The 266,481-nt window shown below is 40.6% G+C and overlaps 6 protein-coding genes across 9 annotated transcripts; 2 read left to right on the top strand and 4 right to left on the bottom strand.

Moving 5' to 3' along the window:
* Nucleotides 1-1,056: 1,056 nt before the first annotated feature.
* piwil1 (piwi-like RNA-mediated gene silencing 1) lies at nt 1,057-11,784 on the bottom strand. Its single transcript, XM_028414016.1, has 21 exons — nt 11,733-11,784; nt 11,227-11,325; nt 9,724-9,826; nt 9,466-9,594; nt 9,148-9,362; nt 8,914-9,035; nt 8,051-8,131; nt 7,365-7,562; nt 7,065-7,173; nt 6,811-6,937; nt 6,554-6,671; nt 6,195-6,309; nt 5,929-6,116; nt 4,914-4,986; nt 4,330-4,530; nt 3,547-3,650; nt 3,407-3,477; nt 3,167-3,320; nt 2,834-2,959; nt 2,604-2,751; nt 1,057-1,282 (listed from the first exon to the last, which is right to left on the bottom strand). Exons 2-21 carry the CDS (start codon nt 11,293-11,295, stop codon nt 1,166-1,168), a joined length of 2,568 nt encoding a protein of 855 aa, XP_028269817.1. The 5' UTR covers nt 11,296-11,325; nt 11,733-11,784; the 3' UTR covers nt 1,057-1,165.
* A 20,016-nt stretch (nt 11,785-31,800) lies between these two features.
* Nucleotides 31,801-35,013, bottom strand: fzd10 (frizzled class receptor 10). The gene has a single exon (XM_028414993.1). It carries the CDS (start codon nt 34,260-34,262, stop codon nt 32,517-32,519), a length of 1,746 nt encoding a protein of 581 aa, XP_028270794.1. The 5' UTR covers nt 34,263-35,013; the 3' UTR covers nt 31,801-32,516.
* Nucleotides 35,014-71,410: 36,397 nt separating this feature from the next.
* LOC114441079 (transmembrane protein 132D) lies at nt 71,411-102,054 on the top strand. Its single transcript, XM_028413847.1, has 10 exons — nt 71,411-71,461; nt 77,500-77,635; nt 82,451-83,327; nt 88,766-88,903; nt 95,108-95,300; nt 97,117-97,260; nt 99,642-99,847; nt 100,090-100,354; nt 100,448-100,639; nt 100,729-102,054. Exons 1-10 carry the CDS (start codon nt 71,411-71,413, stop codon nt 102,052-102,054), a joined length of 3,528 nt encoding a protein of 1,175 aa, XP_028269648.1.
* An 806-nt stretch (nt 102,055-102,860) lies between these two features.
* glt1d1 (glycosyltransferase 1 domain containing 1) lies at nt 102,861-116,762 on the bottom strand. Of its 4 annotated transcripts, none has more exons than XM_028414797.1 (13): nt 116,335-116,762; nt 115,918-116,069; nt 115,718-115,823; nt 114,260-114,311; nt 113,345-113,381; nt 112,880-112,936; nt 108,319-108,417; nt 107,786-107,835; nt 107,123-107,161; nt 105,877-105,920; nt 105,307-105,427; nt 104,725-104,823; nt 102,861-103,263 (listed from the first exon to the last, which is right to left on the bottom strand). In XM_028414797.1, exons 1-13 carry the CDS (start codon nt 116,400-116,402, stop codon nt 103,117-103,119), a joined length of 1,071 nt encoding a protein of 356 aa, XP_028270598.1. In that variant the 5' UTR covers nt 116,403-116,762; the 3' UTR covers nt 102,861-103,116. The 4 variants fall into 4 exon arrangements, with proteins under 4 accessions (XP_028270598.1, XP_028270599.1, XP_028270600.1 ...); XM_028414799.1 differs by having other exon boundaries at nt 103,130-103,263; nt 105,307-105,422; nt 116,335-116,761; XM_028414798.1 differs by lacking the exon at nt 107,123-107,161 and having other exon boundaries at nt 116,335-116,761.
* Nucleotides 116,763-116,856: 94 nt separating this feature from the next.
* slc15a4 (solute carrier family 15 member 4) lies at nt 116,857-140,345 on the top strand. Its single transcript, XM_028414796.1, has 9 exons — nt 116,857-117,059; nt 117,268-117,895; nt 119,703-119,995; nt 120,600-120,741; nt 120,985-121,065; nt 123,029-123,209; nt 126,255-126,413; nt 130,658-130,816; nt 138,739-140,345. Exons 2-9 carry the CDS (start codon nt 117,317-117,319, stop codon nt 138,888-138,890), a joined length of 1,746 nt encoding a protein of 581 aa, XP_028270597.1. The 5' UTR covers nt 116,857-117,059; nt 117,268-117,316; the 3' UTR covers nt 138,891-140,345.
* Nucleotides 140,346-146,523: 6,178 nt separating this feature from the next.
* On the bottom strand, nt 146,524-262,460 carry si:dkeyp-14d3.1 (transmembrane protein 132C). The gene is made up of 9 exons (XM_028414212.1): nt 262,415-262,460; nt 241,530-242,418; nt 204,730-204,876; nt 178,414-178,600; nt 161,906-162,049; nt 156,396-156,604; nt 151,101-151,374; nt 149,116-149,307; nt 146,524-147,805 (listed from the first exon to the last, which is right to left on the bottom strand). Exons 1-9 carry the CDS (start codon nt 262,458-262,460, stop codon nt 146,642-146,644), a joined length of 3,252 nt encoding a protein of 1,083 aa, XP_028270013.1. The 3' UTR covers nt 146,524-146,641.
* Nucleotides 262,461-266,481: the final 4,021 nt, after the last annotated feature.

Raw genomic sequence — 266,481 nt, 5'->3', positions numbered from 1 at the left:
ATATTTGAGTTCACTGACACACATCTGATTTGAATCTACTCTACAATATAAACGCTTCAGTGGTACAAATAGTTACCGTGTGATTATAGCATCAGCAAACAAAGTCCTGTTATTGTACATGCAACACTCTGAGCTTCATTACAGAATACATTTTAGGATTTCACAGTAGTAAACAGTGAGACACAAGGCTACCTCTATGCTGCCCCTTAACCCCAAATCTACTAGATCTGAAATATGTTTATTCAAGCCAATCTGTCGCTGATGCCTGTTCAGTGTCCCACGTCAATGTTGGTGCAGGATACAAGTACTGTATATCTATCTATATAAATATCTACACCTTAATGTAGAGTAGTGAATGTACAATGAATTGAAAGCCAATGTATTTTCAAAGCTGCCCAAAAGGATTGTGCAGATGTCCGTCTTTGTGCGTGAAATGAAACAGTCCACCTCCTATGTTCCAACTGTTCTGTTTTTCCATTTCATCCTTCCATATATATTTCAAAATCTATTTTTTCTACACACTATAAAGTTTTAACTGAAACTGCCAAAAAAGAATGTATGCAAAACATTCTATGACACTTCCTGTACAATTCTCGGCCAAACAGCCATGTTAACCTACAGTAAACTGGTGAACATCTTTTCCTACATGTGTGGACCACGTCCTCAGACATTGCTTCTATTCATTTTGAGTGACTGTTGCTCTTTTTGTACTTTGTCCATTTGTAAAATTGTTTTTAAATGTTTATACTTGATTTTCAAACTGCCTTTTTTGTACATTTAACTTTATAATCAAACAGTGCAAGCTTTCCCCATGGTGTCTTGAAGACCACATTGTTTAAAAGTCTGCAATTGTGTGCTAGCTTTATAAGAATTATCTGCCTATATTGATGGTTACAAATTATTGTGTGGGTGTGCATGTGCAATCTTTTCTAAAAAAAAAATCTAAATAAATTTGATATTTTGTAACATTTGTATCTTGAAATGACAACACATGGAAAGGTTTAATAGAACCACCTTAAATACAAAACAACATGTTTTTCTTTGGCTGTCCTCATCTACAAACCACTGGTAGGGGCTCAGCTATACAAAAACTGAACATTTCCAACGATAAAAAAAGATCTAACTAAAACAATGAACACACTTAACATACTGCATCAAAGAATCCTTAAAGGTAGAACAGCAAGTCATCCAGTTCCACGCTGGGCTCTCTGTGGATGCTCTGACCCACGAGGAAAGCCAGCTTGTGGGCATACTGGCATGGAGCAGGCACTTGGATGATCCCCTTAAGCACAAATAACAAGACAATGAAGCACACCTACGAATTACAAAACATCTTTGACCTTTACATACTTCATGGGGGAAATTGATTTCCCATATCATGTGGATATTTTAGTTCAACTGAACCCATCAAGTTTTAAAGTGTAATCTTAAAACCTCTTCAGACCAGTCAGCCAAGAAAATTCGCAAACCTTGCAGTAATCACTCTCAATTTCCAAATGTTGTATTTCAAAATACATGGCTCAAAGTAGGGCTGAACGATTTTAAGAATAAATTGAATTGCGATTTTTTCTGGCAAATATTGCGATTTCGATTTCATCCACGATTTTTTTCAAATCATGTCAAACATGTTTCTGTGTAAATGACTTCAGGTAGCTACTCTGTCACTTCTCAAAAACTATCAGTAGATCTAAAAGTAAACTCTGATAACGTGCACTCAGTATTAGTTTTAATAAACATGAAAATTTAAATACAGAACAAAATAAGGTTTTATTTCAAATAGGTTAAAAGAAGACTAATGTAGTTCTGTAAAGTATTATTCAACAGTCATTTAAACAGACTGAAGTGTGCCTCCTAAGGTTAAACAATAAATACAGCATTGAGACTTAAGTAACTCTTAAAGTTCAATGTGATTTAGAACAAATTATCAAACTTTCATGGGAATCATATCTAAGGACAAACGGAGCTGCTGCTGTCACCTCTGTCCACCGTTTAGTCCTCATATTCATTCATCAAATGCCTGCGTTATTGTTTGGTGACGTCATTAGCTGTTGCCTCTGTCTGCATCTGATGTACACACACACACGCGACAGACACACACACACACACGACACACGCGACACACACACACGCGACACACACACACAGGTGTAGAAGAGCTGCTGACGGCACAACAGCAGCGAACCTGAATATAAGGAGCTGGTAATGTTCAGAGAGGTGGGCGCGTACGTGCTCGTAGCATTTACACGCGGCCCTTCCACTGCGACTCACGTCGCGCGCGCACACAGACACAGGCTTAGAAGACACGCTGCTGCTGCCGGCAGAAACAGCACCGAACATAAAGGTGGAGTACGTTTTAGGGACCAGTTCCTCCGTTTTCTTTTCGTTTCCAGCCGTAGCATTTGACAAAACAAAACCTGATTCAGTTAGGAGCAGTGCAAAAAATCGCGGCTTTGACGATCTCAAAATCGCGTCATCTGAGATCGCGATTTTCGGTCTAAAACGATAGATCGTTCAGCCCTAGCTCAAAGCAGTTTGAATAAATTGCAATTATAATAAACACTCATCATTTTTTTAAACTCATACAAACTGATCTCTGAGCCTACCTGCCAGTTGTAGTACATGTGGCACAGCTTGTAAGTGAGCCGCTGCATGTGGTCAGGTTTTAGCCCACTGGTGTCATACACAACATTGTAGTGGGTTGGCGAGACGCTTCCACAGCGAACAGCTTGGCTCACAATGTAGAAATCATACCTAGCAAACGTCAACAGCCGCAACAATTCACTACCGATAATTCACCAAGACTACTCCAACAAAATAAATATTAAGAACGTACCACTCTGGACGGGTGACATCTGTGTCAACAACGGTCCCAGGAGGAGGGTTGGTGGCCTTGCCATTGATGTAGGTAAAAAACCTGCTGCTTATGCGCTTCTTCACCACTACCACACTCAGCTTGGGCCTACAACAAGCATGGAGAAACTAAAGTCAGCACGCAAGAACCAGAAGAATAAAACAAAAACGAACAAAATTAAAACCACAGAAAAATCTTATTAGTCTTCCTGCTGAATACAGGTCATTGTATATTGTCAGCACTTCCATGCCTGAAATCAAACATTGTTTCTTGGTTCAGATCCACTTCACAGTTTAACTTTAGACTTAAACTCACATGTAGTCCTGGCCCATTGACTTGATGGCTTCCATGATCTGTGAAATCTCATAGCCGACCACGCTGTGCAGCTGGCCATCTCCCACTCCGTCTCGGTACACAACAATACGTGAAGGCAGCACCTTGTTGAACTTGACGTAGTCTTTTAATGCAGCTGGAAAACAATGTTTCAAAGTAAGAGCAGGTGTCTTAGGGAGCATATTAGAAGCAAATATTGTTAAACTAAAGAAAGCAACTTGCCAGTTAAGGCCATCTTCAGCCCGTCCATGAGTTCCTGACCTTTGTGCTGCAGCACACACTTGGAGAACCACCTTGAAAAAAGGTTATATATGCCATGAAACCACACCAACACTCAGCCCAGTCACGGGTATGGTTCTAACCTGGTCATGTTCTGGTTGAGGCTGGCCACAAGAGCTCCAATGGACCTTTTCCCAGCAGCAGTGTCGTGGTAGCAGTCGATGCCCACAATCATCAGCTGTTTGAGCTGCATGAACAGGTATGACAATTAGAGCTGTCCCCCAAGCCTGAGAAGTGCATTTTCATTGACAGACTTTAAGAAGCCTAAACCCGTTTACAGCCCACTGTTCAAACGTGCGCACGCACAAAGCTCTTTTGTCAAGAATGACAAAACAATTTATTCATGACTAATGTAGGAAGCTAGGAAAAAAAGTAAGAAAACATTTCGATTCACAAGTTAAAATACATGGTATAAATTATCATCCATTTCCCAGCCTCTCTGTTGACTTGGTGCCCAGTCTGCCCTATGACACACAGTTATCAAAATGACTAGTTCCCCTAACTGGTTGTGTGGACACATTACAACCTTTTATGTTGCTTACTGAAATCACTGTTATTGCTAACAAAGAATTAGATTATCTATTTCTTTTGTTTTTCTGTTATCCATAACAAGTGCCAGTAATTAGTGATACCTCAGTGGGGGGGAAATATGTTGCTTAATTGTTTGAAGATGCATTGACTCAAGTTGCTTTATAACACATCAGTAATCGAATCGTTGGCCCCTGAATTGTGAGGTACCTGAAGATTTACACCCCTAGAATAGTCCCACTTTACCTGAGCTGGGATAAATTAACCACCCGAACCACCTGCAAGCCCAGCAGACACTTCAGCTCTATTCATAGTGAATGTGAAGTGAGATGACTTACCGGGATTTCAACGCTCCAGAGCTCTCCTCCCATCTTGCAGGCCATCTGCAGTGCAATCTTGGTGGCCACTGTCATGAGTGCCTGAGGTCTGCTCAGAGTACGGGCCACTACACACTGGCTGGGAGTAGGGCAGTCCACACACAGGTATTTCTTAACACTGTCGTACTTGTCCTTCCTGCTGCTGGGGAGGACCACCACAACCTAATCAACAAAAAACATTTGTCAACACATCACTGTTCCTTACGACTCACGTCATCCAGGTCCATTCCTGATGTCCAACATACTTAACTGTAAGTGAGCTCAAATTGTCAATAGTGTGAACATAGTCATAATGTCCTCTCAAGTCCTCTCTTTTCACAAGGTTTAACTTTCAAATTGCAGTCTTGAACTCATATTTCTATTTTCTGTAAACAATGTCTATGCTCTTTATTTTACTCAACACATACCTCAGAGGCATGCGATTAGTGTGACGGATGTCTGTATATTGCTGCTGCAATAGCTATATTTCCCGGCTGGGGATGAATAACGTACTTCTATTGAATTCTATTCTAATCTATTTTATTCTGAATGATTCCCTCACTGACCATCTGTGTTTGGGGTCCAACGTTGTGCTGCAGGGCTCTGAGCAGAGCCTCCTGATGATCTTCATATTCAATCCTAAACAGAAGAGCACAGACAGGATGACAAAATTACATTAACCAGACTGGCATCACCAAACGAGTAGAAACAAAGTCTGGAACTTGTCCGTTCATTTTTATTTCCAAAGAACCATTGTCAACATTTGAATATACATCAATGCATTATGAATCCCCAAATACTACAGACCCTCAGCTTGTTATTAATTCCCAGAAACAATTACAAAATGAAACATTTGATATAAAATGGCATCTTACTCAAATGCAGTTTATTTCAAAATAAATCATGTAAATTTAGAACGTTTTGATGAGCGACAGCGTCAGTTACACATCAGTTTACAACACCACAGTGCTGCCCACTTTCCAGCTTTCATGCTGAATCTAAAGCGAATTTACAACTGTCCTGCTGACTTTTGTCAAAAAAGAATAAGACAAATCTAGTGACTGAAGCAAACACATGTGATGGACATTTGGTTCTATGTATTTTGGTGAAAGTTTCTGATTTACATAAAGAATAAATACAGATCGTGAGGATCATCTCTAAGTGACCGTCTCCCATGTGGACCTGCTTTGCTCCATGCACAGTTCCCATCCATCACATTAGTTGAGCTGTTTTGCGCACAATAGTACAGCAGTCAGCAGCGCATTACGCACACACAGGTGCAGATTTATGCTGCAGTAACTTCAGGAGAAGTTACCTTGATGTTAACTGGGCTGTTTTCATGTGTCTTGTTTTGGTATGTTTGCTCATTATTGGGTTAACTTGTTATTCGTTTGTAGCAAATGGCACAATGCCCTGATTACTGGGTATGATTCTGCACGTGAACCCTTATTAAAAATGACTCATTTTATGTTGTTACCAATTAAAAAGTTGACAATAGAATACAAAGTTTATATTAATGTCATCTCCTGATTAGCGCGATAAATACAGCAAACAACAGCACCTGATGTGCCATGAACTCACATGACAGCTCTCTGTATGCGGACACCCAGTGGACCTGAGACTTTGCCGAGGGTCTCCAGGAGAGACTGAGCTTCTTTGCTGTTACGCCGAGTGTAACAAAGGAGCCAGTTATTCAGTGGAGGAGCATTGATCAGAGAAATCCCACGCATCTCTCTGGACCAATCAGCTGCCATGGGGTTGTATTCATACTAGGTGACAATCACAATTAAGTTTACATAAATAAGTGCATTTAATTAAAAATGACTGTAATTACAAGCAGGCCATACTGATCTGGGTCCTTGGAAAATCCTTTCCCCTGGGAGAACCCTGCCAGTTAGACTCAGAAGTTGCTTATCAAAGCTGAGTCCCCACTTATCCAACTCTTCCTGTGCCTCAGGAGTCCTAAAAATTCAAGATTAAAAAAAAAACACAAATGTTGTAGCTTGCAAATGCTTTTGTGGATGTTAAAGGTAGGGTAGGAGGTTTCATTCTGATGCACTCTTTGTTAAATTATTAATTTTGTGGCATTTGACAAACTGCATTTGTCATACAACTGATTTCTCCACAGTCCACTGAATGTAGCCGGTAAGGTCTGATTTACCTGGTCACTGTCTATCTGTTCAAAAACCAGACAAACGTCACTCACATCTGTATATTGTTGACGAATCTGGTGAGACGCCCCTCCCTCTGATCTGGGGTCAGTCTAGTGTGGGAGTGCAAGTCCTTCATGATGGTAAAGTCAGATCGCATCTTATCAGTCAAGCCTGTCAGTCACAATGAATTCAACTGTTAATTCAAGAGTTTTGAGTGGATTACCAAGGAGTAACATTCAAACAGATAAAAGATATTTACCCAAGCTGAATGTCAATATTAAGTATGTTTAAGACGTAAAACACTGCAAACCTGTCAGGTAGCACAGCTCTGGGATGAGCAAGGCTGGGCCAGAAAGGGGGCGTCCACTAGGACCCAGCTTCTTCACATTGCTGATCAGCAGTACCTGGTTTTTATCAGTAATTTCCAGGCCATATTGCTATGACCAAAAAAAAGTATATATCTCAGTGCATCAATTAAGCACCTTGAGACAATTCAGATCATAAAAATTGACTTGACTGCATTTTTTCAACATTTAAACCCTCTTGCACTTGCATGACGCTTACAGACTTGTAGTAGTCTGTGAACAAAATGTCTGCATCTCCTCTCTTGAATGTGTTGGTGGGATTGTGATCCCAGGCAATGTCGTCAATCCTGTAGGTCTTGTTGTTGTACCTTTAAAAAAAAGAAAAAAAAAATACATAAGTGTAGAATCCAACAGTCAAGAGTCAAGTAAGCTTGTGCTGAGGTACTTTGACACCGATGAGAAAACTTTGTTTCTGTGTCAAAAAACTTCAGATAAATGCAGAGCTTAAATATGAATAGAACATAGAATTAACTGCATGAGCCATGAAGAAGGAGCTTACTTGGTGAGGACAATGAGACCAACAAGCTCCTTAGCACAGATGTCAGGGAAGCGTTGATCTCCGAACTGTTGCCTCAGGTTGATCATGAGGTCAAGGACAGTATCACTTCTCAGCACTTTGTGGCTAACATCAGTGCACATCATGATGGATGACTCATACTTCAAGATGGTGCTGGCATAGCCTGGCCAGATGGTTAGCCTTAAATTAAAAAAATAGATTTACTCATTTACACTCCATCACCACTACCACCATAACTTTAATGACTCTCTTTATCTGTCAACATGCTATTAGTTACTTCACAGGTAAAAAAAATATATAAATATTTTAGTTTAAAACACTTTTAAAATGTAAAAAATGTTAATTAGCCTGGCCATAAAGTTACTTTTTTGTCTATTCATAAGAAAAGCTCAGTCATCAAAGTAGGAAGAAATATTTGACATCGTTTCCCCTTTCCTTCCTTGGAAAGCGCAAAACAGACTTAAGTCAATTAGATACATACAATTGTTAAAGTCACTTTGTCTGAACATTTAACATCTAAATGTAAGGCCAATCAACATATATCAAGTCATACCACTGTAAATACACACCCCCCGCAAAAAAGCTTTTAGACATGAAGAGAACTGCATTTTAAAGGTAAAACTTCAAAACACTTTTTAAAACAATACAGACAAGAAGAGCTCACATACTTGTGCTGCGGGATATTGAGAGGATCGTTGGGGCTGTAATAGTTGCGTCCAATCTGCTGCATGTTGAGAATTCTCAAGATTCTGTGAAAAATACACCACCACAAATGAGACATTTGTGAGTTTACTATCAAAAATGCTGAAGTGATGCTAGAAACTACTCCAAGTTTCATTCATTACATATAATCATTTGCATCCATTTCAACATTCACAACAGTTACCATCATATGAAATCAATGGATTAGTAGTTTGGTTCATTACTGTGCAATAATTGATGTAGAAGAAAGCCGGACAAAACAAAAACCACTGACAGTAAAAACTATGGACAGAGCTTCCGTGACGTCACCCGTTTGTTTCTGAAGAGCCGTTTTGAGTCTCAGTGGGAGGTTCCGGGACGTGATGACCGCCGCCATGTTGGCAGCGTCATGTCAACTAAAACTCCGAATATGGACAAAGAGGGGGAGCTCGAGCGGGGTTTAGGGGGGCGGGCGATCGTGGAAGCAGGAAACTCACGCTGTGATACGTCAACTGTCTGTCACTCAAGCGGCAACGCCCATAATTAGGCGTAATTTTAAGTCCGAATACTATTGAAACGAGTGAGTTGAAAAAAAATTCACCCCCCGTACAATTGACACTAGAAGAGAACCTATCATCTGAAACCACAGCGATTTTTTTGTACCAGGCTGTAAACATGTTAATTTCTGCTGTGAAGTCGGCCATTTTAACATGGGAGTCTATGGGAAATTACTCGCTTTTGGAGCCAACCCCCAGCTGTTGCAGCGTGAATTACAAGTTTTGACACTTCCGCATGGGCTTCCACTTTGAGCCCCGAAGGTTGCCGCTTGACAAAAACATGGAGCACTTACCTTCTGAATATAATATTGTAAAACTGAAGGCAGACTGGTGATGTGGGTGGCAGTTCATTTGTCAAGGTGACAGTTATCTGAACCTTCTCGCCGTTCCTGGTCTCACTGTACAACTTTGTCTCCTGAACACAAGATGTAACATTTTTCCATTACAATAAGGAGAACCCAGATTGCTCCCCTCCTTAGAAGTAAGCATAAAGCCTTGATTGTTGTCTGTATGAACAGTCAGAGTACCTTGTTGTGCAATCTGTTTGGCAGAAAAAGCAGTGCTCCATCAAAGCTCCGCACTGATCCAAGTGCTTCCTCATGCTGAAAGAGGAGGGCAGATCTCAGGCGCCGAGACTCCATTGGTGGATTGAAGTCCACATGGTATTGATACAGAACCCACTGGGGGCGAGACAGGATGCGAAAGAAGTTTGCTGTCAATGGAATGGCAGAACCAGTTGTTCCTGTCGAAGCACAGACAAACAAGGAGGGAAATGATAATGCTGTTCCCTGACTAATGTGAACATTTATTTACCGTTAGTTTAAGTTCATTTCAGTTTGACAAACCAGACTTTGACTCCTTCACATGTTCCATTGCTTGTCTGGTGTAAATCCCAGAATCATGAAAATCCCCCCGACGTCCACCTCTCTCTCCCAACTTCACCTGCTGAAATCCAGCTGAAATCTGCAGAATGCCTAATATAAAAGAAGAATGTTTGGACAATAGGTGACTAAATATTCACTACCTTTACCTCTCTGTGACTTGAATGCTCTGTTCACTGCATCACTGCATCACTACAGCACTATTCTGAAAAGTTATTGTACCTTCTGCAGCATATGGTCCTGGCGCACCTTTCTGCCTGCCTCTACCAACCCGCTCCCCCTCAGCAGAAGGGTCAGCTGCTGGTGCAGGCTCTCGAGCTTGGCTCTTCAGCAGTGAAAGGAAATCAGAATCAGAATTATTTATTTATCCCCGAGGGGAAATTCTTGAAATAATAATAATAAAAATAAGTTAGAGTTGCTGATGTAGTTCTGTCCTTTAAATCAATGCTTACAAAATTATTTTGATGGCAAATTAACTTATAACAAGTAACTCTGTGTTTTTGGGTATGAAGACACAGGAAAACTACGCACATTACGCCAGTGCTTTCCTCACTTCACTGGCTACTGGTGAAGAAATGAGTTTAAGATTATTTTATTTGTTTTTAAGTGCTTGCATTAGCTGGCCCCGGATTATTTATCAGACCTCTTGGTATTGCATCGGCCCTCCAGTGCTCTTAGGTCGGCTAACCAAATGACAAAAACTAGAGGTGACCGGGCCTTCTCAGTCGTGGCTCCCACTCTGTGGAACCCTCTGCCTCTAGCTGTGCGGTCGGCAAATGGCCTCCACAATATCTCTACTCAAGGCACAGTTGTTCACCTTGGCCTTTGCCTGAGTATTGGCAGCTCTTTGGGGTTTTATGTTTTATGACTGTACCTTTGTTTTACTGCATTTTATTCTATGTATTTTAATGTTAAGCACTTTGGTGGGCGATGCCCTTATAAATGTGCTATTTAAATAAGATTGACATTGACCTGCTTTATGGCATATGTCAAGCATACAATACTACAGCCAATTAAAGTCAGCAGCTAACTATAGAGTCGTGTTTGTTATTTCCTGAGAAGATATTATGGCAGGACTGGCTAATGCTCACACGAGAGCTGTAAACCAGAGACATGCTGGCAATGTGGCCTTGTTGCTGTTGGATTAATAACAAATTGTCTGCTTAGCTTCTATGTTGTATGCTTTAAAATGTTTTGTTTAGCACCGGATTATTGGCTACTGAGCCTGGGAGCAAACACCACACAAGTAAACGCAGGTAACTGCAGCTGGACTGCAGCTGGACTGCATGTAATAATGTGTGTAGTTTATATGAGGACATTGTTTTTAAGTGCGCCGATTCATTTACTGTGTCTTACTGTGTGTAAATACATAAACATTTTTAATGGCATTCACGAGGAGGCTTCCACAGCACAGTGTACCTAGTACAGAGAGATAGTGAAGGATGGGCATTTTTTTGTTAGATTCAATTGTGGCAATTTCCTTCAAGGAGGAAAACCGTTTAGATTTTGCCCACTATGTGAGAAATACCATCAAAATCACTACACACATTTACTTCAACATAACACAAATTTACTTTTTAACATAATGTTAACTGGCAGTCCCAAGATGTTGACTATCTGACAACAGTTTGCAAACGTGGCTTCACCTTTTGTACTAAGTAAACTCTTGATATAAAAATGGCGACCTTACATATGACATCTACTTAAAATGGAGACCACACTTACAGCTCCAGGTGCCACGGTCTCTTGGCCGCGTGCTCTGCCGCGGGATCTTGCTCGCGCTCTTCCAGACATTTGCAGTTCGTCTCAAACTTGATGAAAACTCTAAAATTAAGGAAAGAAGAGCTGTTAGCGCTCAACGTGTCCGCTTCAAGTGTCCCTGCTGCTCGAACAACGGCTTACTGCTAGAGTTCGAGGCCCACATCCGGGGCCTAGCTTAAACGTTAACTAGCTAACCACTGCCAGCTAACAGCGATCAATGAAAACTAAATAATTACAGAATATGAACAGTTTTGTTGGCATAACAAAATTAATTAGCCTCTGATGCTTACTATAAGTTACAGGAGCGTTTGTTAGCAACTCTGTTAACTTATTAACATGAATATTATATATGTTAGCCATGACCTTGCTGCCAGGAGAACACAACTAGACAAAACCCGAAACTTATATATAATAACATTTCATTAACTTGCAACGTTTAACGCTGGATAAGTTTCAAAGGAAACACTTACTCTGAAGACCTTCCCTGAAGCTCCGGACTCCACAAGATGGTTTACTCACAGGTGCACAAGTGCAGCAATTTTGTTCCGCTTCACTGAGGAAATTAATACGCCTATACATTCGTGTCGCTCTTCTTCAAACGCTGTTTGGATTCAAATGGTGCATCACTATCTAAAATTTATTATTTATTTTATTTTTTCTATATTAATCGCATGGAGAATAAAAAGAAAGATCTCTAACATATAAGAACTATATTTTTAGGCGCAGCGATCCGTTTCAGCTGGGGCTGTTCTGACTACAACTTGCTTTGAAGCTGCGGTCTTAATTGTGGCCACTAGATGGCAGCAGAGTGGTAGATTAAAAGTGCAGGTTTCTCACCACAGATCAGTGAGGAGTCGTTTTCCATCATTTTCCTGTCACAGCTGTCAAATAAAACACATATTCCCTGATAAATTATCTTTTCACAATGGTATTTTTTATTGTTTTCTTTGGTGAATGGTAACTTAAATGGTGCCAAATTATTGGGAAATTAATGAAAACAAGAGTTTTATTATTATTATTATTATTAAGGATTCATGAAAATGAAGTGTCAGGAATGCTTCACAAATGAAATTTGGCAGATCTTATGCCTTTCTTTTAAGAACGAGCTGTTACTTCTTTCCAAACTTCCTTTTTCTTCACATGCTACCATTAAAACAGAACTTAGCACCTCACAGAGCTTTTTAGGAAGTTGTCTTTCATGTCTGAGATCCAAGAGTGATTACATATTCAGTCCTGAGGGACCAGTCTGCAACGACCTGCTTTAGTCACTGTTTACCTGCTGGAAGAAAACTGCAGGGAGTTGAAACTAAAGGCAGGAACATAAATGTCAATCAATTAAATATTCTAATTAATATAAAAAAGATACTCAATTCGCAAACTTTTGTTATGGATTCTATTAATTGTTGGATAGTTGCGGAGTCAATATTAGACACACATGTTGAATAATATACAACTTCCATAAATGTCCAGTGCTGTAAAAGCATTGATAAAAAGAAGAAAGTTTTCTTCAATAGTCAAGCTATCTCTTAAAAAACAACAAAAGGCAATGGACAAAATAACAGAGTAAAAAATGAAAGAGAACGAAAAAACGAGGCCAGAGAGAGGACTGCAAGCTGAGTGCTGTGAGGCTGAGTAAGGTGCACCCTGCCAGGGACGTTGATGAATGCGCTTCAGGCTTCAAGCTCGCCCTGCAGCCCCCAGTGGTGTGGATTCCACGCTTACGCTAATCATGCTCTGTGAGATACTACGGCCCAAAGCTGATGAAAGGAAACATGGAACTGAGTTAGTATATCAAACATGGCTGCAATTTTTATCCTTGCATTCTAATCAACACAACCAAGGATATCATCACTAAAACTAAACCAGTTTCTATATCACACTGTTTGTATCATAGTCATAGTTTCAATCCTTTTTCTGTTTTAGGCATTTAAAACAAAACACAACCAAAGCAGTTGTTCTCTATTGAGCTTGAACCACTGATTTTAAAACCAAAACATGGGAGGATTCTGAGTAAAAGGGATCTATCCTGCCACCACATCAGTAAGCAGGTTCGTAGATTCAGATCGTTTTCCCTTCCATGGAGCCTAATCTGCTCTGCATCAGCTGTGTTGCCCCTTGAAACACACAGCCACCACACAAATATAACACAAACCATGAGTTGAGTTTCTAAAGCTCATGCAGAATGAGCAAGCAGACAGTATGTCAAACTGAATGCAAACTGCAGGTCTATTTGTAACCAAGAGAGAAACGCTCTTCGGCTTTGACCTACGTCAGAAGGCGGAGATCATTCCTGAGAAAATACTTGAAGAAATAATATATATTTCCATGTAATATTTGAGCTTCTGCTTCATGATGTATTAGCAACAGAAGCATGATGCCAGCATCTGGATGTAAATCAGTAACTAAATATTTGTGTTGTACAATATCTTTGCAGCAACCAAATACATTAGTAAGTACATGACTTTTTATTACTGTATGCACCTCCAAAGTAATACTCACACCAACCACCAAAAACACTTGCAAAACTTTGTTAAAATGAACATTTCCAAGCTAAAGGAACCATTAATGAGGATTACTGTATTACTCTAAGAGTTATCTTCACTTTACAAAGCTCTGGTAGCCTCCACGATAATGTGTAGCACTCACTCTGTGTTTATGTTTAGAGGTGGATACTGAATGAGCCAAGGAGTGCTGGCAGGTGTCTGTGTGTTCAATTGAACCTAAACAGTGAGTGGATTGTGTGCTGTGGCTCACATGGATTTACATCTGACTCATGAACCTTGTCTCTTTTCATCCTTGCTTTGATTTTTTTTCAAAAAAAACTTGTATAAACTGTATAAACAATCATTTGCAAATGTTTCTGAAACAGTGTTCACAGAAATCCTGCTTTGAAAACCTCTGTTTTGTTAATGATTTAACCCCTTATCCGCACTTCCTGCATGTACCAAGGACAGGACTATTCAAGCTCCATTTTGTTCTTGGCAAATATACAGTTTCCTGTTCATTTGATAACAAAACCGTCTGGCTGGCAGCCTTGACTTGTGTAAGCAGACAGATTGTATGATTGAATGGCTGTGGATTTGTCTACTATGGAGGTGAAAAGTGAATATTGTCAATCATCAGTTTGCTGAAAGGAAATAGAAAGAATTAAGATCCTTTTCAAATGTGTTTGTGAATGTGTTTCAAACATTTTCTAGCTTAACCCTTTTTTTATTATTTTGGGAGAGGCAGGGGGTGAAGTCAGGGGAAGGAGGCCCGTGCTGACCATAGCAGAGACCTGCAGAGGCAGATCGCCCTTGGAGCCGGCCTCAGTGAGGATGCCATGTGATCTCTGAAAAGTCAACAAGGGTTGGTCCACAGCTGGGCCGCAGGAGAACAGAGAGCAGACACGTAGCAACACCCTCCTGCTGTGAGCAGCCGAGGAGACGGAGGACTCACGACCTGCATGGGAATCTACTGTATTTCTCCTCCTGTGAAATGTGAGCGGACAGCAGGGAGGCATCTTTTCACCATCACAGAATCAACTCCTGTTTTTTAACATGCATTTAACTTTACATACATGTTTGGATTCACAATACATATCACACCATCTCTTTCAAGTGTGCTGTGTAAGCTGCTGCACCATGGGAGCGCTGCAGATTTAATTTCCAGAAAAGATTAAGTTGCCTTCTGCATCACTGAAACTTTGTGAAGTTAAAATCTCAGCGGTTATTCTTCTCTTTGTCCAACGCGTAGGTTTGAACAAAGGTGCAGTGAAGCATCAGCAGCAAAGAATCTAATAAGCACAATGTGGGAATAAAGCAGAGGGGAGTGAGCATCAAAGGCAGCCAGGCACAGCATGACTGGCATCCGTCTGAACTCCCAACCTAGGACACTCAGCATGCTCTTCAGCAATCACCCCCTTTAGACCAGTCCTGGGCAGTAATTAAAACCATCATTCCCACTGCCTCAGTATCTCATTAGCCACAGGACCCTGGGCTTTCATCCCTACTTGTCCAAAAATATCACAACTCCACACACGGCAAAGATGAGTCCTACAAACCAAAACACACATCTTAGCTGAACAGAGAATTATCTGACTATCATCCAACTCCAAAGGAACTGTGGGAGATCACACAAGCCTCTCTATTCATGTCCACTGTAATTATTATTGTGCCTATCAGAGATAATTTGGCGGGAAACTGTCACCCTGCTGTCGGTTGATTAAATATACCTGCGTGACAAACAAAAGAATAAACACATATGAAAGAGTGTCACCATGACACATTTTGCTCTGCAGGGAAAATCCCCCCCCTTTTTTTTGCTTTTGTGTGATTTTGTTTTCAGCTGCAAACATCAAGCAGAGTTTACAAATGAAACGTTAAAAAATGAGGACAAACTGATACATTTGAAGCTCCTACGCTTTCACAATCAAAGGGAGGATTTGAAGTGGGTGAGTATCCGTTGCAGTGGTCAGATTTAGCACTTTGGCTGTAGATAAAAAGAAACTCTTCTTCGCATGTTTAATTCAGTATGAGCCATGACTAACTCATGTAATATACTGGGCTTCTGAAGCCAGTCGAAGGCTTTGTGTACTAGACAGAAACGAATGTGTCACTGCATTCTGACAGCGATGTACCTCAGCACAGGCAGGAAAATGTCTTGCAGTTTATTTTATTCCCTGGTAAATCGTACAGCAGCATTGCAGATGATCAACCTTAATCCACAGCATGTTATTAACCTACTTGGCATCGCTGCCAAGGAAAAGAAATGAAACAACAGGATGGAACACTGTGGTTCCTTCAGGTAAACACAGTTTAATGGTAAACATACGTTGTGACCTAAACAAACTAACACTGCACATGAATTCCTAAATGTTTCTCTGATCCTCCATTGAGTTGCAAAATAGTTGCATGATGCCCCACCCAAACACATAAAACAGGATCAGTGTGTTCCTAAAGAGTGCTGTTAAATACTGCTCACAGACATGCCAACCACTCCTCCTCCTCCTGCTGCTGCACAACTGTGTGTATATATGTGTTTGAAATGGAGCCTTCCCGTTCTTTGGCCATGAGAAGCCTCTGATCTTTCAGTGACACAAAGACTTGTGCATGACGAGGATGTGCACGCCACCTTTGTCAACATCCAGCCTGAATCCGCTGCTCTTTTAATAACAGCAAGGCTTTGTTTACGTAAGTGTTTGCACAAAAAAGGCCTTGATGCCACCAAAAAAAAAGAAAATCATTACAGACCGGGTCCCCATTTCCTCTTCAGTGCCATTATGAGTCAGGCGAAATTAAAAAAAAAAAAAAAAAAAACCCAACCAAAAGCTGGTTCTCAGCCAAATTCAGCTAACTGACTCTGTGCCGCTGTGTTTCTTTGAGAAGCCTTTGATGTTAGCAGGGGGTTTCTGCTCTCGCAGTGATGGTAACGAATGATACTTTAAGCGATTCTTTTTTATCCGGCAAGCTTAATGAAAGATTAATGGGTTTGATATTTTCCCTTGTTTATATTTTATTTAAAAAGTAAGCCGTGGTCTTTGGAACCTGTTAAAGGCATCGTGGTAATGATTTTATGGATCAGTGGAAATCATATCACAATTTTTGGCTCTTAACACAATGAGAAGTGTTGATTGTCTTCTTACTAACAATATCTTAACATGAAAGGCACTGACCCTGAGAGCTGTGCTTACATCTCGGTCTGATATAGATGGAGCATCATTTCCATATGTCCTCATTCAGCTGGCTGCAGACTCTTTTTGTAGAGACAGTCTATAGATTTTCACACATAACACATGGCTGGTTGAATAGTGGGATAAATGCAGGACCGCCCTGAAATATGCTTTATCTCTAGGGAGCTATCCTTTTAATAAATGTCATAAATACCAATGATTGATGATTTGATTATATAGACAAACATATCCGGCTTCTTAGTGTTGATATATTAAGGAGCTGTATTGTTTATTCTGTACAACAAACATTGAGGAAGATCTTCAGTTTCAGCTCCAAGTCTGATCAATGGCTCCTTTATGATCTATGACATAAATATCTTTATCTTTTTTTGTGTTTATAAAATGTAAAGAGATAAAGATGATGATGTTTTTTTTTTGTGTGGTAAAAAAAAAAACATTATGTTAATGTTTTTCATTTGACAATATAGTTTACTTATGTTAACAGTCCGACATAAATACCAAAAATGAACTCATGGTTAGATTAGATAGATTGAGCTGCAGAGCAATCATAAATATTATCTCCATTCCCACCAGGAAAATGACAGTAATAATATTTATACAGTCATGGTATGGAGAAAAAAAAACCCTGACTGAATTCTACTGTTTTACAAATCAGGACTTAATTAAAAACAAAAAACATCTGCAGGTTTAAAATGAGGCAAATACCTCCTCAGTCTGTCTGTTATTTGGAAATGTCTAATGCAATGTACAATATTTCTCTTTGGTACATTACTAAATGATCAAACCTAATGGCACAGCTGAGCTTGTCGATCTGTGTTCTCAGATTTTATGTAACTAGATTTCATGGAGACACCCTCTGTAAAGCCAATAGAAATGTAATATTTAATTCGAGTGACCATACTATTTAAACTCACCTAAAATTGATTTGCAAGTTCAACCAACTACATGAAGGGGTTAACTCAATAAACAAATTCATATTGATCAAAATAAAAGTAAAGGTTTGCACAACTGACAATTTAATTAAGTTGAAATAGATTTGCAAGTTTAAATAACTACTTTTAGGAGTTATATCAACAAACAATTCCAGATCAAACAAACACAGAAGTGTTCTTATAGGATATCAACACCACATAAACTGATGTTAGAACATTTTGTGGTTTTTGTACCTAACCTAAAATTTTAAGGCAGCCCTTTCACTCATTTTTGTAAAGTTGAAATGTTCAAATATATGGACAGAAATAATAACTGCAGTTCAGTCTGTTAAAACTAAAGATGGCTGTCATGTCACAGATGAAGCTCCATTTTCACCTATTACCATCACTTTGGTACTAATACATACACACAATAAACACCATGAGCTAGATGATTGTTAAATAGGATATAGTGTAGTTGTCGGTTTTAGTGCAGTATGTGACTATAAATTCATGCAAACACTGATCAAAGATCTCACCCTCTTGCCACATGTTTCCTGCCTTAAGTGTTTTTTCAAAGAACTTTCAGTACAGAAGTCTACATGTGACGTGTGGCTCAAGACACATGATGTCACACACACACACGTATGCACACACATGGACACATACACACGTGTACAAACACATGCACACACACTTAAAACAGCCTACTGAACACAATCCAAAACACATCCACAAAACACAAGGATTTTATGCATAGGAATATAATGGGTTAATGGCTGATTTTAGTGGTGAACAGTAGAAAATGTCAAATTTAACTATTTTTTTCAAAAATGAAACCCTTACATCAAGAAATGCATGGTTATATGTTGTTATAGTTATGATATTAAAAAATGTAGTATTATAATAGGAGATAATGGGCCCTAAGTGGAAAATACCATTTTAAACTGCTGCTACACAAAAACTAATAATGCATCAAACTCAATATTTTGGCTAATCTTTGACCTATCCATGACAGATATAAAAATAATGCCTCAGCCACCTAACTTTTGTTTTGTGGAAAATAACTCATTTTTTGTGTTTTCTTCATAAAAAAATTACTGTGACATCAAGTAATCAAACTGGCATTTAAAGGGTTAAATTCCTCAAAATGATTTAATGTTTGGTAGTTTTGAGCAGGGCTGAAGTTGTTTAACATATTTATGCAGAAAAAAGTAAGAAAAAATATTAATCTGTTAATTTTTTATAGCAGTTTTTTGGAAGTGGACTTTTTTGTCCCCTAATGACACAAAAGGGTAGTAAATTTGGAATTCTAAAATGTGTCTAGAGAGTCTTTGTTACAAAAAATTGTGCCATATGCACCAACACAGATAAAATGGTGGCCAGGTAAAGAGGCAAAAATTACCCAAATGGACAAAAAAGTCCCCAATGACGCACTAGGGTTAAAAAAAAAAAAGTATACATGCATGGGAGAGAAGTCTATTGTTCTTGTACGACATGCCGGAGCATGTGACATGGCTCCATCTGTAGATGAAATATAAAAACAGATTTATGTTATCTGAACAGGCGAGTATGGAAGACTGGTTCGCCTATGACGGGTAGAATCGCTCCCTGACCACTGGGACGACCTAAGGCCACAGCCACAATTACTCACCCAGTAGTTTCCACTGTTTCACTGGTGGCATCAGGAACAGTTTGCAAGTGTGTGCAGTTGTTGTGTTTTTGTACGACATGCAGGAACATGTGACACAGCTTAGTGTGTAAATTATAATACGGATTTTATTATAGTTAGCAGGAACAGCGATGATGTGATTTTAAACTGACGCCATGCATCAGCAGATTCACCAGAGAGGCATGGAGGCCTCAAAAGGCAGCAGCTCCTTCAAAACCTAAACCCAGTCCATCCTGTAGAAGTGTCCAGTAGTAGTCACAAAAACAAGGTTAGTTCTGGACGCCGCCACTCAACTGGAGCGTTTCGCCTTGTTTCGTGTCAACAGACTGGCTCTGTGCTAGGTTGGGCCGTCAGTGGCAGAGACTCTCCTGTGTCTCATTGGGGACACAGAAAGTCATTTCTGCTGTCAGAGGACACAGCCATGTGGCTGTGAGTCTGACGGCGTGAGACCAGGTCTGGTCTGAATCGACCCGAGACAAGGCACACCTCTCTGGCTGAATAGCAACATCCAGAACTGACCTGAAAAAGATGCAGCAGTCTCCAAACTTCCTCCAAACAGGATGGACTGGAGGGCAGGAGGAGCTGTAAGACAACACGCCCGGCCATCAGCAGGAGGCCCCCCACATCAGCCTGGTCCTGTTCAAGGTTTCTTTTTGTTGAAAAGGAGTTTTTTCTTGCCACTGTCACCTAAGTGCTTGCTTCGGGTCAGTCATAAAAGGGTTTCACAATACAAACCAAATGAAATAGAACTGAAAATAAACATCACAAACTGTAGACTTTATTGTTTCACTGCTGCTTTCTTCTTCATGGATTGTAGAAATAATTAGGTGACATGCAGAAACAATGTATCATGGAATGTTGAAATAAAATGATTCACACTCTCACTGTATGAGATGATTTTTCGAATGTAAAACTCCAACCATGATGGTGGAGGAGTTAAACATCAAATGTAGTAGTAGTAGTATACTCTCCAGAGAGAGTTTATTGTCACATGTGATACCAGCATGGCACAGCCATGCAAGGCGCTGCCACACACTCTCCTGAAAGAAAGTATGTGCACATTGTTGTTGTTCAATGAGTGCCTGGTCCTTCAGATGTAGGTGGACACTTTGTCCATCAACTTTTCATATCACTGAAGTAAACACAGTCAGAGGAAAACAGTGATCACTAACAGCAGCAGAGTGTTTGTATTTAAAGTGACTTTAGCAGAGTTAGCTCATCATCTTTGAAACAGTCTAAATGTCAGAGGCTGAATTGATTGAAAAGATCCCTGTTCTGATGAAACCTTAAACGGTTCCACACTTTGCACATCATGTTAAGACTGGACCCAAACAATGACCCACAATTAATAAAAAAACAGAATCGGAGGAATAATCCAATAAGACAAGGTCAAAGCAAAGTACAAGAAGTAACCAAGAACAAATGAAAGCTGCTGCAATGTGAGAAAAGACAGAGAGGTTATGTTGTGCACTCATGAAGGAATAATGATTTTAAAGTGATTTAACTTTATCAGTTATACATGTTCTCTGTGTGAGTAAATGGACTGTTATCACTGCAACATGCTGTCTTGTATGCAGAAAGTCAGAGGGTAGATGTAGGAAGAAGGAAACACAGAAAAGACAATTCAATTCAATTCAATTCAATTCAATTCAATTCAATTCAACCCGACTCATAAGGAGAAGCTTCCTGCTGACAGTCGGCCGGGTAGAGGAGGAGAAGAAGAGGGAGACAGGACAGAGAGGATGCAGGAGAGAGAGAGAGAGAGAGAGAGAGAGAGGAACAAACATGCAGCAAACATGATACATTACAGAGAACAAACATGACAGGTTGATGAAGTTGACAGGCACACTATTGTGTTTATATTATAGTGGATGAATATATCAGACAGTTAAATGTGTTCAATGAACTTTTTACTACAATAATGTTGCTGTTGTTAACAAATACATGTGATGAAGGTGGGAGGGAGACATACAGAAGAAAGGCTTTACTATGAAGTTTGGATACTGTAAGTTTAACGGAACTTTGGGAATCTTAACTCCTAATGAAAGTACAGGTAATGAGAAAAAATAGCAGGTGAAATTATATTAGTTGTTAAGTTTGAGTTCAGGAAGGAAGGACCCAAAATCAGAATAAGACTAAAACAAATGAAAGGACCAAAGACAGATCGACACTTACAAAGTATTAAACAAAAGGTCAAAGGAACAAAACCTGGACAAACTGCATGCTGAAGACACTGGAGACGCAGGAAACAACAGGAGACAACAGGAGACAACAAGTACAAACTGACAAAGACAAAGGGGAGCAATAGACTCAAATACACATGGGTTAACACCCAGGTGAAAACAATCCGGGCAAAATTTAAAGGAAAACAAAGTTAGCAACACTGGGATCATGACATAGGTAATAGTTAAAATGCAATAAATATGCTGCAAAAATGTTTTAATAGATTAAAGGTAGGGTAGGAGGTTTCATTCTGATGCACTTTTTGTTAAATTAGTGTAACTTCTCTTTACAATCCGATAGCAACCGATTAGTTCGGCAGTTTCTCATTAAAACGAAGAATATGAATCATCTGTGGAAGCTATAAAACACTAAAAACTTCAGCCAATCCTACGAGTATTGGCTGGTTGTCACTCTCTTCCTGCTCTGCGCACCAGAGAGGTACGTGCATGATGGCCGAACTCACAGACCACAGCTCGTCATCAGGTAATGCATGTGATTGGGAGGCGCGGCTTCGCAGTGAGCTCCGAGAGAAAGGGGTGTGTGTTTACTTTCGAAATCTGGCTGACTCTCACTGAGTTTTCAAAATCTCCTAACCTACCTTTAAATAAAAAATAAAAATAATTAATCTAAATGATAAACAGGATTTCATGCAACTCCTTAAACATTACAGTAACTTTTTCTATTTTTGAAAGAACAGTTAATGTACACCTTACAGGACAAGGATTAGTCAAACCACTGTAGCTTAGCCACAAGTGCATTACTGGCATGGTAACATCTCCAGAGATCTGTAATCTCAAGAGAACCACTATTTGAGCATTAGCTGCTTTGTTGTTTCACAAAACATACCAAAACAACTGGAACAACTCTCATGGGAAAGTGTGATGTCAGTTTCTCATTACATGACAGTCAACAGAGTGTTTTAATCCATATACTTCAATACAATGGAAGACTAGTTGCATAACCAGAACCACTCAGCTTATAAAAATAGTATATGTAGCATATGTCTTGGTTCAGGCTGGAAAAACTGAACTAACCCAGTGATGTGAGGGTCTTATAAATAATCCAATCAAGAGACGGATGGTTGGTTTAAAGGAACAATGATTAAAATATTTGCTTCTACAACTTGATAAGTGCCCCAAACTTAAAGAAGTGTACCCATGTATCCTGGTGACATCTTGTATCGTAATTACACAGAAAAAAAATATCTAAAAATAATTGATTATATTCTGCAAACTAAATGTGGATATTGATCTTGGTCTATGCTGATGTGTGTGTCGATACACACCCTTAGTTAAAACGAGAAAAGGGACACAGGGAGTTGTAACTGTTTTTGCTTTAGTGTACACACAGAACCAGTAGAGCACCCAGTATAGTCCAGCTGCAGCAACCACAGGGTGGAGGTGACTGCAACAGTGCGTTTGTGTTTGAGTGTTTAGAAAGGAACAGTATGTTTCTGAGCATCAGGCCCTGGCCCTGAGGCTAGCAGTCTCTCTCTCTCTCTTTACCCCCACTACACACACACACACACCCTCTCGCTCCCACCTTTCCTCTGTGATTTATGCCTAACCTCTGTAATTACAGTGCCAACCACAGCAGCCGTCAGGTTCAGATGGGGTGAGGCACAGACATGCCCCATCACCTGTAGGGCAGCAACTCGCCAGCTCTGCCGCTAAATGCAGCTGCAATTTTCCCTTCAGCCTAATCTCCTTGACATTGGCTCTAGGAACATATTTGTGTGACAACAAGACAGTACAAAGGCTTCTTGCCAAACATTAAGTCTATTGTTTTCTATTAGATGACATAGCAAGGTTACATTTATCAAGCAAGATTAACTTCTGGTGATTGAAATTCTTCTTATCAGATTGTTACTATTAAACAAGCAGTAAGTATAAGGATACAACAGTAGCTCATAGTTGTAATGCATGACACCAGCTCACTTGTCACAAGGAGTCACAGTCCTTCACTCCAGCAGTGGGATGAAATGTGACTGGCAGTTATTTGGACCTCCAGCGTGGCTTCACCACCTGCCCTGACACATCCTTGGATATAAAACTCTCACTCAGATCCCACAACAGACAGGGGGGATGTATCTGTTGCCATGCATTTGGGGAAAAGAAGCCCTTGGATTCTCAGTGGCTGTTCCTCTTTGCACTGTGTATGTATGTGGATGTCCATGACACACCAGGCATAGTTGGTATACAGAAAGCTCTCTGGCAGCTCCATCGGTGAAACAGCATGATAGAAAGTCAAAGAAAGAAAAGAAAGAGAGAATGTGCCAACATGATTGTGCCATAGTGCTGCTGGACTGATTTGCTCACCATGACAACCATGCAGAGGGAGGGGGAGGCCGAGGGCTGCAGGACCCCTTGGCTTTTCGGCCGGGTACAATGCGGAGAGGCATGGCTGTCTTAACCTCATTGACATCCCTGTTGTCTGCAGGTCAAATGTTTGAATATCAATGAACTGACTCAGTGCCCCTTGTAGTGGTCCTCAAAACTGTCCAGCTCACATAAGAAGCTCTCGCTGTCCTCTCTGACCTCTGCTGACCTGCTTCCAACCTCCTGCTGCATTCAGACCAGAAAGACTGATTCCTGAGGGTTAAACGAAGCTAGAACAGTACACATTCCTGCTTCCAGTCCACTCACTTTGTCTGTTAGTCAGTGCAAGGCTGTGATCTCTACTTTACAGTGAGGTACCACTGCAGCTGCTGCACTCATATTAAAAAAAAAACAGAGATGAACACATTTTAAAATTAATTGATTTCACAGTTTAATCAAAATGCATGCAATGACTTATCATTTAATTAGTGTGATGGTAACATTTGTTTACTGTCATAATAAAAGTAAATTACACCAGGTTGTCCAACCAGATGACTTGAGACATTTGAATGCATTAAAGCCATATGAGAGTACATGAAGAGATCATACAAATGATCAGCAAAAAAGGTATAATTTTATTCATACAAAAAACAAAACACATATTTCTCAAGCTTATGCTCAAGCTGGCATCCATCATTGCCAGCAGTGCAGCAGCATTCCTACATAAGCCCCACCCATCATCACAATCCCAATCAGCAAGTCATGTGTTTCCTGCTTAATCGAACATTTTGTTATCTGCTTCACTGGCCCTTTTCTCTCCAGCTTTGAAGAACAGAAGCTGTTCCTCATGTTCTTTAGTGAATCTGGCATGTCAGTTCAAAGTGGCGTCTGTGACCCGAGGCCATGCTCAAACAGAGAGCTACGGAGCTACTTTTTCATTTCCATGTCAGGCATTACGATGCACAGTGATGTGCATAAAGGTGTTGTGCGCAGTAAACACACATAGTTTGCATGCTTTTGTGGAAGCTGCTTTAACCACAACGTGTGAAGGCTTTGTCTTGGGCCTGTCTTGTGACAGCTGTGGTATGGACTACAATCCTTTTTTTAAATTATTATTATTTGGCCATGTAAATCCTTGTCTTTTATCTGTTCTGAAAAACAGAAATCATTTTGGAAACTCACCCATCATATCTAAAAATATAGCTGCATTTTATTTTTAAGTACTGACAAGCTTATGAATATAAACAAAAACTGAGCAGCCTCAATTTCGAAGCTCAGAAAATACATTTTGGGGTAAAAAAAAACTGTCACTGTGTAAACAAAGGCAGCAGCAGGGCAGCGATGTTTTAACTGAGTTGTCATACTGCAGCACACAGACTGGGCCTTTAAGTGGGCTGTTATTTTCCACTCATGCCAGATAAGTGGGTCCTGACCCCTTTGCTGTAGATTAGCTGCTGCTGCCATCACTCCAATTACTATTATCAGGACCAGACAATCTGGCCCGCCACCAGTGTCCAGGAAACCAAGATTCCTTTGCCATGCTATAGCTTGATTACTCAAAGGAACACATGTACTGGCATCAGATACAGCCACAAAGCCCAACAATAAAGTCATTTATCATCTTCTCAACTGTTCTTCAGTACTTAGCCCAAATTGCTTCCAGTCCTGACACTGCATAAAGCAAGCTGCAAGCAAAAATGGCACATTGCGTTGGACTGCTGCAGACCTACAGATGTTATGTGTTGTTCTTGCCCCTTCAGATTACCGTAACTTGATGCCTCAGGAAGAGGAGCAAAGAAAATGTGTTCAAAACCTGAAGAGAAAAAAACAACAGTCAAACTAAGAAACAGCAGAGTTACAGTGTCTTTTATACTATTCAAAATTTTTTTTAAAAAAGTGGCAAATACTCCATGCAGGTGCTTAACACCACATCTGACAACTATGTGTGTTGCTTCTTCCTGCTGTCATCAAGTGTTCGTAGATCTATTTTACAGCTGATTTTATGTACATGGCTCCAGCTTTTTGCTGTACTGACTCAACAGAGGTATCATATTCTCTCTAGCTTGAATAATCATAATCAGCCAGTAATTCTAATCTATTTTCAATGCAAATACCAAACATCTTTTTTTCAGAAACACATTGTGGTCAGTTTTGTATATTTTTATACTTAATTGCAGAGAAGATCAGGTCTCTTCAATAGTTAAAACAAACATACAGTACAGCCTTCATTGTGAGGGTTCACTGGTGGATGCCAAACTTTCAAAAAACAATGCTTTTTCTAAATAGGCACAATAAGAAAACATCTATAGAGCTGCACAGATGGATGTGTGCCCACATTTATGCAAGGGACAGAGTGACTAATTACAGTCTTTTGCAGACACAGCCTTAAAGACACAGACAGCTGTGGACATCTGGATTTTCATACATGCACACTGACATTCAATTGTAATTCAGTTTTAGTTGTATGTATCTTGTACAATAAAAATTGTCTCTTTGTGCTTTACAGAAAACTGGATCCCTAAATGAGGAAGCAGTAAATGCAACTGTGGCAAACTCCAGTTTAACGTGATGAAATCGTATGTAGGAAGCAGCTCATAACGATGGCCAAAAGGTAACGGTGGAGAAGCAGAGGTAGATAGGACAGAGAGGATAAAAGACCCAGAGAGAGAAGAACAAACATGCAGCAGACATCATGTATACAGAGGACAAAAACCATAGCATGTTACAGATTAATGTTGTTATTGGGCAAGCTGAACAACTAGGTGCTGGACTTATTAAAATTGTTACATTGTTGGATAGGTGTAGCAGTATTCTAATGATAAATATGTTAGACAGTAAACACTAGGCAGAGACCGGCAGAAAAACACAGAGAGAGAGGAAGAGCACAAAACGAGCAGGCAGAGAGGACACACAGTCAAAGTTAAAGACGTATAATACTGGATTCTAAAGACAAGAGACGGCCTGAGGAGAGGAAAGGAAAGGGAAAAGGATGAGGGGTATTACTTAGCTAGATTACACAGATGCAACTTGGAACAGGCGACATAAGGATACACATTAAGAAAAAATTCAAAACAATTAAGAAACCTTTATTAGTCCCACAATGGGGAAATTGCTTAAGGCAGCCCAGCAAAGAGCACCATACACCAGTGAGTACACCGGAGGCTGTGGGTAAACTACCACCAAGCCACTGCTGCCCAAAATTTCTGATACTCCTCAAGCTCCGACCATCATTGTCTGATCAGCACCTGAGCCAAGAGCTCCTTGTTATTCCAACTATGGGCAAGGAAGTAAAGTGCAAAAGAAACAAAAAAACAAGATGCTCAAGGGCTTATAGGACATCCATGTGCTACTGAAAGCCACAATGCTCTGAAATAGTTAAAACACAGATTGGATTTATGATATTGTGGGGTATTTATAGTAGCTATTAGTTATGTCAGTATTTTTTGCACTTTATCTTGCATTGTCACTGCCCAGTGAATGGAGTTAATGTAAAAATATATCTGCATACAGTACATTCTGCCAGCAGGGCCGGGATATTTTCTCCCAGTTTATGTGACAGTTGATTGTGTAGTTTCCTTTCATGTTCTCCCCCTCTGTGCCATCTTTCTTTGTTAAGTTTGCCGAGAGTGTCTTTGAACCACAGGCATTTTCTCCCAGCGGTGTTCATGAGCCCTGCCAGAGCCATCATCATCCCTCTGCCTGTGTCTATCTCTCTATACTGAAACGCACACACACACACAAACATAAACACATGTCGACAGTCTCTTGTTGTGCCTGCTCTCTCCACTCCTCCATCAAACCTGTCGCTGTCTTCACAACATCTGTGAAAAACATTGCTTACATGTGACAAACACAAGCATTATATAAACACACCGCACACACTCAAACAAGTATGAGAGTGTCCTCAAACAAAGAGACGCCGTGCCCACTCCTGATGTTTTGCTGTGTTTTAAAATCATTGGAGCTCTTAGCAGTTTGGATTAGGAAGGTGGCAGATTAGAGTCTGCTGCTAAGTCACCATGGCGAAAACCTTGCTTCCAGCTGACATCAGAGTCTTCACATCCCACTAAGCACACAATTTCTTGCCTTCGCAGTCACGTTGCAGCCCATGGGTACCACAACAACTCACAACTGCACCCTTACATCTGACAGTTTTGTGTTGAATCCTGCATATCAGTCGTTGTGATGGAAGACGTGGATTACATGCCAAGTTAGATAGATATGACCGGACAGATTGATAAGACTAAAATAAATGCACCTGTTATTCTATTTCCATGTTTCCCAGTGTGTGCTTCTCTCACTCCAGTTTTAGATTTCCCAGCTTTCTTTGATGAATAGCTGCAAGTTATTGGATTTCTCTTCCATTATATGTCAGCTATCAGTGTGCGTGCTTTTACATGCAACAAGCAAACAAACTAAATCTGTTTTTAAAAAAAGAGGGCCTGAAGGGAGGTGGCTGGCATACAAAGAAGCATGCTGAAAACAAGCAGGAGTTACCATAGTGTCGGCCCTCAGAGGAAGTGCTCTGCTGCCCTGCCTGTATTCAGGGGGAGTGTCTGTTTGCACAGGTCTCTGTCAGTTAACACTAATCTGCCTGATCTCCACCTCAAAGTCACTCACTTCTCCACATGCAAATAAACATATTCAGACCTCTTTTAAACCAAAGGCACTATCAAACACTTGTTTGATCAGCAGAGGGTCTGTGAGGAAGAGCCTTATGCATTTGAAAAGAAAAAAAAACACTGAAAAACCCCGCCCCCCCACTTGCAACGAGAAAGCTCATTGTTGTCAGGTTTTTATGCAATTACTGTCACCTTCACTGGTGGCTGGAAACAACTGAGGTGTGTGACCTATTAGTGCTGCCTGTTACCTCAGATTGGGCATACCTTACTCTTCTATTGCCCAAGATTCTTTATGCTGTACAGATAAACCCAACACATAAGGCCCACCCACACTTCCTTAACCCTAATCCTCAGAACTCTGGATTTATGTACCAGAAGAACTTGAAGGATTGAGAGTGCTTTCATTGCATTCTATGATAAGGCTTGGTGTGTGAAACCTGCAGCTCTCTCTGTAAGGTTTTTTTTCTCCTTCAATAACTGTCTGAGAAGTTACTTCTTCAAGGAGCTGCTTCCTTTATTGTGAACTACTTTTTATTCTGTAGTACAGCTAAATGAGTCTCCACACAGCAACAGATTTACATTTGGAGCAGCTGTTGTCTAAAAAGAAAAACTAGTGCCAAGAATCGGTGTGGGTCTTGCACATTAGGAGCATACATGTTGGATGGACCCCACCCACCCCTGACTACTAGCCAAATTCCTTTGTGTGTATGTTGTGTGTGTGTCATGTATGACATTGAGAGGCTAAGCACTGCTTTCCAACCAGACAGGCCTGAACTAGTAAACAGGTGCTGCAGCAGCAGCTGAGGATGAGGACATGGGGCGTCTCCACGAAGCCTGATCAAAGAGAAGCTGTCTGAGCCGCCAGTCATCCCAGCAACTTGATTTATGCCACTGTGTCAGAGAACTTTATGACTGCTTGCAAAAAGCAGCAGACAAAGGTACACAAGTTCCTCCAAGGCCTGGCATGCAAAACAACACAGAAGGTGCAGCCATCCATTGACACAAAAGCGCAGGTGATGATGTCTTCCTTTTTTTTCAGAATCTGAATCTGCCTTTGACATACAGGAGAAGCTTTAATTGTTCTGTCATTTCAACTTCATGCTTGTAAAACTGCTCTGTTCCGCATAGACACTTAACATCAGCTCGATTACAGAGTGTGAAAAGCTGAAAATCCTGGCTTGCTGGCATACCAGTCAGATTACATTAAGTCAAGCAATTATCAAAAGGTTTGATGTCATTTCAACAACACATCATAAGGAAATGCCGACTGATATCTTCTGCGTGGCACTACAGAGAGAAGGAGAACCAGGAAGTGGATGTGGGTGACGGCATTCTTCCTGGTGGAATTTTCAAGACATGTGGGTCATCGGGCTTACTCACATGGCTGTGGTGGGATTCCCCCGTCTGGTCACATAGACTGTCTTCACTAGCAACAACAACAGGAATGGTTTGATAACCTTTGATCTATACCTTTAAGGCCTAAATAGAGTGTGAATAAAAGAAGAAACAAACTTGCCAGAAATACTTTGCCCTTGCTCTGAGCAGGATTTTCCTCTTTGAAGAGAGAAGTGAAGCCTGCTTGGCTGAAGAAGCCCTGCGGTGGGGTGGGGGGGCCGGGGTTGGTGCTAACTGTCATTTATATTTACAGCCTTCCTAGACACCTCGGGGGCTGTTATCCAGGTGGCCTCTGTTGAAGCTCTCAGAAGCACTCACACACCTTTTTCGCAACTCAGAGTATCAATAGACACTGGCTGACTTTGATTCAGCCACATAGAGGTTGTGAGTCATGTGCTTTTGACTGTTAAAACGGGTTAGGTTGAGGCTGGAACTTGAATGCCCTCCAGGATAAAGCATTACTACACTTCTAAAGACTTTATTAGACCAGAGAGTGCTCTCTTCTATAGGCTTTAAACACTATATTTTGTTCTTTGCTGGTACCGTTGCAGGAGTAAAGAAATTTCATATCTCAAAACAAAAGATTAGAAAGTAAGGCAGAAAAACGTGTCATAATCCAAAACCTCATCCTTTTTTTTTGGGGGAGTTTAACTTTGGACAATTTGTCAAAAATCCTTCTATGTGTGACAAAGACTTAAGCATTCATAATTTCCCTTTGCTCTGACAGAAATATCAAGACAAAAAAGTCATTTTTTGTTACTTGGATTCAAGACAAGACTTGTGGTTCTTTGAGCGCGCACCTTAACATGCTGACAGTGCAAGGATCATTTAACACCAACCATCGCATGATACCAAACAATGTATTCAGTTTGCTCATGCTTTTTAAAAAAAAACAAAAAAAAAAACGTACTTCAGTCAATATGTAACTACTTCAAATCCGGGCCAGATGTGTCTTTAGAAATGTCACTATACCCTGCTGATAAGAAGAGCTGAGATGACAGATATTCTGTATTTTGGTCTGCAGCGATTCTCTTTTCAAAGTCAAACCCTTCAAACAGGCTAATCCTGTCCTGAATGAGAGCTGGATTATTGTATACCCCCCAACACACACACACACACACACATTTCATTGATACGCACTGACACATACAGCACAGTGAGAGGCAGAAAGAGAGAGCAAGAGGGTAGGGGACTAAAATAAAGTTGTACATAATTACTGCAGCTGAAATAATCAACTACGCAAAAGCTTATATAAGCACCCAAGACAAAGGCATTAAGGAGTATACTATAAAAATCATTAGCAAGTTGTCAAAAGGGCTAAACTCTCCTGTTGACACTTTACTGAAATATTCTCTATTAATATCAGTGCAAACACCACTACACAGCACCTGAGAATAAAACATAGATGATCAAATGGAAGGCCATGTTATTCCTCTTTATGAAAGAAAAAATGACTGACTTAAACATCACTTGTGTGTCTTTTCTACAAAGCACACTAATATATTCAGCGTGTATGAATGCATTTTCTTCTATTTGGAGTGCATGTGCCGCATTTATGAGCTGAAAATGTGTCTCTTGTTGCCTTTGTCAATTATTCCTGGGTGCTAACAATAGTGCTGACATGCTTGTTAAAGGTTTACATTTTTAGATGCATTAACTGCGGCATATTAGAAAGGTTGGCAGGACAGTAATAAAGAGTTGCAAAGACACAATGCTGGCTTTGTCAAACATTTAAAACTAGAACGTTTTTATTAAGTTTTCTATAAAAAAATCTCAACTTTTTTTAGAAATATATACATTCCCTTGTGCTATAAAACAGCAAAGCAAAAAAAAAAAACTGGGAAAATGTGTGTACAAATAACTTTTCAGTATCGAGTGCTTGATTAATTTATGGCATGGATTTGCCTCACAATGGGCAGTTCATAAGGTCTCCAGCGTCATTCAACAGCTGCTCTCAGTCCAGTTCAAACATATATGACACTGTTTAAAATTTCCATTAAAAAGCCTCCCACAACAAGCATCTCTCTGACCATTTGCTTCCATTGTGTATGGGCTCCTTTCATTGTCTGTAATCCGTCACTAACAGTACAAGTGTCTTTTTGCCATAAGGAAAACATCTATTGCACATTATTCAAGTAACCCCATGGCACATCCAAATGGTTTATTCCACTGTTTTTGTCTTGGGAACAATAAGAATTTTTTTTCCTCTACCAAGATTCTCAATAGGATAAGTGAATCCAGGAGTAGCAGATTTTTGTTCCTCAAACAAAGGCAGCTCTTGTTGCATGACAAGATTTAGGATACAAAAAAAACAACTTGTATAATCTACAATGCATTTGGGATAAATAAAATCTTTCAATGGCACTCTTATCACTCTTAAGTGTTGTTTAGGGCCTTAAAAGTATTTTTTTCAGGGGGAGGGGGGGTCATTGTACAAAGAGCTCATACACATGTTGGCGGAGGCCGTGTAGGTTCATATTTAGTATTATGCCCTTTGAGAGATGGGTGAGGTTTGATGTAAGGCCTGCTGCTGGTGAAGACGCTCGCAGCCTTCCTCCTTGTCCTCTTCTTCAGATTCCTGCTGAACACATTCTGCCACGACTGCAGTGTCTTTGAGGTCCAGATCCACATACCACTGGTGATGCCCACCACAAGCAGCATGAAGATCTTCACCATGAAGATCTCAACAGCAGGGATGGAAGTCTTAATGACACACTCGTCTGACTCTGGTCCACTGTTGTCCACACATTTTTGCTTGTCTGCCAGGACACGCCAGTAGTCCATGTTAAGCCTCTCGTAGAAATAGCAGGCAATGACACAAGTGGCTGGGACGGTGTAGAGGACAGAGAAGACCCCGATGCGGACCATCAGTTTCTCAAGCTTGTCCGTGTTCTCGCCCTCTGTTTTCATAATCTTGCGGATGTGGAAGAGGGCCACGAAGCCAGACAGCAGGAAAGAAGTGCCAATGATGAGATAGCAGGAGAGAGGAATGAGCACAAAGCCGGTAAGAGCTTTAACATCCATGCTTCCAACATAGCAGATGCCTGTCAGCTCATCTCCGGCCACCTTCCTCATCACCAGGATCATAATAGTCTTGACAGCCGGGATGGCCCATGCAGCCAGGTGGAAGTAGCTGCTGTTGGCCTCGATGGCTTCATGACCCCACTTCTTCCCTGCAGCGAGGAACCATGTTAGGGTCAGGATAACCCACCAGAGGGAGCTGGCCATACCAAAATAATACAGGATGAGGAACACAATAGTGCAGCCAGTGCTCTCCAGACCCTCCTGAATAATATACTGGACCCCATTGTCTCTGTCACAGGCTATCCTGTCAGCTCCCACAAAAAGTCTTATGAGGTAACCCACAGAGTAAACACAGTAGGACATGGAGAGGAAGATGATCGGCCTCTCGGGGTATTTGAATCGCTGTGGGTCAATGAGAAAAGTGAGGACAGTGAAGGCACTGGAGACAAAGCACAGGATGGACCAGATGGCCATCCACACCAGAGAGAACTGCTTATCTCCCTGGCTCCAGTATACATCTACTTTTGGGTAACATTTTGGGGCACAGGACTCACTTTTCTCCACAAAGTGGAACTTGCCCGGGTTGCTGCACATCTGCTTGCTGCCGCTGTCTTTAAGGTGCAGGTCCTGCCCACTCAGAGGCCGCTGTGGCCTGAAGTCTGGAGGCTGAGTGTGGGAGACTTTGGGGGGCTCATCTGAGCCATTGTTGGGCGCCTCCATGCAGAGGTTGTTGGGGTCGTTTTTGGTCGGCAGACGGGAGCAGTCCAGAGATTCAGGCCAGGGGAAGTTAAACTGTTCCAAGATTGGTGAGCATTTAAGCTTGACCTGCTCACACATCACTCTGCATGCTGGGATTGGGTTTGACACCTGCTCTGTGCACATGGGAGCATACAGGGAACACAGAAAGAACTTCAGGTGACTGTGGCATCCAAACTGAATGAGCGTGGCAAACTCCTGCAGCTTGATCGCTGCCTCTTTTTGGTCATCGTGGCCCATGAGATTTGGCATGCGAGTCATGTTGTAGCCAATGTCTTTACACTGGGAGATGGTGATGTGTTGACATCTCCCCTCTCCTGACCAGTCAGGGTCAATTGAGCTTATGGCTAAACCCCTGCTGCTGCACAGCACCAGCAGCACAGAGATAAAACTCACTGCTGACCACATTCTCTCCTGTTCAATTTAAAAAAAAAATCTTCACCACAACACACAGGTTTCCGTTTGCTATGAAAACAAGTTGTGGTGTTGGGTAGAGGGTCAATAAGGAAAAACGTACTCTCAAGAGTGGCAAGATCACCACACTCCTAGAAATGGAAATATTAATATTAATTTAATACAAGTCCTGCGATGGTCCGAAAATGTAGTATACCGTCAGGTCCATGCTGTGCGCGCTCAGTTTGTAGCGGAGGTGCTGGAGCTACTTGTTCAGTCTACTGTGAGTAAAAAGAGAATAACCATGTGTTCCGACTTGTTTCCTTCTTTCTTCCAAAAGATTCGCCGCTCCGTCTGCACGTTTCATGACACTTTTCGGGACTGTGCAGCAGTGCGCTCTCACTCTGTCCGCGACAACTTGGAAAAACAATAAAATTCCATTTCCTCCAGCTTTTTTAGCGACGAGGATGGCTCCAGAAACAGCCGGTCCACACGGCGAGCCAAATAAATATCATCCGTGATATAAACAATGTGTTCCAGTAGTGCAGGAATATGCTCCTCCCGCAGGCAGTTGATGCGTTTGGTGGCAATGCACGTCTGAGCTGGTCGGAGCCTCCGTCCCGGTCTAACCTGCCAAAAGATCCGCCTTCAAAGACAGCTACTTTGCATAAGAAAGATGACACTGACACGCGGATTATTTCCAAATCGTGCGGAACAGCTCGTTCATTAAAGCAGTTTCAAAGGCTCACAGCAAACTTCCCTCTTTCTGTTTGTTTGTCCTCAGAAACAAACTTCACTTACAGCAGGACACACTCATTTTCTGAGAATCCAAAATGTTGCGCAATGTGGCACACAGGGCAACAAAGGCAGTTACTTTCTCCCTCTTTTGTTTCTGTGTAAGCTCTAAGCATTTTTCTTTTCATTTATAGAACCATAATACTTAATATAATTTTTTTTTTGCTTTTCTCAGATTAAGGGGTCATAGCACATACAGCAAGAGTTCCCGTTGTAATTATAATAGAGGACATTACTATGTAGAGGCATGACTGAACATGCATGTCATATTCATCAGATACAGAATACATCATAAACCACTGGAGGAAGAGGGAATCACATCTGTGCATGCACTTAGATTACATTACAAAGGAGTTTTAATACATTTTCAAATCTTTATAAACATAAGCAGCAAATTGGATTTTGCAGTTGAATAAACAGAGTACAGCCTACATAAACTTTTTCTAGTATTTCAAAAGTAGGCTACAGTATTTGTATAGTTTGTTACTATCCATTTGGAGTATAGAACATGTAAATATTTATGATCATGGATCTAGTACTAGAATGAATGAATGAATGAATACAACTGTGAGTGCCCTTTTGTCGCTTTATGCAACACAAGTGTAAAGAGGACATCCACACCTTGTATTTGTTTTTGAAAAAAAGCTTGTTTATTATCTCATAATTGTGGATGTCCTTCACTAAAACTCCAGGCAAGTGTGTAAACCAACCACAGGGAGACATTTAAATACAGTTCACTGGTGTGTTCTATTGCACAAATTTAACAACACCTTGCAGTCATTTCCTGTCTTTTTTAAATGAAGGAAGTAATCCTGCAAACAAATGAGAAGGTTAAATTCCTTTTGAAAATGTCAGCCTAAAGTGTTGACATTGTTCTATTGTGAATCCCAGAGGAGTAAGCTGGTATTAATAATTCTGCTGAGCCCTGAGCTGCACATGTTTCATTTTCCTTCTTGGTTTTGTTTAGTTTGTGTTGCAGTGAATGCCTCATGTGACTGACTGGGCTATTATTGAAAAAATAATTAATATATCTTATAATATTTACTGTGTCCTATTCAGTTGCCAACAAGTGCCCACTGCTAGTGGACTCCCTGCAGTTTCCTCAGAAGAAAGCTTTCCCAAAAATCTGCACATTCAATCAGGGTTGTTTGATTACTTCTGTGTACTTGTGTGTTACTTCCTCTGCCTGTGTTGGCTTCCTGCAGGTGCTCTGGTTTCCTCTCACTTTAGTAACATATAGTATACAGACCACTTATGTTTGTGGTAAAGTGTCTGCTGTGTATCTGGCTCTGGGGATATGCCCATGAGTGAGCAGGATGAGCGGTGTAGAAGATGAATGGATCAGCTTTTATTAGCCTAGGCTACATATAATAAACAGACAAAATGTAAGGCATTATACAATAAATAAGGATGTGTCTACTGCAATGAGGGGCACAGGAGAAACCTGATACTGCATTTCTATGGAACTCCATGAACTCCATCTTGGTTTGTTCATGTTAGAGCATGGTGGCACAGAGACAGTTTTATATGTGTTTGTGTGTGAGAGAGATCCTCCAGACCTCTATCATGTTACCTTGTAAAAAGTTTGTAGTCTGTGGACCTGGCTGTGGTTCTTAACAATGCTGATCACAAGTAAACAGGAGTGCTTTTAGTTTTTTACAAGAGTCACTAAAGTGCCTTTAGAAGTATTTCAGAAATGTGTCCAGGCAAGATGAGAAACCTGGCACCCAGCATGCCTAAATGGTTTAAGCATAGCATATCTTACTAGTGGCACTTCAGCTGTTAACGCTCAGGAACATAAATATAGGGTATGAATACACTTACAAACACAATACCCTCCTCCTATGCAGCAGATGTGCTCCTCAGATATCCAGCTGTTAAGAAGTCCTTGTCTGACAAAACATACTTCATCATTTTATTTGATAATATTTATAAAAACGTCTCCCAAAAACATTATGGTAGGAAATGTTTAATAACATGCAAACTACCGGTATATGCCTTTTGCAGATGCAGTAGGAGCAAGCATTTTACATATTCTGACCCCTCACAATGATAAGGACAACAGACATGCCTGCTCCATCCCTCCTCCTCCTCCTCCTCCATTAGACTTTTATTACATGGCTGATGTGTGGAAGTAGAACAAAAAGAGATGACAGCTTTAATGTGAAGGAGAAGAATGTAATATCATAGCGTTCTCAAGGCTGGGGCCAGTACATTGCCTGATTGTGTGGCTTTCAGGAAACCTCGTCTGGCATATTTTAAAGCAAAGATCTGCCCTTATTATCCGTGCCTTTGGTGTAATGAAGCTGACAAGATAAAATTGTCACACAGTCTAATAAGAAGACAGTCTGCTGGCTTCTTGTAATTCATGGCCTTTGTTCTGTTCTGGTTTCCTGTCTTTCCTTCTGCCTCCCTCTCTTTCATGATTGTTTTGCTGGTCATGATGATATCTCTTTGAAAATGAGAAGAAAAAAGGGGGGGAATCAGGCCTGTTCACTCTTTAGCATCTGTAGCCTCGGCAGCTACCACTGTCTCTTTTAAGATTTTTTTTTTCTAGCATGCTCTTTTTCATATACCCTCCCTCCCTGCCCCCTCTCTCCTATAGCTATTCACACATGTGCAAAGCGCGCACACTCACACACACACATGCAGCAACTTTATCTCATCTTTGCAACCACAACAGCGCGACGAAGAAAAGCCGCACTGCTCCATCTCTGAGAAATCAGCAACTGTGAGATAATTCTGTAACTAATAAAGTGAAAGGGAGGGCCCTTTGATGGCTGAAGCTGAAAAGATATTTTATTTTTTTTGTGTGTGTGGGATTTGAGATGTGTGATTCTATGGAGTGAGCTGGATCCCCTGCTGATAGGCTCTGGCTGGAAGCTGGCCCCCCTCTGGCTAATGTTATGGAGAATCGGAGGAATTTTATGGCTGTCTTTTCCCTCAACCCCCTTTTTTTCTTTTGTTCCCCTTTGAAGAATGACTTTAGACATTTTATTTACATATTTAACCATGGATGAAAGAAATGAGCGGTGAGGAAGCAAAGCTCATTGTGTTCCTAGGGGAATTTTGATCAGTAAAAATTGAGTTGAAGCTAATACACCTTTGTGTGTACAGCCTAAAATTACATCAAACACAATGCGATGGTGACATTTCTGAAATTGACAGCATCATATCTTTGATAGGAAAAACCTGATCTGCCTGCACCAAATGAGTATCGCCAAGAGTAATCATAGTGTTTCGGTTAATTGCTGCACTCTGCTGTTCCAACATGTGAGGTATGCTATGGGAGAGATGGGGGACGTTTTAGACATGTTTGGCATTGTTGTCGGCATTGAAAGGGCATGTTGATTAAACGTACGGGTGGGGTAGGCCTATAATCTTCTTAACCAAGGCCCTCCTCTACTCTTTCAGAGGGCACAATGAGAAGAAACAACACACTCAGTTGGAGGTGAGACTATTTGTCCACATGCCCTGTGCATTGTCCGAGGATCCTGTTCTCCCTCCTGATCGCACGCATTCAGCGTTTAGCTCAGGATGATCCTATTTATCAACATAATCTGTTATTTTCTCTCTTATTGCCACTCAACAATGTGTGAAGAGGTTGGTGCCAAAAAAAACAAAACAAAACAAAAAACAAAAATTGATGGGAAAAGCTAAAGCCCATGATCCTAATGAGAAGGGAGGGTTCATGTATTTTAAAGTCAAACGTGGTCCAATCTTAGCTGCAGTGGCAAAGATAATTCAGTTCAATGGTTTGAAATGCTGGAACTTTATTTGGAGGGGGTCAGATGTTTTGAGGAAATGCATATGAATCAAAGCATTAATTATTGAATAGCCCTGTCAACATCAAAGGCGGCGGTATTCTTTGCTCATATTGCTTAAATAGTTCAATAAAATAACTTATTAATGAGGACTAATTTGTTTCGCTTCTCTCTTCACTTTGCTCCATTAAAATCTGCTTTGTTTCACTGCTGTTATTATGAGCAGAGTCCCATCAGCTGAAGGTTAACCCTCTGACCTCATTTATTGTGCCTTCTAGTTGATAAGAGAGCATTATGGCGACCTTTCAAGTGTGTATGGATTTGATTAGTATAATCACATAGATGGAGGATCTTTATTTGACTGTAGAAAGCTGTCAGCCGATCTGCAATAAACAGTGCAGTAATGAATTTTGTTTGTTATGAAGCTCAATAACATCTGTGTTGAGGCTGCTTTGAAACAGCAATATTAGTTAGGGGGTGTTCTTACATCATGCTCTTTTATGTGGCGGTCGTTAACAGCTAATAGCAGAGGAAGGATGAGGAATAAGATGAGGAGGAGGAGGAGGATGGGAGTGGGTGGGGTTGTTCAGCAGCTTGAGACGAAGCAATGAACCAAAACTGCTTCAGTCAACCACTTAGCAAAAAACAGTTTTCTGTAAGAAAGTCACTTCATGAGACATTTGGTTGACTTTTTTGTGAAGTTCTCAGCGACATGAGAGCGATTAACAGATGTTAAGGAGGAAAAAAAGTCAAAATGGGGGTAAACATTTTATTGCCTGCACTGGTGAAGGACACTGATGGCAATATTATTACCCGAGGTCCTTGTGGGGGCACTTGAGTGTGAATTGCTAATCAGGAAGGCCTTCTCTGGTCTAATCCCTCTTTGAGTGGCCGGCCTGGAATCAACGCGTCTGGGGAGACTCCCCACTGCTTCTGGCTCTGGAGGTTCCATTCAATAGCACAGCCCTCCTGTCCCATTCCCACAGTCCCCTCACACTGTGCAGCGCAGCCATGCATGTGCACGCACGCACATGTGCACGCACCCACACAACACACACATCCTCCTCTAACCAAATTAGATTAGACCCTTCCCTTTCTCCCCAGCAAGGCGCTGGTCTTTTCTCTGCCTGGTCATTTATCCTACCCCTTTGTCTCTGCTTTATAAAAGAGAAACAAATTCCCAAACAACTCGTCTCCTAAGAATGCACTGGTTTGGAAAAGGATGAGGAAAGGGCAGACATCTTTAGCAGACCTTAGGTGATGCTATAATATCACCGTCCCTTTGCTGTGTCAGCTCTAATGATGTGTGTGGGGGGAGAGAAAAGCGGTGTAGTCGGCAGAGCAGTAAGAACAACGCCAGCTGTGCATCATGTCAACCTGTTACCCCACAACAACACAGAGCCCTTTCTGACAGCAACACTCTTTACTGCAGTCCGTCGCTAACGTCCAACAATTGCTCTGCTCAGCCTTAAATCCTCCCTGACAAGAATAGATAAAATTCAGTCAGCGAACTGTCGGCATGAGAAGTGCACCAGTGTGTCCGAGTCCTCTAGTATTAGTTGTTTTGATTCCTTGTATCTTTATTCCTTGTAAACCAGTAATGGACACTGACGCATATAGGCAAAATAAAGGCCTCAGTTGAAAGGGTCTTTTGTAAGAAAGCCCTGGTGGAAGCTTATTCCTCCTGGTTCAATGTGTAGCCAAGCTATCCCAAAAGCAGCAAATTGAGATCAAAGCAAAATTAAAGCTGACTCGTTCAAAGCAAGATAAAAATGTGTGAGCCTGCAGCGATATTTTCTCTATTGATTTCCTCCTTTGCTTGCACTCTGTGGGACTGTGCTGGCTGTGTTGTGCTCAGTGCCAGCATCGGAGACTCTAAGGCTGCTGCAGGGAGGAAGGAAATGACTATCGATACAGACAGAAAAAATACTGTCATAATGATCAGGGATAAATGGATTTCACCGAGCGGTTGAGATCTGGTGAGATTTGGTAACTTCCATTGCTGTCCAAATCTGTTTTCACTTTGTATTAAGACACAGGAAAGAATAATGAGAATGGCATGAAAAGCGAGCATTGTGTTGTGTGCATTATTAGTGATTTTCTGGCTAGAAGAAGGCATATGGGACGAGGGTTTGTCGCTGTCTTCTAGGTCCATAATTAGGTGCTTTTATGTTCAGGGCTACAACAAAAAAGGATAAACTGCAACAGCTTTAATTAAACAGAGCTAGCTTGAATGCAATGTTCCAACAATAACAAAATATCTTCGCTCTGTTGAGTTCAGATCAAAGCAATTATGGGTAATTTACCATCTCTCTACTTGCACTGCAGGTTGTCGGCAAGGTGTGAAGGGATGAGTGAAGGTGCAGGTGAAAGATTCAGAGCTGCGTTTGAAGTCCTGGGAGGGATTGACAAGCCTTGCAGTGAAACCTGAACAGGTATGAAGACAAGCTGGAACAATCAGTGTCTGCAGACACCACAAGACCAACTGTGTTTATCTTTTTCTGATGTAATTCTACTCATGTAGGAACTGTGAACAGTCATGCGCCTCGGAACAACACAGCAAAAAAAAAAGTCATACCCATCTTCCAAAAACATGTAAGAGTGTATTTGTTGCTTTCTTCACCTTTCTGTTTAGATGTGTAACACCTGGGCAAGCTGAAAGAAACATGAATCAAGCTGAGGAAAATGTCTTTTAATCTGTTTCAGATTCTGTTTCATAGCTGTAAGCAGTCTTACCTCATCTATGAAGCTTCCTTCTCATACAGAGGGATCACTGTATCTGTAGGCATTCCTCAGGCTCAAATATCAAAACAGCACTAAATAACCTGTCATTCTTCTTTCCCAGAACATAGATGTTGCTGCATGATCAAGCTTGTGGTCCATTTTTTTCTTTTTTTTTTCTCCCAACCTGGAAATAAACAAAAAAAATATATGCGAAGTTTGGAATGATTTACAAATAATGTAAAATAAACAAACAAGGCTTCACTGTTTTCAGTTGTCAAACTGTTGGTAACCCAGTGTGCCCCCCCCCCCCAAAAAATAAAATAAAATAAAACATAAAATCAAGTGAATTCCATTTCATGTCACTGTCTCAGTGCCTCCTGAGTGATGAGATGTGGAACCTGTGACATTTCCAACACTGTCACAAGCAGAATCTGCTGCGGAGCTGTTTGAGCTGTTTCACACATCCTTTTTGATACACTTTAGTTTTATCTCCAAAGTATGCTAGATGGTATCTTTGGGGAATGGTTGTTTTCCAGATGATTAAACAACTCATGAAACAATATACCTTCTTTTCTATCTATCACAGACACTCCTCTCTCCTGCAGACAAAACCATCGTTGCTTCTTGTCATGGGAAAGGATGTTGACATCCAGGCTTTAGAAGAGGGTTTGAAAGGCCTTTTTACTGGTGGTGGTGGTTCCAAAAAAGAAGTCAGTGAATTAAATAGAGAAAAGACATTGTTGTGATGATGTACAATAACTTGTGATTTTGGTAACACACACAGGTCAGGTATATGAGATAATGCAATTGAAGCTTTTAACTTGTTAACTTGTGTGTTAACTGTAATTATGTCTATATGTAGCTCTCAGCGTAAGTTCAGTCATGAAGACTCTATTTCACATCATCCACCTCTTATCTCTATCCGCTTCCCTCTTCACCATCCTCGCACTCTCTTTCACTGCACTGCACTCCGTCTAGTGACCTCCCACATAGTCAGGTGTTTAATAGATGGCACCTCCCTCACCAATCAGCTGTCAATCCGTCCCTCTCCTGCCCAATCATAGCGTAGCAAGAAATTTAAAAGCCTCTGTCTCTTCTCCAGCCGTCTCCTGATCGAATCCGGCAACCCTCCTCCACCCCAAGCACCTCCCGATCCATGCAGTTCAAGGTCTCCCCTCTCCTGCTCTCCTGCTTCTACACCACCATCAGGTCTAGACCTGGGGGTCTTCTGATCAGCGGCCTCTCCGCTCGAGCTTTCCCCCCTTTCGGACGTGGTCCTGCACATTTACAATATTATAAATAAATTCTGTCTCATTCAGTTCGCTGAGTCTCTCATGATTGAAATAATGTTGGTATAGACATATTAACTGCATGTAGACTTGGAAACTGCAGTGTAACAATTCAGACAACCATGGTTTCAATGTCACTCCTGATTTGTCACTTTATAATTCATGCAGGGTAGTTTAAGGCCAGAATCCCACCGGCTGTGCCATGTTTTTGTTCCACTCATCTCAGACATCAGGTCCAACTGGGAGTATTGAGATATATATGGAACATATGTGGGAGTATATAGAGGCAGAGCTCTTCCAAGTGCTGCCTCTCCAGACCATCGACTTCATGTAAAAATATTTCCTATACAGTGTGTGTGCTGGACTCCTAGACACATAAGTCTGAAATATGCTCCCAGAAACCCAGAGGATTGCTGTGCCACCTTTTTACATCACTTTCCCTTTCTTTCACTCTCTTTGTACACATATCCCCAATGAAACTTTTGTCATTTATATATCATTCTGTTTCTGTTGCTACAAAGCAAGCTAATATTTATTACATGATTTATGTTAAATAGTTTCCAATACCTTCCTGCACTTGAACATGTTTTTTGAAAACTCTGTCTGACAACAACCACTACAAGACAGTGAATTTGGCTGGTTTTGTGATGATGAGCCGACGTCCGATCGTGGTATTTTATTTTGAAAATTGACTTGCTTCTCTCTGCGGTTCTGGTGCCTATCTTTTTGCCAGCTTGATCTGGTTGGTGAATATTGGAGCAGCTTGGCCGCAACAGAATTAGGTCTTATCTTTTGCAGAGGGTCGCTTCTGGGATGCTTAAAAAAAAGTGTCGTGTCGCAACACCTAAGACAGGAATTGACTGGAGTGGCAACAATCAACAGTGAGCATCACAAACGTGTCCAGTGTGACTCGGGGTAACAGAATGTCATGGGGCAGTAAACAAAATGTGTTGGTCCCGCTAATGGCACTGCTTTTAGCAGAAATCATGCTTCTGATGGGGTTAGACGAATTACAGCAAACAGGACCTAATCCCTGATCTTTTCACAAACCTAACCAAATACTATTGTCCTGAAATCCTGGGTAATGCAGAAAAGCTTGCAAGATTTAAAAGTAGCATCTTCTCAGGGATCCGTCTGAAGCCACCCTCTCCTCTCAGGGGAACTTGGCACTTGGCAACACTGACGTGCATGAGCACTACCACATCAACCCAGTAAATTCCTTGTGTATGGGGTTCATAGTTGGTCAATAAGGCTAATTCTGATTCTGGATATTACAAATGTTTAAATGTGGCTACAATACTCACAGCTCGTGAGCATTGTGCATGTAACAGATATCTATGGGCAGGTTTCTAAGTATCGTTATTTGGCCAGGCTGGCGCTCGACAATCATACAGTATGTGCAGGTAAAGGGGGAGATCATTGAATCTGGACCAATCAATGCTGAATGGTTTGCACAGGATTAGAGCAGCTGCAGAAAACAGATTTTTTTGTCCTTTTCCAACCCTCAGATGTGATCTGTTGCCATGAGGGTGTAAAGACCATATCAAGGAATGTAACAGTTGGGTAAAATTACCAACACTGGACAAAAGTGAAAAAATAAAGTAAAGAACAAATAAAGAGAACATTGCAATTTTACGTAGCAAACAAAGACGTTTTTTGACCAATTCCCAACGAGCTTTAGTGCAGCTATTGATAACACATCAGAAAACACAGTGTACATAAAAGCACAACATATCATGATGAAAGTGGCTTCAGTATCTTGGGGCTATTAAACAGCTTTTTTTTACACATTTTATTCAAATGAATTCTTTAAAGTTTCTGATGCCTAACAACCAGGATCGTTTGCTCAAACACTGTTCCTCCTAACACCTGCTGAAAGTTAAATATAACTTGTCAAACCTATGTTTTCAATGGACAATATTTAATAACTGTTAGCTTTGTCTTCACTGCAGATGTTAAGTGCAGGCTGTACCCTCCCTGACTTTAGAGGGGGACCAAAAGGAAGGTAAACAAAAGTTTCGTTCTTCAAGTCGTGTCTGAAGTGTCAAGTGCTGTTGACAGTGTCCTAGAGTAAGCAGACTGTTAGATGTCTAAACAGGTTGTCAGCGGATGGCTCACTGGAGTCTAAATAGGTCACACAGTATGAAAGACAACACCAGGACCTGTGTCCCCCCCGATCCAGCCATCATAACCCTTGTGACGCACCAACTTCTCTCTCTCACTCTTGTCCCCTGTCTTCTTGAAATCACTGCAAAGAATAGAAAACACTGTCAGCACTGTGACCCTCTCAGTCTGGATAAACATCCCCCCCCTTCCCCTCCGTCTGCAGTTTTGACAGACAGGCCAGGGTTTCAGGTTCAGGACATTTCCATTAGCACCTTTTGGTGAAGCCCTTCATCCAGCCATCACAGCCTTTGTGATCCAACCATGGCCAGGTTGTTAACCTGCTGCATAAAGGCAGACAAACCCAACAACACAAGGAGGAAGTTTCAGTTCAGCAAAGACTGACTGTAATGGTTGTTTGCGCTGCTGTCTGGAGGTGTTAGTTTACGTCTGTTGACACTGGGCTCACAGTGTTGATGTCTGATATGTGTTAACGATATCTGCCTTGTACAAATATCACTCTTAGTCTGTTGTGAGAGCTAATCTTTTGATAGTATATATAAATAGGATGAGAACATGTCTTGTTGGCATCCTTACATTGTTATTGTATCATTTGGTTTTGCAAACATGTTCACACAGAGACCTGATATCTCATTCTGTATTTCATTGTAATTTCTAATTTAACATTTCTTTTGATTTTCAAAAGAAAAGAAACTTATATTGTTAACTTCTGTTTTTAAAAAATAGCTCTAGATCACATTTCTACATTGTTTTCTATCTCTTCTTTATCCCTATAGTGTTCATGGTAAATGAACAAATTTGGTATTCATTCAGACAAAAGCATGAACTGATGAGATTATGGTGTCACTGTGACCTCATGGATATTCCTGTAATGCAAAGAGGGCACGGTACAATACAGTCTCTCTTGGGTCAGACCCTGTTTACCCTTTGTCCAACTGCAGTAGGGTAGGATGTGGCATCATAGAACTGAAAGATATTTTTGATTCTTACATTGACATCTCTGCATGATCCAGAAACACTGGCGTCTTCTCTGGGTTAGTGATGTGTTGCTCGCGAACGATTCATTGAATATGAATGAATCTTTTACATGACTCGGGAGTAATGAGTCACCTAAGTGAGCGTTTCGTTCTCTCGCCACATGGCAGGCTCAGTTGGCTGGACAGGAAACAGAAATGACTCGTCCACAAGTTGTTCGCCCCCGGGTCTTCGTTCTTTTGTCATGTGACAGCCAGGCCAATCAGGCTGGTGTGGCGACTGGCGAGCAGCAAACACTACAGTTCGCTCACAGATCGTTCACGGATCATTCATACGGATCGTTTATGGATAGATTAATAAAGTAAATCCTCATCTTAACATAAAGTCACGTTTTAGACATGATAAATGCATCATGTAAACATTTTTTAGAACTTTTTAATGGTTACTTGTTGTTTTAATTGTCTCACTAATTGTCAAAATGAGTTTTGCTTTTACCTTTCCTCTACCAGTCACATGAGCTGCTCAGGCTGCATAGATTTGTTCCTGTTTCTCGTTCATCGTTCATTTGTCACATGACAGGCTGCACAGATTCGTTCATCGTTCTTGTTCACAGTTCAGGCCGTGTGGCGAGCAGTACACTCTCTTGTTCATTTGTCATTTGATGTGTGTGTATTTGCTCTCCTGGGTTTTCACATGCTTTGAATTGCTTGTGGTAGTTGTGTATTGTACTTTGTCAGCTGAAGCAAACCATGTTGTCTTCATGTTGATGAAGATTCTCAGTCATCCAGGTCATCATACGTAGAGAAGATTGAAGCAAGGCGTCTGGACTTGTAGAGTTTTCTAGAAGACGTTTCGCTGCTCATCCAAGCAGCTTCATCAGTTCTAACTGTTTGGTGGGGAAACATGGTTTATATGTGGTTACAGACCTACAGTATGTGGGTGGGTCTGGGTAAAACTTAAAAAGTTAGAACTGATGAAGCTGCTTGGATGAGCAGCGAAACATCTTCTAGAAAACTCTACAAGTCCAGACGCCTTGCTTCAATCTTCTCTACGTATGATGACCTGGATGACTGAGAATCTTCATCAACATGTTGCCAATCACTTTGGGAAGGACACCCTACGATTGGTGAGGGAACATGAAAAGACCTCTAGGAAACTGGCAGACTACAGGAACCACCTACGCTTCAGCCTGAGATGCAGACAGGAAAAGTTAACCCCGAACAGCCTACGTCTCGGATCCACTGTCAAGGGCCACAGAGCAGACACCATCCTGCAGAAAGCCCAGAACCAACTCCTCAACGAAAGGATCCGACAGATCAACTTCACCATAGACACTCTCATGGTCACCACGGAGCAGACAAGATCACAGCTTGCCACCCTCCTACCCAGCGAAGTCATGGATGAAGTCATCAAACTGACTGAAAAAGTCCAGACGGCACAGCACACCAGGGGTAAGGAACGACAATAACGCAAATTCCATAAATTGAAAACTGTTTTCTCTGTTAAAAATGCAGCTAACCTTCACACATGGAGGAGGGAAGACCACTCACTGCCACAGCAGGACACCCAGGACAAATGGGTGAAGAACCTTTCAGACAGACAACTGAGCCAGCCGGAAAAAGACGTGTTGGCCAAAGGACTCAACTTTGCCATCTCGCCAGAGCAGATTCCAGTGGTGGACCTCATCACAGCCACAGAGTCAGCCATCAAGAACAACAACCTGACAGACACAGAAGCTGAGCAACTCCGCTTGAAGGTCACAGCCACACTCTCCACTGCTAAAGCACCGCCATCCAACCTCTCCAGTGATGAAAGGAAGGCCCTGATTGCACTACAAAAGGACCAGGACATCACCATCTTATCAGCAGACAAAGGAAGATGCACAGTGGTGCTCAATACACAGGACTACCACGCCAAAGTGACAGAACTCCTCAGTGACACAGCCACATATGAGACACTGAAGAGGGACCCCACCGGAAACTACAAGAAGAAACTAGTCAGCTACCTACAAAAACTGGAGAAGGACCAAATCATCAACCGCAAGCTCTACTTTCGACTGTATCCTGGGGAAGCCACTCCACGCCTGTATGGACTCCCCAAGATACACAAGGAAGGAGTCCCCCTCAGACCCATCGTCAGCAGCACAAACTCAGTCACATACAACGTGGCTAAGCACTTGGCTGAACTCCTGACACCACTGGTAGGTGACACACCACATCACATTCACAACTCGCAGGACTTTGTGAACAAGGTGGAGAAGATCCAAATGGACCCAGATGACACCATGGTCTCATTTGATGTCACCTCCTTGTTCACCTGCATCCCTACATCAGAAGCCACAGAGATGGTAAGGACTTGCCTCACACAAGACAGCACACTTAAGGAGAGAACCAACCTAACGCCAGACCACATCTGTGACCTGCTGGACCTCTGCCTGACCACCACTTATTTCCAGTACAATGGGAACTTTTACAGACAGAAGCACGGCTGTGCGATGGGATCACCTGTGTCTCCTATTGTGGCCAACCTCTACATGGAAGAAGTGGAGAGAAGAGCCCTGAGTTCCTATCCTGGAACCACCCCCACCCACTGGTTTAGATATGTGGATGACACCTGGGTCAAAATCAAGACCAACGAAGTGGAACGGTTCACAGAACACATCAACGCAGTGGATAACAACATCAAGTTCACTCGCGAGGACACCAAGGACAACAATCTGGCCTTCTTGGACTGCACAGTACATATTGAGGAGGACAGGAGCCTCAATGTGGAAGTGTACAGGAAACCCACACACACGGACCAGTACCTGTTGTTTGATTCACACCACCCACTGGAACACAAACTGGGAGTCATCAGGACCCTGCAGCACAGAGCACAAACTGTACCCACCAGCTCAGAGGGGAAGAAGAAGGAGCAACGCCACATCAGGAAGGCCCTGCAAACATGTGGCTACCCGAAGTGGGCACTCATCAAAGCCACAAAAACAAGACCCCCCAACAACAAGAAGGACAACACCAGGCGGAGAAAGAACATCTCCATTCCATATGTGTCAGGAGTATCAGAGAAACTCCGCAGGATCTTCAACAACCATGACATCCCGGTCCATTTCAAACCTATGACAACACTGAGACAGAGACTGGTTCACCCGAAGGATAAGATTCCCAGGGAGAAACACAGCAATGTGATATATGCAGTCCAGTGCAGTGAGGAATGCTCTGATCTGTACATTGGAGAAACTAAACAACCACTCCACAGAAGAATGGCTCAGCACAGGAGAGCCACCTCCTCAGGACAAGACTCAGCTGTTCACCTCCACCTCAAAGACAAAGGACACTCCTTTGAGGACAACAACGTTCACATTTTAGACAGGGAGGAAAGGTGGTATGAAAGAGGAGTCAAGGAAGCATCTATGTTAAGCTGGAAAAACCTTCCCTTAACAGAGGTGGTGGCCTCAGACATCATCTTTCTACCACATACAATGCAGTGATTCCATCCATTCCCAGGAAGTTTGCACATACTCACAGTAAGAACAAAGGGCTGTCAACCAGTCCCCCTCCGGCAGTTTCATAGTCGTTAGCCAGTCGTTAGACACACCTGGCCCAGTCAGCCAGAACATCACAGGTAAGTATGGAAACATTTAGTGCTATTGTTTGTAAGTTTTTTAAGTTTTACCCAGACCCACCCACATAGGTCTGTAACCACATATAAACCATGTTTCCCACCAAACAGTTAGAACTGATGAAGCTGCTTGGATGAGCAGCGAAACGTCTTCTAGAAAACTCTACAAGTCCAGACGCCTTGCTTCAATCTTCTCTACGCATGTTGTCTTCAGTATTTAGTGTTTGAGAACCGCGGCCACGGCTTCTTCAATTCTTTTTTTCCAGTCACCATAGCAACACACAACGCTCAACGCTTCACACCTAATGCATGTCGCCACTTGACCTATATCAATGCGCGGCACTATACTACAGAGGGACACATAAAAATGAACAAAATGAACTAAATGACTCACAAAAAGATTTGTTCAACTTAGGGTTCGAGAGTAACTGAACTGAGTCCAACTTACCAACACTACTCTGGGTCAAAGCTCTAAAATGGTCTGAGAAACGATGGAAAGCTGTCACAGAACAGCTGTGTCAAACTTTGAAATTCTTTTTGGAAACCATGGACACTGTGTGGACTACAGAGGAAAAGGACCATCCAGCTTGTTATCAGCGGGCTACAGGTCAAGCAACTGACACATCTGGAAAGGCACCATCAATACTGTGCATAGTGGTTTTAGAGCAACATCTGCTCCTATCCAGACAATTTCCCTTTCAGGGAAGGTCTTGCACATTTTAGCAGGACAATGCTAAACCACATACTGCATCCATCACATCAGCATGGCTTTACAGGATCAAAATCCAGGTGCTAAACAGCAGAATGAATTCTGGAGTGTATAGAAATCATACAGTGACAGTTACACAAGAGCCTCCCCTTAGACTGTCCATATATATGGCAGAGCTACAATATATATGGACACATGAACAATAGTTCTCTGCAGAGTAATGGACTTCAACCAGTGATTTGTTGCTTGCCAGACAATTCATCTGTACTCACTGGCATCCAATAAGTCAGACCATTAAAATGATTAATCAAATTCTCGTAGAATACCAAGGGACACACTTCAATTGATGGGGCAAACAATTAATGGCGTCCAGTTCATTTGAAGTGATTACACTGGGTTTGTTCCCATCTGCCTCGTGGGAGGAAGTGGCGTCCCTGGTGCAGATGCTGTTTGTCAGAAGTCAGAATGGTAGAGCAGCGAGCCAGCATGCAACAGAGGAGATTCAAGCAAACTGAAATAGAACAATAGCTTTTCCAAGCCTGTATCCTATTTCATAGGGAACAATGTTTAGTTTGTGGCACTTTTCCATACACATGAAAGACAGGCCATGCCTCTATGGCTGCAGACTGTACACATTTTTGTGATATTTTGGTTTCATTTTCTTTGAAGTGTGTGAGGGGAAAGACAAACCTCTGCAGAGCATCAAATGCTTCACTCATTTTAAAGGATGTGTGATGCGGATATGATCATTTCGTTACAGACTGCGTTTTAGTGGGTACATACATTATGATTAGCTGTTGCATCTCAGGCCTCTATAAAGGCAACATTTGCACAGTAAATGATCCTTATCCAGCTTCTTATGTTACAAGTTTAACTCAGGACTCACTAAAGGTCCACTGCTATAGGAGTCTGATGCTGCTTCTCAAGGTAAAACTGTGGTTTTATTATTATCCAATGGCATGGTTGTTTGTTGTCATTGCACTATTGTTTTCACTGTCACTTGTTTTGATCTTGCTTTATGGCCCCAGATGTTGGCAGAGGGGTGCAATCCCACACAAAAGACAGTTGCCGTGCTGCTAAAACAACAAACACACACTTCCTCATGAAACAGCAAGCAGCCATGCACTTGTACTGCTGACCATGTTTTACTGACATATCTTTTGGGCTACAAGTTAAGTATTACAGATGACCTTATTTTTAACTTTCTTTTGTAGGGACTGCACTTGAATGCTTTGAAATCGTTACCCATTTCCTCTTCCTAGGTGACTCCCACCTCCACTTCTTTGGTTGCTGTCCAATCAGGGTGAGGAGGCCAGCCTCTTTTTCTTACTTCTGTAAAGGTTAGGAGATATGAATGAATCACTTCTGTGTGTGCCCAGGGAAGAGGCGGCACAAAAGCATAGCTTCTTACCACCAATCAGTAGTGATAAAAAAAAAAAAAGAGGAGAGAGAGAGACAGCCAGAGGCGGCAAGGGGAGTAGAGCTCCTCTGTAATTACAACATGGTCTTAAAAAGCAAATACCAAGCCCTAGCAACCTCAGCCGGGAGACAGAGAAAAAAAGAGGGGGATGGGGTAGGGAAGAGGAGGGCTGGAAAAAAAAAGTAGGCAAGGGGAGTTAAGAAACGCCACAGAAAGCGACCCTGCAATGACCTCGGCTCTCCAACAATCGTCCCCTGCCAGCTGGAGCCAGGGTTAGGGGCGAGAGCGAGGGGCCGGGCAGGATCCCCTCCGATTTATGACTGACTATAAGGCCCCTAAAAGAAACCCAATCACCCAGGATTCCTGCGCAGCATGACTCTGGCTGGAAAGAATAGATAGCCCAGGAGAGTGTGGGACGGCGGCAGAGCCAATGGCTAATACACAGACACTGACACAGAGGGCCACTTCACCAAGGGGAGGGCCAGTGGGCACTGGCTCTATTATCTGCAGCTCTCCGCATTGAGCATGATATCATTACACTGCATCGACACTAACCTCAGCTGTGTTTAGCCAATGCCCAAACTCATCCTTCTGAACTCTCTTTGTCCGACATATTTCGCAACCTGGATTTACATGCACCCAACTAATTGCTCTATCTGTCTAATTAGCAGAAATTTAATGGTTATTAAATTTCAACCTGCTATCAATGTAGAGTGGGAAAGAGAGGCAGGCTGAGAGTAGGGCATGAAAAGAAAGGGAGAAGGCAGCTGTCTTTTAAAGCGGGGTAAGCCGCGCTTGGAGCTACCCCGCTGATCCATTAGCATATCTGAATGATCCTGTTCCTGCACAGCCACCACCACGCTGCAAGGTGGCACATCTGAAGAACGCGCCCTTTGAATACGCTTGCAAGCTGGGGAAACTCTTATTTTTCAACCCGTTTGAAAACCCGGAGACAACTTGATGTTTGAGAAGCCGACAAAAATAAAAAGAAAAGGGAAGAAAAAAAAGTTTCAGATTTTGAGGAGGACAGAGTTTTTACAAGCTTTTTGAAGCTTGATACTTAATAATTCACTTGATGCTACAAGCAGCAGTAAGGCAGTATGGAAACACAGTCATGCATGACAACAGTTTTCATTGCCTATACCTTGTCAAAAGAAAGTGTGTCACAACCCCTGGTTCAGGAAGCAGAAATGTGGCGTTTTGTTGAGAGGCTGTGCTTCAGGGATCCTCAAAAGCAAACCAAAGTTTGAATGAAATTTCATTAAGTGAAAAAATGTACCAAAAACTCCATTATCTCCACTATTCCCTGTGAACAACTAAAGGCACATTTAAAAGGGCATGACCCACCTGCCCACACATATACACTAAGTAAATTATTATTAACAAAACAGCTAAACAGCTGAACTGGAAAATTCCTCACAATGACACTCCCATCACTGTTTACTGCATACATACATGTTAAATGTAAATGTTTGAATGTATAACATATCAGTAAGTTCTCCCCCTGATCTTATTTGGTAAATGTGAGCTATTTTTTTCGTTTTTTTCTTTTCTTTTTTTTTCTTTTTTTGATCAGCCTTGAAGTTGGTCTCCCCTCGGCCACAAAGCGGGTTTCTATTGACTGGTTCCAGGGAGTGTATTGATGGTTCCATAATTTGGGCACAGGAACACAAAAAGGCTGACCCCCGCTGGGCTCAGCACGACAGCCCAGTCAGCAGGGAGGCTTGCATTTATTAGCCTGGGAGAGGAGCTCCTGCAGAATTAAAGCACATTCACCCACCCATTGATCTCTGTCATGAAAACAATACTTGCCTCCCTCTCTGGCAGCGAGCTAGGCACTGCGCGCTCTGAGGTAATTCGGCAGCCATAGAAAACAGGATGGCTCACACCCTTGGGCTCCAAGTAAACTATCTGAAAAGTGAAAAGAATCCGTTAAAAAAAACAAAAACGAAAAAACAAACAGATTATCAATCTACCTGTCCGATTATATATTATGAAGGAAGAATGGTGGCTGCAGTGGGAATGCAGATGTTGTGTGTGTGTTCCTCCGGCAAATGGAAACCAGTCTTTGTGTTTTTGGCTGTGTTTTGACATGTTGAATGCTACTTTATGTGCCTGTGGAGGATTCAGGGCCTACCTTTACTCCATTTTTTAGGGCCCGAGCACGGAACGGTGCGAGAGTCCTATTGAAACCCTAGGGATTATTATTCCCTGCCCCCCTAAGATCGCATTCATTCGCCCGAAAAATTTTGAAATTTGCTGACTTTTGAAACGCACATGGAAAAATGGCTCTATAGCGCCTGCTAATGCGTAGCCCTTCTGCCCAGTTTGACACAGGATTGAAAAGAGGCACGCATATGTATCACCTCCAGACGCACAACAACCCCAACAGGAAGTCCGCTATTTTGACTTTTACAGGCATTTTTGGCGATTTGTGGCGCTGCTACAAAACTTTTCATGCCTCGCATATTTCATCCAATCCAGCTGAAATTTACTGTGTCCACTCAGGACACCATAGGGAATAGACGCATTCCAAAACTCTTACAAAAGTCCTACGGTGTGGCCGGGGCGTGGCCTCAAATTTTGGCGATTTCAAAGGAAACAGAAAGTCGCTATAACATCTGTGTTTACGGTCCGATCTGTACCAAATGTAATATGTATGATCAGGGTTTGACCCTAAACACAAAATATTCAGGCTTTGACAGAGCGCCACCTACTGGCTACACAAAATGTTGTGTTTTCATAGGTTTTTCTGCCTGCCCCCTGGCCTGTTTTGAGTAGGATCATGAAAACTGGATGCACAAAATTTGTTTGGACCCCCCCCCCCCCCCCTTCCAAACCCAACAGGAAGTCCGCCATTTTTAATTATTTGGTCATTTTCGGCAATTTGTGACCCTCCTACAAAACTTTTCATGCCTCGCATACTTAATCAAATTGAGCTGAAATTCACTGTGTCCACTCAGGACACCATAGGGAATAGACGCATTTCAAAAGTCTTTCATAAGTGTTACGGTGTGGCCGGGGGTGTGGCCTCAAAGTTGACCATTCGCCATTACCAGGGGTCGGCAGCCTGCGGCTCTGGAGCCGCATGATGCTCTTTCATCCCTCTGTTGTGGCTCCCAGGCAGTGAGCTCATTTTTGGAAAAAAATAATAATAATGTGAATAAATATATAAAATTATGGAAATTATTATAATGGTATATAATTATAATATTATAATGAAATAATGGCCGTTTAATTTAAATGTATTTTATTTTATTCATTTAGTTTTTTCATAATTTTCGTAATAATAGTTGGAGATTGAGATGCTCTTGTGATATCAAAATAAAACTTTTAATATTTTGTCAAAATATGAGTCACGGTCGCGTCCTGTACCTGTGACACCGGACAAACTTGTGTTTGACGGCCTACATGGAATACATTCCTGACACTTAGGCTATATGAACATGGAAAAGTAGCCTATGCATTTGGAGTCCTGTCGATCTTTGGATCCTCATACTTGTGCGAGCTGGTGTTCTCCATCATGTACTACATTAAAAGTAAACATCGCTCGAGCCTCACAGATGAGAGCTCAATCCTTCGTGAAAATCAAAGTGACATCTTACAGCCCTGAAATGGATACGTTCAAAAGCAGAAATCACATTAACCAGGCGAAAGAAATAATTAAACAAGCTGTTATTGTGAAAATACATATTTTTATATCAGACCCTGAACTACGTGTTTCATAATTCAGGTTGACTACTGTAGCCTATGGCATGGAGGAAATGAATGACGGCACACTGAAATCAAAATAACATATAAACTGGCATTTTCTGTTCAGGTAAATATTATCTATATCTATCTATATTAGGCCTATATATAGATTAATATTACCTTCAATTTAGTGGTCAAATAGGTGTAGATTAGTAGTTAGGGGTTTGTGGCTCAGAGTGTGCTGTATTCAGTGGAAAACTGGCCCAAATGGCTCTTTTAATTCTTTGAATGTTGCCGACCCCTGGACTAGACAGAGGATCCCGCTCTATTTTCTACAGTACCACCAACACACTTCATGCAGTGTGGACAAAATCTTACAGTACTGCTATGGACCCGAGTCTGAACAGATATATATGCTAATAGGATAATACGGTCATAGCGCCACCTACTGGTAGCAGGAAATTTCTCTTGTAAACATGTGTTTGCTGAGAGGAAAGGAGAGCATTGGAGACAAGAGGAGAGGAGACCACGATGGTCCTGCAGATCACAAGGTGTGTGAGGGCAGGACCAATGCTGCTTGCAGCTTTAATTTATTGTTGTTGTCAGTAGATTGGAGCATGCAGGCCTCTTGCAGCTTACTGAACTCACCCTTTACTTTTTGGCTCTGGGTGTTGTGGTCATGTGAGAGGTGCAGTGTATAGTTGCTGTCTCTCTATGGGATCTTATCTGGGCAGTGCGTTCCAACACTCTGAGTGCACCATCGCCATCTTAAGTTCTACTAATCCACTGATAATGGCCTTCATCACATCCAAAAATACCAGAGAGTCAGTCACAAGACAGGAGCCTCCCACTATCTCCTATCTGATAAGGTGCACATGTGCATGAAATGTAGACCTGAAACAGTTTTACAGTTCACTGGTGCTCCCTCCTTAAAAAAAACTCAACACTTTTGTCTTTGGACCTTCTTTTGGACACACATGAAACAATCTGGAGGAAGTTCCAGCTAGGAGAGCCATACCAAAAGTGTTCCCCTCTCCCTTTGTGTTATTTGTATATGTGTGTGTATACACAGCCCTGACCGTTGACCTAAGAAACTTCCAGGGCTTTGATGTTGCCCTTAGCAGCTAGTGTCCAAGGGGAGGGAGGCTGTCTCAACTGTCCGGTCAACTCCTCACACACACAGGCCGCAGTGTCAACACATGACACAAGAAGACAGAGAATGTCACACTTCACACATAGTTGAAAGGAGTGGTGCGTCTCATTATGGCACCTAGAGTTGCTTTTGTCAGCTGGGGTTTGATGTGTGAATGGGAAAAGGCTCAGGGAGACGCCATGGCCTGGTATGGGGCCTGCTGCTGTCACGTTTGAAGTCACTGTCGGGACAAGGTCTTTCATATTTACAGAAAAGAGGAAAACTCAAGGGATAGCTGTGATTGGCAAACTGTTTTGTTAGCGCAATAAATCGTTTGAGCTAATCACCATTTGCACCCGCCCCGTTCATCAACCCTCTTGCAGCCCCAGGAGTTTTAAAAACATTGCTTTGCAGGCACTTTTTTTGGCTCCTCAAACATGAAACTTCCTTTAATCTATTCTTACTCAAAAACCCATTCAAACATCTTACATAAATTATGCTGTTAGCATTAGAATCAAAGGCGAGCGCCATCTCTCCTCATGCTGTCAGTGAACTTTTTGATGGACAGATACAGTCAGGCTTGCTTTATGAGTAGCATATGTATTGTAATTCTAAAAGCGACTTTGAAACTCGACCACATCCCTCAGCTACAGTGAGAACGAGCTCCTAAACCACCATCGCTGTTTCCCCTCATTCATTTCATGTCAGAGTGATTTTATGTATCCAACTAATGCACAATGCCTTTACAACACTGTGGAATATGAGGCCTCCATTCTTTGCTGCATTCTCGTCTACATTATTTATACCACAATTATCCCAGGTAGTTCTATAATATACATGATATAGTTTATAGGCTAAAACACTAAGTTAATATGGTCTCCCATTTTTTCATATATTATTAATTATAGTATAGTTTGGTGAAAAATATTATCAAAACCGTTTTTATACAATATGAAGCTAAGTGTCGAGCCATTAACCATTGTATACACAGACACACACACAAACACACGCCACAAGCTAGAAGCTCTGGTCCCAGACAGGATGATCTGGCTCATTAATTTTTTTTCTGGCTTACCAGCTTTTGCTATGCAGAGGCTGGAATGGTACAAAACCTCCTGTTTTTTGGCTGCAGGTGTTACACAGGCCTGAATCATGGACATTTTCTTAGAAAAAAAAATCCACTGATTTGTCTTTCAGCTCTCCGTTTGATAAATTTGGTGTAACTTGAGTCACACTTCCTCAGTTTTGCTGCAGGCAGGTGCTGTAGACTAAAGAAGCCATTAGCACTGGCACTTGGTTTATAGAGGACTGAAATATCCTCCTGACTCTATATATTTAATTACATGGTTAAATCATTTCCTCAGTGCACCACTAGAGGGAGCCTGAACCTTGGATCTGCTCATCTAGCAGATCATCAAGATTTGTGTCCACATAAACATCTAGTGCTATGTCCTTGTTAAACGTGCATTAGAATATCCTTATTGGCTGCAACTTTAACTAAGTGCTATTACATAAGAGTATAAACCATGGCTGGCTTTTCACTGTTTTTTTTTCTATTTTTGCCAAGTCTGTGAAAATTCTATTTACATTTCGAATGTTCTAAATAATAACAAAAAACACATACTACATACATACAAGAGCAAAGGATTATTTATAATTTTACTAGAATTATCTGCAAGCTTTCTTGCTTTCTTTCTTTCTTTCTTTTGCAAGATTTCTTGTCTTCACCTTTCCATAGAAAGTTATGGGCAAAGCTACTAAATTACTAAACTGTCTTCAGGCTGTGATTGGGCCTTCTCCTTAAACACAACAAGGTTATTTTGAAGAAATCTCAAACACTTCCTGTTAGGCATATATTACTGACTCAATAATCACACCATGAAACAGGTACTGTCACTCCAAATGACATTATGGCATTATATTGCACTTTTTTCATAGTCCAGGTTAGTCTGAAATCTGGGTATATTGTCTGACAGGAAGAGCATCCTCATACAACTTTAAATATGTCTTGTACCTCAGATAAATAGTTTGATCCTATGTTCTTGCTGTGAAGATTTAGTAGCTTGATCTTGACGCAAACCACCACAGAAAGTCATAGTCCGGGCCTCTCTTTGTGTATACACAAGGCTTCTTTCATAAACAAAGGTGAGAGAAAGAGGGAAGAGAACACATCTGAGTTTGTGTGTATGTGGGAGGTGGGGGAGGTAGCAAAATAGACTCTGTTCTTATCTTTGTTGCAAATAGTGTGGAAAGGGAAAGTCATGAAGCACACAAAAGGGAGAAAGGAGAGTGGAAACAAACCCAGGTACAAGATAATGACAAGGTCAAGTGTGCATTCAATGGCTCAGTTCAGTCAGAAAGAGATAAGGCCCAACCTGCTGACAAGGTGTGTGCAGCAGAGGGGAATGGGAGGTCAGGTAAAGCTCTGGGGAAAGTTGCCCACATCCACATATGCACAGTGTCCAACTCCATTTACACAGCTTTCTGTGGGAACATCAGCTCTCCACTACCACCTGCTGGATAAATGAACACACAGACAAAAAAAGATCATACCTATGAGTAATTATAGGTACATGACAATATTTATAAATGCCATAGAATTGTTTTATGCTTCATTGCTTTGTATATAGCTGTGCAATTACAGCATTTTAGGAAGCTTTCAAAACTAACCAACCAAAAACAATGCTGCCTTCAAATGCACACGGCAATGCATTTATCAAGTATTTCCTGGAGCACCTCCAACAATAACCAACAGTTTGACTGGAAAAATTCTGGTCTGGTTTTGATCTTAACGTTTCTTCTCTTTCTGAGCAGCACATCACTGACTGAGCGAAATTTATAAAGGCACAGAGCTCCCCGTCTTACATCGGCCATGACATTAAGTATGATTTCAAACGACAACAAATAAAGTGTGAACAGGCTACAGGCTTGTAACTTACTTTCACAGAGCATAAAGGATGGGATTAGTTGAAGGCTATCTCTGATGTGTCACTCATCTCCAGGAGAGAGGAGAAAGAGAACATGAGATAAAACGTCTTTTGGTGAACCAGCAAAGCTAGTGAGGAGAAAGAGAGATGGAAAGATATGCTTCAATAGATATCTGATACAACTGATCCCAATACTGACCCTAATCCTGATCTGGAATTCTGATCTAATGCCTGGATAAAGGATAAAAAGCCTATGGGGGGTTCACACAAAAAAGAAAGGCATTGGACTGATACTCAGAGGTGGGCTGGGTCTGTGGGACATCAGGCAGCACTTTGACCACTCTGAGCCTTGAAGTTGTGAGGGGCAGAGGGTCTGTTAAGTCTCATCCAAGCTCAGGGCGTACACTGAGAGAAGGCACCTGGAGAGCAGGATTGAAGTGAACTACAGGGAGCAGGCTGGCTACGCTGTCGTGACTGATAAAGGAGCAAGTCAGCCGAGCTTTGCTCTCCTCAATTTGGCTGCTTTGAGACTATGAAACAGTCTCAAGGAGGCAGAGGAGTAATTTTGTTTTATTTATATCACACAATAAAACATTTTATAAAACATTTTTCTCCTTTTGGCTTTAGTTTTACTAAATAAATAATGAAACCATGAAAAAAGTCATATGTTTTTTTTTTTGGTCTGGGGTTGTATTTGCCTAAAACTAGGACCACAAGTAACAAATGATTAATATTTACACAAAAAGCATAAAATTAAAAAAGGGGAACTAACCTTTGAACATGACTGTAAATATTGAAAATATATAAATTTGTTTATTTATTTATTAATTCCATTACTGAGAATCCATAATCATTCAGCTGCAGGAAAAAAAGTGTTTTATTCAGGAGCTGGAACCCATGGTATCACTGATAATGTCACAGAAGGCATGCAGTCTAGTAACCAGTGGTTTCAGCCAACAAGCCACCAACAACCAAGCAACAACCAACAAGTATTATGATTAAACAGTTAGACAATGTATAAAAGTGGTTAAAAAAATGCTTGAAGCAAGTTGACATGACATAGAAATTGTTCCCTCTAGGAAATATCATTCAGAAGCACAGCATAAACTTTCATTGTTATGCTGATGATACCCATGCTTATCCATGAAGCCTGAAGAAAAGGAGCCTAGGTCAGACTACAGGCATGTTTAAAGGACATAAAGGACTGGATGACCTCCAATGTTTTATTATTAAACTCGGACAAGACTGAGGTCATTGTTTTTGGACCTAAACATCTCAGAACTAGTTTATCAGATAATACTTTCTCTCTGGATGGAATTACTCTGGCCTCCAGTACGACTGTGAGGAACCTTGGCGTTATCTTTGACCAAGACATGTCGTTTGTCTCTCATATTAATCAGGTCTCTAACACCGCCTTTTTTCACCTGCGTAGTATTGCTAAGATCAGGAGCATCCTCTCTCAGAGTGATGCTGAAAAGCTCATCCATGCTATTGTCACTTCAAGACTGGACTACTGCAACTCTTTATTGTCAGGATGTCCACATTACTCCATCAACAGTCTGCAGCTGATCCAGAACGCAGCGGCTAGAGTTCTGACAGGAAGCAGCCAAAGGGATCATATCTCTCCTGTCCTAGCGTCTCTTCACTGGCTCCCAGTGGACTCAAGAATACACTTCAAGATCCTTCTTCTAACCTACAAGGCTCTTCATGGACTTGCTCCGTTGTATCTGCAGGACCTGATTGTACCATATGTTCCTAATAGAACACTCAGATCTCAGAGTGCAGGTTTACTTGTAGGATTCATAAAAGTAGAATGGGAGGACAAGCCTTTAGCTATCAGGCACCGCTACTATGGAACCAGTTACCAAGCTGGGTCCGAGAGGCAGACACCACCTCCACCTTTAAGACTAGACTTAAAACTTTTCTGTTTGATAAAGCATATAGTTAGCCTTAGACATAGTGTGTAGAGCTGATAGGTATAGATACAGGCACATGTTGACATGGCCTCAGCCACAGGTAGCACAGGTATCATAGGGCTGATAAATTAATAATAATTTTTAGCATAGCTATGCTGCTATAGGCCTACGCTGTCGAGGGGCACAAAAAAGGGGAGTTCTTCTTGCCACTGTTGCTCTTAAGGGGGTTCAGGCTCTGGGTCTCTGTGAAGCTCTTTGAGACAATTCTGATTGTAAAATGCTCTATTTAAACACATTTGAATTGAATTGAACTGAATTTATAATATTTTGCTATATGCAATGACTTTATTATATAAATAGTTGGAATTGTGTAATTGTTGGAAATGTTGAGCTGCATTCTCATGTAGTACAAATTCAGTCAAAAAATGCATGACTACTTTAAATTAAAGTAAGTTCATAAATACCATATAATTAAATAAACTCCATATCCTTCTTTTAGCTAATGATGCCATCTAGTGGTGACACCAATATTTACATAGTTTTTGCTGGCACTTGGAATTGGTTTTGTCCTTTGAAAATACTACAAAATGTCCAAATTAACAAAGTACAACAGTGCCAAAACAAATCACACAACAGCTTGCTTCCAGGAGGAGGCAGTCTTATGTCAGAGATGGGAGGGACTCACACAAAACACACAAAATCCTTGCCAGAGTGTTTGCTCTGTGTACGTAGGATTAATCGGCCATAGCAGGGGCCCTGATGGAGGGGGAGCCGAGCGTAGAGAACATGGCTGGCCCACTCTCTATCAATCACACAAGTCTTCTTCTACCCAAACCAAATTGACCTGCCGATGCACTGGCCACGTCCAAGCTCCTTGTGGAAATAAATCACACAGAATCAGAGGTAGGTACCTGTCAGCTCCACTGAATGCACCATCCCTCCCTGCACTCTCCCTGAATGGAAAGATGTGTCTGTCTGTATGGCTCGATGCCTCAGAGTGAGCGGCTGACTGAGCTGCACATGCAGACAATTATGGAGAAAGCTTGTTTTTTATGTATGATGGCTCTTAGCTGAGTCAGTTTATCATATTTACTTTGATGCAGATGTGTCTAATACTGTGGGATGGACATAGACTCAATCACAGCTCTATATTGTAGAACAGAAGAGGTTGAGGGGGAAAGGGAAGTTTATGATCAAACTGTAACCTTTCCTTGAGAATAAATGTTTGGGCATTTGTCATGTTGTCGATATGTCCTTGCATCAGTGCCGACAAGACAAATTCAATGAACACTCAATGAACTTGATGAAGACAGTGAGTTGTTGACTTATTTTAATTAGAAATACGACCATGCACCCGATGGTGTTACAAGACATCCCTCATCCTTCAGCTGTCCCTGGTTGTAAGGTGTGTTCCAGTGGTCCTTAGCTCCAGGAAGCTTCACAACATGAGCAATGGTGGAAGGGGGGATAATGTGAGGAGGGTTGGCTCTAAATCTCAGTTTTGCTCATCTTCTCTCATCCTCCGGTTCACCTACGTGGCTGTGTGACAGTTGACAGAGTGTGGTCCGGACTGCATCTCTGTTCCTGGTGCTCTGCTCCCGGAGTGATAAGTGGCTCTGTCCTGGTGTGGCTCGTCCTGCTGCATACACAGTCAATCACAGGGAGAACTACAGTACAGCAGCAGCTTGTGGAGGACAGCAGTGCAGTAACAAAAGTCGAGGTGACATCTGTATCTCCTCAAGTGACAAAAGAAATGATTACTACAGGTCCAATAAAGGACTACTTTAGGTTTTGGTGACATTGAAAAATGTAGGTTATATTTTAAGACAAAGCCTTCAGCTAATGGTGATTCCTATTACTGTACAGTCTCCTGCTGTTGTTTAAAGAGAATAAAGTCTGTGTTGATTGAAATTTACTGCTCTAGTTTGGTATTAGGTTGTGAGTTTTTCTCCACCTCTCAGTAAATAATGCCACTGCTCTCAACCAGTGTAATCCTCTGTAAAACCACAAATATCTAGTTACACAGTGAAATTTAGAGGTGCCTATGCTAACCTATTGCTAACAATACAAAGTCAGCTGGTTCCCTAATTTCCAATGTTTATGCTAAGCTAAGCTATGCTAAGCTAACTTATTGTGGTCACATTGCAAGTGTATTATAGGCCTATGGTGACAGCAAAAAAGGGAGACAAACACACATACACTGTTAGAGTGAAGTTACATTTGTAACACTGCCAAGACAACCACTTTGATTCCTTGTGGGATTGCCCTTACACACATTCCTTCACTGTAAGCCTGTGCTGAGGTACAATCTCCACTAACACACACACAAACACACAGAAAAAAACACGCACACGCTTCACAGGAGATAAATAGAAAGAAAATGAATGCAGTCCAGAAATGAATTGGTTTTACATCCCACTGCAAGCTGGACAGGTAGTGAGGTGCAGCACTGAAGCACTAGATGGCAGCACAACTGTACAGCAGCATTTCTCTCTGATTGGCTATTTAGTCCTTCATACATTTCACCTAATCATTTGTACGACATAACATGGTTACATACAATGTCATATGTGCTCATTTGCCTGCTGTTAAAGTGGCATGCTGCTTGCCCTTAAACTCCTCATGTGCATACACCATCATCCTTACTAAGAAAAAAAAATCTAATAACATGGCTGACTAACTGCTCAGCCTGCATGTCATGCTGTTGTGAGCTTGCATGAAAAGAAATATACATAAATTAAAGTTGAGCTCTGACATCCACTCATTGGCCTTTTCCTAAACCACCCTCTGGTGATGAGAAAAGTTATCTGACTTTTTGGAGGAGAATATTCCTACTAATCCTCTGGACCTGATCACAGTTTGCCAGGTAATTCCTAGAACTTGGCACTCTCAGTGCCAGTGAAAGAAAATTGGGCTTAAGATGTGTAGCCCCTCTGGTGTCTCAGAGTGTCTTTAAGAATGCTGAAGGGGAAGACTTGGAAGTGTGATGTTTACAGTCTGAACTACTTATTGATTTGAGGCTGCAGGTTCTGTTAGTGTGAATGAATGAAATCTAAATATTTCCAGTACCAAATCAAGTTGTAGTGATAGTGATACTTAAGGAATTTGGCTGTCTATGTTGTAGTTGTGAATGCATCACATGGTGTTGATGTAAACATACTTTTCCAGCTCTTGAGATTTCTGGCCGTCATGATTCATTCCACCTGACTGTGTTCCCCAGAGCGTGAGGGAGAAGCTTATCATCTGTCTCCTCTTTTTATGCCCTGTAGCAGGCAGTCTTCACTGATGTAGCCATCACTGACATACTTTAATTACTCTACAGGAAACATACAGCAGAAGCGGCAAGCGCGTATCTAATCATCATATTAAAAAAAGGAGTTTCAGGTGTGATATGAATGTAACTTTTTCACCACAGTATTTTCAGGATAAGGTAATCCAACTGCAACCTTAAAATGTGCTGTAAGCTGAGATAACCTATCCAATATCAGCAACTAATGAGGCAGAAAGAGGAGCTGGAGCAGACAGACGCTATCATTTCAGCTCCATACGTTTTCATGTGCAAGATAAGCTTTGTCAGAGGTCAGATACTGTGTGATAGTTTGACCAATTTCCAACACTATTTCTGGCATCGGCTGTCGATTGGATGGCAGTTTGGATTGCCAGCCGTGGTGAATGAGCAGCTGCAGTGCTTTTACCTCACAGGGGAAATCTGTTTGGGCTGCCTGGAGTTGAACTGCTGAGCACTTTTACTCCTGGTGAGAAGATTGCTCTCATGTTTTATTGAACGTTGCCCCCGGCGCCTCTCATCCTTGACAATCTGATTCTACCAAGGTCCACCTTATGACCTTAATGTTAGACCAATGGGGTGTTGCAATTCACTCATGCTGACCCCTCCATCAACCTCATCAGCCTCATAGGTCCTTTGGGTAACATTTATGGGCCACTCTCAAACTGGATTAATATCTCCCCTGCCTGCCTGCATTGTATTTAACTGTCCTTGCACTTAAACAACCTGCCATCTTTGCCCTTTAGATCACTTGTCCGATTACAGACAAGACTAGACATCACTTTATCATCTATTTTTGGTTCAATTTCACTGCTAGGTGCACGGCCAACAACCTGCTCATACTGAGTATGTACATGTACTTTTGGCAAACATTAAATTTGGGTCAAGGCCCCTCAGCTTGCCAGAAAAGAAAATAAGAGTCTGTCTAGTCTCCTTGTCTGACCTCTAGAGCTGTCACCCAAAATGTATTGCAGTGGAGATTTAATCCACTACAACTGTCATGGAGCCAGTGATGCTGTCATAAAAAACAAACTCAGTCCTCTATTATCCATTTTACCACTTAACCTCTACACAATTTTCTGCAACGCATGGAAGGGAGGAAGTAATAATCCCCAGTAGGAAACTTCCTTTCTGGTATTTCTGTATAGTAAAAGAGTCCTGTATGTTCTATGCACTTTGGGCATTCCAAGGATATAAAGCTGATGTGGTCACAGATCGACCTACAAACCAATTTATACTGATGAAAGCAAGTACAAATCCATGTTACATTGGATAACCGACAGCAATCTTGGTTTTCTTTAGGCAAGTTGTACCAACAATTACTATGGATGGTATTCAATTCAATTCAATTCAATTCAATTCTTTATTTAATTTACTTAATTTTAGTCACAATTGTCTCGAGGTGCTTCACAGAGACCCAGACCCTGAACCCCCTTAAGAGCAACAGTGTCAGGAAAAACTCCCTTTAACAGGAAGAAACCTTGATCAGGACCCGACTCATAAGGAGAACCTTCCTGCTGACAGTCAGCCGGGTAGAGGAGGAGAAGAAGAGGGAGACAGGACAGAGAGGATGAAGGAGAGAGAGAGAGGAACAAACATGCACAAACATCATACATTACAGAGAACAAACATGACAGGTTGTTGGTGTTGTTGAGCAAGATGAAAGTATAGTATATATATATATATATATATATCCACTATAATATAAACACAACTGTATATCCTATATACAGTTGACATGACTCCATCTGTCTGATAGTGGTAGTGATAAGTGTAAATTGGGTCATACAACAGAACAATGATCCAAAGCACAGCAGCTAATCTACATCAGAATGACTGAACAATAAAAGAATCAAAGTTTTGGAATGGACTAAAGTCCAGACCTTGAACTGAAGTGCTGTGGTGGAACATGAAGTGGAATGTACAAGCTATTGAATCCTTGGGGTGCTTAGTATTTTCCACATGTTCTTTTCTTTCTGGCCTCATCTGAGGTTGCAATTGTTCCACTATACAAACAGATGATTTTTTTACTTTGTTATACTGAAGAAGCCGAACATTTCTGCCAGGCTTTATTTTTTTATTGTAAGCTTTTTATTATTATTTTATTATGTACAGACATTTTTGTTTCTTTTTTCAGAGAAGCGCCTTCACACCATGTGACGACAGATAGTGATACATGAATGAACCAGATGAGGGGGTCTAAGAATTAGTGTGGACTGAATACTGCATCACTACTTTTATTTTATTTATTTTTTAAATCCCCTCAAGGTAACTAAACTGAAAATTAATTTCTAAGATTATTAAAACATGAGGATTTTGTTTGTAACAATTTATCTTTGCAGGAGGCGAACTATAACTGTCTGGTAATTGCTTAGAATGTATTCATCTTTTGCCTTTAAAAGGATGCAAATCTTTAGATGATGAGATCTTATTATTGTTTTATGTCATTATTGTATGGCCCCTGGTAAGATTTTTTTTGTCTCTCAGACACATCAAAGTTTCCTCATTATAAGAAACGTTTGCATCATGGAGAAGTGACTTTTACAGAAGAACCAAACATGTGGCTCTCACCCAGTCAAACTCCATCTGGTTTCTGCTTTTCCACACAGCTGTGACATTAGAATATTTTTGCCTCGGTTGATTCTCTGTTTTCACGTACATGGTGGAAAACAAGATGGAAACCAATAAAGAAAGCTTGATGGATATCTCTGAGCAGGTTCAGTGGTTCGGAGTAGCTGAACAAATCATTTCTCCTGTTGGATAGCTTATAGAGGTCAGGAAACAATATGGCTGCAGGGAAAGATGCTGCAGGGAAAGATTGGATGTGTGAGCCTTTTTTCTACTTCAGAGTTTTCACTCAAGCTGCAAACAGTCCTTCTGTTGCTTCACATGTTTTTTATCGTTTGTTGACACATGCAAACATCAATTCGATCGTCAATCAAGCACGAGAGCCAATTTTCATGTAAAGTGGCTGTTGTCACTGTATTCACATTTTGTGCATGTGTGTGTGTGTCTGCACACCACAGTATGTGCAGAGCCCTGTCCTGCCTGCCTTGGTGTGTCTGTGTTCTCTGTTGTGGTGGTGGGATTACTCTGGGGGATTAGCAGGATACTGGCAGCACCCATCGATGGGACAGAGATGACAGTTCCCATCATGCAGTCTCCCGCTTCAACCCTTCACTACTGCCCGGACTTAACGTAGCACAAACAGCAGATTACATGAGTACGACAGCAGGGGAAGAAGTCCCACATCACACAGTGGAGATTAGGCTGAACGAACTTGTCTTCGGCTGCCTCAGGGTATTCAACCCAAACATGGAGAGCTGTCTCTCATGGCCCGGTTTGGGCTAGATTAAAAAGCCTTTCTCTGTGCAAGGGTTTGAGGGGAAAAAACAACTATACTACTGGTGTGAAATTTTAATAATTATGAGCTAGTGTTATAACATTAGAGATGTACGCATCACACTCTACTCATTCTACTCATGAGCAGTGGCAGGACAATATCTTTGTGAAAACATCTCAGCACACACTTTTTATTATACAGTTTATAGTTTAGACTGTTTAATCCCAGCTGTTGCCGGTCATTTGTTTCAACTTCTGGAAGCTCTAAAAATATTGTTTTGACTTTGGGCCGCTAATGCAAACTTTAAAATAAAAGAAAAGTCTGTCATGTAACTAGCCTTAATGGTCACATGACCAAGCCTCTTGGTTTCCTGCCTGCACCTCTCGAAGGAGATGTCTGTCTCAAACTTGTAGAAGAGGAAGTAATTAAAATACCTTATTTAACAGATAGAAGTGACATATTTGCTACATATATTTTGTAAAGGGTCTACTACTGATCCATACACACACATGCATGTTCTAAGTTCAAACACTCTCTACTACAGTTATTTAACTGTTTTAGGAAATTATGAACTACAGTAATTGCCTTGTTGTCATTGTTAGTTTTATTCAGTAATGCAATACCATGGTATGGTTATATAATTAATAAAGTTCTGAACACACTTGAAACTATACCTAGTTAAATACACTGAAACTAAACTATGACCACTAAATCTCAATGAATGAAATATTCCAGTAGAAAATCTAATCTCATTACATAGTGGAATACACTGAGGACAAAATAACATAAAATGATCAATGTAAATCAAAATTATTAACCCATGGAGGTCTGGATTTGGAACCATACTCAAAATAAAAGTAGAAAATCTCATTACAGGCTGATCCAACTTGAGTGGAAGTTCCTCGAGAAAAGTCAAAATGAGGCTCAGTAGTGTGTGTGGCCTCCACGTGCCTGTATGAGCTCCCTACAATGCCTGGGCATGCTCCTAATGAGGCGGTGGATGTTGTCCTGAGGGAGCTCCTCCTAGACCTGGATTAAAGCATCAGTTCACTCCTGGACAGTCTGTGGTGCAACGTGGTGTTGGTGGATGGAACAAGACATGATGTCCCAGATGTGCTGGATTGGATTCAGGTCTGGGGAACGGGCAGGCCAGTCCATAGCTTCAGTGCCTTCATCATGAAGGAACTGCTGACACACTTCAGCCTCATGAGGCCCAGCATTGTCATCATCAGAAGGAACCCAGGGCCCACTGCACCAGCATATGGTCTCACAGTGGGTCTGAGGATCTCATCCTGGTACCTAATGGCAGTCAGGGTACCTCTGGCTACCACATGGAGGGCTGTGCGGCCCTCCAAAGGAATGCCTCCCCACAACATTACTGACCCACCACCACACCGGCCATGCTGGAGGATGTTGCAGGCAGCAGAACGTTCTATTATTATTCTACATCATACTATTATTGTTTTATTGCTTTATGCTATTACCCTGGATTTATCTTATGGGCCTATTTTTATTTTATTTTATTCTTTTAAAAATTTTAAATTGTTTTTATGTTTTATTGACTTACCTTGTGCAATTCCTGTTTTATTTTATGAAATTCACTGGATGGTATTTTAACCACTCACTGTTGTTCCTGTTTTGATTTTATTGTACAGCACTTTGAAACTGTGTATTTAAAAAAGTGCTATATAAATAAAGTTAATATTATTATGTTCCCTCCTATGGCCCCCTCAACGTCTCCTGGTGTACTGGCCTGTCTCCTGGTATCTCCTCCATGCTCTGGACACTGTGCTGACAGACACAGCAAACCTTCTTTCCACAGCTCTCATTGATGTTCCATCCTGGATGAGCTGCACTACCTGAGCAACCTCTGTGGGTTGTAAACAACACCTCATGCTACTTCTAGGGGTGAGAGCACTGACAAAGCACTGTTTGATGGCTCCTGGGTACAGTCAAGGTAGGAGACTGGAGACCCGGGACATGATGGAGCAATTATATCTCACAGTATGAGGGGTCAGGCATTTTTTTAACCCTCATGCACTGTTCGGGACATTTTTGTCCTTTGAGAGAAATTTTTCTGTTTATTTTGGCCATAACTTTGTCAATATGTGAACAATTTTTTGCTCAACAAGCCTAATTTTACATACATTTTGTTAATAGGATTTTAAAATTTTTCATAGGTCAACAGTACACTGTGGGCAAATTTTACCCCCTTATGTGTTGTTCGGGACAAAAACGTCCCCTAGATTTAACGATTTTAAAAATATATCAGATAAATATTTTTTTGAAATTTTTTTGCATAGACCTTTTAATTAACTTCAGTTCTAATCAACAGTGGTGAAAATTTTTTTTTTTTTTTTCCCCCAGGATTTTAACCCTTTAATCACCACTTTTATAAGGGGTGGTGCTGAAAATTGGAAAAAAACACACAAAATGGCTCATTTTTAATAGAAAAGGTGAATGTGGACTGGATTTTTTTAACCTTTATTACAGTATTGGTCATGTCAAACATCAGTAAAGAAATTGACTTTATTGCATTATTAGTTTTTGGACAGCACTGGATTTTCATTTTTTTCTCCCTTGTGTGTTGTTCAGGACAAAAACGTCCCCTAACTTTAACGGTTTTAAAAATATAACAGATAAATATTTTTTGAATTGTTTTTTGCATATACATTTTAATTAACTTCAGTTCTAATCAACAGTAGTGAAAAAATCATTTTTCCCCAGGATTTTAACCCTTTAATCACCAATTTTATAAGGGGTGGTGCTGAAAATTGGAAAAAAACACACAAAATGGCTCATTTTTCATAGAAAAGGTGAATGTGGACTGGAATTTTTTAAACCTTTATTACAGTCTTGGTCATGTCAAACATCAGTAAAAAAATTGACTTTATTGCATTATTAGTTTTTGCACAGCACTGGATTTTCATTTTTTCTCCCATTTTGTCCCATAGACTTCCATTATAACCACACTTTTGATTTGACTGCACAGCCATGGCACTACATAATCATGCATTCTTGATTGTTGGTGGTTTACCCTGTTGGTAGGAGGTAAAATTTGTGATTTTTAATGACCATATTAATTAAAATCTTGGGGGAAAATGATTTTTTCACCACTGTTGATTAGAACTGAAGTTAATTAAAAGGTCTATGCAAAAAAAATTTTCAAAAAAATATTTATCTGATATATTTTTAAAACCGTTAAAGTTAGGGGACGTTTTTGTCCCCGAACAACACATAAGGGTAGTGTTTGCGAACAGTCCATGAGGGTTAATCTCTCTCTCTCTCTCTAAATACATATATATATATATATATATATATATATATATATATATATATATATATATATATATATATATATATTCTCTTTCACACATACATATAGAAGAATATATGTGAGATAGTCAGAATGAATTGTTTTGTACGGCCCCTCACAGCTAGCCTCATAATGCCACCTCATCCCCTGCATGAGCTGGAGGAGGTGGCCAGACAGATGGAGGTCTGGTTTTACCTGCTTAGTCCCTGTGACCATCCAGGAAAATGGATGGATGAAGAATATTTTTTGATTTAACCAATTTTATTTATTATTATCTCTCGGATAATGAACCAGTATGAAGCCTTGTAAATGTAATTATTCTGCTCTTGCTGAGAACAAACTAATGTTAGATGGCTTTAATGATTTCAGAATCCAATAATAATTTTCAGTCTGCTGTGATGAAATTCAGGATTCCATGAGCACTCCTGAGATGTCCATGAGTGACTGCTGGTGACGCTGGAACAAAGCTAACCTGTACACTCTAGGCCCCTGGGGAATGCAGCCAGATCAGGCTCCGAGCTATCTGAGGCTGTGTTTGCTCAGGTCTCAGCTTTGTACCCTTACATTTACAGACTAACTATTAATATTTGGAGAGCAGCAGCTTTGTGTGGGAGTACTGTAGAAGCTGTGTAGACATGTCATATGAAAAATGAGACTGTCTCTGTTTTATCCGATACAGACCATAATGTTATGTTACATACATACATACAATGTATTATAATCTACACTATTTAAAGGTGTGTTGGATAATATAGTGTAGACTGAAGCCATCCTGCGTAGGAGTACCCCTATCTGTAATTGCATATATTGACTGAAAGAGTTTTAAGAGGACTGTTTGATCTAAAGTGTCAGTGGGTGTAGTTTGACTTGTCAGACGTTATTCTTGTTCCTACTGGCATTAGACTTTTTCATTTTGGAGTTCAGTTTGTTCCAGTGTTCTAGGCATCACCACTACCTGCTAAAAAAGGACTCCACTAAATTATTCTGGCTCTTCTCTGCACAATAGATCTAAAGTCCCTTATCTGCATCACCAAAAAAAATAGCTTTCAAACTCAAGACGATGCCACTTTTCATATGTGTTAATTAAACACCTGAGCAGATTTGAGTTTGAAGCTAAGGTGTTGATTCATTTGGTGAAAAATGTGAGAAATGTCAACACTTGTTATCAACACTCAAAATAACTGTCAATTAGTCAAAATGTACTTGTCAACTTTTAGGCCAGTTATGGCTGAGAAAACATGTTGATTAACGTTTGGGAAACAACCCACTCCACACCAGTCAGTAAAACACTGGCAGTGATGACATTTGATGCTCGGAGACCTGACTTACTTTGAAGAGTGAGATTTCTGTTTGTAGCTCAAAGTCTCTGAAATTCAGACAAGTGTAACAGCAACTTTCTGTTTTAATACAGTGTTTATCATTTCTTGATGTCTTTCTCTCCTTCTTTTTAGTTACATATAAATGTAACTTTGGGTTGCCATGGTATTGAAGGGAATATCAGCCTTTTTGAACCAAACCTTTCCTATGTGAGACTGTACCTCCTGCAGCAATGCTGCTCAGCTGCTTTAACACAATCTTAATGTTTAAAATGTAAATATGTGTTTTCCCATGGTTGATGCCACTATCATGTGTGTACAGTAATAATAGGAAAAGGCAAAAACCAAGGAGGGACTGTCAACCTTGCTTTTTCTACAAACAAGCCTGATCAGGTCTGGGTTTACTTAAGTGGGCAACACTTGGAAAAGTATCAGTGAAGACTATAGCAGGTTCCCACTCCTGCCAAAAAACTGTTTTCACCCCAGCATAGACAAGGAAGTGGTGCCAATATGAACTCTTTGACACATCATTATAAAAAATGTCACATTTGGTCAATAACTCTATCTGCCAGATATGTTGCACATGCTAACCAAACATATTGTCCGACATACAACATGTTATGTTGATCATGGAAACAATAGAGCTGCAAAAGTCGGCTTGGGGGACATGCACTTTCACTCAGCAGTCCAAAGTCCAAATTCAATTCAATTCAATTCAGTTCATTTCAGTTAAATGTTATTTCACCTTTTACAAATAAAAATTGTCTCAAAGCACTTCACAGAGATCCAGAGCCTGAACCCCCTTAAGAGCAACAGTGGCAAGAAAAACTCCAGTTAACAGGAAGAAACCTTGATCAGGACCCGGCTTATAAGGAGAAGCTTCCTGCTGACAGTCAGCCTGGTAAAGGAGAAGAAGAGGTAGACAGGACAGACAGGATGAAGGAGAGAGAGAGAGAAAGGAACAAACATGCAATAAACAGCATGCATTACATGCCCCGACACCACAAACTTTTTTGTTTTCACACAACACTAAGTTCAGTTGTTACTTGTGGTTAGGTCTAGTTTTTAATTATGGATTTTGGCATTAATTTACTGCTGGTTTGTCAGGTTTAAGTGGAGGAGAGAACACAAGTGCAGACAGAAAGGTAATAGTCACAGTCCAATGTTGGTTGGTCGCAACCAGACAGTCCAACAAGACTAAGGTGCGAACAGGCTAAACCAAGGACAAGATCAAAAAAGAAAAGAAAAAATAGGCTGGGTTCAAAAACAAGACTGCAAACAACTCAAACACGACTGAAACTCTAAGAAACACGAGTGACACACAAGGTAATGAACAAGTCGATCTGGCACAAACAAAGGGACTAGATCTAAAGAGACAAGGGTGAAAAGACACAGGTGAACATGGTCAGGGCGGGGCAGTGTAGTGGGGAAAATCACTTTGAAGAATGGTATAGAGACAAGTGTTAGGTGAAAAGAATACAGTCAGAATGAGTGTGGGTCTGTGCATCATTCAGAGTCAGTAGAAAACAAAGGTGTTGGCTATGTGGGAGGTGACTGCAGTGCAGGCAAATGGAGGACAAGCTTTGAGGTGATTACTGTGCATGCGTGTAAAGGGGATTGAACTTAGCCAAAAGTTATCATGTCAGCCTGACCTTCAAGTGAACCTACTGACGGCATCTAGAAGGAAGGAGGAGGGGCTGCTCTGTGGTGGCAGGGCCGCAAACAGGTGGGCCCTGGTAAGAAAAGGGGGGGGGCTGCCCAGCTGTAGCAATGCTATATACCCCTAGACACTGGGTAAAAGGGTGAAAAAGTGCAGCATAAGGGAAAACAATCTAGTAGGCAGAAGAACCAAGGTCAAGTACAAAGGGGCCTACATTTTATCCCGACAGCAGGCAATCACAAGCAAAACACACTACTACAGACAGCCAGAAACACGGGACAACACGGGGACAATCTAAAATACACCATGAAAAAAACACCAAAAAACACCAAAATAACCAAACAACACAGGATTAAATCAAAGACACAACACAGGAACATGACATGATTAAGGTTAGGCATTTTAAACAGGATTAAGGTGCTTGGTAAAGATTATCTTAAAACACATTTAAACACATTTTAAAAGGAAAACCTTTGTGTGTGGCCGTCCCTGCCCTTCACAGAGATGAAGCTGGAGAAATATGCACACCTGTTTTCAAGGACTGAAACGTCGATGTGATGTTACATTTTTCCTGGAGAGGGAGGGGCTGAACTTCTTAGCATGAAGACAAATAAGTGTACACAACCAGTATTGTATTTTTTGTTGACTACATAATTCTTTATGTGCCACTTCATAGTTTGGAAGTATTCAATATTAATCTACAATGTTGAAAAAAAATGGAATCATAGTGTATATCTCATAATGCCGAATAATACCTTCCATAATAGAAGCATGACTGTGTTAGAACACACTTTCCAATAGAATCAATGAGAAGCCTGCATGCACAAGTCTATGACTCTTCAACCTTCAGTTGTCACATCATTATTGTAAAGATATGTAAATTTTAGTGCACTCTTTCTGTGTTTGCAGTGAAAATGAGGATGGAAACATTAGAGCATTGCATCTGACTAAGTGCACCTCAGCAGATGCTACCTCTATCTGTCAAACAGAAGGATGATGTACATTGAAAACACATTCCCTTCCTCGTGGCACTCTCATCTATCACCAGTTTATGGCCACTCTCCCCACTCTCGCACATTTCTGCCACGACATCCATCTATGTCAGCGTACTAACGTGCACATCCGGAGGTCTGTGTTGTTTCTCTGTCCTTTAAGTGTTCATAACATATTCTTGACACGTGTCACCATATGTTTTTGCATCTGAATGGATGCATCCGAAGAAGATCGCAAAATTCACACACAGCTTTGTCACGTCATGTCAAATCATGGGTCAGTGTGTGACATGTAATTGTCACTCTCAAGTTCAGGCATAGCAGGGTGAAGTTACAGCTACGTTGGCCTGATGAAATATCTGTATATTTATATATGACAAACATTCTACAGTCCACCATTTGTGAATCTGACTCTAAATGCATCAGTAAGGGTGCTGTTGGTTCTCTCAGACTTTCTTTACACTGTAGTGTGGATGCTGTTCCCTAGTGTGTGAGGAGCAGGTAAATAGGAAAGGATCTAAATTATTCTACGGCAGCACTACAGCATGCTGGAGCCACCCCAACACAGAGATGCTGCTGCTGCTGCTGCTCGTGCTTATCACTGTGCTGCAGTGCTAGGGAGGAGCACAAACATGCTCGCAGCAGTAGCTTGTGGCAACTTCCTCCTGTCTCCAGAAACTGTGAGCTTTGGTCACACACTCTGTGTGTTGATATGTTAGTTAATCCTCTTTATAAGCAATAAAGCCCCATTACACGTACCATGAGCTATAACTACAAGAATCCCCACAAGTAACTTTTGTCAGCTTGTGTTTTAAATTATACAGCTAATTATTAATATTCATGTTTTCTTTCTGAGAGATGGTGGAAAACCTTCTCTGTGCTTTTTGTGTTAACATCACTTACACATGAATGCATATGCTGTGTGTGAATTTTGCATGAATTTAAATTCTACTCTTCAACTTATCAGGTCCTCTGTTAACAAAATGAGCAAAAAATAAGTGGAAAACCTTATAATTTCTGATGCAACTGGGCTGCAAGCAATATTCTATCACTCACCTTTGCTTTACTGACATAGAAACTCCTCTTTACCATCAGAGGGCACTAAAACCCATCTGATGCTCACAAACGGTCCCTGACCACAGGGATGTAAACATCATCCCAGTCAAAATTGCTTTGTCTTTTAAAGATAATTTAAAATATGTTTTGTTTACATTTAAAGAAAAAATAGAAATGACAAAAATACATCAATATGTAAACTTTCTACCCAAAAACAAATCACAAATACATATTTATTGTTTGTGTGTATGTGTGTATCTTTAGCCTATTTATGTACATTTTTGAGTAATGAATCCAGTGTGGTGCAATCACATCTCAATTTGCCAACTGTGATTTTTAACTGCACTAATTCAGCCAAGGTCTGAAAAGGACACAGTATCTTGAAATTTTTCGTAGAAAATCAGTCATTTAATCAGTCATAATTTTTACTGATGAACAATCAACGTTGCCCAATGTTAATAAAGATGTGACAGAACATGAATTGGAACGTCTTGGAGGATTACAGTCTACAGCTTTCTACAGGGAAAGCCAAAGTTACTTGTTCATAAGCTTTAAGTGCGCTGTGTGGTCTGGAAATGACAAGAGAGCAATCTTTCCTTTAAACAAAGATAACTGACTTTGTGTTCCTCTGTATGTTGACTGTAGGTCAACAGTCAACGAAGCAGATTAAGTGATTAAAATTAGTTGACATTAAATATGTCACCTTTGATAATTTCTTCTGACATTCAAACACAACGCAGGGTTAATCCTACCAGCTGCGTAATGGAGCGGATGAACAGTGACAGATGATGAGTTTAGTGCCCCGAGGATTGCGCACAAGACAGTCAGTGATCTGGTAACAGCCGTTTAACACAGAGTCCCAGCCGCGGCGACAATCTGGAAGAGGCTCAATGTGAACGAATTTTTTAAGGATAATTCGCCAGGAGAGGCAATAGTGATCCGAACAGAACCTTCTCTGTCACTCAGTTTCAGCTAAAGATTCATTCATTTTTCTGACTGGACCGGAAAGTCCCCGGACGACGTGTCCAGGATCGTTACGCACGAACTTTTACGCACTGCTCTGGACTTGCCGGTGAACACATCTCGATGCGCAGTACACGTTACACGCAAGACGGACTACACTGCTACAGGTGTAAAATGTTAAGTGAACGAAGTGCAGGAATGGATGAAGCCATGCGCTGTATACTCGGCTGAAAGAAAACCAAAACCACACGGACACTGGGAAGTTGCCTGGAACAGCGAGCCGCGCCGGGTGCCAAAATGAGCCTTCACTGGCAGAACTGGAGGCTCTTACAGATAATCTTTGCAACAATTACTGCAGTTCTCGCACAAGGTAAGTGACCCGGGAGTAATTTCTTGTATGTTATGATGTTTTTCAATCTAAAATACCCAGGAGGAATGAGGCGCTGCAAGACCAGCGTGTGTCAAAGTGCAATGGATTAACCTGAAGCCTCTTAGGGCTGTGTGCAGCCCCCGTGTACGCTGTATTTAATAATAACAGCTGAAAACAAACGACCCATTAGGCTGAACTCACGCTGTGCACGTTACTGGTGGTAGGTGGGCCTTCTCATAGGGACACACCAGTACTAAATCCATCCATAAAAATCTAAATAATAATAATAAATGCCCTTATTTGAGCGCCAAATTTACATCTTACTCCACGGTGACACAGAGTTCCACCCTAACATGAGCATGTGTGTCTTACTTGCAGCAAAGGGGTGTCACAGCAGTGAAGAGGATATTAAACATTTAGGATGAAATCAGTGAGGAGTAAAAGGACTTGATGGGTTTACATTACAGCTGGAGCCATGCCTTAATGCTCAGCACTTCCACCCATCTCCACACATAGAAAACAAACAAAAAGAAAGAAAGAAAGAAAGAAGACAATCTAAACTTTATAATGAAAAAGAAGAAAGAACACATCAAGAAGGCATTTACTGTAAAGCCTATAACTGCCTCTTTAAATGGCTATTTCTAGGGAATACAGGCTGGCTGATTTGTGGAGATAAAAAGATGACAAAAATTGAGAAATTGTGATAAAACAGATTTTAAAAGCAGCTTTAACAGTCTCATTGGACATAGCAATCCCTACCAATCACCGCAAAAGCTTTAAGCCTCTCTCTCTCTCTCTCTCGCTCTCTCTCTCTCTCTCTCTCTCTCTCTCTCTCTCTCGCTCTCTCTCTCCTCTTCCCTTACCCCCTCTTTATCCTTATCTTAAGCACCCTGTTGTCAGGGCTTCTGAGAATGGCATGGTATTTGATCATCATCTAGTATGTTTGTGCATTATAAAGCTTGTAAGCTGAGATGTACAGTAATACTGGGAAGACTATTTGACTAAGCCATGATATTTGACTGATAAGACGTGTTGCAGTCTAACTTCTTTTAGGGAATCTACACTGACCACACAGGCCTGCTTTACAGCTCATCATTCAAGATGGTTTATGGAGTTACACATTACACAAGCAGCACTTTTAAACCATATATTTAATCATATTTGGGTATGTTTAATGTTTAGTCACAGCCCTAGAGAAAGAATAGATGTAAGGAAACTGATTAATGTGGATTTACATTTCATTAGAACTTCAATACTTCATTTAGACATGTGTACTTGTAGAGATAAATGCCTTACAGAACTTTTAGCTTCATTTTAATGTGTGATTTAATAATCAATCACATTTCTGAAAGGTGTTTTAGTACTAATGTGTGCAGTGAAACCTGTCATATGCTAATGAGAACATAATCCTGCGCTGGAAAGGTCAGCTGGTCATCAGTCTAACATTAGATCAGGAAAATCTGCACAATCAGTCTTATTCGCATCTGCCAGTACTCTTATTTTGAAATGTATGCATAATCGAGATTTAAATTATAGGTCACACATTTGACCAAGAACATTTAACAGTAGCATACATGGGAAATTTTCCATCCCTCAATTACAAATTCCAACGCAGACACCATTGTCTCCTTTGATGCTGTTGGGAATCGACTCACTTCTGCAAGCTGTTTAGCACATATGGTAAAAGTCATTAGTGCACATTAGAATTCACAACAGTTGCTCAGGCTTTGTGCATTTTAATAGAAAATGCAATGATTGATTACATTTGATGAATTAATGCTAAAAGAGGAGCAGTTAACTGGCATGTCAGTGAAAAGGCAACAATACAGGCAGATGACGCAAACTGCAGGGCAACAAGCTACCTATTTAATACAGGACAAGCTTTTTCATTTTAATTGGTGATGAATGTTATTTTGGAATGCAGCATGCCCAGAAACAAATACATTTTGTAGCCACTTACACACTAGAGCAAATCTTAAAGTATTAGGTATCATCTGACATTGGTGTAATGCAAAAAGCTTTTATTGCTCCGGGTGGCTGGTTTAAGAATAAAAGAAAAAAAACATTGTACACAAAAGGTCTATTTCAAACAGAATATCCATTTTGGAAAGAAAATCCCCAGCAAAGCTTCAAACTGTGTGTCTGAAAGCAACTGTTTTCATACAGTGAAGGAGAAGGATTTGATTAACACCAAAATGCAGCACAGACAGAGGCTTCACAAGACACCTAACCTACATACTGTAGAAGAAAAAAAATGGTGCAAGGATCTGAACTTGCTCTGACTGCAGGAAGACTTCGTGGAGAAGTGGATTTTAGAGCTGGTTGGAGCATCTGCATGGCAACACTGATTCTTTCTGACTCAGCCAAGGAAGGAAGAGACTCAGGGTGTTCGAATTGAGTGATTTGAGAGGCTGGAACAGCTGGTGCAGGGGATTTGCTCTCATGTTTATCAGTTAAGGGCAGGACTCTCATCATCATAGAAGTTTTGCTTACACTGGGTGCTAGTTAAATATCTAGAATATTGGCACAGAAGAAAGGTTTACCACTTAGCCTGCTATAAACAAGCACAAATTGTGTTATGTGTGCTCCATTTAAACAATCTCCTTTGGGTTTTACAAAGTGAAAAGCATGTGAAATAACAAGAGGGACGACGATGACCCATCAAACACCCATAAAGGGATGAGCTTGCATGTGAAGTACTTTGTCGCTACAGTGTCCATGCAGCCTCCCTCCTGGAGACAGTGAGCCAGTTTATATTCACTCCAACCGGAGCTGCTGCCAGCTCTGGTATTAAACAGCACATCTGTCACTGTGGCCACTGTTAGCTAAGCCAGGACAGCCCATATCCTGGCTTCAGTCTCTACAGTGTGTCGCCCACTCAGCGAGTATGACTGACATTCTCTTTTGAGTGTGGAAAAGAAAAAAAAAAAGATGCCGTTGTCTTCCTGTGAGGGCATCTGGGCTGACATGACTGTGACATGTACAGTAGTCATTGCCGTGCGAACTGTCAGACCATCTTGACAGGCTCTTTTCTGGGGTGGATGAGTGACGATGAAAAGCAGACCATGATAGACAGACTCATCAAATGTCAGCAGCCACAAGGGATGTGATTCTGACACAGGGAAGCTTCAAACTTTCCTTGCTGGGTAAATAACAATTAATCAGTCAGTGACAGACAACAGCCTGTGGCAACTTGTGTCACACAACTTTATATTATCTCTATTCAAAGACATTGTGAGTTTTGGCACCCTGGTGGGATTTTAGGTTTGATTTGCTGCTAAAGCTGTTTTTCACTGTGCTTAGTCCAGCATTATCCATTTCTGTTATAATCTCCAGAGTAAACATCCATGTATTCTGTCCTTAATTCACCAAGTAGGGCAATTAGCCACCAGATAAACAGCACACACTCAGGTCAGCCGCTATAATCTTTATAAGTCTATCAAAATGGATTTTTAACAAGGACATGTACTGGCCGGGTGACCACTGATTCTGCTCATATCTATCTAGGCTCAACACACAGATGAGAGCATATTTAGTTTATTTTTTACATACTGATACAAAACATTCATTCTATGCAGTTGTGATCAGTTTTTAACAGCCAGCCTGTAATCCTTGTAATTGTTGTACAAGTCTCTGACACAAAAAAAAATAAAATCACACACACATAATCTACCACTAAACTATTTTTGTCAATATTGTCATCAAAATCTACCTTTAAAAAAAAAAAAAATCTTATTGATGCTGCTGTATTTATTTATTTATTTTTCATGGACTATCTGCAAGCTGACAATCTGAAAAGCCATTTTAATCTCAGTTTCTGATAGCTGATTTTAACCTTGTACCAGATGTGCAGATTCCAACTTTTCTCCCCGTATAGGGAAAGCAGATCATCCATCAGAGGTGAAAGTAGGGCAGCTAAATGGGAGATGGAAACATTACTGTAATAGAAGACAAATGTATACATTATATGTTCTATATCTTATATACAATAAAAAGTATATTATTTTTGGGGGGACATAATTAGTGCTCAAAATATTATTTATTGTGCAATGCACAATGCAACAGTTACAACAGTTGCAGTTGCAAACGGGGGGCCTATAGGTCAAGGGTGGTTAGGGGAACCATTATGCAAGAAAATGTTATGGTGCTCTCTATAAATGAGCTGTAAAATGTTGTCAGGATGGCTTTGCTGAGTTTGAATAAGTTTAGCTTCCTTGATACATATCGTCGTTGTTCCATTTTACCATATACCTTAAATGTTTTGTTCAGATGTCATGACACAATCCAGTTTTTGAAGACTGACTGCAATTACAAGAGCAACTGGGTTGCAAGTTAGGCATACTAGTCCATTGTCACATGGTTTTAATGTTGTCAACAGTCATCTTTTTCAAAGCAGAAAAGCTTAAAAAATCACTAGTGGTAATGTAATAGAACATACCTGAAAAACCCATTAACTATGGGACAAGGTTGTGTTAACCTCCTGGATATCTTTAACATAACCAGTGTTAGGTTGCTGATCCATGCAAACTGAACTCTGAAGCTTCTCTGGTTGCAATTTACATTATTTTACCTATATAGTCTGTTACAGGAATTGAAAGGTTAAGCTCAGATGCCTATGGTATAATCCTTTAATGCCCACTCAGATGATCACTTGGCCTTGGCTGACTTTTATGCTACAATTTTAGCTGCTATGACTCTGTTGGTATATTTAAGTATAATTTTCAATATAGAGTAGATTTAGCCTAAGTTTAGTTTTGCTTCTGTTTTGCTCAAAAACAGACATGTATATGTATATATTCTCTTTTTACCTTACAGATTTGAGCAGTAAAGAGCTGACTGACAGTAAGAGCCCGGTGCCTTTTCCTGTCTACTTACCGGTCAGCTATGAGGTGCGAGATGCTGATTACCTCTTTCTAAAGGAGGCTGGGCAGGACTTCATGAGGAACTCCAGCATGCAGAGCCACACGCAGCCCTTTGTTATTTTAAGAGCCACCCGCCAGCCAGCTGTCAACGCCAGCTATGGGACGATGTCCACAGAGAAGCTTGTGCCTCGAGATCTGGTCCAGTCAGTGCAGCTCTTTAATGCCCCAGAGGTTTTTACCTTTAACTGGAAAATCCAGGCCTTTGTGCTTACACCTCGGGTTTTCTCCTCCAAGCCCAAAGTGCGGGTGCTCTTCTATGTTGCAGGGAGGGACTGGAGCAGGGGGGAAGGAACTGTGGATGAGCTACCATGTGTGACAGTATACGCTTTCTGGCAAACCCAGGAGGTGAGGGGTTCCTGCTCAATAGGAGGTGAGAGAGGGACCTGCATGGCTGAGCTGGTTCCTCCGCCTGGCTGGTTTGCTCCAGGGTCAGAGGGCACCAGCAGGGAGAGGCAGGATCCATCTGCTGGGAACCCTGTGGAATTGTACTACCAAGCTCAACCAAAAGTCAATGGGAAGTGTGATTCTGCAGATGGAAATCGTTGGGGTGGTTCGCAGCAGCAGGCTGACTATGTTCCTGTCACCCCCATGCAGAGGATTGGCAGTGTGCGTCTTCTGCAGGTGCCTAAAGGAATGGCAACGCTTTCTCGGCTCAAACTTGGGAGTGCAATTGTTATACGGACATCCTCCAAGCCTCTGAAGAAGACTGACATCGCCACCTTCTATATACTGATGGCCAGCTCTGCTCAGCTGACTAACTTCACTCTCAGGTAAAAATGATTCCATTGGAGTGTTTATAGTAAATGGTCAGTAAGAGGTCCAAAATGCAGAATTGGTCACAGTATTAGTCAACTTCTTGCACAAATCCTTTGCCATCATGAATAAAGGAATATTAGAGGAAATGAGATTTAGCATGGATTATGGCGTTTCTCTGAAAATATCGTGATGGTTAACTGTCTTTCTGGGAAATGAGGGTAGATTATTTGAATGAGCACAGCCTGATAGGGCTGTTTCAAGAGTGGCAGTCATCAAGGTTGACATGGATCACATAAAATCACGTGTAGCTCGTGACTCATGGTTTCTCCACTTTAAAGGGTATGCTGTGTTATGCCAGTGCACTGCTATTGAATGTATAAATATCATAGGGATTATTGAAATAGTTCAATTTAGTCAAAGGCTCATTTTGCTTTGCAGAATGTTCCTTTTGACTGAAGATTGGATTTGTATTTGTAGTAACATCTCAAAGAAATAACTGTTCCTCAGGAGGTTTCTGTGACATCCATTAAAATGAAAGCTAATTTCATACAGATATTGTTAAAATTGTTTTATTATTTGCTAAGAATCCACCAGAAGAAAAGTACAAAAGAAGGAAAAAACAAAGTCTGTTCTCACGGCTTTAGGGCGTCAGTTTGTTCAGGTGAAATGATGCAATGTGGGAGATTGGCACCTCAAAACTGGATTTAAATTAAATGCCTCCAACTTTCTCTCTCTTCTATTTCATTGATGGCTTTCGTGGTCATCTCCAGCCTTTTGTTATCATCACCCAGACAGAGATCAAACAGAATCACACAGCGGTGAAGCTGGATTTGTTGAGGTTAGCTGTCAGAGCAGACAAGCACAGATTTACACTAACCTGATTAGAGACTGATTTTTGATTATTATTCAAGGCACTATCTTCTTTACTCTAAGCCGGTGAATAATGGCCTGTCAGGACGCATGACATACTTTTTCCTTACAAGAATCAGTTTGGTTTGTTTGAGCATGTCATAAATCTGTCTTTCATGTGTTATTTGATGTAATAAATGAATGTGTTAATACATATATTGGGCTGTGCAGCAAAGGTGAATAAGAAAATGCAAAGTGCGTTGCCTAAAGGAGTTACCTGTCTTTCTAGATTAAAGAAGAAACAGTGCAATACACAATCAATACTTCCTGAAAAATAAATACTTACTGCTGCCTTGATTCGCCTCATATATGCTTCAGTGGAAGTGCAGGTGAGGAGACAGTCATGGATTATTAATTCTCTTTTTCAGTTCAATGCAGGAAAAAGGTAAACATCGGCCGAGTGGACAGCTGTGTGTAGATGCCCTTTATCTCAGATACTTTTCTGGTACAGCAAAGCAAAACAAAGAAGCTGTCTAAAAACACATTTATGTTATTTAAATTAATTAGCAGGTTTCTGCCAAAAAGCCAAAAAAAGAGGAATTCAGATTTTTCATCATCTTCATCCTGTTGCTTTTAATTATTGCTGCTTTAAATCATTCATGAACACAAACTAAAAGCAGCAGAATGGCGCCTCACTTCTTTACTTTCATTTCACCTCCTTCTTAGTACATCATGTAAAGCTAATACACTCGCAGATCCTTTAAGTTACCCACAGTAACCCCCCCATCCTCCCCCAGCTAATCAGCACATTAACAAGCACTGTGCATCCAGTCCTCAACAGCTGTCTGTGCACTTTATCACTGTCTGAATGTCCCATTAGGCTTTGCTTAATACTCTCTCATCAGCATGATAAACCTGTTATTGATGTCTATAGCCAGAGACAGGGGACGTACAAATTTGAGGTCGATTGAGAAAAAAGACAAGCCGCACCTGTCCACTGTGGTGAAATGAACCTGTCATTCTCAGCCAGGCTTTGATAAAGGTCATAGATAATGCATTGTACCGCTGTCATCACACTCGCACAGGAAGGGCAATTAGATTATCCCCTTACTCAGGGAGTTGAGTGAAGTATGAGCTTACACTTCTCTTTTCTGTTTAGCTATTAAAAGTCAGTGATGAGCTGCAGTAAGTGTGTCTTGTTCTTATTTAAAGTTAAGGTTGTGGCAGTAAATTAACATTGAGCTTGTGTATCTACAGGACACTGTGTCAGTGTGCTTTTCAACTAGAGAGACTAATCATTCATCTGTGTGACAAATAGGCCTTTTACATCCATTTTTAGTGCCGTGGTGCCTGCCATCTGGCAGGAGCGTTGGCATGATCCTTTCCCCAACTCCCTAAACTGCTCCATAAGTACGATAAGCACGTTGCCGATGGCTGGCCATCAGACTGGCTAAACGGTGGACATTTGCCTGCATAATTAACGATTGCATCTGTTTCCGATTGCACTGGGGTTCACTGGTGGTACTGTGTGCTTGCTGTGATGTGTTCACAAAACCAAGGAGGGGAACACAAATTATATCAGGGAGGTAATTACAAACCCTATGGAGCATCTTGATAGCAGCTTTGGTGATGGAATGCATCTGGGCCATGCTGTCTTGCTCACACCTAGCCACCAAGGAAACACTCTATCTTCTATCTTCTTTGATCAAACTCTGTTCTTGTGTTTTGTGTACACTTTCATTGTTTTACTTTCTTTGTTGGCTACCGGGATTAGTCAAAGTTTAAAGAGGGCTGCAGCCCACAAATAAACAAAGGAAGGGGACTAGCTAAGAGGCCATTAAGGTCTGATTTGAGTGTATTTGACATATTTATCTACTAGTTCCCTTGCATGGTTTTACATGCATGCATGTGAGTGAATGAAGAGTCTGTAAAAGGTGAAACAACAGTGCCACTCATGTCGTGCCTGGTCAGAAGTGAGATGGATGGCAGGTGCAGCACCTGAGAGCTGCTTTCCTCACACACTGTCAGCTTCGGTCTCCACAGCCATCCATCTTCTCTGCCCTGGTGCCTCCCCCCTGCCCACTGCCTCCTCAGGGCTCGCTAACTAAAGCTATGGACTCTGGTTCCTGCTCCCAACCACTCAGAAGAAAAACGCCTCTTCTAGTCGCAGGGGATTTTTTTTTTTACTCAAGGGAAACTGAGTGAGACAGAAAAAAGGGGGCTTTAGATAAGTCTTCTTGTTACTGTCACTTTTTATTAGTTAAACCCTGCTCCAGTCAGCTCAATACACAGAGGTGTTTCATCACAGTAGGGCATGTTATTCAGAAGCCATTACTAGATTAACAATCCTCGTTAGTTTTCTCATTAATACATCGAACCGCCTTGCTTACCTCATCGATTATGGTGGATTAACGTTTTTCTCTGTATACATTAAAACACACTGCACGTATAATTCCACAGGTCTTGGGCTTTTTGAGGATTGAGGACATTTTTTTTATATCAGTAAAAGGATAGTTGTTACAATGGCTAACAACTTTGCCAAGTATTATTTTGAAATTTTAAGCTTCCAGGATGGTTCTCTGTAGCAACCTGCCGGGCATGTCAGGTTAGTTAGGACAAAATAAAAACCAAACACATCCCATTGACCTGTGTGTAAGCTTTGCCTTGGATGCTGTATGAGTAGCAAAGCAAGTTATGGGGCATGAACTCCCCTTAAGCTTAAGCCTTATAACCTTTATTGTGTCATATAATGCACATAAAAAGCTAAAATGTTGCATTGTATGACAAATATGCTTGAGATTGTGCTTTCTATAGACACAACACCCCAGATATCTCAATGATATTTGATGCATTGTCATTTTTGCACTTTGTGTGTGAAGTTCATCACAAACACATGCTGAACAGTACCTGTGAATTCAGTATTGATTTGCAAAGTGGTTGTAGTGGCAGAAATAATTAACATGTGCAGTGTATTGGCAATAGTGTAGGTAACAGTTTACAGTCACCTTCCTTCTTGTTACCACGCCACAGTCCTAATCAGAAATCTGCAGCCCCTTACATCAAACCCTCATGTATTTCCAGTTTGCTCATTTAGACCAGAGTGTTTTCCTTCTCTGTTGTTGGCTCTGCTCTCTTTTGGGAACCCAGACTGACTGATAACAATGAACTGGCTACACCATTCTGTTTTCTGCTGTCATTCACTATAATGCACTGAGAAGCTAGTTTCAAGCTGTGACATGTTAGGTCACTATTTAGTTTAAAATAATAAAATGTCATTGCTTTTGAGCTATAAAATTGTGGCATGGCTATGGATGATTTCTCCTTGTAGCCCTCTGTGTTGTGGGTGAACCTGTATTAATCAGATAAATCAGCTTCTGCTGGAATGGAAAAGATTTTCCACAGGGTCATGATGGCACAAGATGAAACCCATTAATGAAAAAGACACTGTTCACCACTTTTTAATTGTAACCTTCAACCTGTGAGCTTTTTGTCTGTTTGAACCTTTAGCAGTGCCATAAATGGCACATGATGAGTAAAAAACAAACAACAAAAAAACAAAACAAGAAAGGGAACCTTTCTACCCTGCACTTTTGCTGCTAATACAGCAAATGATATACTCATTTGGTCATTAATAAATCCGTCAGACGCGGCACATGGTTAAGTGTATACTAACTGAACATGTGACCGACACAGACCCAAAAGTTCGGCAGATTTTTACTCAGGAGTCCAGGGTTTGAGTACCCCTGACACTGCAAGTGGTTTTGTATTTAATCGTGGTTTGATATGGGATGAAAAATAAAAAATAATAAAAACAAAATACTGGTTTAGGTAAGGATTAAAAGCAGGGTAAGGGGCTAGGTAGAGATGATCTTAAAATACACATATTATGTTTTTCTTTTAAGTATGGGCTGTCTAAGAATGTGCTAATAAAAAATCACAGCCACTTGAGACCTGCTTCACAGGTTACATGTTGCATGTACAGATGCTGTCACAACCAAAACACTCAGACAGACACACACATGTGCCAGATGCGCACACCATTATGTCAATATACCAATTAGGAGATCAAATAAAAGAAGACAATGCATGCTTATGTTTGATGTTGCTGAGTAGGGAGCAGTGTCTTTTTCCTGCTTTCAGAAGTTGGAATCCAAAGTGCTCAGATTGCTGTTGCTTCTATCATAGATAACACCTCCTCAGAGACTCATAATATGCTCAAGTCTTGTGTTTATCTCAAAGATACAGAGATAAACAACAACTTACACAAGGATGTTTTGAAAAATGTGCTGGTGCTGTGTTTTCAGAGAGTCAATGAAATGAATAGTTGTTGCACTTGGATTTCCTTCTGTAGTTCACAATATTTATAGAGGAATATCTGATTAACATTTGACCTACTGCAAGCTGCTTGCATGGACTGCCTACTGGGAAAGACTGTTTGAGCTGCACATCATTTACAAGACATCCAATAATTCATTAGTACATTTGAAATCATGGGGGATGATTCTTTGCAAGTGGTTAAGGTGGTTAACTGTGCACATTGAATTGATTTGGTTTATTCATATTTACCACATTACATGACCTTTTCCTGTCTGACTTTTCACAGAGCAACGGTGAAGAAAGGTGTGACCTTTCGAACAGCGACACCAAGTAACTCTTTACTGTGGGACATCACTCTGGATATGGGCGCAGATGGAGCCATCGCTGTGATTTGTCAGAGGAAGGCACCTATACCTGGGAAAAGGTGAGTCTGTTCTTTGACATTATTCTATATGTTGGTGGAGGTTAGTTTTTTTGTGGCTGGAAAATCTGTCAGTGCATTTTCACACTAGCAAAGGTGAAAAGGGAGGCTTTAAATAATACTGCCATGGTTGCCAGGGTCTCTGGCTGTTATAAGTGTCACTGTTGTCCTTAGTTTGTCTCTGCACCTGAGGACCAAAAGACAAACTGTCTGTGGTTTGTAGGTCTGACACTAGCGTTCTGCATACTGCGTGTCCTCTGTGCACAGGTTGCCGGTGCTCCTGTTAAGATGTTGTAAACAGGTTTTTCCCTTTATTGCCCACTTCTACTTTGTGCTTTAATCATTTCTAAAGATTTGCCTGTGCATGCCCTTGCCTTCCTAGCAATGCAATAAAACATATACGGTATTTCAGCTACAACTTAAAAGCTATGAAACCAACAGAACACCAGTGATCTGTAGGCCCGTCTGATCAAACTCTTTTGACTTCTAAGATGTAGCTTTCCTTTCTTCATAATCATATTAAACGGGGCTACAACCTTTCCCAGGCAACCAGCCTATCTTAGTTGTCCTTTCAAGTTCAGTTGGGTGCAGCTTTATTTCATTGAACTGAGTTAAGTCCTATAAGCGTGGGCCAATGCCTCCTGAGATTACAAGACACCTGTTTCAGAAAGGACGGAGACAACAAAGGGTACAAAGTTCTTTCTAGTCTTTTCTGTCTTGCAAGATTACTTCTTACCTTCCTGTCACAGCAACAGGATTAAACTTGTGGAGTTAAATGTCAATTACAAACTAAAGTGATTTTTCAGCGTCGGGCTGTTTAACAGAACTGAAAAACATAAAATAAGCACAACACACTTTGGCTGCAGTATGCTGCCATCTGTGTGGGGCAGTACTTGGTGAAATGGTACTCTAAGCTGGCTTACAATAAGTGCAGGGTGAATGTCCGGAGTTGGTTTAATGCCACCTGGGCTCAGTGATGGAATGACCATGCTGTTTTGGGATTCATGGCAATTCACCAATTCTCTTGTTTAAGTGTGAAGAAAAAGGGCAGTTGATGATTCTTGTTGTCTTGAATGTCTACGTATTTACATTTAAATAAATGCTTAGGAATTTGAGACATTTGGGCTCAGAAATGAAGCCTGTGTGTAAATTGCAATTCACCCTGCAGCCTCTATAGGTTCTGTCACCAAAAGTGAGTCAGTCCACACAGACCTACCTGTTAAATTCTCAGCAGAAATACACATATTTACAGCCTGGTACAACAAACTATTTTGGTCTGAAGAACACAGGGCGCCAATGGTGAATCTGCAATCTTGGTGTTCTCTGGCAAATGGCAATCGCCCTGCATGGTGTTGTGCTATAAGAACAAACCCCGCTTGTGGATGTTGGGCCCTCATACCACCCTCATGGAGTCTGTTTCTGACAGTGTGAGCAGAAACATGCATTAGTGGCCTGCTGCAGGTCATGTTGCAGGGCTCTGGCAGTGCTCCTCCTGTTCCTCCTTGCACAAAGGAGGAGGTAGTGGTCCTGCTGCTGGGGTGTTCCTCTTCTACGGCCCCCTCCACTGGCCTGTCTCCTGGTATCTCCTCCATGCTCTGGACACTGTGCTGACAGACACAGCAAACCTTCTTGCCACAGCTCTCATTGATGTGCCATCCTGGATGAGCTGCACTACCTGAGCAGCTTGTGTGGTTGTAGACACCACCTCATGCTACCTCTAGGGGTGAGAGCACTGACAAAATGCAAAAGTGATCAAACATCAGGCAGAAAGGATGAGAGCAGAGAACTGGTCTGTGGTCAGCACCTGCAGAACCTCTCCTTTATAGGGCTGTCTTGATAACTGCCTCTCATTTCCACCTGTTGTCTGTTCCATTTGCACAACAGCAGCTGAAACTGATTCACAATCAGTGTTGATCCTAACTGGACAGGCTGATTTCAAGTGTGACTGACTTGGAGTGACATTGTGTTCTTTAAGTGTTCCCTTTATTTTTTGAGCAGTGTATTATGCATTATTTCAATTTATATATGTGTAAATTGGTCAAATACTATCATTTGTGTAAGTTTAGACTATGCAGTTTCCAACCGGCAACAATTTTTGCCAAGTATAAAACCTCAATTTTCACCAACATAACCAACATGAAATTAACAAATATGTACATATTATGTGTTAGGAAGGTCTAAGCAATGAGATTCATGCAGTTATTTTGCATGGAAGAAATTGGTGTTAAATGGGTTAATAAGTTCCCCCCTGGGACAACGGGAACCCACGTTGTAATTTGGCATAATTATAGGTGACAGGTGCCAACTCATAGTGCTAGTTTCTTGCTTCTGCAACTGCCACCCACTAAACTCCACTAGTATTCTACCTGTTTGCCTGTGTTTGGAGTTTAGGTGGGCTGTGATGCTGCCAACATGGTGACAGTCCGAGCCTCTCACAGGGACTCAAAAGCTGCAGGGGATGCCATGGACATGCCATCTATAGGTTTATATAGTCTATGTTTGAAGTCCAGCAATTAACAAGGAAATTACACTAGCACAATTATAAGATATCTAATTATAATAATTAATAATTAATTATTATTGTTCTCACTGACCATCTGACAGTCTTGCATCCAACAGAAGATTTTTATTCACACTGCTGTGCTCCTTAATTTAAAACCCAAAAACAAAACCATTGAGATTTAATTCAAACAGTAAGATTATTTCTGCCTCTGGAGAGTGGCTCCAAAACTAAAGCTAAAACTAAAGCTCTAATCTGTGCGTGAATGGTTGGCAGAGTTGGAAAAGAGAAAGTGTATGATGCCAAACTCTACAGGATATAAAAACAAACAAAAGACAAGCATTGGTTATTTAACTTTATTTAAAAAAACAAAAAGGTTTTCTTGTTTAACACTGACTGCATACAACATTAAACAGCTGCAGAGATCTGCATTGGCGGTATGGGTTTGACCTCATTAAGTTGTTTCCTCCATTTGCCATGCATTATGACATTGTTTATTACATCTTCTTTAAGGGTTAGCATATTTTTTCACTCTGTCATTTTGGTTAATCCTCTCTAAAATGTCATGAAACTCGCAGAACCCCCCACAGAGAGTGTCTGCTGTCACTACCGTAGGGATTGCTCTGATTTTCTGCCTTCCTGGCTTTAGTGCAGCACTGAAAGTATTTGCTCTATCTGTACATTAAAGCTTGTTTTATCCTCTGTCAACCACAGCTCCATTTGGATCTTAATAATAAAGCACAGCTATAGTCACGGACAGACAGCTGGCCGTAAACAAGTTGCTGGGTATTATCCAATCTCTGCAAGCTTCATAAGACTGACAGGGGGTGTAAATAGCACAACAACATCCCTTATCTTATTGGTATCTGTGTTAATGCAGACTTAAGGGGATATAGGCATGTAAATGGGACTCAAGCATATCTTGTTTTGATTCTTGACCAGAATGCAATTGTTTTTTATATATTGAGCTCAGGTCACGGAGCAATATGCTAAAATTATTAAATGACTCCAAAAATCCATCTTGCCTTTAATATAGAGCTCTAAGTCAGTGATAGTGACGACCTCTCTATGCCTTGTTGTCGAGTTAATGGAGGATTAACAAAATATGATTTGCAGTTTTGTTGTTGCTTTAGTGCGGCTGGTATGCAGCTTTGTAGAGGTCATATTCATGCAGTATATAGAACTGCCTAACTCTGACACAGATTTATAACACGCACACACAGATGCAGCCAGTCTGATAATGTCCATGTGGTTACGTGCATGCTTATTGTGTTTTTTTGTCCAACAATTTATCTTTTCTGTAGTTTAATACAGTGCCAAGAAATAAAACCCAGGATTCGAAGTCGGGCCATGAGAAAAAAATGAATCCATGGTCAGGACACTCTGTTCTAGCCAGCATTACTGAGAGGCCATTATAAGTTACAAAGGCTTATATACTTTGTTATGTATGCAGGAGGCCGCTGTCCTGAGAACACCTTTTATTCTACTCACATTTTAAACTAGCTACTTCAGAGAAAAGCCAGGAAACACAAATCCTGCTCTGTTCTTTTTCAGTTTGTTTGAGAAAATGCCTAGAGATGTGAAGCCCTCCCCAAAACTACAAAAAGAGACAGACTGTCTCTTGTCACAACTGCTACAGTCACATCCCACTTCTAAAATAATCTACATTGTGTCCATGGGCAAAATTCATAACATGTCACGTTGAATACAAGTTGGATGTTTCCAAAAAGTCCAGTCTCAATTTAACTACTTTATATGTTTTTCAATTTCATAAATAGCATGACATATATCTATGGTGATTTTGGCCTTTGTAGTATTTAGTATATTTTTGTTGATGTATATTTAAGGTGTTACCAGTCATTTTACTACTACTTTGGACGGAAAGAAAAAAAAAACTGATGGAAGTATCAACCTCACGGGTAACGTGAGGTTGATACTTCCTTGAAAAGGGAACATGTATCCATATTTCTTTGGTCACATGTGTTGATGGCAGCCAAAAACAGTGACTTGCAAGCTTGGTTTCTATGTAAAACATTCTAATGTTATTAAGTTGTTTGTTTTAAGATGATTTGACAAAATCAAAAAACAACAGCTTGCAAGGTCAGGGCTACTCGAACCCCAGACTCCTGAATAATGCCTGCATGTTGCATGGACCTCTACCGTTTCCAAACTGCATTCTAACATTATTGTGGCTGAATTGGTCCCATTAATGACAGCGAGCAATACAATTATGTTCAATTGGCATAAATATAACCATGTGTTCAATTCAACTCAGTTTTATTTGTTTAGCATCTTTTGCACTCAAAATTGTCTCTAGGCACTTTACAGACATTCAGAGCCTGACCCCTGAGCAAGCACTTAAAAGCAGACAGTGGCAATGAAAAACTCCCCCTTTAACATGAAGAGTGGAAGACCCTTGAGCAGGACCTGGAGGGATCCCTAAGAGGGGAACCATCCTGCGGGTAGCCAGCCGGGTCGAGCAGGAGACGAAGTAGATAGGACAGATGAAAGAGAGAGAGAGAGAGAGAGAGAGAGAGAGAGAGGAACAAACATGCAGCAAACACCAAACATTACCAAGAGCAAACATGACAGGCTGTTGTAATGCTGAACTATGTATTGTATTTACTTGTATTTAAGCTGATATGTTGTTCAAATTAACTATGCAAGCACTACAGATGAACAACATAGGCAGGTGTTGACAGTAGATACTGGGTTAATCAGAGGGCTGTGTCATGTAGTTTTGGAGGAAGAAAGACCTGCAGACATATACAGAGTGAGAGAGAGAAACCCCAATCTATGAGAAAACCAGGACAGAGTTAATGACATAAATGCTGGATCATGAATATGGGTCGGCCTGATGAGAGGAGAAGAGATTTGTATCTCCAAGATGTATTATCAACCAATTGTAATTTTTTTTGTGAGTACATGTTGGTAACCAAATGTATTTAAGAAATGAAATAAAAAACACATTCTTAACATTGGCACATTAAAAACTGTGCAGCTGCTGACAGCATGATCACTGGACAGATTGGACCTGATGCAGCAGCTAAATAATAAGCCATTACTAGCCATTTTAGTTCAGCACAGATTTTTTCCTCTTGACCCACTTTTGAACACAACAAGTGGATGGAAACAACTGTCCTGTATGTAGCTATGCTTAGTTTGTTGTTTTTCTAAGCCTTTTCAAGTAGTTTTGATGCCTAAACTAGATCAAGTAGTGACACAAATAAAACTAAAATAAAGCAGTATCAAAGCACACAATAGACTTTATATTATCCACCCAAATCATTATGCATGCTGACCTTAATGGTCTTCAGCAAATTAAATGACTCTTGGTCTCCTGTAACCACAATGTTAGATTGACTTGAGAGCACTAAGGCACAGCAGGTGCTGCTGGAAAAACACTGTATCTTAGATACACCTACCTCCTCAGTATGAGGGAGGAGAACTGAAGCGATCATATTAAATATCAGTGGCTGTGATGGAATAATTAATCTTTCTGCTGATAATGGGCATAGGAAGTGTTTTTTGTTCCTAGCAGTTGAAAAAATGTTGCTCCTTGCAACAAATGATATATTTATTTTTAATTTGTCTGTCTCAATGTTCTCAATGTTTATGCATTTTGTTGCACTACAGTTGTGGGTGGGTTTGTTTTGTATGTTGTGCATGCATTGTGTTTGTAACCCAGCTCTTTGGTTTCCATCCAGGCTTGAAAGCAGCCTGCTGGAGGTACTTCAGATGGATTTTGAGGTTGAGGAGCTGAGCAGTCCTCTTGACAGTCAGGTGATCATATGGAAGCTGGAGCTGCCGTCCGCATCCAAAAATGTAGCCAAGAGCGAGGGAGCCATGAGGATCTATACCACTCAGAGAGACTTTGTCGGCCTGGCTCCACTTGTAATAGTAAGTTTCGCTGACAGCTTTCAAGTCACACCTAATCATTATAAAACACACACATACACACACATCTATGTTACTGAGAGCAATAATGCCACTTGGACTGCATCCTTTGAGCATTGGTGCATGAAAATATCATAAAATGCACTTTGCTCCGATCCATTCCTGTCTGGTTTGCATACACAGAAGACTGGATATGCTTGGGATTGTTTAGCAAATGGGTTCTATTTTGAGCAGAGTGTGACCTTATGTTGTTGACTGTCAGCTATAGCTGATGTCTCTCTTTCTGTGTTGTTCTGCTCTGTTCTGGCGTGCAATATGTGGTCAGCCTCCCCCCGAACAGATGCTTCATGTGCTGCTATTTTGGTGCCACAGGCCTCAGCTACCTCTATAATTAATCCATGATATAATCTCCATGAATGTAGAACATTACAGCACTCTGAGTTACAATAGTGAATGTGAATTAATTGTGAGCTGGGTCACTGACCTCTTACTGTAACATTGTTTGTAGGGACTGATAAAATGAGTCATTTATACAGGTACACTTAATGATCGGTTTACTTTAATCATACTTTCAGAGGTTTAACAGGTAAATTGACATTTCACAGTCTATCTGCTGCATTTTATCATGACGATGCTGCAGAGCTTGGAATTATGAGGATATACCATGGTATCCTGATTTGTGAATTTGACATGGTTCATCTCTCTTGTGGATTAGAAGCTGACCTCAGGACGAGGGCCAAACATGAGGAGATTTGATGGTTCGCTCAAGGGGACATTAGCGCTGACTGATCACTCTGGAGCCTTGCTCCGTGAACTTCTATATAAAACTAAAAGTCTTACTGAGACAACCTTCAGATCAGTGTTTAGCTGTACAAAAAAAGGGTTTAGTTACTTCAGCTTCATTTACAGCGGTTTTACAGTCGAGGGACACATATCCATCTGTTTCATTTTTATGCTCTGAGTGGCCAAGTGTCTCTTTAAATTTGATTTAACTGCTCACTCACAGCTCGACCGGGCTGCGCCACACTGCTCTCATACTAATTTGCACATATGATATTACATTATTTCAACTTCATTTAAAACAGTGTGTTTTTTAAAGAGTAAAAAGCACATCCATCTGCTTCACTTGCATGCTTCAATGATCCAAGCGTGCATGCAGATGCATGTCTGCACAAACACAGAGCAAGAGAGGCAAAGAGATACCCACTGTGACTACTGCTAATCCTTATCACTTTCATTTAACAAATCACCCTGACCGTTTATGTAATGCTAAATGGCCTGTGTTCATATTGGAATTTTACCATAAGCATTTTGTAGCTTGTCTCTCATTCACCTAAACGCATGCTTATCAAAACCACCTATCAGATGACATACTGGCCAAATCACTATTGGACAACTGCCTGCTCAACCTGCCTCAGGTTCTCTATTTAATAATATAATGAGCATTATAGAAAGGGCTGTGCCGTATGTTTGTAGGGATTATTTTAAGTCCACGTCTTTAGTTATTTGACCATGTTTGAACTGATACAGCACCCCTCTAGGGAACATGGCAGTGCAGAGAAATCCACGATTAGCCTTCTTAACTCTGCACCCTGACTTCCCAAAGGCAGGGAAAGGGCCTTCTTACCTCATCAGGATTGTTGAGTCACTTCATCACGCACATGTACTTTCATCTCCTTTACTCGCATCACATGTCACTAAAAAAATCCTCAGCTGTCTGGCAGATATAGCACAAAATAAAATACTATTTAATCATTGTATGCAAATTGTTATTCTTCTTGTTAAGACTGTGGCGAATTTTCTGTCACTCTCTTTGCAGGACACGGAGATCCTGAACACAGCTGTGCTGACTGGAAAGAAGGTGGTGATGCCTGTGAGAATCATAGCTGTGGAAGAAGATGGAGCAGTCACTGATGTGTCTGACTACACAGACTGTAGCTCCACTGATGAAGATGTTCTCAAGGTGGAATGTCCTTTTTTCTTTTTCCTAATTTCTTCCACATGTACAAAGATCCTGCTGATGCAGGTTTTATGTCATGTATTTTTTAAAACCTTTGTTTACATTTGCTGTGGCAGTATTTGGCATAAATCCCTAGTAATAAATGTGGCTTGTTTGTATCTACTGCCTGTTCTGAACCTGAAGGGCAGAGGACAGTTTTTAGTGGTTGTTAAAAAATACTCCACAAAAACAAAGTTAGTTTCACGTGCTATTGGAAGGACAGCTGCAGACAAATAAGTTGAACCAAAGTGACCTCTGCTCTCTGTCTCTTTTCCACATGGTAAAACAAACTATTAGTGGGACTCTGACAACATCGCCCATCAATCTCTCCGACACCAAACAGCTACTATGCTGAATTGCTCACCACGAATGACCTCACCGTGTACCACTGTGCTCCCATCCTGTGACTTGTCCCTTTTATGCCGTGAACCTGAGAACGGCCGACTGCCAAAAGCCGGCTTTGTTTACTGATGAAATTGAAAGTCAGGCCCCTGGACCTTGAGGTCAAAGGCTCCGAATATTTTTACTCAAGGATAAACAAAGCAGACTCCAGTCTTTTTGATGTTGCTACATTTGGAGATATATAATATCATGATATAGGATATTGTGCATTAAACATGCCTGTATTAAGCACAGATGTGTGCCAGTTATAAGAAAAGCAGGATTATGTGAGGATGTCAAGAGGGTGCATGTGCACTAAATCTTTCTTTACAGCCGTTATGTAGCCATCTTTGCTGTTGTTCTGAGCTTTCTGTTTCTCAGTGTATTTGCTGACCAGATAGCAGATAGTCTAACAGCTTAAATGAGATATCTTTTCTCTTTTGGTAGTGCCTGAAGAGTATCAGATCTGCTAGTGATAGATGGGGATGGATTTATCTGAAATGGACAGCTCACGTGACAAAACAAAAGCCAAAGAAAGTTCAATCTGCCATGGTTATTAAATGTGCATGACCTATTGAACAGATGTTGATCAATGGTGTGATAAGGAAGTAATTTGCACTAATCCTGAATACAATAACCTAAATTATGCATCTGCAATAGATAAAGTCATTCTTCTTATTCAAATTGTTTTACTTGTCTGGACAAACAGCTGTCTGTGATGCGTGCACTTCAGCACTTTTAATTTCTGCCTGCCTTTAATACTGTACCCAGTGATGAAAGTCAAATCCCATTTTAAATAAATATCTTTTTTGGCACTAAAACACACTGAGGGATATTCTTGAGATACAGAATGAGATTGTGGCTGGGATGAGTGGGCGGATGGCACATTAACACGGCATTGCATTTTGACTGATACTGCAGAATACTATTTGAACATGGCTCATGCTAAGTTCAGTGCAGCTCTTAGAAGGGACGTCTCTTAAAAAAAAGAAGAAATGAACTGGCTTAAATCACGGATGACTGGTTGAGTGCCTCCACGCTGAATTAAAACAAGAGAGCTGGAGAAAAAAACTTGAAATAAATCAGCCTTTGTCTATTGTTCCATGCTTGCATTAGACATTTTCTGTATTCCAGGGCCATATTTTTGAAATCTGCTTTTCAGATATAAAATCAAGCGTAGAGAAGGAGTAACTGCATCTTAGTTAGAAGCAGGAATGACAAACAGTGAAGTGGTCATTTTTAAACTTAATCTCTGGTCAAGGGTGCAGGACGACTGACACAATGATGACACAAGCTTTCTCTCAAAAACACACTGTGCCAGTAACAGTACATCTCCTCAGTGTTCATGCAAATAAAAGCAGGAATCTATTTCATATTTGTTTTCCTCCTGAGGCTATCTGTCGAAATCACTGTTTTCCCTCCACCTCCCCGTGCTGCGATACCAACTAGTGACTGAATTTCAATGCTGTGTTAATTATCCTATTTGTTTAAAGCAGCTGAGAGGCTAAGGTGAAAACAACCGCCTGACACATAAAAAAGGTCTATGAGATCTTTGAGCAGCAGTCTAAACTTGCAGAGGTCACCTTTGAAATGATGCTGTAATGAATACACTTGGCTGTGAAGGACTGATGTTCAGCTCTGCACTGCTGCGATATTTGGATTAACATAAAATTGCAATGCAGCCTCTTCCTAACGCTTCGGACCGATGATCATCGCAGTAGTTTATTGCAGCCAGCTGACATTACTGTAGTAACACATGCAGTGCAAAACTGCTGCAAGGCCATTTGTTGTTGTAAGTATGGCTATTTGTTAGAACGATGACTTTCATGAGAATTATGTTTTGTCATTGAATAGATGACTAACATCTCCTTCATTTACAACAATTTTATTCTGACTTTGATGTAGATTATTTACACAAGTGTAATTACACAAACTCTAAGATAATTATTCTTTTTTTCGTACAGGTGTCAGACAGGTGTGACTATGTTTTTGTAAACGGCAAAGAGACTAAGGGCAAAGTGAAGATGGTGGTAAACTTCACCTACAGCTACCTGAGCGCTCAGCTGGAACTTAACGTGTGGATGCCCAGACTCCCTCTGCAGATTGAGGTGTCAGACACAGAGCTAAGCCAGATTAAAAGCTGGAGGGTCCCCATACTAACCTCAAAAAGGTGAGAACCATAACATTCAAATTTCCTGTTGTTTGTGATTTTCTGCATCCTTTAGTCTGCACAAATCCAAATCATATCTCTCTAAGGATTTAGAGGTTTGATTCCATTACATAATGTACTGCAATATCTCAACATGATCCAATCAAGCAAAGAGACAGGGTTGAGTGATTGGAGTACAGCAGGTGAAAGTATTTACCGTGTGACAGGTGTGACCTGCATGTGTGTGTGTGTGTTTTTTCCAGACCAGGCTGGAACAGTGAAGAGGATGACAGGAAGGGGAAGGGCTGCATGCTGCAGTCCCAGCACGCCCTTGTTCGGGTGCTTACTAATTTCATGGCAGAACAGGCAGACCCTCGGGATCCTCAGACCTATTTCCTGGGCTCTGACTGGCAGGTGGATGTTACAAGGTTGGTTCGTTACTTCATGAAGGTAGAGGACCCTCGAGTGGCAAGGCTACAGGGGGGAAGGGTTTTGTCAGGGCGAGACCTTGGGACCACTACCATCCAGGTAATAAAACTGAAACACCTTTGTTTGTTTCGAATGGGGCAGTTTCTGTCTTTGACAGCCTGTTAATGTCTTTCACCTGATGTTCCATAACAGGTGTTTTCTCCATTATCTGATGCAATCTTGGGTAAAACAACCATTAAAGTCATGGATGACAAAGTCACCATCACAGAGTTGGGGGTTCAGCTGGTTACAGGCCTCTCTGTGACATTACAGCTAAGCCCAGCAAGTAACAGGGCCATCTTGGCAACCACAACCACACAAGAGCTTCTTCAGACTCCCAAACAGGTAACATTCTTTATTGTTTTTTTTTTCAATATCTCTTAAGACAGATTTTACATTTAATGTGCAATTTCTGTCATTTTTTGTTCCTGTAGGAAGCTTTGGTCAGTGCTTGGGTACAGTTCAGTGATGGTAATCAGACACCTCTGGACATTTATGATCCAGCCTACTACCGTGTGACAGTGACATCTCTAGATCAAGGGGTGGTGTCAGTGCAAGGCACACCTCCTGTTGTGGTGGCAGAGGGAGAGGGTGAAGGAGTCCTGGTCAGAGTAGAGATGTCCATCTGTGAGGCTTGCCAGAAGTCTAAACGCAAAAGCACTGTGGCTGTGGGTAACGGCAGCCTTAAGGTCAAGTTTCAGGTTAACACTCGACGGCCAGATGTCAACACCAGCAGATTCGATGGTAGCACTGTTGGTAACAAGGACAATGGCAGTGACTACGGGAACGATGGGGAGGAAGTAGACAGTGAGAGGAAGCAAAGGACGTCTCAAGATTCCACAACACGCACCTCAAACTCAGACAGGGAGGAGAGCGCCATGCAGAAGATCACAACAACTATCAAATCTACAGAAAGAACCTTTATTACCAGCGGCACCCTGGGAGGAGTAGGTAAGACCAGCAATTCAGGTAACACTGGAAGTCCTACCAGTGTGGTGAATGTCAGCTTGATGGGTAGCCCCAGTGATAACAGCAAAGGATACAGCTCAGACAATATGATAGTGGAGGATATGAGCAGTGTAAGCTTTACTAGCACTGTGAAAGCTCCTGGGAATCTGGTAAACTATAACAACTTCCCTACCAAAGTGGAGATACCAGGACAGGAGACACCAGAGGTAGAAGTTGGTGGAGAAGAATTGTTGGCCAACAGGCCCCTCACAGACTTGGAGATTGGTATGTATGCCCTGTTGGGCGTCTTTTGCCTGGCTATTCTGGTGTTCCTGGTAAACTGCATCTCATATGTTGTTAGATTCAGGCACAAGAAGCCCCCCTCTCATAACCAGGAGACCACAGGGCACAGGCATGACTGGGTTTGGCTTGGCACAGATGCTGAGCTGGTGATGAGTGTGCCTGGCAGCCCGGTCCAGCAAGACACCCAGACTACAACCACTGTGATAGACATTGGGCCTGATAAGACGGCCTCTTTGTCCAGGAGGCCCAGTTGCCTAGCCTCTGTTACAGACTCTCCCATTAGCTGCGTAGGCTCCCTCAGGAGTAAACCTATGCACACAGAATCCGTCCACTCGCCCACCAGCAAGAGAAAGAGAGTCCAGTTTACCACCTTCTCCACACTGGAGCGCCAGCATTCACCACATCTCCCACCCAGGGAGAATGGCCAAGGCATCCATTGGGTTGGGAAGGAGGACAGCTGTGGTGAGGAACCTCAAGTGCCGATCACAGAGCCTGGGGACCAGTTATAATACGGAACCTGATCAGACCTCACATGTACAATAGATGTGGCTTTGATCACCTCAATGCCTTTGTCAACTCAAACAGCTGTCAAGAGTGTATGATTTTGGAATTGCCCCCTCTGCATTTCATTACCCTTCAAGGCCTTTCACGTGTACATGTACTGTAAATTATTATTAATACTTAAAGCGTGGATGTGTGTTTGAGGTGGCTGACCAGATAGACTCTTATTTACATCATATTTAAGGAGCCACCAAAAGTTGATGCTGCATGTGGTTATCTACTAATTTTTGCACTCACATGCTGGTATAGAACAAAAGAAACAGTGAAAAGGATACTGATTTACAGATTATGATACAGAATTCAGTCTAAGAAACATAGATTTCACCAGAAATGTGGCTTTGATTAAAAAAAATAAAAACAAGCAACTGTTGTTTTCTATAATGCAATATATTATCATTTTCATGTTTCCATTAAAATTAAATGTTCTTGATTTTGCTTTTAACCTGATTTATATGATCACTGCATGGTCACTGGGAAAAGGGCAGTTGCCAGGCAGTTATATCTATAGTTTTATATATTTTATATATATTTTTCTATTCAGGCCATGCTCCAGTGCATTGCCAAAAGTCAGCTTTTTTGAAAGCACCTTCTGTGCTTCTCTGCCTCTTGAATAAATGTAGTGTTTGTGGTTGCACTTCATAAAAATGATATGCATACAGACTGTAATATATTTCAAAATAGGTCTGAACTTTGTTTTGTCTGTCAACACAATAATCTGATGATATCCCAGGTTAAGACCACAGACCAGTCAAGCTCAGCCCAAGCTGTTGTCTTTTATTAAGTAGAAATAGAGAAAAAGAGAGAACAACATTTTCTACTTCAAGTCTTTGGTTTCAAGTGCTCACCAGCAAAGTTAACAATTCAGCAGTGCAGATAAACTGAACAGTTTTGTGCAAATAATGTAATAATTATATAATATAATTATAATTATACCTATGCAAGGCTACTGCCCTGTTCTCTGCTTCTGAAATTCCTGAGAAAGCTTCCCAAGTAGTGCTGCGACCTCAGTCTCAGCGCAGTGTTTCCACCAGCTGCTGGTAGGTTTCTCTCTCCTGTTTTAGGCTGTGGTGCTTTTCCACGTAGAGTTTTCCATTCCTCACCACTCTCTCTCTTAGCCCGTGATCTGACAGCAGCCTCTGAGATTGATGCACAAATTCCTGGCAAAGATAAAGTCAAAATGAGTCTCATTTACAGCCAAATGCCACTTAAAGCTTGCCAGTGAAGATGCCTGGAGATATGTTTTTAAAGCATAAAAGATAATCCAAGGCAGAAGAACAGATAGAAGCCTGTGCACCGGCTATTAAATACTTCAAAAGTATCTGTACATTGCCAAAGGAAGTAGGTATTTGTGGCTCCTGATCTAAATATGGACGTCCAAACGACTATTTTCACTCTGTCCTAAAGCTGCCACGTCTCATTTGCTTATGAAGAAAAGGGAGAACAAAACATCTGTTACAGTTAAACAATGTTGCCCAACCAAAAAGCCAAAAAGAAGATTCATTAAAAAGGAGCAGTGGTGATGAGCATACACTGAGATGGGGTACATCTCAACACAGACTCTTAGTTGCTCATCTGCGAACCCAGCAGGCTAAAAGATGCCTCCAACAAAATGAAGTGAAATTGCCTTGAAGTCTTCCTGCCATCCAACATTACTGCTACAGAAAGCCAATGGCACACAAAGTTTAGCCACTGCCAGTCAGCAGGCCACTTCATTTTACATCATTTCAAGTGATGTGATTATGTCTGGAGAGGCTCTTCTGTATGGCCATATGAGTGCTATAAATCCTTAGCAACAGGATTAAAGCTCAACTTATGAGCAGAGTGCTTATAATCACTTCACTCTTACAGCAAATTATAGAGCCAGACAGGAAAGGCCAATTTTTTTCTCTTTAAAGTTTACGAGTGCTTATGTGTGTATTTTGACACATTTCTTCAAACTTTATGCAATTTCACAGAAATGAGTAGAAACACTGTCAATCAAGCATAAAAGGGGATATTCAAGCATGCTAAAATATGCCTTGAGGTGTAAGACATGGGCAGCATCCATGCACAGTGTCAGCTCTGGCCAAGTTTGTAGTTTATCCAGTTCAAGTTGTTCCAACCATCTGTGTGAGCTTCCTACTAGCAGCCCAGATAGAACACGTGCAGAGAGAGACTTATCTCTGCCGTTTCAACAACATCACGCTACAGCATGGTGTCTTAGCGCAGCCTGCTTAAGCCCTCTGTCAACTCTGGCCTTATGTTAGTCTCCCTTTGCATCGAACCTCATTAAACATCAGATGGAATAGTTCTCATGGGGCTTTCTAGCCTCCTGCTCTTTGTTGCATCACTACAGTCAGGGTTATGGTGATATCTATGCATCACAGGGAGCAATTAATGTGATAAAAGGAAGTGTCTATTGCTACATTTCACCCTTGTAGATTGTAGAATAAAATGTACAAGTTGTGAAAAACACAGGATTCCAAAGCAATGTCTAGAGTCAATGTGAAGGTGAGAGGAATACCTACAATTTATGCACTGTGCAGTCCGCAACCACAGTCAGTGTGTTCATGGACTACATGGACTACAGAGCTTAACAGAGCTTAGTGCATGTGGTGACCTAGTCTGTCACATTGTACCTGGGGAGAAGAGTACAGCAGGCCAGTGACCTCATGCTGCACCACTGCTGCATTTCCTGGAATGTCCCTGGCCAGCACCGGTACCCCGAGATCCAGAGCCTGTTGAAGCAGAGGGCTTTAAACACACAGAGCAAACTTTCCTGCTCACTCTGTCAATATTAAAGCACCTAGGTACTGCCTGGCTATTCTGTTCTTCAGTGCAGTTGACTACAGAATTAACAATGTGTATCAGCTAATACCTTTAGCAGGTTGTTGAATGAAACATGCTACCATACTAATAAGACTTTAGGCCTACTGTGGATTGTCTTAATTGACTGTGTTAAAAACAGATTAAGTGGATTTAGAGGTTTTGCTCACTCAGGAAAGGAAAGATTGGAAGCAAGCAATGAAAATCAGTAATTGTCCCTGAAGTGGTCAGATATATGAATGCCTGCAAAATATTCACATTACTTGAGTTGCTCTAAAAATGCTTTGGATGACAAATACTCCCTTATAAATCACATCCCTATTACCAAACTGTTCCTTTCACTGAAGTCTGGACCAGCTGTTGTCCAATTACCCATAACCCCCTAAGATGTTTACCTCCAAGATGGCCGCTGACATGCCCTCCGAGACGGAGCTGTTGACCACGGCGAAGCACCTTTTCATGGCAGCGTGCAGCTCCTGTTGGCTCCTCTCCTGGGCCAAAAAGACCCCTGCTGTTCTGCAGAAGCAGTGGCAAAGCTGAGTTCTGCATGACTCAGGGCTCACAGAGGCGTGAATGATGCTGAACAGCAGTGACAAGCTCAGGGTAGGAAACACGGCTGCACTGTGTGTGACATGCATGGAGCGTCCAGGTAAAGTCTTAACCAAAGAGGGCAGTTCCCTGCCACCAAGATGTAGTGAAGGCCCTTGGCAAAAAACTGAAGGATGAGTTTAGACTAGAGAGTGGGAGGACACATAAAAAGGGTCTTGGCACTCTCCTCGGATCTGCATTCTGTTCACATAATGTTTGAGACAAATACTATATAAGCCATATTTGCTTAAAAGAATTTGTGTTCCACTTGTTTTGAAGCAGGTTCCAAAACAGAGTATGGGAATTAGCCTATCTGGTCCGAAGAGTTATTTTATGAGATGTGAGACTGATTACAGGAAACAAAACAGAAGGCTTACCTTTTGACTACAGCTTCCACTTCAGCAGTAAGCACAGGATCGATCTGGGGGAAAAAAGAAAGACAAAAATCAAGAATGAGACAAGTTAAAGCCCTTTTCTTACTAATAAAGCTTTCATCAAGGATGGCAGCAATGACTTAATCAGAAGGATAAAATAAACAATGACACAATTAATAATTTCTATCATGAGAAAATCATCCACTGAAAATCCTGTATTTTCAGAGATTGGGGTCAGGATAGGGTGGCTGGCCAATCTGATTAATTGCAATGTGGGATTTGCGTGCATTAGCCTGCCAAGAGAAAAGTCAAAGCATAGCAATTTGGGTCAAAGATGCTACAAAGCAAGCTGCTACTTTTGTGTATTTCATTTCACAGCCTGTGAAAGGTCTACACTGAATGTCAGTTAAAGAAGATGTGCATTAAATTCTGAAATCATAGAATAGTTTTGTATCCTGTTATAATCTGGGATTTGGCAAAACTCTGTAATAGCAGCAGGGGGGAGTTCACGATAAAGGATAAACTGACAAACAAAATAATTTAAGCACACACATGGTGCACTGACTGTCCATACGTGACCAGAGGGGAAGCACAAGCACTATGTATGTCAATGTTATTGTTTGTTCAGTGTTTTTTTGATTGTACAAAGCACGCTAACTTCTCAAGAAAAAATGCAATATTTTTAGAAAAGTCACTGGATCTTTATAATTTAATACTAACATGGAACATTGTGATGCTAGAAAAAGCCCAGTTATGGAGGAGTAAAATGTGTCATCACTGACGAACTGACCTGGATTTTCCTCTTAATGACAGATGCTGTGCAGCCAGAGCCCTTATTACTTGAATGAAGTAGCTGGGGACTTATAGTATGTCATAATAATCTGAGCAATGCATGTGTCATTCTACCTCCTCATTGTATATATATATATATATATATCTTACCTCTATCTATTTCATACGGCTCAGTCTTAAAATATTGCTATCCTATAATTAATAGAGGGGGGAGTCTGGCAGTCACACAAACACATGTTTAATATTACAATAACACTATCTTTTCTTTTCTTAGACGGACATACTTCCACAGTGATTCAGGGGGTGTCGAGATGAATCACACGTCTCTGATTCCACTCAACCATTTTATCTAACAACAGCAAAGCATAGCGGAGCAAGAAGCGACAGTGAGACAGTGTGTAAGCCCTTGGCCATGTCTAATTGAGTTGTTTTTGAGCAAAACTAAAGCAGAACGTACCTTTTGCCTGACATCACTGTTTGAAAGAAAGAACAGTCGCTAAAGAAGTGTACATTGATGTCGTATCAAAGCAAGTCAGGGGGATGAAAAGATGAAGACAAGCATACAAGAGAAATCAATGAGTGAGAGATTGGAAATAAAATGAAGAAAAGGATGTAAGTACAGAGCACCAAGGCTGCTGTTGTTGGCTGAACATGGCTTATCTGTAAGACTGAGAGACAGAAATGTATTTATAGTAAATGTTTAACATCTCACTGAGGATTTGATTTATGAATCTCATAAAAGATGTCAAGCTTTGACAGTTCAACTGCTTATTTCATTACTTGATATGAAGCCACACACACATCCACAGGGCAGAAGTGTGACTGTAATTTGTAGAAGCACATGTCCAAACATACAGTATATTCCTGATTATGTGTATCAAAATGATGCCAATGAGGACCACCACCACTGCTGCTACTGACCCTTGCAGACATTTCCTTCCACGCTGCCTGTTAATTCCAGCTAAACAGCTAAAGCTTGTATCTCTGCTCCATCCAATTAGAGGCTGCCTGAATTCCTAGGTGAGTTTTCAAGGTAATTTCAACAATACAGCAGGCCTGTGGCACATGGCAGGTATTGTACAAAAAGGACAGACTTTGTGTATAATGACTGTGTACTTACTTTTGGCCCAATAATGACCAACACATTCAGCAAATTCTCACAATGCCACCCTGAAAGAAACGAAATAAACAAAGAAAACAGGCAAAGCCTTAATAGTTTTGGCATCATGTTTGTTTTAGTGAGCCACAGTCTTTCCTTTTTCAGCAGATGGGTAATAAAGTGCATCCCCACTTCTAGCTCATCTAAACATTTACATACAATTTGACGCCCTCTAGTGCTGTCTCATTACCATTAACTGTGTGCAATGAAATTCTCATAAAATACAAGCTGATGAAAACAAGTCACTTGAGGTAATCAGTAGCAATTATCATAGAAGAAAATCACCATAAAAAAGAATGCTACAAAGGTGAGGCTCAAAAAGACGAGCTGTCTGACTCTACATACACTTACAGGAACATCATTCCTAGTTGATGCTGTTGTTACCACAGGCAGGTTTATTTGACATTTAGGGCAAAAAAGGGTCCTTTCCTTGTGGATCATTTGTTACTAGTGCATGTATAAGGTGCAGTATATTCAGATATTTTATAGTATACCTGAAAACACCTCCACCAAATATAGGGGATCCTTGACTCTTCTGAGGCCACAGACCAATAGGAAGACATGTAGCTCATCCACATTCTCACAGATTACACCTGGAGAGAAGCCAGACACACAGAAAGACAGTGTCACAATATCAAAACACTGCATAATGAACATCCCAAGTACATCAGCACATAATGAAAGCAATACATCACCCAAGGTCATGAAGAAAATAAGACAGCAGTGACTAATGTGCTTGCACAATTCTCTGATCAGCAGGGAAATAGTCTGCTGAAAACACTAGAAGGTTGCAGCCTAATCAGTGTGTAATGCAGCATCATAACTACAGAGCCAGCGTGTTTGGCTGTCACTTTGCTCACTGAACACCCCCTGAAAAACACAAAAAACAGCTAACCCAAACACTGTGCTAAAAAAATCAAAGGTTTTAAGAGGCTGGCTTTAATTGAATAGTACTGCTTTGGAATCGGCTCTTTACCCAGATTATCCAACTATGAACTTCAATCCAGAGATTAGTCAGAAACTGGAAAACATACAAATGTGCTGTATTCCAACAACTACTGTACTACACATGACCCTGCAAAGGCAATGGATAAAAGTCCTGACCCTAATGACACGTGAAGGCAACACACACCACAGCTTCTCAGTCTCAGATGTTTGACACACCAAACAATTGGTGTTTAAGTGTGTTTTATATGATGATTAAAAAAGGACATGTATTAATATAGGACATATATAAATCCATTAATTTACTGCTGCCTTTTTCTTACAAAGATTGACTCAAAATGGCAATGGCCAATGAACCAAGATGACTAGCATGTACCACGCATGCATACAAAAGCATTGTTAGGACATCTTATGAAACACATTATTGATAAAGCACAAAAATAAATGTGCAAAAATGTGTAGACACAAATGTCATTATGGCTCTAGAAGAACAACAACAATATAATAACTGATAAATGGGATCAAGAGGAAACCTCCTGTAGGGTTAGGTCTGGTGGCCATTAGCATAGAATAGTCATGTGACTATTCCAGTGTCAGAAAATCACATTTTAATCCATAACTATCTAAAAGGAAAAATCAGAAATGCTGAGCTAGCTGTACTTGAAATAGTTAACAAATTGTGGACTATAAAAATGTACTTTGTCAGTGTCAAAGAAAATGGGATACAAATCATTTCAGAAAATAATACCACAGACAGACAGCAGCACGTGCTTCGAGCACAGTGACAGTCGAGTGAAATCCCCTGCTGCCAGATAAGTCCAGATCAGAAGGCAGAAGCAGCTCTTTTAATGCTATTAAAGAGCATCTTAAAATGACAGCATGGAGTCTGGGCACTGACCCCGATTCTAAGAGCTGATCTGTCAAAAAGCTCTTACGTCTGTGGGATGTATCGAAGTTCCTTCATTGATTTGCAATATGAGGACGCATAACAGCTTAGAGTTAGACAAACATGCCACTACGTCAAACAAGGTGCAGGAAATAATGTAGGGCTATAGCTAGAATCACACTAGAGCACAGGCCTGTCGAAAGTTAGAATTGAAACAAACAAACAAAAAACCCAAATGTAGATAAGACACATTTTCTCATTCTTTTAGGAAGACAAGCAATTTGTTCTGTTGTACCAGCAGCAATGTTTCTTCTCTCTCTCTTTGTATTTCTGTGAGTTCTTTACAAAAAACTTTTTTTTCCCAGTTTCGTTTGATTTCAAATAGGCATTGTGAACAAACTCCTGGTGCTTAATCACTGTGATGTGTGTATGCATGGATGTGGGAGCACACATCTATCTGGAAAACGTCTGTTAATCTGTTGAGTGCTCAGGGTGACACAGAGAACAGAGTCTGCAGGGAGAACACAAAACAATGACAATGCTGTCTAAAAAAGAACCACATTAACACAGCTATGCAGGTGAGACACACTAGGAGGATTAGCAACGTGTCTCAGTCTCAGAGAGGCGTGATAGTCAGTAGCTGAACTGTTGAATAGCATATGTAATGCTAGCATTTAGGTCATATATAAGCTGCATTTTTGTTAGTTAATATGACTGCATTATGCTTATTGCATACTGCATGCGCTTCGGTAACGCAGAGGTTCTGACTGTAACTGTGCTTCTATTTGAAACAGTAGACAACAAGCTGGACAAACATGTATAACAACATTTGTATCGAATTGTACACACTTCATTGATGACCACTCATTTGGCTCAGTTCTCGACAGAGTATTATTATTTGGGCTGGGTATTTAAAATGTATTCTAAAGCTCCACACAATATATTTTGTTACATGAAAATAGTCTGTATTGAAAGCACTACTCTCTCTCTACTCAAAGCACCTGACAATACCTCACATTCAGCCTTTCACGCTATGGTTAGATGTCTTGAGAACACATCAGCCACCACCTGAGCCAAAGCAGTGTCAGTGATCACTCAGTATTGAAGCAGCAATGCATGAGGACATTAAGAAGCCTGACCCTATGCTCTAACACCGTTTCCACATCAAGTTCCTTCTCTAGATTGTAACAGGCATTGCACTGTTAACCTCTGCTTCTCCTTTGACTTTTAATTACATAGACTTCACTGAAAGCTTCCTGCATAATATGTCTTCAATAATCATGCTGTTCCTTGTGGACCTGTTAACCGTCAAGGTAACAGCAAACTCCCTGTTTCTCTCTCCATCATCCTTTAGTGGTATCACTGCTCACTCCATACTGCCACGTTTATCCTCTTAACCCTACCTCATGTAGCACACAGCAAGGGCAGAAAAACAACATAAACAGACACAGAGTGGCTTTCTTTCATGGACTGACAGCTTCGGAATTCAGTGCAGAAGTATGTGCTTTTAACACAGAGAGACATACAGTATCACCATGTGTTTTCAGTCAGTTAGGGGGGATTGCTTTGGGTCTTTTATGTTCACAAAGAGAAGTGCTTTTTCATTGTGTCCCTGCAGTACAGGGCCAGAACGACTTACATTTATCCCCAAAGCTACCCTATACAGAGTATACTTCGCAATTTAGTAATGATTAATTTATGTCACACCAGATGGAGGGATGAAAAAGTAAATCAATATGCAGCAAGATCTGGGAGGGGAGAATGCTCACAAGGGAGAGTGCCCCCTGCTGTGCTGGGAGTGTGTGTGAAGACAAAGGGAGGATGAGAGCTGACACCAGAGAAAACAGGTTGCTGAAGGAGTTGGTTCTGCCAGACTGCAATGTTGTGTTTGAGAGCAAAGTTGTTGAAATGGATTATTAAAGGTGACAAAGCAGGTCATAAATGCTCTACAGGGGGATTACTCTTTTAGATAATAGAAAGCTGCATATTTCTAACAATTGAGTGCTGTTTTATTACGCTTTCTGACTTGGGGTCTTTATGACAAACCCATGTAAACATCCTCACTGATGAGGAATGCATCTGTTGTACATCCACAATAAATAACACTGACAAATTACCACCATCAGCTGGCACATATGCAGAAACTGTAACAATGGTTACAGCTCTAAAAAAACAACTGGGAATCTATTTACAGTGTTTTCGTCTCATCTGAGTAAACGTACAATAATGCGACTCCTGTTTGGAGTATAACCAATGGAGAAGACTGTGGAAAATTAGTATTACTTACACTGGTTGTGAAACATGGTGATAAATGGCTCTGGGCTTGAGAGCTATAAATCAACTGTCCCTCCCAGTACTCAGTGATGCTCTCTTTGAGCATTAATGTACCTGGGATAGACATCATATTGCAATGTCCAATTTAAAATCCGGGCTGTTTGTGGAAACAATGCTCAGAGTAACCGTGCATATTTGACCTTGCTATTCAAGAGGAGTTGGAAAGTTAGAAGAGTGAAAAGACTGGTGAAGGAATTCCATTACAGAACCTGGTTTCTAGAATTACTACTACTTATTATTATTATATTATTACTATTATTACTACTACTTTAGCAGAGCACAGAGCAAAATTATGCTCCTATAGTGGTACTTTTCAGGCAGGGAGTATATCAATGTATATGTAAAAGTGCTCCCATTGCTGGCTCCATTGCACAATACAATTGGTGACTAATAATGGAGGAAAGGATGTAGAGGGTAGAGGCTGAAAATCTATACCATGCTGCTAGTTACAAAATGTGGCACAATTGTATATGTTTAAAACAACATCACTGAACCACTTCTATAAGGGAGTTACATTGAACTGCAGTTTCTGTCAGGCACCTGTCCCAGGAAGATTTGTGTGTATGTGCACGCAATTATTTCTGCTGTATTTTGAAGAACATGAGACTAGGGTCACATTTACCACACCAATGACAAGTTGTTGTCAATAAGTGCAAAATATCAAGCTAGGAAGGAAAGCAATAATAAACCCCATGCTGTATAAAATACAGCATTTTACTATTTAGTCCTGCTAGTAAAGGGATAATACAAATAAATATATTTTTGTGGAACTGTCAGATCTTCTTTTTGAAATATTTTCTACTGACAACTAAATTTTATGTATTAATAAGTTTCAATATAACGTAGTTTATTTATAGTGTATATGCTGACCTGGAAAGCACTAACAGTACCTGAATTTCTCAAGAATTCAGCCCAGCAGAACTTCTCCACTGCCTCGGTTTGGATACCTATAATAATAAACAGACACATAAAACAGTGCTATTTATAAAGATTATACTCAACAAAAGAGCCAACAAACAGTTTTCAATGTAAACAAAAATACTTTAAGTATTATTATGATTAACCAGTGACAAGCCTGCAAAATAAGCTTTTTTTCTAGGGTGGAGTGACCCAGAGGATTTTGTCTAATCTATGAGGGACATTTGCCAAACAAGGCCACTGGTAGGAAAGAACACGGAAGAGTGATTTGGGATGTCCTACATGGCATAGTGGCCAATGGCAAGAGCAAATACAACTCTAGCACTGCAGACAGTATGATAAAGGGAAGAAAATGTCAAAGCTGATTAATGTAACACTTCCACGGTGACTGAGGAACGCAGAGAAACAGGCAGCGATGCACACCCTGCAGAGCTTACCTTGGGGTTGGATATAGATTTTACTGGTCTGGGACACCTTTTCAGGGGAAAAAAATAAAAAAAAAGAAATAAAAATGTGTGGTTAAAACAAGTGCACATGCACATCAGTGTTTAAAGTCAATTGGTAAACATGGGAAGTGTTTGTTTATACAAATTACATTTGATTATTACTGACCATGCACCCCTTATTTATGCCATTTATACCAGACAATAGAAACAACCATTTAAAAAGCTCTTTGTGTGCTAAACATATCTAGACAAAATATAAACTTTAAAAAGAGTCAGGAAAGCTAAGATAATGGGGTGCTACAAAATAAATCAGAGGGTATTGGAAAAAAAATGACTGGATGTTATCACACTAGATCCATCCCCCATGTGTGTTTTTCTGTCACAATAAAAAAGCATGGCAATGCCTCTCAGTGCCTGTCCTGCCTGCCTGCTGTCAGCACTAAATGGCAGAGATAAAGCATGCCACTTTCCTCAATCTGCAGCCCACGGCGAGAATCTAATCTGAAAATAAAACACTGCAATACTGTTTTAATGGCAGACTGTTATGGGACCGGGCAGGATATTGTGTTTGTATTGTAAAAGGCCTGCTGTTGATAATGTCACTTTCCTCCTGTCTGTTGATGCGCCTTTTGTTTTTTATTTGATCTTTTTTTACAGCTGCACTGGGAAAAGAATAGCTAAAATATCTTTATGACAGTCTAATTGGTAAGTTTATAATGGTGGTTATATTTATACTGATGAACCAGTAATTAACACATACAGACTTAGATATATATCTATTTCACCTACATCTCCAAACCAACCCTCTCTTTGTTGTCATTATTATTTCATCATTACTTATCTTAAAATGTAAGAATGATACAGTATGATCCCTAGCAGCCAGAATATCAAAACACATAATCATACCAAAAATATCTCTGCCTCTTCTTTCAGTTTCTCAGTAAAAGCAACAGCAAATCTAGATGGAAAAAAACACACTTCATTACCACTTGTTGAAGCCATTTTAGGCTAGAATTTTTAACCTTTTACAAATAATGACAACTTTGACAACAATAATGGAAAAAAGATTGATACTAAGAATAAATAAGAAAAGTCTTAAGACTGAGGCTGAGTACATGAGAGCCAGGAATACATGCGAGCAGGCTTGAAGGCAAATTATTTCAGGATGAATACACCAAGACTACAATAAGGAAGAAAGGGGAGAATATGGAGCAGAAAACAGTGGGGAGATATTAATTTGCATGCATGTGTGCGTACATTTTTAAATGGGCCAACAGGCTCTAGGTGGTGACTGAATTTTATGATCAAGGTTTGTGTGAGAAGGCATGAACAGCAGGGGGTGTGTGGATTGAGATGTTTGAAGTCACGAGAGCTGGATTGCCCCAGTTCTCCCAGAAGGCAATTATCCCCTTAGATTTACTAGATGAATGCCATACCATCTATTTGCTTCATAATGAAGACAGAGACACTGGGGACGGATGTCAGGGCACGGGACAAGATATTGATAAGCCTTTGCTGTAGGGGAGGAGAGAACACACAAGCTGCTCTGCTGGGGTTATACTCCAGTGTAAATTCTCATTCTTTCATGATAAGAACTCCAGGCAACACAAGATGCTGTACTGATTCAGACACTTTTTTTCACCCACTGATAACTGATCTACTCAAACTTTTTGCAACAATTCTGAGGGAGAAATACACTTGCCTTAATAATAGAGGCTGGCTTGACTGAACATTTATAGAGTCGGTGGTCAAACTTACAACTCACACTTCAGGATTGCAACATGTGCATAAAACCTCTCTATAAGGAAGTGAACAGTAGAAACAGTCACATAACGTGTTACTATAGTGTGTTGACTGATGTATTAATATGGCTGCTCCAAAATGTATCTCCTCCTGACAGAGCATAATTGTTGCAACTTTCTTGTGGCAGACATGTTTCAGACATGTTGCTTTGTCATAGCAAAGCAAGCTAATGCTAATAATCTCTTCATTCCATTAAAATGTCACATGTTAGAATGAGTGAATGAGCATGAACACTAACTGGGACCCTAACTGGTTGCTCCTAAATGGAACACATCCTTAATTATTGTCATGAGGTGGGCCTGTGTATCTTTTCCTACATTGAAATGCTGTAAAAGCAGTGTATGTCAAAATCATTTGGTATATCTAATTAACAGATTCCAAATACATTTCACTTAGCAAATGTGGCACTTTATTTATTTTATTTTAAGTGTTGTGAGAAGAAGTGTACAGTCTGTGAAATGTGTTTAATGGAGGCGTAAAATTCAGGCACACATTTAGGCCTGTTGAAACTTCAGTTTCTTTTCTTTTTTAAATGTAGTAGTCAGTTTGTAGTAACATCACCTGGCTTTCAGTAGCACCTGCTCCATAACCACACGCTTCTGCTCAACTTTCACATCTTCATTTATGTCTGTTCCGCCAAAGACAACGCCATAGGGTATTTGGATGTCTGTGAAGAACAGAAAAAACAAGCTGTAACCTACAACAGCAAATCTACCATTCAGCCGATAAACATGAACAGACCATGTAACAGCAGACATTACCCAAGAGAAGTCTGCCTGCTCTGAACAGGTGAATAGCCAAGGCTCCTTCAAATGAAGAATTCTGAGACACTAGATTTGCCACATCAGCAGATGAGTGAAATTCCCCTGCATCTCTGAGCTCACATGTGTGTCCTGCTGATTCAATGTGGGACCTACATTGAAACATATTTGAATGGGGGTTGGTGACAGGAAGACGATGTGGTTATGTTAAGTTAGTGGTTAATCGTGTTAGGTGAGGTAGGCAGTTGTTCTATTACAGCTGCTTTATTACACAGTAAGACAGACAGTTTCTCAAGCACTTTATTTATATATGACCCGGGTTTAGAGCTAACCTCACTCACATTACCTAATGCAGTCTCACAGCCTAATAAATATCTAAGTCGCTACATGAAGCCAGCGACACTCGATACGATTTACCTTATTCTCTCAGCTGTTGTATGGTTTCCAGTTTTGGGGTTGAGAGCGGCAAGAAATAGTAATTTCATATCTCCAGTAAAGGCTACTTTAAATTTCAACGCCTATCACATTTCCTGAAGTCATAGCCTCTAGTTTACACGTAGAGTAACACCAACAGCAAGAAGCGATACGGAGAGCTCTTCCTGGTAGCGCACCACGCTTGAAATGTTTACTAGTCCGTCCAATATTATGCTCCGCCTGGAAACAAACATCATTTAGCGGTCCTGTCTTACTGTCTTCAGCGCTTTTGATTGGAAACCTATTTTTATATTGAAGCCGAAAAACACCAACAGCACAATACGATATGCTGATAACGTTGGAATAGTTTCAGGATCAGCAGTAGGACAAAAAACTCGCCAACCCGCATTACCACTTCCTTCACCAATGGAACATAGTGTGCGGAAACAGAACAGATCTCTATATTGTGTGGATAGACTACGACGAGCTGTTTACATACGACGCGTCGGCTCTACGTCATTTGTAGATCGTCTCCGGAACGACGCAAGCGTGACGGGTTTACACTGAGCCGTGTGTCACGCGATAGTACTGTGACACTGTTTTTGTTGACTTCCAGTTCTCGTTTGATAAAGTGTTGAACAAACACACGACAAACTCAACAATTGAGCGGTTGCCATAGGTTAATGGAGATAACTCATGACCACTGGGACGTGCTTCCATAATTTAAGGTAATGTAAAACCAAACTCGTAGCAAGCTGTCGTTATGCTAAAGCTAGCGTGAGTGTGTACTGAGCTGAGTGCTTGTGTTGCATATGGTTTAGAAATAAAGGCTGTTACTTGGACAACCCAGATGTTGTGAACTGTGGCGCAGCTATGACTTTTCTCTGTGTAAACTAGCGACAACGCTTGTAACACGTATCAATAATTTATCTACAGGTTCTAATCCTAAACAGGAAGAAACCTCACCCCTTGAAGTTGGTTGAGAATGGCTAATAACAGGGATGCCAATGAGAGCACCCCTCTTCTGGACTCAGGCTCTGGGAGCAGACCTTCACCACCATCAGTCTTCCAGGGAAGGAGACTGGCGTGTGCAGCCATCCTACTGGCTGAATCATTAGAAAGAATTGCCTTCTACGGCATCACATCTAACCTGGTTCTATTTCTCAATGGCAGTCCTTTTTATTGGGAGGGCACTCAAGCAAGTCAGGCACCTCTGATGTTTATGGGAGTTACTTACCTGATTTCACCATTTGGAGGCTGGCTGGCGGACGCATACCTAGGAAAATTCTGGACCATTGCTTCAAGTTTGATCCTGTATTTTATTGGCATGCTATTTTTCCCATTCATTTCAAATGATGACACCAGGGTACATCTATGTGGAGAAGAGATGGCATTTCCTGTGCAACCTGTTGAGTGTCTGAGCACAAACAGTACCCCACCAAAAAATGTAACTTGCCCCGTTCGCGCAGCATATTGCGGCCCAGTAATCTACAGTGGACTTTTTTTAATTGCGTTAGGTGTGGGTACAGTGAAGTCCAACATCACTCCATTTGGGGCAGATCAGGTATGGTATAGCATATTTCCTTCATATTTGAAAGTCTGTTTAAAAAGGTGAGGACATAGAGTTGATGTTGTATTGAAGATCCATGACTTGAAAGATATGTCTTCAGGCACAGGCCCGTGGAAAATTGGGTATGCAGTGAGACCTCACAGAGGTCAAACATGTGATTGGATTTCTGTTAAACCATGACATTTCACTGAGACACACGAGATCTTGATTGTAACAGTCATCTATAAGTATTTTATTCCAAAACAGAAATTTTGGATTAGATTCAGACACAGCAAACGTGACAGACACTAAGGAACAACACTTTTATTTTTAACAAAATGTGTGTTTTAACAAGAAGTGAAACACATCTGTCAGATTGACCAGCTACGAGAAATTTACAGGAAATGTTATCAATGCAGTCATTGTTTCTCAAAATAATCTCACCACAAGTGGATAAAACCTTTCAAAGGAGACTTGTGAGTGAATGTGATTAACACTTGAATCCACTATATGCTTGTTACAGAAGTTTTATATTTTCTTTTAATGCTGCTTTTTATCATATTTAAATATACAGCAAGCAGTAGAGCAAAGCAAGAGAAAAATAGCGATATGTAAAACATCAGCTAAGATATTTCTAGTGTTCTAGATCTGAATATGGATTGAAACTGAGTTTACTCCTACATGTGACCTGATTCCAGTCTAAGACATAATGATGGTACCCTCCTGCTGTGTAGAAAATGCCATCGTGATTGTTGTGAATTTGCAACTTCACATCATAAGCATAAAGTTAGTGGGGGCATACACTGTAGCAGGATACCATGGAAACTGTGTGTACAGCCTGGACTAGATAGATCTCAAAGTAGGGACAGGACACTACAGCAGAATTTGAAAGGAAGGGAAATATTACAGCTGTACTATGGCCTATTTGTTTCACTTTATGTGTCAGGCTGTGAGCAGGGTAAGATACAGATCATATTCTGTTCAATCAAAGGTCAACACTAAAACAGGATTTCACTTTTATTCTAGCATAACTAAAAGCTGGAGGCAGTAAAACCTCTTACCCAACTGATCTTGTCTCAAACTAAACGTAATAGCAGCCAAAGCAAATGCTCAGTCGGTAACATGGCAATATAATGTTTAATTTTGTAAGTACCACTACAAAACCGCAGTGCAAAGAGGAATCCCAGAACAATTTACACCGTGTGTCATGGTATTATCTTCTCAGCAGTTATTTGTTGCTGCACCAGTGCATATTTTGTGCGCCTATGTAAAAGACATGTCTTCTTAATCTTGCTTTGATAAAATCTTTGCCTCCATAAGGACAACGTCCTGTAGGATTAAGCAGTGTCATAATGAGAACATTATTTGTCTGTATAGATGCTTAACAGAATTGATTTTAATTTTGCAGATATATAGTTATATAGATATAGTTTAGCTATATTGCAGGTTATCATTGCAGATTCTGCTGAAAGGCAACATGATTTAAGGTCAGGCATGGGATTGTTACTATACCTAAGACTCACTCACTCTGTAGTATTTGAGTCAAATGCAATTGCACAGTCATTCCCTGCAGTTTCAGCTTGTGATCATTGTTCCTCTTTGTCTGTGTCAATGTTCCATTATGTGCTTTTGGTTTTCAGGCTGTAACACATTTTGTGGTTTTGCTGACCGTTGCATCCACCGCTTAAATGTGATGTTTTTGTGTTTCTAGAATCGCCGACATGATTAGTGTTACGTCTCATTTATTTAACGACATTTTGCTTGTACTTTTCATGACAGCAACTGCACGTGTGACTGTCATCCTGTACTGTGTCTGCTACAGGTTAAAGACAGAGGTCCAGAAGCCACCCGCAGATTCTTCAATTGGTTCTACTGGTGCATTAACCTTGGAGCCATCCTGTCTCTGGGAGGTGTGGCCTACATCCAGCAAAACTTCAGCTTTGAGCTCGGCTACATAATTCCCTCTGTGTGCCTTGGAGTGTCCTTTCTGGTCTTTCTCTTGGGACGCACTGTTTTCATCACCAAGCCTGCTGATGGCAGCGCCTTTACAGATATGTTCAAGATCCTGGCTTTTGCGTGCTGTTCACAGAAAACAAAAGAGCCAAACCTGCTCCGGTGAGAATGGCATATCACTTATATGTGTGTTAAAAAAAAAAAAAAAAAAAGGTTATACAAACCTAGAGGAAACAAAAGTTGTAAAAAAAAAAGAAAAAAAATAACCTTCTGACTGGCAAACAGAGCACTCACTTTAACTGTAATCATGTAAAGCATTCATCAGTCTCAAAGAAAAACCTTTAGCAGTATAGGGACTGATCCTGCAGAATAACACAGCTAGGTGTTGTTGATAGACCTTTATCTTAAAGCTGTCTTTGATCCCCCTGTATAGGTATATATATTTTTCCACTGGTTCGTGCATCCATCTTCATTCCCTGTGGTAAAAAGTTATTCTGAAGTGCTGATACTTGACTTTGAACGAAAGTAGCACAATCGGCTCAAAACTTGACATTGAATATTTTAAGTTGGACAATCCCGCAGCCTTTCAAGAATTCCTTATTAAGACATTTTCTCTAGAGATGGGGATTATAGGCTTTAGAATAAAGTTTCTCTCCTATCTCTAGAAGTGTTGTTATTTCAGGGTAAGATGTTCACAAAAATCATTTTATGTTATTAATCACACTGTAGTTCTAAGATTTTTTTTCTTGTTTTTGCTCTTATGAAGCAACAAACCAACATTACTAGACAACGCCAAAGTGACTTACGGAGGAAAATTTCCAGAAGAAAAAGTAGAGGAAGTGAAATCACTGGTGAAAATCCTTCCAGTTTTCTTTGCACTTATTCCTTACTGGACTGTGTACTTTCAGGTAAGATCAACCCATGTTAAGAGAACTGAATTCAAGGGACATGTTTTACAAGAGGAAAAATATGAAGTCAATAAATATACATACACCAGTTTGGTAATTAGTAGACACACACTTGTGTTAAAGTAGAGAAGAGTATTTTTTGCCTCAACTTTAGTGAAGAATTGTTTTGCACCAGACACCCTGGTGATCACAAAGAGGAGAATGACTTCATGCTGATTCTTTAATCTCCTTATTATGTTGCAGATGCAGACAACATACATCCTGCAGAGCCTCCATCTGAGGATTCCTGATATACCCTCAAACAGCAAAGCTGACTCCCATCAGGTAAACTAAATTGAACACACTCGGTATGAGTACCTGTTTATGCCTTATTATAAAAAGCTTCAGTGTGATCGGGCGTTGTAACTACTATTGAATTACAGTGAATTAGACATACCACTATGGAGTTCTAACCAGCTCCCTCACAAGCACTTTTAAACTAGATTTTTCACTGCTAAAACTAAAGGAGTCAGTAGGTCACTGAAACACAATGGTAGGCAACAGCTGGAAGCTGCAGCAAAGGCTGGTAATGCCTTAGAGATTAAGTCAGAACTTCACAGACTAATACCTCACAGATTAGCAACCTTGCTGTGATTGTATCTCTGTCTCTCCACAGCAGCGCCTCCACCTGCCCCTGTCTGAGTGTTGCTGCTGTTTGTTTCTGACTGACACATTGTATGTTGAGTTCTGGAGAGTTTTGATGACTGATGATCATTTAGCAACAGCAATTGAATAGACTAGATGGATGCATTATGTGTACTATAATATGCCTACTCTTACACGTTTACAGGCATTAGAGGTGGTAGCGAAGTGTACAGATTTGAAGGAAATGTGAAGTGAAACACTTGTATACCTGTATACCACACAGTGTAACATGTTGTTCCATAACTGACATATTTATATTCATATTTCACAATAATAAGCACTAGCAATTGTGATGCTGTGAAAATATGTGGCATTAGTATATCTTTATTTTTTATCTATTTTTTTAGGAGCTGTATTGACAGTTTATTTCTTTTAGACTTTTATCTTCCATCAAAAACGGAACTAAGCCCTTTCTGCTACCAGCCACAACACTTCTCAACATCAAAAGAGAAGTGAGATTAGATGCCTCTGCGATTTGCTCTCATCTGACACATTTCAATGACTAACCTGAAGAGGTACCACCCCTTCAAACAAACTGAACCCATAGTAAAACAGTTACTGTAATTATGAGGCCAAAGGTTGTGTTTCAAATTCTTAAAATCATCAACAATAACATTATTAATAACATATCTGTAAATGCTCTAATTCATCCAGGTCATAGTCATTTCCACGAGTTTAAATCGAGGCAACTGGAAAAAAAGCAATCCTTGGGTCCAGTTGCCTCGATTATTAATAATAACAATAATACAAAACTGCTGCACCGTATACTGTATATACTATTCCTGCACATATGCAGTTCAGTTTTAGTTAACAGAGGTGGGCCTGCTGGGACCTCTGTCATCAGTGCCAGGCTTTCCTCGGCAAATAAGACGTCTCATTTTGAACTTCCTCTCATTTTGAATATGATAATGCACAAACAGCCGACAAAAACACTCTCTAAGGAGCTGTGTATAGATTGCCAGCAGTTTCTCCTAGAAATGGAAATTCAATTTTAGAATAAATGATGCTATCAGAAGTGTTAAACCAGAGACGCATCAGGAGCTCAGATGGCACTTTGGAATTTGAATTGCAAAAAACAGCTCCAGCAGTTTGCACTGTTCTATTGCTCACTCAGTGGGCTATTGCCTAAACTTGTAGATACTTTGTGTGCTTTCAATTGATTTTCCATCTGATTGATATGTCATCCAGTCAGTTCACACAGTGTGATAATTCCTAGATTTAGATTTGAGCCCAAAATATTCTTTTCAAGGAACAGTTTGTTTCATATGTCCATTATATAGATAATAACAATGAAAATTTGATATCAATACTACTGCTTCTGCTACTATGTATTACCTACTACTGTTTATTCACCAACAATAAACTTATTGTGTGCTCTCCTTACAGGGAATTGAATTGAATTATTTGCCACTGCATTGTATTTGATTTTGACCACCTGGGGGTGCCAAAGCAGTATCAAGACTGTGCACAACACATGCACTTTTATGTGAACACAAACATTTGGTGAACTGTGTTGGAATGCACTGACATCCTCTGTAGTGTTCATGCTTTGGTACTTTTGCACATTTTTGTCTCATCTCTCTCTTCTCCTTGGATCCCCTAGATGACATTCCGCTTCCCAGCTGCCTGGCTTACCATGTTTGACGCAGTGCTCATCCTTATGCTGATTCCTCTTAAAGACAAAGTGGTGGACCCCATCCTGAAACGTCGTGGCCTTCTGCCCTCCTCCCTGAAGAGGATTGCGGTGGGAATGTTCTTTGTAATGTGTTCAGCTGTGGCAGCAGGTGAGTGCACTAGCAGATACTTTCCCGCTGTGCTGGCTTTTAAGTAGGCCAGACAAATCCTAAGATGACAATATAGTTAGCTCTTATTGTTGGCAATGGATAACTCAGGTGTAGTTCCACATCTGTGTCTCTTGTTAATTTTAATTAACCTGTCCTATTAGAAACACAGTTTCTGAGGAGTTTTAAAACACAACACTAATACATTAGGGTGCAAGGAATATTGTTTCTGAGGCAAAATTGATCTACTTCAGTTGATTTCTTTTTTATTGTTATTTCTTTTCAGCAGGCTGCTTTTTGTGGGACTGAGCAGATGGTCTGTTACAGGCATATTATCTGTCCCTGAATAGAAACATTACAATCCACCTGGCAAAGCCAGCAAAGCCTTGGGTTTGACCTTTTTTACTCTCATTCTGTACATCACAGGGACAGCTGTTGCATCCAACTTTCTGCTCCTGTGTGACTGCAGCCGCATGCAGCAGTGCTCCTCAGTCTTATTCACTCCCAGTCTGCTGATTATTTTAGAAATAAAGTCTCAGTGCAGCAGCACAAAATCTTGGTGCTGCTGCACTGATACATTCCAGCTAAAATGTTTTGTGAGACACACAAGCCTAGAGACGGGAAGAAAGCAAATCAGTAACTCTCTAGAGAATCAATGTGCATTATTTTTTCCACAACCACTGTTTTCACTCCCTTTGCAGGTGCACAATCCTCCACATACAATATGGACACTGTTGTGACCTTTGGATGTTGACTAGTGTGCTTTTGCCAATTCACTACATGCACTTACTGGTAATCAAATTTGACAGCAGGTGTGATTTTTCAAATGAACTGTTAGAAACAAACACACCATCAGTAATTTAAAGTACAGGTTCACATCACTTTAACAGCAGATTGAAAGGTTCCAACAAATGTTTCCATAATCCATAACATAAAAAGCAGTTTTCTATATGTATGCAGCAGTCCTGTGCAGTGAGTGCACTTCACCACAGTGGTATTAGTGTCCACCAGGTGCCATTGATTTGCTTCATATCAAGTATGATGCACATCAGATTTTACTGGTAATTCTGAAAATCCTCAACAGTTTGATTGAGCAAATGGTGCATCTCATTTGTAGCCTGAAGGTATGCTCTGCAAATTTAAGGAAATGGTATACTATGTGTGTGATGCTGGAACACACCTTGTGCCTGACATTCTTCTGGATGTGGTGAAGAAGAGGTGACAAAGTTTGTTGAGGAACAGTCTTCGTATATTTTAGTCTGAAAATTATTAAAGCTTGACTTAGCCTATCAAAAGCAGCATTTTCAGTCAGTGCAGTAAACGGTCTATTGACAAAAACTAATGTGTCTACTTTTCAGTTAAAGGAATATTTTCATTTCAGAGGACATGAGCTTTCCTACAAGGTGCTTTAACATTTTCATCTGAATGTTCAAAGGCCATTCAAGTATTTACTTTTCCATTTGGCTTCTTGAAAGAAAGTGCAATGCTTGCATTTGAATTCAGGCAAAATAAATTCAGAATATTGCAGAAAGCAATTTTGAGTTCCGGGAGTGGAGAGAAAGGGTTTACCCTGATGCAGTGGTTCGGGCATTGGTCACAGATCAGTAGGTGAATACACAACTAGTGTGCAACACACTTGTGACCTGGATTTTTATTACAGATCAGGTGACTGAAAATGCTTTGTAAATCGAGTTCTTGATGTACATTACAGTTTTATTGTAGCATATCTTCTGTTTATTTGAATAGGTGCTCATACAAAAATCATTTGAATCTGTGTGTCATTTATCCCTTGCTTCATATTCATTCAGTTGCACACCCCTGTGTGCTGCCCTAGAATAATATTACATTTTTACCCACATCCTCTGTTGGATTTATGTGTGTCCTCAGTGCTTATCTGCATCTGTCCACTAGCTAAATTATGTTGTTTAGAGACTGACAGATGGATAGCTGTGAATGTCCAAGTGTTGGGTCTTTTGTCCAGAGAATAGCCAGAATCGCCAGTTGAACACATCACATTGTCAGCCTGCCACTCTGTGTCCATAACAGCAGCCACACCGCTGCTGCTCAGCATTAGAATCACTTTCATCACCTTGTGCACGAAATGTGCAGGGCTTTGTCGTGATCAGTGCAGCAATATTTCACAGGGTTTCATCGTAGATACTGATACAGCCAGGAAACAACCGGACCTCCCATGTGCTGCAAAGGAATGGTTGAAGACATGCTGCCTAGCAGGCAGTGAACTGTTTCTGATCATTTGTGTACAACACTCCCAGACTTCAGGCTCACATAGTTATGAGGAACTGTCCTGACATTGGTTTGAAAGCAGTGTTTAGCCTGTTTTCTGATAAGTTTTTGTGCTAATCATGTTTGTTTAAAGCTCAATAGCTGTTAGGTGTCCAGAAAGATCTCTCTTTCTTAAAAAAAACTGGAGCAGATTTGCCAAGGATCATACTGTGTTGTCTGATGTGTTATGTTAAGGGAAAAGAAGCAGGGATGTGTGTATAAGGCTTGCTCTGGGCAACCCAGTGGCTGTGCTGCCCGAGATGGACGGCTGGTATTATAGGATAGCTGGATTACAAGGCAACAACTCCTCTCAAATATAGCATTAAGTGTAGTTATGATAGGAGGCTGTCTCTGGGAGTTATCTGGAAATAGCCGCTGGTTAGATAATAGCTATCGAAAAAAGCTTTTAGGAGGTGGCAGCAGTTGATGACAACTGCTTGGTTATTATTGGACCGTCTGTACTGTCCCATTACAAACTGCTAGAATATGGGAGCGTGCAGATGTGATCTTAATGAAGTGGTGGGGAAGACTTAAACTTGCTAAATCCCTAATGGACTGTCACTGAATCCTCTGACTCTGGCATCGTTCGGATGTTTGTATGGACTTTAGAGTAGTCTCTAAAGTCTTCTGATTCACCGAAAGCTATGTTTATATTTTAGTGTATATTCTGCAGAAACGTGTTAGAGTTTAGTTTTGGGCATCATTTCTTTCTGTACCACTAAGGTAACTGTTATTTTGCACTGTTTTCTTTGTCCACCCCGTCAGGTATCTTGGAGACCAAGCGTCTGGAGATCGTCAAATCCAACGGTACCTTTGACCAGGTGCTTGGCAATGTTACCTACCATGCAGCAGATTTACCAATTTGGTGGCAGGTGCCTCAGTACGTGCTGATAGGCATCAGTGAAATCTTTGCCAGCATAGCAGGTACAGTACTGTGGTATTGTGTTAAAACCTCTCATTTAATGCCATGTTGAAGTAAACACTATGACTTAGACCAACCATTAAATGCAGCTGTTCTATAATAACAAACACCATGCTTCATGGTGACCTGGGCTTGCCTCCTATCTTCCTGTAATCCAATGAAGACTAATTTGTTTGCTCTTTTTGAAAACCTTTATTAATTGCCAGTCTGCACCAGCTTAGTATGTTTATACTGTTTTATATTTCTATATCTAGTTGTAGGTCTGAAACAATTTGGTCATTCAGTATATTTATCAGCCTTTAGAAAGATAATGTTGCTGAACTTAGACTTGAACAACCCAACAAGAAACCCTAGATCATACATGCATCCACAGGCTTGAATGGTAGGCACTAGGCATGTGCCCATCAATGTCTCCCATCAATCTGAACACAGTAAACCTGGACTCAGACCGCATGACCTTTTTTTCTCTTGCTTGCAAATTTGCACTTCTTTTTCCATTAGCCACCACTGTAGAAAGGCTCATTTATAAAATTGATTGTTTTTGTTTTCTCTGACCACATTCATTACTAAAAGAAGGTGGTTCACCTCTATCCTTCCAGGCTTTGATATTGCACAGTTCTTAACCAGTTTTTTATAGATTCTGTAATTTCTCATGTTGATGCAATAGTTTGACCCTTTTGAAAACAGTAACATAAACTGAAGGAGGTTCTCACATGTTGCCAGAATAAATATATTAATCACTACAGGCACTCACTTACTTGCTTAGAGGACATCTTTATGCAAATGATTTTCACACCCGTCAGTGACCAGCCGCACAGTAGTGGGTTTTCTCTGCTCATTGTCCTAACAGATGCTGTGCATAGCAAGATGAATTACTACACATAATGTACAGCAGATACACTGCCCCGTATACTGCTGAGGGTATAATCACAGTGGCGACACAATTAACACTATGGCATAAACCTTTCACCTAAATGTTTATCCAGCTGTTGTGTTGACATTTAACACAATGAACTTAAATATTGTATGTGCCAACATATGTAATTGCAGTTGTAGTGTGTGCCCTGCTGCCACCAACTCGCACACACCCCCGCACTACATACCCAAAGGATATAATACTAATAAATACTACAAAGGAAGTTCACCTTGTAATTACCCAATTAATAAGCTTCACCAGCTGACACACTGTTCACAAGGATATATTACTCAGAAAATATTGGGGCATGCCAACAGTTTGAGTGGTTAAGAGGTACCACATATTAATTCCCACATTTAGAGGCATTGTATTGTTCATGCAGCTGTAAATAGTTCTTGATTTACTGCAAACCTGATGGTATGTTTTAATTCATTTCCTCAATATGCTAAAACTGTATCAAAGAATTCAGAAAGCCTATATTTTTAAAGAAAATATTACAATTCAAGGAATTTGTTTTCTTTTTACTTTTCTACTGGAAAAATGTAAACATGCCTTCAGGTCTGATTTGAATCTGTTTTGTATCTCACTTGCTGACCTGATGATTCATTCCAGTAATTATCATTCTAAGATGTGAACATCAATATGAGGCTACCCATAATCCTTCACTGGAAGTTTTAGGGGTGGTTGCTTTCCTCAGAGAAATAGATTTCCTGTTCTTTTCTGGAGAATGACTCAAAAGAAATGCATTGCATAAAAGCAGGTCAGAATAGTTCATGCTTAAACTGACAGCTGCAAAATTCTTTTTGATACTTTCCGGGCATCAACTAAAAACTGCACAGTAATTTGACTCTCATTTCTCATGAGCCATGGCCTGAAGTGGCATTGCCATTTCATTAACATCAATGGAAAGTAAGTGCATTTCGCCCTATAAATACAATAATGTGACACAGTGAGGATTTTCTCTATGCTATGTTAAATTGCGTCTGCACAGCAGCAACAACGTTCTTCTTTAATAGTACAGTGAAGTTTGTGTTTGTGAGAAATACACTAAATTCTGTAGAATGTTGCAGTGTGACATCTGTGGCATTTTCCCCTGTATTTAATTATCAATTGCACTATGAAAAAGAAAGACACCAAACCCTTGTGGGAAGAATAATATATAATAATATATAGCCTACTTACATACAAAGTCTGCACAACCGAAACCTGCCTTGTGTTCTGTTTTTTTTTCTTCCACTACAATACCCTCAGGCCTCAATTATCTTAGTATTAGTTATTCGAGTTTCTAGGCCTCTGTTGAGTCATTCTATGGGTCTAGTTGTTGTTGTTGTTGTTGTTGTTGTGGGCTCTTCCATATTTGGTTATTTCTAGATCAAATTTAAGACATTCATATTTGATTATAATTTATTACAAGAGTAAGATTAGCTAATCAAATCACTTAATTGTTTTTGCTTGAATAAACATTAATCATCTTTAAGTGTAAAACCAATCAGTACTGAAATTCGTTCGGTAAGCTTGGGTGTTATAAAGCCTTTGAAAAGATATCCATAAGGCTTCTATAAAACACTGGAATTTACACAAATCTTACAGAGTGCCTATGAAAGTCAAATCTAGACTTAACAAAGCTATAGGGAACCTTAAAATAAACTTATTCTCTCCTCTCCCCTTATACCATCCCACAGGGCTTACTTCAAGGAAAATTGGCTGACAAAACTGTGGCATGTGTCTGGTAAAGAGGAATATTTCCCCTTACTCGTCCTCCGTTTGAATAAATCTGTTTGAAACCTCAGATGCAAACCCACAATGCAAGCCCCCTGTTTTGTAGGACAATCTGTAATTCTTACCACATACAGCTTTTAAGTTTGCAATACATAAGTAAATATTCTGTTTATGTAATTATGTATTGCAATTTGAAAAAGTTAAACACTATGTTATTTTCTAAGGAAAAAAACAACAATATATCGCCTGTGTATATACAATTAAATTCTTCCTCAATCCTTTCAGATGAGAAAGGTCATGCTGTTTTGTTTTTTCATCCTGTGAAAGCCATGCGCATCACTTTGATTGTATCTCAAATTGTTGCAGAGAGACAATAGTAGTATTTAGCATAATGTTACAAAGCTTGCCTGTACTGTTCTCTCTCTATCTCAGAATCCTCACCAACCTTTGCAGTCACCTGTGATATGCATAGCTATTGACCTGTGTTGTTTGCTATCAAAAGGTTAGCTTAAGATATAAACAAATATATTTTTGTGAACTTTAAAAAGGTCATTCTTGTTTGCTGCTGAATGATAACCTTATGGGTTCCTCATCTCCTACTTTAAGAAGCTTTGTTTTACTACAGGTAGGTTTTAAAAAAACTTCTGTCACATAAATGTATTGATTCATTTGTGCAATGTCCCTCTACCAGGAAGGTGTTTAAAGGCAAACATATTCAAGAACAACTCCCTAATCTCTCCTGACAGATGTAGCTATAGGGCATCATTTAAAAAATCATGTGTTTGAGGTGCCATGAAATTATCAATGTCAGTTCACAACAAGACAGGTCTTTAGGCAAAAGAGACGCCAAGTTAATGTTTTTTTTTTATTTATTTTTTTTTTTGGGGGGGGGGGGCATACTCGGCTTACTTTCTTATAAGTTCTTTGCCCACTTTCTCTGTCCTTTTCTTTCATGGCAGTAAATACAGAGTGTTGTTAGATGTGTTATGTTCCAGACATAACATTTTCGACCATTATGAAGGACAGTAGGTCCCCAACAATGACACTACACCACCATGGAAAGTTAAAAGCTAAGCAGCTGCTGAGGAAGCATTTTAGTTTGATACACAGTGTATTTAAAAAGCCACTCTCATTAAAGCCCATTATGTTACATACATAGATAATGACTTCTGTATACCAAGTACATGTGTAACAGTGCTACTGTCAGACATTAAGTACATAGATTGTGTTTAGACAAAGCAACTATTAGCAGCTACCACTGTCATTGGCCATATAGTCAATGATCCACAGCAGTGTTTCTTGATTTGTTAGCCACTGACTGGTAACAGGCCGCAGAAAGCTACAACTGGGCTGTCTGCCGACCTTTGCCTTTGTACTTTTGTCATGCTGCGATGAATATCCCCAGCTGAGTGAGATGGCAGTGAAAACAATGATGCCTTACCATTCAATTTACCTCTGCAAGACTACATTTTCATTTGACAGCCATGAACACAAACTACCAAAACATATATACATATAAAAGAAGTTTGGGAAACACTGAGCTAGAGTATTTCCAATATGTCTAACTGATATATTCCACATATTGAAACATGTGTGTGCTCTTTGTTGCAGGTCTGGAGTTTGCTTATTCTGCAGCCCCCAAGTCTATGCAGAGTGCCATCATGGGGCTCTTCTTTTTCTTCTCTGGAATTGGCTCCTTTGTGGGCTCTGGATTGTTGGCCATTGTCTCCCTCAAGGCGATTGGCTGGATGTCTTCCCACAAAGATTTTGGTAAGAGATACAGTAGATTAGATTATTCACAATACTACAATAATGACTCAACAGAAATGTAGTCTACCTCATCTGGTATTTGGTTCTGTGTCATTCTAAAGGCCACATCGAATTCAGTTATTCTCTTGTTTCTTAACCCTTCTAGGGAATTGATCCTGTGCACATAAACAAGCATTAGACCCACTTTGGTATCAGATTTCAGTGTGCATTGTATTGGTCCATTTTTATTTTACATACTTCCAGACTCATACACAAGATAACATTGTCTTTTCTCAAATTAGACAAATTATGCTTTTCTCTTCAAAATAGCTTCATGACATCATCGTCACAATAGCACAGTGGTGAATTTGTTCACACAGCTGGTTCTGTTAGATGCCCAGTGCACAAGACTGAACTATTGACTATCTGCATCCACTGTGTACATGAAGAAAATTATTTATATTGATGTATTGACACAATACAGAAATGTGTTTTTCACAGACATTTCTTTAAGATGCTCATTGCTTAGACTGATTTAATATCCACTTAAAGAGTTTGTAAATTAGTCACAGAAAAGGTCTGGACAATTCTCTTGCTTTAAGAGTGTTTCACAGTATAAATAGGCATGTCCGACCAATGACAAAGCATGTGTAAATCTGCCCAAGTGGTAAAATGAATAGCATGACGGTGGCAGCAGATGGATGGGCTCCATAATGAGTGCAGGCTCCCAACCCAGATGCACTTTTCCCTGAGCATGCGGTAAATAAGCCAGCATTGTAAATTGTTTATCCTCAAACACCTAATAGCTCATTAATACGGTGGGCCGACAAGAAGGGAGGTACTTTTGATGATGTTAGCATTGGAAGATGCTTGGTGTGCCTTATGAATCCATCCTTTGCTCAGTCTTGCATCACTTGAGGGAAGTTAAACTAAAGCCGAATTGCCTGTAAGATTGATTTTGCTTTCCAAAACAAGTAATTTGAAAGGTGAGGTGCAGAATTGGAACAAAACATCCTCCTGGCCATTGATAAAAGAAACATGGAACAAAGGCTTAGGCATTAAGGAATCTTAGTTTGTTTTTGTGGCTGTTTTTCAGTTTTTGGATGTTAGCTTCTTCCACATCTCATGGCTCTCTAGGTGGAATGGATTCAACTTATTTCCATGGCTGCAGGCAGAATAGTGTGTGGTAAACAGCATCTTGGGTGAGCTGTGCTGAGCTGTACCAAACTGAGCGGGCCTGAAGACAGACAGCAACATTAATCACAGACTGGGGGTCTGATTACGTAGCCCTGCTCCTCTTAAGTAAAGCTGTCCCTGGAGCGTTACATGGAGACGGCACTGCTAGTTTGGCATTTCATTGGTGGATGATCAGCTCTCTTGTGCTGTTACTCTGTCACTGCTCTTCTGATGTTAGTTTGCACAGGTAGGGTGTCCATTAAGTTTGTCCTTTACTACTGTATTTCCAGAAAAAAAAAAAAAAAACGTAGAAAGTTTGACGCTCATGCTCTTGGCTAGATTATAATGACAGGAGAAATTGTAGAGGTGCTAAAACCCCATAATTCTACATTTGGGTATAGGGGCAGTCACAAAAATGTGCTGCAGTGCTGTGAAATTTATTCACCCCACTCCTATCTTGATGTCTTCAGAAGTCTTCTACCTTTGCTTCTGTCTTCTTGTTGAGGCACTCAGAGATGGATTCACTTGAGTTGTGCCTTACCTTGGACTCATGGACTGATTCTTTGAGGATAGTTTGTTAAAAGACAGAAAAAGTCTAGTTGCCCTTAGAAATAGTGTATACATCAGACGTTATTTGCTGTGGCCCTTAATGTTCCCTAGGTTAGCAGCGTATTTTCGCTTGCCACTCTTCCATGTGTCCTTTTATTACCTGTTGTTTTTAAGATAGTGAAGACATAGACTTAAGGAGAGGGAGGCCTGCTTAGATTAGGCTAGGCTGGCCTTGTACTGTGTGCCCTTACCTGTTTTCTTCTGTCCCCTCTCTCCTGAACAGACATTGTAGACAACTCATCCCTCTGAAAATGGGATGATCACACCTTTTGTGTCTAGTCTTTCTGCAGCCGGTTTTGTGTATTTAACCTTAAAATTGGCTTATTGTTTTGACTTTTTTTGATTTGCCCTTATTATGATGCAAGGTGTTAAGTATGAAAAAAGTTTGTTACTTTTTCCTGTTTGCTGTAGGCATACATTTAACAGTGTATGTAGCTGCTGTTGTCATTAGTGTGGTAGTTTCTATTTGTCACAGGTCAGTGTTTATTAGGGATGTTCGATACCACCAGCCTGAGTACGAGTTTGCTGATACAAATACTTGGACTTAGAGGAAGACCTGTCTTTTAAATTTCATGTTTCATGAGCTACTCACCAAATTAAAATGAAAGTTGAGTTTTTAACTTGAATTTGTGCCTATTTTAGTTCCAATCTTTAGATTCTGAAGCTGAAGGTTTTTATTATATTAGATGTATGGAAAATATTTCTCTCATCTGGATTAAAGCAGCAAACATTCAGTCAGAGAAAAAAAAATATAATTTGTTGTATGTTGTATTATTCTTAATTTGACTATGGGCATATACAATTTATTTCAACCGTAACCACATTCTAATTCTTCTCTGTGCAAATATCCGCTGATTCAGGTTTTCCTTCAATAGTCTATAGGCATCAGGCTTTGCGCATGGAGAGGAGGAGCAGATGAATTACCTGTCAGTATATGTGTGTGAGGAGTGAGAGGGAGAGAGTGAGTGGATTTGTGAATCTCTGTTATATTTAAACATCTTGTTGAGAAAAAAAAAACATGGAATAGATGTGTGGTGGCAGGTGTTGATTGTGTGGCGGCCCGCACGCATTGGTCTTCGTATGGGAAACCCAGGCCTGTTTCTTGTGTCATCCAGGATGTGAGCTACTGAACTAAACAGCTGCTCACTCTCTACACTGCACTGTGGCAGCACACCGCAGCAGGTCTCTGGCAAAAACTACTACTCGACATACGTTTTTTGTTGTTGTTTTGTTTTTGCCTTGGGTACCTGGTCAAAAAAAACTACATGGTCACATCTGCTTGAGCAGTGATCCTTCATGTTTTTAATCAGATTATGATCTGATTAAAATGATCAATTATACAGATCTTGTATACAATCACTGCATCATTATTTCATAAACCAAATGAATCAAAGATCAACCTTGGCTGTCTACAATATTACCCTTTTCATTGGTGACTTTTTGTCTCTAGGAAATGTTTTTTCCTTTAATATGCTCTCCTTTTGTATAGGCGCCATTCACTCAAGGATTTTTTCTGTGGTCACATGACAGGAAATGGCCTTTTCTTTGGCCAGTTTTCAGGTCCTGACTAATGTAATATCAGATGTCTGAGATGTTGTCAGTAAGCTGACATTCACACATCCTGCTTGGTCACATTCAGTTAAATGTCAGTGTTTTTATAGAAACCTTTTAATGTCAGATTTAGAAGTTTTAACACGAACTCCACAAATTCAGTCAGAATGGCCGTATGAAATACATCATTTTTAATCTGTGCGGTAGACATGTCAGAGGTAATGGAGGTGACAAGAATAAAGTTAGAAATTTATGGTCATTTACCAAACTCCAGCAAGTTTTTCAAGCCAGAAGGAGAGCTGCAGAAAATATATTTATAGCTGAAACAAAGATGCATTGATTCTGATTAAGGCAGAGGATGGCAGTAAAGGCACTGGAGCGTTAAAATGTTGGGTCATTGCACTGAAGGTCTGGGTCAAATGATCCATTTTCAGACATTAAATTAATATTGACCCGTTTCATCTGGACTCACATGATCTCCTCAAACACACTAGCAGGTAAATTGCCCTGTCCTGTTAAAGTTTATACCACTCAGATATTAGATCAGGGGCATTCAGTGTAATCACTGTGTTGATATGCAATGGCAGTGTTAAACAATACTGGTTTCTTCTTCACCGGTTTGTTTACATTATTCCCTCCATTAAAAATAATTGTCAAGTTTTTGTGGCATTCATTAATATTTTTTATGTCCCTTTCAAGTCTTGCTGTTGTAATTGGCCTTCCACATTTTTTTTCTAAAATGCTTGGCAGCCAAGTGGACCCTGGGGGTGGAGACTGAAAGGAGGAGGTTGAGCCTAATTTAATATAAAATTAAATTAGAGCAAGAAGTTGAAACCTTGCACAATTTTCAGGACTGTTCCAAAAATGGGAAGTAGCTGTTTCTCAGTCCCTTTTTATTTCTAGTAAAAGTTTTAGAAACTAGAACAAAGGTTATGATCCAGTCATCTGTCAGGGTAATCTTAAGGCTGCTGCAACATTTATTTTTTTTTTTGTTAATAGAATCAAAATTTGTTGCAGGCCTGGTGCCAGTTACATTCAGTATCTGCCCAAGAGCAAACTGGGTTGGATGTGCTGTTGTAAATCCAACATTTTCATAGGAAGGGCTTATGTTTAACATTAAACACTCTAGATCAGGGGTGGCCAAACTTTTTTCGGGGAGGGTCAGATTCGATAATGCGAAACTCTCCGAGGGCCAACAGTCCCCGATGTCATTATTTTAAACACTAAAAACTGTGTATGCTGTTTTGTAATATGTTATATCTTACACAACAAACAAAATAACATCTTAGCATTCAGATGAACAGATCAGAAAATGTATATGAATATACAGCATAAATTTAAAACTTTCAGAAACTGTGTGGTTGTGATAACAGAGCAACAGGCAAGTTATTGACGCTCCGCTCCACTCCCCTGCCCTCCTGGAGCCCCCCAGTACTCCGGCACATTCCCCAGAGAGGGACGCTCAATGCTGCACGGGGAGGCTGCTCTCTGGCCGGGCAACCCGCTCCCATGCGCCCCGTCCATGAATTCTAATAGGGCTACTATACTACAACAACTAATAATAATATTTAGTGCGCACGTTATTCGTGGCCACAATTTATTTCTTTTACCATGTCACAGAGGGGCTCCGTAGTTTTGGAGAACGTCCCTTGTACAGACGCTCTCCGATAGCAGGTTGTCTGCAGAAGCATGTTTAGTCTCGCAGTGAATTGTGTCGAAGTGCTGAACCGGTGTTGTGCACCTAACATTCACAGCATGTCTGTGTTCTCCTTATTTTGTAATTATTCACACAAACATGCACATGAGAGTGGGAGAGAATCCTCTATATGCTTGTTACACATTTTGACATTATCGAGTGTGATCTGCAGTACCAATCATGTGTGATCATGTACAGCACTGGTTGAATTGAATCAACCTCGTTCTTTGATCAGTAGCAAAGGTTTACATGTTAAAAACATGTGCAACAACTGAGGAATAACATGGAGGTCATAGAGGAGTTTGGTTTTAAAAAATCACCACTTTGTAATCATATAACATGTGTAACAAAAAATCATTTTCCCTCTGGGATAAATGAAGGAATTCTGATTTTGGTTCTGATATCTTTGGACAGTTTTGTGTGCATGTTTGCAGAAAATCAATTTGATGCTAGTTTACAATGGGGAAAATATGCTTCCCTTTCCTGATGGAGAAGCAGTATTTTTTGTATAAGTTAAGCACCAATCAGCACAAATGGAAACATTCATTGCGGGCGTTAATCTGTGTGTACAGTGTAGCATTTATTTGAATGAATGAATAATTTTTATTTTTGTTTTTTTTTCAATACAGTACAATTACAAAATACAATTGCACAATTCACCTCAAAACCAAAAAAGGGAATAGGCTGAAGCATCTAGCCTATTTTTGCCTATCCTTACCCTAGATTTACCCCAAAATGTCAGCCAAAGATTTTACTACATTAAATCACATAATTTACCTTTGGGTTTTCCTTTTACAAAAAATATGGAGAAGAAATTTGTAACTGAAATGATTCTATTAATGAAAATTATTAACATGGTAAGTACCATGATCATAGACATAGACATAGACTAGTGCATCCAGTACTCCCAACTGGTACCAGCAATGCCTGATGTCTGTGTGGTGTTTGGCACCAGTTGCAGAGTACACGCTGCACAAGAAAGGTGCAAACCAGTTCATTCAAATGAGGCAGCACACAGCAAGTTGTTAATATTTTGGTAAAAAAAAGAGTTCAAGAAGCGTTGCAGTTTTATTCATCATACTTTAGAGAAAAGATTTTATTTAAGACCATGCAATAAAAAGTCAGAATGTTCGATCACAGTAATTGCAAAATCATGAGGATTGGGAATAAAATGATATTGGAAGTAAATTATTTTGAACTTTGATCTCCACTGCTGCAGCATCAGTTGATAGGTTCTGTTTCAGAGCTGTCATGTGTTTACTACCAATTTACATCAGGCTGCTACAAAATAACCCTCCACACCTCTGTGCACATCAGATGGTTCTGTCTTTACTGTCTTACAGGTGTATCATTAGTCTTGTGCGTTCACATTCTGTTGTTGTTGTGCATTGTATGCTTTGTTCACAGGGCCTCTGCCCTTTCGATAAAGGATCAGGATCAGAATCAGAAATACTTTATTGATCCCAGGGGGATCAATAAAGTATTATGATGACCACCCTTACACTTTGTATTTTACCTTTTAAAGTTTCAAATAGTCTGAAAAGTCAGATGGTAAAATAAATGAAAAGTTATATGCCAAAAGCACCTTAATCCAGGAGGCTTTGAACTGGCAGGTGTAATTGGACTGTATTTGAGTACACACAACATGAATTGAGAATTGCATATCTGAATAATATCAAGGCTGCTTCTCTTACTGTGGCTCTGTATTCAGTGTGACAGCTCCACATGGAGAAGCTAATAGAATCCTTCAGCAGAAAACAACAGATTGCTCCGGGGGTTTTACATTTACTCATTGGCAGATAATGTAGGATGCAAGCTATAGGTGTCTCTGGCCACACGTAAAACTCTTCCTTACATGGAAGCTGCTACATGAACCAAAGACATGAAGCAAAAAGAGAAAAAAAATAATCTCCCTTTTCAACAAGTAGCACACCCTACTACAACTGCAAAGAGCATCATCTCATGCTGTGGGCTACAAAGTCAATTGGTCTGCCTGACATGGTCAAGAGGACAAAAGCTGCTCTAAGGCCAATCCAATTGTCTCCATACTTGAACAGCAAAGACAATTGTACTGTCATCTGCTTTGCTCTCCATGTAAACCCCAAGCAAGACGAAAACAGGATTTGTTTTGAGCTTCCCTCTTGAGCTTTGTTGCTGAATTTGTTGGTAACCACTTCAGTCAACAGTGCAGAAAATGTTAGCACCATTGGGCTCACTGCATTCTACAAAAGAAGTAGGAACATTTTGTAGGAACAAATGTGGACAAATGCCATCATTTTTTTTTTTTATTCATACTGTATGTCGTCCTTACTGCAGCAGGTCTGTCTCTTCCATCCACGTGTAAACAAGTCATGTTTCAGTCCCACAAATCACAGTGGAAGCATCAGTTTGTTTTTGCTTTCCTTTTTATTGCTTCTCCGTCCCATGAGGAAACAAACCACGCTTTAATACCGATGAAAGACTCCCCGGCTCGAATCATAACTGAGGCCCTGTATTGTTCTGTTATTTTTGATACTTCAGTCCCACATCATCAAGAATACTGTCTTTTTGTATGAGCGCTGAAGTGCAAGGTCAATCGCTGTCACTTTCAGAAGGTTTCACAGTGCTGAATGAGAAGTAACAAGCGCTGGCACCCCCTGCTGAATCCTAATTCCTGACAGAATCCCTGCCATGCTCACTTCAAGCCCACTATTAGGTCTAGCAAACACACAGCAGCCTGCTATAGTCATAAGCTCCTGGCCATTTATCTTTTGCCTTTAGGATTACTTGTGATAGAGCCCACCTTTGGAATACTCTGTAAGTGATGCTTTTGTTCTCTGAAATGTGTCATTTGGCTGTGCAGCTGACAGTTTCTAAGTGCCTTTTTTGTGTTTGGAGTCTAAGCTAAATCATCTCACTGTCTCTCTTGTAGGAAATATCAACGACTGCTCTCTGCACTACTACTTCTTCCTTCTGGCAGGCATCCAGGGCGTCACCTTGCTGGTCTTCCTTATTGTCTCTGTAAAATATGACAAGCAGAGAGCCAAAACAGGGAATCAGAGGCAAAGCCACGCCTCCTCTTGACCCCAGCACACCTCACAACCCACCCTTTATCACCATACCTGCCTTTTCCTGTGGAATTTCTCAGTGCCCAAAGATCCTTTTGAATAGGTACTCACTAAACACACTTTGTCCTCCACAGGGATCCGTTCCTATCACACACCACCACGTGACTGCACACAATACCACACAAAGTATAGAAATATTTGCAGGAGTTGTGTTTGAATATTGTCAGCTGAGCCTCTGTGTTTACTCCTATTGCCTGTTTTTGATCATTTGCACTTGAGGGGTGGTGCCATAAATTATGATTGATGTTGTCTAATCATTGTTTTTTATAGTTAGATTTTTACTTTCTCTTTTCTAGCAGACTTTTTTTTGGACTTAAGCTAACACTTTTTCTGACCCTGGTGTCTCATCTCAGTATGTCATTTACATAGATGACCTGGAATCGGGTATTTGTGCATTAAATGTGGTTGAACGTCGTGTCCCCTTTGCTTATATAGCAGTGATTACTTTATATGGGGGAGTTGCTTTAAAGGCAGGCTTTTGTTTGAGATATACAAATAAACAAACTTGGATTAATCTAATATTAAAATCTAATATTTAGAGAAGGAAATCCACCACATTTGTTTTCAGTCTGCAGTCTCGCAGCGTACACTATAAAGACACATAAATCCTCACTCAGCTGCATACAGTACAATAACTCCTAATGTTAAAAAGATTCTCAGTCACTCCTGTGAAGCCTCACAACTCATTTTATATTTCTGGTCAGGCTGCAAAATCCTGAACAACTAATTGAAGACTTGGCAAGGGTGTGTGGGAAAATGATAAAACAAATTTAATTCAAAACAATTAACTCATTCAAAGATCATTTCTGTATTTGGCGTTTTATAACAAAATATTGTAAATCTGACCTTTCACTGCATTTGCCCTGAGGACATTTTACGTCATTATCATGGCTTTGCAGCTTTGCCAGAAAGAAGCTCCTGTTTTGTTGTATTTATAAGACTGTGATGCTTTTGTTTTAGCTTTATCATAAGAACAAATGTGTGTGCTTGTGTGTGCGTGTGTGTGTGTGTTTCTTCAATCCTCAGATTAAGTAGAGCACATTTGAATTTTTATTAAAATGAGAAACCTCTCAGGGCTCTAAGAATTGTGTCGAGTGACATTACTCTCCAGGAAATGTAAAACTGCCTCTTGGAAATTACAACTGTGTTTTATCATCTGGTGTAAATAAAGTTGCATTTGTAATGACACATGAAAAGCCAGAATCTCACTGACAGGAAAAAGAGTGTTGTTTGATTGGATAATGTCTGTGCCTTGTTTTATCACATATTTTATATGTTCCTGCTTTGACCTCTGTCATTTTAAAGAGATTTAATACTTTTATTTTGGAATTATTTTCTTTTTTCAATGGTACAGAGGTGGAATTGTGTTTTGTGGTTATATTTGTGCCTATTAAAGCATATTACAGAGAGAGTTTGAGTTTCTGTCTAAATGAGGGATTTTCCATCTGTTATACCACTTTACCTGCTACTTACAAAGACGACAGCAAAAATGTGTTTTTGTTTCTTTGTTACAAACAAACTATTTTTTTAAACATTAACACATTTCTAAAAGGAAAAAGAAACATATTTGAGACGGACGCTGAGGAGACCAAAGGCTCAGCAGGCTGGTTTAGCACCCAGTTCACCCACAGGTGCCTGACCATGAAGTGTACACTCAGCAATTTATCTGCTTAATAACGGTGATCTTAGATGATGAACCTCAAACCAAGAAATAATTTTCAGTTTCATGTTGAGAAGATTATTTTTGAATTGTTTACTCACCCACGCAGTCTTCTACAGCATTAATGAATTCTGATTGTTTCAGGGATGCTCTTTGTATCATCCAAGAAGCACAGTTGTTTTTACACAAACTCTTAAGACTTGGCCAAACTGTTCTTTCTTTCTTTTTAACATGTTAGCCAGTGTTGCTTTGTGGCAGGAAGCATTAGCCTGCTGAAATGGGGCAATGCCAACATGATCTGCACCAATTTTTAGGTAGGTGCTACGTAACATCTAAATAAAAGACAGGACCGGAGTTTTCCAGACAAAACATCGCCCACAAAACACCACACTGCCTCTTCCTGGATAAGTGTGATGTCAAAGAAAACTCGGACCAGGCCACCTTCTTTTTTTTCTCCCCTGTTCAGTTCTGATGCTCATTGTAGGAGCTTTTCAGTAGTAAACACTGTGACACCTTTTTTGCATCTGAACACCCTTGTTTGAGCTGATAGGAAGGAGCTCACCTGATGGATCATTCAGGCCAGCCTTGTCTCCCTACAGGCATCAATGAGCCTTGGCTGTCCATGACCATGTCACCACTTCACTGCTTTTCCTTTACTTGGAGCACATTTGAAAGGTACTGACCACTGCAGAGCACAGGCGTGTTCACCTGCTGCCTAATGTATCCCACCCACTGTCAGGTGCCATGGTAAACAGATAATGTTTTTAACTTGATCACTATTAACGTTGTGGCTGATCAATGTACATTTTTCATTTTCAATAAAGTATGATGTGCTGCCTCAATATTTTAAATTATATAGAGAGTTTAAATGATATCCTTATTAGGATTTTTATTTCTTGCACAGCCCTGCTTAATTTATAGTTCTGCTTTTTTTTCGTTCAAGTTTTCGTTATAGTCTCAATTTATATTTCTATGTCACTAATGTAACTCATGAAAACAAATAAGCGTAAAAAAACGAAAGTCAAGAATCAGAGCACATTGCAGTCCTGTATTTTAAATTCAGGCAGTGAGACAACATCGCTGCTTCTTCATGAATTACAGATTGTGCCATTGAACCTCACATTCATAATTAGGGTTATGGTTTGTTGGTCCTGAGGCAACCTCAAAGTAGAGTTCCTAAATTATTTATATTACAAAAAAACACACCCTGTGGCAGACTGTAAAGAAAAATGTTCCGCAGAGGTGTAAAGGCTTATTTTGCATTCCCACTGGGGCAGGCAGCATATTTCTTCTTGGTTTCATCAGACACAGATTGAAATCAGCGTCACCACAGATCATTTTTTTAATGCTAAGACCTCCAAGCCATGAGACTCAGAGAGGACCATTTCCTGTTTAATTTGGTCAGAGAGCCCACATATCCATGGCTGAGTAGACAGCTTGATGTTTGAAACCAACACAATGCCTGCAGGTCATAATTTTAGTGTGGCGGCTTGTTTCTCATGTCAAGAGGAAATTCTGACACATGGAAGCGGTTATGGAGACAGAATTGCTGGGCAATAGCACTGAGATATATAGTGTTGGTAGTGGCTGATTTATGGGCCAGAATTGAGGCTTCTGCCCCTGTTGCTGTTGGAACAATTGAAGTATTTTTAAAGCCAGCCTACTAGGAAATTAATCAATTTGGTGAACACAAAATTTTGTTTATGAACACAATCTTTAAGACAAATTGTCAGTCTCTGCAGTCATGCAAATCCTGGAATACACTGGTAAGCTCTCCAAAATGAAAAAAGTTCATGAATTCTGCCCCCACATTGGTTAATTAAGAACATTGTCCATGATGTCAATTACTTTTCAGGGGCATGTGGCTGTCTAACATAATCTACAGTATGTTAAGCTGCTTTTAATTGTATTACTGCAGCTTACCTGTGTAATGAGCAGCTGGCAGATGCTGCCAGAGATGCTGCTCCAGTAATTGGAGGATTAGGAAGTATCATTGCATGTTAATTAAGATAAGCTAATACAGACACAATGTTTAAGAAAACGGCCAAGCAGATAAATCGCCCATCTCTAAGTACTGATCATTCACATTTACACAGACCTAATTATGTTATCTGAGCTGCTTTTGTTAGTCGCCATCCCAGAGCTTTTTTCAGTGGGAGAATCTCCAAATGGAACAAAGTTGTTTAACTTTAAAGGCTACAGCAGTGAGATCATGCTGAAAATACAAGCTATACAACGGTAAACACAGAGTCTTGGACATTCTTCTTTTCCTGAAAATGTACTGGTCTTTTAACTAGAAAGACTGATTTCTGTGCTGCTAAGCTGCACGGCAGGTTTAGGAAGCTCGTTCAGGCAGATCATCTGTGAAATAAGCAACTGTAAACTGCCCTAACAGCATACATCCATCTGGATTTACTGCACCAACCTCGTTATTACATACAGGCCCTGAGGTTTAGAGCATCTTGTGTGTACACGTTGGGACTTGACTCCCATAAAACAGTGCAGGTATCAGGATAAATCTTTTTCAGCCACTCAGCCACTGAGGAATAGTGTTCGTGCCAGCTGTATCTTGGTAGCCCCTCTGACCTTATGCTGTTTTCTGGCATGCAAAAATACCTTGGCTTGTCTCCAAGCACTGCCTGATACGTCGCTCCCCTGTGCACGGTGCCCCACACGAGTTCTCCCGGGCCAATATATCTAGGTGACATGGTTGGATGCTCAAGTCATGCAGCCGAAGGGCTTTGCTGTAGTTGTTTACTGCCTTTGGGTTTGTAGATCATCACTGAGATGCTTTGTTGATGACGATGTGTGTGCTGATATCACTGTGGCAATTAAAATCTGATTTTACACTGTGTTATGGGCACCAACAAGCTGGTACACAATGATTAATTACAATTATTATCTATAAATCCTATAAAAACACCTAAACTAACATTTAACTGATCATCAGTGTTACATTTAATGACACCTTCATGCCCCTAACAAGAATGGAACCATATATTTGTGAGTCTGGTCAGACAAGCTACTCTGTGTGTGTTAACATTTGTCTGTGTGCTTTGGTCAAGTGGGAAATTATGTTTACAAGACACAGATTTGGCACAAGGGTTTTGTTTATGAACAATGTTGTCTTTGCTTCCCTGCGGCTTCATCTGTAAAATTTGGTTGGAGCAGAATGTCAAGCTGACCTTGTCTGCTGCGCCTTTCGCTATTCTACAACAGTGTGCTTGTGTATGTGTGTGTAAGCTGTCGTGAAAAACTGACTTTAAAATGAATTCAAAAGAAGTAACATAAATCAAGCAGCGGATAATCATTTGGAAATTGCAAATACAGACCCGGCACATTAGGACCACGGGGAGCACAGCCAACCATTAGTGAGAGTTTGTTGGTCTCACATCATCAATTTAATTAAAAATCCATTTAAAATGGAGGCCTGGGGAAGGTATTTTCCCCCTTTCACGGAAGTCAAGACTTCAAGGCCAACTGAAGTGATTCTTGAGTTACCATGCTACAAGAATTGACGTGAGTACAGTCATTATATCTCCTGTGCCACATCCCAGCAGTACAGCCGAAGCCCAAGGGGTTGGAAACGGTGGGTCCATAATAGGCTGCGCTGCTCTGTTCCTACCTGAAGAGGCTGAAGCCAGTGACAATGGTCACAGGAAGAAAGTCACAGTGGTGTTTTAATTACACAGAGTTCTCCATCAATCATGCCCCATGTGGCTGACTGTTAAATCCCTCCCATATCTACACAGGCTCTCCTCGTCCTTCACAGTCCATGGGCTGAGCACAGCAGCCATGGTCCCAGCACACAGCACATGGAGCACACAGACTCTGCTTCAGTCCCCTGCAGCCTCCAATAAAACCACAGAAGGAAATCCACACAGGAACCAGCACATCATAACACAGAAAACAAGGGCAGAAACAGCATTTCTGCACACCTGTGTGTTGGCAAATCCTGATGTTATGCAGCAGATAAATCGCTGTTTAGAGTTAGTCCCCATAACCCACATAATTTATTATGCTTAGTTTATTAAAAACAGTGTGCACAGGAAATAGGAGGTTAGGTTAGCCCAAGAAAAACTGGAAACTAGTACTTTTAGCAAAATATGTAACGCAATGCGTGGACTTCAGTCAGAGGTTTGAGTCCCCCTGACACTGCAAGCTGGTTTCGATTTCACCCAGTGTTCAGTTTAGTTGTTGCCTGCAGTTTTATTTTTAACTGACTGGATTTGGCATGAGGCAGCCACACCCTTAATTATGCGTTTATTCTGGGTCCATTTCAAATGGGTGGATTACAAACCGCTTGTACAGTCGCTTATGAATCTGTGGTGAATTATTTTTGTACCAGGCTGTAAAAGCGAGGCAACTGAACTTGACTTTTCTTCAAGAAGTTTCGCTGCTGCAAACATTTCATTTTAACATGGAGGTCTACGGAGATTGATTTACACTGCAGGTGGACACTGCAGTTTTTTAGCCTTCACACTTACCAATCAATCCTTACCTGAACAAACAACCAAAATCAAAAGTACTCCTGTAATTATCTGCACACTATTACAAATATTGACAGGTGTCTGTAGAACTCCATCCAGTGCTGATGTAAATGGCATCTCTAATTACACTCAAGCTACTACTTCCTGCGGTATCTCCCCTCTTCCAGGTCATATTGTTGAGTGTTGTTGATTAACAATTTGATCTACATTCCAGCAACAGTTAACATAATGTGAATATTTCTCCGCTTGATGGAAAATAATACACACACACATCCACACACCCAATCAGCCAACACCACTGTGATGATAATAACATTCACTGAGCAAAATGCAATTTTTCAGATGACTGCTTTTGTTTAGGACATTTTCAGAGATGATTATTATTTGTTCAATTATCTGAATAATAAAAGATCCATTTTCAGAAGGAAACATTTCCCACCTTGCTTGTAATTATTTGTGTTGTGCCTGCACACTCACTGAGACTCAGAGAGCATATTACATTCCACTTTGTCCACCAGTATGCTTCCTGCTTCCTGTAGAACGGAGGATAACAAGGCATTAACTGGCATGTTCTTCAAAACTGGGGGGGTGGCGGTGGCGGTTGCAGTTGGAAACGTTCCATTATGCTGTCCAGTCATTTATTTTACAGACTACCTAACACAGTGGTTATCATAACACATAATGAGAGTGTCAGTGATGTCTTGGTGTGAGAAAAGAGGATGCTGAGGATAGAGTTAGGTGGAAATAGATGATTTGCTGTGGTGACCCCTTAAGAGAATAGCTGAAAGGAGAAGAAGAAGAAGTGTTTGTGGGTAAATTGTATCTTTCTGATAAAAAAGGTGCAATTGTCTCCCCATAACACCACCATCTTCACTGTAGATTTTATAATGCAACAAAAACTGATAAACATGTTTGACATTGTTGTGTATTCCTTAAATGTTATGAAAATACAATATACAGAGCAACAATACAATGCTTTGGAGGCTGTTCAGTATATACATAACAGGTTGTATGCCTTGCTAAGAAATGAACTGGAACCTTTTTTTTGTTTTTTTCAATGACATGCAGAAATTTGTTTCTTCAACCTTTCCAGATTTCCTCCACAGAATAAGGACCTGACATAAGAAATTAATATCCAAAATAATACAAAACTTCCAAAGCCATTTAATGTGCACGCACACATACACACACGCACTCAAAACATCTATCTAGACATGTTACTGTTTGTTTTAAAATCTATATACTGTTTGAATATCACAGGTCAGCACTGCTGCAGATCAATCCTGGGATTGTTTGATTCTAAACCCTGTAATAATAAAATGATGATAAAAAGGTAATCATCTGAAAAACAAATGAAAAAAGAACCACCTGATGTTCTCATATGTTCCTTAGGGATTTATCATGTCACATCTGTCCTCTTAATGACCCTTTGGCAGTTTGGGGGTGATTCTAATGTAAATGTTCTCGTCTTTCACAGACTGCGGGTCTGGTTTCTGTGTAGACCCACTTTCCTCTGGAAGGCATAAGGGTGAGTTTATTACAAGAGCACACAGAGCATTATGCCACCTCTTTTAAAGCACTGTCATTTAATCTTTCCATATAATTGCGCAACTCCTTGGAATCTCCCAGCTGCACATCTTGGCACACCCACTTAATGTCCTGGCTTCCAGTCAGTGTATTAACAGTGGGATAGCTATTGTCTGAGGGGATGGTGGTGAACGTGGTGAATTTAACTCGCTTCCTCTTGGTGGTGGGGGAGTCTCCTTTGCTGTCCTTGGCTATGCAGCCCACGTCAGCCGCCCGGTGCACTTGGCCCTGCACATTCTTCTGGGCGGAGCCCCCGTTCAGCAGGTGGCTGCCCTCCTCAAGGCCGCTGCTCGAGTCCATCATGGAGGTCTGTTCCTCTTGCTGAGGTGAAAGGCTGATTTGGCTCTCCAGCAGCTCTGCCTCATTCCCCAGCCACACCCAGTCATGGGCATGGTTCATGTTCTCCTGGCCTTCAATGGAGAGTTCCTTGTGGCGGTACTTGAGAGTATAGGAAATGCAGTTAATAAGAAAGACCAGGATGGCAAGGCAGAAGACCCCTAGCAAAGCGTACATGCCAATTTCTAGGTCTGTGAGCCCACGAGCAGTCTGAATGAGGTCGTCGTCCATATTGCGGCCACGGGGTAGATCTACTTGTGCAGGGAAATCAGCAAAGTCAATTGGCATGTTCTGGCTTCCTTCATCTGAAAGTTTATCCCCATTGGGTCTACGCATTATTGCACTTCTAGTAGTGGTAGCTCTCCTCAACACTCCATCCTCTATGTCGGAGATGGAGCTGCCATAATAGTGGGTGTCAAGGCCAGTCCTGTCCTGTGTGGAGGATAGCTTGCCTCTGTTCTCCATATCATCTCCATCAGGGCCATACTCACTGCTTCCTCCTCTTGAGCTCTCGCCATGACCAAACTTCACCTTAATGTTACAGTTCCCTGCTGCAAGGACGCTGCGGCGCTTGAATTTTTGGCAGGCTTCACAAACAGTCATCTCCACCCTGACCAGCAGGCCCTGACCCTCCGCCTCTGTCACTATGATGGGCCATTTCCACGAGGGGTCCTGCTGTACTGTCACCACTTCCTCGTCTAGGGAGGTGGCTGTCAAGACAAAAAAATCTGGATTGTAGAGGTCTAGCGGAGCCATGGAACCGTCACTGAACTGCAGCCAGGCGCTGATCAACGCTTCCTGTGAAAAGAGAGAGAACAGTGAAACAAAACAAAACGTTTTGTTTTGATTTTACAAACAAATTGAAACCATACTGTAAACAAAAATAAATAACAGCATTCAACATCATTTCTTGGAAACAAACCGAACAGATAAATTGCTAGGCGTTTTTTCTGGGTAGTTAGAGGTAGACTGCTCAGGTAATATCCGCCTGCTAGGTTCCACTGACTTACTCGCAGGAGTTTGAATTGTAAAAATGAGCCATTTGAATGTCATGACCCACGTGTGATATTTACTTTCAAAAACACAGTTCAAGATAGGATACAAGCTCACTAAATTGTATAGTCCTGCTAATTCAGCAGTTTGTTTGTTTTAGCCAAGGAAGATACAGATTAAAAGATCAAACAATAACATCAACATCGTTGGTGTGAGAGAGGATTTGCCAAGCATTAAAAGTCTCTTAGCCACAAAACGGCTTTTAATGCAGCTGAAGCACCAATTCCCAAAGTGTAGATCTCCACTGTGGTCTGTCAATGCTCCGTAATGACTGACAACAGAGGACTCAGTGCTGCCTGCTTATCTTTACACTGTGCATGGAGATCGAGCAGATAAATGGCCTTTTGCATCCCTCTTCAGTGAGAGGAAGAAGCTAAAGAGGAGCAGTACTGAGAGGGATTGATGGGCAGATGAGAGGCCACAGTCAGAGTAAGCACGGCAAATAAGAAAGAGGAGCAAAAGTTAAGTCTGTCATATTTCTCTATGGTAGCTGTGATGCTGCTTTTTGCATACCATGAGATTAAGCTCTGTTTTATTAGCTATACCCAAAGTAAACACATTCTGTCACACTCTGCCTTGCAAACGGGTAAAGATGGTGTGACACATTTACATGAGCACATGCACACTCGCACTGTCTTTGCTCGTAGTATTGCTCATTCAGATAGTGTGAAATGGAATTTGGAAGTGTGTCTTCTGTTTTGGAAAGCGTTGCTTCAGCTGATATATAAAAAAATTCTGTCTTTCATCAAATGATGAATAATTTAATATGCTACAACAGATAATAATTACTGGTGTAAAACAAATTAACATCATTATCTGTCTTAATCAGATCTGGATAAATGGTGCGCAAATAATTACAGCTCTTTGTTTTTTTTTAATCTATTAAACTGAATCACCACTCGTTTTTGTTCTGAGAGGAATGCATGCTCAGTTAAAGTCTATTATAATGTACGCAAGGCCACACCTAATGATCTCTATTTCCATTGTTTTTAACAGAGATGATTTCATCAGTTAGCTGCCTTTGGATCAGTTACATGTTTACAGCTTATCCTGACCTGTTTGGGGTTCTGCAGGACCTCCTGTGTGGTGGTAGTAGCCAGGACAGCTCTGTTGCTTCCTGGACTGAGCTGCAGGCTCATGGAGAGGCCCGTCACCAGCTGGACACCCAGCTCTGTGATGGACACTTTGTCATCCAACACCGTGATGGTCTTCTCTGCCAGGATGGAGTCTGACAAAGGAGACAACACCTGGGAGGTGCATTCAAAGGAAATGATGAGATTTGATTTGCTTTCATAATATTCCACACAAATATGTAATTGCTAAGCAGTCTCAGCATGACTGCGGTGCTATAGCTACACAAGAGTGACCGTATAACCTGTTCATGAAAGCTTTTCCTCTCCCTTTCTAAACACAGGGTTGTGAAAGCCTCTCCCCGGAGAAATCAGCAGCAACACAAAACACAACTGAATACAGGAAATAAGCAATGCCCATATAGAATCTTCATCAACAGAAAAATCCAAGCAGAAATAACACACTACTGGTCACACTGTGTGATTGACACAGTGATTCCTGGCAAGTGGAAAGCAAAAACATCACATCAATGAGCATTTAGCTGTGACAGGAAAAAAGAAATAGCAGATTACCGCGAGTTATAGGTGATTTAAGAAAATGTCTTTCCTGGTGTTTCATCTGCCATAAAAGGCTCACAAGCTCCTGTGCAATATGCAAAAAGCCTAACACAAAACCTGATCAAACAACAGTTCAACTTGGCTGCCATCCAACCCTCATTCCTGCTGGAGGTAAGAATCCATTCCCTTTGATTAGTACTGGACCAATCAAAAGGAGATCCACACTTTAACCCCCAAAACAGAAGCAAGACATGTATATACTGTATAATGAATGCCATGAGAAGATACGTGTTTGTCTTCCGCTGCATACATATCCTTATAAACACCTCCTCATGCATCAGTCAGTGTGACGCGTAGCACAGGTAGTCACAGCTGTCAGACCTCTGCACCAATCATATTTTCCAGTGCTTGTTTTGTGAGAGTGCTAAGGGTTTGCAGAGGTGAACACGTCTGCACACAGACAGACAGATGTATCCTTGACACCAGGAAGCAGATCCCACACTCACAGATGTCATTAGGAGGTTGATATTCATCCAGTTAGCATGAAGAGCTTGACAAACTAAAAGGGCTGAGGGTGGGAGGACCCACTCACTGCTGAGAGGTTGAAGCACCAGCTGTGACACACCAGTGAGCATCTGTCTGCCCTAGACAGGAAAGGTGCTAGTCAAAACATAGCAGCAACACTGGCAGCTACTATTGTCCTCAGAATAAATAACTTGATCATGTTTTTTGTTTTAAATTTATTTTATATAGTATATTGTGTCTTTCATTCTTAAACAGTGTTAAAATTACTAGAAGAATAACACATTATATCCTGTACCAAACCTAGACCTTTGCCAAGACCTCTGACTGCCTCTGCATTGCATTTTACTGTACATTAACTCTGTGCGTGCACGCATGCGTGCATGGTGTGTGTGTCTATTCAAGAACATTTCCTGACATCTATATCATACTCTTGCATAAGCTGAAGACTTCCAACACTGGTCTTCTTTTGAGCATATTAAATGAGCATGCCTGAGAAAAGGAGTACAACTTTGTTATTATTCTTGTAGTGTTAACATCATGTCTACCAGATATGATATCATTTAGTCAATCAGGCAATCAGAGAATATAAATGAGCCACCTGTTCAGCTAGATTACCTGTTCAGCTAGATTACTGGAACCAGTTTGCTTGGGGATAAAATTGTTAGTGAATGCAAGAAGAATTTTTCATAAGTGTACATAAAACATATATGCAGACGATGACTCTTTTCCCTGAATAATTTTGGCTTATCTTCATTTCATTTACAGTACAACCCCTCTGACTGACAGTCATAATGGCTCAGTTTTCTTTTCTTTTCTTTTCTTTTCTCAGATCTAAGCTGTTTATTATAACAGAATAATTTTCAAGCTTGCCACTTTATATAATATACCTGGATAGTGGTCATCCCAGTGTCGAGTCCCACCAGTATCCTCTTGTCCACTAGCTTGGCCAGCTGTGGGTCCTCCACCTTCAGGAAGTCCCACACCAGCTCTGTAATGTCCACCTGCCAGTCTGTGCCCAGCATGAAGTTCGTCTGACCTCGGGGGTCGGCTGACTCGGCCACAAAGTGTGTCAGAACTTTAACCATGGCATGCTGGTACTGCAGAGTGCAGCTTCGCCCTCGTCTGTCTTCGTCGTCCTCGTCCTCACTGTCCCGTGTGGACCTGCTGAGAATAACAAAAACAATTGAGGTGTAAAAAAAGCCCAAGGAGCTTGGTCTAACCCGTCAGATCACAAAAACACTGATATTGTTTTCTTGTGATAACTAAACTCAGAAAATGTCCTGGTCCCATGGGTGATCAATGGATCAGATCAAAACTGGAATTTGTGCAATACCTAATGTTTGGTTAATTTTAAAATGTAAGCATGCTAACATCTGACATAGATAACATTACCTTCTACTGAATACATTTGTATGGCTATTTTCTGATGGCATAAATGTGCTATAATATGTGCTACATGCCAAAGTTAATTAAATCAAAAAAAGAACACATTTTGTCAATAAGTACACCCCCCTAGATACAGCACATGGTCACATTTATGCTAACAGAACATATGAGGACCCAACCTGATCCGATCATAGGAAAGCCGCCCCGTCTGTGGTTTACGTTGACCTCATACAGAGATGATTACCTGATGAAGATCAGGTTATGATACACTCTGATTAAACCAGTAAGAGACGATCAATCCTGGGAATGACTGTCATCTTTCTTTCTCAGTGTCTTTCCTTTGCCATTTTGGAACACCCGGTCTGGATTGTGTATGTGCACATAGCTCCTTACTGCTTTTCTTAATAGCCTCCCTGATTGCTCTGTTGCTAGCAAATCTAATTTTATTACTTCAGGCAACAAATCAGCCAACAGAGCACCAATTCTTTCTCACCAGGAAAATTGCTTTGAGTATGACAAACTAGGTTTAAATAGTTACAATCCAGCTGCAGTGTTATTAGATTTTTGCCCATAACTGTTTCTTTATTTTTGCTTTAACAAACACCTTTAAAAAACAACAGATGAAGCACCCTGAGATGTTGAGGAAGCAATGTCTAAACAGTTGATCTGGGAGAATAAATGCTGTTACAGCTCTTCAGTCTTTCAGTGGGGGCACAGCTGGGATGCTTGCAAACACAAAAGAGCTTTGTCAACACAACTACTAATCATACACTGCTCTGTAGACTTACATCCACCTTTCAGTCTAATCATCATTTGTTTCTCTGCCTCTCTCACATACACCAGTAAAGGTTGAAATCATGATAAGGGGACAAGAAAATAAATTCTAAATATCTTTAACTTTTTTTCTTGCAATTATCTGGTCTGCTTGTCTCCTTTGGTCTGAATCCCCTGAGAAATCTGACTGCATGCGAAGTTGTGGGAATAAAGATGTTAGCTGCACGCTCCAGAGAAAAGCCAAGACTACAGAGAGATTTAAAGTTAAGGGCTTAAAAGCTTTGCTGGCAGGACTGATTTCACATGCAAGAATGACATCCATTAACAGAAGACACTATTCTGGAGTCAATATTATAACCTGTATATATAATAGAAATTACATCCGCTGCAATTCATACTGTGATAGTGTATGCATGAGAAATATTTATTATGTGAAAAGATCCTTTTCTTTTCATGCACACACAAACCATTGAGAAGATGAATTTATATATATATATATATATATATATATATATATATATATATAGATGTATACATCTGACTCATCTGAGTGTAGCTATGGTGGACAGCATCAGTCATAGAAAGAAAAATGTTGGAAAAAAGATGTTACTATAATGACCAAACTGCCTTGAAAGAACGCTAACATAGCTCCATTCACACCTAGGATTAGCATGTACCTCTGACAGCTGTAAATACAGGTGTGAATGCACCCACGACAGAATGGGGACAGAGACCTGATCACCAGACCACAATCAGCGCGCTGAGGACCCTGATATTCCAGCAGTGTAAAGGTGAATATGTCTTATATTTTACACCAGCCACCCACTGTCCTCTGTAGCCCACAGACCAAAGTGGTAACAGGAGTTAAGTATGTTGCCTGCAGTTTATTGTAGGCTGTTCAGTCTATTCTTCATGCATCAGGCAGCTGCAGGACCCATATGCATTTCTAAAGAGAGAGAGCTGCTTTTTTAATGTATGAGCACAACAGCACTAAATTACACAAGTATACATAATAATAATAATAATCCATGCTTGACAGGAGACAGACTCATTAAAATGAGTGAGCTGCCACACAGCACACGATTTTCATCTAATCTAACTTAATTATTTATATTTTATGAAATATTCCAAAAGAATGAGAGCCGTTCACAACTGGTCACTCTGTGTATGTAGTCAGATCACGCCGGCGTGATTGTATTACGTGACATTTTCAACACGTCGTAACAGAAAAACCCCTGCCATCTACAATGCTGTCGATCTTTTCCATCGATCTTTCTTTGGAAAGTGCAGATTTCGAACGTTCACCCAGTTTTTATTTTATGTTGATACACCCAGTAAAACCAGAGATACGATACGTTTTAGTTCGAGTATTTGTCAGAGCATAAAAGTGCGATCAGAGCGCTCGGCAGGCGTTGGATTTCTCTCGCCGTACTCGTCAATTTTGGTCTTTTTACAAGTCGGTCAGATATAAATAGTAGATAAATAGTATTTTTTTCCATTCGGATTTAGTGATTTTTGTTTGTTTTGGGGCCCAATATGTTAATAGAGTAGGTTAAACCTAAAAATAATGATCAGATCTTATAGGTGAGGTTGTGCTGAAAAAAAGGATACCAAACATGGGTATGGTAATATTTTCAATGTGGGATATTAAGACAAAACCAAAAGCATTCATAAACAGCCAGAATAGGCCCAGACTTGTGAAGGTTAAACTCAATAAGCATGGACCTGATCTGAGGAAACATACAACCTAACCTGTACAGTTGTTTCAAGCTTTGACATTGTTTCTTTTTATAATGACTTTCAGCCACCATGGTATTATTCCTAGGGCAGTAATGGGAAGTTTCTTACTAATGATAGCTTTGGTTACAGCCTTCTGAAGTCATTTTGTGGGTGTTTTTGTCTTCAAGCACAATTTGTCACTTGACATTAATGGTCACAGAAATTAGAAATGGCGCTGATGTTACAGACACATTGACTGAATCAGCATTTAAGCAGTGCATTTATAGGAACATTCATACATGTGTATATCAGTCTATTGTAATGGATTCAGTAAGTAAACAAGCTGATAGTGAAGTCCAACTATTTTAGCTCCGGTATAAATCTGATATGCCAGTGCTTATGCAGCCATCTCAAAATCTAATCTAAGGTTAATCTAATAAACAAATCACACTCGGTGCTGAGAACAACCTGCTTCACAAAGCAATTTTTCTTTCCGCTTCATTCACTTTCAAGCCCAGCTCTGACTTCAGAGTAGATGCTGCATGTTAATGTGTGTGTCATGCTTATTTTTGTTGTGCCCCGTGGATTGTGTGCTGTATTCGCTTTGGCATTTTGCTGCATTTTATTTTCTGCTACAATGACATGACGAAGGTCACTTGGACAGAAATAGGAAGTGTTGTTTCTATATATACAGACGAAGCTCTATCTGACAACAGCTGATTGTTTGGTTGCTAGATGAGTCTTGTAGGGTTTTTTTATTATAGTTGTGTGTTTTACAGTAGAAAGGGAACATTTGAGACAACACAGAAAAAAACTACATCAAAACTCCTGTAATAAGAGCTAAGTATCTTGAAAGAGGTGTTAAAGGAGGGATGCATGCAGGAGTGCTATGTCTACACTTAGGTTTACAACGACTTATCTTGTCCTTGTTTTGACAGGCTTAGTGAGGGAAGAGGTAAGCCATACAAGCAATGTCAGTCAAAATCTGTGTGAGGAGTAGTTCTACAACCGCTAAAAGGCCTGATGCCTTTTCTCTCTCTCTGTCACATCTGTAGCGTGGCCACAACTCGCCAGCCTGGCTGATAGATGAAAGTCCCGCCACTAGCTATTGCTGCTCATTGGCTTAGTTCCTTGTGGGCCTGTGGACAGCGGACTAATGCCCATTCTCACCAACAGGCATAGTGCTAGTTTGCAAGGTCACGCCTGTTATCCCGTGATAAACAAAGACGGGTGGAAGACAGGGAGAGACAAAGCTCTCTGCAGCCCATCAGCCGTGGTGCTGGCGTCAACAATGACAACAGAGCTTGGCTGTCCCCACTGATAAAGGCATACCAGCACACAGCTGCAAAAGCTACATCCCCAACAAGCCATGGCGTTAGCTCAATGCTGTACCTCTGTCACTCAAAAATAAGAGGGGAGCAAGGATAATTAGAGGAGCCACACTCGTGCGTGGGATGACTCCAAGTCCAACTTCAATGCTTTACCAGAAGTAATTACTGCAGGTAGGCTGATGGCTGCTCTGTCAATTGATGGATTCCAACAGTTGCAGAGTAGACTGCATGGCGGTGTTGGCAGAGGAGCCGCTAGTGATGAGGTCCCAGGGGGAGGTCTGACCTCCAGACAGCTCTAATAATGTTCTGTCCTACTGACAACCACGAGCGGCAATGGCAGGCCACCTTAAGCCATTCGTAATGATATGCTGTATTGCACAGGTCAGCCATTTTGTTATCAGCCAAGAACTGTCAGTAGGACTGAAGTCAGGAGGAGACAGGCGGAGTGGTGTTCACACATCTCATCATTATCTTGTCTTAGGCATGACTGAAACCAAATACATCACCTGGCTATTCTTTAACGGAACAAAGAACTTTGATCATGAGGAATAATGTGAGACAAAGAGGGTCATTTCATAAAACTAGTGTTATAAAACTGCATTTATAAATGTATACTCGTTTTTCCTTTGAGTAAAAGTTTACACTGATGCTTGCAAATATATCTGCACAGCTGCACAAAAACTGTGAGAAAATAAGTAAATGTTAATTATAAAAGTCAATATATAACCTCTCATATAGCTTTCTATATAAAAACGTGTTTTTAAAGCAGCACCCCTGGGATTAATAAAGTATTTCTGATTCTGAAAGCACCAATTATGAATTGTCTGTTTTCAGCTCTGCTGCAAGTCCTGCAGTGGTGTCTCTGCTTTGTTATGCTCATCCTGATAGTTGCAGATACATGGTGTATAATTTACCTGTTATTTTATGGTATATGACACACTTTTAAGGTGGCAGAAGCTTTGCCAAATGTACCTCTGACTGGCGGCCATAATGGGCACCCTCCACCCTTTGATCTGGCTCAGCTCCGTGTCCGACACTTCAATCTGGAGGGGGAGGCGAGGGATCCACACGTTGAGCTCCAGCTGAGAACTCAGGTATCCATAGGTGAAGTTCACCTTCATCTTCACCTTGCCCTTCATCTCTTTGCCATTCACGAAAATGTAGTCGCACCTGTCAGACACCTGCGTAGGAGGGAGAGGGGAGGATTAAGAAAGGCCGTATTTAAGTTGAGCTCTTCTGACAGTTGCACTAGATGACTACACAGTGAATTACACAGTGCAATATACTGTACAGTCCACCATGGCTGCCTGGCCCTGCGAGTTGATTATAAGGCTTTACACTTCTCAGCTCCCCACTGATATGGTATTCCTGTAACTACTTTGAACAAGATGAAAGGTCCTCTATCTGCACCACACTCAAGGAAAAGAGGGAGGAGGGCAGCGAGGACATCTTTGAACCTGAGGGAAAACAGGTCGCGGTCTGCTGTTTTATTATCGTTCAGCCTGCAGCTACATGAAACTAGTAAGAGGAGAGCAGTTGTCTCTTGATAAAATGACCAAACTCCAAACCATCTGTTTCACAAATTACATTACAAAAGGAAAGTGTGAGCCAAGTGCTGCTGAAAGACACAACTCCTTGTTGGTTTGGGTCACTCTTTAAAGCCCACCTGAGCTTCTTTACTTGTACTAGCATTTGATTAATGTCCACAACCCTCCTTTCTGTCTCTTAGAAATCCTTATGATATGGTTGTGCGAGTACTACACACAACATAAGCAAAGAACAAAGGAATATTCAGCAGACACGCTCATTTAGAAGTAATTAATCACAATACCTTAAACTTAGATATGCAGTTTTATTCTAGGCAATTTGTCAATCTTATTGATCCCATCATATGGCAGACTACCATAGCTGGAACCAGATGGAATTAGATGGTCTGGGGAAATATCTTTTTTTCTACTTCCAAGTTATTTCTCTACTGTGAGATAAAAGCATAAACAGCCATTCATCATGAAGCTGTGGCAGGATATCCTCTGTGACCAGGAAGAAAACTTGGTGTGTGACACTTTCTGTTTTGTGGGAGCCTGCTGCACTTCACTGCCAGTGTGAGACCAGCAGGAGAGCTATGTCTGGCTGCTTTGAATAAATAAAAGCAGATATTTCGAGTTTTGCTGCATTGATTTTACAATCTGCACTGACGTGATGCAAGCTTTCTGGCTAAACTAGTGGGATTGCTAGAAAACTATTAGATATAAGTATCATTGTGCTGGTCCCATAAATGTCATTAGAAACCTTTAATTTATTATGTGTGTGTAAATGTAAATAAACTGCTAAAATAAACTGCTTTATAATGATGGAACAATTCGAAAGAGAGAGAATCTTTCTAATAATCTACTATGAATTGAGCAGAGTGAACTGAGTTTTCTTTCCCCTTATTTTTCCAGCATTTTCCGGACTTGTTCCACAGTTAGGCAGAACCTAACTGTACATATATTCACAACAGAATACTCTCATGGTGCAGGTTTTGTCAGATACCACTGCTACCTTTTGCAGACTCAACTTCCTGTTTAACAAAGCCTGCTGTTAGTTTGGTGTGTTAGTGGCTCCAAATACCTACTTTGTAGGCCATAGCTGGAACAAGCTCAAGTAAAACTTAGCCATCATTTTAGCTATGATGCTATAGTTTTAGGCTGCTACCCTGACAGGATGTACTGAGCAGTCCCCCTGTAACACAGTGTTTGCACAATAAATACATCACTTAGTTTTCAGTTTTCCTAATAACACGATATAAATGACACATATGACAACATCCATAACAGTAACATGGCATATTTTGTCCTGTGCAGGGTTTCTTCCCATTACAGGGAAACTCCCCGCTCGGGGGTCAGGCTCTGGGTTTGAATTGAATTGAATTAGGATTAAGATTAATTTTATTAATCCCCTTAGGTGAATTAGGTTGTCGTGGCAACAATGTACAAGAAAAAACACAATAAATACAATAAAACAGTAACTAGACAATAAGATTATCATTGGAGGTCACATTCAATAAAGAACTGGTCTAGGACTTCCTATAGTGTTGTTATTTGAACAATATAATTTTATTGTGCTTGTTTGTGTTTATATTTATATATAGATATACCATATTTATTGCATGTGTATTGAAAGATGGTGAGAAATGGCCTGATTGGTTTATGTTGGTTTAATTTATAGATGTTTCTGTGTACAAAAACACAAGTGTATAGCATAAACTGCACCAGTTAGCCTAGCATTTGGTTCTGATTGCAACTAAGCTGCTTTTATGGTTGTTGGAACTGTAGAAATATATACACTTGTGCTTGCCTGCGAGGATAATGCACTAATCATCTTACCATTGCAAGAACACTGTTACACAGAATCAAATCTTTACACATCCAGCAGAAGGTAATGTAGGCTGCCACAGCAGAAGAAATTCAAACAATTGTACTTTATTGTGCATATGTTTTCCTAACAGAGGTAGCTGCTCTTAAACAAAGCATTCTTCCATCTAACAGCAAGCCAAGGAAATAAAGTGGATTTTATGCCCAGAGACCAAAAAGCTTTAACTGCCCTGTGAGAGAGCTGAAAAGCATGCTGCAGGGCATCCTCCATAGCTACAGCCAACCCATAGACAACTTTGGTTAAGGACTGCGTGAGCCCTGAATTTCCAAGTGGACACATGCAGGATTAATGGACATTTGCTCCATTTTTACTCCAGCCAATACAGAGAACACAATAAGGCTCCTTGCTCGTGCCCTCGTGTCACACTGCACTGCCATGCAACAGACTGACAGAGTTACTTAATGAAGCTTCCGAACACTTCTGAGTCCCTCCGCTGACTATAGTCAGTCATGGAGCAGATTGGACTCTGTCAGGGCTCTCAGTGTGAGTGTGTTTGAACTGATAAAGATGTCAGAGGAGTCCTGCTCCTTATCAGCTCTCATTGTTCAGCTTTTTTTTCCCACTACACTCAGTCTGTTGAGACTGAAGTGCCTTTGACAGCCTCTTCATCTCTGACTTTGTTGGGTGCTCAGCAACATATCTGCATCAGACTGCACCTGGCTGGGCTCTATGTAAGACTCGTTAATCAATAAAGCATATTCTCTATGTTTTTGTTTTGCCATTTACATATAAAGTTTGCCCTTTTCTGTTCCTGTGAAGGAATTTGTAAATGAGTGTGGGATTAATTAACATACAGCTTAGCTACAGTATGTCTCATGACAGGGAAATTAACTGCCTGCTGGCATTTCTTCAATCTATCCCCAAACAATCTCAGCAGAAACAATTATGGAAAACATGGCAGCTGACATCCAGCCATCCCAACACATTACCCTGATGTGCTTATACCTTCCCGCAGTGCAGTCTCACTGGCCAACACAGCCTCAAATCAATATTTTAACATAAAAGTACATCTCCACTTAATCAGCAGCCCGTTTAACCCCTCATACGGCCTCCCATGCTGGATGTGCATTACACCTGACTGACAGTGGAAGTGTCTGAGTGAATTACGCACTCTCTATCATTCTGTTTCACAAAGTATCATAAACGTCCAGGAGGATCCACCGGCACATTAATCAGACACATTAGGCAGTTAACGGGAGAATACTTACAGAGGACATTACGGCTGTCTCTGGATCTAGCCAAGGAAATTAACAACTCACCAGACAGATACAATCCATGGCAGATATGAGCGATGGGAGTAGGGAGCATGAAGGTGGGGTGAGTCTGTCTCCGGCGTGTATACAGACTTGGCTTGACAGAAGCAATTAAGCTGCTCAGACTGCTCTGCATAAGCTACAGCACTAACTTCTGTGCAAAGAAAAGCTCTGTAAATATGATATTCTTATATCCATGCTCAATGATAGGAGAGTGGGTTTAATATGACCTTGAGGTAATGGCTACAAAGAAAGCGTTTTCCTGTGTTAATTTGTGTGAGCAACTGAAATATAAATTATTTTGGAAAAATCCTCAGGATAGATTCTAAAATAATAATAATGATGTAAATCCATAATGTAAAAGCATGAAGTACCTTTAGATCTTTAAGTGGCAGTGAATCAAATCAGTTTTATCATTTTTATAGGCCAAAACTTAAAGCTGAAAGATGCTAAAAAGGCTGCACAGATCTGATGCTATCTACAGATCTGGGCTATATTAAGGACTCTATTCTGAAACCACTTAGCAACTTCTTTAATTTTCATTACTACTTATCACTTCTGGGATTGTGGCCTTGTCATGGCAACATGCTTTATGTGGTCTGATGAACATCATGAAGCTATATGCTCCTGGCAGGGTCTCCGAAAGTAAACAGGTCTGCACAGAAGAACTCCAACAGGGATCAATTTAATGCTTTTTTGTTATAAAAAAATGTTGACACATTAAGGCACATACACACACACAAAGCCATACTCTAAACCAGCATATATACCCTAGCCCTAAACTCAACTGTCAAAACGCTAATCCAGAAAAAGCCAAATACAGTCACAGCCTCATTTCTGCCTACACATGTCAGGAAAAATTAGTGTAAATAAGACAAATCTCCAAAGAGATTTAAAGAAAGGCATGTGACCTGAGGTACGCCCGCATACTTTATCCAAAAGTCTTCAAACTTTATGAGCATGACGAGGGCTCTGCCCTGAACCCCTCCATATCTCGAAATCCTGCCTTACTCGGGGGTCCACCTGGAAATGATCCCTTTTTACTCTGACGTTTACTGCTCCTACATAGTTCACACCATCAACTTTGTTTCTGCTTTACAACTTTCCCAAATAGTTGGTGAAGCTACACTATGAAGGGCGTAAAACTGCGGGCAATGGGGTTCTCGCAAGTGGGTGGGGCAAAATGGCTCAATGGCGCCCCTTTGAATTTTTTAAATACCTCTGTCTATAGGTTTTTTTTTTTTTGGAGTAGGAAGACAAAAATCGACACACATATATGATATGATACATGATAAAGTAGAGAAGTATGGTAAAATATTCTCCCATTTTATAGCTTCTTATGATTTCCTGAATAAACTTTTTTTAATTGATTAGTTTAATTTGCTTCACTTGTCCTAAACTTGAATATTCTAATAGCAGACAAGTAGAAGGACGAACATTAGGATGCTCTTTCTTGACTGGAGCAACACATCAAACAAAAAAAAAGAGCTCAACTACAAGACTTTATTACTCTGTTGTGCACCAGGTTCGAAAAGTGGCTACAGAAAAGCAAAACAAACGTGTGAGAAGTCTCTGCACATCAAACACACTCTTTCATGTTGTTCGTTGCCACTGTTTGTTTATCTGCGCTTGAGGATTTATATAGACAGCCTAAACATAGAAGATCTTCTCATCTTATGCTAATACTTACAGTACTGATATCTGCAAAGACTCACAGCACCCATATAGTCTGCAATATGTCATTGCACGTAGAAATGATTTTAAGATATAACAATGTGGCAAAAATCGATAAATTCACTGATGCATCATACTGACCTTGACCACATTTTCGTCTGTTGAGCGACACTTAACCGCTTCAGAGACATCGGTAACAGAAGCGTCTACTCCAATGGTCACCACCTTTACTGGGACAGCCACTGTCTTCCCAGTCAGGACAGCAGTGTTCAAAATCTCAGAGTCCTAGTTACAGAGAAAGAAAGACAGAGTTCTAATTAAAAGCCTGGTGGGCTTCCAGTCCACTAAATAACAGTAATTAAAACTGAAATAGTACAACCTGTGGTACTGAGAATGACTTGGAGGCTTTGCACAAACACCGATCAATTAGTGATTTTTGGGTTAACCACTGTGAGCTAATGGACAGTTAATAACTGATAGTCAACTTAGTTCAGGAGGTTTTTACAGCTAAACATCAATTACTGTGACTGTAATTAAGAACGGTGTGAACCACTCTTCGGATACTTTATCTCTTGAAAACCAGTTTTTATAATGTACAACATTCTTATTATTTTTTACTAAAATGAACTGCAACAGTTTGGGTGTTCTAATTTTTTGTGACTGGAATTAAAAGCATTGCTTGTCCTTGATCCAGAAAACACTGTGGATGAAATTATTAGAAACTTATTTGATAAGAAAATGAAGTATATTATTCTCCACGCTCTTTGAATCGTTTCGTTCACAGCTCGGACACATCATCAGAAACATACAACAAGTCCCTGATTGTTTCTGTTGCCAGCCTTTGATTCATGTAGCTAAACAACTGCAATTTGAATGCTCTCTTTGCAATCTCAGGTTGTTGTGATTAGCTGCCTTGTGCCTGCATAATTGCTCAATAAGAGCACTGCATAATAATTACTAAAATGCAGATACTTGTCTCAGTTTTTACCGAAGTTTCACATAATACACAAATCTGTGTATAAATACATTGTTACTGCATTTTCTACCTAATTCCATAAAGGCCGATGCGACACTGAACCTGCCAAGAGTAGTGAGGTCCATCCTGTGTAAATGAGCACTCACTGCCCTGGCAGTTTTAACTAGGCCCCATGTATTACTGCTCTTAGTGAATGACCTCAGCAGTTTGGACAGCCACGGCTCTTTAATGGCACAGCTTCATTACTCTGAACAGATATCTTAACCTTTCATCACACATACACACACAGTCACACTCCAACATTGCCACATGGAGATAATTGGGGCCAATTAAGATGTGAGGTAACTTTTGCTCTCTGTAGTCACTAATGCACTTTTGATTGTCTCTTCTTCCTATTCAGCCCAAAGAAACTGTACTCCAACACACAGATAGCAGTGGGGAGCTTTGTAAATAGCTGCCTCTTAGGTCAAAACTGACTTTTTTATAGGCCATAGAAAATAGACTTTTTGCTATTGGAGAACTGAAATGACTTTAACTAATTATAAAGCAAGACAAAAATCTCTCATTAGGAGCTGTTTTCATTGTACTTTGTGCATGATCTTACACAAAAGCCCTGCTCCGATTTCTTTAATTTCAATATAGGCAGGAACCCAAAGGCATCCTGTTTCTGTCCCTGCTGTCCCCACTGAAACCATTTAGCTGCTATTATTTTTCTTTTAACTGAGAAGTCTGAATCTAGAGTGATGCCTCTTGAATTAAATGTCACATTTGTTTAGAGGAATATTGCTAAACCAGACAGGCACAGACAGGTCCAATCTATGGTGTCTGACTTCCTGTCCATATTCATGTGCATTCCACAGTCACCAGAGCAGTACACAACATTTGTACAGTGCTCTGTCAAGTCAGTTTCTAAAGGTTTCTTCCCTCCTGTGTTTGTGAGCTTGCAAATCAAACTCATTCAACAAGAAAAAGAGAAAGAGAGAAAGGGGGGATTACGTTTGCTTGAAAGGAGCCTGGTCGTTTGTAAGAGCATTCAGCTTTAGAGTGAAATGATTATTAGCTGAGCCAAGAAATACCAATGAATCACAAAAAACACTTAATCTTCAAATGGCTTTTCATTACAATTTTATAGACTGTGACAGTGTTATAGAGTAATATAAACCCCTCTCTCACTGTGCTCCTGACTTTGATTCAATTCCCCTTAAAATCGAGGATTGCTGTAAATTAATTCTACGTCTGCTGGGATTTCTCCATTTCCGGAGGTTCATCTATAATATATGATGGGGTAAATAGTTGGGACCTGGTGAAAGCAGAGTCTAATGTTAGATTACAGCAGCCGGAGATGACCCAGCAGGTTAAGAGCGGCAGAGAACAGAGCCCGGTGGTAATAAGCCACAGCGGGCTCCCGCAGCGATGCATCAGTGGTCCACGTATAGACAGCGCAATTAAACACAAAATGGAGACTAGTGGTGCACATCAGCAGCTCAAAGAAGTCTGAATGAAGACACAATGAAATATGATCAGTTTTATTATGATCAGATTCTAAACTGTGCTTCTGACGATGACTTACAATGTATTCCTTATAATGAACAAGAAATAAGGGATGAAGGTGTTGTGTAAAGTGATCTTCATAAAGCTTCCTTTCCATTAAATAATAATCCAGCAGATTACAGATCTATTATATTATAGCCTGAGCCTGTTGATAATGTCCTCATTTGTTTACAATTATGGTCTGTTGTTTGAAAATGAATGTGGCAGTGGATAAACCATGACAAACAATGTAATTATCAGAAAATAATGTACCACGCAGACCACAATACGTGTCATAGCTGCAAAGGTCTGAATGAATGATCTTACTTGTGCATAGCAGCATGGTCGCTGAGTTATGATCGAGATGTACAACAAAACACAATTTATTTTTTTAACAGAAACTAAAGAGCTGGCAGTATCTTTAGCCTGTATGTGGCAAAACATAAACAAACAGATCCTCCAGAAACTACATTAATGATCTAGGCCCTTACAAGCCCGAGCTTGTTCAAGTCTTGACTATAGCCCCTGTCACACAGAGATTGTGCTTTAATGACACTATAAAGATGCTTACTGTTTTTGCCCTGAACACATTCACACACCAGTGTAATGTCAGACCAGGCTGTTTTTGCGGTTCATACAATATTACCACCATGTATGATTAATGTCTCAAACATAGCCATTGTTCTAGCACCATGTCTCATGTGTATATGCTCTAGTGTATTTTAAACTTCAGTTTCTTCCTCTGCCTTGGATTAGGCAGACCAACACTTTGCACTAACTGCCCCTCTTTTTGCTGCCTTTGCTTGATCACAAACAAACAGAGCTAGCACAGTGCAGACTATGGTGGCACTGTGCTAGCTTGCCCTTTCACAAAGCTGTCAATTTGATGCTGTGACTGTGTCCACTGCTGGCATAAAAGTGCAGCAAACATACCCTGCTGCTCCGTCTCCATACTTTACACACTAAACAGTGAGGTGCATAAGATGTAATAGTGCTGTCTTAAACATGCTGCCTAAAGGAAGCCTTAGTTAGTCTTGATGGTCGACAGTATCCCGCACCCGCACAGTACTGTTTGCCAGGATCTGAGTTTTTTAGGCTGCACAAAAGAAAAAAAGTTCACGGTTTGGCTTTGACCCAGCACTCAAATTGCCCGGAAAAAAGTGCAAACACTGACTGTTATCAGGATTTCCAAACATCCAGCCAAGTCCGAGCAGAAGAAGCTGTGGTAACACCTGAAACAAGTAACCTATCATGGTGTTAGGATGGCTATTAGCTTGCAGTAGGAAAGCTGCTGTTATCTGTATGTGCACACCTAGAATGCTGTACTCCTCATGCCTCAATAGAAATCATGGGTAAAAATGAATTGATCTGAGCAGATGTTTTTGTGAATCAAGCACTCATCTGTCTCTGTCCTCCTCTTTGTCACTCTCTGCTCTCCAGGATGCCTGTGTTAGAAAAATGAAAAACTGTCTTCATGCATATCTTAAAAGACATTTCTGAACACGCAGGGTGGATGTTCATTTGATTCTCACCCATTGACGCCAGTGTTGTGCTTTACATACAATCCAGTCTGCCCCCTAAGACCTGAGAGATAGGAGTCTTTTTGTTCAATAATCTGTGGAAGAACTGCCTGTCTGCTTTATCAAGGATCTCTCTGTTAGCATTCAGCACGCTGCTGCGGCTGGTAATGTGTTCTGGGCCGTAATTTCTGCCTGTGTCTCGGCTGGATCTGAAAGTAAGTGAGATTTATGGTGTCAGCCTGAGTGACACGGGCAGCATGAGAAGTAGCAAAGCTGGACGTCCTGGTGCTACGATTAGCTTCTGCTTCAACTCTGCACTTGCACATCCACATTCTGACCTAACCATGGCTACAGCTACAAATGAACAGGTCGTACCCAGTGTTGGGTTGAGGATTTTAGAACCTGCATTATTCATAAAGCAGTGTATATGCTTAGTGTGTGCATCCGTTCGTGTCAGGTCGGCACTGTTGAATGTAGCCAGGCTGTCCAGACAAACCAAAACAGCACAGCAGTGAAGTGGCAAATCTATAACACCTAATCTGGTGCTTTCACAGTGATTGATGACTTGCAGATGGAGTGTCTTTATGATCTTTCAAGTAATTTCAAAAGCAAAAAGAGCAACAAAGTATGCCAGTAATAAACTAATCTATAATAAATAAAATATTCATAGTTCTCATAAACATTTTCATCACATGTTTGAGGATATGGGAGTGCACAGACAGTGAATTATATGCTATAGACATTAAATGGCACTCAGTGTCCCGGAGCCATTAAGTCGACTAAAAGAGACATGTCCTTTCATCAGTTCTTCTCTCCACATTGTGCAATGCTCAATGTGGCACTTCCTCCCTACTATTCCAGTGGGCGTTTAATTGGCTAGAAGCGAGAAACATGGAGGAAAGTGGGAATAAAGGCCTTGGTAGCACCATGCAGAGCGATACATCACTGCATGACAGCGCATTGAAGTGGTGGGGATGGTTGTGAAGCCAACACACTGCCTCTTAATGAGGGTCTCTTTCTTGCTCCCCTCTCTTTTCTTCCCACTCTTGCTCCTTCAAGAAAGAACCAGTTACACTCCTGTCTTTATTTCTCCCATTTCTTTGTCTCTTCCCTGTTGATGGGATAGAGGTGGCTGCACAATGTGGCACACCAAGACCCATCTTCACTTGGCGGTCATCCATTGCTGCCTCCTGAATACCTCTTAACTGCAGTGCCCTTTTTGACATACCGGTCAGAGATCTGATCTGTTCATCACATTTAAGCTGCATACTCAATCTGATCAGTTTAAAGGCAGTAGAATGAAACACTGGGGTGAAGACATGGACAGCATGAAGTGGTGCCTTAGAATGGCACTGGCATGACATAATTGTTATTCCTCATCATTGGTTACAGTTATTTTCCAACAAAAGCACCTTCAGTGTCTCTGCTGGTTGCCTGACAACCTTTGTGTGATGAAAAGGCTTCAGAAACTCACTGCAGCTGGAAATAATCCTGTAAATCCACAGCTTGCTAACCATTTTACAGTATGTACCCCCCCAGCACTGCCTCCTCAGAGTTAAATATAGTGCTCCTTACTGTACAGACGTCATTTTAACATTTGGTAATGCAGTGAATAATAAATGTATTTCCAAGGATCTTCAAATATTCTTTTAAGGAAAAATCCTTTATGCCGCTCAGATTCATTAAGGCCTCTTACACAGCATAAGTCTGAATTCATAAGTATTTAGATGTCCAGGTCCCTGGGATAAATTTCTGAAATGAGTGAACTAAAAGGATAAAGCATTTCCGCTTTAAATGTTTGACTTTTGGTCATCAAGCTAGTCTGACTATGAAAAAGAGCTTTGAAAAAAAACTCAAAAAGACCATTCTTACTGTACAGAAAGTAAAGAGTACTTTTAAGTTATTACATTAAATGGAAATTCCTGCTTTTAATGGACTCATTGGTGGAATGATTTATGTTGTTTTATTGCCCTCACAGCCTTCAAATGACGGGCAGCCAATGACATGTCAAGAACTCCTTTCATCTGAGCTGCATACACTGTTATGCAAGAGAATTCACATGGCAGTTCATGGACGACGCAAGTGTTTTGGTCACACTGAATTTCTGTCAGCTGTAAATTATTTATGAGCGGACATGGTTTATGGGTAAATGTTGACTGTGGGGAAGCGTCCCAATGACACGCTGCTGACAGGACAAATATCTCTCTGATTCCTCAGTCTGCATAGCGTATTGACAATTTTCTGCCAAGCAATGGGTCTATCTAAGAGTGTATCTAACATTTTAATAACAGTTTATTACAAAAAAGAGGTCCTTGTTGCTGTAGTACATCAGACTACACTAGACTGCACTTTACTTATTTTCAAGCCATCTCCTGTAAACCTGTCTGTTCATGGAACACATCAAAAGAGAGCCTATTAGTGCATTACTGAGATGCTGCAGGTACGGAGCCAGCCCAGTGGCCATGGACTGTACCTCATGCTGTGAAAGTGAGCTTGTGAATAAAACATGCCCATGGAAGTACTATACTTCAAGTTTATAGGGTGGATTCTGTGCTATTCTCATGAATACCATACCTGCAATACATCTAGATCATAGGGGCAGAAGGGAGGACCAGATGTCCCTGGTGAATTTCAACAACAGTCAAATTCAGCTCAGGAAGAATCAAGGTCAAACACCAGGGACACATCTGCTCACCTAGAGAAAAGTGAGGGAGCTGCAGATGCTCATGAGAGGTATCTGGTTGATGCTTTGACTGAGGCTGGCTCTGGTATAGCAGTGCCTCTGCTTGTGCTCCTGCTGTTTGCCCATTGAGCAGGGGCCCAGAGGCCAGGAGGCAGGGAAACAATCCTGTCTGAACCAGTCTGCTCAATTTCAGGCCAATATCTATCACACATGGCCGATCGATGAAGAGTTCTTCACCAACAGCCAGCCATGCCTGTAGGGGGATGACCTCCTGATCTCTGTCTGATTTCTTCACTCGTCTCTGATCGAGATCCATACTGCCAGCTTAGCTTGGCTTAGTTTGGCTTAGCTGCCCTGTGGACACAGACCTCTCTCAGCAGGCACAAAGGTCAGCTCCATTGTAGAGTCCATTACTGCTAAAAAAAACTACACACATTCCTCTCAAACCTCTGTGGGTGAGGATTTTAGAGTCAGAATGAATAAAGCTGGCCAGAATGTGAAGCAGGATGTTAACAATTATGGGTGAGTTGAGAGATATGGATGTATGCAGGCGCTGTCACTCAGATTGATCTGTCAGCCTGCATCCTGCCCTTCACTACTTCTTCCCTGAATTTTCTTTCCCTTGCTGTACAAACTTTTTTTTTTTTTACCATAACCAACGGTGTTAGGAGAACTGAGAGGGCTACAGTGACAGGGATGACGGTTCAGAGCATTCAATTAGAGAAACTAAAGTATGCAGTACATGGTTCCACAGGGTGTAGGTCAAAGCTATGTGTGTGCGAAGAGCAAAACTAACTTTTACACAAATGCAGTGTTTTATACATGAAATGCACAATGTTTTGAGGGTCATCTTCAGAAAACTCCAGCAAACCAGTAATATGACCTTACTTCTAGAGAAGTATTTTGTACAGGTTAGCTAGTGATGCACTTTAGCCCATTGACAACTGGTATAGTTAATAAAGGACAAGGCGGGCTCAGAAAATGGAAAATAGAGGTAAAGGAGAAGATCAGAGAGGACAAGGTGAGCTACAGGAGGAAGCTGGAGAGCCAACTTGCCTGGAACAACTTGAGGGAGGTATGGAGTGGCATGCGAACCATCACCGGCCAAGATCTCTGACCAGCTGATGGATGGAGATCTGCTGGAGGCCAACCAACTGAACCTGCTTTTCAACAGGTTTGACAGGTTTGATAGTCCACTCCCCATCACTAACATCACCCTGCCCCCCTTACCCCACCTACCATTGACAACCCCCCAGCCTCCTTGCCCCCTCCCCCATCAGATGTCTCTCTCTGCTCTTCTGTGTCCACAGTTATCTTCACCACAGAAGATGTGAGGAGGGAGTTCAGTCATCTACGACCAGGAAAAGCTGCAAGACCGGATGGACTTAGCCCTAGAGTGCTGAAGGACTGCGCCACACAGCTGTGTGGGGCCTTCTAACACATCTTCTCCCTGAGCCTGAGCCTATTGACTGTCCCTGCCCTGTGGAAAACAACATGCCTTGTTCCTGTGCCTAAGAACACACATCCAAGCACACACAGTGACTACAGACTAGTTGCCTTGACTTCACATGTGATGAAGTCACTGGAGAGGCTGGTCCTGAAACACCTGCCTGCTGTTGTGGAACCATCGCTGGACCCCCTGCAGTTTGCTTACCAGCCTCATATAGGAGTGGAGGACGCCATCATCTACCTGCTGCACAGAGCACACACCTACTTGGAGGAGGCAGGCAACACTGTTAGAATTGTTTTCTTTGATTTTTCCAGTGTGTTTAACACTGTGCAACCTGCCCTTCTGAAGAGGAAGCTCCTGGACATGCAGGTAGAGACCCCACTGGTCACCTGGATCACCAACTATCTCACAGGTCGACCACAATTTGTGAGGCTGAGGAACACTGTCTCGGACACTATAGTGAGCACCACGGTACTGTCTCCATTCCTGTTCACACTCTATACATCAGACTTCAGACACTGCTCACAGTCCTGCTACCTGCAGAAGCTCTCGGATGACTCTGCCCTTGCGGGCTGTACCAGCAGAGGTCGGGAGGTGGAGTACATGAGTGTGGGCTTTGTGGAGTGGTGCGGACTAGGGTTAGGTATTAAGGTATACCGGCGGGGCACACAGGTATCGATGGTATTTAATGCCTTCAATTAAAAAAAATGCAATCCACTTACATATAAAAGATAAGGATCAAATATTAAACATTTTTTATTTGATGCCTTGGTGGTTAAATTTTCAGTTTTACTTCAGTAGTATAATATATTGTACTTTTTGATAAAGTTTATGCACATGACATGACACGCAGAGAAGAGAGAGAGAGAGAGAGAGAGCGATAGAGCTATAGTCGCACTTTAGAGGACGAGCCAGAGCTGAAATGGTATTTCGTTTCTGAACGGTGTAGGCACAAGCCAACAGTTTGGTGCCGTCCGAGCCTACATTTATAAGTTTAATTGTTTCCATTAGAAAAACTTGACAGCGGAAAACGTGACCAGCAGGTTTTCAGTTTACCGGACAAATGTTTTTATTACCATGCGTAACTTCTAACATAAATACTGCACAAGGCGCTCTTAACATGATAAAATTACAAAAACAAACAAAAACACATCGGGACTGGCTCATGGCATGGCACAGCACAGTATTTATGTATACCGGGGTTAAATGTTTAGGGCGTTCGATGGTATCAAAATTTGGATACCACCCAACCCTAGTGTGGACAAAACCACCTGCAGCTGACTCAGATTTCAGGAAGCACCAGACCCCTCCCAAACCTGGTCCGCATCAAAGGTACCAATGTGGACATTGTGGACAGCTACAAATACCTGGGTGTCCACATTGACCGCAAGCTCGACTAGTCCACAAACACAGACGCAATATACAAGAAGGGACAGAGTCACCTGTATCTCCTAAAGAGACTCAGGTCCTTTATTGTCTGCAAGAACATGCTGCAGATATTTTACCACTCGGTGGTCTCCAGCGTCATCTTCTGCACTCTAGTGTGCTGGGGCAGCAGGATGAAGACGGCCGACACCAACAGACTCAACAAGCTCATTAGGAAGGCTGGCTCGGTACTGGGAGTGGAGCTGGAGTCTGTGGTGGAGGTGACAGAGAGGAGGATACTGAGGACACTCCTCAGTATTTGTAACAACACGTCTCACCCCCTGCATGACACACTGCTGTCCTACAGGAGCACATTCAGCGGTAGACTGAGTCTACCGAGGAGCAGCACAGAACGCCACAGGAGGTCCTTCCTGCCAGTGACCATCAGACTGTATAACTCCTCCTCTTTCTGTAGGGAGAGGAGCTAGATGATCATGTCATGCACCAATGTCATTCCTTTCACTGGTCTCTATTTGTATCCATGCATCATATATTGTGCTCATACTACGTACTGTACTTCTGATTTGGATTTTAATGACTCTGTAACTAATGTATTTAATACTGTAACTTGATGCCTTTGGCACAGAATTTCCTTTGGGATTAATAAAGTTTTATCTTATCTTATCTTATCTATCTTAGATGGATTGAGATCTATCCCTATATATCAGGATTCGCATTCAGACTCAGAAAAAAAAAACTATCTTCATATATCCAGATACGGCCTGAATCCTGCTCTAGCCGGATTGATTTCCCCAGTGTAAATGGGGCCTTAAATGTTACTCCTGGTGCCATTAAAAGACACAGTGCAGCATATGCTTTCAAAACATGATGGGTGTCAGTCCATCCAAAATCATCCTGTGTTGAGTCTGAAGGAGTTAAGCGATGCCTTCTCAGATCAGAACGACTCGGATCATGCAGGCACATTTATCACAATTGGTCGTCCTGATTAGCAATACATGTTCCATTCCACATATGCATACAGCAGCAGCCTCAATTAGTGCTACCACTTCATCATCAGCCTCTAAGCTGTAGTAGATGCTAATGGATTGCTCGCTTGGGGTCCATCCATCAACCCCTTATTGTAAACTCTGTGACTCATACCTTGTGGGAAAAAAAATCCTGTTCCATTAAAACAGCAGGAGCATGCAACAGAGGCTCAGCAGTAGTAAACCAAGGCATTATTGTGTGGCCGAGATCAGTGTGTACAGCACATGCAGCTCTGATAACGGCATGCATGACATTACCTGCGCCCATGATGCATTTCAGACGTATTAGCTGTATGTAAGTGCATATGTCTGTATGTCTAACTATAGGTTTGATAAATGACTCAGCAGATTTCACTTGCTTGGCAGAAAGGATGCGTGCTGCAACAGAGGGAATGGAATTGAAAGGAGTAAAATGAAACATTCATCGGAGGATGTTGATAGATGACTTTATCATGTGAGAGCAGAAGTGGCCAGAGAAGGCCGAGGTGATGATGTATTGTTTAACAATACATTGGAGCAGTACATGAATACAAACGGCTGCTTTCATTTCTCCTCATCGCTATGCCTGCGAATGCTCGTGTGAGTGAGCACAGTTTGGTGTCTCGGCTGGAACAGGAAGACTGATGAGTCCAGATATGATGTATGCCCTGTCCTCCTGCTCCCTCTCCATCACCAGGCATCCACAGCATGGGTAATGATGATGAGGGCAGCACGGACAGGAGCATATTACTTCACTATGGTAAAAGATAATGGACCAGCCTCCTACTGTGTAGAGGAATCTGTTCAGGCATCCAATTACTGCCTTTAAGATTCATCTAAGGATGGCACAAAAAATGCTTTTATACACTTGAAGGTAAACGGAGGATGTCAACACTGGGAGAGTGAAAAGGGAAGCAATTAATCTACATTGTTAATATAACAGAGAAAACAGGAAAACATGAAAGGAAGGAGGTGGGGAGAATAAAAAAGAAGAGGCAGGTGAAGAAGAGACAAGCTAGGAGAGGCAAGTGGTATTACAGCTGAGAGAAAGAGTTCTGAGGCATTTCCTCACTCTAAAGTGACTCAAACTTTTGAGTACTCTTTTCATTTTTCTGCTTTTGAAATAATTGCTGCAATTGCAGAACTCCTGCTTCACGGTTTAAAATTGGTGACAAAGTGGCGAGCGGTGCTCTGAGCCCTCCCAACGCAGGTGGGTCTGTGACAACGCACAGGAGGAGCCCTCTTCAAAGGGAGCAGAAAAAAAAAGAGAGCTCATCTTTCAAAACCATGTCGCTGCTTTCCCAGAAGTGTCACCCATGGCGGAGCCTATCACTTGGCTTGTGTAATGCAATAAAAAGACCTTTTTATAATAATCAATTCCAGAAAGGGCATAATAATTTAGAACATCCCATCAATGGGCAGGGGATGGTACTGAAGAGCCATAAATGTGATCAAACCCAAAATAAGCTTCCCAATACTAATGGTCATTAGCTTTATTACATCTTACTTTCAGGGACACGGTCAGTTATGGATCTTCATTCAGTTTAGGAGATTATTTCTGGGCAAAACACAATTACAGAAGCTTTTATATTATATAAAAAAACAGTCTACCTTATTAGACTAATTAGAGCTAACTGCAGATGAAAAGACTTTCTAGAGAAGCTGTTGTGTCAACAGATGCCTTCAGCATGCTCTGTGAAGTCTCCTCTCTTTTACTTGATTAAAAAAGATTGGAGAATTAGCCCGTGTTTGTCCCCCTCCACTGTCTCCGATAACACTCCCTGTTCCCCCTCTGTCTCTCCACTTCACCCGCACTTCATTTTTACTTTTCTCCCCCTAACCTTGATTTACTGTCAACATAACACACATAACTATACTGCAGAATAACACAATAACTGCAGCACCAGAGTCTACATAGAAATAAAAGCTTTTAGTTGTTTACTTGTTGTTTACTTCTTGTTTACCTAACAACTAACAACAGACAGTTTGACAAATATATTTCTTTCACAGATCCATTAAGAATTGTCTTTATCTTTTTATGAAGTCATATTTCTAATACTGTACTAATACTTCCTACTGATACTTCCTACCATTTACAGTCTACAGCTTTGAGAAACCTTCAGCCATGTTCAGCATTACTTCTTTTATTACATTACTGTCTCTCTAACATCTCTGATGTATCAGAAATATTTGAACCTTTCCATAAGGGATAGTAGTATGCCTGCCCCAGACCTTGAAAACAGTGCTACCTTATCTGTGACATTCCTTCCACTGTTACTTTTTTACTTACATTTAGGGTTAAGGTAAATAACAGGGTACGAAATCAGGTAGAGATCTAATCAATGTATTTTACAAGGATAACTATTCCCTTCTGCAGTCGATGTTTTTGGATACCATCACAGTGGGAGGCATCATCAATGACCTGGTGTCTTTAGGTATCATTATATTTAGGTGTTTTTTTAACATTAGACACCCTCACCCAAGTGACCCAGCCAGAGGTAATCAGTCTCCAGTTTGCATCACTGCTGCAGTTGACCACAGCCTCCCTTCAATTGATTTTTTCCCAGCTTTACTACCCCAGTTGTCTCATGGTCTTTATCTATGTGATCTTACCAGGCTACAGTCTTCAAAATAATTTGCTTGGCAGAGTCTGAGAAAAAATCATCATGTCTGGGGAGTTTCCAAAGTCTATGCTGATCAACGCACTGTTAGCTGTCGGGTTCTCTTCTGTCCAGCCCTGATTAAGTCGACACCCCTTTTCGAGTGGTGGTGCTTGTTGGAAGATATGGCTGAGGAAAATGTTTCTCACACTGCTTGCACCATCGGTATGATCATGTACGAGGGCCATTGGGCAGCTACTTAAAATGTGCTCCAGGGATCCTACTCCAGCATATATGGCACAAGGTGGTGGGTCGACCCTTCCACCAACCATAGAGGTTTGGTGCACATTGCAGACCATCATAATCCAGGATAAACTTCTGGGCACATGATGTCATTGTAGCACAGTTTTAACTGAAGGACTCCACATTCTGCACTGTGTTTAGCTGTTTTGGTGAAGAAATTCTGTTAGTCATTAGATTAGCATGAAGATTCTGGTCACACCAGGGCCGGTGCACTGATCTGCATCTATGCATTTCATCTTGGCACAGTGGATTCTTAGATTTTAGGATTGAAATATTTGTCTAGTGGATGTTTTATTGTGTCTGAGCACTCATGTAATATTTGTAATGGTTCCTTATTGAAAAATGCGTCATTTTAAAATAATACATTTGTTTTCTGACAGACAAAATATTATCGGTGCATTTTTTTTATGATGAATTGACCAGCCAGTGTTTACATAGCTAGTGTGCCTATGAAGACTCTCATTCATCCAGGTCATTATATCTAGAAATTTTAACAAATGCTATGACTCCAGTTGCCCTTCTTTCTCATGGATATATAGCTAGTCACATCTGAATTTCAGCAGGAGCTGAAGACGCTGCCTACTCTGTTGTGTTGTTCATGTGCTATTTTATGAAGTCACAACCTTCCACTGATTTTACAGTTGCTATAAGCTAATAGCTGTGTGTGTATCGTCTGCCTGCCTGTTGGCTGCAGATGAATTTCTTGGGTTTAAAAATCAACTTTTAGCTGTTTGGATGGAGTGGCTCTGTTATAGGTGATGCTAGCATCAGAGTCTTTTGAGATAAGCTTTGTAGAGGTGTGCTTTGTAGAGATTACATTACTATTCTTTGATGTGGTGAAAGTTCTCACAATAGCAACTCAATAGTATATTTGTGTCCTTGATGTCAAGACAGAGTGCCAACAGATCATGAGCAGAAAGCAGCCATTGTAGGCTGCATTTAGCATGTGATCATCATATTCTGCTCCACATTTGATATAAAGTATGATTCATCTCCATCCTCAATTAATAAGGTGACTATTTTTGTGTGCAGAACCTCTTTTCTATTGAAATTGAAATTTCGCTTTCTCCCGTGGGAAGAAGCTGGAGGTGGTCGTGGTGGTAGGTGACTAGTGTGTGTGTGTAAGAAGGGGGTTGACGGCACTGCTCTTACATTACCTTACTTCCTCTTTTCTATCAGCGAAGAGTGTAGCAGAGAGGAGGGAGAGGAACTTATCTGTGGGCCTTTTCATGCCACAGTGATTCCAAGTAATCTAATTCAGCCTTCCTCTTTCTCGCTTGTGTGCTTCTCTCATATTGGAGCATGCAGATTGCAAGAGTGGTATGTGCATGTGTGTGTGTGTGGATGCATGTATGTGTGTGAGGGGGAGAAAGAAAGAGAGAGGGGGCAAAGTAAAAGGGGGACAGAAGCAGACAGAACAGAGTTAATGAGTTCTGAATGTGTCTGAATGTATAAGTGTTTGTGTTGTGTGTTCAGCAGTGTACCAGGATGGGGCTGAAGATGCTGTGCACCTTGGTGAGTTGTTTGATGCGCTCGGAAACAAATGGAGATTGAAGAGAATGTGTCTAATTTCATGGTAAAGCAAAATAAACGGTGCATTTTAATGCATCACCCGTTGGTGATGAAAAGGTTTGAAGTGTTGACGTCAATGGTATATACTAATCGGTGAACCTCATCCTCTTCAATACAGTGTCGCCACACACCATAGCAGCTGCTCCGCTGACTCGCTCACAAGCTCTCTGAACAGAATAGCAAATCAAGGTAAGGAAAAAAGGAAAATAAATCTGTATATGTAGGGCACACACACACACACACATTGGTTTAAGTACAATATTTATCATTGTCCCGTGTGAGGCTCCTGTCTGAATTCAACAAATCATGTTTAATATTGGGTTAATTATGATGTAAAAATCACTGTGAAAAACAAATGAATGTTTCATAGTGAGCAATAAAAATCTCTGTAAATGAGTAAATAATCATGGTGAAAAGGAGAGAGAGAGAATTTTGGAGGAGTGTGCACTCATCACAGAATTCATTTTTACAAAAATCAATAATGGAAGTATACTGATAACTCTGCTGCACAACAGCTATATAAAGTCACATTTTTAGATTTACCCTAAAATGTTTTCATTGGACAGCAAATTAATTGGTAAAAAGTCTTTCTCAGCCTTTACAAGATGATCATAAATCATCTCTGCAGTTTTTGTCAGTGAAGGTGTGGGAGCAAACTATACACATATACACAAACTATACACATATTCCTAGAGCACGCAAAGCAGGCTGTTGATAAATCAGTGACATGAAAAGAATGTGAGAGAAGGAACTCGAACAATACCAGAGCATTAGCTTCAATTATCTTGAGAATGGATCTGTGGGTGAGGATGCCTTGCGTTCCTCTGAATCCAGGAGCAGCCACCCACAGGCATCTATCATCTACACAGCCATGGGCAATGCTCAGAGAATAACAATGCCACAACACTCAGGTCTGTCTCATGCAGATCAGAAGCACCAAAATAGAAATGAATGCAATCTTTGTTTTAGTAATCAGTGCTGATGTGACAGTGTGTTTTTCTCTTTAGTCAACTCAATTGATCTGTTAATTTATTCACCTGAGTGTTCTTGATCTAATTCAGAAGCAGTGCTCTCAGCGTTGCTGAACAAAGCTACATAGATGCATTAAAAAGCCCCCTATGTGGACATCTATAGGGGTTAATCTACACCACAAACTATTTGTGCCTCGCTTAGAGAGACACACAGCTCCAGGCGTACCCTCAGGCCACAGTCAGCATCCAGACCCCATCTGAGTCCTGCTGGAAGCAAGTGCTCTCTCCCTGCCCTGATCCTAAACAAACTTTGTGGGCACAGATACATTATTACACCTGCTCTCTCTAGCTAAACAGCAAACGGTGTGTATGTCATAAGCAGGCCTGGATTGTTATCATTGATGAGTGCTTGCTGACACGTTTCCCCCTGGGATTAATAAAGTATTTCTGAATCTGATTATTGAATTTCTTCTAGAGAGTCATCAAACAGGTTTTAACAAGCTCTATTAATGCACTGAATAATAATCTCTAAATGTAGGGAAGGGGTCTGTATAGCAACAACTTTAAAAACTCTAAATACTATATTCATTCATGCTGGTGAGCGCGCAGACATTTATTTGAGTGTTGCACTGAGCTGGAAGTGGCGTGTCTTACCATGGCCAGGGGCACGATGGCTGCTAGATCCTCCTGTGCCAGACGGATCTCTGTCTCAACCTCTTGTGTTGTGGCACGGCTAGCCGGGTACTCCACCTGCCAGGCCATCCAGCGGCTTCCTGTCGGCACTGGGAAGCTTTCCATTTTCAGATCCACTTGGAGCACCCTCTGAACTGCTATCTCAGACCTACAAGTGTGCAAGAAAAAAAAACACAGTCGGTGAATGGTTAAACAGACTGATGTGTTTCTGTGTATGTGAGGGCTCGTGTGTGAGTTCATTCAACCTGCCGTCTGGTCTAATGATGACAAATGGTAAAGGCAGATGAATGTGTCTGAGTTTGAAATCTATGACATTTTACCGAGTGAGATTCTTCAAAATGTCAAGTCCCTTTGTGTTTGACTCTCTGGTCAACCTTCATGGAATAAAATAACCCCCTCTCTTCTTTATTCTTCTCACACTTTACTGTAGGTGATGTGCACAGTAAATGGAAGCTATACAGCATCTCTTGGCTGTTCTGCAGCACACTTCAAAGGAATGTTTCACCAGGAGTCACCCCAGCTCAGGTGTTGATGGCCGGGTTCATCAGCAGTGCCCTTGTTTGCTGTGGAGGAGTGTAAATATACAGCGTGCTTCGGCACGATCTACAACAGGCCTGAATTAAGTCAGACAAATGGAGAGCGTTGATAATAAAAATTCCCATGGCGCCATAAGTCTCCGGTGCTCACGGTTTAAATATAGCTGAGAGGCAGGAAAGGTCAGCTTTACACGAGAGCCAGAGAAGATGGGAAATGGCACAAGATCTGTTAGCCACATCTTGCGTGTCAAATGGCAGGACTCGGGGCCAATAAATTTCAAGCATGGTCTCTATGGCACACCGGCACAAAACAGCATCATGTAATTTGAGCATAGCAAAGGGTAGTGGGGTGGGGGGAGGGGCACAGAGAAGAAGAGAAATAAATCCACACAACACTGTTTGTTTGGAGAGGAGGCACCATGTGCCCAGGACATTAAGAAAATACAGTAAATCACCAAGGCAGGATAAAGAGAACATTTAAAGCCAAATTCTATAATAAGCGAACAGACCATACAGAAAGATCATTCATGTGTGGTTCCTCTTGGCAAAAGACAAGACACGCAAATGTATGTCATCCTAAATTATGTATAGGAGACTAAAACAATAAATAATAGAAAATGTTTTAACCACTGCTCTTATTTATATAAGACACTATTTCCACACTATTCTCATATTATTCAGGTTTATAGTTAAATTATTCAGGCAAGAATGAAAGATTTCTTGCGTGGCAGATCACAACAACCCAATTTTCATATCGAGCAGAGGTGCCTATAAATAATTAAGATGACAACCAAAAACCTTGTGTCACATTTTATAACACTGTACCAATCAGAGTACGGAGTCATCACAGTACTACAAATGTGGACTTACATAACTGTCCCACAATGCCGTGGAAAAACACAGATGCTAATTTCTGTTTGTAGACCAGTAGAGCCATGAGGTTCATCAGGCAATATTAACAGATGATGCACTAAACTTCCCCAAAATTTACCCAGAGTTAGAAAGTGTCACACAAAACCTGCGACAGTCATCAGCCCAAATGGCCTACTTTCCACAGCAGATTTTTTTTTGTTACTGCAGACAGGTTGCTCTGGCAAACATCACACGCTTAAGACAGGCATAAGAATGGAAGTGACTGTACCGCAGAAGGATTTGATTACAGTGTACGAACACTTACAGGAACAGAACTCACACCTCCACAAAGTTAAAGGGCTACCAGAAAAGACAGAAAAGTTATGTTATTAGCTTTTTTGTCTCCTTGAGAGATGTCAATTATTTCCTGTCTGGCATGATCCAGTTGGCAGAGTTTAACAGCAGCTGTGAATGCTATGAAATATATGAGGTTTTCATATTTCTTTCTGCAATAAAGGACCCTGAAAAATATTGAGGTTTTAGGACTCATTTTCTTTTGGGCATGCAGGCATCCTGCTAATTTGGCACTTTTGAGACAGAAATGCAAGACATCAAAGAATACCTAAAAAAACATGTCAGCTACAGTATATAGAAGCAAGGACAAGTGAAGGGAACTGAGAAAAATAAGATGAGATAAATTAGAGCTTAGTGCAAATTTGAGATCAAGGACAAGTGCAAAGACAGAAATAACACACTCCGCTGCAGCCTTTCTTTGACATCACCATTTCAGGGGAACAACTGCAATGGAAATATTGCAATGTATGGAGAATACTGTTATCTGCTGGAGTTTGGAGTATGTTCAGCTTGACATTTTTATACTGTCCAAAATGTCAAAAAAAAGAAAATTTGGATTTTCTAGAAAAAGCAAAGGACATGATAAAAAGTAAAAGTTGCCTTTCACAGCAAAATGGAGCAGCACTTTTGAGGGACAACTTCAGAAGGAGGGACCTCCAGTGTGAGGCTAGAAAATGGAAAAGATTAGAGTGAAGATGGAAAAAATAAATGGAGGAGAAGAGAAGCTAGAGACATATACAGTATATATATATATCAGTATAGAAGAAAAGCAAAGGAAACCTCCAACTCTGACTGCTGAGTCAGATAATTGGGACACCATAACAATTCCAAAAAGAAAGGTCAAAACCATCTGGATTAACCTAAAGGAGGCAGGGTTTTCACTGGCTGTCGGCCAGTGAAAACCCTTAGGTTAATGGATGGGACATGGACCTGTGGATCCTCAATTTTCTACGGCTTGTTAGCTAGTTTTCATCATGCTGATCTGTGTACGTTCATATTTGATTAGTTAGGTCATGGCCAGAGATGACAGAGCAGCCAAGCTGCTTGACGCAGAAGTGGATGAGTGTGCTACGGCAAAGTGGTATTTGTTTTCAACATGGCAGCACCAGTAAGTGATGCATTGCCTTCACATTTGTAAAATAGGCATAGGCAGAACTTGTTGTCTGTTATAATGTCGATGTGCAGAACACTCACGGAAGACAGTGCTGACACAAGAGCAGTGAGTGACTCTTTCACTGCAATAAAACATCACCCGTCACAGGTTAATGTCTAATGTAAACAAATCAATCAATGTTGTCAGACTGTTAATAAGTCGATGGCTACGATGTATGTGTGTGCTGTTGGATTATGCAACGTGGCACTGCATGGATATAGGGATAAAAGGAAACAAAGCCTTTCAAGCAACTGTATCTGAAAAAAGTAGACTTCTTCTGTGGAACACTCATCTGAGAAACCCATCCAATACACCACAAGCTGAAGCCTTTGTAGTGGCTCTTGCTGTCTCTTGAACATCACTGACAACCTGTTGGTACATTTTAATTATTTTGTGATGTAGGACAGAATATAATTAAGTGATCCATGAGAAAGAATGGCTGAAAAGCAGTAATAGAAAGACATTTTGGAAACTTTTGCATATCCCACAATTACTGTCAAATTTTGAAAGTAAATTAGCATTTTAAAAAATATGATGTATAACCATGTACGCATGTAATTACATCTTTTCACTTCAAAAATCAATCGTGAGTGTCCAAACCTGTGTGTCCAACTGTATGTGCTGGTACATGATTGAGTTCTCCATGAAGTGCTTTATGCATAAATCATGGTTCATTTTCATGGTGAAAATTGTTGTTTTTATAGTTTATAGTTATTTTATGATGACACTTAAAAACCAAAGCTATTGTTGGTTACATACTAAGCTACCCAATATGCTGTGAAACAGATAGAAAAAAAGAGGAACAATATTCATAAAATTTTGAGCTCTCAAACTCATAAAACCTGACAGCAGTCCATTTTTGATAGTCTGCTATACTTGACCCCCATTGACACATGCTGTAAAATGAAGCCTGACAGAAACATCAGTGTCAATGTGAATGTGATGCACATGTTGAGTCACTGTCATCGGCTGTGTACACCAGCATGCCATCGTGAGTGGATCTCCCCCTCTCCAAGGCTGCTGATCACACAGCTCTCAGGGGGAAAACATTTCTCTGTCACTTCCAGCATGGGGTCTAATTCAATTAGTAACAAAGGAGCTGTGGATGTGTGCCACACAGCTGGCCTCAGTCTGATAATTATCTGTAATCTAGCCATGGTTTGACTAACTCTGAGGCCAGACAGATGACCAGAGGGCAGCCAAAGGCAAGAACAAGTGAGGCAGAGAGAGAGAGAGAGAGATAGCAGGCCCTAAAGTTGGAAACAGCTGGCCCTCTGGCTTTACAAACTGGACTGGAGAGGAAATCAGACTTGACAAGGTGCTGCCGGAGATGGCTGACAACTGACTACCTGAGAATAGCACAGAGATGGCTGTAAGGATGCTGTTTAGGCACATTGAGGATGCCCATTAATCACAATGACACTGGCAGATCTGTAGGACACAAAGTGACAAAGGAGTGAATAGCTTAGCATCATAATGTTATTGTTTAACATGCTATGTGTAGCATTTATATACATCAAAATGACAACATAAAGGCAATGGCTGTCATAAACAGACACGATTGTATTGACAGTAGTGACTGCTGCTGCTGGTAGCCACAAAGGTTTATATTTATAATGCTGTTTTTGCACTATATTTTCTACTTACTTGCACCCTTTTTACTTTACGTTATAGTATTATTTTATTTTTATCTTGTCTATTTGTACATACTTAGATTTAGAGTAACACCACTCCAAGGCTCCAAGGCTGCTTTAATCTTGTTGTATTCCTTGTACAATTACAATAAAGGCTTCTAATTCTGTGATTCTGATTATGAAACATAGAAACATAGAGGTCCCCTCAGGCCTCGATGCCCACAGATCCTGTGGCGGCGGCCGTTATTTCTGGGCCTATTCAGCTGGTGCACCCGGAGATTTTCTCAGGTGAATCCGGGGACTGTCGAGCCTTCCTCACCCAGTGTGTCCTGTTCTTTGAGATTAATGCAGCCCACCACGACATCGACCTGTCACGGATCGTCTTCGTCATCTCCCACCTCTCCGAGAGCAGAGCAGAAACCTGGGTCACCGCTGAATGGGGACGGTAATCTCCAACATGTAACTCCATCGCCACCTTCAGGCCTTTAGCAAGACGAAGGCGCTTTCTCTGCCCCCACACAGACTCTATGACTGCTCCATTGACCTTCTACCTAGGGCCACCTTGCCTAAACATGGGTCCTCAAAGGGGTCCTCATGTCCACTGCCAATATTAGACTCCAGACTGAATCTCGGAAGCTGGCTCCATGCTTCATTGGGCCCTTCAAGATTGTTAAAGTAATCAACCCTGTGGCAGTGAATCTCTGCTTTCTCCCCACCCTAGGGAGTCTTCCATGTTTCGCAAATCAAGCCTCACCTGACCAGCTCTCTTCAACCTCCTGTCACCCCACCACCTCCTCCTCGCCTGATCAACAGTGCACCTGCCTTTACGGTTCACTGTCTGCTGGACTCTCGACGACAGGGCAGGGGCATCCAGTACCTGGTCGACTGGGAGGGGTATGGCCCAGAGGAGTGAAGAACCTGCATCTCTCATCTTAGACCCAGAACTAATAAGGGAATTTCATCATTCTCACCCCAACAAGCCTGGTAGTGCACCCAGACTGTTGGGACTCCTTCCTGCCTCAACCTAACTTCCAGGTTCCGGGCAATCACCTGGAATCACCCTCCTGGAACCCTTTCCCGCCAGTGGACCTGGCCATGCCCACAGATCCACCCGCTCTCTCCTCTTAAGCACGGGGTTTCCTGGTAATCAGCAGGAGATCGTCTTGAAGAGTTTCCCAAACATTCCAGTGATCTTCCTTGGTTTCCTGTGTATGACCCCTTTTGTTCCTGGATTCCTGCCTTCAGTCTGCTCCCTGTCTCGCCGCCCTTACGGACTGGTTTATTTGATTGGACTTTGCTTCCTCTGCTCCCTGTTGGCACCGTCGCCCGGTGGACAGCCCTCAGTTCAGACATGGACTAACGAGTAAGCCAATCCCTTGTCGGTACCTTCACTGGACCCTGTTCTGACTCCATCTTCTCCCTGGTCAAGCCCAACCTGTACCTCTGCCCTTGCTGGACTGCCTTTCCTGTCTACTGACCTCGCCTTCGGGAGCTCATGCTTGATTTTGCCTGCCACCTGCGCCCTGCATACAGGGCTTTTGCCTGCCTTCCAGCCTGACAGTTGCTAGTTTTTGAAATATTATGGCTCAAATAATTACTCTTCCTTCAGCTCAATGCTAAGCTAAACCAAAGTGCTGCTGACTATTATGTTATGATTATTATGTTAGAATGATACCACTTTGTTACTTGTCTTTTATTATCATTCTTCTTATCAAACAAAGAAGAAAAACACATCAAAATATTAATGCATTAAAAATGTAAAATATTCCTTACAAAAAGCAGTATTGGGTTACAAATAGTAAGTATTCGTATAAATATTATATTAACATTAAAATGTATAAACTCTTTTTTTAGCTCTTTTGTGCAAAGTACGTATATAATGTTTTCAACATGCTCCTTTAAAGAAACCCAGACTTCTATTCTGTCTTCTAATTAAACAATCTAACAGGCTCTTTGCAGAGGTGTTTCCATTTTATCTTGATAGAAGAATAGAGTAGCTATTAAATGTAGGCTGCTGGAAGGTGAAAGGAACATAGATTTTAACGTCAGAATGAATAAACAGAGGTGGGATGAAGTTATTGGAAGAATTTCCTTCCTAGCAGATATCTCCAGAGAAGGTTCAATAATTGAAAGAGCTTCTATTGTGCCATTATCAAACTCACTGTGTCATTGTGACACTTCTTGTTTAATCTCGCCCTGATGGGATCGGATCATTGTGTCCACTGCCTTACGTGTTTCAGAGAATAAGAGTAAGACGAGGAGGCTTTGTGGGATAAATAAAGTGACATTTTCAGGTCCAGTTTCTTCATTTTTTAACGTGTAGATCAACTTTTTTTTAGACATCCTCCTATTATTGTTGTAATATTAGACATCCTCTGCTATTATTGTAACACCAAAACATCAGAATGATGCACCTCTGGGACTGACAAAGTCTGCCCTTGCCAGCACAGCCTCAGTAGTGGTTCAGTTTTTGAAGGCGAGGGAAACAACTGACATATACAGTTTGATGTTTGTCTTGTAATGCATACACAAACACCAACTAAATCTACCAAAAAGAAAAGCAAAGCAAAGACAACGAGAAAAAGCCTGGAGTTATGACCACCATCTGGACCTATGGCTCCATTTGTAGACGCTGTCGTTACTACATCACTCAAATGTTGTTTTGGGATCTACCAGGAACTCCTAGGGCTAAGAAATAAAGAACACCTGTTTCCACCACTTGTTCAGGGCAGATGTTTGTGTTATGTATTGTTTTATATTAATGTACTACTGTATTATTAACAGGGTGTATAGTACAGAACAAACATCAGCAGAGCAAAATGGAGAATGGCAGATAAAGATGCATGCAGGCTGAGGGGACCAGAGAAGAGACTGTCCAAAACAGACCGAGGCATCAGAGCATGTGTGTGTGTGAGGGAGGCCTCATGCATTGAACTACTTGTGGATGAAAAATAATATAATCAAATTTGTGGCTTCAGTGGTGCTTGAAAACAGCACCCTGGAACTCTGCTGTTCTCATGCTCCGTCACCTGGAACAGCAATAAACCAGTCAGCAGAATGAAGCCAGGACACACACATACACTTGCTCACACACATACGCAAATATTCATGCATACATTGCACATACACGTATGTGCAAGAACAATACATGCTGTACAACAGGGCATCCATGCATAAATCTAAAGCTTGTATACACTCATAAACAAACACAGTCATTCATGCAAGAACACATGTTTGCACCTCCACAAAATCACCAATGTGACCTGTGGACTGTACATATTGTTGACAGGTTCTAAACTCAGGCCTCCTACAGTATAGGTTCAAATCTGTTTAGAAGCACGGTTGCCCCAAAATATTAAAATTAGAAATGTAATGTAGTACCACATAAAAACAAAGATACAAAGTGCAGAATGACAATCCGTTGGCCTTTTTGTCAGATTTGAGGGGTCTGGGTGAGAAGTGACTGTTCCTCAGGCCCTATTCCCACAAACGTCCACCTCAGAGGTCAGAGCCTTTTTAAGCCTGATTTTTGAGGAAAGACTTAAATGTTCACAGCATGCAGCACAATCTCTCAACTGAAGGAGCCCTAACTAGAGGCCAGTTGCATTTTCATGGTCTTCTGATTAGCCACTCTGCAATCAAGGAAAATTACTCCTGCAGTCTGAGAGCCTGTAGTCATGGATACATTCAAAAAGCCAAACTGTCAGTGCGGTCAACAATGAAAACCACGCAGCATCAATTTGAAAAAGTAAAGAGAAGAAACTGGGTATACAACCTGGAGTTTCCATGGATACTTATTAGTCATGTTATTAGGCTGATTTTACAAAAGGAGTTGAGGTGCATTCGGGGATTAACAAGCCTTTGCCCGAGGAAACATAAATTATATGCTATATGTGTATGAATTTGTACGTTACAAATACCATGTTAGGGTTGTGGAGCAGTAATAGGAGGAGTAGGAGGAGTAGGCACCTCAGAAACCTATACCCAGCAGACCTTTTCAATTCAGTCTTGAAGAATAACAGAATAACAGAAAGCAAGAAAGATAGTGACAGGAGGAGTAAAAGGTGTAAACTCTCCCAGAAACACCGTCAAATAAAAGTAGGACAGGAATGAGAATAATATGATAAATGTCAGGGAGGTGCAGCTGTCTCTGCAAGTAGCAATGAAGTTCATGGCTATGCAGTGATACACTAGATGCAGTGGCAACAGGGTGGTTTCAGTCAGATAGAGTAATCATACAACATGATAAAAAGGCAGAGCAGAGTGAAGTGATGTTTTTGACAATATGTACAATATATTATTTTTATTATTTTCATTTTGATGTAGATAATAAGAGGTATCTATAGCTGTAACCAGGATTTTACAGCTACAGAAATCCAAAAACCTGCTATGAATAAATATATATTAAATATGTAAAAAAAAATGCAATTGAGCTGAATTCTCTCTCTAGATCTGATCATTAGAGGTAATGTTTCTCTTTACCTCTACTGGATAATTGACACAGTTTAATTAAATGCAGTCAATATACAGTGTGGCCTGAGACAGGGAAATTTTAAATAAAACATAATATGTTCATGATATGAAGTAATTTGACACATTTTTATATACATGTTTTATAAAAGCTAATAAATCTGGACCTTTTTTCCCTTTTTGCTGCCCTGAGCACCTATATTTCTTTCATCTATTTTTTTTTCAAAACAGCAGTAAAATCTTTGCATTAATCATATATATAATAATATATATATATATATATATATATATAATATAATCATATATTGTATTAGCCACAAAAAGCATTTACTCCTCCTATTATCCACCCGAGCAATGATGCCAGCAATCAGGACAAAGTACTTCAGTAGCAGTAAATCTTGGTATTATACAATATCTTTGCAGAAACCAAATACAGCAGTTATTACATGACTTTTATTATATGCACTTTGGGGACCTCAGAGGTAGCTGCAGCCATGTATATAACTAACACCTACAGTTTTCTTTTATAGAAGTCATGGGATTTATCTGGGATGTAGAGCCAGTTATAAAAATGTCAACTGAAAATTTCTCAGTTGACATTTTTATAAATTTCTCTCTCTAAATTTTCTCAGTACAGAACTCGCATATTCAAAGATTTTTTTCTTCTTCTTTTACCTGACAGAGACAATACTTTTCTGCAGTCTGTGAGCGCACTTTCCATCCTCTCCAGGATTGAAGCTATAAAAAATCCAGCTGTACAAAGTGCAGAGTGACGAGAGCCAACATTAACTTGTCAATATGACATTCAAAATAGTGCCATTTCACATTTAATAAAATTTTAATACTGAGCTGGCCTGTGAATGTCTGGGTTTCTGTTGAGCATGTGGGCGTATATACTGTACATGAAGGATATAGATCTATGTGCATGCAAGATCTCCGTATTTCAGAGATGTCAAACTGTTTCCTAAGGCTGCGGTGAATGGCTGCTGATACAATCAAGTGTGCCAGAGCATCCCTCATGTTGCTATAATTTCCTTCAAGATACTAAACCAATACCTTTGATTTATGATATGTCAACTTCCTTTCATTTATACACCTTCAAACTGGAAGAACAAAAAAAAGAGTGACACAACTTGGCTGTTAAATAGATTCTCTCTCTTTTACAGGTTGTTGTGTGGATGTGGAAGACAAAAACATGCAGTAGTGACAGTCTTTTAGAATTTACAACAGGAAGCATAAATACTTTAACACATCCCTGTTTTGGCGCACAGATTCTTTTCAGCACAATCCACACTGTCACATTATAAAATGATTTGCTTTGCACAGTGGGAGCTGTTAAATTTCAAATGGCTTTAAAGTGGTTGATTTATTTGTAAGTATTTTATCCTGTAAGTAAACCATAAGCAAATATTCACAAATATAGCTATGTCTAAGTTCAGGGGACACATTTGCACACCGAATGTGGTACCAGGCATCCAAAAGGCTTTCTTATTTGCATTATTAATTAATAAAGGTTAGTACCCCCTCTTTTAGTAATTTTTGTGTAAAACATCATACAAAATTATGCAATACTGCGTCTCCTCTTACTGCTTCCATAGTATTTAATTAGTTGAGCTGCAGCAGGTGCTGATCAATTCATCAGGGAATGATAAATTGATCATCAGCAGGTGTACAGACATTTTGGCAGTTTGCTGCTGTGGAGCAGAGCTGCTTTTCCTGCCATACAAAGGAGCCCTCACAATGGGACAGCTTAGTTGTATTGTTGTCAAACGATTTGCTTCCAAAAGCTGACCTTAACTGAGACACAACTGCTCTTTCTTGGCAAATTGTTCAAACTTAATCAATTTTTTAATTGTGTCAATTTGTCAACAAAAGAGGCGATCGAAACATCAATCAACAATTTATTTCTTTTTTATGAAGATTTGAAAAAGACATCTAAATCGACACACTTGACCTCAGCAGGAAAATGTAACATGACTGGCTGGATTTCTAAGTGTTCATGGAAGTGGCGACCCACCCTGATGGTAGCATGGCATGTACCTCCACTTTCCCATAACCTGCCTCTTCTTCCAGCATAGACTTTTGTGGCTACATCTGTCCCATGATCGGATGACATCAGGCAGTGCGTCCATAAATCCCATTAACATTAACGTTACTGTGTATTATTGACCAAAAGTATTTTTTTTTATGAGGAAGTGTTCTGGAAGACAGGGATACTGGGACACATCTGGACCCTCCATAACCATCCACTTATTTTCTGTCATCTCTTCTCTGTGTTCCAGGCTGAAATTGTCTTGAAATGGCACATATACTCAAAAAATGTGTTTTTCATACTGTTCTGTTCTTCCCAATAGAGACAAAATACTTCTGGAAATATAATTTCCATTGATCTTATACCCTTTGCATAGAAAAGATTGGGCTGTTACATTTCAAATAACCTACAGAGCCTAAATTAAAACCCACTTTTAATAAGCATCAGCTTCCTTTTTAATTTAATCATTTATTCCCTATTCTAACACACACACAGACAAAGGGGCTGAGCACTATTAATTATACAATTATAATGAAGCATGGACGCAAGCTGGGGGCTTCTGGCTTGTGTGCATCAAACCCAATAAGGGGATCAAATTTCCGATTATCTTAACAGTGTTCTGCAGTATTCACCGTCTAACATATTCCACTCCCGTACACACACACACACACACACACACACACACACTGGCTGCTCCCTTTTTTTCTCCTTGGCTGGACCCACTCTCTCCCTGAGTCATGCTAACTGCCAGACCTGTGAATAAATGTGCATGGAGAATTCAGTCTAAATAACTACCTGCCATACATGGGCTTATTGTCATTGCTTTGTTTAATGGTATGCTAATTATCCTATAAATTGTTCAGTTAGCAGGTTTGCCAGCTTCTACTCAAGGACCCAACAGGCAAGAAAGTTGAGATATCATATTTCCATACTGTCAGGCTAATTACAAGTCAGTTTTGTTTGGAGGAGATTAGGAGAAAAGAGCAGTGGATGCAAAAGGTATTAGAGAATCATGAAGGAGCACTCCTTCGTTATATCACATCACTTTAGATTGCCTTGAAGAAAACGGCACAGTCAGTGTGTTAGCCCAGACAACAAAATCTCATCCTAGAGTTAATGAAATGCACCATTCCACCAATGTCTAATCAAAACTAAATGCCTTTCTGCAGCGCAGCATCATTAGAGTCCATCAACTGAAGTAGGCTCTATGGTGTAATGGATCCCTAATGATGGTAGTTATCATCACCGGTGACCTCAGACCTTTTTGGATCAGGCATCAGTTCTCAGTCAGTTGCACTCTGTATCTGTCTCATTCATAGGAAAACTATCTAAATAGCAAATTGCAATATAATAAATTGCTACTTGTCCTGACAGTTACACTCAATTTTCCCAGAGCACTCATCACAAGGCTGGATAACAGACAGTAAAGCCACTGATCACTGATTTACACACACTAGGGGGCAGCAGATACTGAGCCCTGGGGCAATGATGCAACTGTGCAGATAAACTGATCCCCCCCCCCTCTTCTGTACAGGCTCCCCCTGGTTGATCTGTGAGCATCATCATGTGATCAGTACTAACCCCTGCAGGTGCACTGACACTGGCAGTGCCTGTCCTCCTCAGAAAAGTACTTAAAGACCCACAAAACCTGCGTCCTTTTAGCTCTGCAACTGTTGGCATGGCAACAGAACCTGGAGAACACACAAGAGTCATTGACCAGACTATCAGATCAATGGTACTCTATTACAACCTAGGTTTTCCCCTCCTCCTCGAAGGCTTGTAGGATAGCCAAGGTTAAGCTCCAGTCTCTGTGAGAGACACACATCAGGGTGTCACAAAAAGGATCAGCTGAATATTACAACATTTCTTTTGCAAACAAGTCAGTGGAAAACATGGACAGCAGAGCCAGATGTCGAATTTGCTGTTTACAGCAGAACAAAACCAGAGCCTGCATCTTATCAAAAAATAGATCCAGTGAGGTGATTTTTAACCCTAGAATACTAGAGCAGAAACCATTTAATCTAATGCAAAACTCATGTTATGTCAAGTTAACTGATGCATATAACCAAATATACACACGTACACTTTGGCAAGTTACACTCCTGCTGTTTAAGGACTACAAACATAAACAGAACTGTTTTGTTTGTGATAATTACAGTGTCTGTGAGGAACACGGAGGCAGTGTGGGCATGAATGGCTCCTAGCTCAGTCCTAATGTAGACAGATCAGAGAGGTGACAGAGATAAAGAGGTAACTCCTGCTCACACTCACATCAGACTTTAAATTCTATAGAGTGCTTAAGCCAAACCCCCTTCCACTGGAGCCCATGGCACCGTAATTCTGAGAAAATATGAACAGTGGCCCATGGAAAGAGTTTGAGTTAAAATTACAACTGTCAAAATAATTAAATTCAATTAAATTCAATTCAGTTTTATTTATATAGCACATTTTACAATCAGAAATTGTCTCAAAGCGCTTTACAAAGACCCAGAGCCGGAACCCTCTTAGGAGCAACAGTGGCAAGGAAAAACTCTGGTGTAGTCAATAAGCTCTGGAATATTCAGGGGCCGGACTGCGAGTCAGCATGCAAAGAGAGAGAGAGAGAGAGAGAAAGAGAGGCACAAAACTAAGAGGAAGACAGTAAACACAGTTTATGACATGAATTACAGGTATGAACCAGACTAATGAGAATAGAGGAGATGTAAGATCATCAGAGGGGGACAGGAAACTGCTCAGTGGATCATGTTTGTGTCCCCCGACAGCGTAGGCCTATAGCAGCATAGCTGTGCTAAAAGTTAAGATTTTATCGGCCCTATGATACCTGTGGCTGAGGCCATGTCAACATGTGCCTGTATCTATACCTACCAGCCCTACAAACTATGTTTGAGGCCAACTATACGCTTTACTAAACAGAAAAGTTTTAAGCCTGGTCTTAAAGATGGAGGTGGTGTCTGCCTCTTGGACCCAGATTGGTAACTGGTTCCATAGTAGCGGTGCTAAGGCTCATCCTCCCATTCTACTTTTATGAATTCTAGGAACTACAAGTAAACCAGAGATCTGAGTGTTCTATTAGGAACGTACAGGTCCTGCAGATATAATGGAGCTAGTCCATGTAGAGCCTTGTATGATTCTGGATCAGCTGCAGGGTGTTGATGGAATAATGTGGACATCCAGGCAATAAAGAGTTACAGTAGTCCAGTCTTGAAGCAACAGAAGCATGGATGAGTTTTTCAGCATTGGAGAGAGGATGATCCTGATCTTAGTAATATTATAGAGGTGAAAAAAGGCGGTCTTAGAGACCTGTTTAATATGAGGGATAAATGACATGTCTTGAATAACTCTGTTTCTCACAGCTGTACTAGGGGCCAAAGTAATTCCATCCAGAGAGAAAATGTTATCTGATAATCTAGTTCTGAGATGTTTTGGTCCAAAAACAGTAAAAAGTTGGAGGACATCCAGTCCTTCATGTCCTTTAGACATGCCTGTGTATGATTAACAGCTCTGTTTCTTCAGGCTTCATGGATAAATGCTTCTGAATGATGTTTCCTAGAGGAAGCATGTAGAGGGTGAACAACATCGGTCCGAGCACAGAACCCTGTGGAACACCAGGATTAACCCTTGTACGCGAGCAGGAAACGTCATTATTAACATGGACGAAGTGAAATCTGTCAGATAAATATGATTTAAACCAGAGCAGTGCTGTCCCAGTTATCCTAATCTCATGTTCTAATCTGTGTAGTAGGATGCAATGATCTACTGTGTCAAAGGCAGAACTGAGATCAAGTAGAACGAGTACAGAGACAAGTCCATGGTCTGATGCCATGAGGAGGTCATTGGTGACTTTAACCAGTGCTGTCGACAGAGATCGGTCTGTAGTTTCCTAAGATTTCCGGGTCCAGTGAAGTTTTTGTTAAGTATCGGAATGATCACAGCAGTTTTAAAAGCCAGTGGTACATATCTGTTTCCAGAGACAGGTTGATCTGTCCTTATATAGAGTCTCCGATCACATTCATGAGGAGCCGCAATGGGATCGGATCCAAAAGACAGGTAGTAGGTTTAGACTTACTGATGCTGGTGGTCAGCTCAGGGAGGTCTATGGGCACGAAGCAGTCCAGAGTTAGATCAGGATCCGTTTCCAGAAGTGGCGGTGTATCCTCAGTGGTCACAGAGATATTGTGGTTGATTAGTCCTCGAATAGTGGTGATTTTATCGGTGAAGAAGCTCATGAAGTCTTCACTACTAAGAGCTGCAGGAATGCGAGGCTCCACAGAGCTGTGGCTCTTTGTCAGCCTGGCTACAGCGTTAACGAGACAGAGCGGGTTGTTCTTGTTTTCTTCTGTTAGTGATGAATAGTAGGCTGTCCTAGCTTTACGAAGGGCCTTCTTATACATCAACAAACTGTCTCTCCAGGTCCTCTGGGATTCATTCATTCTGCCACTTCCTCTCCATCCTTCGCGGAGTCTGTTTCAGTGATCGGATATTTGAGGTGTACCACGGAGCTAGCCTCTTCTGATTTGTAGTTTTCTTCTTCAGTGGAGCAATGCTGTCTAAAACTGAGTGTAATGTGTCTGCAGTGTTGTTGACAAAGCAGTCCGTTTCTGCAGGTGTACGGTAATATTTAAGTTGGTACCCCCTTCAGTACTTTTATACATGGGACTGTGGGGAGTAGATACATGAGTAGAAAGACCCACATTTCACAGATAGATTCAAAGATTCATATAACTATCTATGAAAATCCCTCCCTGGTTTTACTTTCTATAAAAAAATCAAATTTCCTTTGGCATACACTCCCTAATGCTCATCTGATAGTAAGACTGGCTTCAAAAATAAATCTCTTTAGTCTGAGAACACTGAGAAGTCAGATTAGGTTAACTATGAATGATGTAATGTGACTAGTGTGTGTGTAATTTAATTCCTTATTTTTACTGTAAAACCACACATAATTAGTTACTTATGGGATTTATCTCAAATTAAAGAGTTTTTGGACACATAAATGACAGGAAGGCATAACAATATTATTTATTATTATTTCAGATTGATAAAAAAAACCTGAGTAAGTAAGCTAATTAAGAGCTGAATTCATGAACTAAAAACGTAACTTTTACAAAACACAAGTAGCATTTTACCAGCTCAAAGCACCATATCAGCACCTTCTCACAGAGTCCCCAGACTCAGGAATGCATCAGATATTAATCAGAATTTAGTCCTGTTATGCTCCACTTATGTGCTCAGTGCTAAATTACTAACAGAGCAATTGCACACACACAGACACAGCCCCTATACTCCCCACTTGACACATGTCAACCGTACAAACTGAGAGAGGCTAGTCCATAAATCAAACTGTATGGATCACGTTTATAAGGGGAAAAAATATTACTGGTGCACATGATACACATATCAGTAGGCTCAGCACAGCAGCAAAATTTCTCATTGATCAGCAGTTAGGGAGTGTGAAGTGAATGGCCGTCTTGGCAGAAGAGATATTATAAAACATTTTGTAACGGAAAAACTGCCTCCACACACCCAGGGGTCCGTGAGCAGAAATGAGACATTGATCCATAATTGGAAGCACTCAGTCATGAAATCTGAAGACTAATTAAAGAAAGAGAGCTTTAATGGCATCCATTTACATATTCAGCACAGTGATTTGGTGCTGCTCACTGACTTCCAGTCTTTGAAAGATGGAGGGTTGATCTACAGGCCGAGAAGAGGTGAATTAGATCGTACAAAGATGGACTCACAACAAGTGTCTGAATGTCTGGCTGCAAAAACGGTATGAGCCGCTCTCATAGTGTGACCGAGCTGTTGTGCGTTTGCTGTCACTGCCAAACATCATTAAAAACATGAAAATATACACATATGGTCCTGCAGCCCAGTCCCATAACTTAAAGTAGTCATGCAGATTTGAATCCTTTGTTGATCGATCAATCAAAATTTCATATACAGCAATACATTACATGTAGCTCTCAGCGTAAGTTCAGTCATGAAGACTCTATTCCACATCATTCACCTCTTATCTCTATCCGCTTCCCTCTTCACCATCCTAGCACTCTCCTTCACTGCACTGCACTCTGTCTAGTGACCTCCCACATAGTCAGGTGTTTAATAGATGGCACCTCCCTCACCAATCAGCTGTCGATCTGTCCCTCTCCTGCCCAATCATAACGTAGCAAGAGATTTAAAAGTCTCTGTCTCTTCTCCAGCTGTCTCCCGATTGAATCCGGCAACCCTCCTCCACCCCAAGCACCTCCCCATCCTCGCAGTTCAAGGTCTCCCCTCTCCTGCTCTCCTGCTTCTACACCACCCCCAGGTCTAGACCCGGGGGGTCTTCGGATCAGCGGCCTCTCCGCTCGAGCTTTCCCCCCTTTCGGACGTGGTCCTCACGACGGGGTCTAGGACGCCAATGCACATTCACAATTATTGTATTAATAAATTCTTTCTCATTCAGTTCGCTGAGTCTCTCATGATTGAACTAGTAACGGTCATTTAAAAGTAATGAGTTATATTACTGTCTTTGAACTGTAATGCCTTACACTACTTCTGTGTGTGTGTGAGTGTGTGTCTTTTAAGATTGACCTCTACAAGACAAAGACGTGTTCAGATGCCTCTGCATAACCTGAGGTTAAAGCTCAAGTTACTCCGGCAACTCACATCAATGTGTGAGTGTGACAAAGAGAGACAGCATGTATTCTGTCTGTGTCGCATGTTAAAGTGCAAGTTCAAAAAGGTGAAGGTGACATGTACAAAGTGTGGCATCTCATCTGGAGGCATGAACATGTTCGCTGGTCCTGCTGTGTTTAGATCAGGGGACTAGTTTGGTGTACCCCTGTGGCCCACTGAGGTATACACACTGCCTGATTACATGTCAGGCCTGGTAAGTCTGCCTAAACAGGAGCTACCCTACAGGAGAGGAGTGTCTGCAGTGGTATCCTGCTTTTCTCCGCATGTTATCAGCTGGGCAGAGTTTTGCTTCCAACCTGTTAAAGTAGAAATGATAACAGAGGACAGCAAAAGATTGCTTGTCAGTGCTAGCACACACCAATGCTGTAGAGCAGATGAGAGGATGTGACTCGTACCATTTCTGTTTGTCCTCTGGTTGATTGAATCTGTTCCAAGGCTGCCCATTTGTGTTCCTTGTGCTAAGTTCCTCGATCACCTGTCCTTTGTGCATGGTACCCCATTCTTTTATATTTTTTTTCTTCTCAGAATACAACTTTTATATCTTTTTCTACAGCCCAGGGCTTTCTTTAAATAGACTAATTTAAATATTTCTTCCATGGAGGTTAGAGAATTGAGAGTGTTGGTGCCAGGCCACGCATTTCCTTAAGTGGAATAGGCTTCGGTATAAAAGCCAATCATCTTGAAGGCCAAGCCAAACTGAGGTTAATTGGAGCCAACTGTGGGCATGGGGTTTTTTTTGCCTATTCAGTCAGATAAATCTGTAGGGAAGGACTTTGTTCACTGAAATTTGAATGGCAATATTTAAAGACAAGCAGTTCATCAGCGAGAGTGCTGAATGAAGCAAATCGCTCCACAATGCAGTCACAAGCATGTATTCAATAGATACTACAAAGATGTAATTATAGGAGAAACAACCAGTTTGTCAGAAGGCTTGTAGACAATTGCATGTTTACATCTCAACCCACTTTGCCTCCCCAGTGGAATGATACCTGCTGCGAACACAACTACAACAGCAACAATTCTGATATAACCACAGGTCTAATTTCGCCCAAACTGTGTCTGCCTACCCAGATTACATAACGAAAATCCTGCACAGGGTACAGTCACAGAAATATTTATGTGGGAATAGTATGGAAAATTAATCCAAACTGTGCTTATTCGTGGCCTTTATAAAGCCATTTTAGGGCTGTTAAATATCATCCTATGTAGGTTTGAATTGCAGTCCCGATTTTAGTACAGTGGTATTTGTATTGTATTGCACTGCATTACTCTAGGCTAATGCCATCGAGAATATATATAAAGAGCTGTTTTGAGCCCCCATAGGAGACTGAGACTGTAACATTATTTTCCACCTAAAATCCCTATATATGCAAACGGGCAGAGCGAAAGTGGAGCATGGGAGCCTGATACTTGCAATGTGGGTGTGCACCTGTCTGTCACTGTCTCAAAATGTACCCTGCATATAGCTGTCAATAAAAGGGAACTTATCAATACAGGCCAAACTGCTTTTTAAACTTGGCTGTAAACATGTTTATTTCTACTGTAAAATTGGTCATTTTAACATGAGATTCACTTTTTGAGCCAACCCCTGGAGGCAGTGGTTGAGCTTGTAACACTTCTGCATACCTACTGATTTTTAGTAGGTCTAAAAAAACATATATAAAAATCAGCAGTTAAAGTTAATAAAAAACTTTGTACACCTTTTTAAAAACATGACAGGGTCACTACTTACAGCAATATTTGATTTGAAATACAAAGCTTACAATACCAGCACAAAAAAATGTCTAAAAGCATGCATCTAAGAGCATTTCAGTAATACCTCATCGTTATATTATGATAATCAAAAGGATGATATCTGGGCCATATGTATAAAGATTGGAAAAGATTTGAAAACACCACAAATAGAAACATGCATACGGGTGTTTAACTACACAAGAGTCCTTTTGCTATAAAACACATTGGTCAACAGTTTTAATCTAACTACAGGAGTTTAAAAAAATGGTAATGCAAACCTCCACACACTAGTGACCGCAGTCTAATCCTCCAGGGGATTATCATCTAAGAGCAGGATATTCACTCATAAACCTCTGTAATTCTCAAACACATGAACTCTCTGGGACACATGCAAACCTCAATCTGTCTCCTCTAACATTGTGGCCACTAACAAAACTGTTTACCGTATCACTGTGGCATTATATGAGCCATGCAGCGTACCATGTCTCCCTGTGGAAAGCCAGTGTGCTGCACTGTGAATTATAAACTAAGGGTTACCTAACTTCACAGACATTCAGTGTAGATGTATACAGACCAAATCCTCCCCACTGAGTGTTATTACTGTCTGATTGGTGAACTGGGAAAAAGTGCAATGAGATACATTGGGGTGTAATTTTCCCATATTGTTTCCCTGTCAGTGGAACAGAGGAGTAGTCGAAGCAGTCAGATGTAATCTGGGCTGACTACTGTAATCAGCTGGCTGTCCTGGGGAGACACAGAATATGCCACAGTCCTTATAAAGGAAACCAAGCCACATCTTTTCTATTAAAATCAATTTGAATGTTCCTTTCTCATCAGCCTTACATTATGGCACATCACTCAGTCTTGATTCAAAAAAAGCATGTCAGTTAAAAGCTGTGACACGTCTGTGCTATCACACACAGGTATTGATTGTATGTCTTTTTTATTACTAAGAGATGAACAAAAAGAGGAATAGAGCAGTGTGGACAGTTGTTGGTAAACACTGCCAATGAGGCTCCTGTTAGGGTATATTTTAATGGTAAATAGAGGCCACTGGGAATTAGGTGGATCCATTATTAAGGGTCTTAGCATTAAGCATGTCAAGTATAACATTCCTGTTTTGCCCTTAATGTAATTGGGCCATTTCATTTTAACTGTGATTTATGCAGCATTATACAGCATTAAAGCCTGCAGCATGCGGCTTGTTCTGACCGGTAAACCATTTAAAATTGAAAAAAAAAAAATTTGATTTATGAAAACAACAAGAAGGTTTAGCACTTAATTCCAAATCAAGTCTAAAATCACATACAATTACCTTTTTTATGTAGGGGAGACCGGAGCTTGTTGTCACATGGGTAAGTTGTCACACTTGCAATAACTTGACCACAAAAGGGGTCTACTCAAAAGTGGAATACTAGTTTTGTGCTTTCATAATGTGATGTCACATCCCGTCTGGGAAAAGCACAGCACGCTGTCAACTGAGGTGAGGACAAATTTCCCATTTTTCACATATAAAAGTAAAAAATACCAACTAAATATTTTTGTAATTGTCTGCTTAAAGACACAAATATTAATTATTTAACATTTGAACCTGTTAGAAGAGAGAATAAAGTGTTACGCCAGACTTTAGTTCCAGTGCTGCTTCAAGCTAACTTTAAAATATGGCTGATATTAACAAACATGGCTGTTTGGGGCAAATTGTCTCAACCAATTTGGGGCAACTTGTCACACTACTTGAGTATATGCAATAATAGACGCAGAGAATCTGCTGTTAATGGTTGTTCAATGTGTGATTTTTTAAAGAACAAAGAAAAACTCGCAGGAGAAGAAATTGTCAGGAATTACACAAGAAAAACAAGAAATGGCCACACAGCACCTGACGTGATGCTGAGGTCATGGAGGGAAGTGAAGTTGGACAGTTATTATTCAAGTTCATTGATTAACCGAATTTTATCTAGATAAATTTCATTTGGAATATTAAATAAACTGAAGTGTTCTTGTTTTATTTATGCCAACTATTACTTCACACAGTGTGACAACTTACCCGCTAATGGGGCAGCATGTCACATGTGTGCACCCCCTATTTAAATGCTGATAAGTCTGCACAGAAAAGAGATATCAAAACCAAATGAATATAAAGTTTGTGCCCAAGACTTTGTTCTTTCATTTGGTAAGTATTTTTTAACAATCTGATGAACTAATTTTAAGATATATAACAGAGTGTGACAACAACCCCCGGTCTCCCCTACTTTACCGATTGTAAAAAACTTTTTTTTTTTTTCTGAAGACCTTGTGTGACCTTGTTACTCTTACTCTAACTAGACTTTGTCATAGCTCTGTAGCAAGGTGCGTTCAGACACAACAAAGAAAGAATGCAGGGATAATCTTTTTCAACTATTTGACTCCTTTGTTTCATTTCAGTTTTGCTGTAAATGTCACAAACTATAAATAATTGTATTATTTAAGGCTTCCAAGACTAAGACTTTGAAATTGAGATAAATTGTGGGGTTGCTGCCAAATCTTACCCGTTATTACACAGCTGTATGATTTCTTTCCCTCTGGGAAAGTAAAGCATTCACACTGAAGAGATTTACAAGGCTGCTTTAGTAGGGAAGTCATGTGTCTTTATAGTGATATGAGTGTATTGTGAATTTAATTATATTAAATTAAGTTCCATTTAGATTTAAATCAGCCACTAGTAAAACAGGATTCAATGAGTTCAGTTCAGTTTAAGCTGAAAGAAACGGGAAACAAACATATTGTTATTAACATACATGTCCTCCCTTACCTTGTGCCCACTACCACTTAAAGGCTCTCTTAACTGCCTGCTGTCCCTGGGCCGGGTGTGGCTTTGGGGAGATTAATGAAGTGGTGGTTCACAAGGGAGATCCATCTGCACCTGACAATCTTAATGAACTCCTGAGGCCCAGACATGGCACTTTTCCTGAGGCGTCCATTTATGCCTTATGGCATGCTGAGGAGGCAGGGCTGCCTTTTGTTTTGAATGGGTTTCCTTTTAATGGTGACAAAGTAAACTTTTCAATCTACCAGAGTGCATTTCAGCCAATAATTTGTGTACTCCACGTAACAATTTTGTCCCATTCCACAGGGACTCATTTTCCCAGACACACTATGACCCTGTCACCAGAAATCTCAACCTGTCAAAGAAAAAGGGCCATGTTCCTTTCAAATTATGACGTGAGGTTAAAAAAATAATAATCTGCATATATATGAGGCTGTAATACAGACTTAAAATCCCAGACTGTCAGGTCTCATCATGCAGGCTCAGAAAGTTGTGTGTAATCATGCTGCTATTAATTCAACGTATGCAATTCACACAGGATAAAAAAAAAAGAAACAGCATTCAGCAACATATCATATAAGACCCCAGAGCCCGTTCCCAGTGAAGTGAAGTTTGAAAAACCAAATATGAGACATTTACTACAACATTCTCATTTCACACGATACACATGTATTTTCTTAGCTCAACTCCGGAGATGTTATCGATCCCTTACATTTTTGTTGTTAAGTTAGCTTTTGAATGGGAAAGAAAGAAAATATATAGAGCTTTGGATTATTGCATGCTTTACATCTCATGACAAATCCTGGATAGCTATTAACTCATTATTGTATGTTCAATGGATTTATTTCATTGAATTGGAAAAAACTGACATCAGCTGTTCGGTGGCATTTCCTTCAGCTCAAGTTATTCTCAGTCAAAAGCCCAACCTGTCTTCACACTGTAGCACCCTTTGATGAAAACCTGTCACCTCAGTATTGCTTTTATTAGGCACGATGCTGCCAGCACGCAGACTTGCATTACCATAGGAAAATTCTGCAGGGCTCCGGAGCACATTCAGAATATGTCAAAGATTTTGTTTGAAGAATAGTTTCACAATTCCTCTTCTTAATGAATGTTAGCAAAAACACATTATATTTAGCCGTGAAAACAGAGGATGAACGATTCAAAGTTTGACTGTAAGCCAACCAGAGAGATTTGGGTGTGGTTGCGGAGCATCAGCTGTGAATGTGGAGAACGGAGTGGATCAGCTGGCCAGTGTGGGCAGCTTAAAGTGACTGGCTGAACTGGCACACAGAGTACACCTGACCCATCAGTCATGCTGTGCTCTCATGCGCACAGTGCGGGTCAGTGTCATGGCACACACACACACACATGAGCTTCAGCTCAACTTGACAATAAAAATGAACACTTTGGTGGTCACTGGGCATAATTTCAAGTTTAGCAAGTGAGGCTTGTTGAAGGCAATGTCTGCAGGCTAGCCTAGATTAGAACACATGTGTGAATAATGCAGCATCCTGTTGTTAAAAAACAATGATTAAAATGGAAACAGGATCTTTATTAGTTTGACCTATATCATTCACACACCTCATCATCCTCTTATCCTGAAGGAAGGAGTGGAGAGAAGAAAGCACACTGGATGACAGCTCAACAGATGAGATAGCTATGGATAATCCCTCTCTAAAAGAGCTTCAATGAAATGATTGGGAGCCGAGAGGACAAGAGGAAAGAAAAATTGGAGTATTGTGTATTGTACAGCTATCATGAGGCGTCTTTGGTCTTCTCTCCGAAGTGACTTTGACAGCTGTGGGGATTAAGGAGCAGTCCGACGTACATGGCCCAAACAGCAGGGATTAGACTATATATGCTCCCTCTTGTTTGTGGCTCCTTCACTTAGTAAATCAATAACACATGATTTTTCTACAATAATGGAACACGTGTGTGTGTGTGTGCAGGGTGGTTAAGGTCATTAGACAAAGTAGACAATAATAACTGCATAATGGCAGAGATGCCTTGAGAGGAAATTGAAGCTGGCTACCATTTGCAACTCACTGCTGCAGTCACTGCTGAAAGTGTTAAAATTTCCAGTTCACCTGGCAGCCTCTAGGAGTTGGCTCCAAAGTGAGTCAATCACCATAGATATCCCTGTCAAAATGGCCAACATTACAGCAGAAATAAACATGTTTAAAGCCTGGTTCAAAACAAACTCCACCTCTGTGCCTGTATTTGGAGTTTAGGCAGACTCAAAACGGCTCTTTAAAAACTTCACTGACACTCGGGCCAAAATTATATACTGTCTGTGGTTCAGTTACTTCATAATTCTGTAGTGAAGTGTTTCGTTACACCTTTTACAAGTTTCTGTGGAAACTTGAAGAACAAATTGTTATTTAAGTTTATAGTCCCTCCAAATGGGCCTAAATAGCCAAACTAATTAAGATATTATTACCATTATTTTATGGGAATAAAGAAAAAAAACACACACAATTAATTGTCAACATGTTACTTTGTACTTTGTATACCTGTGTATATTTAAAGGGCAACCAAACACTTTCTGTTTTTAAGACTGAGTTGTCTAACTTTATCATATGTGTGAATGGAAGTCCTGATAATTCTTTTCAGCACAGAGTTAACTTTGAGTTGCTACTTACAGCTCAGTTAAGACAGGTAGTTAATAAATTATTTTTATTTTAAGTGATGTATACAAGTAAAAAAAAAAAACCTTCTCCCAAACTGACATGCCTACAACCAATTTCCCGAACCACCTCAATTGACTCCTCTCTCACTATTCCAAGCCCATTGCGGATGACCAAGACTCTTGAGAGGAAATATGTTTCAGCCATTAGTATTGACCATCTGATTCTTTTGGTCACTACCCTGGCCACAGAGGAGGGTAGGAAGCTAAATCAGCCAGTAAAACAAGAGTCCTGCCTTTTGGCTCAGCTCTCTCTTCACCACAACAGACCACAGGGCCTGCATCAATTTGATGCTCCATTCTTCCTTCACTTGCAAACAAGCCCTCAGTATGGTTAATCTCCTCTTCCTGCAGCAGAAACTCATCTCCAAACTGGAGAGGGTATGCCACCATTTTCTGGCCCAGGTTTAGAGGTGCTGATTCTGATCACAGTTGGAGTCTTTGCTCCAACACCCCCACATAGACCTTACTGGGGCTGAGAAAATGATCCCTCTATAGTTGAAACACTCTCTTCAGTTAGCCTTTTTAAAAGGAAGAACCACTACCATGGTTTACCAGTTCAGATGCACTGCCACCCACTCAACGGATTAAATGAAGTGTTTTTATAGACTACTATACACTTAAGCAACCCCTACACAACTTTTATTATAAAGTTGCACTTGCAATGTCAAGTGTCTTGTTCTTTTAAGGGAGAGGTTTAGAATTTAGAAAAAGTGGGACAAGAGCTAAACAGCAAATAAGTAAGCTTTCCCCAGCCTCAATCTGCCTCTAATCCATGAAATTACACCTGTCACTAGAAAGTTAGATTTATTAAAACTACTTCCTGATCCGAGAAGCAAAAACCATTAAAACTCACAAAGGCCTTCAATCAGCACTTAATTAACAGCAACCTTTTCCCCAATGCTGGTAATCATTTCACTATCTGCCAGATTAGTTTAAGGACATGAATACAGACCAAAACAACTTGGAAGTTTGGCAGTGGAGAAAATAAGTATAAAAATAAAATGAGAGAGTGATGAAGGGGCATAGCAAGACAGAGACAGAGAGAGAGAGTAGAGAGGATACTGCAATAGTCAATTAGATTTTCACTCCCCACTGGTCTCAACAGACATGGCCTTCATGTCAAGTCAAGTGTGTCATTTTAGCAGAGGGAACATCACTTAGATAATCATTCACACTGTATGTTTTAGTGCTTGCGTGGCCCCTATAAATAGGATAAATCAAGGACAGCACTTTCTAAAACAACAATTAGGGCTCAGGTTTTAGAGGTCATTGAAGAGGCGGTATTATCTCAGCCTTTTTTGTCTGAACAATAACATCAGCTAATTTATATGCTGACCTTTGTTGATCATAGCTGGACTCCTTCCTGCGACAGTGGAGAGTCACCACTCGGTGGCCTTCACTCCTCACATCCTGGCTAACTATCCACTGAGTGGGGTTGCTGGGTCGAGCTCCAAGAAATGTCACCCCTTCTTTTAACTTCACCCTGTGGAGAAAAAAAGGACATATTTATTATTGTATTAGTTTTTATTAACAAAAAGATTCTTATTTGGTGTCGATTTCACCCCCCCCCCCCAAAATATATATATATATATATATATATATATATATATATATGGCAAAAGTAATTTATATATATATATATATATATATATATATATATATATATATATATTGGTTGTAAAAATGCGTTTTAACTGGAGTTGTTCATTGTACAACCCTAAACAATACTGACTTTCTAAATGTATTGTTATATTAATAAATCCTCATTAGGTAATAGATCCAAATGAAGAAAACAAAAGCTGACTGTGGGATTTACCATCTGTGCAGAATATGTTATTTGCCATGAAATGAGGTTATAAGTGTGACCATCCCATTATGTCACTTTTCTCCCTTTTCCATCTGTGAAGTTCATTCTCTTCCAGTCTGAAAAGGACATTATGTAAAGGTTTCTTTCACTGTGGCAAAATTACAGCATCAGCGTCCTTGGCTCAGTAGACTACAAAAGAAGAAAATGTCCAACAGGAAAAAAAAAAAAACTGTAAATGAAATCTCAGTTAAATGTGACCCATATTATAAAGTACATCCACTGTACAGAGACTAATTTAAAAGGTAAAAGTGCTGACATGAAATAGATTTAGACTAATGTTCCATAACATAACGTGGTCAAAGGCCTATGTGATTTTACTTAGCAGTGACAGCAAAGTTCCAAGATTGAAGAGAAGACTAAATTATTACAGAAAGCCCAATCACTTTTACTGTCCAATCCATACCAGGTTGGCAGATGAGGCCAAAGATATGGCTTTGCTTTCATCTTGAATTTGTTGCTGCACTTTAACATGCAATTGCCTGTCTGTATGCCAATGAATATATCTGCCCTCTCCAGTGAAGCCTCTTTCTTTGATGTGCTATCTTATCATGTTGTGAGAGGGGTTATACGTGAGAACTGAAAATAGGTAATATGACAGATGAGGCTTCAACTAGGAGTAAAGATAAACAGCACACCTAAGGGTCACTGTGAATATGTGTGCATAGTATATGTTTATGTGTGCATGCAATGATATTTTCTGGCAGGGTCTCAAAGATGATTAGATATCTTTTGCCAGCTGCTTCCCTCTGTGTTGTGTAGGTATAAATGAAGACTTAGCTTTATGGTGAGACATAGCATGCTGTCTTTTAGACGTTCTCTCATGTGCTGTGAATTGTGAAGTTAATGTTCTACCTGCAGCTCCAAATATCAGGTTTGTGAATAAAAACAGATCTTAAATCTTTCACTAACACTGCCTCAACCCATTGTAAATCTGCAGATCTTAAAGGGAAACACCTGACATTTAAAACATGATATTCCCTTTATTCTTCAGAGAATATTTCTGGGCTTTGTAGGATGTCTTCTGTGGAGGTTGACAGACATGGACGTTCACAAAGAAGGAGAATGCTCTACTCATACAGTAGCCCTGTATGCCCAGACTTTTAATGTTGAGAAAAACTACAGGCTTGGAGTTGAGATTTGTGGAAGTGGATTACATAGACTATAAAGACTGTGAAAATTACACCAGGCATTCATATCACATTATCATTTCATTTCATTGTTTTTTATAGGCTACAAGCACACATGACTTTTCGGGACAGATCATGATCTCGGGTGACTATGGGGTCTAATGGGCATGGTACACCCTAGACTAGTCTATCAAAGGACAAACAAACAGTCACACTTACAGTCAATTTCAAGTCCCCAGTTAACCTAACATGCACTTCTTTGGTATGTGGGAGGAGAGAAAACCCATGCAGGTACAGGGAGAGCATGTAAACCCCACACAGAAAGACACCAACCAGATTTAACACAAGGAACCTTATTGCTGTAAGGCAGCAATGCTGCTCTGCTCTGATCTCTACACTGGAGAAACTAAACAACCACTCCACAGAAGGATGGCTCAGCACAGAAGAGCCACCTCCACAGGACAAGACTCAGCTGTTCACCTTCACCTCAAAGAGAAAGGACACTCCTTTGAGGACAACAATGTTCACACACAATGTGTGAGTGCTGACAACAACAGACTGGTAAAAGATCTCCAGCATCTTGTTGCACAAATTAAATCTACTGCAGGCCTTCTTGTACACAGCTTTGTCTTCCAACAGCACAGCTGAGTTGTACTGGAAGTCAGAGGTGCATAAGGTGAACAGGAATGGAGAAAGCAGAGTGCCCTGTGGGGCTTCTACACCACTCATCACCACATCAGACAGGACACCACCCAGCTGGACAAACTGTGGCCTGTCTGTCAGGTAATCATTGATCCAGGAGACAGTGGACCTACCAGCACCCACCAGCCGCAGCTTCTCACCCTTGGTTTGGCTTCTTACTTGTTGGACATCTGATCTTTATCTGAACTGTAAAAACAGATATTTTTAAATGAAAATTATAAAGATTGACTCTATTTTGCAGCCAGCCTCAGATGGCCACTCGAGGAACTGTAGGTTGGGCACAAATGGTGTCTTCATTTCTCAGATCTGTTAGGTTTCTTCATGGTAAATACATGTTCTTTCAGTCATCTTTGAAATGAGACAAGCATCCTCAGAAAAACAAAAAAGAAAAAATATCGGTTGCAAATTGTGGAAGAAGAGGGGGCTAGAGCCATTTTCACACATGCAACAGACAGCAGTTGATTGCCCCTGTCAGACATGTTCTCACTTAGAAATATTTGGGTTGAGGTGAAGGTCAGTGCCATATATGAAGCGTAGGAGACTCAATATCAGCAAAAGTGGAAAGCAGCATTTAGTGCAAGCAGCAAGGAGTGCAGGGCAACATATGCCCACTTTGTCAACTATCTGGACGATTTTCTTATATATTCACACATGGGATGAACATACCAGGAAAATGTTTTATATAATTGGACTTTTGTGTTTTTCTACATTCAGAAAATGTCAAGGCTGTACTTTTGAAATGGCCTATGTACATAAACCTTGATCACACTTACATTTATGAAAAGATCCAAAGGATCTGATGCTGCTGACTAATGTTCACAAATATTGCCACAAAGGTTGTTTATTAGTATTTCTTCTACTTTTGACCCTTTGCAAGAGTTTTAGTAATGAATGAACATAGTGGTATTACAAACACTGTTTCTTGTTGTGTATTGTGTAGGCATCATTATAGCTGGAGTTAAGGCCAAACAGGTCTTAAAGTACAATATCATATATAGAACATAGATTTTTCATAGATTTTCAATAGCCTATAATTCAAAACAGCCCCTATATTGTAATTTAAAATAGTCTTCAAGGTCATTAAATTGAAATGTCAGAACATCAGGGAATCAGCTTGACGTGATCACTTTATATGAAATATTACACACACCTCATATATACGCTGCCCTTTCAAAAACACTCTTGGTCCACCATTTAAACCAGAATAAGTGAGGGGGAGAAATTGACTGGCAGTAACCATACAACTGTAACACCGTAACAAAGCTCATGTACAGTCCTCCACAGATCCCAGTGGGAGCAGCTGGATCTTGTGTCTGGTTTCTTCACACTCGAGTGGTCAGGATGTCTATCAATAGCTTCCAGTGAGGTTTCAGAATGTTTTAAACAGAGTTGGATCTCAGAGGGAGACCAGTCATTACCCCACACGCCATATCCCCCAGCTCCTGGAGCAGTTGTTAGAGTATAGCTTGAGTGTCTTATTGACTTAATGGTCAATTTGGTTTTGTACCCAGCCAGTGTAAGAGTCTGCTGTAGGTTAATAGCAGTGACTGTTGGATTTATTTTGAACAATAAATCCAAATCTTACCAGTACAGCTAAACTATACACATGCAGCATATGAAAAATTGTTACTGGTTTGCTATGTCGGCATGTTAACCTACATACTAATAAGCTAATTATTATAATATATATTATTATATATATATATATGTAACTGTCACCAGCACATGGACATGGATATCATTTTGCATCAGTTTTCAGCTATAGTGCAACATCATGCTGGGTGACAATGCATATATTAGTGACTGGGGTAAAGTTGGTTTTGAAGTCAGAAGATCATCCAAAATCACCATGATTCATCCTGTGGGGCGCATATCAGTATCAAAAGGCATGCTAATCTATTGAACAAACAAAATGTTTCCATGCCACTAGTGAGCTATTTTTGTAAGTGTTTTCACTAAGCCTACAGTTTTGTGTACGCACACACAACAAAGGTTAATGGTATTGTTGTACAGCACTCCAGGACACACATAAGTAATGAAGGACAAGTCAGACAATGATTCTCTTCAAAGTTTGATAAGCTGACACTCGCCAAAAATGAAGGAGACAATGCTTTTTATCTATGCACCTGAGCTCTCTTCAGTCTCTAAACGTGTCTTCTGTGAACACACCACACAGAACAACAATGATTGTTCTGAATACTAAGTATTACACAACCAGAGGGGAAGTAAATGGTAAGAGCCCACACAGGGAGAATGGGGACAGTGTGAAGATGCAGTATCTATTAGCTGGCAGTTTAAAGTAATGTGAGTTGTCCAACTATTCCCTTAACCCACTGTGTCCTGTACTACAGGGTCACAGGTGGCCTGGAGTCTATCCCAACTGTCGAAAGAGTGTACCTGTAGGGTACAGCCTAGACAGGTCACCTGTCTAATGCTGGACTAACACAGAGAGACAACCACCCTCATTCACACATATGGTCAATTTAGAATCCCAAATCAACCCAAACTGGTCAGGCATCATAAGAGACCCTGACAAGTCTTCATTGACAAAGAAAGTCTGAGTAGGTCCAGGTGGTAAGGAAGCACTCAGGGAGCACAGGGTGTCTGATCCCAACTTCAGTGCCATTGTATGTCATCATGACCCATTCTCAGATAAAAAAGTCCAATACTATAATGCTGTACTGTCTCTCTGCCCTCTCCAACTATTCTTCAGACCTGATTGTATGCTTGGACTTCGTAGGGGATCCCTACCCTAGTGACGAGATAAGTAAAAGCTACTTCTCAGTGGGACAAGTGAGAGAAATAAACATTTCCAGAGAAAATCCAATAACGTCGAGGCTGGACAATAATGGGGGTCCCCAGCTACTGGTCTGTGTCCCACAACTGGGGTTGCATTTCAGTTACCTCTTTGGCCTCCTTTCCATCTGGCTCTTTTGGCCTGCTGCTGACTCATATGCATCAATGGTTTGGTGACCTATTCTGACTCTCTCATGAACCATTTGCTGTCACACTCAGCAGCTCCCTGAGGAAGCTTTTCTCCTGGGCCATCCCGCCTACATAAACAGTGGGTAGAGAATGCAACAACCCAGTGGGGAAAGCGGAAAAAGACTCTGCAGTGTGAGCGAATGGCAGTGAGACAGCAGGGGGACTTTGTGATGGTTTGTGGTTGACGGCTAATGGAACAGTATGAAGCTTATGTATAAGTCTGCTGTAGGACAGTGAAACAAAAGCACACATTCACAAAAACATGTGAGAATGAGTAGTGTGTGGCTGCAATAATGTATGTAAGGCAGTGTTTTGATGGAAAAACAAATCATTCACACCATAATTACACCTGATTTAGCTTTCCTGGGGTACTTTACAATGAGTTTAAATTGCTTCAAATTAGGGATGCAGCAGACTCTTATTTTGTTATCATAAAACAGAAAAAATAACTACTGTAAGGTCACCGGCACCAGCCAATACTTGGTTTATCCATTAAAGGGGTTTGTCAAAACATGGTAGCTTCTGTATTAAAATACTTGCACCCCATATTAATATGAAAGGCACACACAAAAACACAACACTGCATATATTACAAGTGATTATAAACTAATAAACATGACCTAAGGTATGCTACAGTATAGATGAATAACACAGTTCTGCCTTTGCCCACTCTACAACACTGAGGACGAAACGTCTTGCAAATGGGCGCCGTCGTGTTGGAAAAAAGGAAAAGGAAAGAAGTTCATCACTGTACCACCTCATCACTGTGTCGAGCCAGTAGCTTGGCCACCCCATTTGCTGTCAACCACAATGCTACTTCTTTCTTTTTTAGCAAACAATAACTAATTAAATACAAACATATACAGTCTATGATAGACACCCCTAAATCATACACATCAGCCTTTTCTTTTAGTATAGATGATTTATTTTCTCACTGTTGACCATAAAGTCAACCGAAATGATAAGAATTCATTCAAGATTCCTCACCTGTATTGTTGAAAATATAGGCATTTATTAAAAAATATGGACAGGAATATTTTAGAATTGATTTGGAAAGTTCCACAGCCTGACCAAAAGATTCTGAAACAATGTAAGACATTAGACTGTTATATGCCTTTCGCTTATGTATCAATAGGGAAGCCACTAAGTGCTGGTAAAATGCTCTACCTATAGTATTTTCCCCACAAGCATGGAGACACATTTCATTGGTTTTTCATTTCTAAATCGCACAGCAGAGATTACAGAAGTGCCCATTGTTATGCTGAGAGGCCATAAAAGAGAGGGGGGGGCATTTTGTAGGGAGATCTGTTTGCCAATTACTCTATCTTTTGTGTAGACATGGTGTGAGCAAAGAGAGGGGAGCGTCTAAAATCCCATATGAAGAATTCATATCATTGCTATCATGGAGTGCAGTTTTGTGATGTTCTCGCAGACTGTGCCTGCCTAATTGGATTTTCACAACATGCAAGTGCACAGCAAGAAAAGAGAAACCATGCAGGCAGAAAGAAGGAGAAAAAGTCGATAATGCTTGGTTGTGTTTTCTAATATGTTTAAAGGTATTTGCACTGATTTGGCTGCCTGATTAGATAAAAGGTTTTCAATCAAACAGAAATGAATTTTAATTAATTAAATTCTATAACATCCCTATGCATAATGCTACATAATGGTGCAGTTAGTTTGACAGTTTGTGTAATAGACCTTTCAGCCTGTGAATTGCAGTATTATCCCTCACTGGAGAGTATTTAAGAGGCACTGATTTATAGAGAACATGTAGTGGGGGCTCAGCAAAGGCTGCTGGAAAGTGTGTATTTCCACTCCTGCATGGGGGCAAGCAGGCAGCCGCAGGCTAATCTGCAGATGAGTGTGTGTGTAGGTAAACATGATGCCTTTCATTCTGAGAACAGCTGCAAATGCTGTGAAAAATGTGTCACTACACACTATACACACATACAAATGCACCTGCACACATGTACTTATACATGTAAGCACAAGCAGACACAGAAACATGGAAGCAAGCTTCTGTGATGAAGAGATAGTGTCACAGTGTTGCCTTTGTCAAGAGCAATATAGCAGCACACTTTCTCTCCCCATTTTCATTTTATTTTGAGTTTTGAGAAAATAAAGGGGAATAAACAGTTGCAGGCACAGATGAAATTGTTAGCAAATAGGAAGCTATATTGAAGGCTCTGGCTCTGCTGCTGCTCACATATTGACATCTCATCTCTGGCTTCATGCAGTGAGTTGGGCAGAATCCAAACTCTAAAGTTTACCTTTGTATATTTGGCAAAGTGCCACATTTTTCAAGTCAATGGCCAAATAAACTTACTCTCCATGTTACCTCCAGGCGGAAGCCCCGAAAAGATATTTAAAAGAGTAAGCCTCCACTTTCAAAGTTTGTCACCATTTCTGGTCTAAATTCTGGTCATATATTGGCTGAGGTCACCTGACATGGCAACAAAAGTCCACTTAAGGGAGCAGGTTGGGGGTTGTTGTAGTCTCTTGTGTGTGTGTTCACTCGCTGTTAGATTCACCTGTAGTTAAGTGTTGTTAGTGGCAGTAAACTTTTGTTTTCACTCATTATGTTAAAAAACTACCTCATCTTCTCAATCTCTACCTTGCCACTGTCTGCTATTAAGTGCTTGCTCTGGGGTCAGGACTCTGGGCAATTCTAATTGTAAATGCTAAATTGAACTAAAAACTACTGGTTAGGTTAGGCATTCATAAAGAGGGTTAAGGGTTAGGTAAAGATCATGGTTCAAAAGGAAGTCTGTCCTCTTTTGTAGTTGCCATTGTGTGTACGTGCAAATCTGTTGAAACTAAGGTGCAGAAAAATAGCACATGGAACACTAAAAATCCATAGTAATAACACATAAGATGACCCCTGGCATCGGCATGTTATTCATACCCTTTAGTGATACTAGCTGGAATAGTTAAGGGTTACCATAGTTACCTCTGGTACTAAACAGCAGCCACGTACACCAGCAAGACAGAACAAAATGAGCCAATATTTTACATAATCATTATTATTAGTTTTCTTTTCACATTTACACTAAGGGGAAAAGTTTGAAAACAATTTTATTGATTCAATTTTGCCTCAAGACAGCACTTGAATTTAATAATGTTTCCTCTTCTGTCTGCCACCTGTTGGCATACCAATGCAAAATTAATACAGCAGATGTCCTTTCAAAGGGTAAATGGCAGTCACAGTCACTGACAAATAGACTTGTGTGCACTGACACACTGATGCGATGACTGGCAGAGTGGCACAGCGCTCCATCAGAGAAGGCAGGACAGGACGGGTGCAGGGGCACTCAGTCCTTCTGGGATAGCACTTAGTATTCAGCATGGCAGTGGCATTTTAACCTTCCCCCAGAGCCCAGGGTTATTTACACCTGCCTGTGGCTTCCTGCCTGTTTTCCCACATCCCCTTGCCCTCGCCCAGCACCCCCATGTCTCCCCTCCCAAGGGGGTACGGTACTTGGTAAAAGATAAGCTTTGTGTCATGGCAGAGGGAACTGACACCGCTTCAACAACATGAGGATTTACCCTGCGAGCAGCGAACTAATGCCCTGCACGTGCAAAGAATCTCTGATACACACCAGCACCCATCTGCTCATGTATATGGAAACATGAATGGAAATGCACACATGCATGTATGCTCATGCTTTTGCAGACACATTCACTGAGTGAAATCAGCATAACGGAGGCACCCAGGAGTTCACACAGACACAAACACAATGAGGTAATGAACAGGCTGCTGCAGTAAATGGCCCCCGGCATGGCTTACTCTAATGCTCACAAAATTGCTTTTAATTGGTGGAAGAGAACAAATCAATGCAAATCATGTTTAGAATACTAGCAAAAGGAGGAGAGGAAAGAGGGCAAAGAAAAAGAATAAAGACTAACAAATGACAGCATGCGCAGATCATCAGACAAGACAAAAACTGTCTTTTTTGCAGTTTCCCCTCACTCTGGAGTCTCACAAAGTGCCAATGTAAGTGCACTGCAGTATTTTACAGGGTTAGATCTAAGCAGACTGCGGGGCCATCTCCCTGCAGTGAGTAACCAAGCCTGAGCAGTAGTGGAAAATCCTTAGGGAGAAAAGAGGCCGCTAGGTACTCTGTGATTCATCCCACCCCCTTGCCTGAAGCTGCTTTGATGAAAATTAGCTGTCAGTCTGTGGTACTCATCTGATCGACACAACTTCATCCACAGCTCACTGACCTTTACAGAGAGAGCAGAGGAAGGGTGGCCGCCCACCTCGCACAGAGATCAACACAGTGAGAGATAAAACAATAACAACCTCAAAAGCTCAATGAGATCACACAGCAGAGAGTTCAACTTCTGGAACCGGGAGGGCGGGGTGTACAGAAGCATGGACTTCTGTATGTGGTTCATTTAAGTGTATCAGAGGAGAGTGTGCCTGTGTGTTTGCTCTGGTAAGGAAAAGCAGTGGTTAAAAACATCAAATGACTTGAGGGAGACAAAATCCCAGACCACAGACAAGAGGGACACAGCACGACAAATCAAACAAATCAAATCAAACTTGAGGAAGAGATTACAATCTCCTGTATGTCACCGTCTCCTTACCAAACACTCACAAAATGAAAATTGCACCTCCTCTCTTCAGTTACTCCAAAGGAGTTGATATGCTTTAAAATATTCAATTTGCAGGCTCACCAGGTAAAACCCATTAAAGCCAGCCAGTGATGTCAATTGAATTAGGGCTGCTTTGTATAAAGCATGGATTCCCTGTTCTTTCTGCTGAGTGGCTCTGCTGGCACCTTGTTTGTAACCACAAGGCAAATGGGAGACACTGGCTGCTAATGTAAGAACATAACTTTTCAAATCATGCAAAACTACAGAGAGCCACTAACAGCCTAATATAGCAGAAAGAGAGAGAGAAGAGGTATTGCACTCTATTAAGACCTCCATTTGTAACTGCACAATTGGCACATAGTTGCTGAAGCTCTCTCATCCAGCGGGTGCTTGTTGTGTATTGACTAGGATGAGAATAATCTCCTCACCTTGAAATTAGCTGTGTGAACAGGAGGCCTTAGGCATGACATGTTTGCATGAAAGTGGTAGTAATACCATGCACTACTGCTGGCTCACCAGGTAAAACCCATCTGAATTGTGTGTGTTTTTTTCTGCATTACAAACTACTTGATGACCTTTGGAACACCCACCTGCATCGTCCCAATCAACACTGCTGCCTAGAAGCCCACAGTATGTCATTTTAATCACACTGCTCCTCATGGAGGTCAATTCTCACATAATGCCAAAACTACTGTGGGATGTGCTGACCTCTATTATTTGACTCAAAGGTCATCTGCAGAGTTAATTATAAGCACAGCTGGTGGTGCCTTTGACCCATGCACTTGGCAGTACATTATTCAGCTGTGATTGACAAGTGACACTGCCTATGACATGCCAGGTACACTGTATTGAAGTGGACAGCAGAAGTTATGTCCTTGTCCCGTCAATGTGGTCAGTGAGCTGCAGAAACCTGATAGACTTACCTGACAGAGCAGCAGCCCTGGAGCTCTTGGGGCACAAGGCTCTTTCTCATCCCACCAGGGACAAGCGTCCTTCAGGATTCTCACACTAACAAAAAGCTTTATAGACATACCAAAGCTGCAGTACCATTATATATAGAGGAGAGAAAGAGTGTGTGAGAAAACTCCACACAGACTCTTTTGTGCAACATTCGATTTTTGCATCAAAATCAGCACTACAGAGCTTGCTTTGTTTGCTCTAACTAAAGGGCCACAACAAAGGTAATCACCATTACCATGTCTTTGAATATGTAAAAAGAAACATCTGGCAGAATCAAAGAACAAGGGCATCTTTCACAGATACACAGAGAATAGCATAAAGGAGGACGAAAAAGATCACTTTGATACTCCAGCCTGAAACTACCTGGCATTCCGGAAATGTACACTGCCTTTCTTTTATCACTTGATTACAGTAGAGTTTGTCCTCAAAACACCTATAATCAATCAAATTTAAAGAACCAACAAATATCAATGAGTGATTGGTAGACTGTATCTAGTGACCAGAATCTCCAAACACAACTGTTGATCAGTATCTGCTGAATGTGTATATAAGCAGCTGTTTGCTAACAATGTTGCAATATCAGCCTTCTAGAGCAGACCTGGGCAAAGTACGGCCCGCGGGCCACATCCGGCCCGCTTGCGTCTTCAATGCGGCCCGCGGACTCGTACACACAATAAAAAAAAAAGAAGGCATCAAAAGTCAGCTGTCAGCACGGCATTACCGGTAACGTCTTTCCAGCCCTCCTTGTCTCTTCCACGCTGCTGTACTGCTTCATCCCATCTACTCTCTGGAGAGACACGGTCGCGCTGTGTACACTTTAAAAATGCTGCGCGACTATGCTGAAATGTACGGTAAAGCGTGAAGAAACGCCACAGCGCATTCAGATGTTACCGCGGTGCTGCAGCCGACATCGTCATCTGCTCTTAAAAAGCTCAGACCTTGTCCAACTTTCAGAGCTTTGGGATTGTTTTTAAAATTAGTTTTAACTCTAATGGTTTTCTTCTGTAAAAATATCTTTACATCATCTGTGCTGCTCTGTGCGGGAGTGTTTTTCAACATACAACCAGCACACACTCAGTGGACCTGGACACACACAGAGGACAGAGGAGTGAGCAGTAAACACACAGACCAGTTCACATCATCAACACCCTCCGCCACACATTGATTCTGAGCCTTTTTTCCGCCAATGCGACTTTATAATATCGCTATCTTTCCATTCATTCAACTCCGCGCAGCTCTCTCTCCCTCCCGTCCGCGTTCACACACACGTACACACATAAGCGCGGATATGTTCACAGAGAAGACGGCCAACGTTCTTGATAATGGAACATCGCACCCTAACTCAGCACAGACAGAGCTGGTAACGCAGCAAACATTATAGGTGATTTAAGGTGAAACGCGGTTGCGGTTGAGATGACGTCATATGACAATAGTCACATATGAATAATAACATCAAAAGCTGTTTTATTAATCAGTTAGTTGCCTTTAGTAGTTCCATATATCTGATTATAGTATTTATGCTATTAATGTATTTATGTGGTTATATCACATTATTTATTTTAACCTTTATTTTACCAGAAAATGTCATTTTACAAAACAAGAACAGGCTGATATATGAGGTCAGTGTTGACTTCATATAGTGAAATAAAAACCTTCAGCTTCAGATGTTTTTGTATGTTTTTGTGGCCCTTTGCTTTTCTAATGGAAGTCTATGTGGCCCTCGCAAAAAAATAATTGCCCACCCTTGTTCTAGAGTAATGGTACATGTTCTGAACATTTGTTTCCACAGCCCCCTGGTGAAAAAATACAATCAGTTAGTATAGGCTGAAGTAAATTACATGCCACATGTCACACAGCAGCTCAAAGAAATCCCAGGACAACAGAAAGTGGCACTGTTCAGCTAATTCTCTGATGGAAATAGGAGCTAACAATAACAAGTGGGACTGCACTTATCATAATAGATCAGTCTTCCACCTTCAGTTTTCTTGGTAGATTTTCATATATGACAAACATTTACTTTGTGTACAACTGGCTGGTGCAGCTATCAGTCTCCTGCAACAACAAGCTATCTGAGTCAGATTGATTAAATTCCTTTCCTACAGCAAAAGTGGCATTTTCAAGTGCAGAAGTTGTTAAATTGCAGCTGCATTAGTTTTGCTGCTAAATGTGTTGATGAAGATTCTGAGTCATCCAGGCAGTGGTGGTTCTACATTGAATTACTTCAGGCGAGAAACATATGTCCTTGCTTATTCAGACAAAACAAAAATATTTCACTGTACTAAAATAGGACTGCATTTTATACATAAATTCAATTCTTTGTTAGCAATGATAGTGCTTTCAGATTTTAATAAGCAGCATAAAAGGTTGTAATGTGTAACACTAGTCATTTTGATACCTGTGTGATGGTCCAGGCTGTGGGCATCGAGGGAAGTGAGGCTAAATGGATGAAAAATATGGATGAAAAATAATCATTCCCAACGTATTAACTCATAAAACCAGAAGCAGTGAGCAGTATTCTTACTTTAGTTTAATTAATTATTTAATCAGCCTGTCATGGATGGACGGACTTGTTAGCAGATAGTAGCTAACTTGTTAGCTAACCGACGAGCCAGAGCACCACATCATGGATGGACGTTATAAAACACAGCGCGCAGCATCAAACTCTCAGTCCAGCATCAGGCTACCGTCCTCTGTCTCTCTGCCTGCAGCACTGCTGTCTGTCCAGGTTGTTGTCATGGCCCCAAAACTTCCGTGTTGTTTAATGATCTTAACGGTAAGAGCTCTCACTCCTTCAATCATTTACGCTGCTGTACACAAACACTCAGTGATGCACGTCAGGCCAGAGTGACACCTCCCTCCTTCACTCGCTGTCATTCCATTTGGGAGACCCAGAGGTGAGCTGTCCCCCTCGCCCCCTCTCCTTCTCACACAGCCTCTGTGTACGGCAGCTTCTCAGCAAGCAGGGGGTGCCTGCAGCTGCAGGGGGCGCTAATTTGCCAATTCTCCACACAGTGATCGATAATATACTATAGAAAACTGCTTAGCAGATGAATTTTTCCAATTGCTTGTGCCGCCCCTTGTGTGATGCTGCCCCGGGTGACTCTCCTGGTTCACCCATGCCCAAAACCACTACTGCATCCAGGTCATAATTCGTAGAGACGATTGAAGCAAGGCGTCTGGACTTGTAGAGTTTTCTTGAAATTGTTTCGCTGCTCATCCAAGCAGCTTCATCAGTTCTGTTTCGTGGGGAAACATGGTTTAAATGTTGATGAAGATTCTCAGTCATCCAGGTCATCATAACATAGAGAAGATTGAGGTTTAAATGTGGTTGCAGACCTCAGTGGGTGGGTCGGGGGGAGACTCACAAACAATAGCACTAAATGTTTCCATACTTAACTGTGTTGGTCTGGCTGAACCTAACAGTCAGGTGTGTCTAACGACTGGCTAACGACTATAAGACTACAGGAGGGGGACTGGTGACAGCCCATGGTACTTGCTGTATGTGAGTACGTGACTTGGCGTGAAACTTCCTGGAATGGATGGAATCACTGCATTGTATGTGGTAGAAAGATGATGTCTGAGACCACCACCTCTGTTAAGGGAAGGTTTTTCCAGCTTAACATAGATGCTTCCTTAACTCATTTCCTTAACTTCATTTTTTTGGGGACAACAGTGGGGCAGTGGTATAGCAGGGTTGTCTAGTAACCAGAAGGTTGGTGGTTCAATCCGAACTCCTCCCTAGTCACTGTTGTGTGTTCTTGGGCAAGACACTTCACCCTAGCCTGTGGCGCACCTTGCTAGGCATTGTATGACACTGCCGTAAAAAACTCCTCTTTCAAACCATCGGCCCTCTCTGTCTAGGATGTACACATTGTTGTCCTTTTGGTGCTAAAGTATAGGGCCAGTGGGGACCATCCAGAAACTGAGCTGCTAAATCAACAACAAATGCAGAGCTGTAGGCTTAGGAGGTGATATTAATGTTGAAGTCATTACAGATACACCTTTTTTTCCTTTCAATTGTTTGAGTTTCAGGCACTTATATCACTTATAAATAAGATTTAGATTTTCTTCACAAAGTTCCTTTCTTAATACAAATTTAAGAAGGCCACTAGCTTATTCTCACATTTGTAAACAGGCTACGATAGTCATGAATAATTCAGTGAGCCCTAATGACACAATCTGTAGTCTGACATGTTAGAGCTACACTACAAGATAACTAACTTCAGATCAATAACTGTGCTCAAACACACTTATATCTACTTATTAAGAAGGAGAATTACCACACGTGGCAGTCAGTGATCTCGATTAATAAGGAGATGTCATGTCCTGTGTATTTTATGTTTGCACATATATTGATACTGATTTCATGACTAGTTATTTAATTGAATTGAGTGTGTTAATATAGAGCAGATGACTCAATGCCACAACAGGGGGAAGAAGAGAGTAGAAACATTGAGGGGAAAGGAATGGTTTTTGTTGTTGTTGTTTACCGAGTCCCTCTAAATTGTTTAGCATCAGCTTTCTCTCTGACATTCAATTGTCATTTGTTATCTGTAAGTAACCTTACAACATCCACAAACACACACTGAGCGCATTGTTTTCACTCAATTAGTGCACATTATTTGCACTATGCTTCATTTCACCTAAGCTAAGGATGTTTTGTCTGCATTCACTGACAGTACTGTTATGAGAACATAATAATTAATACTCCTCGTTTACAAAGTGCAGACTAGTTGTGGCTCAGTCGTAGTGATGAAATTCAATACAGCGTTAAGTCCACTAAGACATGTGTTCTTAGATGGGTTTCTTAGAGCTGCATGTCTTGTTACTGTAAATAACAAACCACAGTATAAAGGACAGGCCTCAGAAGAGACGTGTCAGTTGGGAGCAGAACAAAGCATGTCTGATTACTACGTCTAATAAATGCTCCAACTTTATAGCTGCAAGATAGCGACCTGCCCTTCTTGTAAGATGCGTAAAGGTGGCAAGGTGCCCTGCATACTGCTTATGTGGCATTACAAAATAGTGTGACATGAATACACATCAGTTGTCTGCCTTTCAGAACATTTTTCCTTAGTGTACAAAGGTGTTGGCATATACTCCCCTAATATTTACACATGATATCATTACTTTCTTGTGTATCTGAAGCAAGGAAACAGCAGAGCTTAAGGTTTTCCCTGAGCTACCATCAACTTAAAGTGCGTACAGCAGACATGCATACAGTGTCTCTCAAACATTGGAGACCTGAGAGGAAGCTGCTTTTAACTAGGTTGGTCTCCGTGCTTTACAGCGTGAGAGCGGTGCTGCAGTTTGTGCAAAAAGATATTGTAGCATTTTACCAAAGCTCAAGAGGATGGATATAGCTGACACTCACATCCTCTGCTCAGCAGCAAGGAGACGGCACGTCACACAGTAAATTGCCAACAGAACAGGAAAGCTGAATCCTGTGAAATTTGCATTTTAACAGCCACAGTACACAAAAGTGTCAGGAGCCACTGCCATACAAGATGATACACTGAAAACCAGGAAGAGGTGAGAGAGTGGGTATGTAAGGGGACTGGTGGGTGGCACATGAGGAAATGTGTATCACAGAGGTATACTTTGGCACTTTTCCACCTACTTTGCATAACTGTCCCCTCCTAAATTCCTTTAGCTCTCATAAAAAAAATCACTGCACAGATTTGGCAGGTTTAGTTTAGAAAGATTACTTTATAAATGCATTTCTCAGCATTTTTAGACTTTAAATAAGCTAAAAAATACAACCAAAAATTCTATCAATGATATCAATTAAACTTGTAACATAAATTCTTTGGAGGATTTAATTTCTTTTGCATATTTAAGATATCAATCTTGTGGCAAATGCAGAAAGTGCTGCTGATTTTTGGAGGCACATGTTTCCACAAATACACTCAAATCATCATAATAGCAATGTACAATGTGCAATGTTAACAAGCATATATTTGGGGAGATCAACGCTGTTCATCCAAACTATAAATTCATAATGTATTTTTTTCAGTGAGATAAAAAAAGTGCATCTTGCAGTTATTCGTGGAGAACAAAACTGTTGCTATACAGAGCTCATTGTTGCCACAGACACCATTCTGATCACATACTGTCTGTTATTTCAGTTAGAATTCAACATTTGTAAGCTTGTAAAATATTTTTGTTTATTAGTTCAAGTAAACAGTATAATATCCACTACCAGTAAACTGTTTGAACCTCTTATTCATTGGTTTTTGTTCATTTACTGTCTACATTGTAGCTTACGTAATACGTAATACTGAATGCTTTGATCACAGTGACTAGGGAGGAGTTGGGATTGGGCCACCAACCTTCCGGGTATTGGACAACCCTGCTCTACCACTGAGCTACTGCTGCCCCCCAAAGAGAATGTGTTAAGATAGACAACTGTCCTCTCAGTTTAAATACATGAAAATTGTACAATAAAATGTATTAAGGCCATCCATCATGGCCACCTAATGTACAGTATACCAAGCACTGAAGTGAAATATATAATTATTATTATCTTTTATTTACTTTTACAGTAAGCACTAATTCTTGGAAGCTTGGTATTCAATCTAAGGACCATGGCAAGGTAACATGCCTAGTAGAGAGGTGATCAAAAAGTCTATAATCTCTTTTCTTTGCCCTCAAGGTGACATCTGTTTTAAAAGAACTCTAATCTGAGCTGATAGAAAATGACTTTCACAAGCCATTTCACTGGCTTTTGTTGTGTGTGTACGTGTGTGTGCATGTTTGTGTGTGTGCCACAATTTCCCTGGTGTCCTCTGTCCCACAAAGAAAAAGCAGAGCCAATGATCATGTGAAAAGCAGCTGAACTTTCACCTATATTATAAATGCCTTTTTTACAGTGACAATAAGATAAATATTCTAATTTACTTACTAACAATCTGGAATTCTCAGTCAGACATTTTGGCCACTTTCATCACCATGGCACCACGATATCCTCATACAACCGCTCCATTAAGATTGTGAAAACCTGAAGTAGCTCAGATGGTGTGCTTTGAATTCTGTTTGAGTGCACTGATTGTCAACTTGCTTTTTGAGCACAGCCTGGAGAGTCATCCTTCCCCAAACACACAGGCTCCTCTCTGCTTCAATCTGTGAATGGGAATGGCTCCTAATGGTATGTAGTAGCATCCCTGTCCCCGTCCTCAGCCAGCCGGTAGCCCCCTCCCCTCTCCCTTCTGCTTGCTCCCTTGCCCTCCTCCCACCAGTGTGGGTTAGCTATCTCCCAGTATCAGCTGGAAATGTGATGGATGACAGGTGGAGGGAGAGAGAACAGGGCTCCTCAGAGCCCGTCAGACTTGCTCCCTCTACCCATTAGTCTTCCATTTAGCCCAGCGCTGGGCCAGCCACCCTGATCTCACACACACTTGAATTTTCTGCTCAATGATGAATCCTTAACCTCCGTGCTGCAGAATCGGCCCAGCCCACTTCCTTCACTGAAAGAAAGAGGGCAACATGGTTCATCTCTCTTGGTCTTAAGCCACTCAGCCCAACCACTTTGCTCTACTTCTCTTATCCACTTTCAGATAATGCCTTATTCTACAGGAGGAGCTGTCATATTCTAAATGTCTGTCAATGGTAAGTACATGTCAAAAGAGAACAGCACACCCATAGTGAGAAGCATGCAATCAGATGTTTTTTTGCAAGACACTTTTTTGATGTCTGGGGGCTTGTCAAAGAGTCCTTGCTATGCACATCTTGCGGCAGATCTGCAAAACCCTGTTATTCAGCAACCTGTTGGGTAAACCCCCACACATTGATTAGGACTCGAAGATCAAGGAGGGAGTGACAGGCAGAAAAGATCACAGAAAGCCTGCAGAGAATTGATCGATGGTACCGATCAGCCCCTTCTGCCGCCCTAACAAGGCCCAGACCTCTGACATCTGCCCCGGGAAAACTCATGTTGAACACAGAAACATTGACATCGAAGGCACCAAATGAACAAGTAAAGGGTGTGACCTTTGGAAATGCCAGACAGTTGAATAACATAACCAAATTTGGAAGTGCATGTAAAATGCCAGAGTTCGGCATATGAGTGGTCAAATCCCGAGTTGTCGGAGTGAGGGTGAGACAAGCTGTAAATACAGAGCAAAATGTAGCACCAGCGGACTGAAACACAAGGTGGATAACATTTTATTTATAGTCAGGAAGCATGTTAGCATTATCAACGTATTCTATTCAATTAAGGTGAGGTACAACATCTATATCAATTCACCCATTGAAGCAACAAGCCAAGGAACAATACTGGACGTTCGAGCCAAATATTACATTATTTCTTCACCACTTCCTGGCATAAGATTTAATCTTCAAGTCATTTCACGTTCTATCTTTATCCTTTTACAAGAACAGGAACTCCTCAGGTTAATAACGTCTTCTTCCAAAGATTACAGGAATAAGAGGATGAAATGTGAAGGAGGGAGGTCTGCATTTTGATAATGTAGATCCCTGCTCCATATTCTCAGGATTCGATAGTTGTGGTTTATGAAAATAGTACTTGAAAAAAGAAATGGGTGTATGTTACACACACATAGTGCTGTACCTCCAGTGCAACACAAAATTTAGTAGAAAACTTTTTTATGAAGGCCTGCACAAATGTAGTAGCATGTGAGTGTCGGTTTCTTTTTGGGTTCTCGCAAATGTCAAAATATCAATTATATGACACTCAAAATGAAAGTCATCAATTAAATACAAAATGTACTGCTATCTACTATGCACAGAGAGTCTACTGAGGCCTGGATAAGCCAAACCTCCCCCACCTGAAACTATTCTGTGGATGGTCAGCAATCAAGCTGTGAGCATAAACAGTTTACCATTTTAATCACTGAAGCAGCCTGTGTGAACACTCTTCTTACTTGATGACATTATTTTTTTTTCCAGCCATCACTGTTCTCCAGCAGAGCTGCTGCTGATTTGAAGAGGGAACCAAGGATTGTAGATTTCCATTATCATGCAAGTGTTAAAGCTAAAGCTGTACAGGAGTTTGGAGTTGTGTATAAGGAATGTAAATCGACATAGTGTTAACACACGGAGGATAAACTCTGAAAACTGCATAGAGAAAAAAAAATCTGTAACAGTCTCATCCTATTACTGGATATAAATTCATATCACTTTTTAAACTGACATCAATTAGTTAGAAATTTTTCAGGAAAACATTACATTTGTGTCATACATTCAAAATTACACAAGTTCATGTTATGGAATATATATACTGTGTGTACAATAGTTTTTGATTACTTCTGGTATTTTTACAGTTGGTTCATACATTTTGGAACAATGAAAGACTCAAGATTTGGGAGAAGTTAAAACGTCCTGCTATGTAAGGGGTTTGATAAATGTGTGGCATTCAATATTCAGGATTTATCGCCTTTTTCATACCTGCACACACACTGCTGGTAGCTCATATTTAATGGAACAAATGACTGTCACTTAGCTCCATGTCCAGGTGTGTCCTGCCCCCTCCTTACTCCATGACTAATCAAGCACATAAAAGTCCTGGAGGTGGTTCAGAGTGTTACATTTGCATTTGGTAGTGTTCACTGGAACTCCCATCATGAGGTTGAAAGAGGTGCAGAAAGTTCACTGTGGTGTACACAGGCCAAATGCCATTGTACCAATATTTGCTAAACTGGATGCATGTTATGGATATGGAAATATTATTTCTGTTGATGAATTTGGGTCTAACCCTAAAATATTTTAAACTATTAGCCATGACCCATTTTGGCAGTATTTTCCACAAAATGGAATCTGCTTGCCTCAGTGAAACTGTGAGATAGTAGTGTGTTTATCGACATTATCAGATTGCGAGAGAATGGAGAAAACAGCGCTTCACTTCTGGTAGGAAAATACGTCTGTATGGAAATATAACAAAAACATTCAACATTTACAACTAAGGTGGCATCTAAAGAAATGCTGCTGACATTGTAATTAGTCTGCATAGTGTTGTGCAGCAGTTGTACACTGACAGAAAGTGATGCTGGTTACTGCACAGGAGCTGTACAGGCAGGACAGGGAGAGGGAAAAATCTGCCTACTCTATGAAGGTATAACGGCGCTCTGCCTGAAACCATTGATTTGATGCGGATCTGAGGGGGCAGGGCTGTGCTGGGGGACTGTGAGGATGAGGGGGGCTGTGATCACAGGGGGGCTGTGATCACAGGGGGGCTGTATTGCTGCCTGTAGAAAGCAGAGCTGTTGCTAGGTACACGGTTGACTGTGCTGATCTCTGAATGCAGCCAGATACACACTAATTGACACACACGGTTGGGAACTGAAAACCTATATTTCAAGTGGTTTCCAACTGGGCTGTGCACAGATGTCATTCAGATCAGGACACAGATCTTTTGTGTAAAGTGTCAGTTTGTCATAGCAACCTGTAGGACAAAGAAATTCAACCTGAAGATCAGAACAATGTAAAAATACCACACTGCTTCCTGCCAGATAAAAGGAATTGAGTCATGAAAACCTAAACAATAAAATGTAGAAGCACGCAACTGCAATATGCAGTCATGAACATAGAGTAATCATCACTGTATGGTTAAAGTGGGCAAGAAAGAAAAGTAAAGTGTCTTTCACTGCCTTTTGGCTGGACCTCTGCTTTTTAATTTCTTAAAATCAATAGAAACAGAAAAATACAGCAGACAGTTCGGTCCCAGCCGAATTTGTGTCATTTGGTTTTTCATACATTGCACACCATTATTCCTCTTGAAAGGTCAAATCACTGAGTCAAGTGTGAAATACGGTATAGCCACAGCAAAGAACCATGAACACTGCAGTTGATCTTTTAAGGTGACAGGCAGACTGTTATATCAGTAGGACTCTTAAAGTATCCGCATAGTGCATAATGTTCAGATTCCTACAATATTTTTATTGTAATGGGTGGAAATAAGACGAGGGCGAAGGGCTGGCCAACAGTGTCCCTCTTGGATTTTAGATTTTTGGATTTTTCCAGCCCCCCTGCATAGACCTTATGAAGGAGGCTGAAAAGTATGGGCTACTGGGCACGAGCCATTCAGTCCCTGTATAGCTTGGTTTGCGTCAGTATATCACCTGCTGCTGGTAAAGGTTGAACTGCATCAGGGCTGCCCTTTGTCACCAATTCTGCTCATAACCTATAGGGACAGAATTGTTCATATAGATTATGAACAGAACCAGAATATAGTTCTGTGAGGTCTTCTGGCACATGTCCATCTGGGAGGTGGCCCCGGGCAGACCCTGAATACACGAGAAGGATTATATCTCAGAATGTCTTTGCTGCATGAGCTGGTGGGGTTAGGGAGGTCTGGGGAGGGAGGGAGGTTTCCTTATAGGCTGCTGCTCCCATGACCCAACCCTGTATAGGGTGAAAGAAAATGTATGAATGGATCGATGGTTTGGAAATTGGCAATTTTTGTGGTATTAATGTCTAAGATGAAGAGATCGCTCAGTTGCAGCTTTAAGATTAAAGCATGGGTAACAGAGCATGAGTCTGTTTTTCAGTGTCTGCTTAAACCAGAGACACAGAGCCTAGGGTCATCCACATTGAGGTTACACTTAGCACAGACACAAGGAAAACAGCTAGGTAGCTAAGTAGGCAGATTTTCTTATCTTTGAGCAGAGTTGAGCTGACTCTCCACCAACAGTAGTGGAATGTATCTAAGTATTTGTACTTCCTTACTATACTTGAGTACATTTTTATGTATTAGGAGTGGGACGGTTCAGGAAAAAAATCCGAACCGTTCGGTACACGTGTTTCGGTTTGGGGCGCGTGTTCTGTTCGGTTCTGGACATGCGCATCAAGTAATGCAGGGAGGTATGTTTACCACAGCATGGAGACGAGTGTTGGCAACTTGGCGTCTCTCTCGTTACATTTGGCGGCTTTCCAAACTTTTTTTAATCAAAAGCAACTAGTGACTCTCTCTGGTGACGTTTGGAGATTGACGTGAAATCATTCTGCAGTCAGTTACTGTCCTTGACAAGCAGCAGCCGTGAGCTCCTCCCCCTCCTCCACAGACTCACAGCTGGTCAGCTTTACGCAGCAGTTTCAGCTGCAAGCAGAGCAGAGTGACCCACAGCACTCTGTGCAAAGCTGCCGCTGGTCCCGTCAGTGCTTACAGAACGGGATGTAAATAGAATATTTCAATGGCAAAAATAAAAAGAAAACCACGGACATCAGTACCGTTAGCATTGCATAGCTCAGCGTAGTCATAGAGTTCAGGCTATCCACCTAGCATGTCATTCTCTGTCCGACGGTGGGAGTATGGGCCGTCGGTTAAGGTTAAGGTTATCTTAAATGGCTTCTGTTAGGATCTGGCGCTATATTGAAATGAAATTGACTTGACCTGATATAATGATGGGGAAACACTGAACTGATTCTTAAATATGGTAAATGTTGGATGAATAGACTATGTATTTTATGCTATATGCTATATCTGGTATTTCCAGAGTGTTAAAAGTAGAAAAAACCTCAACAATGTGAACCGAACCGAACCGAAAACCGTGACCTCAGAACTGTGATACGAACCGAACTGTGGATTTAGTGAACCGTTCCACCCCTAGTATTTATACTCCACTTAAGTAAAAATAATAGTGCATACTTTATACTTTTACTCCATTACATAATGCAGCTATTATCTTCACTTTCTACTCCACTACAATTTTTAAAAAGTACTTTTATGAATACAGTTGTGTTCATACAGCTGTGCTGAACTGTACTGCTGGACTGATGTGAGGTCAGACATTAAGATGGTGTCATGCTGTGAGCTGTGAGCCTTAATCATGATGCCGGTGCACTGGCTTAGTTATAACTAGTTAGCTACTGTCTGCTAACACAAATCCATCCATTAATGTCTGAGTAACATTAATCACAACATTAATCTAAAGCAGGAACACTTACAGAGTAAAAATGCTGAAAGCCTGTTTTTTATTAGCAGCCTCTCTGTTCACTTGATGCCCACAGCCTGCCTCATGACACACAGACTTGTCCATAGCTTGGTTACTGGGTACATTGCAAAGATGTCTGTACTGAAAATGTAAATTAACTACACATTGTCAATTTAAATTTAAAGGTAGGGTAGGAGATTTCATTCTGATGCACTTTTTGTTAAATTAGTGTAACTTCTCTTTACAATCCGATAGCAACCGATTAGTTCGGCAGTTTTGCTTTAAAACGAAGAATATGAATCATCTGTGGAAGCTATAAAACACTAAAAACATCAGCCAATCCTCCGGGTGGACCCTGCGTGGAGTATTGGCTGGTTGTCACTCTCCTACCCTACCTTTAAAATGATTTCTTTGATTATTTTAACCTGTTCAGATCCTTTGCAATGGAAGTCAATAATATATTCGGTGCATGAGTACTTTTAATTTTAATACTTTAAGTACATTTAAAGTAAGTACTTAAGACTTGTACTTAAGTAGGATTGTTGACGTAGCACTTCTACTTTTACTTAAGTATATATTTTGCTGGGAATTTGTACTTAAGTACCAAGCTTCAGTACTTCCTCCACCACTGTTCACCAAGAGTAAGCTGAGCTAAAGTCAGCTAACAGCTCATACTGATCTTCTCATTTACTCTGTGATAAAGAAATAAATCTACATCCTAAATCTTGCATTTGAGGACAGTCTATGCCTTATCACTAGAGAAAAAATGCAGTCTTACATCTTCCACATTTGCATCTACTAATTATGATGACTTTATATGTGGTGGGAGGATAATGCTATTGTTTTTATTTGGGCCACTTCTTGGATGTCTGAAGAACAGAGGAGTGAGACATCCCTTGAGAGTCACCATGTTTCTAGACTGCTGACTTTTTTTTATTTGTGTCCCACAACATCAAGAATGCAACTATCTGAGATAATTAGCCACTGTCAGCGAACAAGAGGCTACAAGTGTCAGGAAAGATATAATACAACCAGTTACAGTGCCAATTACAGAGTTTTAAGGGCGCATTAAAGTCCATGAAAATGAATAAGGAAACCATTCAATTTAATCTTATTGTGTTCCCTCCAAGAAACAGCACTAAATCATATCTCTGTACTTCCTGGCTGCTAATAAGCTGAGCATCGTTCACAGTTTAATGGATAACACAATCAAACTGAGCCAAAGAGTTCAAGTTTAAGTAGAGTGTGTGATATATTGTTATACTCAGGGCATTGTCAGAGTGAAGGATGCATGTTCTTTCTGCCAGATGTTAAACAGGATTCTTGTTATTGCTCTTTTGTTCTATTGTGTTACTATGACCATATTTTATAAACAATCACTAATATAATTTATTTTAATATTTATAGCTAAATGACTCTTATAAAGAAAAAAAATTGGATCAATATTTAACTACTTTAATATGGAAAACTGATAATAAAGGCTAAGTATGGAATAATTTTATAATGTACTGACACTAGAATAAACATGGAACTATAAGCTAAGGGGCTGTAGCTAAGAGGCTGTAATTAAAAAAAAGCGCTTTGATCATGTTTATGCTTAGAAGGGAATAAAAAGTGAGGGGCAAAAAAAGTGTAAGTAAAATACTGGGGATTGAATAAACTGACCCATTAATTAGCACTGAATAACAGATAGAACACGTTATTATTATTGTAATTTAATTCAGTCATTCTACAAAGAAATAATTACCGCTGCATGTATAATGTAGAGAGCGGGAAATGTATTGTGATCTCTGAGGCTCTGTTCTTGTCAATATATTCATCAGTAGTGGGAGCTTGGCCTCTATTAGCCTTCCAGCAGGATATTTGATTGTGAGGTTCAATGTTTTTAATATTCATCAGCCTTTAATTAGCATGCTAATCTTATCTGTAACAGTAGGACAGAATGGTTACACATGTAATCAGTGGATCAAACAGGAAGATCGCTGTCAGAAAATTCTGGATAAATTGAAAGAGACAAAATGCTGCTGTTAACACTGATTCTCTTAAGATGGTCCATGCACACTGGTCAGACTTTCAATACTCACACGAAACAGCAAACCACTACTAACTGTCTGGCTTCAGAAATACTGTATGCTATGAAATCTATGAAAGTGTGGAACTGCCTATATGCTTATGTCATTACCACATGTTATAACTATTAACTTTTTTATAAACATTAAGACTATAAAATGTTCTTGTTATTGCAATATATTATTTATCTGTTTGTGACATTGTATCATGTAAAATGTTTTATGTTATAACAATAATCACTATGTTACCATGTCAAGCATTTAAAGCCTCTCTGTGATGTGTACTGCTGCTGAGATTTCTAAGAAATTACAGTATACCAGAAAATCTTAAGTGTGGAATAAGAGCATGTAGCCGTGTTTCATTTGTTTCACCTGTTTAAGTAAAGTTATGTCTTGTCGAAAGAAAGCAAGATTGTTATAATTAAAAAGGATGCAATGTTATGATGTAAAGATGAAGTAAATCTTCATACCCTTTCTTTCTGTGGCATCCATTGATAGAGTGCAGCTAGAACAGGTCATGTGTTGTGAACATGTCTTCTTGTAGCCAAAGCTATAATCTTTTCCTAATACTAATCGTTTAGTGCTGATGCATGATCCTGACCATACAGTGACTGAACATGATCATGAAGTATTATTTCCAAAATGAGATATGAGTAACAAACTGAAGGAATCATTGTCAGCTGTTATTTATTGGGACATTTTGGAAGTATTTGTGTGACAGTATCCCTGAGTGAACAATACTGTGTTTACACTGAGGGAGAAACCAACCTGTCGTCCCCAAGCTAATAATAATGTTACAAATGTAATCGGACATTAGTAGTAAGACACAGTGATGTTTGACACCTTGTGATGCATGCAGAAAAAGCGAGGAGACGCTACCACATTGCTCTTCAATTTTAGGAATGTTTATAATATATTTATCTAATATTATCTTTGCATCCATCAGGCCTCCACAAGCTGTCTGTTGACACTATTAGCCACATTACAGGAATGAAAACAGTTTGTTTAAATGCACACGTAATGTGCGGCAGGTTGCCACTGAAATCTGTCTCCGACTAAATATAAACAATATACAAAGAAATTATTCATAACGACTAGGAGACATCTGACAAGACTTATTCAAGGCATGTTTGAAGTTTCCTTCTCAGACATGTTTAATTTTAATCATCTATATCTGGTCCTTGGAGTACTCTTTTCTCCCATTTTTAAATAAAGACACTGTTTTAGGAAAGTGGTTTATGGCTTCAATGGCTTCATAATAATGACAAGGCATTCTCTTATTCTTTCATCACAACTCTCCCCTGCAGCAGCATCCCGATGACTGCTGATTCAGAGCCTGTAGTGGGCGATGATGGCTTTCTAATGAGATTGCACTATAATGAATTAGATATGTTTATGTGACCACTGACTTGATTTGTGCGCTGTGGTCTTGTGTAAAGGGAGAGGAGGTCCTCAACAAGGCTCTTAGCATTTATGTACTTGTCTAATTTCTTAATCTGAGCAGTTGATCATCTATTTCTACTAAGCATTATATTTATACTGTGACCTATTAGTGGTCTGGAGCTGAAACAGCAATATTAATGATGACTTCAACGTTAACTAAGAGCATCTTAACTGGAGAAATGTAGTAAAGTCCTCCCCAGGAAAAAGTAACATAAGGTCACTATTTCAGGCCTTGAAAACAGAATGTGTGTGTATTTCTCTGGCTGCATCTCTGTGTGTTCATGGATGCCAAAACTCATCAGGTAGCAGAAGGGAAAGGTTTTCATTGTATTGTTTAATGCCAAGAATTTGTGTGTTTTGAGACAATGATCTAAGCCCTTGCCCTGTTTTTTAATGTCTAACCTTAACCTGTAGTTATTAATGCCAACTCCAACCACAAGTAAAAATGAACTACTACAGTGGGCAAAAACAAAGCAGCTGGTGGTGTCAAGGGTACTGAAACCCTGGACTTTAGCATTTCAGAGTGTATGCTGGATATTTTTTTAATATATTCTTGTTATATGGTGCAACAACTAAAAACAAAGCAGCTACTATACAAATATAAAAGAATATATAAAGATATAGATATATGAAACAAAATCCATTTAAAAACTGGTCAAGGCAATTTTAATGGCAGATTTTAGGTGCTTGATCAAATCAACCAAAGTGAAAAACTAGAAAAAACTAGAAACTTAAGGGATGGGATTGTGACCTTGACCTTTGTTTTAACATTGGATGAGAATCTGTCACAACAATGTATGGTGTCATAAATTATACTCTTTGAAAACACAGTAATTTCTTAGAATTAGATCAAATAAATGTAAAAATTGAAGTGGATAGCATATATGTGTGTGTGACTGAAGTAGTTTAATGGTACATTTAAGTGATTTTATGTGGTCTTGACCTTGTCACAGACCTAACTCTATTTGGTCTCGGGCTCTCCTCATCCAGACACACACACACAGGGCTCCCCACTCTCACACAGTCACTCCCCTACCTTCTCAGCCAGTTGTATGCCTGACCTCTGCACATACACCATGCATCCTTAAACGGACAGTAATGACATAACTCCTGAACAGCAGTACAACATTTTAACCGAAACATTACTGCAGGATCGCTACAGTGTTGTAGTGACCTGTGGTGTATGTTCAGCCGGGCCCTCAACTCGCTGCCAGTCCGTGTTGTGCGACATCTGATGCGTGCACACACAGTGATATATACATTATTGTTGCTGCAGTTAATAAAGTCCAGTTCTGAGAAAACGTTCAGCCAGCCAGGGCCTTGCCTCTGATTCATCACAATATCATTATTTATTACACACCCCTCTTCAAATGCAACCAGTCAGATGCATTTATAAACATCTTACATTGTTTACAGTTTCTCAACAGTCAATGCCATAACTAACGTGCAGTTAATCTTTTATTTTGTGTATGTATCTGACTAGATGTAAATATGTTGTTAAATGCTTGATGAAATTAATGAAGTGTGAATACTACAGTGGGACATATCATTGTCTCTGCACTTGGAGGTGCAAGTTAAACTGGAGGCTCACTCTCTTAAATTCAATCCAAGGGATCATTAAGTAGCCATATTCAGAGGTTATCCTAGGCCTCTGTCCCTTAAATAAGATATTTAATGTCTCCTCCTTCCTCGTACATCTCATCTCTTTCCCTTGACGAGTTCTGATAACCTGGTCATAGCAGAGCTGCTGAGAATATTATTTTCCATCAAGCCTAGAGGGAGTTTTACATTCATGAAATACGGGCCTGTAACTATGGCCCATATTTATGGCGCATGATTACTATTTCTGTGACAAATCTGGGGGATTTAATATGACAAACATGGACAATATAATAGGAAAGATAACATGAATTTGATTTAACTATAATAACTATAATGATGATTTAACTTAGTTGTTTTCGGTCTTGGTCTCGTCTTGTGTGGCATGGTCTTGGTCTTGATACCCTCCGGTCTCAGAAGTGTCTTGGTCTCGGTCTAGCTGGACTACAACACTATACAGTTAGTTGCAGTTATTGAGGATATATGCAGTAATGCAGAAACACCTGTATAGTATTCTGTCCCATCACAGCTGATGACTTTAGTCACTCCTCCACCAGCATACATAATAAAATGGAATGGAAAATAATTGGTTCACTGATGTCTTTAAAAGACAGGGGAAAATTCCATTATAGCCACTCCAGTGTGAGCACAACATGTGAAACAAAGACCCCAAACAAGTTTACAAATACTCAACCAAGGACACACTGTTATTGCATAAGGTTGACAGTTTTATTAAAATGTCTTTGGTTGAATCCTGTCTATGGGAGAAAACTATTAAACAAACCAGATGCAGAAGATTACTAGTATTTATTTGCCTGGCACAAAGCTGAGACATTTGAACAATCTAGTGTACACACCTGCACATGTCACACACAGCTGCACAGCACACAGACACGTACACAGAGAATGCATGCAGTGCAGCAGCCCCAGCTTCCACATCATTTAATGACAGACAAAACATCAACAAAAATACAACACAGCAATAACAGTTATTATCGCTGCACAAATAACAACAAATTTTGTATCATTGCAAACAATTATATTGCAGTTTTTGTCCTTTATCACCGCAGGAAGGAAGATCAAACAATAAGAAGGACACTTCTTGTTGTAAGTCAGCTAAACGACCACCTGTGTAGTAACAGTCTGTTTGATGCTTTCCAGTCTGGTTTCAGAGCCCATCACAGCACAGAAACAGCACTGCTTAAAGTCACCAATGACCTCCTCATGGCATCGGACCGGGGTCTCGTCTCTGTACTCGTTCTACTGGATCTCAGTGCTGCCTTCGACACCGTAGACCATCGCATCCTGCTACACAGATTGGAACACGAGATCAGGATTACAGGAACAGCACTGCGCTGGTTTAAATCATATTTATCTGACAGATTTCATTTTGTTCACACTAACGATGTGTCTTCCACAGGTACAAGGGTTAACCACGGTGTTCCACAGGGTTCTTTGCTCGGACCGATCCTGTTCACCCTCTACATGCTCCCTCTAGGAAACATCATCCAGAAGCACGGCATAAACTTTCATTGTTATGCTGATGATACCCAGCTGTATTTATCCATGAAGCCTGAAGAAACGGAGCCGCTAGTCAGACTACAGGCGTGTCTAAAGGACATAAAGGACTGGATGTCCTCCAACTTTTTACTATTAAACTCGGACAAGACTGAGGTCATTGTTTTTGGACCGAAACATCTCAGAACTAGTTTATCAGATAATACTTTCTCCCTGGATGGATTTACTCTGGCCTCCAGTACGACTGTGAGGAACCTTGGAGTTATCTTTGATCAAGACATGTCGTTTGTCTCTCATATTAAGCGGGTCTCCAGGACCGCTTTCTTTCACCTGCGTAATATTACTAAGATCAGGAGCATCCTCTCTCAGAGTGATGCTGAAAAGCTCATCCATGCTTTTGTCACTTCAAGACTGGACTACTGCAACTCTTTATTGTCTGGATGTCCACATTACTCCATCAACAGTCTGCAGCTGATCCAGAACGCAGCGGCTAAAGTTCTGACAGGAAGCAGCCAAAGGGATCATATCTCTCCTGTCCTAGCGTCTCTTCACTGGCTCCCAGTGGACTCAAAAATACACTTCAAGATCCTTCTTCTAACCTACAAGGCTCTTCATGGACTTGCTCCATTGTATCTGCAGGACCTGATTGTACCATATGTTCCTAATAGGACACTCAGATCTCTGAGTGCAGGTTTACTAGTAGTTCCTAGGATTCATAGAAGTAGAATGGGAGGACGAGCTTTCAGCTATCAGGCACCGCTATTATGGAACCAGTTACCAATCTGGGTCCGAGAGGCAGACACTGCCTCCACCTTTAAGACTAGACTTAAAACTTTTCTGTTTAGTAAGGCGTACAGTTAGCCTTAGACCTAGTGTGTAGCACAGCTATGCTGCTCTAGGCCTACGTTGTCGGGGGGCACAAACATGATCCACTGAGCAGTTTCCCTCTCACCCTCTAACCTCTCCTTTTCTCTCCTTAGTTTGGCTCACACTGGTCTCAAGACCTGGATGATGACCTGCAGTCCGGCCCGTGAAGTCTCTCTTGCTCTACGTTGTCGGGGGGCACAAACACGATCCTCTGAACACCCTCTGACCTCTCCTCCACTCTCCTTAGTCTGGATCATACTGGGTAATATCGTCTCATAATCTGTGTTAACTGTCTTTCTTGTAGTTCTGTGCCTCGCTCTCGCTCTCTCTCTTTGCAGGTCTCAAGACCTGCATACTGACCTGCAGTCTCTCCTGTGCTCATCGACTTCACTAGCCCCTGCTGCTCATCTTTACTATCAAATTACTATTCCTACTTATGGACTGACGATATATATAGATATCTATTGCAATATAATCACTGTTTCATCTTGCTGTCATGTTTGCTCTGTACTGTATCATGTTTGTATCATGTTTGCTCCTCTCTCTCTCTCTCTCTCTCTCTCCTTCATCCTCTCTCTCTCTCTCTCTCTCTCTCTCTCCCTCATCCTCTCTGACTAGCAGCAGGACTGGTTCCCCCTTAAGCTGACGGGTCCTGCTCAAGGTTTCTTCCTCTTAAAGGGAGTTTTTCCTTGCCACAGTGCTCTTAGGGGGGTTCCTGTGAAGCGCTTTGAGACAATGTCTGATTGTAATATGCGCTATATAAATAAAACTGAATTGAATTGAATTGAATATTAATACTGTATGTGTGTCAAAGATTTCATTAGGCTTAAACCTATACAGTACAGGATCTTACCAAAATAATTAGTTTTTCACTGGTTCTAAATTAATATTTTTTTCATAACAACAACCACAACTGTGTTGTAATGAACTCTGTTTATTGAGTTGTTGAATACTTCTTTATTTATCAAATGTTCTCTGTGCTTTGGGGAGAAACAAATCTCACATTATTCCAAAAGCAGTGCAGCTGTTTTTAAACACAAGTAAACCAAATAAAAAAACAAGAATAATGTACTTCAGTTATTTCAAATGAGACCGAGGGTATCTAAGATACAAACAGACGCGTCATGACTGTGTGTAGAAATACTGGGAGAGAGCAATATTTAGCATGTTCATGTGGAGATTGTTTGGTATTGCCAGTTGGAGGTGCAGCTTATTCTTATAGTCTGGGAAATACAGCCAGCATGGATGTGTCAAAAACTGCAAGTCTTTTAGTTGTGACTCTCTGCAGACCTCCATGTTAAAATCCCAAACTGTACAACACAAATAACATTCATAGACTGGTACAAAAACGGTTTTGGTCTTTGTAGGTAATTCAACGTCTATAGTGTGAATATTCATATTTTAAGTAGCGTGCTTTCAATATTCCGTATGCTTTATTTCTTTTAGTTATTAATTAATCCACTGTTATATCTGGAGATATATTTGTGTAATATTGGGAACTCATGCTAATTTACACATCAAAGTGTTGCAGGTGTTGGGAATACTACTGCATATGTGAAAAAAGTTGTATAAGCCGAGAGGGAATGGCACTAAAAATCAGATAAATTGCCTCAAGTGAACGCCTCAAGTCACTGGAGTCGAGATGAAGACAAGTGTGTAGCACCTGAAAAATGTGAGTCTGGTCGAGATGCAGCCAAACAGTGTTTGAAACATGAAGACAAACCCAGTTCCCCACCGTGGTAATATTCGTACACAAAAGACATCAAATGTCACTAGTGCGTGTGTGTTTCCTTGGTGCCTCGCTACAGCAGGAAGCGAACATTTTGCCTCTCAAGTAATCTACATTTACAAAGAAGTGTGCGCACTGCACAGAAAATACAGAAAGCTGTTATTTAAATGGACACATATGTATGTACAGTAATGGCCATAGAGCACAATGCTCATGCAATAGCCTTCACCATACAGTGACTCATGCTGTATAGCAGCACAATGTCAGAAAATAGACTTGTTTTCTTTTGAGCTCATGGTTTTACCACTGGAGACCAGATGAGAAAAATATCCTTTAAAATCATTTCCTTGATTGCATTTGATTTGCATATGAACCATATAATACTGAAGGATAACAATGAAATAACAGTGACACACAACAATCTCAATTGCTTGCACAGTGATACCAAAAAACATATTATGACAATGACTTCAGCTTACACATGCATATTAAATTTAACGGCCTTATACTCCTACTGCCTTTTCAATGTCTTTCTATTCATTTGACTCTCCAGCAACTGTGCAAAATCTGCTAGTGTGCAGAAATGTTTTTATGACATTATAAAGAGTTACTCCTGTTCACGATAAAACAGCATTACAGTGGAGTATGATGTAAAACGGTTTCTCATCTAGCAGACCAAAGCAGGAGGATATCAAACTAGGAATACAGCAAAGGATGCAGCAATCAAAGAGCTGGATGTGAATAATCCCACTTTGTTCATCATCATATAGTCTTTGAGGATTCCTTTGACATTGAAAACATGTTTTATACAAATCAACATGTTATACTGTTCAATATAGCACGGTATTCATTTTGTGTATTTAGTTTTCACAGTAAATCACACCACATTTATATTTGTTAATAAAATGACTATACAGTGGGTTCAGACAGTTTTAATGGGTCATGGTGTCTGCTGTGTTTATGTTTTTTTGTTGCTTTATAAAAAATCTCTGTTATGTTGAAAGTATAAAAGCTCATTTTCATGAGGAATGTATACCTTTTTCAAATTATGTATGTCACATGTTGTCAATGGGATTATATTGGCCAAATTCATCCAGTCATGTAACTAATACAATTGTAAAAGTCTGAGCAAGGAGGTAACTAAGCACAGCAGACCTTCACCTTTACTTAAGAGTCTGAGGTCAAAGTCCCCTCACACCACAAACTGTTTTGTTTTTACCTAATGTTAAATTTAGTTTTTGCTTTAAATGCTGTCTGAAAGGGACAAATACAATAAATTATTATACAATTAAACAAATGTTATGTCTTTACAAACTGTTTCATTTAAAAGCTTGAAGCAGGTCAACTGGACCTGTTTGCCGCTCCTTCAAGCAGCTTCTTTAGAACTGATGTCCTGTCCTAAATTATGTAGTCAGAGGCACATTTTATTTAACTGGATCCCTCACCATGCTCATGCAGAAGATAACAAGATAAACACACTGAACACAAACATGTGTTTCAGGCAGTTTACTCTTTGACATCACATTTTAAGCTGTCTTAAGCTGACTTCTTCTTCTTCACTGGAGAAACCTATATCAAAGCAAGAAACGGCAGAGGAAACAGAAATGTCCTCAAATATGAGGCTGACCCAAGATAATTACTAAACGTAGCAAATCCTTATTGCCCCACACCAAAGTAAACTACAGCAAAACTGAGCCAAACTTTGCAGCTCCTGAGTGACAGAGCCTATTAACACAGAGGAGGTCAAACCAAATCAGGAGACATCAAATTAAAAGTAGCATGTCAACACAGAAATACTCCAGCAAGCCATACCCTGCTGGGCATCCGCAATGCAATAAATTGGCCAGATGATTGGCTATTAAAATATGTGAAATTAGCTTTCATTGCATAACATCTATCACAGCATGAGCCTTTCAGCATAATGGATCCAGCAAAGGTGAAGACTGAATTCTTGACTGAAGAGGTGAGAATTATTGAAGGATGTAGTGGCCATTTTAGCCTTTTATTTTACATATATCTTTGCATGCATTCATGTGTATAAGGTGAGATCTTTAATACAAATATGTTTTTTGCCCATGCCGACACTGAATAAAGTATAAAATAAGTATGAGAGCCTTGGATTTTGTCATTAAAAACTAATTCTAACAAACATGTCAAACTAAAGTAATGAAAGGTTTGACAGATTTCACAGGATCAGAAGCTCAACCTGCATCTACAGTTGCAGCCAACAACAACTGACAGAGAAGTGTGTAGTACACAGATGATAATGATGTTGTGAATATAGAGATCACAGTCTTCTCGCTCTGGTGATTAAGCGTCCTAACAGATGCATGTATGAGGACAGCCTTATCACCTTGGACCACACAGAGCCCTTTCCATATCTGTCACTCTCAGATGGCCAACCTGCGCTGCCATGTGCTACACTGCCAAATAAAAAACACCACGGGTATTGCCCCTGTGGCCAGCCTGGCCTGTTCATTTGACTGATGAAAGAAATCATTCAGTTTCTCAGTTTGGAAAAAGGAAAAGTTTCCAATGCCTTATCACTTCAGGACAACAACTTGGTTAATTAAAGGAAGCACAGGAAAGACATGTTGAAAATATAGTTTGGTTGGTTCAAACTTCACAGCTATTGTTAACTTGTTTACTTAAACTATAATTCGGAGCCTGAAGCTCATTTTATTTTGACTGTATCTGGAAAAATGATCTTCATGAGTAAACAAATGGGAAAAGGAAACAAGTGTGGGCCAGCTTGATATAAACATTAATTTGTTTCATTTTAAAAATTGCCTCTGTGCTTTTCCCTTGCCTAAGCAGAAAACACTTTACCTCTTTACACCAGTTGATGAATTGCTTTGACCCCTCGCCTGAGCATCTCTGAGGGTTTATAAATGTTCTAAACGGGAGTGATTAACATCAGCTTCAGTCATTACACTAATGGACATGCATTTTAATTAATGACAACCTCATTTGCATAGCATGTTGATTATCTAAATCATTTTGTCTCATTTGTTCACTGTAATTAGTACCTATCCACAGCTTCACTGAATCACACCATTTCACAGAGGTAACCCTCTTCCACTGTTTCACTACTGCTTGGTTACCTGGCTGTTGAAAGCTTGAAGGCAACAAAACATTTCATAATCTAGTTACTGTAGAGTAATAGTCGAAATTGTATTTTCAACACTGTCTCTCCCCATAAAGGCAATCACAGCAATGTATAATCATGGTTGTCAAAAGTCACTGTGACCTCTCCAACCCCCTCTTGTAAAAATCTCAGGGTATTGGCATATTGCTCTTTGGACCATGCTCATGTGTTGATTTTGGTTGTTTTTGACACATCACTTCTACATAATAACAATAAAATAAATAAATAAATACTTTTTGCGACACATGCCTTCACAGACACAGGTTGTGTGTTGCATAGCGATGAGATCAAGAAGCCTCAGATATCCACTCTGAATTACATTACAGCCAATCACACAACTAAGTTATTGTCATTAGCTGGTGTTTTATATTTATGCTGTCAGCCGACTAAACAATCAATAATGATTTGATCAACAAAGTGCAGCAGCAGAGGAATTACTCTTAACCTTGCTTAACAGGTGCAGTATATGAGCAGTGATCAAATCAATATGTTAAATTTGTTTTGTTGACTTACAGCTAAATGGTGATGAAACATGGAGAGCAGGGGGGGGGTGGACTAGCTGCAGATTCCATTGTTTGACAGGGAAAGTCTGCAGCTATACACATCATAGAAGAACATCAATAAATGTATTCTTACCTGAGCGTAAACATCTCCACAGGAGAGTAGGCTGACACAGTAATAAAAGCAGACACAGTTTCTCTCTGTCTCATGGGTGTGGCAGGTACCATGACCATGAAGTTATTATCCAGCCTTTGTTCAGCAAGAGGTGGCTCGGTGGGGTTCTGGTAAAGCCTCACGCCACCAATCCTTCTCAGTGGTGTGGATGTATAGGAACCAAACAGCCCTTCCTGAGCTGAGCGGCTGAAGCTATCCTTTCTGGTCTCCTCAGAGTGGCACTCTCCTGCCTCTGTGGACTGCAGCGTATAGTAGAGCTCCACCTGGGTGCCCTCAGACACTTCGAGGTTCCTCTGGCGTCCAGGCACAACACTGGGTGGGCTAAACCAGCTGGCTAGTGGTTCCAACTCAGCCACACACAACCCCAGCTCTCCCCTCAGCTGGCAAGTGCCCCGTACCTCCTGGGTTTCATGGAAAGCAAACATGTGCACACAGGGCAGCTTGTTGATGGCACTGTAGTCATCCCAGTCCCTGCCTGCGAGATAAAACAGCACCTGGACTTTGGGTTTGGCCAAGTGAATCCGGGTGTTCATGATAAAGGTCTGCACCTTCCAGTTGAAGGTAAAAACAGAAGAGGCAGGAAAAGTCCCCGGGCTCTGTAGAAGCTCTAAAGGGACAGGCTGCTCTACAGAGAGGGGCCCATAGCTAGCGTTCACAGAGGGCAAACTTCTGGCCTGGTAGATGAAGAAGGGCTCCGTCCGTGACATCAGGCTAGAGTTCCTCATGAAGTCCTGGTTGGCTTCCTTCAGGAAAAAAGCCAGATCAGCGTTAAGCAGCTGATAGTTGACAGGCAGGTATGTGGGGATGGAGGAATATCTCTGCAATCCCTCTAATACTCGACAGTCGGTTACTGAAAGACAGCAGAGAAAAGCAGAGTCAGAGTATCCTCACATGCTTTTTTATAACAGCACTTGGTGTATGAAGCAAAACTAGAGTTAGTATTGAATGACAACAGCTGGAAGGAGCACAAAATCCTATTGTAATTTAATGTTTAACTGGAAAAGTGTCAGTCATTGCAATGAATCATTTAAGTCATTGAAAAACCTCAAAGTTGAAGGTCAGTGTTATTTTTGAAGTGGTCTGAAAATGAGATAAGAAATATCTTTGAAAATAATCTTGAACTTGGCTCTTGCATGTTTTACAGTGTAACACGTAAGTGCACATGTGATGAAACGTATTGTTGGCAAAAAAAAGAAAACAGAATCCCATGTTAAGATGGCACATTTTAAATGACCACGTTTACAGCTGGTCCAAGAACAGTTTTGGTCTCTTTTAAACAGTTGCTTTTGGGGGGGGTTGTTTTTTTCATCATGTATTTTTTTCTCATTTGTTTTAATTATATGAGGACTTATGGACTGCTTTGAGTGACAGGTGGATATATACCTGGATACATAATTGGTACTAGACAGCTTTTTATTTGCTGTATCCTCACCATTGTACTTTATTGTGCTGGAGTAACTCTTCAAATGCTAAAAAGCCTCAAGGCCTTCTTATACTAAGCTAGTATATGTGGAGCAGCACCTACTTGTCAGTATTAGTGTACTGTAATGGTTCTAACACAAGCTGAAGATGTAAGCAGTGTTGCTGTTTATGAAATCACAGAAGGGCATGGTGATAATTACAACTAAACCCACAGTGTAGGTTGCCCTCCAAAGTACAGCCTGACATCTCCTTTGTTATCACCTCTGGCCCTAGTGGTTAAGGAACTGCACAGCACGCATAAAGAGGGTTTTAATCACAATAAGAGTGGGCTTTGACCTTCTTTTCAAGAGCAGTCTGCTACGTGATTACACTCCCTCAGCACACTCCCCATCTTCATGCTAGCTTGCCAGAGGATTTCTTCCCTCTGATCACCCTTGTAAATCAAAGTCCCTGCAGGTTACAAATCAAGGAATTGTAATTCATGGTGCTCCTTTTGACCTCAGTGCTGCTGTCCCACTGAGAGATGCAGGCAGACAGACAGGATCCAAACCTCGAACCACATGCAGAACCGGTCCTACCAAAAGAATTACTTAGGTGGCTTGGAGTGCAGATCCAGACTTTGATTTCTTACAACCGGCAGCAAACTTCTGAACAGCAGAGCAGCAGGGTATTTTGTGTTTTTCCCCAAACAAGCGGGAGCTTTGTGCTGATTGTTGGCATGAGGCATTGTTCTATACATGGCACTCGCTGCTGGCAAATGAACAGCTTTATAGCCAAGAAAGACAAAGTCAGGAACAAATTCATCCTCCGGTTCTTGGGCAGTAACATAACTCTCACTCTCATGGTTGATCCAGTTGAAAGCAGAGAGCTCTCTTCATCTAAACACCTCACGCTCGTGTTGAAATTGTGATTTATTGTTTTCACAGTTGACAGAAAGGATTAAAATGTGCTCACACCTGTGCCATATAGCAAGATGGAAAATATGAGAAGAAATACATATACAGTATCATTGCTCTCTCTTTATTAATAAATCATTAGGAAATGAACATAAAGTTCTCATAGCTCTTGCATTGTGTATTATGTAGATTGTGCTGCACCACTGGACCAAATAGACACATTGGATTTGTAGCAGAAGTAAAAAAATTATAAAAACATCAAAAGATCTGTTTTTCTTCTTCTTATTATATAATCTAAACACAATGGTTGGATGGTTTTGTTCATTTATGGCTACCATTATACACATCAGCAAACTAAAGAAACAAGAACCCCACAAAATTAGTTACTTTTCATGAATTTCGGGCTTCAGACAATAATGCAAAACAAGACCTTGTACAAGACCCTGTACAAGACAATTTTCCTCAAACAAACAAGCATGCCTACCAAGTATCTGAAATCTTTTAACAGAAGAGCAATGAAGCACAGCCCGTGTACAAACAACATGTAAATGTGCAGGCGTCTTTTATTAAAGTGAGCAGCTAGTCTGCTGAAAAATGGGACAGAAAATGGAATTTCCAATAAGAATTAGGATCATAGCGAACATAATATATCAAGAACATACAGTACATGTAATAATTACTTAGCTGAATATACAGTAATGAACAATTGGCTTAACCTGCATGCACATTTTCGTAAACCGTGCTTTGTTTTTAATTAAGACAGTGAAATCAGAAAGCCGTGGCTATACAAGCTTTACTTTAGTGTCTACAACCACACAAATATCTGAGAGCCAATTCCTGTGTCAGCATAAGCATGCAAACCTTGTTTAAGACCGGTGCCTGGAAACTGACATTGAATGTATAAATGGCAAAATAATCCTATCTCCAGCCTGGAAACCTCCACTCCCAAATCCACAATAATCAGAATCAGCAAGCCTGTGTTAGGGATTGGAATTAATAAATCATACAAAGCTATTTCAAGATGAATAACTATCTCCTTTGTTCTGGGGAGGAAAAACAAGTAGTAGCTACAAGCCTAGTTTCCAAATTCTGAGATTGTGTTTCTTTGCAGCAGGAGTATATTTTAGATATCTGGACCCACACAAAAGAATATTGCTTAAGGCATTCGGTTCTAAATAATTATTCTGTGTGGGCCCTCACCAAGCTGCAGTCCCTACAGCTATCAACTACGTTCCCGCCTTTGGCAGTTTTACATATCAGCTGTAGAAAATGGACTTAATATTTGGTTGACACTGTCAAAACTTCCTTGGTACCATCTAGTTAGCTGTACAAGTGTCCCAGATTCCAATATTACAGCATTTCAGTGAAATGTTATAATTAACAATTATTGTATTTCAACAATCTGATGCCCCTTTTACATTAGACAATGTAAATCTTATTCCTAATCTCAATACCAAGATACATATTCCAAAATAATATGGGTACCTTGGTGGTACAATGGATGTTGCAGAAGAATTTTCCTTAGCTCAGCGTAGTCAACAGGGGCCAACAGTAAACTAGACTAGACTGTTCATCAAAACAAAACCGTGTGATAAGGTTTGTGTAATAGCTCTACTACAAATTGCACACTACAGTTGTTGTAACTGCTGTATTAGAAACGTAGTCTCACCTCATCATGTGAAATAATCTGTTTTTATGCACATATAAGTTGGCCTTTTGCCCTGCCAAGGTTTAAGTTTCTCACTCACACACACACACACAAAGAGAGACAGAACTATCGCCCTATTTTGAAATGCTTTGTTACTGTCGGAAAATCTCACTTCCCGCATGTTTAAACTTGCTTGGTTAGGCATTAAAACACAAATGGTTATGTTTTCAAAAAACACTGTAAGATTGTGATAGTTGTACAATTAGAACACATTAGATTTAACCTTTAAATTGACGTCCATTAGTTATATATTTGTGCTCCCTGTCACCAAATAAAGAAATGTTTGTCATTGTGTCCAAAATCATATCATAAGATGAGACTTGGTTGGTATTAATGTAAGGGATACACATAACTTTTTCTCTTTTTTGCTGGCAGAGAAATAAATGCAAAGAGAGAAAAATAATGATAATTCAACTGAGAAAAATGTCTATTTCAGCACACATTTTATGATCCACATCATGTATAATTAAATGTTCTTATTGCTTGGCATTAAATTATAAGGATAGCCAGCATTATGCTGAGTTAGAGAAATTTAAATGTTTGAATCTCATTCTTCATTTAATAGCCCCCCACTGAACAACACACACACAAACTTGTGCTGATGGAACCATGGTGATAGCAGCATCTGCTCTTAAGCAGTTGTTACATTTTTAGCCACATAGCAGCTCTGGGGAAGCGTTACTCAGGGGATATCAATACTGTTACAGATGTTTTTGTGCTGACTGAAATACCTCTACACCTAAAGAATGTATTGTCTGTACAGGTTGTAGACAGTAAACACATGGTTTTGAATGGTGAAACTTTCTTTCACTGCCCAGTTTCTTTGCCCAGCTGGTGATCGTTGGATTTTGTATTTTTAGTGCCTGAACGAGGCTGAAAGCTCTCAGCATCTTGAAATAGTTTTTCTGTTATTTTTGTATAGATTCAGTGGTGATGATGTCCAGAGAATAAATCCTAATATTGTTGGAGAACGCCTGATGTTTCACTGAATGTACATCATAATGTTTGAGTTGTGAGTTATACACATCTACACAGATTGTTCACAAAGTGACATTCAGTAAGAACTCTGCATGTTGTCATCATTTCTTCTTATTTTGAATTTGTACATGGTGTACTAACTGTACTTATGATTGTGTTGCGCAAACGTCAGCATACATGCCAGCACACTAAACTAAGATGCAGAACATGGCTGATAAACAGATCAGGTTATAGCACAGCCAGCGGCTGAGTACTAGTTCTTTTGTTTTGGGACAGATTTAACCTCTCCACAGCCACCTAAAGCAATTTTTGAATGATGAAATCAGACTGAGACTTAACAAGCACACACTTTATTTCTGGCCATGGTGCATGGATTTGTAATCTCTGTGGGCACTTGTCTGTTTTCTGTGTAATCTAATTTCTAAAGCACTACGCAAGCATGCAGCATGGAATAGCCTTACAAAAGGTTTAGCTCCAATTACTTTGGTTGTCACTTAAAAATATCCAATGATAGGGATTATTACACTTACAGTTTAGGTTTCAATTACAAAAAAAACACATACAGTACACTCAATTTAGGCTTTCTAGTTTCCAAGGTCACCAGTCGCAGGTTTGTGTCAGACATGGTGGTGCAGAGGAGAAGGGTCCCAGGTGAGTGCTAACTAGCCAAGCAGCACCCCTCATGCTGAGGGTCAGTGCTAGAAAATCTAGAGCTGGAATAGGACTGGCGAAGCGAAAAGCAGCCTTCATACTCAGAGAAGCTGAGTAAATGAACAACCAGAATAGACAACACGGAGGAAGGCAAGGCCATGTTGCCTCTGGCCCCTCCTGGTAGTATTAATATGGGTGGACATAGTACTGACTGGCTGACTGGGTGGCTGGCTGCTCGGTTGCTTGTCTTTCTACTCTGTCACACACATCAAGACAGACAGACTGAATGTTGGAAAGAGGAAGGTACCGAGGAGAACACTGAAACAATAACAGTGAAGCACTTTTTGTCAAGGTTTATAATTGCACTGTTTTTCGCCCTCACAGCAACCCTGAATTATTCTTACACTTTGCTATGAATGACAAACAGGACAGTCTAAAACATGAGGGATGAGAGAAAGCTCTCAAGTCCCATTGAATTACCCAGATCATATTTCTCACCATGTTCAATTAATAAGGGCCATTGAATTTGTGACCATGCGTCAGGAATAATAAATACAATATTTCCTTCAAGGATCATTTGCAGATGATTTATGCTTCTGAGCCACAAAGAAATTCAAGAAAGAGGGACTGGTAGAAGAATCAATACATGACACAGTATGGTATTACTTCATGTCAGCCTCCATAGAAAAGAAATCATTCAGGCAGACGGAGGTCTGTGGAGTCTGGTAAGTAAGAAACATGGAAGAGAGAGCCACAGAACAAAGTTTGAGAATCTTCAAAAGGTAACATGCTTTGTAGGTGACTCTGTCTATAATATGAGCTCAACTCAATGCACAATAATTGCTCTTGATTAGGGGTCAGCTTGAATTACTATGTGTGTGCGTGTGTGTGTGTGTGGGTGTGTGTGTGTGTGTGTGTGTGTGCGTGTGTGTGTGTGTGTGTGTGGCTCAGTTGGGGATGTTTGTTGCTGCACTTCTAATAGATGACCACATTTAAGACACTAAGAGCTAATAAAGAGTAATGGGACTGTGGCTTCACAGGGGAGGAGGAAGAGCTATTTTGAGTTCATGAGAGAAAGCATCATCTTGGGGATTAAAGAGTATCGACCGATGAAGAGTAAATACTGCAATGCTGTGCCACTGGCCTATTTGGTAAAATTGTGGATGGAAAAGATGAACCTATGTTGGACACTTCTCTTAGTGGCTTGGAAGGTCAGTAGGGATGTCATTATGGGGATGCTGAGAAAGGCCTCCAGGTGCTGCAAGGAGGCGCGGTATGCCTGGAAGAGTGTTATCACAGCAGGAGACTGCAGATTGAGAGGCAGCAACCCTGGGTATCCTGGGCACCCTGCAGGCAGAGAACAACACCTCCTTTGTGTCATCCACTGCACATGGCTCAAGGGGAAAGACGCTGGGGGATTTTGGCTTTGGTTGGGAGGATCAGACAAGCACATGTCTGTTTGCCAATCAGTATTCCTATGGGCCATCCGGACTTCTCTAAAACATAAACTAGGCTTCTTAATGAGTCTTTACCCCTCACAGTGGCCTTCATTGAGAAACGATATTGTAAATCAGGCTAAATACAGAGGCATCACTGGGGTCAGACGGTCACTTTGTGTGTGCAAAGGGATGGTCAATAGTAAGCCTATAGCTTTGAAAGGAAAGAAGAACAACACAAACCCAACAATTACAAAGCAAATACATTGATGGGACGATTTATAATCCTTTTTGTATCATGGAAGACAGAACTACAGTTCACCTGACATCACCACTGCACCACATCAAAGAAAATCAAATTATTATAATATTAAACACAAGTAAAGGAGATTGATTGTGGATGGTAATGCCTGTCTATGATATCGCAGCTTGAAAATAGTATTCTGTCTCTCTAATGAGTGTGAGGAATAAGAGGCAGCCTCTGAAAATGAATCTAAGTGTGAAATGAGCCAAAACAAGCTCTTCTTCTCCTAAGGTCAAAGCACATCAATAAAGACTTGTACAAAAACCCAATGAAGTTGTTTGGGTTCAACCATGGTCCATTCCAAAAAAAAAAAAATCTCATACGGAAGTGTTAAAACTTCCGTATGAGATTTTTTCTTCAGTCCAAAGCTGTGAGGGTTTAGAGGGTTTGCTCAGGATGATAGCAGTAAAATCTGTAAGTTTAAATCAGTTCATATAGTCAGTACAGAGAAAAAGATTTTCCTCCAAAACCCTTTATTTATAGCAAGGTGTGAAAAACAGAGTTAGTAAATGAAAGACTGTAGCAATGTGTCTCTGTCCCAAATCTACTGGTAAACCTCTCCCCAAGGTCACCTATAGGATGATCAATTCTGCCTTTAGCTCTCCTGATAAGGCTGAATCTCTAGAAAGGCAGCCATACTGCTGTGACTCTAATGTATTTATGAGTATAGTGTAGACTTATGTTGAACAGCACTTTGACCTTAACTTGCAGTACTTAATGCGGATGCTTAATATGGATGAATGCATCTGGAAGTAAAATTTGGAAGCAGAAAACAGGCATAGATTCACTGTAAGCGCTGAAAACGAAATGCAGTGGAGAGTGTAAAAGCTCCCAGTGGTGGGAGAATGTTTATATCACCATGTTTTCTTATTACTGGTGAAGGAGGTGATCAACCAACACAGCCTTATGAAGGTCGACAATAAATCCGAGATATATGACACATACTTTTATGCTAAGAGAACAAATGATCATATTGCCTGACATCGTCCAAACATAAGACCAATACAGTGGGAACAGTCAGTGCTAGAAGGTAGGTTGTGGACAGTGGAGGTACAAGCAATGCGGCAGACTTTCACTCTGAGTCCCCCCTGACACCATGAGCTGTTTTTTTTGTTTTGTTTTGTCATTCTCTCTAAACTTTGATTTTTTTTTTTTCCTGTGGTTAAGTTTTGTTTTTAATAGTGGGAGCATTAATAACCATTTCCTTCTGCAGCTGCCACTCTTGGGAGCAAGTTGCTGCCCTAACAAACACATAGAAATGTGGCCAGAGAAATATGCAGACATGTTCTGAAAAAGTAGCATCATGTTTCATTTTCCAGGTTTAGATTGGTGTAACTGTGCATGTAATGTTTCTGCTAGTTTTATACAAAATTGTTACTCCGCTAAAGCATTGAGTTTTTTTCTTTGGATTTTTCACAGCATGCCACAGCATGGTTTAAGAGTGGCTCCTACTACAAACACAATCTGAAGGCTTCATTAAGTGTCAAGTAAGTTGGAAAAAAAAGAAACTCCTGAAGAGTTCTTGGTAACTTACAAAATAAATCTGAGCTGTCAGTCAAGCAGACATATTTGGCATGTGCCAATCTGTGAACATCTCACTGAGCAATAACTGGTCCGCCAATAGACATTCACTGCAAACATATTTGAACGTGTAATACACACATAAAACTCAAATATTCTTCAGTTTGTAGACATAAATTTGCATCAAACATTGGATTGCTTTGAACCATCTGCCTTGTTGGTACACCCATCATCTTGGATGCGACACTTGGTATGATAACATAAGCTGTGTCAACCCACTACACACTAACTGTGAGTTGTGTCCTTTGCATGCACTGATGAAATGTACATGTAGCAGTGATTTGTAATTTGTGATATGATATCCTCCTTATTTTCCTATTTCATAAGGAGTGAGTCCAGCAGTTACAACAGACCCCTGAATACAGACCAAAGTCCCTCTTTCCAACTCACTACAACACATTCTAAAATATATCATGGGATAAAGAGACAAAACTAGCAATATTATGTTAATTTGACCATATATTTCTGTATGTCCCTTCTGCCTGTTTATGTTCAGGCTATATGTCAAACTACCTACATACATTGAACTCATTCTCTTAGCACAATTTGTTTTGCTGTCCAATAAGCTGCAATCACACTACAACTGTACATATCAGACTGTAGCACTGTACTGTAAGGTCATTGTTATGTGATGGAAAACTTTAAATCCTTGGAAAATATGATGTCTTTTTCTCTGCAGAAGTAAATGTCCATTCACCCCTCACTGTGTGTTACCTTATGAAAAGGAGCTTTTCATGCAGCTCCAGAAACACTGAGTGTAAGGTTTAACCTAAAACCTGCCAGAGAGGGAAGTAACTTCATGGACAAATTGCTCTATTTTAGGCTATGGAAAGAAAGCTATTAAAGCAACAGGGGGAAATGTTTCTGTTCCAGAGTAGATCTTAAGAAAAAGCATTGTTTTTCACATTTTCAAAAAAAGTTTTTTTTTTGTTTGTTTTTTTGTTTTTTTAAAGAAGTATTTCCAACTGCCAGTGCCAGTGGGGTACATTTTGTTTTCAGAGCCTGGCTGTCCAGCTGCCAAACTCAACTGTATCCCCATGATTGACAGCAACTCATTCTACACTCAAGTGTGTAGGAATCCTCGAAGACCGGGCGATTCCTCTTGAGCCAACTATACAGACGTTAGCTTTCTAATGTGTTGAAAAAAAAAGGTAACAAAACACAAGCTAATTATAATTTTAGTTCTACAAACATTTCTTGGATGAGGAGTTGCTCTGCAGGCAGAAATAAACTCTGTTTGAATTAATCCTCAGCAGGCCAAGCTAAAGCACCACAGTGTTTCCTGCCTAGCTAATATTCCAATGAGCCCCAGTGAAAAGCAGAGAGGGAAGAAGAAAGGCAATATTATGAGACTTAAATTCTTGTGTAAAAAAAAAAAAACAAAAAAAAAGTTAGGTGATCGCGGCATATTCGATTAACCCTGCAAGCCTTTATACATGTTTTACATGCCAATGTTCATCCTGGATCTGTTTTTAAGATAATACCAAGCTCAGGCATGAGGAAGAGAAGTCAGTCGTTTACGGGGTATTTTAAGCTATTTGACTATTCTCTGTAGAGATCCTACTATTCCATTCAGTTTTATTAATAAACTAAGCATGTTTTGAACATTTCTATCTCTGAATTAAGAGTACACGGAGTTTAGATATCAGCATTATGAAAGACAGACAAGTCATGCCAAAGTTCTACACACACACACACACACACACACACATATATATATATATATATATATATATATATATATATATATACTATGTATATGGCATGAAAAATAGACAAACAAAAAGCAGCTCTCAACAAAAACAAACTGTGCCACCCTCCACATCTTCCATCTTCATCCACACATAACCTCATTGGAAAACATTATTTCATCCATACATTTATTCTTTTTTTCAATTTTTAGTAAAGAATGTAATATGTGTATCTGCTCCACCAGCTCTGCTGCACCAGCTTTCAGGTGGAGAAAACCAAGAAAATATATTCTAGTACAAAAAAAGAAAAACTCCTGAAAATGGATTCATTATAATAGAAAATGCATTAAACAGCATTCCACATGCTCCGTCATTACCAGAAAAACAGTAAATAATAAAGTGGGAGAGCATGTTATCACCTATTCCCTGTCAACTTTATAGGTTACTTCTCCAGAGTCACTCAGCCTTGGTAAGATAGCTGAGGTTTGAGTGCTTCTAGGGTTGATATGTTTAACTGTGTAATTTCCCTTTCACAAATTAGCTGGTGAACTCCAGAACATGCTGTAAATCTACATGACTACTGTGCACAGCAGACGACAGCAACACTCTATTAAAAGTATTGCTGAAAGGATGCAATCATTTAACATCTTGAATTCTTCCTCATTAAAAACAGTAGCCATTTTTGGCTCTCAACCACACAACCTTTGCCATTATCTTGGCTAGCATACTGACAAGTCCAACCCAGGTGGGAGATTTAATTAGAAAGTAGTTAAATACACCATTGTGCGTTTAGAGAATTTGTCTACATTGGCTTTTAGCAGCAACTTGTGACTGACAAACTGAAGCCAACACAGTAGTGCCAAAAAGGTTTCTTGGATGGTCACTCCAGAAGTGAGTCAAAGTTAAGTGGGTGCAACTGCAGATCACTTGCTCACCTCAGCTGCAATTCCTCTGCTCATATTTGGATGTTGTATGTCACAGGTGGAGTCAGACACCAGCAAGATGGGAACAATCAGAGCCGCAGCACTGAGCCTCAAACCCACTCTCTGGGATATCCCTTGGACTAAATGGAGGGTATGCATGTGATGTCATGCGATGTGTATATCACTGGCTGTCTGCTGTGGTTGTTAGTGTTCATGGACCACTGCTATGATGGTAAATTTTGAGAATCACCGTTGAGTCCAACTGGCTTTAATTTACGCAAATAATCACCTGTTTTACGCTCATTTTCAGTTTTCCCTACTGAAGGCAGCCATGTTGCTGGTTGTTTTATTCAGCCCAAGTGAGGCAATGACATCTGCGCATTCCCTCTCTACATCAGGGACCGTGTGCCCAGCCCTTACAATCTATGATTAGCTTTCCAAGATTTGTCACTCATATACACTACAGTAAATCATCTGCTAGTCCATGTTCTCACGCCAACAAGCAACAGCATCTCAGCTAAGAATCAGTTATTAAAAGTTATCTACATGAACCCAATTAATTAGAAAGCAACCTCAGAGCATGGTGGTATTTTTGATTTGTGTGCTCAAGTAAGAGGGTCATTTGAATCAGTGGACGGCAGATAAAAGGAGACATGTAGGAGAATCTCTTACTACGTATGAGTATGGAGAGATGTGCACACTCGGTGCACCACCATTAATATGATTTAGCCCCTTTCCAACAGTGGGTTCATACTCTCTGTATCACTGCTGCCCAGTTGTTATAGCATGGCTCTATTTCTTACAACATGAAGAGATAGAACCAAAAATAAATCACAAGTTCACTTCGTAGTTGCTTGTGTGAAATTGTGCGACTCTAGATCCCTTATCAAATAATGGATAGGATTCTTCTGTACCCCACATGTTCAGGTTTTATGTACTGTGTATGCTTTTGTGTTAGGTTTGTCTCAGGAGTGAGTTTGTGTTTACTGTGTCATATTGCAGCAAAGAAAGGTGATTCCTTATCTGCCTTCATTCACAGCACGCTGCCGTCTCAGAGATCAACCTATCGCTTGCTGCTGGTCAGCTCACAGTACATTTTCAAACATATTTCTCATTTTAACGAAACTTGTCTAGTTGACATGCAGATCAGTTCCAGAATATTTCTCTGGATGAATGACGCTGGCTTCCATCTATGAAAAGACATCCATTTATACTTACTGCTGTGCTTTTTCTCACTGCTTTTCCCTGTCATTTGGCATATAACAGAAGCAGTCATGCTTACTTCAAAAATTGAGGTGAGCACAGTTTGTAGGATAAAATTCACATATTCTGTCAGTGCAATATATACTTGTGTTAGTTCCAGACATTTTGTATAAATGCAACCCGACAGAGAATCCTCATTTTGGAAAACATGAGCCGGCAAGAAAAAGCCTTGTGGTTCCTTCACTCTTGCGGGCTAAATTAGCCATCATACACATGGCATGTGCAATTACGAATGGAGTGCAGATTACATCACTCTGAATTTCAGCAGTTGCCATTGTCCCAGAACATCTAATTACAGCGCCTTCACACAATCTTTAAGGGTCTACGAGAAAGCACAAAAACAGCATGAAACAAGACAGCAATGTAATCAAATTTAGCCCAAAGGAAAAAAAACATTTGCCAGCTGTTTGTTTGCACTTATTTCAAGCTTATAGGAGAAAGGGGAATAGTTAGCATGTCTGTAGAGCAAATCATATCCAGGCCTGCATCAGTGTCAGTGGATCTGAGTCAGGAGTAGTTGATGGACATGCGGGTTGAAATCAGAGGGCAATTGATTTCCTCAGTTAATATATTGAGAAAAAAAATCATTGCAAATCAAAACCATAAAATTCAGGGGGGACAACAGAGTTACAAAATCAAATCTATATTTCACAAATTCATATCCATATAACTCTTTACTGCTTGCTATTTTAATTACTGCTATAGAAGAATCCTTCTAGGCATTTAAGAATGCCAACTCAAGCAGCAGCCTCCCTCTACTGTCATCTAATGAAGTTTAAAGTCACTTCTGAGGTTTTATTCACCATCAACACAGTCAATAATCTGCCTCCAGCTTATATCTGTGAATGTTTAACCCATCACACACACACCAGTGTCCTCCCTTCAGTAAACTTCTTGTAGAGAAATGCTTCACAAAACTCTAAGTCAGTCCTTTCACATGGCACATACAATCTACTAACACCCACTAACACTGCCACATAAAAACAGCTAAATAATATATCATACATGGTTAAGTCTATGCTACTAGAAACATTCTGCTTCATGATACCTGTGTTAGGAGGCAGGTTGGGGTTGGTGGGAGTTCAAGTCCCTCTGACAACCCCCAGCTGTTTTGTTTTTGTGTGCTGTTAGGTATCATTTTACTTGTGGTTAGAATTAGGCATTAAAACTATGAGTTATGGTTATGTGTTGTGTTAAAGGTAGGTAAGGCCCAAATGCAAACCACTCAGAGGCAGATCTGGAACAAAAGGTGAGCTTTAATAAAGCCAGACAATCCAAAAACACCAAAAACCAAAAGAGTCCAAGAGTCGAAGAAAACTAACAGAACCCAGTTACAAATAATCAAATCAAGAAAACAAACAGGTAGTTGAGATTTATTGCCACCATTGACCTCACCTCACCGGGTTTGTCGCACCATATGTACCATATATATTGTGTACTATTCTCATGTGCATGGCACATGTTGCACATTTCTACCTAGACCAACCAATGCTTCTATCTATTTAACTATGCAGCATTAATAAAAAAGAATGATATAACTAATCAACATTCTGTGCACGTGGAAAAGACATAATTCAGTGTTCCATTAACACCCTTATACAGTTTTATTCCCAATTTGAATTAAACTGCAATCATTTTTTAGGCTAATCCACTGTTATCATTGTGGTCATTCTGTTAAGGCTTGGTGTGGCTTTTTCCAATTTCTGTGAAATAGAGGGCCTCAGGGTTAAGAGGAGAATGTGCAGGCACAGATAGCGATTCAGAACGAGCCTGTTGCAGGATGTGCTAACAGGCAGCGTCACCCCTCCTGACCAGAGTGAGACCACTGAGCACCATAGGACCAATGACTCACTATTTCCACACAGTCTATGTTGTGACTGGACATCTCTAATCCTCCCTCGTCATGAGCTCACTGTCCCCTATCATGAGAGAAACAAAGCAGCATGAACACCCCATGCTGCCAAATCCTGAGGCAGCATAGACACCATGACAGCATGGAAACATGTCTTTGTTACACTTTTGAAGATCAGAATTGACAAATATCAGGACATGTTTTTTAGATCCTAAAAGTTAGCACTTTGGTGCTCTTTGTCTGCAAATGAGTCACGCTGACTCAGTAAGTTCACTCGAGGGACTTCATTAAGCTACAGCCACTCCTGCCAGGCTAACTTGTACACTGATTGTACTCTGAGGTGGCCATTACTTTCACACTGATTAGGAACCAGTGATTGTGTCAAGACTGATTGGAGGCACACACACATACACTGGTGTTCCAATTACACCAAGTACCATCTACCCAATGGTCAAAGTGTACTTGAGGTCATTTAACTGAGTTGTAGTCGATGAACCAATGATTATTGTGTAGAGTTATTGTGTTAAGCACTGTCTTCAAAATCAAGGCAGTAAAAAACATCACATTCCATGATGAGCAGTGCTTATTTGAGATTTTAACTTCATCTCAGTTGGTCCACTCTGCGTGCAGACTCTGTACTTTGTATTAACTGTGTGTAGGGGACAACAATGGAATTTAGACACTGCCTCACATAATCTTTCCAATACTACATTTGTGTGTGATGCTGCTGCTAGATATTATTAATAATAATTTGTTGTAGTGAAAATGAGAAAGAAGAAAAAAAAGAAAGACAAACACTATTCTGAACTTCAAATAAATATGCTGATTTCTTACAATGTTTTTTTTATATATGTGCTGTGTCAGAAGCACATATCCATCTAATTTATTCTTCATGCAGCAATACACTGGTTTTCTGTCACAGTGACAGAGTACAGTGGTGTTTATTCACTAGCAGTACAGACTGCTCATACGGATAAAAGTCATATATTTTAAGATTAAGTTTCAGTGGTAGTGTAAAGCTGCACGAACATACCGTTTTGAATCACAAAGAGGCAGATCACTCCCATCTTAACATGATCTAAACAATCAATCAGACACACCACAAAGAAGTCAATGGGCCTTGACAATATGTACCTGTCAGATCATTGCCTCTAACGCATTAAGGTCTGATGCCTCTGATCAGCAGAGGCAGCTCCACACACAACCAACTGCTCCGCTCTCTCAGATGTGGTGACAGCCTTTGTCTGGCCACCTGTCTGTGATTATTCAAATCAAAAATGCATAACCAATTGTAGTTATTGGAACTCGTCTGCTGACATGAAGAAAATGTGAGAAAAAGTCATTCTGGTATTTCTTGTTAAAGCTTTGGCAATAATGCTACTTTTGTCCACTTGAAAGGAAATGAAGTTGTTTAATGTATTCATACTGTACAACGCTTAATGGAGGATATATTACATAAATATCTAATATTGTATGGTGCTGTCTTAGCAGTTTCGGTTTCCACAGGAAGCTCCAAGGCTAATGACATTTTATTTAATGTATTGAATGAAACTATAATCCACTTCCTTGGTCTGGTGTTTTGAAAATACCCAACATGAAAAAACCTTGAGATTAAAGATGCAGGTCATGTTAGGTCAGGTTCCATATCTCCACACTGTTAAAATGGCTGAGAATATTGGAAATCTGGCAAGGGAGGTTCTTAGCACCCCTAGAGTCATAAATTGGCTGAAATGGTTCTGTATTGTTACACTGCTGCATTTGTAACAAAGCCCACAGAGCAAACTAAGAAAACATCAAAGCATAAGTTTGAAATCTGAAATCGTTACTCATGAACTGTGTCCCTCTGATTTGAGTCTTTTCTGAGTATGCAATGCTTAAGCATCTGTTCTTGTGTTACAGAACTATTACATCATCATATAAAGAATGCAGCACAGGAGGTGGTCACTTTAAAAAGTGCTGCTGCTGATATTTATTTCATTTCAGAAACATTATGGGAATATTGGGCACACAATACAAATTTTCAACATGTTTCTTGTTTCTTGAGCAAATGACTGTTTATTGAGTTTTAGCATCTGAGCATTTTCTAAACATCCAAGTGCCATTTGTAAAGTCATTGTCAAAACGACTTATGAATGTTTGAACTTGAGAGAGAATGAGACAGAGAGAAGTGTGAAAATGTTAATTCCTGCCTGAAAAAGGTGTATAAAGTGTGTAGTGAGGGGTTTTACAGCCTCAAAACATCTATAGAAAATTATTAAAAAATAAAGCTGACTACGGATTTCGCCTATTGCGGGTTATTTTTAGAACGTAACCCTGCAATTAACGAGGGACCACTGCAATGTGGACAATTAAATGGAAGCTCAGTTTAGTAGGAGAAACAAAATGGAGATGAAATACTTTAGACTACATCAGCCACACTATTCTATTTTATAATCATTCATTCTGGAAAGGACGAAACACTTTTATAAATGGTTCAAAGAGAAACATGGCTAAGTGCCTAAAAAGTCCTTTTCTGCTTCAGCAATGGCGTCACTGATAAGACTATTTTACATTGTTACCATGTCATCTTAGAGGCCAGAAAGTAGAGGGTTTCCCTGCTCTAAAATGGTGTGTGTGCATATCAATTTCTGACCATAATTATCATGCAATCATGGCTTTAAATCTGTATTGCAACACTGTATGACAACATAATATACCTTCAGTGAGAGATTACATTTCTTTATTTGAAGATTCCACTTGTGTGCACATCTGTCAACTAGGGTTTAATTAATGGGGTGCGCTTGTGTGGCAACACTGAACTACCAGGTCTGTCTTTGTATGATTGACGGATCAGTACACTGCACTATACTAAAAGAGAAAACGCATGAATGTTAGCACTTAGCTAGTAGCATCACCATGCCAAATGACTTCCTTAACAAGCTCCATTCTAAATAGAAATTGGCACAGTGCAAATTTATCAACAACAATACATGATTTTCTTTATATTAAATACATTTCTGGAACAGTGTACGGTTTGGTTTCTGGTCTGTGGTGCTTTCATTCTGTCGGACCACACCTACTTCCTCATAGACTGTTAACAGATTTATGAGGAGGACACAGACGCAACTATCCACTGATGAGAAAACACACAAACTCTGCATCAGCATCTTTGTCAGCTCATACAATGATGCCCCTCCCCAGGCTGGCGCGCACACACACACACACACACACACACACACACACACACACACTTTGTTTACAGCTTTTACACACTCTTCTCATTATATGATTATATTTGGAGAAAATTCAATGTGCTACAGTTACAAAGGACCAATTAACACAGGGGCAGACATGATTTGTTGAAATATTACAGGATATTATACTGATGAAATTTGAATTTACAGGTGCAAAAAAACCTCTTTGGACTCTGTAAAGCCACAATGTATGCCTCCCACACACACTTTAAGCATAATGAGTATGAAAGAGCCGTATAACATATTTAGATGATAGTCCACCTACACAATGCGTTTCAGAAAACAAACAAAAAAGGGGCACACTGACACACAAACATAGTCTATAAAACATTTGTGATGGTTGGACATTTAATATCAGGGAGGTTCAAATATCAGAGCTCCTGCTAAGCTGCTACTGTGCTTCTCTTTTCTCTTCTTCCATGAAGGGAAACTACCCAAGCCACACCAAATTGGATTTGAGAGAAAGGGAAAAATATGCCTCTTTTTATCAGTGTCCTCCAACGCAAATCTCAGAAGTACGGCACAGTGAGCTCAAAGCGCAGCTGTAAGATAGCCTTGATAAAAATACCACCGAGCCAGGGATTTCTACTCCCCTCTTTATGTTCACCGATCTGTAAATAACCACTGTAACCGAGTTAACACCAACAAACAAGCGAAACCATGTTACTGGTCTTTATCCAGCACAGGCTCATTTAAGACACACATTTACATCTTAATGACCATATGCTCCTGATACAAGTGTAATTGATGAGCCGTCAAAGGTCTGAAACAGAATGTGGGATTAGAAGTTGTCAATGAGACCTCCTGGACTGATTTCAAATCTCCCAGCGCAACAAATAGTGAGACGCGGAGTCAAGTGGAAATGAAAATACCTGCTGGACTGTTGATGAAACCAGAACCCTCCTGCTTGAGTATTTTATTACTAAAGCAGCAGTCTGGCAATTAGATTAGATCCAGCATAAGTAACAGAGACACAGACACATGATGAACTACATACCAATGCAGTCTACGCACAATTGTGACACTACGACAAATGTGATCAATTAATTAGAGGGTTTTTTTTTAATTTATTTTGAAAATCATATGTCAGCTCTCTCTCTGTGCCTCTCTTATTCATTGGTCCTTGCTTGTTCAAGGACATGAATGGTGAGGCTTAAAACACTGCCACATGTAAAAGAAGTGGAGCTGGAAGAGAGCCACAGCATCAGGGTGAGATGCCACAGCAGCGGGTCTCTCAGCAGACAATAACAGATAAAAACTCTGCTGAGTAGGCATCGCTGCATGTTTAATAAACAGTTTAAAATGTTCAAACAAATTAAATAAAAACGATTCTACAGGTCAAGTCACTTCCCCTTGACAGAGATATAGACGCATGAGGACAGACACATGGCAGGGACAACAGACAGCATGGGCTGTGTGCTTAGTACTTAAAGATGTAGACTGAAGGCTATCCTTGCTTGATCCCTTTTGGATCTTGTTAAGCTTAGGATAAAGTGAATGGAGAGAAGATTGGATATTCCTCTCAGGAACCCAAGCGAGGGTCCTCACTGGAACACACCTAGCAGCTTCAATTAGGAGAAGAGAGAGAAGACATGACAGATTTTTTTTCATATCAGGGGCAAGGCCATACAAAAAAGACCTTTAGTTTATCGCACTGACATTTTATTCAACAGATTTTTTTAAAATCTCCATCACCATGGTGAGGTCTCCTAACAAAAAAGGCACAAAGTCACACAATAACACCACATTTCCTTCCCTAATTATGGTTTCATTATTCTATGCAGACTTTTTTTTTTCGTGCATGGATCTAATCCTCTCATTTCCTGGAGTGTGTTATCAATTTTCATCACAATGCTCTGTTAGAAGTTGGTGTCCTGCAGGTTTATGACACACAATGCTCAATTAGGATCACACTGTGTATGGTTACTGAGAGGGCCCTGGCATATGGCAAACATCATTACTGTACACTTCAAGCCGGTGAGTCAGCACTCATGAGAGAGATGCTGTCCAACAACACACATTTGTTTTAGCTCTACGGGAGGAGCAGCATCAAGGTGCACAGGCACAATCAACACATGAGATGTAATTCATCAGAGTACAATTAGAGAATGTTTCTGGAAAAAACTGACCTTTCATTTTTTTTCTCACACTGGCTGCAGGCTTTTTATGTGAGGATATTTAAAAAATATGAAAAAGTTTAGAGCTGCTGGAGAAACCATTGTCAATTTACCCTTTTCTGGATGAATTAAGCCAGATCCTGCAAGGCAACCAGTGTGGATGCTGTTCTCCTCCATGTGGCACTAATTGGCTCCAAATTGCATGCACAGAAAATTAAGTTTACTCTGCTGTTGTTCTAACAACAATTCATATAAGGAAAGAAATCCCTGCCAAAAAAAACTGCCAACAGTGACTGTCACTGCTGCTGTCATGTTATGATTTAAGCTGTATGGAGATCTCTCACTACTCGAGCAACTTTTCTTGTAAAATAATTATGGGCTTTGAGATGAATGTTGCTGGAATAACTTGACAAGCGAAGAGGTAATAAAGCCTGATGCTTCAGTTGCACAAGAGAATCACTGTTATATTGAAATATTCATGAGATAACTGTTATTTAAGGCCGAGGCTGCTCTGGGTATGGTGCACAGGTGCAAAGCCACTGCAGTGGCTTCTTTATAATACATAAAATATGACTGAACAGGTAGGGACTTTAATTCTCCTCAGGAGGTGGGAGCAAGGGACATGCCATGCGGTATAAAACAATGCTACTGACACTGTTACATGCTGTAGGTGGGGGTGGGGGTGGTAGGTCTGACACAGTTTTATTTAACTTATTTATATTATTTGTAGGAAAAACTAATTAAAGTGGTCCAAAAGACAAAAAAGCAGATAAAGATTCATCTGTGCTTACCTCCCAAAAGTAACACCGCCGACTGAAGCACAAGGACATGCAACATGTTTGTTGGAGCCGTCAGAAAGACAAGAATTCCCCCAAAAATGTGTAGGTAAGCAGGAATGACTTAGTCCCGAGAAGAAAATCCTGCGTGCATCATCGTTAGAGAAAAGACATCGTTTCTGGTAAATATGTCTGATCCAATCATTTGTCTTTGTTACCGATCATACTTTGTGTTAAAGCCTTTTTACAAATGTATTACCAACTTGGTTTTATCCAGCAAATTCAAGAATTGGGGGGGGGGAACTTGCGCGCACCGTTGCAGGACTCCCAGCATTTTTTTAAAAGGAGAAAAGCTCATATGACTATCTTGAAATGCTGCATAAAAACATTTTCGCAATGATTCTTTAAAAAACAAACAACCAATTTAATCACGCATTCAGTCCTCCCTCCTCACTCGGTCAGTGCCGTCGGCATCACCAGGCTCATGAAGTTGGCTGCTTTGTACCGCATAAGTCCCACACTCTCAGACGAACGCGAGCACTTCCCGTCCAGCATCGTGTAAAAATGTTTAAAGGTAAAAAAGTTCGAGTGGCAACATATGTCAGCATACATCCACACACCCACGGCACCCTTATGAATTGGTGAAATCCTGAGCGCAACTCCAGCAGCCACGACAGAGCGCGCACGGCTTCTGTTCTCGGAGCCAAGTGTTCAGCTGCCACTTCTAATTAGACTTTGGCACCAGGTGGTTCATATGAGTCTGCGAAAGTCCAGATTCCATCCTTCATCTTTCTATGTTTATGTAGACAAGACTACAAGCTGCCGTTTCAGTGAAGCTTACGCATTGTCAGCCCGTCCAATGCGCGTCGAGAGGAGCGCAGGGGGAAGAGAGCCCACAGCAGTGACAGTAACTGCCACTGTCACACGCTTGGAGGCGTTTGGCGCTTCAGAAACATCACACACCAAAGATACTGTTAAGAATATATCGCATTTTTAAAATCACTTTTTAAAAATCCTAATTTTCTCTGACTGTAAGAAGTGTTCATCCTAAAACTGGATTGTCAGAGCGCGTTTAAGTCACATCCTCACCTTACATGTTTGCTAAAAATGGGTCACAACTGACCTCCAAGCACAAAAAATGACTTTAAAAGTTATTATGGGACATTTCTAATGAACTGCATGATTGCGCCACATGACAGGCACTAGCGACCCCGTGTGGGAACAGCACTGAATGCCATGATGTTGATCTAAAGGATGTGGACCAAAGGCAAAGGACTATTTTAACTGCAGGATTTCTAATAATGAAAAACAAAGTACAAACATTGAAAAAGAGACAGTGAAAACACAGTGATGATGTTCTGACCGCCAGGTTGTTCTAAGAGAAGCATCCATTAATTGCAGTATGTTGAGTTAGGGAGCTGATTTCTTGCATTTTCAGCTGCTGCTCAGGCATCTTCATTCATTTATTCATTCCATTTTCCATACTGAATCTATTCAGTCATAAGGGACCTATTCCATTACAAATCTTTTTTTTTTCTGAATGTGTATCGCAGCCTTCTAATGTAATACAAAATGGATTTGTATTGCTTTTAAAATGTTGCCCTGCTAACTAACAGACATGGTGTAAACATCATGTAATGTGACATACAAAGGTATAGGTGAGTTCCTCATAATTATGGCTGCTGATGAATTCATCAAATCTGAAACACAGAAAATGAAATAAAATATGGCTTATTACTGCAATCCAGTAATTGATTAAACAGTAAGCAGCAGCAGATTTTGTCAGAGCAGACCAGATGGTGTTGTGAGGGAAAGATAAAGAAAGATCCATGAACACTAAATACAGGAATATCAGACGAGGCTTTCAGACTCAGTTTCAGTGCTGCACCTGAGTGTTGTGTCGTTTTAATTCATTCAGCATATCAAATCTAATCCAAATGTAAAACATAAATAACTTTTGAATGTTGTCTATCATGTATCTGTACAGAACAATATGCACCTTGATTTTCATATGAGGTGACACTGCAGAGGTGTACCCACTAAAGATATGGAAAAGAGAAAACAAGGAGCCACCCAGGACTGCATTCACTCACACAAATCCTACTGTGTAGTTGCTGTGAACAATGGTAAGAGGTAAGAGTCTGCAACCTTTTTGACCACTAAATCATACTTATAAGTGCCACATATGTCTTAATCTTAAGCCATCCTTTCTGCTTCACTTCAAATTCCATTTTCCTCCTTAGATGGCAATGCTTTTTACTTCCTCCTGAATGTGTGTGATTTGATCCTAAAACTCTCATACAGCTGCAAAAAGCATTAGAGGTGCAGGGGGGGAGGGACAAAAGTGTTGATGTAGAGCAGTCACTTCCCAAGCTGTAATGATGGGCTGGAACATCGCTCACACAAAGGCTGGTAGCTGTCCAAATGCAGCCCCCATCTGTAGCCTGACACTCAGTCAAATCCCTTGAAGCCCACGCTGCTCTGAGGTCCGTTCAGCTGCTAGAAATCAGCTAGAGCAGCAGACAGAACCCGAGAGGCTATGGTTACATCGTCTGTAGCTGCAAGTCATTAAAACGAACTGAAGTCCTTGCAGTTCTGCACATGCTAAGTCCATTTCCTGGACTAAATTACCAAGATATTGACTGCTGTGAAAACTTGCACACCATCCATCTCTGTCATAATGATGAAGATGATTTGGAAATGTGGACTTTAGGAACAGGCAGAGCTGTTGCTGCTATTATTAAAAGAGATGACTGAGAGGCAGAAAGTGATTGTGCCTTGCCCTCTGTGAGGACAGGTCCTAACTTTGATGTCCTGGGAAAGATGAATGCAGACTGAAAAATGAAATACCAGACACATTACAACCAACTATATTTCCACTGTCAGACACCTACCAACACATTGAACTGTGGAATGTTAAGCAGTTTCATTCTGTGCATGCTTACTGCTGTATATACAGCAAACATTTTTAGAAAATTTAGATGTTCTTTTTACACCACACAGGACCATGAGAAGGGAGTCCCTACTCTGACATTCATTGTACATCATGATACAAACCACAGACACATGATCAGAGCTATAAAAAGCAATTTAATGTCCTCACTTCAGTTTTGCATGTAATTTAAGGGGTATTAAGATATTAGGAAACACAAAATGGCTAAGTGCAGACTAGAAGATGTTTTTTAGCTTCATTGTTACCTTATGACCTTTATTCAGTCCTCTGGGACCCATCCTCTCCTGTCCTCTATATTATACATATTGAATCGTCCCTTGTGTCTTCTTTTGGGTGGTATCCTTCATCCATGACCTTAACCAGCTGCAGTTGCATGTCCTCCCTTCACTTGGTAGACAGCAGACCCAAATTCATCACTACCTTTCATTCTCCTCCTCTGGCCTATCTGATCTATGATAGCATTAATAATAACCGCTGCAGAATGCCCTGTCCCCCTCAGTGCCTTGCCCACTCCCGGCCTGCACAGATTACCAACAGCCATTCACAGCCCATTAAAACTGTATTTACTTATCAGCCTCTCTGGGGCCGTCACTCTGTTTTCAAGACTGATGCCCAAAGGGAAGGCAAAGCATGACCTTCCTTTGGTCCTCGGTGCTGTAAGTCACTATCATGCTACATTCTGCCTAAACTCTACTGAATGCATTGTTAGTGCTTTCAATTAAAACCAAACTCTGGAAAAAAAACTTGGAAAACATAACATATCTGTATATTTCTCCGGTTACCTCTCCACATATTCATGGGAGGACTCGTCATGATGGTAGCCAAAAATTGAAACAGTTTTCTTTGTAAAATGGGTTACAAATGTGTGTGCTGATCTTGCCTAACCTTTACCAGTATATTTTCAATGCCAAATCCGACTGTGATTAAAAATGTAAACAGCTTGCGGTGTCAGGGTGATTCAAACCTTGGGCTCCCAAAGGTCTGTTGCGTTTTTTCCCCAACCTGCTTCCTTACTCTCATTTGCAGCTGTATCGGCCCCATTAAAAATGATCCCTGATTAAAATGATGTTAGGCATTACATGTGTCATGTCTGGTGGATGTATTGTTGACCAAATGTGGCCACTATTAT

The sequence above is a fragment of the Parambassis ranga genome, chromosome 9, assembly GCF_900634625.1.
Source record: "Parambassis ranga chromosome 9, fParRan2.1, whole genome shotgun sequence".
Lineage (NCBI taxonomy): Eukaryota > Metazoa > Chordata > Actinopteri > Ambassidae > Parambassis > Parambassis ranga.
Note: the sequence above shows the minus strand (reverse complement) of the source record. Positions and strands in the feature narration are given on the sequence as shown.

Bases quoted from the DNA above. Each gene is read 5' to 3' on its own strand.
- fzd10 (XM_028414993.1), bottom strand. From the start codon at position 34,262: ATGTGGTCAGCAGTGAGTTTTATCTCTGTGCTGCTGGTGCTGTGCAGC.
- piwil1 (XM_028414016.1), bottom strand. From the start codon at position 11,295: ATGTCTGGAAGAGCGCGAGCAAGATCCCGCGGCAGAGCACGCGGCCAA. The intron at 6,310-6,553 runs GTGAGTGACGTT...TTGAATTTTTAG, and splicing joins TTCGTCAACAATATACAGAT to GACTCCTGAGGCACAGGAAG. The intron at 2,960-3,166 runs GTGAGTTTAAGT...TGCTTGTTGTAG, and splicing joins TCAATGGGCCAGGACTACAT to GCCCAAGCTGAGTGTGGTAG.
- si:dkeyp-14d3.1 (XM_028414212.1), bottom strand. From the start codon at position 262,460: ATGTTGCATGTCCTTGTGCTTCAGTCGGCGGTGTTACTTTTGGGAG. The intron at 151,375-156,395 runs GTACATTTGGCA...TATTCTCAGCAG, and splicing joins ATTATGGCCGCCAGTCAGAG to GTCCACACGGGACAGTGAGG. The intron at 149,308-151,100 runs GTATATTATATA...TGCACCTCCCAG, and splicing joins CTGGGATGACCACTATCCAG to GTGTTGTCTCCTTTGTCAGA.
- LOC114441079 (XM_028413847.1), top strand. From the start codon at position 71,411: ATGCCACCTCATCCCCTGCATGAGCTGGAGGAGGTGGCCAGACAGATG. The intron at 71,462-77,499 runs GTCTGGTTTTAC...CTCGGCTGAAAG, and splicing joins AGGTGGCCAGACAGATGGAG to AAAACCAAAACCACACGGAC. The intron at 97,261-99,641 runs GTGGAATGTCCT...TTTTTCGTACAG, and splicing joins CTGATGAAGATGTTCTCAAG to GTGTCAGACAGGTGTGACTA.
- glt1d1 (XM_028414797.1), bottom strand. From the start codon at position 116,402: ATGAAATTACTATTTCTTGCCGCTCTCAACCCCAAAACTGGAAACCAT. The intron at 105,921-107,122 runs GTACGTTCTGCT...TTTTTCCCCCAG, and splicing joins ACAGTGATGTCAGGCAAAAG to ATCGATCCTGTGCTTACTGC. The intron at 103,264-104,724 runs GTACAATGTGAC...TATCTTTGCCAG, and splicing joins TGCTGTACTCTTCTCCCCAG to GAATTTGTGCATCAATCTCA.
- slc15a4 (XM_028414796.1), top strand. From the start codon at position 117,317: ATGGCTAATAACAGGGATGCCAATGAGAGCACCCCTCTTCTGGACTCA. The intron at 117,896-119,702 runs GTATGGTATAGC...TGTCTGCTACAG, and splicing joins CTCCATTTGGGGCAGATCAG to GTTAAAGACAGAGGTCCAGA. The intron at 123,210-126,254 runs GTGAGTGCACTA...CCACCCCGTCAG, and splicing joins GTGTTCAGCTGTGGCAGCAG to GTATCTTGGAGACCAAGCGT.